General features: G+C 47.7%; 2 protein-coding genes across 2 annotated transcripts; one reads left to right on the top strand and one right to left on the bottom strand.

The window, feature by feature from the left end:
- Positions 1 to 29,671: 29,671 nt before the first annotated feature.
- PRDM1 (PR/SET domain 1) lies at positions 29,672 to 52,107 on the top strand. Its single transcript, XM_038761194.1, has 7 exons — positions 29,672 to 29,722; positions 31,414 to 31,665; positions 38,901 to 39,020; positions 43,578 to 43,830; positions 49,232 to 50,343; positions 50,855 to 50,983; positions 51,325 to 52,107. The coding sequence occupies exons 1-7, from the start codon at positions 29,681 to 29,683 to the stop codon at positions 51,898 to 51,900; spliced, it is 2,484 nt and encodes an 827-aa protein (XP_038617122.1). The 5' UTR covers positions 29,672 to 29,680; the 3' UTR covers positions 51,901 to 52,107.
- A 46,055-nt stretch (positions 52,108 to 98,162) lies between these two features.
- Positions 98,163 to 194,759, bottom strand: ATG5 (autophagy related 5). Its single transcript, XM_038760768.1, has 8 exons — positions 194,682 to 194,759; positions 189,173 to 189,337; positions 185,810 to 185,937; positions 175,621 to 175,699; positions 169,991 to 170,153; positions 150,865 to 150,959; positions 116,120 to 116,237; positions 98,163 to 100,832 (listed from the first exon to the last, which is right to left on the bottom strand). The coding sequence occupies exons 2-8, from the start codon at positions 189,278 to 189,280 to the stop codon at positions 100,696 to 100,698; spliced, it is 828 nt and encodes a 275-aa protein (XP_038616696.1). The 5' UTR covers positions 189,281 to 189,337; positions 194,682 to 194,759; the 3' UTR covers positions 98,163 to 100,695.
- Between the last annotated feature and the right edge of the window lie 65,265 nt (positions 194,760 to 260,024).

The following is a 260,024-nucleotide window of genomic DNA, read 5'->3' on the forward strand; positions in this document are numbered from 1 at the left end:
CTTCCCAGTCTGAGGAATTTGTGCAGCCACAGCTGCCCTGCTTAGCGCTTGATGAAGAGGAAGTATTTTCACCCAGACAGGGAGCATGGGGGTTGTGCTCTTGCAGAACTGTGAGCCCTGAAGAAATGGCATCACAGCACCCTTGTCTGAGCCAACATCCACACCCTGCAACATGGCTCCCCCCAGCCCTTCCCTGTGTTCTATCCAGACAGACGTATATGGCCGGAGAAATGATCCGCATAATTCTCCAGCCACACCTTGTTCAAATGGCATCACAAAGGCACACGTGGTATTCATTCATTCATTCAATCATATTTATTGAGTGCTTACTGTGTGCAGAGCACTGTACTAAGCGCTTGGGAAATACAAGTTGGCAACATAATGCGGTAGCTGAACTGATTTTGATTTCTGTTGATTTGGTCAATTTTCACATATAGAATTGTGGTACTTGTTAAGCACTTACTAAGTGCCAAGCCCTGAACTGAGAGCTGGGGTAGATAGAAGATAAGCAGATCAGACATGGCCCCTGGTCCCATGTGGGGTTCATAGTCTTAGGGAAAGGTGAACAGGTATTTGACCCCCATATAACAGACGAGGAAAATAAGAATAGAGAAATTAAGTTACTTGCCCAAGTTCACACAGCAGGCAAGCACCAGACATGGGATTAGAACCCAGGTCCTCTGATGCCCAGCCCTGTGCTCTCCCTGATAGGTCACGCTTCTTCTCTTAAGTACCATCATTATGTTGATTTCATGAACACTCTGTGCTCTTGGAAGATTGTGTCCATGGAAAATATTTTTGACCTAGATTACTTAGATTATTAACTCTCTGGATTTGATTTTTCTAGTTTATGCAGATTAATAGTATGGATTTCTAAGGAAAAATTATTTGGGTGCAAGTCCTTTGCGTTCACCAATCTTTTTGGAAAACAAGCACTTAGTACAGTGCTTTGCACACACCAAGTGTTTAATAAATACCACTAATTGATTGAAAATGTGTAGCAATTTGAGCTTCTGTAACTTTACCAGTGAATACCAACAGGTTTAAACGTCAGGGCTGAGTTTCCCCCAGCAGAAAACTAGCAGACTGATCTATCAGCACAGCTAATACTTGGGACCTTGTGTCCCCCCAGCCTTGCCAATATCTGTTTGTGGACTGATGCAACAGTTTGCTAATTAAACAGTTCACAAGGGTGTTTGGAGCAGACCCTGTGGACATTTCTCCAATTGAACAATTTATTGCTGCGATAGAAGGGGTTAGTTGGTGTTTATTAACTAACCTTCCTGACCTGTTTACTGACAAGCATTGGTCCCTGACTTGACTTTCCGAAGCGCCCATCTGGGACTCACCCCAGTTTGGTTCCTGCTCTGTGGCTTGTTATTTTAAGGCCACACTTTAACTTTGCGGCAATTGCAGAAGGGGATGAAGTCATTTGATTCCTTGGCAAGGAGGCCAGGGCAGGGCAGGGTAGTAGTAATAATAATGATAATAATTGTGGCAAATGTGAAGTGCTTAGTAGGTGCCAGGCACTGTACTAAGCGCTGAGGTAGATACAAGATAATCAGGTTGGATACAGTCCCTGTTCCATCTGGGACTCACAGTCTTTATCCCCATTTTACAGATGAGCTAACTGAAGCACAGAGAAATTAAATGATTTGCCCAAGGTCATGCAGCAGATAAGAGAAGCAGCTTGGCTTAGTGAATAGAGTATGGACTTGGAAGTCAGAAGGACTGGGTTCTAATCCCAGCTCTATCACTTGTCTGCTGTGTGACCTTGGGCAAGTCACTTCACTTCTCTGTGCTTCGGTTACCTCATCTGTAAAATGGGGATTAAGACTGTGAACCCCATGTGGGGCAGGGACTGTGTCCAATCTGACAACATTGTGTCTACCCCAGCGCTTAGTACAAAGAGTGGCACATAGTAAGTGCTTAGCAAATATCATTTAAAAAAAGTGGTGGGGGTAAAATTAGAACCCAGATCCTCTGACTCCCTGGCCTGTGCTCTTTTCATTAGGCCAAGCTGCTTCAAGATGGATCCGCAGGCTTTGCTGCTGTGGCTTTTCCCCACAAGAATATGGTGCTTTAAGACAAGGTTTAGAATTTGGGAAGAAAGAGGACAGAGCATGGAAACCCCTAGGACGTGTTTTCTCAATCCAGAATGAATTTACTGTCTTCCCAGGCTGGGCCGTGTGGGAAGGCAAGCCAGATGCATTTCCTGAGATCAGCTCCCCTGTGCGCCACTTCTGTCCTCTGCAGAATTCACCCACCCCACCCCCGAGCCCTGGGCGTGCCCCCAGTTGTGTACAGAGGGCCCTGGTCCTCAGGTCTTCAAATCCTAGGATCTTCTAGTGCTGATGAATAGTCGGGACACGGTGGTGGAGAAAGGGTTTGAAGATCTGTCAGGGAATCATAATACTAATAATTGTGATATTTGTTAAGATCTTACTATGTGCCAAGCATTGAGCTAAACACTGGGGTAGATTCCAGATAATCAGGTTGCAGACACTCCGTCATCCACATGGGGCTCATAGTTTAAAGAGAGGGACAAGTATGAAATCCCCATTTTATAAATGAAGAACTGAGGCCCAGAGAAGTTAAATGACGTGGCTAAGGTCACACAGCAGGTAAGTGGCAGAGCCAGAAGTAGAACCCAAGTCCCCTGATTCCCAGCCCCAGGCTCTCTCAGTGAGGCCCCACTACTTCACCAAGCACTATTCCAGGGCACAGTGATCTCTATCCCACCCACCACCCATCCCACCTTGCCCATTGCCTGGGAGAGCTGTTCAACTAGAACTAATTGGCTGCTCCTTAAGTGCAATTTGCAGGGATATTAATCTCACTCTGACAGGTGTGGAAAATCTAACCCACTCCATAGACACCGAATCTAATCCATAGAGGGACACACGGGGCATAAATTGGGTTTTAGCGGGCAGCACCCGTGGCCAAAGGCAGCAATCCCCAACACTCTCCCTGGAGGTGCCATGGAGAAAGCTACATCCCAGCTACAGTCTCCAAATTAGAAGGCTAGCCCCAGGTCGTTTTGCACTGACATTTAGGATCTAATGCAAAGCAGTTGAAAGGATGACTTTCATTACCAGGGGTTGGTGAGTTTTTTGTCCTGCATCTTCTCACCCATCAGCATTTTATCTGATGAGTTTTAGCATGGCACTTGTTTCCTATGCTCCCGTCCTGTGGAGGAAGTATGGGAGTGGGGGAATTTCTCCTCAATCCAGGATAATTTTGAAGTTGAGACTCTTCTGTTTGTGTACTGTTTTGTTATTGCGTGGGAGGAGAATGGGGAGGAGAGACAGAGGCAGAGAGAGAGAGAGAAAGAGAGAGAGAATGTGTGCATACAAGTAGCCAAGCGTCTTTAGCCTTCTGCTGTCTGAACCCAAACAGTACTGTCACAAATTTGAGTTCAGCAGGACATTTTCAACAGCCTGAAAGATTCTGTCAAAAACTGACGACAACTCGAAGAGGAAATTTGTATTTCCTGTTTTAATTAGAAGGGACTTTCACAATACAAGAATAAAAGACAGGGCTTACCCCCAAAGACATGCATCTGTTTTATATAAAAATAAATGCATTATAAGTGTGAGAAATTGCTTGAAGATGGCCATGAGATTGAGAATATGCTGTGTATTTACTTTATAGTCATCTGAGGTTTCCTTTTCCAGTAAGGTTAAGAACCTCAAGAATTTTTATGGGTTGCTCTCACAGAAGGATGTTAAGTGCCATTGTGAATGTGAGATTTGGATAGGGGAGTGGGCAGGGGGCTTTTCTTCCACTTCCCAAATATGGATATATCAAGAGGCGTTCCAGTTCTGGTCCTTTTTTAGCAATAGAAAATCGAATTAAACAGAAGTTCTTAGAAATGACCCTATTTTCTTTGAAATGCTGGACTTCTCCAAACCATTGACTGGTTCATGGTGAGCTCTCCATGTTCTTTTCAAAGATCTTGTTTCCATTGCTTCCTGGAAGCCACCCGGCACGGCCAGAGCATGGATTTCCCCAGGGCCCTGGGACTAGACCTTGCCAGGGGCTGAAACTCAGGCGACAACATGAGCCATTCCGGAGCAGTGGCCAAGAGGTCAGGAGGGTCGGTCCGTGCCCGGAGGTGGGTGGTCTGCACACATGAACATGGTGGCTGACACAGACTGAGTTCTCCTTAGCATGGATGGGTTTACTGAGGATGCAGTCTCTGCCGCAGTCACAAAGAGCATGGTGTCTTGGTGTCACGAGTGTACCCAGACCTTGAAGCATCCCAGCCATGGGAGTCAAGAGACCTGGTTTCTAGTCCCAGCCCTGCCACTGGCCTACTGTGTGATCTTGGGCAAGTTACCTTCCCTGGGCCTCAGTTTCCTTGTCTGTAACATGGTGATTCAATGCCTGTTCTCCTTCCCTCGTAGACTGAAAGCCCCATGTGGGACAAGGGTTGTGGCCAACTTGATTATCTTGCCTCTTCCCTGGTGCTTAGTACAGTTTTTGGCATAATGCAGCCACAACGAGGATTATTATGGGTGCTCGATCTCAATAGCTGGATTTTCAGATAAAGAGCCTGGCGGCAAGTTAAAATGTTGCCAATCCTCAGTAACTGTTTTGAGGATCAGGGCCCATGCCTCCACAGCCACTTGCCCCACAAGCAACCATTTCGTCTCTGCAGATTCTGCTTTTCCCTGTGGTCCCAGCTATTACATCACCCTGTCTCACTTGGGGCAAAGAATTTTGAAGGGAAGGAGAGCAGGTATCTCATCCCCATTCTACAGATGAGGAAACTGAGGCACAGAGAGGAAGTGTCCCGCAGCAGTCCAGGGACAGAGCTAGGACTAGAATCCAGGTGTCCTGACTCCCAGCCTCGGGCTCTTTCTAGTAGGCCTTGCTACCCACTGACCACGAACTGCTCTTTGTGTCTGGCTGCACGTTGGGCTGGGAGCAGATGGAAATGGTGCACAGGATGAGGAAACTGACACCACCCCCTTCCCAAATGCCCCAAATCCATTTTGAAAAGTTGTCACACAAAAGATGTCTGTCTTTGGTTTTCTCCCTGTGAAGGCTTTACTTCCTCTCAAATAAAAGGTTTTATCATGCGGCAGTGGTCAAATAATCAGAAAAACTTCACGGCTGGAGGAAGCCCCGGTGGTCTGACAGAATCGGGGGCCATTAGCCAGGAGAACTGGGTTCAAGCTCCACCACTGGCCTGTTGGTTGATTTCGGACAAGTCACTGAACCTCTCCTGAGCTTCAGTTTCCTCATCTGTAAAGTGGGGATAAGATCCAGCTCTCCTTTCCTATTGGTCTGTGGGACAGGGTCTGGGACCAATCTGTCTTGACCCCAGCACTTGGGACACAGTGAGCACTTAATAAATACCACAATTATGTTATCAGGCCCAGGAAATTCTTTGGAAAGCCTTTTCCTACTGAAATGGCATCTCTCTCTTTTCCTCCTTCCCTGCATCCTCTGCTTTAAGCTCTGGGGCCAGGAATAATTGATGATGATAATGGCCCAGGTTTGGGACTGGGACGCTGATACTCAGTTTCTCATTGCTGGCCAAGGGGGGTGGGGGGTGGGGGGGGGTGGAGTCCAAGTGAGTAATTACCCTAACCCTAACCCATCTCCTTCAACTCCAAGAGTCAAAGGGACTGACAGCCAGGGGAACATCCCCTCCCCCCCACCAGCCAGACCAATGAAGATGGATGGCCCCATCCCCCCAGAGGGCAAACGGGTGCCCTCTGCTGAGGACTCAAATGGGCTCCTGACTCCAGGGTCCCTGCCACTGTTGTCTTTTCCTTGGGGGGAGGAGAGGAGTGTTCAAAGGGCAGTGTTTCTGTGGGGACTTCCTGGCTGACCACTGACCACTGCTCAGCCCCCAGTAAGAGCCCTGTCTGTGGGTCAGGCAGAGGTCACTGTAAACTAACCCAACACCTCTTCCTACAGAGAGCCCCATGAGAGGGGCGGATGGCGGTGGGGAGGAGGAGGTGATGGCGGTGGGGAGGAGGAGGTGAAGTAACACTCTTGGTCCAGTCCCAGAGGCCTCCAGAAGGCAAACAGAGATTCTCTCCATCTCCAGCCCCGGAGATTCTCTCCAGTCCCATGGCCCTCCCCATTTCCATCGGAAATACCTTCAGGCAGGGCCTCCAGCAGCCAAAGAGCCCCTTCCAAATGCACGTTGCCCACAGGTTTCCTTTCCGCAACTCTTCGCCTCACTCGTTCCTGCTAAATCTTTATGGTCTCCAGAGAAAAGCTTGTTTTTAACAAGGGAATGCAAATTTTTTAAAGGTTATGAACAAATGTGTTTCTGCATCTCTCTTGTTCTCATATATGTATTTTAATCAATTCATGATCTGAAACTGCAAGCTGTCTTGTTGCTGGGTACCCACACGCAGGCCAAACTCACAACCAAAGTGGAATAATAATAAATAATAATAATGATGATAATAATAAAAATAATTATGATATTTGTTAAGTGCCAATGCACTGTACTAAGCAAATGGGGTAGATATAAGCTAATTGAGTTGGACACGGTACCTGTCCCACACAGTGCTCACAGTCTTAATCCTCATTTTACAGATGAGGTAAATGAGGCACAGAGAAGTTAAGTGGCTTGCCAAAGTTCACACAGCAGACAAGTGGTGGAGCTGGAATTAGAACCCAGTTCTTCCTGACTCCAGGCCCAAGCTCTATCCAGTAGGCCATGCTGCTTCTACATGATTGATTATTGTCAAAATTTTCCAAAATCCACTGAGCATCTCTTTCAGGTAACAGTAATAATAATAATAATAATAATGGTATTTGTTAAGCACTCACTAGACACTAAGCCCAGTAATAATAGTGATGGCATTTATTAAGCGCTTACTACATGCAAAGCACTGTTCTAAGTGCTGGGCTTATCTGTACTATATTTAAGTATATTAATGTACATCTCCTGCTTCTAGACTGTAAGCTTTTCATGGGCAGGGAACATGTTTACCTTCTCTTTTGTATTGAAATCTCCCATATGCTTAGTACAGTGCTCTGCATGCAGTAAGCAGTCAATAAATACCATTGATGATGATGATAATCAGATTGGATGAATTGGCCGATAAGTAGAGAGTGTTTGCCCCTCATCTCAGTAGCAGCAACAGTACTTACTTAGTGCCTCCTGGGTGCAGATCACTATGCTAAGCACTTGGGAGAATGCAACAGAAGCATTAAACTCATTTCCTGACCACTCAAACTGGGGAGACAGAGAAATTTTGACCAACTTAGAATGACCATTTCAGAGTTCCATTTGCTGAAGCAAGTTCTTGGCTGGCTCCTTTGCCGGGGCAAGGTGAAGATGGAAGAGGAGAAGGCAAAGAGAAACATAGTTGGGTGAATCTTGTTTTTGCCTATCCTATTTCTGTTTGGAGCCTCTGTTGAAAGAAAATTGCAGCATGCCATTAAAGCAGAGGGTGGCTTCTAGCGTTTCTGTCCATCGATGGATTGGTTCAACACTGCAGCAGAAAAAAGAGGAAAACATAGAGAGTGGAGGGAATCTTTAATTTTAAAAGTACATCCACTGGAGTTCAAAGCCTTCTGCAAAAGGGTATGATGCCCACGTTTCTAATTTTACCAAATATCAAGCATCTGGTGTGGACTTATTTGTGGTACTGGGAGCAAGAGGAAGTACATTACTCAGAGATGAAAAGACCAAAAAGCTCACTGTCCTGTCTAAAAATAGCTTCGTGTTTTTCACCAGTTAATATCAGCTGGAGGTATGATTAAACGGTAGTTGTGGAGGAAGAGACAATAATTAAGTGTGACTGTTTCCTCTCAGAGCCCAGTCCCAGGTGGTGAAAGTTAAGTATTGTCATTCAGATAAGGCCCCCCGAAAGCAATTTTCCTGCCTATCCACTCAGCCCTTCTGCAAAATGTCTTCTCGGGGTGCTGAGCTGCGGACAGACGCAGTCCAGACCCAGCTGCAGTCAGGGGTGCAGGAAGGGGCTCGAGGCTGCTAAGGAGCTGGCTGGCCTGCTGCCCAGTGGTTGGAAGTCAGAGGCCCCAGCCCGTTCGAGCAATGACCACCCAACTTGGCCTCTCCTAAGTGTAGGCACTTGTGTGTGCGGCAAAATGCAGACTTGGAACTGCACAGCAGGTATGTGGGTGTGCAGAATGGCTGTGGGATAGTTAATCAATCAGCGGTATTTATTGAGCTTCTCCTGTTTGCAGAGCACTGGACTAAATGCTTGGGAAAGTACAGTACAACAGAGGTGATAGACATGTTTCCTGTCCACAGGAAGTTTACAGTCTAGAGGGGGAGCCAGACAAAATAAATTACAGATACGTACATAAATGCTGTAGGGCTGAGGGTGGGGTGAATAACTTGAAGGGTACAGATCCAAATAAGCGCAATGATGGCTTAGTTCAGGGCTCAGTCGGGGAAGGCCCCTTGGAAGAGATGTGATTTTAATGAGGTTTTGAAAGTGGGGAGAGTGGTACATGGAGAGGAAGGGAGTTCCAGGACAGAGAGAGGACATAGGTGAGGGGTTGGCAGTGAGATAGGTCAGGCAGCAGTACAGGTACAGGTAAAATAGGAAGCTGATTGAGTGTTTTGAAGCCCATGGTAAAGAGTTTCTGTTTCTGTTGGGCAACCACTGGAAGTTCTTTAGAAGTGGGGAAACATGGCGAGAGGGGTTTTTTGAAAATTGATCCAGGCAACGGAGTGAAGCATTGCCTGGAGTGGGAAGAGGCAGAAGTCAGGGAGATCAGTAAGGAGGCTGATGCAGTAGTCAAAGGTAAAATAGGATTAGTGCTTGAATCAACGTGGTAGCTGTTTAGACGTAGAGGAAAGGGCAGATTTTAGTCCCCTGACAGTTGACTCAGAGCTTGCCTTCCTCTCGTAGCTTGATGCAGGCAGGGAATGTGGCTGTTACATTGCCGTGTTATATTCTTCCAAGTACTTAGTACAGTGCCCTACACACAGTAAGCATTCAATAAATATGATTGGTTGAAACAGACTGCAGAAGCCAGGCACCCATTCAAGTGGAGGCTACTCTCCCAGTCTTTGTTAGGTCTTTGTTAAGCGCTTACTATGTGCCAAGCACTGGGTTAAGCACCAGAGCAGTTACAAGATAATCCAGTCAGTCCTAGGCCCTGTCTGATCTAGGCTTCTGGTTTAAATAGGAGGGAGAAGAGATACTGAATCCCCATTTTACAGATGAGGAGACTCTTCACCTGCTCCCCTGCAGCTCACACTCTTTGCTCCTCCCAATCTGTCTTTCTCTCCACATCTTGTTGTCGGTGCTCCTGGCTCCAATCCTTCATTTGTGTTGTTCCCCTGGTCTGGAACAGTGCTTTGATAGATTTATTTTTGGTGCCCTCAGTAATTTATTCCATCCTAATCCCAGCTGCTTCAGTTGCAAATATTTTGACTTTGGGCCAGTTGCTTCACTCTTGTGCCTTAGTTTCCTTATCTGTAAAATGGGGGCTAAATAGCTTTTCGCCCTCCCCCTTAGACTGTGAGCCCCATGTGGGACAAGGACTGTGTCCAACCTAAATACCTTATATCTACCCAGTTCTTAGTACAGTATTTAGCACTTAGTCAGCACTTAACAAATACCACAGTTATGGATTATGATGATGTTGAAGATGAGTATCAGTATCATGATAGAGTTCTGTTTTTGTTTTTTATGGTATTTGTTAAGTGCTTACTATGTGCCAGGCACTGTACTAAGTGCTGGGGCAGATACAAATAAATGTGGCTCTATTCACTAGGACATGCTGCTTCTTATGTTTTGCTTCTTGTTGTATACTTGTTCTTCCTCCTGCTTCCAATATTTGTAAATCATTTTTTGTCCATCCACTGGCCCAGTAATCTCATACAAATATTGGTGAAAATGACTATGGTTTCATCTCCAGTTTGCAGTTTATTGAAAGAGAACCTGGGTCAATAGGCCTCTTGACAAGAAGTGGCTCTGCCAGTTGTCAGCTGTGTGACTTTGGGCAAGTCACTTAACTTCTCTGTGCCTCAGTTACCTCATCTGTAAAATGGGGGATTAAGACTGTGAACCCCCCGTGGGACAACTTGATCACCTTGTAACCTCCCCAGCGCTTAGAACAGTGAAAGCACATAGTAAGCGCTTAATAAATGCCATTATCATTATTATTATTATTATTAAGTGGGGATGAAGGAAGACTAGAAAGACTGGGAAGACTTTCTTACCGATGGGGCTGCCCCTTTAATGCTAATAGTTGGGCTTCCCAAATTCCTTGAATCTGTACTACTGGACTTGTGTCTCTCCAGAGCTTAGCAGAATCCCTTTGGGTAGATTTTTCAGGTTTACCAGCCGGAATTCCTTTGGGCCAAGCCGGAAACACAGGGTTGCTGAATTCCGACAACATTAAAGGTAGGCCCCACCCCTACCTGTGGAAGTCTGAACATCCCAGATAAAAGCAGGAAAATACGGGCCTTTGAATGAGCCCCAGTGGGAAAACAGCCCCTAGGCTAACAAAGCATTGTCTGTAGTATCTGTTTTTGCTGCCCAACCCGGGGACAAATAAAGAGGGATTCTCTGCCGGTCATTAACGGGGCCAGGCATGGGCTGGGGTTGTTCCTAAATGGGGGCTTTGTTTGATCCCTGGTGGGTAAGCCTCCTCACCTGTCATATCTATCATACATTTAATTCATCACGCTCCATGCTCCAAAGCGATGTTGATGGTATCAGGGGAAGGGGGAGGGGTTATCTTCCAACTTTGAGCGATCAGAGAAGATTATGGCAAATAAGATTTGAGTGAAGGAAAATGTACTGATTTGTGACTCCCTGCTGGAGCTGTTTCCCTGCAAGCCAGGTCCCGAGCTGTGCACTTACCAACTGTGCAGTTTATTTCTAGCCTGTGGATCGGAAATTAGGGCAGGGTGTTTGGGGTGGGGGGTGGGTGAGAAGAGGTGGGGGTTAGGGTCACTGCCTACATATAGTTACATATAGTTCCAGAAATGTCTCCCTTCTACCCACTTCTGCTCCCCGCTCCCCCCACCGCACACTCAAACAACAACACAACACTAAATGGAATACACATTTTTGTCCCTTTTTGCCTCTAGACGGTAAGATCACTGTTGGCAGGGAATGTGTCTACCTACCCTGTTATATTGTATTCTCTCAAGCTTTTAGCACAGTGTTGTGCACACAGTAAGCGCTTAATAAATATGATTGGTTGATTCTCTTAGCCCCAGTAGTTTTTGTGTAATTTCATATATGTGAATATTCTTACTCACAGATAGTACATGGCATAATGGAATAGAGCACAGGCCTGAGAATCAGAAGGTCATGGGTTTTAATTCTGGCTCCCCCATTTGTCTGCTGTGTGACCTTGGGCAAGTCACTTCACTTCTCTTTGCCTCAGTTACCTCATCTGTAAAATGGGGATTAAGACTGAGAGCCCCACATGGGGCAGGGATTCTGTACAACCCTAATATCTTGTATCTATCCCAGCACTTAGTACAGTGCCTGGCACATAGTAAAAGCTTAACAAATACCGAAATTATTATTATTAGCTAATGCTCTGGTTTTATACCAGAAAGTCCAGTTTTCAGATGATCTGGCCCCAGTCCAGTATGAATCCAGCACCAGAAGCCTTCATGTCTGATATTCTGTGTCCCACTGCCCTCTGCCTCAGTTCCTGCCACTGAAGTTCCCAGCTCAGTACTGCCCATGTGCACAGGGAACTGTAGTGGTTGGGAGGGAGGAAGATTAATCCAGTGTCTCCAGAGCAATTGCAGGATTGGTGGGAGGGGCAGGGAAGAAAGGGGAATCATGCATCAGTCTGGAGAAATGCTGTAGGTCTGGGTAAACTTTGCAAAATGTACTGTCAGATATCCTTACATTACACTGTGCATCAGGTGAGGCGTAGGTGACCTCAGGGGTGTGTCTGCATTCCCAGTGCCCACAACGACCGTCAGTGACCACAGTCCTCTCAGAGGAGCAGGGACATCATGGTGAGGGATCTTGGGCACCAAGGAGATGTTCTTCCAACAGATGGCTGTCAGGGTGGAATTCACCGCTCCTGGCACTGGCAGTCTGGCTCACCTGTGGTGCTCATTCTGCCACACTCCCATAAGCAAATCGACCAAAAGGGGCCTGCTGCTCCATTCCCAATGCAGCTTTGGTTTTGATTGTAGGCAGAAGTTTGGCCAGGGATGTGAGGTGGAAGTGTCAGGGCAGGTCACATAACCCAAATAAATCAACAGGCATTGGGCCACATCAGTATCACAAAGGTGGTGTTGTAGTAGTAGTAGTGGAAGCAGCAGCAACATTAACATTTACTGAGCACCCATTTGATGCAATGCACCATACTAGGCACTTGAGAAGTACAGAACAACAAATTGATACAAGGAACTTCCATTCTAATGGGAGAGACAGATCTTACCATATGTACAACTGGAGTAATCAAAATGGAGAGAGCTGACATACGTGAGAGGTAAGGAGAGTATAAATAAGTGGATAAGTGCTAGAGTTGGCTGAAGGGTTGGTAATGTTCAGAGTGTAGGTGCAGCTGCACGTATACATCTCTGCTGAATCTGACATTATTGGCTGGAGCCAGCCAACCCACTGGTGCTGGCAACTCCATGATGATGGAAGCCAACAGCTCCTGGTGTGTGGATTGCCAGTCAGTCAATCAATCAATCAGTCAATCAATGGAATGGATGCCGCTGCTGCTGAAGGGTCAGAAGGTTGGTTCGTCCAGTCATTACCACTGCATCACACCGAAAACAAATATGGGGACTATTTAATCCTGCCTTATTGCAAAGCAGAGATAAGATGGGTCTGTAGTTAAGGAAGCCAACATTGCAACACAAAACTGAGAGGCTTGTGGCCAGCTGGTCTCCGTCACTGTGACCATGAGCCACTAGGACCTGCAGTGGGACACTTGATTCCATTAATAAATTAACCAGACTAGAGGAAAACACCAGACTTTAGTAGAGCCTTAGAGTCTTCTACTGACGCATGAACCAGGGAGAGAGCTGTCCAGCTATTACATTCATAATATTCTGTTTGAATGGCTGGAAGCGATTGATTAAACCAAGGAAGACTACATTATCATTCTGCAAGTTTCCATCACATTTATCTTGGTAAGGTCGTGTGCATATCTTCATAGCTCAGATAAAACTCTCGTGGCTGGCTGTGATGAGGAAAGTGAGACAAGCTACTAATGGCACGTGCCAAGCACGTGGATAGATGGTAAGTCCCCTAATTCAGTCTATTCTCTGGCTGCCAGCCAAGCTAAATATTTCTGTGGGATAAAAATGCACTCTTCCATGCTGCACTCTTAACTGGAAGTCTAACTCTGACAGGCACACGGTTGGGGGTGGGGAGGTTCACCCCAGGAAGATAGTGGGACACTGAAGTTTGCCCATGATAGTGTGTGTGTTTGGGTGCGGGCATATGGGTTGTTGCTACTTAGTTCTTATCTATTTGTTTCTAATAAATAGGGGTTTTGTGGTCCATGATTGGATTAACTTAATGATCATTGAAGGAAAAGATAAAGCAAGTTGGGAAATGTGTTTAGTGTCCTGCTCCTCTCTCCACTCCTTCCTCTTCCTCCTCTTCCTTTATGGGGACATCATGTCCAGGGCGGGGGAAATCTGGAGGGTTCCCGGTTGACCGCCTTCTCAAGTCTGCTGCGTGCTCTGTCAATAAACTCATTTGCAAAGGTTTTACCCTTTGGTTGATCTGGCCGCAGCATCAGGACTTGAACCGCAAGCTGCTTACGGTTAATTAAAATGACTAATGGAGGTGTTAGTTTCTTCAAGGCTAACTGAGGGAAGCCATTAATAGAAGATTGGAATTGAATAAACCAGTCAGTCACTCCCCTCTATTTATGACTGATTTCTTCTCAAAGTGGGCTCTTCTAAAGTTTGGAAGGTCATTACTCCAGCATAATTTTGCTTCAGATGAAGACAAAGGAATTATTTTTGTGATCTGACATGTATATGGCTTCTCCTTCGCATAGCCTGGGAAGCAGTGTGGCCTAGTGGAAGGAGTAAGGGTCTGGGGGTCCAAAAACCTGGGTTCTAGTCTCAGCTCTGCCACATGCCTGCTGTGTGACCTTGGGCAAGTCACTTAACTTCTCTGTGCCACAGTTACTTCATCTGTAAAATGGAGATTAAGACTGTGAGCCCCTTTTGGGACAGGGAATGTGTCCAACCCTATTAACTTGTATCTATCTACCTCAGTGCTTAGAACAGTGCTTGGCACATAGTAAGCACTTAACAAGTACCATTATTACTATTATTATTATCATTATTATCGTATTTGGAGCCTTGCTGCTCCAGGACTTGGTCCCACTGGATTATAATGCAGAGCTCAAAACCCAGACTTGGAGGGAACACTGACAAGCAGCGTGCCTAGTGGAAAAAGCACAGGTCTGGAAGTCAGAGTATCTGGGTTCTAATCCCAGCTCCACCATTTGTCTGATATGTCTTGAGCAAGTCACTTAACTTTTCTGGGCCTCAGCTCCCTCACCTGCGAAATAAAGAGTAGGACTGAGAGCTCCACGTAGGTCATGGACTGCATCCAACCTGATTAGCTTGTATCTACCTCAGCTCTTAGATCAGTGCCTGGCACACAGTAAGTACTTACAAATAAAAACTATCTCAAGCTTCAGTGCCAGTTCTCAAAAGGCTAGAGTCTCCATGGCTGAGCCTGGGAGGAACTGGGACTCTTGAAATGTCATTGATGGGTACAAGTGTCAGTCTGGTTATCCGCGTTGGGAATTCTCATCTTCCGTGACCATGCAGAGGAGTCTGGCCACCCTGGAATGCTGCTTGATGGAACTTGAAATCATAACAAAAACCCAGCAGATTGAATCAGGAATTAACACTGCCACCGCCCCAGGACAGTCACCTCCTGGTGCAGCAGACATACTTTCTCAATCGATAGTGAATATGGGGGACTTCATCCCAATTCGAGTGTCGGTCTATGTCGGAAGCACAGAATGAAAGAGTCCACGGAAATCCAAAGGTCTGCGGTTATTTACAGAACAAAAACTAGAAGCGGCCACAAGGTTTGGATGTTGTATGATTCCCTTGCTCAGGGCTTCTGGCCTGGGCCCACCACTAGTAACCTGATACTCATTCTCAACTTCTCAATGGAGGAAGGCACTGTGGCCTGTTAAAAAGAGCACAGGCATGGGAATCAGAGGACCTGGGTTCCAATTCTGGCTCTGCCACTGATTTGCTTTGTGACTTTGGGCAAGTCAATTAACTTCTCTGGGCCTCAGTTACCTCACCTGTAAAATGGGGATTAAGTCATCCTCCCTCTGACTATAAGCCCTATGTGGGACAGTGACTGTATCTTGTATTGTCTTGTATTTACCCCAGCCCTCAGAATAGTGTTTGACACATACTTGTTATGGGCAGGGAAGTCATTCAATCGGATTTACTGAGTGCTTACTGTGTGCAGAGCACTGTACTAAGTGCTTGTGTTTGCTAATTCTGTTGTATTCTCCCAACACTTTAGTACAGTGCTCTGTACATAGCCAGTGCTCAGTAAATACTATTGATTGATACCAAGTGCTTAAAAATACTACAAAAAACAAACAAAAAAAAGTCTGACCTGCTAGTGATGAGAATGAGATGCTGCCTTTTCTGGACTGACTGACTTCCTCCCTCTCTGAGGAAAAGGGGTTAGAGGGGAGGGCATAGAGTTGGAGCCTGGGCAGTGTCTTCCACCAGGAAGTTTGGAGTTTGGTGGGTTCTGAATCCTCCTTCCTGTCACTGAGTGGGGAGGACAAGAATGACTTCCCTGCCCAAGGGGCTGTCTCATGAAGGACAGACACTCTTCTGAAGCTGATTTTTTTAATGGTATTTGTTAAGTGCTTACTATGTTCCAGACACTGTACTAAGCACTGGGGTAGATACAAGCTAATCAGGTTGGACACAGTACCTCATTGGACCCATGGTTTTAATCCCCATTTTATGTATGAGGTAACTGAGTCACAGAGAAGTGAGTAGACTTGCCCAAGGTCACACAACAGATATGTGGCAGATCTGGGATTGGAACCCAGGTCCTTCTTACTCCCAGACCCCTGCTATATCCACTAGGCCACTCTGCTTCTTCATTGCTTTGATCTGCCTCACTCACCATCTTGTTTCAGGAGCCTTAGCTCTGGAAAACAACTGGGGAAACTCCAGGCTTACAGAAGATCCATAATAATAATTGTGATATCTGTGAAGCATTTACTAAATTTAAAGCACTGTATCAAGCACTGGGGTAGGTATAATATAAGACGCCATACACAGTCCCAGTTCCACAGTCTAAAAAGACAGGAGATCTGGTATCTTATTCCTCTTTTACACATGAAGAAACTGAGGCACAGAGAAAGTAAGTGCTTTGCCCAAGATTACACAGTAGGCGAGTAGCAGAGCCAGGATTAGAACCCAGATCTCTTGAGTCCCAGACCTGTGCTCTTTCCACTAGGCATCCCTGATTCTCCAAGGAAGACAAACACCACCTCTCTTCCTCCACTAGCACTTAGGTGAACAAAAACAAAAAGACTGGTGAAAAAAGACTGATAGCTGGGACTTTAAGGCCAGAAAAGATGTTTTTGTTCCTCTGCATCCCAAACTCGCTAATAAACACCAAACTGGATTTAAGGTTTGCCATTTTGGAGGTCTTCACATAGCTGTTACGCCTCCTGTTGCCTCCGCAGTGCTCCTTGGGTGAGCTTCTAAGAGTTTATATTGTCAGCGCAGAAGAAATGAGAAAGAATAAGGGGTGGGATGAATGGAGAGTTTCACTGAAGAGAAGGGATGGTTTTAATACTCCTCTTCCCACGCAGACTTCCAAGGAGCTTTGAAAGAGCTTTGTAGCAGGCAGGCAGGGCTCTGAGCCACACACCCTCCGGAAGATGTGGCCTGCTTTGTGTGCAGATCCATCTGCTGGGCATTGTGCAGGGGAAGTGGCTATCTTAAAGGATCAGAGCTGGGAACCTTAGGTCCTTCCGACACCTGGCCAGCAGGAGAATATCGGCAATTGACTTTTTGGGGGGTTGGGGGTGGGATGTGTATGTGTGAGAGAGTGTAGGGGGGGAGCTGTGGGAGTGCAGTGGGCTTCAAAAGTACCTCTTGACTCTTCCAGGGTTTTGCAAATTAAGAGAATGTGTGGCCAGCCTGCCCACACAATTTTCACACCTGAGTTTTTACTTTCCTAAAATTGTTTGTGAAGAGATGATCCCCAGACGTCCCCATCAACCCCAACCACCTCTAGCGTCCCCCTTCCCCAAATACAGACACCTCAATTATTAAGCTATTCACTGAACCCATTCCTCTCCTGTTTCAATTTATTGTCCTACCTGGAGACATGTGATTAAGTGCTGTCAGGCTTGGGCTCCATGTACATAAATAATCTTTTCTATTGGTCATGGTTTGGTGTGCAGGGTGGGGGAAGAGCAGAAGTCGCAAAACTCAGTGAATGATGACATGAAAACTCCTTGTTAAGGGTAGTTCCAGTAGTGTTTAGGTCTGACTGGAATTATAGAAGGCACCTGGAAGAAGTGAAGAGTTGGATGTTTCTGCATTTGACTAATGTGTTTTTCCTAACAGAATTCAGTCAAATGTACAAAGAAAATAACAAATGCACAGAACCTAAAATTATATCCAGTGCAGTCAATTCCACTATTACCCTAGATTTTTTGTCTGGAGCACTACCCCTGAATATGTGCTAGGTACCTCAAACTTGTTAGAAACTAAATATGTGGGGGCAGCGGGGGATAGGAAGAAATATTTATTGAAGAAATGAACTGTTCATATTGTAATCCGGCAATGTGGTTTCAAGAGTTTAGTGCAGTGCTTTGCACACAGTAAATGCTCAATTAATACGACTGAATGAGTGAATTAATTTTATTGGCTCAAATATGAAACTATTTAGTCACCTGATGGGTGTCTCTCAGTAATGTGGTTTTGTGTGTGTGTGTGTGTGTGTGTGTGTGTGTGTGTGTGTGTGTGTCCCCTTTTATCAATAAGACTTCTTTTGGAGTTGGTCCTTTCTCAGTTGACTGATTGCCAACTGAAATGAAATACAAAAAAATGTTAGAAAATGTTTCCTGGGCACCAGAATTTTGGTTTATGATCCAGAATTCTATTATTCAAAGAGATGATCAGCTCTGCAATTTAAAATAATCTGTCTTAAGCTTTTGTTTTCCATGTCTGTCATTTAGCTCAGGGAAAGGACTGCTTACAGGCGTCAAGAGGGCATCACTGACAAAGCAGACTACCCAAAACCTTTCTACATCCTTATATACATGTATTATATCTATCTACCTGGATCTAGATAGGAAGGTAGATTTCAATCGATTGTATTTATTGAGTGCCTATTGTGTGCAGGGTATCCCTGCACACAATATTATTACTCTATTTATTTATTTTACTTGTACATATTTATTCTATTTATTTTATTTTGTTAATATGTTTTGTTTTATTGTCTGTCTCCCCCTTCTAGACTGTGAGCCCGCTGTTGGGTAGGGACCATCTCTATATGTTGCCAACTTGTACCTCCCAAGCGCTTGGTACAGTGCTCTGCACACAGTGAGCTCTCTATAAATATGATTGAATGAATGAATGAATATCCCATGAAGTTTAGAGAGAGTACCACAAAAGCAAAGCACCAATCCCTGACAGTCTGGTGGAGCTTGAGTCCTGTATCATGGGCTTGGAAGAGCATGTGGGAAGCCAAATATCTGGTGCTGCCCCTCTAGAGGTTTAAGATCTGATCCAGGAGGCAGGCAGGCATAAATGATATGCAAACAATAGGAGTGGGAGGGAGGACAAGGAGAGAGCAGGGAGGAGCTCAAAAGTGTCGGGATGGATTGGCTGAAACGATAGCCAAATGGACAATTTTCTCTGCATTTGGATAGGGGTAAGCGCTGTGGCTCTCCCCATCACACCCTATGCTAGTGAGTGTGGTCAGGGGTCTTGGTTCAGATCGTTCAGACGATACCCAGAAGTGTGAAGACAGTCTGGAAGCAGGTCACTATTAGAATGACTTCCTGCTTCAGGTACAGAAAGCCACAAAATCAATTGACCCAACAACTGAAGGAGATTCAGCAAACCAAAGGCATGTCCATTTTGAACTTTCAAATCCCAGACATAAATCTACCTGACCAGTCCACAATATGTACCCAGGAGATGAGACACATTTGGTGCTTAGCATAGCTGTTCCTGAGAAGATCATGAACTTAATATTTCTTATGAGCCTAATGGGGTGTGATCTGTCTATCTAACAAATTTGATTTAGAAAGGTGTTGAAATTCATTCATTCATTCAACATATTTATTGAGCGCTTACTGATTAGAGCAACTGAATGAATTAGGGATATAATGATCATTGTGTCTTTATTTGTCTTTTCACTGTCTTGCACATCTTAAAACAATTTTGCAATCAGAATTATCAGCCCACCAAGCAGAAAGGAGTTTGCTTTGTTAATTGCTCTTGTTAATCCTAATTGGAGAATGGGGTGAAGTGAATGAGAAGGGAAAAGGGAGTGACTGGCCAGGGGAAATTTTTAAGTCCTAAAAACAAGCCCAGGAAGGGTTTGCTGCAGGAGAGAGTGACTGAGGCAATATGTGGGCATATATGTGCATCTGTAATTTTTTAGGGTATTTGTTAAGCACTTATTATGTGCCAGGCACTGTACTAAGCACTGGAGTCGACACAAGTTAATCAGGTTGGACACAGTCTCTGTCCCACACAGGGCTCACCGTCTTAATCCCCATTTTACAGATGAGGTAACTGAGGCACAAAAAAGTTAAGTGACATGCCCAAGGTCACATAGCAGACAAGAGACAGAGCTGGGATAAGAACCCAGGTCCTTTGGAACCCCTGGCCCGTGCTCTATCCACTAGGCCATGTTGCTTCTCTTCTTGCCTGGAACTTCCTTTCAGGCTCAAATAGGGAAGCACATGACCTGGACATGGGGTCCCTCAGTGGAGATTCAGGTAGTGCTATGTGCTGGCCAAATCTCTGGGTATGCTTATCAAGAGTTTCTTTGCCAGGATCATTGGCTGAGATTCAGTTTGTGGCTGACCAATCGAGGGGTAGTTTGACTCTCCGATCGAGGGATATGGTGTGATCCAGAATTGCTTCTTTTCCTGACCGATCTGCAGCCCGCGCTAACATTCCTCTGAAATCTTAGTCTAGTTTGGGTTGAGTAATCAGCCACACATATTAAGCTGACTTCCTCCCTCGTGGATCAGGCAATCCTTCAATATCAAAGTGAAGTAGTGAAGCATAGTGTCTGCCGGCAAAGTATTGTGCAGTTGTCCTTTCCACTCCTGGATATGCCATGGAAAAGAACAGTTCTCAAGATGGGCTAAAATCTCGTGTGACTATATTTAAGGGGATCTGAAGTAAGGATGTGTCCCCTGCTTTCCTGCACTATCTCCTGCTTGGACATACTGCTTTCAAAAGCAGGTTCTCCTTGCATCTGAAAATACTTTGGACTTTATCACTGTCTCTAGTGAATCCTAGGGTGTCAAACTTTCCAAGCATTTGATTTTGGGAAAACTAGTGAAAACCTCTTTAGTGCCAAAGGCTTCTGGTCAGGGTGAAAGCACTGACAACCAGTTGTGGCTGAGGAAATCAGGAAGGTGTGTGTGTGTGAGACCACCCCCCTCTTTTCTTGCTGGAGATACTGCTGAGTAAATGTGTTTACCTTTTGCCCTGGTATTTATACTAGTTAATGTGTTGCACCAGATAAATCTACTTCCTGAGTCCATCTTTCAGCTTGCTCCCTTCCCTCCCAGTTGACAAATGGTTTTAGTTTGACACAGTTTAATCAGTTGAGCCCCTGCTGGGGGCTGTAGTCTGCTTACTCCTGCTTTTTATCGCAAAAGTGAATTATCTGCCGCACTGTCTTGTGCCCCGTAAACTAGCAGTATTCAAGGCTCTTCCTTTAGGAAGTGCAACTGGGAGACACGGAGAGAGCAGTTTCTGGACTCCTAACTTTTCCCCCCTTCTCTCCTGGGGTCTGCTATCCTTCACCCCCAACTTCCAGCTTGATGCCCTCTATGTTAAACTTGTCTGGGCCATCAGCTGGTCAAAACTGTGACCTGTATCATACTTTTAAAAATGGTTTCCGAAGCAAGGGGAAACTTGTGGGCTTTGCAAATCTCTCTGGAAGTTAGCACAGGCTAGCAGCCAAAAGGGAAAGTGACTCTGACTTGAGGGGAAGTGACTCGGTCTTCAAGTCCCCAAGAGAGCTGCAGCCAGGAGCAGGGTCCCTCCTGCTGCTGATGCTCAGAGCTGCCCCGCGAGTGAGGCCAGATAGGGGGTATGTGTGTGTGTGTGCATGCGTGTTTCTTGGGGGGGAGGGGAGGGCGGGGCAGGAAGGCCAAGGTCAGAACAGCAGATGCCGTCTGCCCCCTGTCCTCCCTGGCCTCACTCCTTTGTTTCCAAGTGGGGTGTCCTCCTGACTCCAACATTTGTCCGCCCCATTAAGGCAAGGAGGGTGAGAACCTCAAGCTACACAGAGCCATGGTGGGGTGGGCAGGAAACATTCTTTCATTCATTCAGTCAATCATTTCTGAGCGCTTCCTGTATGCAGAGCACTGTACTAAGCACTTGGGAGAGTACAATACAGCAATAAACAAATTCCCTGCCCACAACAAGCTTACAGCCTAGAGGGGGAGACAGACATTAATACAAACACATAAGTGGTATCCACCGATCCATCCATCTGGGAGCTGCTGCCAAGATGGGCTGACCACCAGCTCTGGAGAGGGGCCAAGTGCCGGGGAGAAAAGTGGTCTTCCAGGGCCAGAACTGAACAAAGGGTGAAGGTGGATTTTGAAAGATGAGTTTGCTGGGAAGGCATTGGGTTGCCTCTATCTCTCTCACATGCATATCTATCAATCAGTCAATCATATTTATTGAGCACTTACTCTTTGCATATTAAATGCTTTGGGGACTACAATATAATGGATACGTTCCCCTCCCACAACGAACTTATGGTCTAGAGGGGTGGACAGACATGAATAGAAATAAATAAATTACAGATATGGATCTGTGTATGTATGTCTATCTTTGCATAAAAGGTTACTAAACTGGCATGTAAGGAGCCATTGTTTAGATGAGAATTATTATCTTTTCTGTGCAGGGAAAGTGAATATGTTCCTCTGACTAGGAGGTAACATCGACTTCAGCTGCAGCAAATAGCACTGAGGAGGCCCAGACTCCTGTTTCTCAGAAGTATGTGCAGATCTGGAAAGCCTATGGCCAGCGGATGTCTGCTGCTCCACGCAATGCAGCCTAACACAGTGCCATTAGCTGGGCCCAGCCCGGACCCTGGAGCCAAGGCTGTGGCGGAGCTGGGGTGATAATCGATGTGATATTTGGGATGAGCTTCTTATGTGCCAATCATTCTGAGGTGCCCAATACTGTGCTAATCGCTGAAATAGAGTCAATTCAATCAGAGCAGATGGGAGTCCCGTCTCCACTCTATCCGAGCCGGGGGTGGGGCAGGGCAAGTACAGGAGGAGAAGGAGGAGGAGGAGGAGGAGGGAAGGGGTCCAGATGGGAAGAAAGCAGGTCCTGACAGCCCACAGGGAAACTGGGTCAGGTATGCTGGAGATTAAAGGAACAGACCTCATCCTGGGTCCAAAGGCAGGGAACAAGTAGCAGACAATTAGGAGGAATTAGAACGGCAACAAGTAGACCAGATTTATCAGCTTTAATTGTCTTTTGTCAGGAAGGCTCTCTCCTTGCAGATCGAGGCTTCTGCCGATGCCCTAATACCTCTAATGGCCTCTCCTGTGCGGAATTGTCTCTGCTCTGGGGAAAGCCATTGTGGGAGGGAGGTAGGAGCAGAAGGAGAGGGGGCCAGCGACCAGTTTCCAGGAGCAGCTTTTTCCTTCTGAATTTGTTGCATTGAGCAGAAAGGAGTGGAGGCCCCACAGGGCCCCTGGGCCACTGGCCGTTGACTACCTGGGGATATTCACCCTGGGCCTGGGCTTCCTCCGAGAGACCCCACCGAGAAACAATAGCCTGCTGATAAAGAGCCAGATAAGGCCGGACACGTGGCCCGAGAGGAGCTGTTCTCTTGCTCTTAAAAGCTCTTGCGTTATGCCAAGTAAACGCTGGCTCAGTTTAAAGGGGGGTAAGGTGTCAGCTTTTTAAGGCGATATTTTCATTTACTAGCCAGTTTGGAGCAGGGGTGGTCTTCCCTGCCCCAACACCTGGTCCAGGTGGTAAGGCTGCAAGATTATTTTTCACGTTGCCATTACACACTCATTTCATGGGTGCCTTCCCTTTCCCTTTGTTTCCCAATTGGCATCCAGTAGGTCTTGCCCACTGTGGCCTACTCAATAACCTTATGGTTGAAGTTCATTATTCATGCTATTTATTGAGCACCTACTGTTGGTCAAGCACTGGGGTAGATGCAAGAAAAGCAAACTCATCCCAAGAGGGGCTTACCAACTCTTTTATATTGTACTCTCCCAAGTGCTTAGTAGGGTGCTCTGTGTACAGTAAGTGCTTAAAAAATACGGTTGGCTGATTGAAGGAGGGAGACGAGGGATCTGATCCCACCTTGCAGATGAGGAAACTGAAGCCCGGAGAAGGCAACGTCATGCAGCAGGTCAGGGGCAGAGCTGAGCCTAAAACCTGGGTCTCCTGATTTCTATCCCGTGCTCTTTCCCCCTGAACCACACTGCCTCCCAAAGCTCGCCTTCTCTGTGGGTCTTTTGGCAGGTCCAGAATGTAGGTTTAACTCTCTAAGAGGAGGTCAGACCCTACTCCTTTCCCCAACTTCCTTAAGCAATTGTGGCTACCACAGAGCCTCAGATCTCTATAGTGTCTAGAGATTGGGGAGTGGGGGGTGATTTTCCCATTTCTTGGAGACTCCAGGTAACAACAATTCAGCTCTCAGATGCAGCTTTGCTGCTGGTGCTGGAGAGACCCTCAGAGCTACTTGGTCAAGTGTCCATAATGCAATCACCTCCAATCACCTCCTCTCCTCCTGCCTCCAATATTAGCACACACCAGGCCCCACACACCCCAGACCCTCCTGAGCCTCCTCTGAACATCCTCTTTTCTCTTTCCTCTTTCAAGCAGCAGCAGCAGGTTCCTTTGTGCAGGCCCTCCCTCCCTCTGTCCCCTAGCACATAGATCACTGGAAGGAGCAGAAAGACGCTGCTGAGGTTGTAAACTCTCATTGAAAAGCATCAGGGGGGAAGCGTACTCTGATGTTGCAATTTCCACTGAAAGGCAGTGAAAGCACACAGGGTCTTGCCCCACACTCCTCCAACCATGTTTCCATCACTTCCTTTTCCCAGGGAGAAAGCTGCTGCAGCCTCTCCCCCAGTGAGGGAGAGCAGAGAGAAAGATAGGCTCATTTGCAGTTCACTGTTAGCTCCTTTCCTGCAGATGAACCATCCACCCCTCTGCCTTTCCACCCTGCTGTCCAAATGGGCATGTATCCCCATTCCCTTTATCCCATCTCCCATGAAAATACAGGCTTATTATTATTAATAATAATAGTAATAATAATAGCAATGACATTTGAATGTGCAAAGAACTGTGCTAAGTGCTGGAGTAGACACAATCAGATAGGACACAGTCTCCATCCCACACAGAGCTCATAGTATAAGGGGGAGGAGAACAGAGCAGCAAGCATGGCCTGGTGGTTAGAGCACAGGCCTGATAGGCTTAAGAACCTGGGTGCTAATCCCAGCTCCATTACTTGTCTGCTGTTTGACTCTGGTCAAGTCACTTTATTTCTCTGTGCCTCAGTTTCCTCATCTGCAAATTGGGGATTCAAAACCTGTTCTTCTTCCTAGTTAGACTCTGAACCCCGTATGGGAAAGGGACTGTGTCCAAACTGATTAGAATAGTGCTTGACACACTTTAAGCACCTAACAAATACTATTATTATTATTATATAGTTAATCTGAATCTTACAGATAACAGTAAAAATAACTGTGGCATTTCTTAGGCACTTACTACGTGCCAAACACTGTATTAAGCACTGGGGTAGATACACGATAATCAGATGAGGAAACTGAGGCACCAAAAGGTTAAGGGACTTGTCCAAGGTCACACAGCAGGCATGTCCAGCTTCCCGGTTTCAGCCCGGAAGGAAACCAATCCCTTCCCTAGTTGGTGAGTCTCAACCTACAGGTAGCACTCCAACCCTCCGCCTTTGCTTTGAACAAAAGCAATTCAGGATGAAAAGAGAAGATAAAATTCTCCTGGATTCCGCTGGACAGGATAGCCCAGGGGACTCCTTTAGAAAAGATGCCAAGGAGCATATCAAAGTAGAACATGTGACTAAAATACTTAACAGAAATGACACTGTCCAGGGCAATACATCTGTGTCTCCATCACAGACTAAAGTTAAAAATACACCACGCTGACAGCAGCAGCACCTGATGTAATACACTGGGTGTTCTCGTAAATAAAGGCAGTCCTTAGCCTATCCATGAGCAGACTGACACATATGTCCTTAGCCTGTCGGTGAGTAGTCCAGCATGTCTTTTCTTAGCCTGATGGAGTGGACTCCCAAGGGGAGGACAGCTTTTAATGTCCCACATGGCCTTCAGTAGGGAAACAAATCTCTCCTCTTCCCCCTGCCTACTCCTCCAGCCTCCCCTTTTCCTCCCCTTCCCACCCAAGCACTGCTTTTCTGCTCTCCCTGTCCATTGTCCCTCTCAGTTGCTTGTGCTCACTCCCAACATCCTCAGGCTCCAAAATCAGTCCCTTGCCACCTAGGCTCATTTGAACAGAGATACCTAGGATTCATGCTGTGTCACCAAAGCCAGCCTTGCTGAATAATTTTCTTTTGAAACTGGGTTGAAGTCACACATCCCTGCTCCTTTTTATCAAACTCACATCGTGGCAGTGACACACGCATTCATTGTAACACACCATGTGTCACGCATTCCCCTTTAGTCTGTACACAAATAGTTGCTCTGCTGGTCAAAGTTTCAGAAACTCAGGCCAGAGGCCTCTCCTAGTGAGGCTAAGAGGAACGGCTTGTTTGAGTTTAAAACTGAGACCCTCCAGGAGCCAGACTGAGGCTCTGGGACTGATGAGTTTCAAGACACGTGGGAGGGCTTCAAAGGCCGCGGTGCCCTGCTTTCTCAGAGCCAAGGCTGCAGTTGGTCCCCAAATGTTTACCAGCAGAAAGATGTGCCTAACATACAGGAAGTGGGAAATGGGTGTGTGTGGAGGAGGAGCGGATAGAGGAGTTTACTCTGATGTGGTTAGTCTGTCATTGACCTTGTTTGGTTAAAGGAGGGTTGAATGAGAAAATGAGACCCCGTTTCATCTTGGGTGCACATATCCCCCTTGGATACTTCTTTAGAAAGTTCTTCCAATTGAAGCCAGCACTCGCACCCTCCCTGCTACACTGCCTTCCTGGGCTGGGGGAGTGAGCAAGTGAGTGAAGCCCTGCAGCCCCAGCTGAGCTGAGAAGCCCAGCCTTGTTGTTGAGCTGATGCAGCGATAGTATCAGAGGAAATAGATGGGGGTTTCTGAGATCAGAGCTGTTAGAGCCATTCATGATTTGCTGCCAACCTGCTTGAGAAATGCTGATTAATAAGGTAATTGAGGTTTTCTGTGAGCTAGGGGGAAAGAAGTCGTGACTAAAAACGGACCAAGTTATGACTTTGAAATGAACACTTTGAGACTCCAAATTCCAGACAATAGCGGTTTCTGAAAGCACAGTGCCAGCACCTACTGTTCTCGCGGATTAAGGGTGCACAGTTTTTTGCCTTTAAAGGGTAGGAGGTCAGAAGGTCAGCACGTTATTATTTTTATTTGGGGGGGGGGGGCAGATAAAAATTTTCATACGGAGCTTCTGCAAGGTCCTGCTAGGGACATGTGTTCTAAAGGGGTGTGTGACTGATTGTGCCTCTTCCCGCTGAGCTCTGCCGTTACTTCCTCCTACCTGCAATTTATCTACTGTCTGCGTCCCCCTTGAGATTGTAAACTCCTTGAAGGCAGGGATCAGTAGACTAAGTTTATTGGACTCTCCCAAGCACTCTGGACAGGGCTCTGCGCACTGTAGGCACTAAGTCAATGCTATGGACTGGCAAAATTGCAAAACTCATTTGATGAGGGGTTTGGGCTGGGCTGCCTGTTTGGTTGGTTTGTTTCCGTTTGGGGGCTGCGGGTGGGGAGGAGGGGGCCTAACTCCACCCGGTCTAGGTCCAAAAACGTCTATCCCTGTAAGGCTGCAGCTTTGAATGCAGTTCAGTCCAGCTCATCTTCAGCTTTTTTTGGTCAAAGCCAGGCAGAGCTGTTTGAAGTGTTCATCCTCCCCACGCCTGGAGGTGGAGCTGCCGACCGTTTCCCCGGTATTCCAGGCAATACTTGGGTTAAGACAACCCTCCCACTCAACCCACTTCCCCAAGTCCCTCGCAGCTGTCCTGCGACTCTTGAGCTACCGGGGTGCCGGGAGCAGATAGATTCTTCAACAGGGAAGTGAAAAGTTTCCTAGTATTCCGCATCTCAAAGCGAGACTACGTTTTAATAGAAGGACTACCTTCAATATGACTACATTGTTTTTCTCTCCAATCTGGTCTGACTCAGCATTAGCTAATTAACCCTCACAAGGAGGCTGGATTTCTCTTGTTTAATTAATGGCTCTTCAGAGCTCTCCTGGTGGAAGGACTCTTGTTTTACACCCCTGGCACTCCTCTCATCCAAGGCCCTTGCACCGCCTCGGCGACAGTGACAGCTCCCCGTGTGGCCCTCTGAACCACAGCCGACGACCTGGCGCAGCCTCTGCCTGCATCGTCTTCCTCCTTGGCCCCTGCTGACACTGAGCTGACGGTGGTTGACGCGAAAAATAGAGAGAGCCGCTTGGCCCGGGCATACTCCCGAGGTGGGAAAACCCAAATATTCCCACTCCCCCCTCCTTCGTGCTGGCAAACCCTGGGTGAGCAATTTGTCCAGGAGGAATGAAAATCTACGATGCAAATGAGGAGGAATGTTTTGTGAGAGTGGGGTGTTTTTTTGTTTGTGAGTTTCTTCCTGTGAACAAATACTCAAATGTCCACTTCGTCGAATGAGTAAGTCAGTATCAGTAGGGCTGGGGCTGGGCGTGTGTGCGTGAGTGGGTGGGGGTGTGTGCCTGTTCTAAAATGTTAGAAAAAGCACGCTGCAGTGGAGGAGGAGGAAGAGAGGGATGGTAAATAAGTCTCTATAGCCGAAGCCAGCAGGAAAAGTGGGAGACTTGCTTTCTGTGCTCGAAATAGAGTTTGGGAGCTGATGGCTATAAATGGACCTTTCTGCATCACTGTTTCCCTGAATTTGAGGATTCCTCATAGAACAGGACCATTGGAGGAAGTGGGGGATCTGGTTTGTTTTGCAGTGGTGGCAGGAATGCAGGGTGCAAGCTCGCAGCAGTAAACAAACAGGACGTTGTATGCCATCATCACAGGATGTCCTTCCTTGGGACAGAGCACTGGCTTGGACAGGAGGGAGGGAGAGGTGGACCAGCCCAGCTCCCCATTCTCCTCTGTGAGTAGTGATGGTCCTCGATGGTTTAGGTACTAGTACAGCCCCTTCTCCTAGAATGGGAGCTCTATGCCCCTTGGAGAGAGGGCAGCTGACCCCAAGGGGAAAAGTCTTCTCTCTGTCTCTCCCTCCCGCCCCCCTCCTACCCACAGACATAAACACACGCACATAACCCTGTGGGGAATATTTCCTATTTCCATCAGTAGGAAGTCACATTAGTTAGGCCAAAGTCGAAAGCAATTAATTAACAACTTAAAAAAAAAATCCAAAAAACAAATGGAGGCTTTTAGCGGGAGTTAAATACCAGCCTTTTCATGCTTTGCAGGAAATACATGTTTCACAGGAAAACACCGAAAGTAACAGGAGTCTGGATTTTGTTGAATCAGACACTAAAACAAAGTGGATCTCTCCCCCCGCACACACACACACTTTTCCTGGATGCGATTTAGAACCAGGGAAAAAGTTTTTCAACTCCAAGGCAAGTTGCCCCCGGGAGACTTCAGAGAGGGAGGAACACGGACTTTCGCCTGGGCGCAGAGCAGACAAAGAAGGCTCCTTCTGCCCTGAGGTTGAGGGTGATGGGAGGGAAGGAAAGTGCCAGGTGAAGTTGGAATCCCCGTGGCGGCGGAGGAGGAGGAGGAAGGGGAAGAAGAATAGAGTATCTATCGGGCTGGGGCGGCCGGAAACAAACAAGCCACTTGGGCTGGGACGGTGCCATTGGCTGGGGACCGAGCCCCAGGTGGAGAGCCCCGCCTCTCTTGCTCCGGGCGCTCGGGTAGGCGCCGACAGTCGCTGAGCGCTAATGGGAATTTGAAGCGGGGAGGGGAAAGCAAGGCAGCAGCAGCAGAAGCAGCCAGAGCAGCAGCAGCAGCCTTAGCAGCCTGTTCGGTTAGCACAGACTGAAAGTACCGCCGGAGCGCGCAGCCCTCCAGGGTTTCGGAGAGCAGTAAGAGCAGCAGCACCTGTCTGACAGAGACGGAGAGAGGTGGGGACAGAGAAGAGAAAGAGAGAGAGAGACACACACCCACCCACCCACACGCAAACACACACACACACACACACACACACACAGAGGCGCGCAGAGACGGAGTGGAGCGCACGCATTAAAAAAGGAGTTAACTCTTAGGCGTGAGTCAGTCTTGCTCTATCCAGGCAAGTAGAAGGAAGAAGCAATGTGTACTGTGTAGAGATGCGCGAGACTTACCTCAGATGTTGGATTTTTATTTGGAAAAACTTGTGGATACGACTTCGGTAAGGAACTTGATTCTATCGCTTTTCATGGGAGGTCTCTGGAAACTTTTGTCAACGGGGGTACTAGCAGAGACACGAGATGTTTTGGGCTACTTCAAACGTGCTTTTAAGACCGTGTTTCTGTGAATCATTAACCTTCTCGGTGCTGGGTTTAATGGTCAGTTCATTGAAGGTTCAGTAGTAAACTTATATCAAAGAAAGTAAATTTTCCCTTGGTGACGTTTGAAAAACTTTGTTATTTAGTTCCTATTCATTTGGCATCATGACTGATCGTGCATGCTGAAGCCAAGCGCAGCCAGCCGATTCGTTGGAGCCCTGTCGAGTAAGGCAGCCGTATATCTGTCCAAAAAAAAAAAAAAAAAGATTCCCAAATGTGTCCCCGAGAGGATGAACTCTATCCGTGATTCGGAGCGAGTTTTTTTTTGGAAAAGGGGCACCGCTCCTGCCTCGAATCGAGAGACCCTGGAGACACCTGAACTGGCCAAAGTACCAACGAAGGACCCTCTTTCCTCCCCCTCGCTGCAGCCCTTGTATCCCAGAGCTTTCGGACAATGTGCCAGACTCCGGCTCGGCCCTTCTTATTTGGAAGAAGAAAGGGGATATTGGAGGCGGATTTAGAGCGCAGCGCAGCCTGAGTCCCGGCTGGAGGGAAACCCTGCAATGTTGAAGAGGGCTTCACTTACAGTAACCCGGGACGCGTGAGCCGCTTCTGGGAATGAGTCTCACAGTTTCACATTTAAATGGCAAAAAGTGCTGTGTGACGGCTGGAGACTCCAGAAGGAATCTTCGCCGGGGACTTCAGTCGAACGGCTTCTGCGTCGGTTTCTTTTCTTTTCACTATCACTGTTACGGTGGAAGGGGGCAAGACTCAATGTCCCCTGCCCCCCACCCGCCCCAGCCAGAGCTCAGAGCTCTGGTCCAGGAGAACGCGCTCTTGGATGCTGCCCCGATTTTCTGGGCGGTTGCTGGGGGGGAGGGCGTGGGGGAGGGTTGGGGGGGAGAGGACTAAGGGGAGGGGAGGATACAGCCGCCGCCGTCCTGCGGAGAGTGTAAAGAAGCACGTCTGGGGAAGGGGAGGGGGCTCAGGTTGTTTGTTTTCCAAGTTGTTTGTGCCACTGGGAGCCGGTGGGAAAGTTCAGTCTTCTCCATTTGGGAAAGGCAGCCAGGAGTTCCGCTCCCCCTGCCCCACGCGCTTTCCATTTTTAGCTTCATTCAGACGCAGACAGCCAAACTCCTTCCTCTTCCTCTCCTTGTTTGTGACACTTCTGAGGCAGCTTTTCCACAGTCACGGAGCTGTCTAGCGGCCGTGACCCCAGGCGCTCTGGGACCCGGTGGGAAGCTTCCTAGCAAGTCGGTCTTTTGCTGGGCAGATGGAGAGGGGACCCTGAAAGGTGGGACACCCCCAGCCCCAAAAGCCTTCCCCGTCTCCCCACCTTCCTCCCCCCGCCCCCCCCGCCCGGGGAATGCCTCTGAAAGATCAACTCCCATCAAAATAGCATCCTAAAATATCGCCCTCTCCAATCAAAGCAGGGTATAGGGCTTTTTTGGCTATTACTCAACTGGACCGGCTACCCTCCGTATGCTCTTAAAGTGCCACAGACTGCCGTTCCTGTATTAGTCACACCGTCTCAGAGGAAACCACAGAAACTGAAGGACAATGGGGATTAAAAGTGTTTTCCTCTTTTTTCCAGGCGGCCGCACAGTGTAACTCGAACGTGGTGAGTTTGCCAACCTCGGTGGAGGGGCCGGAGGGGTCCACGAAAATGGGCATGGAGGATGTGGACATGACTCTCTGGACTGAGGCAGACTTTGAGGAGAAGTGCACCTACATCGTGAACGATCACCCTTGGGACTCTGGAGCGGATGGGACCGGTTCGGCACCACAGGCCGAACTGTCCCTTCCTAGGAATCTGGTCTTCAAATACTCCCCGAACTGCAAAGAGGTAAGCGGCCCGGGCCTCCCCAGGAGAGTTCTCTCACCCACAAACCTGGCCTCGTTCGTTAGGCTGCGGGTGGTTGAGGCCCCCTTCAATCCGGGAAACCCTCGGACGCGTCCATCTGTCCAGGCATCCATCTGTCTTCTCTCTGGTATCCTCACCGGCTCCCTCTCACCTTCCCCCTCATCTCCCTCCCCAGACCCCGGAGTCCCAAACTGATCCGCAAACAGTTAAATCTCCAGACAAGTCGAACTGTGCCTGAATAAGCACATTTAAAGTGCAGGGGTGGTAGATCTGCGAGCCAATTTTTCGACTGCTGTTGGCCAACACATTCATTGCCTCTGGCCCAGAGATTAAAGTGCCTCAGTTGTACAATAGCTTTGGGGGGGGAAAAAAGCTTCCCTGGAAAATGTTTTTAATCTTTTTCTTTTCTTCTGTCTTCCTCCAGTTATTAAAGCGCTTTATTCTTTTAATGAGCAAGCTTTATTAGCTGTGTTTCTAAAATTATTCTCAAAACATTGATGTGTTTATGAACTGAAGGGATGGCATAAACTGGGGAGAGATTGGTGTAAAAGTCTCCTTTGTCGGAGTGACTGAGGAGTTAAACCACTCACTGTTCCCTTGGAGCTCTTCCCTCACAGCTAGACAGGCAAACAGATTCCCCCCAGCCTCTGAAGTGGGGACACTCTTTGTTCTTGTTTCAAAAGGGCTGAAAAATGAGGCTGGATGAGCAACCGATTGTGCGTTTCCCCTTTTATAGAACTATTAGAGTCAGGCGTGATGTTCAGCTGTGTAATAACCAGGAAGGGCAGCCTTTAATTTCCCTGGGCTTCGGCGGGAACTGAACTCTTCTTACCTGCCTGCTGCTATCCCTCCGCCCGGATGAACTGACCCCTAGGCTGACCCTGCCCCCGCCTCCAAACTCACCGCGTCCTTTCTTTTCCTCCTCCTGTCCTGAGTGAGGGTTGTTTGCTTTTATGAATGTGGAGTATGCGAAAGGGGCTATTTTCTAGTAGCCATGTCGAATCGCTCTTTCTCAAACTTTATTTGATGGAGTCGGGGAGCCTGTTTAGGAACGTTCAGTCTCTTTCCTGTTTGTGTGTCTGAGTTAAATATTTCTGTAAGCTGGAAGACACAGCTGTTTGAATTTAAAAATAGCAAAGATACTTTTCTTTCTAAGCTTTTCCAAAGGTGGTAGGGGGAAGCCTGGATAGCCCAAAGAGATGATAAGTAAAGGGATTTTAATTGTTGTTTTTTATTGTGCCATTCCTTCACCGGTATCCAATAAGCTGAATTGAAATCACAAGGCGTGGGGTTTTTCCAATTCACATTCTCCAGCCGTCTTAAGCAGCACCAGTATTTTTCTAAGCAGGATTCTCAAGTAGTTAATTTTGATTGTATGGTCTAGGCCAACCACTGATGCTGGTTATGGACTTTAACGTTTGGCCGGTGGGGAGGAGGGACAGGGAGTACTGGGGGGTACTAATCCTATTTGATATGAAGACAGTGGGTGACACGGCATTTTCGCTGGGTTTGAGAAAAGGATACAGAACATCCTCCTTTCGTTCTCACGAGTTCCCCATTTAATTCCCTGGGCGCATTGCTCCTAGAAGAGGGAAAAGAAATTTTGATCTTCCCCAGATTCTGACACTGGTGAGGAGGGTAAGAAAGCCAAGGGGAAGCCCTCCTTCTTTGAAAGTGGCATTGAGCGGTGTGCCATCGTTTGTTATCCGTAAACTGCGGCTTTCAGCTTGGGGTCTCCGTGTTTGGGTCTCTTGCCTGAAACGCGCAGAATCTCCATTGGGAGTGTTTGGCGTCTCTCCCATTGCTTTCTGACCCCTGCAGAAGGAGGGATGTGGCAACAGCCCCCTTAGGCTTGTTCTGTTGATCAGAAACAGAGAGTCTGAAAAAAATGTGTCTGCTCGTGAGTCGAGGGGCCAGATACAGAAGACTCAGGCTGCATGAACAAAATCTGGGAAGAGAAGGCAACTAGTCCACGCAATCGTTTTTCTCTGGACTGCCCACCTAAAATTGAGCACTGCTCATTTGGGTCAGTGACTGGGCACGGATCGCGGGCACTGGTGGCAAAGGAATGATTTGTATCACCGTGGTTCAAACTGCCCCTCAAATAGGGCAACCTGGGGGAGTGGGAAAGGAGCTTTGTGTGTAGACTTTGTCTTTGAAGAAGGGGTCGATAAAGTCGGTGTATCTGTCTGCCTTTTGGCAGTAGCTGCCTTGGCTTTTCACCGAGTCCTCTGTTTCTGGTTGGTGGTCTGGGGAATTTTGGGTCCAAAACATTTTTCAGTTTGCATTCACACTTCGTCAGCACTCAGATCGCTTCTAAACTTAGCTCATTGCATTGAGGTCGGTCGGGCACCCATAATGAAGTTGGGATTCTTTTGCCCACTTGGCCCATTTAGGATAAAATGTGGATTCTTTAGTGCAGTATTTAAACATGAAAGGAAATTCACCTCCTGGGAACAGGCTGGTGAAATGATGCTCCCTCTCCTCTGCCCACAGAGAAGACTTCCATTCGCCCCCACCCACCCCCAACCCCAGAACATTTGAACTTTTGGAATCACTAAGCCAAATCTCACTTTCCTGTACTCTGATGATGGGCCCACTGGCCTGGAAGTTCCAGGCTCCTTGAGCCGTGACTCTGGGTTACAATCACCCCAGCATGGGGCTGGTGCAAGGCCCACTGGGACTCAAGTTAATAATGGCTTAGGCTGCCTTTAAAAATCCCTCCCCACCACACTCCTTGGCTTCCTAGGACTGCCTTTTAGAGGGAGATGATGCAGTGAGGCTACCGTGTGTTTCCTTTTAATACTAAGATAATTAAGGAGGAAACCATCTGAAGACATTTCCGTTTACTCCACCCCTTTTAAAAAAAACTGGGCTACATTATAGGCTACAGGTCTTAGTGCCTTTGTCGGGTCCAGTCATCTCAATGCAATGATCCTTGTGTGCCAAACAGTGCTGTTGGAGTGAGTCAGTTTTATGTGGAGGGGAGAGGGGTTGAAAGATTCTTAACTAGTAATTAATATGATTTGGGGTGAGTGTGCACACATCTAATGTGTATTTGGGTTCTGCTGTCCTGTGTGAAATAGGCTATTGGGGCTTTTTATTTACAATCCCCAAATAAAGAAGTCTTTCATTTTTTTAGGAACGCTTCTCCCTCTGCTAATGAACTTTCCATTTAAATTTTTCCCCCTCCCCTCTCCCCGCAACAACCCAAAGTAGTAAACTCCCCTCTGTTTTTATAGCAAGGCAGAGTAAAAGGTCAAGGAGTCCTGTTTTCTGTCTAGAAGCCATGGGGTGTCAGGATGTGCTCTGTGACTCGGGCCACTGACAGAGACAGATTTGCCCAAACAGCAGAGAGACGGTGCTGGCCACTATAGCGGCTGGGGACGGGCTTCTGTGGGGGCAGTTGAAGCTTGAGAGTGTCGAAGCTTTTCATCTTCCTCCTGACCTGTTTGAAGAAGGCAGGCACAGTCTCCTTCCCGCAGTCCATTAGGACCCTGGTCAGTTCCGTGGGGTGGCCGGCCTGAGTGAGGTGAGGCAAGCTCCGTCTCTCCCAGCCTGTTCTCCCAGGGCCCGGGGAAGGTGCCCGGCTGTGACTCCCCATAAGACCTCCGTCACACCTCCCCGACTCCGGCCACAGATGGACCGCCGGCCACAGCAGCACTGGCCACTGGCCTTGCTGCCCCCATGGGCTTTGGGAGAGCTTCGGTCCCAGTCCCCCTTCGCCTCTGTGTTGCCTCGAGTCAATGGTGCATCCTGGTCTGGACAAACCTTTCACTCAAAGGAGATGCAGATTTGCGGGAAGGAATTTTTCCAATATGAACCGCTTGACCTGCCTGAAAACCCCGCTCTTTCTACTAGCCTGTTGGCAAGAGCAAACATTTATACATGTGAATATGGGTCTACGTATCCCCACCTAAAGTTAGTCATTTTCCATGAGGGTTCTCTTCTTAGCATTCCTCAGCATTAAAACAGTGCCCTCAGCCACCAGCACAACTGACTTGGACGGGGGAGGAGAGTGGACCAGATCAGTTCATCCAAGTGTCTGTTGGATGGTGAGCTGCCAGGGAAATCTATAAGCAGGGAAGTCGGAATGATCAGTCTAAATACTGTTGGCAGACACGTACAGTGGACAGACCTGGGGAGCAGCATTCCGAATTGTCACTGTTCTCAAGCAAAGGTGGCACAAAGATCAGGACTCAAGAGGCAGGCTAGAAAACAGAGATAGGCCCTGTGAGGAATGAGCCTACCAACGTGTGTGTGTGTGTGTGTGTGTGTGTGTGTGCGTGCGCGTACGCGCACGTGCGTGCGAATAATGAAGGGAAGTGTCAGCCCCACTGTCACACATAGACAGGGTTTCATCATCAGTGATGTCAGTAGGACAGCACTATGTGTGTGGGTGTATGCATCCTCATGCATCTATACTGATGTACACATAAAGTCATTGAAACTATGTGTAATGTATTGGGTCTAGTAAGACTCGAGTTGCCATCATATGAAGTAGGTACATCTTAGTTGAATGTAGTTAACCCGGCTCCGGAGGCTGAGCCAGGTTCCTGTGGCACAGCCAGGGGGCACTCTGAGTCTGGGCACGTGCATTGCTGCTCTTTTCACAAAATCGATCTGACACGGAGCTGCCCCATCCACAAAAATGTGACATCCAGCGCACAGTGGGTGCCTCATGTTGCCTGTTTTGGCTCTCTATAAATATTATTTGATGGCAAAGAGTTTTCATTTTTAAATTCTCAAAGTACCCCAAGTCCATTGATTACCATACCTGAGACTTCATCTTGGCTCCTGGGAAGATCGCTGATCCTGGCCGTGATCTAGAAGAAACTGGAACACCGCCCAGCAGGGGGTTGAGAACCCAATCCCGGCAGCCGCTTGTTCATTCATTCATTCAATTGTATTTATTGAGTGCTTGCTGTGTGCAGAGCACTGTAGTCAGTAACTCACAGTCTAGAAGAGGGAGACAGACAACAAAACAGAACAGCTTGTTGGGAGGTAGAGCCCTGGCCCCGCATCATCCCCAGCCACCCCAGAGATTGCCCCGAGTTACTGTCCCTGACAGGCAGGGAAGTTGATGGGCCAGTCAGGTGCCTCTCTCCCAATTATTGCCTTAGAATGGAGATGTGGAAAGAAGCAGCTGCTAATTGTCGGCTAGTGAAAGGCTGGGCATTGTGTCTTTCCATTTTGGTTTTCTGGTTATTGTACACTAAACGTTCAGATGTAAAGATCTCTAAAGACGTTATGTTCTTACTCGGGCTTGGAAACAGTGGCATGGGGGTTTCAAGCTGACTGTTCGGTGAGGGTAATTTTGAGCCCCAGGCAGGCCCAGTTTACAACTGGGGGCAGTTCCTTATGTGTGGTTTGCACTGAGGTAAGCCTGAGGGGCAAAGGGGGCTGCCCAAGCTCACAGTGCAGCGAGCATCCTATGGCCACGAGCTTTTCATGCAGGTGGATGTCAGTAAAGGTAGAGGTGGGAGATGGGGCAAACATCTGTCTCTCTCAGCTCTGCCCGAAAAAAACTAAGGGGGTCCAAAAATAACCAACCAGCAATATGGCTTCAACTTGGAAACTTTCAAACTGCTTTTTTCTGTCTAGTCCAGATGCATCTACATGGGTGTCGATCTTTGTCCTGGCAGCTGAGCCATCAGACATCGTGTGATAAAGCACGGCGGCAGGGGGCCCAGGGAGAACCCCACAATCGGCTGCTCGCTTGGCCGGCAGGGTGGGTGGCCGGGTGAGGTGTCGGGCTCCAGTGGCAGTCCGATGTTTCATTTCTGTTTCCAGAAGTTTAGAAACCTGGCAGCCCCTGACTGCCCTCCACTGTTTATCAGGAGCTTATCTTCCTACCCCACAACTCCACCTCCACCCTGAGCAGCCTTGTGAGTGCTTGAGAAGAGTCCAGGTTTCCTTCTCTCCCTTAATGGTGCTTGATTGTAGGTCAGACAAGTTCAGAAAAAAATAATGACTTTGCCAAAAAGTAATATGAAAGCTGAAAACAAAGGTCACTCCCTCTTTCGATTTTTTTCTTTCTGGCACAATCGTTTCTCGTTAGATGCTTAGAAAATTATTCTGTGAGGTGCTTTGGGAGAGCAGAAAACCCAAAGCCTGGGGGAGGGGGTGGAGGAAGGGGTGCGTGCTGGAGTAAAATGACCTCAGAAGGCAGTTGAAAGGGAGTCTCTCAGACTAGTTCTTTGAATAATGATGAATTGCTTCCTGATTTGTGGTTGTGATCTTACCCTACCCCAAAGAATCTTTCTGTCAAGAAGGAACTGGCACAGCTAGACTAGTCTTGCCAAAGCCTTAGTAAATCTTGACTGCACCACAAAGCCGATGACCTCTGACCCCTTTCCCTCCCCCAGGAAGTGGCGTTTGGGGGCTGGTCATATAGGTGAATGTAGTCTATCTGTAAGAGCTTCTAGCCCCTCTGTGTGGAAGAGATTGATTTAGTTAAACATTTGCCCATTTTACAAGAAGTTGGAGGTTTTGAGGGTGTCCCAGGATTCCTTGTGGATGCTGATCCGTCTCTGTAAGAGGCCCGATGTCTGGTGCACTTCCCTGAAAAATGTTCCCAGCTACCCTTCCTCCGCTTCTTGCCTCTCTTGGCTCCCTACTCTTAACGGTTCACTCCTGCCATCAGCCTGGCAAGGCTAGAGAGGCAGTGGGGCCTAATGGAAAGAGCCCAGGCCCAGGAGTCAGGAGACCTGGTTCTAATTCCAACTCCACCACTTGCCTGCTCTGTGATCTTGGGCAAGTCACTTACTTTCTCTGTGGCTCTACTTCATCTGTAAAATACCTGCTTTCCCTCCCCCGTAAGCTGGGAGCCCTATGTAGGAAAGGAACTGTGTCTGATCTGATTGCACTGTATCTACCCCAGCACTTAGCACATTGTTTGGCACATAGCAAGGCACTATAACCTCATTGTGGGCAGGTAATATGTGTGCTTATTGTTTTATTGTACTTGCCCAAGCGCTTAGTACAATGCTCTGCACACAGTAAGAGCTCAATAAATGTGATTGAATAAATATATGAAATAGTTACTGAATACCCCCGTTGTTGTTATAACAATAACAACAATAATAATAATAGTAATAATAATAATGATAATGGTATTTGTTAAGCAACTTACTATGTGCAAAGCACTGTTCTGATTATTGACCCACCTATTCCCGGCCAACTAAATATCCTTTGTGTTGTTTTTCCCCTTGTAGGTTACTGGAGTTGTGAGCAAAGAATACATCCCAAAAGGAACACGCTTCGGGCCCCTGATAGGCGAAATATATACCAACGACACAGTCCCCAAGAATGTCAACAGACAGTACTTCTGGCGGGTAAGTCGGGGGCAAGGTTCCAAGTAAATGCAACAACCAGAAGAGCAGAGCCTTGAGAGCTGGGTCATTTCCTGCTTTAGTGTGTGCGCGTACGTACTCTCGCTAATAAGTGCACTCTGAGCTTCCGTGAGTGCACAGCCTTGGAGTGAATGGGCCGCGCCTGGCCAAGCGATGCTGAGGCCTGACGACTGACAGAGCGGGTATGGAAGTGGGAGGGGCGCGCAGGGGAGCGGAGTGGAGCAGCAGAGGCGCGGACTCTGCGCGACTCGACTTTCTGCAACCCGCCGGCGCTTGGCTTAAAAGGAAACAGTTCTGCTGTCTGCTTCAAGGGAAGTTTGATTTACATTTCTCTGCAAGGAAGTAGTAATGAGTCACCAAGTCTTAGAATTTGAAGTATTCTTGATTTCTGGCTGACATAATTCTAAATGGAGGCATATTGCAGCCCGTGAATTTTTATCATTCCGTCTACAATTTGGAAAAAAGGTCTTGGAGGGGCAGTGGGGATTTTTTTTGGGGGGTGCGGGGAAATGCCACTGGAAGGAGCCAAGAAGGAGGGTAGAACAGATTCTGTTCACTCCAGGTACTTAGGGAGTCAGTTTCTGCTGCTCCTTTCACTGGAGTGGAAGGTGTACGTGTAGGGTTACATAGCATGAAAATGTCACCATCCGCCCCAAAACCATTTTCAGCGCAATATAATTTGTTGAACAGCAGTCAGATTTAGTGGGCAGGTTACATCAGATTGGCAATGAACAGACTTATTTCTGTGCTCCATTTTGTCATTGTGGTGGTGGAGAAGCTGTGGCCTTCAACTTCCCACCCACGAGGCTCCCAAGGATGCCCGAACTGGACATTTGAGAGAGAGTACAGTACAGGCACAGGTAGAAACTAAAATTCCTGCCTTCAAGGAGCTTGCAGTCTTGTGGGGAAACAGACACTGAAATCATATCCAGCTAGAAGAGGGAAGAGAATGGAAAAGTCAGAGGAGGTTCCTGCCCCTAGAAAATGCAAGAGGTTCACCCCAGAGTATTGACAAGGACTAGCATTTCAAACTGCCTTAATTCAGTAGCCTAAGCCTGGGGATCATCATCGTCAACATCAATGGTATTTATTGAGCACTTGCTATGTGCCGAGCCCATACTAACAGCTTGGAAGAGTACAGTATATCACAGTTCATAGACACATCCCCTGCCCAAAAGGAGTTTATAGTCTAGAGGGTATCTCTCTGTTCTATATTTACTATCCTCACTTTTCTGGAGTTGCTCAGGATGAAGAAATTTTTCATCCTCTTTTAAAACAATTTTCTCTTAACATCTCCCTCCTACCCTCATTCAACTCACGATAGCCACTAAGCATTCCTTTTAGTATTTATCATTATTATTATGGTATTTGGTACTGTTATGGTACTTATAAAGTGTTTACCATGTATCAAGCACTGCTCAAGCACTGGGGTAGACACACGTTAGACACAGTCCTTGTCTCCCAGGAGAGATTAAACTTTCACCCCTGCAAAGGCAAAATTATTTTCTCAGTTAAAACCTCATTTGCCTCCTGATTTTCCCAAGCAAGAGTGAGTTTTGTCTCATGACCAGCAAATCTCTCTGCTTCCTGGCCCTTTTCTGACTTTTCTGGACTCAAACTAGTCCCTGTTAATAAAGGTGAGATTATGCAAGCCATTGACTGGAAGACTGTCTTTGAAAAGTGAGTGAATGAATAGCTAAGGCCTCACACCCCCATCAGAGAAAGTGACTGGGCATGTTCCCCACTTCTTCTCCATGTCTGGGGTCTTCTGCTTTGCACCTACTGAGGGCGAAGTGCCATAATTAATCTGAGGTAGTTGCTGAGTACTCTCTGTGGGCCAAGCACTGTACCGAACACTAGGGAGAGCCCAACATAATAGCACTGGGAGACAAGAACCCTGCTCTCAAGGAATTTACAGCCTAGGAGGGGAGACGGAAGTTAAAATAAATTATAGATAGGGACTGTATTGTGTGTTTTGCCTTCTGTACAGCATCCGACACAATGTGTGGACATTTGGTGATGATGGGGAATGATTAGAGTTCAAACGGGTGCTGCCTCCTATTTAGGCTATGAGCCCCATGCCAGACAGGGACTGTGTCCAACCTAATTAACTTGTGTCTATCCCAGCGCTTACAACAGTGTGTGACACAGGTAAGCACTCAAAAAAATCATTTTTTTAAAAAAAGCAAAAAAACCCCAGGTAACAGAAACCCCATACCAAGTGCCTGGGCAAGCACCACAGAGCAAGGTGTGCATTACCTGCCTTCATGGAGCCTCTGTGCTAATGGGGTGGAAGGATGGATGAGCCGACATCCATTTACAACAGGGGGAGCAGGAGGAGAGGAAGCGTCCCCTAGGATCCTCCGAGGCTGCCAAGAGGATTTTCCTCCCGGGAAAGTTGTGCAGGGAGAGATGAAATCATAGATCATTTCCCACATATGCCGGTAGGGGCACATCCTGCTTTTGCTGGCCGGAACAAGCCCAGCTGCTCCGTGGAAAAACATTTCAAAAAAGTTCCAGGCACACTGCATCCTCCGCAAGGAGAAGGGATGTAAGTGCCGAGCAAACCACACTGTGACTTTATTTCTTGTAACTGTACAATGAGTCAGCACATTTTAAATCTTCCTGATGATAATGTATGGAAAGAGAGCGAGCTGATTGTCAGGTGTCTGCTGAAGGCTGGCTTTTATTTTTATTTGTTTGTGGGCGGTGTGTGACTTCACGGCATCTGTTCTTGACGGAGGGTCCAGTAAACCGCGCTCTCCGCGCAGAGCTGCCTGGAAGCTGCTGCCTCACCTTCGCTTTAGAAAGCAGTTTCCGCCTGCCGTCGAGAGCAGAGTACTGTGGCCCACCATGTTCCTGGAAGTTTGCACATCAGAGTAAACAAACTCGAAAACTCCTCTTGATGGCAGAATTCAGCCAACCCTGTTCCATTTTCTCATAACAAAACACACCGCAAAATCTCTCACAAGCTTCTTTGATGGAGCCACATGTATTTCCCCTTCTCAATTTACAGGAAGTTCCTCTTAAAAGAAAGTGATTCTGGTGTTTACTGCCTGCGTCTAAGGGACATGGTGGTTTGCTTGCTTGCTTCCTTGTGTGGCACTGAGGGGAGAAATTCAGAGAGGGGAGACAGTTTAACCTCCCAGACAGTGAGTGCCTGGAAGAGACAGTGCCATAATATAATAATCCCTGAAACTAAATTAATGCTGTGGCCACGACAGCTGTGTGGAGTAAGTGGGAATCCAGTGAGAGTTGTAGGTGATGCCGTAGGGGTGGAGAGAGAGGAGAAGTGATTCTCAAAAGGAACTTTTTTTTTCCCGGGCAGTTGCCACATTCTACGATTCGGGCTGGTTTTCTTCAAATGATGTGTGTGCGAACTAACTTTCACATTACTCAGTCTCGTCACCCCTCGATCTCGCTGTATTGCCTGAATTTACTTTCATATTCTCTCAGTCAATCTCCTTAGCTTGCCCTCCGCCCATTGAGTCTGAGCCAGGCACAGCATTTCTATAAAGAGAAAAATGATACTCTTACCCCCTCCCCCATGCCCAAACTGCCTGCTTTCTTCACACTTTCTCTTCTGTGTATGCATGTCTATCTGTCTGTCTCCTGGTTGGTCAGCATGCTGTATTTCATCCCACTTCTTGTGAAGATAAGAGAGTTTTTTATCCTTTCATTTCAAAGAAAAGAACAAGTCTGAACAAGTCCCATTGAGAGGGAAAAGTGACTTCTCAATGGGCTGTCAAACTTTGGCCCCAGTCCAAGAGTTCACTAGATTATGGCAGGTGAAGTTCACTTTTGCCCCACCCAGAGTTTCCACAAAAAGGCAAGCTTCCAAGTATTCATATGAGCAAGTGTTACTTTAGGACCCATAGGGGGGTGGAGGATGTTTGCATAGTTTAAGCCTTCGGGCGGGGGTGGTAGGAAACTGCAAGTAGAGAGAGAGGCTGTAGAAAGATGGTTTGACGTAGCCTTAGCCGTGTGTCCAGGTGACTCAAAGCATTAAAAGTCAGCACACAATCAGAACTGGAGTAAGTAGTAGTGCCTGTCAGCCTTTGCAGCGCGAGCCCAAGAACTCGGAGGCTGGCGGTTCAGCGCCAGGGCCGGCTCTTTTCCCAGGTGTTTGGTTGGGGTACACTTTCTCCCTAGCATGCCAACCTGATTAAACTGAGATGGAAAAGGTAACTGGCAGAGTCTTCCCATAAAATCAATCAATCTCTCTCTCTCTGTCTCTCTCTCTCTGTCTGTCTCTGTCTGTCTCTCTCTCTCTCTCTCTCTGTCTCTCTCTCTCTCTCTCTCTCTCTCCCTCCCTCCCTCCCTCCCTCCCACCCGCTGATGCCACCAGAAGCGTCAGCCTGGCTTCCTTTTCTAACTAGGAGGTACTTGGTGGTGGGGATAAGGGAAAGCCCCGATTTGGGGTCTGCTGCTCTGGGGGAAGTGGGAGGGCATGGGATGGGAGAAGAGGGGGAAGAATCCCAGTCTCTGGCCCCCTCGTCTGGGACACTTTGAGATGACAGCATCTTTCCTCTGCTTTAGATCTATTCCGGTGGGGAACTGCATCACTTCATCGATGGCTTTAATGAGGACAAAAGCAATTGGATGCGCTATGTGAACCCCGCCCATTCTGGGCAGGAGCAAAACCTGTCTGCCTGCCAGAATGGAATGAACATCTACTTCTACACCATCAAGCCCATCCCCGCCAGCCAAGAACTTCTTGTGTGGTACAGCCAGGACTTTGCAGAGCGACTCCACTATCCTTCCTCCGGAGAGCTGCTGAGGATGAATCTCAGTAAGTGGATTACAGTCTGAGGCATAAAGAATTCCAGGAATGTCTCCTGCCTGTATGATCTAATAATATGGTGTTTAATTATAGGGCAGCATCATTTGTTGTCACAGCAAATGGCTTGGGCTAGGGGTAGAGAATGGAGGAAATTGTTTTTGTCCCTGTAAGTGACAAAGTGCAATCTGTCGAGCCATTTCTTTTCACCCAAGATTTAGGGGTTTTTTAAAAATAGTATTTACTAAGTGCTTACTATGTGCCAGACACTGTACTAAGCGTTGGGGTAGATACAGCTAATCAGCTGGACACAGTCCATGTCCCACATGGAGCTCACAGTCTTAATCCCTATTCTGCAGGTGAGGTAACTGAGGCACGGAGACATTTACTGATTTACCCAAGGTTACACAGTGGACAGTGGAGGAGCCGGGATTAGAACCCAGGTCATTCAGACTCCCAAGCCCATGAGCTATCCACTAGACCATGCCGCTGTTTCAAGTCCAAGCCCAAAAGTGCCCAGGCTCCAGCCCCAGAGAACTGACAGCCAGCCCTTCAGATGGCTATTGAGCTCTTTTAATGTTTCATTTCCATATGCAAATAGATAGTCGGCCTCAAACCCACTTTGGCCAAGAAGGCGAATGACTGTTAGCCAGTTTAAAACGTTGAGGTTTTCTTATAGAATCAGCAACCCATTAGCCTTGCCGTTTTTTCAGAGAGTAGTTGAAATGGATAGCCTTGAGATTTCATATCTAGCTTCCTTCCTTAGGGTAAAACTAAATTATCTGCCTTCTAATCTGTTTGACTGGAGCTGCCTATCATCTCATCGAGCAAATTCTCAGTTCCGTACTCTGTTTTTATCTGCTTTCACTTTTTCATTCAATTGCAATTACTGCCAACATTTCCTACAAGGAAAAACAGCCCGATTACTCAAATATTCTTAATACTTTTCACCATCTCAAGGGGTCTTTATAGCAAAACTCTTTCTCATTCTCTTTTTTACCTTTAACCTTAAACCACATTTGTAGTTCTTAAAAGTAACTCCTTTTTCATTTATTTTTTATTTTTGGAAGAAACCCAAAGGGCCCAGAGGGAAGCCCAATTACACATGGCCAATAATGATGTTGAACTCCCCGCTAGTATGGGTGAGTTTATACACTTTGACCCTTGGAGAGGCCTCAACTGTAACAAACTGGAATCTACCGGTGGTAGTAAATCCCTTAGGCGCCCAGAGAGCTGGCTTGATGAAGACAACCAAGTTCACTAATTTGACTTGTTTTTTTGGGGGGCCATCCCCTAGTCTACCTCTCGTTAGTCATCCCATTCACCACTCCTGTGGCTGCAGTAAGTGGGATCTTGCCATTCTCTGTAAGCTGTCTCTTCTCTTCCTTCTGCTCACTTTCCTCGCTCCTCCTTTGCACCTAATAAGTTTCTGATGCAATGAATAGTTGCTCACTCTGCCACTGTATTTTGAAGAGAGCTTGTTGGCCCCTCCAGGTGTTGCCAAAGCATCCCTGCTCCCATCTAGACTCGGTTTCGGCCTCTGCCTTGAAGACAAATAGCAGTTGGCAACAGGAGGTGGATTGGCTGGGAGCAAAATGTCAGTCTCTAGGATAGACAACCCCGGCAAGCACATCCAAGGTCTGAGTGTGGTTCTTGGGCTTTGGGCTCTCCGCCCCTTGGCAGCAGGCTGAGCTCTCACCAACAATTGGCCCAGTTTCTTCTCTTCTACTTTTTCCAGACAAAACAACTGTGGGGCGAATTTCCCTCGCTGTATGCCCGGTGAAGGAAGCCTCTTCCTGAGAAACTGAGCACAGTGGTGTGTGGAGGGGTGGGGGTGCGCTTTGCATGCCTGAGGGCAAGAATGGGCCGGACAACCCATTGATGATAAAGGCACTGTTTCATCTTATAGGTCAGGGCATCCCTCTTGCTTCTTTCAAATCAGAAGCCAACCAGACCATCCTATTTTTGAGGTGCCTTCTGAGAGCGAAGCACTGTGTCAAGCATTGGGAGAGTATGGTGGAAACAAAACACACATTCCCTGCCTACTAAGAACTTCCACTCTAATGAGCCGGTTCACCAGCCTTCTTTCCTCACTCAGCTCCACCAGTGGATTCACCTCCCCACAGGACCCAATCTGCTAGAAATTTACTCCCTCTGGGCTCATCCCCTAGCCCCCCAAACCTGCTCCATAGTTTGACCATGTATCACTCTATGCTCCATCTGTGGAGCATCCATCCCTTCTTCACATGAGAACCAAAAGGATTTCCTCTTGCTTTACCTTCTATAACTAGCAGGTTGACATTACCTGGTCACCTCCTCAGATTCTAACAACTCTCATTCCCAACTGGAAACACCATTTTATCCCCCTCAAAAATGACCTGCCGTTTTGGCAGGTCCTGTTTCTCTGCCCGCGGAGAACCTCTCAGATCTCCAGGTTCTCGTCCTGAAACTTCTTATTTTTGAGATGTAACAAAAAAAAAAAAATCATCGTCAGACAGAGTCTTGTGTTGCTTGTTGTGCAATCTGTTGCCTTAGGTGTGGTTCCTGCTGATTGACACTCTCTGTTGATCAGGAAATTTCCACTATTTCATCAGGCCTAATAAGCAGCTTGTTCCTCCACCTGTATTATCCTGCACATTAGGTGGTTGTTGGGTTTCCATGCTAAAAGCACAATAGAATTTATGATCAAGCCCCCACAGTGGGTGCTCAAGGAATATTAATTGGGGCGTTAGATAAGGAGGACAGTTTAAGTATAGAACCAGAAGTTAAGCAGAAATTAAGGGGGCTTGATTTTTAGGAGAGAGTGAGCAGATAGCCTGTATATTGTTTACTTCTCAGAAGGCCTTTGGGCTCTCTTTCAGAAGTTTAATTTTTTTTTTTTTGGAGGGGGAGAGGATTCTGTAGCATTAGACCCATCTAGAAAACAGATGACCAAATTCTAGACTTCTAAATGTTAGTCAGCTTTCTCAGTTTCAGTTGAAAGCACGCGTTGTTTTGCCTACTTCAGAACTTCTAGGTTCTTTTCCTTCTCATCTTGGAGGCTCTTAATATAGACCGAAAATGTGAATCGGCACAATTAACCCACTCTGGGTCTTGAGGAGCTTTTCACTCTTGAAATGACTCTCTCCGCCTACACCCATTTTTTAAGTTGAAGAAAAAACATTTCTTGGGCTTTTTCTTTCCTTTTTTTTTTAACGCTTATCCAAGCTGATGCTGGAATGGAGAGTTAGTTAGAAATGAGATTCATTTCTCAGCTGGTGGTGGGGAAGGACCACTCAAAAGCACACTTCTGAATTCTCTCCTTTCAGTAAAATATCAGAATTCAAAACCTTTCCCCTCTATCCCTATTTCAGAATCAAACATCCTCTCCCAGCCCTACAATTTTGCTATCTCTGGTAGCCTAAAGAAATTATTTCTGGTTTGATCATTTTACTATAAAATGTATTTTTGCTTCTGCATAAAGTACTTTAGGTAGATAGTCCTGCAGTGAGCAGCATCCCTGTCACCCTCATTTTGTGCTCTTCCAAGGGTTCAATACAGTGCTCTGCACATAATGAATACCACTGATTATCAGTTTTTGAGCAGGAAAATCATATTTCATGTCAACACATACCTTGTCCATTCCTCTCATGGCTCCTTAAACCCCTGGAATGAACTGACAAAGATTTCCAACAGGTTTTTCTTTCTCAGGGTGTGGAAACTAGTTTGAGAGGAGTCCACGTGATACTAGATGGCAAGAAATGAATCTGCCCAGATTGTATGAATGGGGTCATAAACCTGGTCCAAATAAGCCTAAGGTGGGGAAAGGTGCCCTGTGTCCCCTTTCAGAGCTGAGCCCTGTCAGCTGATTGGACTTTGGAAGCGTAACTGCAAAGAGGCCAGTTCTGAAAGCCAGGATGATGGACTTGGTCTAAATGAGGCTAGAGAGCAATTGGGAGAGAAGAAAGCAGGACCTGTTTAAGGAGCCGTCTCTTGCCTCAGGCCTTGGTGCACACAAGCCCGCTGGACTTCTCCTCTGGCAAATCTCTCCCTGGAGCAGGGAGAGGGCTCCCCTTTCTAGTTCGGTTCACTCTGGTCTCCCCTTCTCCTGCTACCTTTTTAGCTTTGAAAAACAAAAGTGACAATTTGAACTTCCTGCCTGCTGGGCCATACTGAAAGACTGATAGTGGCCTGATAAGGTGATATTTATTTCTGTCTAGTGGCTTCAGAAACCCCTCTCCTTCCCCAAGCTTTCTATCAATACTCCCTGTTCCGTCTCCTTCCTCATTGTGTCACACTCCGGTGTTTATTCTTGGGATGCTAGCTAGTGGGGAGTAGCTGATAAAAGCTGGACTAAGATAACATTCTCTCAGAGACCTCCTGACTGAGCAGAGGTGAAATTCTTGGGCCTGGTGAGATGAGCTACTCATTCTGAGATCTAGCATTCTGGTCTTTTCGGGGCACAAGGACAACTAAAGAGTTTAGTGTTCTGGTTTGTTTTTCTTAAAGCTATTTAGTCCCAAGGTCCCATAAACTACACCCAATCCAGTCGAATTTCCAAACCCCAATGAACTGGTTTGAGAAAACTCTCCCTTCAACTCCTAAAGGAGCCCTGTGAGCTTAAGCCTTTGTTTGTTTGGTTTGGGGATGTGGGGAGGGGAGTCTCAATCTTAACTCCTCAGAACAATGCAGAGTTCCTGGGCAGAGGGACCCCAGAGCCCCAGCCAGAACAAACCAGATTCTGAGCCTTTCTAGAGTCTATGTCACTGACCTCGGTGAACGTGCCATGCTTAGGCAGGCGGTGGGGACGGACACTCTTTCCGGGAGCCTGGTGTCAAAAGGCGAAAGTTTTGGATTTAATTTTTAAATTGTCAACAAATGGGGGGAAAAAACACACTTTTCTTCAGATTACTAATCCATCTGTTCTGTGTAGGCTGTTTACATGGGGCTTAATCAAATTCATATTAAAAAAGAATCGAGATGAAAATCGATGACTGATACTATTTGAAATGAGTCTTACTCTGACACATCTCGCTCATTGTGTGCACACTAATTTCCTCTCACTGAACTGTGCACCTCAAAGTGATTTTTTTTCAATTAGCTTATCGTCCCTGTGGTATTTTTCCACCCCGTTTTAATAGAGGCTAATCATTCAAGTGCAAGACGGAATGTAATTAGGTCAGAATTTCTTCATCGCTGCAGTGGTGGTCGGCCCCAGTAATTTCCCAGTTTTGGTGAGGAGGAAATGGGGCAGAGAGTCTGAGTGAGTCTTGTCCAGCCTGCAGATCGTGTCAGGAGCTGGACTGTGGCCCAACCTCCATCCATCGTCTTTGACCTCCCGTCGAGCCCTGGTCTCCTCTCTAGTAAGAGTCAGGGGAAGACGTCCTCTATGCTACCATGTCACATAACTGTTCTTTCCCTTCTCTCCCAGCAGCTCAAACCGACGTTCACCCAAAGCAGCAAGGCAGCGAGAAAAATGAGCTGTTTCCCAAGAGTGCCCCCAAGAGAGAACACAGTGTGAGAGAAATCCTGAAAACCGACTCTAGCCACTCCAAAGGGAAGGACTTATTCCGCTTCAACATTTCACCCGCTACCCCAGACAGAGACTCGGACGACCTAAGAAAGAAGTGCAGCCCAGAGAGGCCCTTCTATCCCCGGGTGGTCTACCCGCTTCGAGCCCCCGGGCCGGAAGACTATCTGAAGGCTTCTCTGGCCTACGGGATGGACAGGCCCACCTACCTGACCCACTCGCCCATCCCCTCCTCCGCCACCCCGAGCCCCTCTGCCAGAAGCAGCCCGGACCAAAGCATAAAGAACTCCAGCCCACACGGCAGCCCGGGCCACAGCCTCTCCCCTCTGGCTGTCGTCGCTCAAGAGCACCGAGAACCCTACCCTTTTGTCGGCGCACCTTACGGCACGGAAGGGTTAGGGTCTTATCCCGGCTACGGACCCCCAGGACATCTCCCTCCCGCTTTCATCCCCTCCTACAACGCTCACTACCCCAAGTTCCTGTTACCCCCATACGGGGTGAGTTCGAACTCCCTGAGCGCTGTGAACAATATCAATGGCATCAACAATTTCAATCTCTTCCCGCGGCTCTATCCTGTGTACGGTGGCCTGCTGGGGGGTGGTGGCAGTCTGCCCGGGCACATGCTGGGCTCGGGGGGCCTCCCGAGCTCGCTGCCCTCAGATGGGGCTCACAGACTGCGGCAGCCCGACCACCCCAGGGACTTCCTGATCCCGGCTCCCCGCAGTGCCTTCTCCATTACAGGGGTCGCCCCAAGCATGAAGGACGCACCCTGCAGCCCCACCGGCGGCTCCCCCACCGCCGCCACCACCGCCACGGCCGAGCACCTGGCGCAACCCAAAGCTACCTCAGCCGTGCTGGCCGCCTCCAGCAGCGAAGAAGCCATGAATCTCATAAAGAGCAAGAGGAACATGAGTGGCTATAAAACGCTCCCCTACCCGCTAAAGAAGCAGAATGGAAAGATCAAGTACGAGTGCAATGTTTGCTCCAAGACCTTTGGCCAACTCTCCAACCTGAAGGTAGGCCCAGGACCCAGTGGGCTGCTGTCTCAGGGGAGGAAGGAAGGGGACAACCATGATAGTGGGCCTTGGAAGTGGGAGAGAGGGGTTTGAAGCGGGGAGAGAGGGCCTTGGTTTGAGGGGAGTGCTGGGGGAGGGACCGGCAAGGGAGCACTCACAACAGTCTCCTAGAGTTTCGCAATTAGACTTCTCCCAGCTTTCACTGTGGCCACAAACTGAGGAAAATGCCACCTTGGCTAGATTTCCAGGGCAAATTATTTTTGGTCGGTTCCAGCTCTTTAAAAAGCTGAAGGAATCTGCCCAGAGAGTTGATCCCAGATGCATCGTAAATGGCCTCATCGGCGGTGGAATTTATTGGGCACCGTGCTGACTGCCTTCTGTGGGCAGGGCCGCATTGAGTAAGAGCCAGGGAGCTCCTGGCAGCTGCCGTGGATGTAGGTCACGCTCCCAGGCAGGGTCGTGGTGGTGAATCGTGCTCGCCCAGGCAGCTCACCGTCCTGTTGCTTCCTAGGTCCACCTCAGAGTGCACAGCGGAGAGCGACCCTTCAAGTGTCAAACGTGCAACAAAGGTTTCACGCAGCTGGCCCATCTGCAGAAGCACTATCTGGTGCACACGGGAGAAAAGCCCCACGAGTGTCAGGTGGGTAGGCCCAGGGGCACTGGGTCTCGACCTCTCCCAGCCCTGCAACTGGCTCGCTGAGCTCAGCTACCGGCGGAATGTGTGCTGCCGTCCCACGTTCCTTTTTGCCGGGGGCCCGAGGGCTAAACCCGGGACCCGTGGGCGGGGGGGCGGGGAGGTGCCGACAGGGAGAGGGAGCATGCCCCTGCAGGGTTAGAGGCCCACGTGAGCCTGTTGACTCCAGCCAGCGAGAGCCTGCTTACCTCCCAAATTGCCCTGTGGGGTCCCGCCCTTGCCCTGCCCCGTGACCATTCTTAACCTCCTCCTTCACTTCCTGTTTCCACCTCCCTCCCGCCCCGCAGGTGTGTCACAAGCGCTTCAGCAGCACCAGCAACCTGAAGACCCACCTCCGGCTCCACTCGGGGGAGAAGCCCTACCAGTGCAAGCTCTGCCCGGCCAAGTTCACGCAGTTCGTGCACCTGAAACTCCACAAGCGCCTGCACACCCGAGAGCGGCCGCACAAGTGTGCCCAGTGCCACAAGAGCTACATCCACCTGTGCAGCCTCAAGGTCCACCTCAAGGGGAACTGCCCGGCCGCCCCGACCGGTGGCATGTCTGTGGATGACCTGACCCGTGTCAACGAGGAGATTGAGAAGTTCGACATCAGCGACAGCGCCGACCGGCTGGAGGATGTCGAGGATGACATTGACACGACCGCCATGGTGGAGAAAGAAATCCTGGCCTCCTTACGGAGAGAGGGGGATGGGGCTGGCCTCAAGGCCTCCTTGCCAAGGAACCTGGGAAACGGCCTGCTCTCCTCGGCCTGCCGCATCTATGAGTCACCTGACCCGGCCCTTCTGAAGCTGCCTCACGTCCACCCACTACCTCTCTTACCTGTAAAGGTCAAACAAGAAACGGTTGAACCGATGGACCCTTAGGACTTTCAGGAAATGAAAGGGATCTCTCGCTCTTTTGTTTTGTTTTGTCTTTAATTTATGACTTGGAAAGTCAGGGTGCCTGTAGCAATTCGCTTGTCCATAACTCCAGGGCTGCACAGCCATCTTGACTCACACTTGAGTCCTCCTCAACTCCCTCCACTTTAAGCAAGAAACTCCAAAGTTACTGTATTCTCAGGGCATAAAACGAGAGGCAAAGACTATAAATTTAAATATATATATATACATATATATATATATTTGAGAGTGCGTGTGTTTGAATACGTTTGTAGGAATGTCTGACTCGCCTCCCCACTTACGAAGACAATCATCTAGCCGGAATTATTTTTGCAATGATAGTCCTTCATAATTTATTATGCAATTTATCATTCTAAAAGCAATAATTAGAAAATGTTTACAATGACTGGAAGATTCATTGTAATTTGAGTATAAATGTTGATATATTTTTCGTGTCTTGTGACTGTTCCTTATAGATAACTTCTGCTCAACTGTTTAAGGAGGCCCTACGGTTGGAAAGCATAAAGTAAATGGATCTACATACACGTGGTTTGGAAAATGAGGTGTTTGTGTTGCCAGTAGTTGATGATTGGGGAGTCTAGGGTCTTTAGGCTTGAACCATGTTTTGTGCCCGGGGTGGGAGGGAGGAGGGGGCGGCAGTTGTTTAGAGTTACTCGTCCTCCTTTAAGGAAGCATCACCTCCTGTTTCCACCCACCAAGGGGTTGGTGTTTTTGTACACCACCAAACTGACTTGGTCCAACGCGTGGGCTCCCAGAGAGCTTGGAAGATTCAGGGATGTGGGTACATGACCAGCAAGGGGAAGTGGGGGGAGAGGAGGGGCATACCAGGCCACCCGGGGGCCTCACATCAGAATGTGAAGACAACAAAAGGGCCAGGTCCAAAGCCACAATTCCAGTCTTCCAAAGCACAAGTAGTTTTAGTGCTGGCTCGCCTGTCCGGGCAAAGGACAGAGTCAGATATACCTGGTGCCCTTGCGGGAAGGCGGTGGGTGGGAGGAGAGAAAGGCTCAGACCTCATGGAAAATAAGACGGGTATCGATTGCTTCATTGTCTCTGCGAGGGAGCGGGCAGTAAGCGCTCCTGCCCCAGCACCCTTTTCTCTGTGCAAGGCCACCTTTCCTCAGTATTTGTGTTTGTACATTTTATGGTTAATTTAATTGAAGATGAAAAGGGCATTGCAAAGTTGTTCAACAACAATTACCTCATCGAGTGTGTCCAGTGCTGCAGGAAATGCTGTTTTCTCCAATGCTTTGCTACTTTACAGAAAGCAGGTGGCCCCGGAAGGATAGACTGTTGCTCAGCTCTTTATCTTTTGTTCTGCTTTGCCCAAAGATAGCGTGTTGGCATCCAAGGTGTAGCAAAGAGTGATGTATATTTATAAATCTATTTATACCACGATTCCATATATGTCTTTGTAATATATATTTATACCACTGAAATTGTGAGCCAAATCACGTAACCACCTACTTCTCATAAGGGTGAAAATCCAATCTTCTCAGACTTTGCGTCACACCTACTGACCTCAAGCTCAAAAGGCCGGGCCTCCACCTCCTCCCCAGATTCTCACTGTGGCTCGGTGACATCCAGCTCCTGACTCGGTTCCCTCCCAACAGGCTGACTCGTTCTCTGCAGCCCCAACTCTCACTATCCCAAAACCTGCAGAGGAGGGAGAAGGACACCTGCCTAGGTGAGGTGGTAAAACCAGCACCAGCAGGGAAGGATGGGCTAAATACAGTCTTGGCTCCATCTGAGTTCTGTGAGCACCCTCCCCCTACCCCAACACATCCTTCTCTCACCAGCAAATCCTTTACCCTGGAATAGTCCTGCTCTTTTTGTCTGTGTTCCTATAAAATAGAAGTCTTTAGCCAGATAATTTCTCAAATCCAGGGTTTTGCAGAGGCAATGAACACCTTTAATGAATGCCTTTTGCCCCCCAAACTTGAAATTGCCCCAGGAAGTATCTAAATTCAGCTTGCTGATTTTTGAAGGATCTTACAGTTGTCTGTACAGTCCATTTCTGTTCCTATATGTAGCAAGGCTGACCTTTGTTAATGTAGCAAGATTCAAAAAAACATAGTGCTGACCTAAAGGGCAAACCAAAGTATCACTACTCTATCACTGGACACACACATAAACACACACACACACACACACACACACACACACACACACACTCACTCACTCACTCACTCTTTCCCTTTTCTCCGGCCTGGAGTGTTTTCTTTCATTTGATACACATTTTACAGTCATTTCTGTGCATCAGCTTTAACAGAATTGTCACTTCCTGTGTTTTTCCTCCCTAATGCCCCTCCTTTTAGGATTTTACATGTGAATGTAGCAAACAGTCAACAGTGGTTTTACTTTTCTCTACTCAAAGAAAGAACTGACCAAAGTTAACCGGCTTTGTACTTTGCTAGAACAACAAACTGTATCTTATGTTTACGTACAGGTTTACATCATTATTTATGTGCAAATTGTCAAAATGTAAATTAAATATAATGTTCATTGCTTAGCCATTGTCTGCTCTGTTGTCAGTGGCCTGTGGTCCCCCGCTGTGCACATGCTTGTGTGCGCAGGTGCATATACACACACACACAAACACACACATACACCACACCACACCACACCACCACCACCCCCATCCAGCTTAACATTTCACAGGGGACTTTTCTTTTCATTGGTGACAACTCCTTTGCTTTAGGAATTCAACTGCTGAACATGTCCCAAGGGCAATCTTTTAAACTGGTGCCAAATCACCTCTGTCTTTTTCTCCCCTTCCCACACAACTGACTGATAGTTCTCTATACCATTGGAAAAGGAGGGGAGGAAAGATTCCCCTGCATTTTCCCTCTTTTCCAAAGGGTCACAGGTTGGGCCCAGTCACATGGCCTCCAGACCATACGCCAATTGACCTCACCAGTTCACCCTCTGAAAACAGAATGGCCTCCAACTCTAGGGAGTGTCAGTCATTTTCAGTGCAATGTCAGCTAGCACTGGGAGAGTTAGAGGCACCTCAGCCATGGACAGCCAGAGGTTTAAACACCCACAGGGCTGATCTCAACTTGGCCCCATCCATTGGCCACAACTGTTGGGCCTGTAGAAGTAGCATGGCATAGTGGAAAGAGTATGAGTCTGGAAATCAGAAGGTCATGGGGTCTAATTCTGACTCCACCACTTGTCTACTGTGTGAACTTCGACAAGTCACTTCACTTTTCTGTGCCTCAGTTACCACACTAAAATGGGGATTGAGACTTTGAGTCCCGTGTGGAACAGGGACTGCCAGTCCGACGTGCTTGTATCCAAAGCAAGCTGGAGAAGCAGTATGGCTTAGTGGAAAGAACACAGAAGTCGTGGGTTCTAATCCCAGCTCCGTCACTTATCAGCTGTGTGACTTTGGGCAAGTTACTTAACTTCTCTGTGCCTCAGTTACCTCACATCTGTAAAATGGGAATTAAGGATGTAAGCCCCATGTGGGACAACTTAATTACCTTGTATCTACCGCAGCTCTTAGAACAGCCCTTAGCATATAGTAAGCACTTAACAAATACCATCATCATCATTATCATTATCCACCCAAGCGCTTAGTACCGTGCCTGCCACAGTAATCACTTAACAAATACCACAATTATTATTAGATCCCAGCTCTGCCATAGGCCTTGGAAAAGTCACTGAACCTTCCTGGGCCTCAGGGAACTAAGGGCTCTTCCTCATCAGTTTGAGGTACCCCAAGTTTTGTGAACTGAAACTGGAGGTGAATTCAGAAATGATGGGACATTTGTTTCCCAAAACAAGAAACGCAATGGTGGTGGTTAGGTAAACTAACATTAACGGGTGAGCCCAGTGCTTCTCAGACTGCTGTTTCAGCACTGGGCTGGAGGAAGAGGAAGAGAGGAGGCGACAGGGGTAGCTAGGCTGGAATGGGGAAGGGGGCTGGGGGGCAGCTTCTAGGCTGGGAACAGCCCAGGGGCAGCAGATGGAAGTGATTAGAGGCAGGTGGTCGTGGGCCTCCATCCATAGGAGTCTCAGATCTCATGGGCGCTCAGGAGGCCTGGAGCAAGATAAGAGGGGAGAGGAAGTCAGATGCTTCTACTGCACCAGTCTGGAAGAGAGCTTCACCTCCCCTTTTGAAATGGAATTATGCTCCTGGAGAGGAGGTAAGCCTAGGCGCTGGGTCTAGTGGTAAGAGCATGGGACTGGGAATCAGGAGACCTGGGTTCTAGGCCCACCTCTGCCCCCGGTCTCCTGGGTGCCCTCCTAGAGACCCCAGCACCAAGGCAGGGCTGCTGAGAAGTTAATGGGCCCTGTCTGGTCAGTGGAACTGGCCCAAAATCACTCAGCAGGCCAAGGGCAAAGCCAGCATGAGGCCCGAAGCCTCCAGACTCCCACCCCCACACTATGCCCCGCAGGCCATGCTTCCACACTTCTCTTTGGGTTGGGGGGACTTGGAAGAGATACCCAAGTGCCTTGGGGTAATAAAACAGCTGAAGAAAATGTCTGGGGAATTTTAGCTGGAAGCCACTGCCCCCTGAAAATGAATTGCCCAGTCATGTTGCCCCTGGCCAAGGGTTCCGGGAGTCTGTCTAGGGACTGGTGTGCCTGGGGTAGAGGAAACACCGTGGGGGGAGGCTAAAATGGGCTTTGGGCAGGTAAGGAGGGGTGTAGCATGGCCAAGTGAGGAAAGGTGAGGGAAGATGCATGGCCTAGTAAGTAAAGCACAGGCCTGGGAGTCAGAGAACCTGGGTTCTAATCCTGCTCTGCCACCTGTCTGCTGTGTGACCTTGGGCAAGTCACTTAACTTCTCTGTTCCTCAGTTACCTCATCTGTGAAATGAGGATTAAAACTCTGAGCCCCATATGGGATGTGGACTGTATCCTAACTGATTAGCTTGGATCTAACCCAGGGCTTAGAACAGTCCTTGACACGTGGTAAGCACTTAACAAATACCATTTTTAAAAAGTGAGAAGAGCAGGGGACTGGGAGTCAGGAGACCTGGGTTCTAGTCCCAACTTGATGACCTTGAACAAGTCACTTACCCTCAGTTTGCTCACCTGTAAAATACAGCTAAAATAGACTGCAAGCTCCACACAGGACAGGGATTGTGTCCAGTCTGATTACTCCAGCACTTAGTTCACAGTTAGCACTTAATAAATGTCATAAAGATGATGATGATAATTAGAGAGTAGCAGGCATGGTAACGCTGTAAAATTGCAGCTGCAATGAGAGATAGAATTTGTAAGTTGATGCAACTAAGAGTCCAGAAGATGGCAAAGGCAGTTTGGGGGTGAGCAAAACTGTAACTGTTCAACCACTCAGATTCAAAAAGAAGCTTAGAAAAATGAACCAAGTAGGATGGTGGTGTGTTGGGGGGCGGGGGGCGTGTTGGCAGCTGCTCTGAGAAGATGTGATAAGGAGATGAAAATAAGTGAAAAGTGAAAAATTGCCTTATGAATAAACCGATAAAAATAGTGAAAAGGCAATCCTGCTTCCAGTCATTCCTGAATCAGCGGCCAGGGAGGCCGAAGGCACCCGGCATATCTCCCCCCGCCCCCCGCCCCCAGCCGAGCTGCTCTGCTCTGTCCCTCCCCTCCACCCCCCTCCTCCAGCTTGTCCCCCCCACCCCCCCACCCACTTTGGGTCACGGCAGTTCCTGTGGGCGGCAGCGGTGGCGGCAGCAGAGCCACTGTTTTCGACTTTCATGTTCAGTTTCACTGTGGGCTCAGAGACCCATGTGGGACACTTCACTGCTTAGAACACACAGAAAACACAACTCCGTCATCTTGGCTTCCTGCTGACACTGCGATTTGACAAAATTCTGCGGAGAAACAAAGCCCAAAGGGAGGGAAAAGGGCCTCTCTGAGGAGGCTTCTTGGGAAGTCAGGGGCAGCGCCAAGCCTGTCCAGGTCCCAGGAACCCCTCAGCTCCAGCTGTCCTCAAATTTTGTGAGCCTGTACTACAGGCGCCCATTCTCCTAGTCTGGAAACTGTGGTGTCCCAAGCAAATGTGTGGTCATCTGGAGCTCTGATGTTGACCCTCTGGGCCTTGAGAAGCTCAGTCTGCCTGAGGGATGCAAGGGACACAGTTGGAAGGAGGACACTGGTCCAAGCAGGACCCTCCTGCTCCCAGTCCTCGATAGGAAGGGCACAGATCATTTTTCTGAAAAATTTGTTCAATCCATGTCTCCCCATTCCTCAAAAACCTCCAATGGTTACCCACTCACCTCCACATCAAACAGAAACCCCTTACCATAGACTTTAAGGCACCCAATCAGCTCTCCCCCTCAATCAGTCTATTGATTGTTTTATTGAGCACTTACTGTGTGCAGAGCAATGTACTAATCACCTGGGAGAGTATAAGAGCTGGCAGACCGTCCCCTGCTTAGAAGGAGGTTACAGTCTGCATTACCTCCAGAATCTCCTATTACAACCCAGCCCATACACGGTGCTCTTTTTTACAGTATTTGTTAAGCACATAATAATAATAATAATGGCATTTATTAAGTGCTTACTATGTGCAAAGCACTGTTCTAAGCGCTGGGAAGGTTACAAGGTGATCAGGTTGTCCCACAGGGGGCTCACAGTCTTAATCCCCATTTTACAGATGAGGTAACTAAGGCCCAGAGAAGTTAAGTGACTTGCCCAAAGTCACACAGCTGACAATTGGCAGAGCCGGGATTTAAACCCATGACCTCTGACTCCAAAGCCCCTGCTCTTTCCACTGAGCCATGCTGCTTCTCCATTCTTTATGTGCCAGGCACCGTACTCAGCACCAGGGCAGTTACAATCAATCAATCAATCAATCAATCATATTTATTGAGCGCTTGCTGTGTGCAGAGCACTGTACTAAGTGCTTGGGAAGTACAAGTTGGCAACATATAGAGACAGTCCCTACCCAACAGTGGGCTCACAGTCTAGAAGGGGGAGACAGAGAACAAAACCAAACAAAATAACAAAATAAAATAAATAGAATAGATATGTACAAGTAAAATAAATAAATAAATATAATCAAGTTGGACACAATCCATGTCCCACTTGGGGCTCACAGTCTTAACCTCTATTTTACAGAAGAGGTAACTGAGGTACAGAGAAGTGAAGTGATTTGCCTGAGATCATACAGCAGATAAGCAGCAGAGCCCAGGTCCTCTAATGCCCAGGCCCATGCTTTATCCACAAGGTCATGCTGCTTCAACCTCTGGCACCAACCTACACATTCAATCTCATCTATCTCATCTCTCTCTCTACTGACCTTTTACCCACACCTCCCTCTGGCCTGGAACTTCCTCCCACTTCATATCCAACAGACCATCATTCTCTACACCTTTAACACCCTTCTAAAAACTCACGTCTTCAAGAGGCCTTCCCTGACTAACCCTTCATTTCACAGACTTCCCCTCTGCAGATGTACCCCTTACTTTAGCTGTATACCCCTTAATCACTTCGATACTCACCCCAGCATTTCTGTCCATATCCTTCTACTCTGCTATTTCCCCTATCTGTAATTGATTTTACTGTCTGCCTCCCCTTATAGACTGGAAGCTCTTTGTGGGCAAGGATAAGATCTACCAACTCTAGTATACTGTACTTTCCCAAGCACACAGTAAGCATTTAATAAATACCACCGATTGACTGATTGATTGATTGAGTGGGCAGGGCTGCCCTCCCTGTAGAACCCACCCACGTCGTCAGACCGATCACGCATCCGCTGCTGCAACTTCAGAACAACCGTCTCCCCTGACAGCACTCAGGCGGCATCCAGACAGATGCGTGCTATCAGACAGATGTTCCCAACAGCACAGAGGAGCAAGGTGGCTGGGAGTCAGGAGTCCTGGGTTCTAACAAATACCACAATCATTTTTAATTATAATAATAATAATAATCCCAGCTCGGACACATGTTGCTGTGTGACCCTGGTTAAGTCACTTCACTTCTCTGGGTCTAGGGTTCCTCATCTGTAAAATGATACCTGATCTCTCTTCCCCAGAGACTGTGAGGCCCTTGTGGGATAAGGACTGCTCCAATTTACCCCAGCACTCAGTACAATACTTGGCACATAGTAAGCGCTTAACAAATACCATGATTATTATGCAACTGAGGGGGCAAGGTAGTGCTGGAACAGATTTTGGGGTGAGGGCTGGGGGTCCGATTTAGTCTCATTTCCATGACCCAGGGTTGGTGCCCGCTTGACTGAGGCAGGGCTGACTGCTCCCATGGCCACCTGACCACAACAGCCTTGTCCCCTCCCCAACTTTATGGCTGCTATCCAGGCTAGAGCACACCACCATGCTGGAGAGGGGAGGCAGGCACTAGCTTGGAAGGGAGGAGATATCCATGCTCCAGGCAGGATGGGACAGGGTGGGCTTCTCCTGTCCCTGCCCTCAGCCCTGTGTGGCCCATGCTTTATTAACTTCTCAGTGCCTCAATTACTTCATCTGTAAAAAATGGACATGGACTGTGTCCAACCTGGTTAGCTTCTATCTACCTCAGTGCTGAGTACAGTGCTTCACATGTAGTAAGCGCTTAACAAATGCTATAAAAAAGGGCTTCCCAGACCCTCTCTGACCTGTGGCTTCTGGCCAGGGAACAGCAGGTCACCTATGGGAGGATCACAGTTCTGATGGGAAAAATACCTCAATTTTGCTGGCAAAACTTTCTCTTTCTGTTCTGCTTCTCACAGGGCAAGTTTGATAGCGAGTTACTGCCCCCACAGTCGGTCTGGAATCAATCAGTCATATTTACTGAGTGGCTTACTGTGTGCAGAGCACTATACTAAGCGCCTGGAAGAGTGCAATAAAACAGAGTTGGTAGACACGTACTCTGCCCACAACAAACTTACCGTCTAGTTGGGGAGACAGACACTTATATAATTAAATCAATTACGGAGATGTACATATTCATTCAATCATATTTATTGAGTGCTTACTGTGTGCAGAGTGCTGTATTAAGTGCTTGGGAAGTGCTGTGGTGCTGAGGGAGGGGTGAAGAAAGATGTAAAATCCAAGTACAAGAGTGACGCAGAAGGGAGTGGAAAAAGAGGAACTGAGGAGGAGATATGCCTTCTATAAGGCTTTGAAGGTGGAGAGGGATACTTTGTCAAATATGAAGAGAGAGGGCACTCTAGGTCAGAGCCATGGAGTTTCTGCGGACAGATCCACCTGCCTGGGGTCCCCGGAGGACACCACCAGAAGAAGCACTTTGGTCCCTTCCCCCGTGCCACTGCCGGAGCAGCGAACGGGACCCAAAAGAAACTCATTCAACAGGGCCCCTTGACAGGACCTGGTCGGGGCTCGAAGGAGGAGCCTGGCTAGTCCCCACTCTGGATGGGCCCACCAAAATGGCAGTGCCCAAGGAAGGCATCCGCTAGTTACCTACTGAGTGGCTTCCCCGAGTGGCAGGTCTTGTGGGATAAGTAAACATCCCCAGCCAGAGCCCCGTGGTAATGGCATCCAAGAGCTGCAGCCTTTCCAGTCTGGCCTGAACTACGAATTGGACAAGGACCCCATTACCCCAGTCTTCCAGGCTCTCACCCATCCGTATTAAGGAAGTTATTCTGACCACATGCCAAGTCAGTCAGTCAGTCAATCAATCGTATTTATTGAGAGCTTATGGTGTGCAGAACACTGTGCTAAGTCCTTGGGAGAATATAATACAACAATAAACAAATATGGTGCTGAGCTAAGCACCGGAATCGCTGCAAGATCAACTGATCAGACATGGTCTCTGTCTCACACAGGGAAGGAGTGTGGCACAGGGATCTGGTCTCTATTTGACAGATGAGGAAACCAGGGCCCAGAGAGGTTAGGTGTCTTGTCTAAAGTCACACTGAGGGCCAGAGCGTTGTTTCGCTGAAAGGTCTGTTATATCCCAGGTGGCAGCTGCTCTGCTCTAAGACCAAGGCAGTGACACTTGCCTGTGGTTGGAGCAAAAAGCAGGGTGTTATGCTTCCTGGCTTCTGCCCCATTTCTGCCCCACGTCATTGTGTGGCTTTAAAAAAGATGCTACCCATTTCACAGAAAAAGAAATTAAGGCCTGGGGTTAATCCTTGCCACCCATCAGATTTTTGAGGTGCAATTTCAATGTCTGAAGTCCACTGTGATCCTCAAATGCCCTTCTTTGGCTCTATGCAGAATGCACTGCTGACTCCAGGGCAGGGTTTGGACACCTTGGCCTCGGAGTTCATGCATCTTTACTGCTCAGAGGCCTGTAGCTGGCCTGTAAGTAACTTCTAAGGTGGGGAGAAAGTGCTGTGAGCTAGCAGAGGCAAACCTGTCCCCAGTGCCCCCAGTTCTCTTGTTCTTCCTAGGGCCAGCCTACCCAAGAGGTTCTTCTCAGAGAACAGAAACCCCTTGCCCTTCTCCTCCTCACCGCTGTTCAGCATGCAGAAAGGAGAAGACTGTCACCCAGTCCTCCTGTATGATGGAAGGGCTGGCCCCCACAGGACTTGCAAAAAGTAAGCTCACCTGTTGACGCCAGCCTCTCAGAACCTCTGTCTCTTTCAGTGCTGCAGCACACCAGGCCCACACAGGCAGACATGTCAAAAGAATACTCCCTGACTCTGCTACTGTGACCCAGTCAACACATGTGAAGGCACACTTTCTGCCAGAACTAAGGGCATTGGGGTTGTCTCTGTCTGTTGCTGAATTGCACTTTCCAAGCACTTAGTACAGTGCTCTGCACACAGTAAGTGCTCAATAAATGAATGAAAAATGAATGAATGAAAAACAGGGGGGAGGGGGTGCTAGGAGGCAGGAAAGTGAATTCAACCTGCCATTTGCCCCTCAATTTCTAATAATAATAATTATTACTATGGCATTTGTGAAACTATGTGCCAAGCACTTTACTACATTCTGGGATAGATAGAAGTTCATCAGGTTATTCATTCATTCATTCAATCATATTTACTGAGCACTTACTGTGTGCAGAGCACTGTACTAAGTCTTGGAAAGTACAATTCAGCAACAGATAGAGATAGTCCCTACCCAACAACAGGCTCCTCCCTGGCCCTTCCAGAAGAGCTCTACTCCTGGTTTGGTGGCAACTCCATCCCTGTGGATTCAAACCTAAACAACCAGTGAGGCAGAGTGACCTAGAGCACTCTAGAGCACAGGCCTGGGACTCATGAGACCAGGGTTCTCGTCCCAGCTCTACGACTGGCCTAGGGCAAGTCACTGAACCTTTCTGAGCCTCAGGTCCCTGGTCCGAACAATGGGAACAAAGATGTGATACCTGTTTTCCCTCCTTCTTAGCCTGTGAGCCCCTGCTGGGGCAGAGACTGTGTCAGACCTGATTATCTTGGGACTACCTCAGCCCTCAGCTCAGGGCTTGGCACCTTGCAAGAATGTAGCGAATAACCTAACTAACCAATGAACATTGACCAGAAGGGAGGAGCTAGAGACTTCCCAGAACAGGAGAATCTGGATGCCACCAGGACCTCTGGATGATAGATGGAGAGAAAGGGATGAGTTGCTATTTATCAGGGCTGAGCAGCTTCCTCATGGGTCAGCCTTTGGACTGACCTCTGGGGCCGTGTCACAGGCTGGCAATGAGGTTATTTTTATTCAGGCTGTAAAGTTGTCTTTCAGGATGCCCTCCGTCCTGGCTCCTGCTGTTGTCACTGCTGTTGCTGCTGCTCCTGGCTGCACCTATCCAAAGTCCAGGCTCCAGTCCACATCGTCAGCTGTGCAGGGGAACGTCCCTTTGGCCTGGCTCAGTCAGGTCTCCTCACACCCGCTCCGGGGGCCGGGTTCTCAGACAGGGGTCACCAGCCTCCCAACTGGGCGCCGTCACTGCCCGAGTGAGCTGTCATCTGCCCCACCAAACCGGTCAGGAATGAAAACAACATTCAACTCTTAAAATGTTTACAAGCACGCGCGGCTATTGCACGTATAATTTACAGTGCCAGCTTGCCGGCTCCTCCTCCCTCTGCATGGAATGTCCTCTCGCTTCCCTGGGGGCTGCCAGAAGGTGGGCGGTTGGGCGACAGGTGGGCAGATGGAGTGGCTCACCTCAGTTCCTGGGCCTCGGACAAGCCGTTCTTGCCAGGCAGTGAGGTGGGCTGATTGTCTAGATCCCTGCCATTCCCCTCAAGCCAACCGTTGGTCTGGAAGCCCCCCAGAGAGCGCAAGGTGTGCCCTGGAGGTCCAGGGCCATACGAGGGCGAGCACTCTCACCCAACCGGCCGACCCAATGCATCCGTCATCCCCCAAAAATAGAGCCGTCCCTCCGGTCCTGCCTGTTCCCTGCCCCGGGGCGGATGGGCACAGAGGGGCAGAGGTGGGGGCAGGATGGGGATTTGAGCAATAGGGCACTGGCAGGGGAGTGGTGACCAGGTATTAACCACACACTCAGGGTGTGCTCTGCCTCAAGCCTTCTGCCACTGCTGTGGCAGTGACAATGTTGTCATTACACAACAGCCGTGAACTCTGGAATGTCTCCAGCCAATTATCCAGCTTGGCCAGCCAAATCCACCATCACCGGCAACCTTCTTCCCGCTCCGAGACAAGCCTGGCTGGTTTTCAAGCACTTAATTTTAGACTGTGAGCCCACTAGTGGGTAGGGACGGTCTCTATATGTTGCCAACTTGTACTTCCCAAGCGCTTAGTACAATGTTCTGCACACAGTAAGCGCTCAATAAATACGATTGATTGATTGATTAATACGGTGCTCTGTACAAAATTAGCTCTCAATAAATATGAATGATTGATTTTCAGAGGGGCATGTTACCCCACAAGATAAGTTGTCTCTCGATGGGGATTATCCCTGGGTGCTCACAGTCCTGGAACAGTATAAGGGGAGCCCAGTGGCTGAATGAGCGCCTAGTACAGTGGTCTGCACACAGTAGGCTCTCAATAAATATGATTGACTAACGGAACCAGGGCCATACCAGACCTCGGGTTCCTGTCTTTGGCTTCTCTGAAAGGGTCTGCTGGCTGTGTCCATATTGTTTCAGGCCCATGGAGAAAGACACCTCCTGTGGAGGAATGAGATAATTATCCCCAGTGGATCTCCAGGAGTCAGTTCCATTTCCTCCTTTTCCTTTTCTCCATCCTTGTTCAGTTTCCCCCATAGGAAGCCAAGTACAAAGGGATTCACAAATCTCCCCACTGTCCACCACTGGGTGCTTTTCCCACTGTAAAATCAGTAATGAAATATATATCAGGAAATAATTCAGAACGAAAAAATTCACTTTAAAGAGAGAAATCATCTATGGAGATAGTTTCAGGTTTTTTTTAAACCTCGGATTTGTTGCAGATTTTTATCCTTCCAGAGGCATTTCACACCAATGATCTCATTTTAACCTCTCAATACCCTTCTGAGGTAAGGAGAGACAGGTATTGTTATCCCCATTTTACAGATGAGGAAACTGAGGCCCAGAGCTGCTGTCCTCTCATGCCCTGGTCCCTCCATTCCCCCAACTCCCATCGCAGCCACAGTGTCCCCGAGTAGTAAGGGCCTGGAGCCAGACATGGCAGCTACAGCTGGGCATGGTCCAGTTCACTGCAGGCCCCCCATGGGCAGCCATATGGATTCATGAACCCACAGGCAGACACATGGACAGGCCCAGGAACCACGGCCAAATCCATGGAGCCAATAGATAGACCCATGGCCAGCACCTGGAGGGCTCCCAGAAGTGTCAAAAGGGGAAACACAGAAGAGACTCCTTTCAGGGCCTAGTTCTAAGCCTAGTTCTGAAAGGCCACAGAGGGGTTGGCTTAATGGCTTTAATTTGGGCCCAGGCAAGCTGGCTGTCATCACTGATACACGAAGAGAATGTCCTTTGTTAACCAACCAGGAGGGTGTTGTTATCATGGGGCCTAATGAACTGTCATTATAACAGAGTAGGATGAAAAGTGCTTGCTGATTGGTGAATCTCCTAACCAGAATGTCAACAACTCATTGCTTAAAGATCACAGTATTTCTTAACTCCCAAATACTTACCCTCAAATCAAGAACAATTTTTCACACAAAATGTTTTCCATTCCTCTTCAGGATGCTTTCTGCTTCAGGATTCTATTGCCTCTTTTTTCTTTTTTCTTTTTTTAATGGTGTTTTCTAAGCTCCAGGCACTGGGTTAAATAGAGGATGATTAGGTTGGACACAGTCCTTGTCACACAGTCTAAATCCCAATTTTACAGATGAAGTACCTGAGGCAAAAAGATGTTAAGTGACTGCTTGCCCAAGGTGACACAACAGACAAGTGGAAGAGCCGGGATTAGAACCCAGGTCTTCTGACTCCCAGGCCTGGGATCGGGGGAGGCAGATGGCTAGAGGGCCTGTGGGGGGAGTTAAATCTCTGGAACAACTGGCGAGGGTGATGGGCATAAGTGTCAATAAAGGTGGAGAAGGCAGAGGAGAGGGCAGAGTTAAAGCACGCAAGGATGAACTTGAAGTGGACAAAGTCAGTCTGATATTTAGATTTCCTCCAGGAGTGCTGTGCAGCTTGTGCATAAGAACGAAAGAGGCACACCGTGCAGGTGATCCAGGGCTGTGGGTTAGTGGTATGAGATCGACGAAGTGATGGGGGAGCAGATGCATTGAATTCAGTAGAGAATTGGTGTTGACAGTGTCAGTTTGGTCATCAAGGGAAGGTAGTTTGGGTACGGAGGCTAAGTGGGGCAAGATGAATTGAGAAAATTGGATGGGGTTTAAAAATCGGAGGTCTCTGTGGGGAAACAGGAGAATTATGGGGAGGAGATGTGTGGGGGAAAAGACAGTGTGTGTAGGCTTGTTGTGGGCTGGGAATGTGTCTGTTTATTGTTGCATTGTACTCTCCCAAGAGCTTAGAATACTGCTCTGCACACAGTAAGCACTCAAAAAATATGATTGAATGAATGAATGAATGAATGAACAGGTCAAGGATGAAGGAAAGCTTGCCTATGATGAAGTGGGGGTTCCATAGGCCATACTTGGCTAAGACTGTGTGTAGGGGGGGCAGGGTTCCGGGCAAGGGAATGGTGCGAGGGGTGGAGAGAAGTTGGATGGGAGCGAGTTGATGGGGACCCGTGCTGGGGAAGAGGAACAAGGAGTGGCACTGGGACAGAATTACAGGGATGGGGCTGGGGGATGGCGCAAGCGGTAGGGAGAGGTTTGGTGGCAGGGGGGAGGACTGGGATGGGCTGATTGGGGGGCAGGGGGATTGAAAGGTCATGGTGGAGCAGGTGAAGTTTAAGAGTTGTAACTGAGACTGAAAAACAGCAATGACTACTTAATCCCGTGATACCCTTGAAGAGATGGTTGAATTGTCCTTGGGTCCTTGAGAGTGAAGAGGTCAGTGATTAGGCGAAGCCTGAGGAGACGGTTAAATTGTGATTCATTCATTCAGTCCTATACTGTACTAAGCGCTTGGGAAAGTACAACACAACAGTAAACAGACACATTCCCTGCCCACAGAGAGTTTATGATCTAGATGGAGGGGGGAGACAGACATTAATATAAAAAAATTACAGCTATGTATGTAAGTGCTGTGAGGCACTTATGTCCTTGGGTCCTTGAGAGTAAAGAGGTTAGTGTTTAGGAGAACCCTGAGGAGGTGGTTGAATTTGTTCTTGGGACCTTGAGAATGTAGAGGCCAGAGATTAGGAGTAAACAGACTGGGTTGGTGTGAATATAGGAGAAAGCAGGGGCTGAGTAGTGTGAAGGTCCACAGCCCTTGAAATGTAAAAATGTATGAACCTGGGCCTTTGTCACCTGGGGGCTAGGCAGACACATCCTGATCTAACTGAAGGGAAAGAAGGATGATGAAGAAAATGGCTGCTTCTTGGCAACAGAAAATCCAGAATAAAATGTCCTATAATCCTGTCAAGCAGGCAGATGGTAGGCAGTGGCTCTGATGGCTGATGACCTGGTCAGGTTGAGGTAGCTCGATGAAGAGATCTCAGTGTCCTCGGGTAGGTCTCTGTCGGAAAGAGCACAGGCCTAATCTTGACTTTACCACTTACCCTTTAGACTGTAAATTTGTTGTGGGCAGAAAATGTGTCTGTTTATTGTTATATTGTACTCTCCCAAGCACTTAGCACTGTACTAAGTGCTCTGCACACAGTAAGCTCTGAATAAATATGATTGAGTTGAATGAATCTTGGGCAAGTCACTTCTCGGTGTCTCAGTTCATGCAGAGGTGAATAGGGAATGGGTAGTACTATCTGTGTGTGTGTTGAATTTTAAAATGCATCAGTGAAAGGAAACTCAAGGAAGAAACACAACCCTCTTTTGATTTCCAAGCTTCCCTGGTCTTAATCAAATTGAATAATAACAATTTTGAACTCCACATTTCACTGGCTTTCTGATTTTGGTGTACAGTTAATTAATGATGGTATTGATTAAGAGCTGACTGTGCTGAGACTGGGCTGACCGCAGTTCAGACACAGTCCCTGTCCCACACAGGGTTCAGAATTTCAGACAGGGAGAAGGGGGATCTTCTCTCCCTTTTACAGATGGGGGATGTGAGGCCCAGAGAAGCTAAGTGACTTGCCCAAGGTCACACAGCAGGCCAAGGGCAGAGCTGACATTAGAATTCGGTCTCCCAATTCCCAGTCCCCACGCCCTTTCCACTAGGCCACAGCATCTCTGTCAATTACCGTCAGAGGAAATTCCCTCTGGATTCATCTATTTGGTTCAGAGAGAGGTTTTACTTTCTATCGATTTAAAGTGAGCTTCCTTCTTTGGAACGAGTAAAAACAATGGACTTTGGACTCTAGGAGTTTATAGTTACGAGAACCAGCTGCCTTAGTCACTGTGATGAATCACTGTCATTTTCTCTTCCCACCCTTTTCCACAGACACACAAACACCTGAGCTAATTTAGTCTCATCTAATTCTCTCTCCTGTTTTCGGTTGGGTTTCCTCCACCTATGCCGCGTGAGTCAAAAATAGCTCATCATCAACATCCTAATTCCTAATGAATCTTCAGGTGAGAATTCCTATCTTCCTGGTGACTCTGCCACCCTTTTCTCCCCAGTGTCTGGTGAGGGGTTGGGCCCCCAAAGATGATTTCTGGCAGAGCTGGTGTTCCGTCATTCTGGTTTCTCAACTAGAGTTCAGGATAGCCTCTTTTCCCCACCGGGGTTTCCCTTTTTTAGAAAATGGCATTTATTAAGCACTTCTTATGATCAGGGCACTGTATTAAGCCCTGGGTACTTCCCAAGCGCTTAGTACAGTACTCTGCACACAGTAAGCGCTCAATAAATATAATTGAATGAATGAATGAACGAATGAATACAAGTTAATACAATTGGACACAGTCCATGTCCCATATGGGGCTCACAATCTTACTCCCAGTTTTACAGATGAGGGAACTGAGGCCTAGAGAAGTGAAGTAACTTGCCCAAGGTCACACAGCAGACAAGTGGCAGAGCCGGGATTAGAATCCAGATCTTCTGACTCCCAGTCCTGTGCTCTATCCACTAAGCTCTTTCCTCTTTCTTAAACCATCCCAGGGACAGGGACACCTCAGACCTTGGAACCAAGTGGTGAGATGCCTGAAACGGAGATGTGTTTTTCAAAATATTTCCAGCTATACATCAAGGATCCCACAGCCCTGAGTCCCACAGACACGTCATGGCAGTGGGTAAAAGCTGCCATAGAATGGGCCAGCTTTGTGATTTCTCAGCAGTTTGCACAGGCCTCCAGACACCCTTAAAGAAGCAGAAGGCACTGAGTCTCTTGGCCCACATCCTGGCTGAGTTGAATGCCCATCTCCATTTCCACTAGAATTTCTGTGAGAAATGGAGCTTGACTCTCCCTTCCCCATCACCAGAATGCCCTGACACCAGACTCAAAGGAGAGCCAGCCCTCTCATTAGCCAGAGTGTCTTGATTACATTGATTTTTTTTCTTGAGTTTCATTTCATTATTATCCCATTAGTCTACTGCCTCATGATTTACTTCCTTCTTCCTCCTGGAAGCCTTCCCCAATTAATTCACAACCTGCCTCGTCACGTCAACCTGACCTACAACCTCCAGCTACCCTTAGCACTTGAGTTATTTCTGGCCTCAGCACTTACGTGCATTTGTATATCTTATATGTCTAGTCAAATAGGTCCTCAACTATTTCAACCTGATATAGGTGTGCTACTTCCTGTTATGTCCTCATAGTAAATACCACCACCACTACTACTATCACCAGCAACACCACATTCTTCTTCCTGCTCCCAATATTTGGAAATGTTGTTTTGCCCATCTGCCTTCCCCATTAGATGGTAAACTCCTAGAAGGCAGGGAACCCATGTCTGGCTTCTGATGTTCTCTCTCCAGTGCTCAGCACAGTGCAGAGCACTCAGGAAGTAAACAGTCAGCCTTAGTGATGGGTTGATTCATTTTCTGCATTTAATTATTTAGATTTTACAGGGGTCTGTGTGATTCAACATTCTCTTCCACCCCTCTCTCTCCCATCTTCCCCAACCTATTCTTCTCTGGGTGAAGTCAAAGCAGGTTAGGTATATACATGCCCAGGGCTTTAGACTGATCCTCCAACCTTGTCTCTGTTTATTCTGATGCCAATGTCCTGCAGGGTTTGGGTTCTGGTTCCTGGGCGAACTTGAACTGTGTATTGGTCTTGTGTCGCCTCATTCATTTTCCCCAGGGGTTTCTTGTTCTTTCAACAAAAATTGGTGGAAATCTGGGTAACACACCAGGGTCTTTCTGGGTATTGGAATTCACATAGGATGGGGAGTGGGGGAAAGCAGAGGGCAGGGGGAGGCATAGGGGGAGGTATTCTGCCCGTTGTACTGAGAACCCCTTTGGCTCAGGGTGAAGCCCAGTTTTTTTGTTAGTTTTTTTTTTTACTTTTTTTTAATGGTACTTGTTAAGCACTCACTATGTACCAGGAACTGGACCAAGTGCTGGGGTAGATACAAGATCATCAGGATGGACACAGTCCATATCCCATATGGGGCTCATAGTCTAAGTTGGAGGGAAGAGGATTTAATCCCCATTTTACAAATGAAGGAATGGAGGCACTGAGAAGTTAAGTGACTTGCCCGAGTGGCAGAGCCAGAATTAGAACCCATGTTCTCTTTCCCCCAGGCCTGTGCTCTTTCCACTACGCCAAGCTACTTCCCAGTACATCTCACTGCTTACCTCCTTCACATCTAGCACATTTAGGAGCCTATTTTGTGTATTTGTTTGTATTATGTCTTTATGTTTCTTAATTCCTCTTGCATCTGTTTCCCCACTTAAACTCTAAGATTAATTTATTAAGTCGTATTTATTGTTTACTGTGTGCAGAGTACTTAGATTCTGACTCGGCCTCTTGCCTCTTGTGTGACCTTGGACAAGTCATTTCTCTGTACCTCAGTTTTCTCATCTATAAAATGGGGATTAAATGCCCATTTTTTTCCTCCTTAGACTGGGAGCCCCACATGGGACAATCAACCCCCATGGTTAGCATACTTCTTGGCACATAGTAAACCGGTTCTAATCCCAGCACTATCATTTGCCTGCTGTGTGACCTTGGGCAAGTCACTTAATTCTCTATGTGTCAGTTTCCTCAGTTGCAAAATGGGGATTCAATACCTATTCTCCTTCCTACTTAGATTGTGAGCCCCATGTGGGACAGGGACTGTGACGACCTGATTAACCTGTATCTACCCCAGCACTTAGAATAGTGCCTGACACATAGTAAGCACTTAACAAACACCATAAAAAAAAATGGTTTCACTTGCTGCTTTTGCAAGACTTGTTACAGATTATAATAGCTAAGGGATAGTGATGCCAAATGTCAGCCTTAGATGGTGGCTTTTTTGCATACACGGAAAGACTGGAATGGATACAGGCTCCCTGGCTTCTTGCATAATGGCAGTTTGCTTCCTGGATGAAACCGATTTGATTTTACTGGACTGAAAAAGGAATTGGATTGGTGGCACAGTTTTCCTGGCCCTCTTCAAGCCCTTCCCAGCACTCTCAGAGGTCACGTCAGCATGGCCCCCCGGGCTGGAAGATGAAGCAATGTCTGGTCTCCAAATCTCTGGAGTGCTCAGTCCTGCAGGAGAGTGGGTTTGTTAACCTCATCCCAGGCTCTAGAATTCCCTCAGGGAAGCCCTCCTCCCTCAGGATGGAACATCTCTCTCAACAGAGACCGGGAGCTGCTCTTCCTCAGCGACAGTGTCAGCTGAGCCAAGGGAAATTGGGGGGTGTCCTGGCCTCCCAACCCAGTGTTTGTTTCTAGGGGTGGCGTTAACATCAGATCAAATGCCCCGAGAGTTGGGGATGCTATTCAAATACCCATTCTGGGGACATGACTCAGCCCTCCTGGACACCACTGGGGCCATTGGGAGGGCAGGGGGGGGTCTCCTTTTCCCTCATCCCAGCCTCCTGACTTTTGACTCAAGGGCCCACCCCACCCCACCTCATCCCACACCAGTATTAATGGCACGGCTGGGCTGGGGATGGGCTATGAGACACCACGGGTGCTCAATTCACAAAAATCGGTGATGGTTTCAGTTTAGTGGGGACAGCTCTGCAACCAGCCAGAATTCAGGTCAGCCAGTTCTACAGAAACGCTGTCACAAGTCCTCCATGATGCAATACTCTCATCTTAACGTCATCACTGTGCTTCTTGCCCCAGCCCTTTCTGGGGAGAGTGACCTCAGGACAGGATGCTACACTTTCCTGGTGCCACCCGGGCTCACCTCCCACACTGTGCTCCGACCCTGGGTCACTTACCTCACACTAGGGCTCACTGGTTTGAGTTTGGGGAGGAGAGAGGAGAAGGAGAAAGTGGCTGATGGCTGTTGGTGCCATCCCTTTCTGGTGCCAGAAGTGTCTAAGCAGAATTCTCGCTGGGACCAAAGAGGACAAGATCTTGAGAGAGGAAAAGGAGTGCACAGGGGCCTGGGGATTGGAGCCTACTGAACTTGGGACCAGTCACAATTTGGAAATATGAAAACCAAAGGGAAGAGTTTCTCCTTTCTTTTCCTTGGTAATTAGACTGAAGTGAATAACACTGGAGCTTCTTTGATTCATGATTTCCTCTCTCACGAACATCATTTTCCTAACTTTTCTGCACTCCAATTACAGTAATTATGGTATTTATTAAGCATTTAGTTGAAGCCAAGCACTAGGCTAAGCAAGCAAGAAAGAAAGTTTGATAAATTGCCATCCCTGTACCTCACAATGAGAAGCAGCGTAGACTGGTGGAGAGAGCACGGTCCTGGGAGTCAGAAAGACCTGGGTTCTATTCTTGGCTCTGCCACTTGTCTTCTGTGTGACTTTGGGCAAGTCACTTAACTTCTCTGTGCCCTAGTTACCTCATCTGCAAAATGGGGATTAAGACAATGCATCCCATGTGGGACATGGACTGTGTCCAATCTGATTAGCTTGTATCTACCCCAGTAGTTACTGCAGTTCTTGCCACATAGTAAGCGCCTAACAAATGCCATAAAAAAATCTAAAGGAGAGGGGGAGCAGGGATCTTATCCCCACTTTACAGATGGGGAAACTGGGGCACAGAGAGGTTTAAGTGATTTTCCCATGGCCATCCAGCAGGCCAGGGACAGATTTGGGCTTAGAACCCAGGTCTCCTGACTCCCAGCTCCATGCTCTGTCCACTAGGCCTAGAGAGAGTCACCCCTGGGATGGGGACCCTGGAGCAGACCAAGAACACAGGCCTTGGTGTCTATTGTCCCTCTGCCATTACAGTTTAACTCTAGGATGTCCTGGAAGGTCAAAGGGCAGTGAAACATTAAGAGCCTCGCAGTCATTTGCTCATCTATGCCATCACGTATAAATAACACTACCAGCAAACTACCTTGGAACATGAAGAAAAATAAGTTCTCTGGGTTCACAGATAAATGCGTCAACAGGTAAGTATTTACTTCCCAGAGATGCGTAGGATACACAGGTGCTCCCTGCATGGCAGAGGGCGGGTCAGTGACCCCCAGCCATTTGAGCTGGTACCGCCTTGCTCACTCCTGATCTCTGAGAAGTCCTGAGAGTTTCCAGTCAGAGCAAGAAGGACCCACAATGGTGGCTTCCTGGCCTGTTTGCTCTTGAAAGCCTGTCCCCTCTCAGGCCCCAACCCATGACAACCCTCGCCCCTTCTTCACCCCAGCCCTAACCCCAGCTTCATGAGAAGCAGTGTGGCTTAGTGGATAGAGCACAGGCCTGGGAGTCAGAAGGACCTGGGTTCTAATCCCAGCTCCACCACGTGTCTGCTGTGTGACTTTGGGCAAGTCACTTAACTTCTCTGGGCCTCCGTTACTTCATCTGTAAAATGGGGTTAAGAGTGTAAGCCCCATGTGGGACAGGGACTGTGTCCAATATGATTAACTTGTATCTACCCCTGCACTTAGAACAGTGCTTGGCACATAGTAAGCACTTAACAAGTACCATCATTATTATTAATAATTATTATTCACAATGAAAATTGGCCCCTCTGGTCACTTAAACATAAAAATACACCTGGGTTTGCTCCAGGGACGAGCCAGGATCAGTAAAAGATGCCCTGGATGCTGTGTTTCCTCGCTCTCTTGGGGTGAAAAGGCATCCCTCAATCAATCGATACTATGTTTTGAGTGCCTATTATGTGTAACCCTGCTGTTGCTAGGCACATGGAGGCTGTGCTAGGCACATGGGGACTGTGTTACATGCATGGGGGCTAGGCCAGTGGAGTTAGAAGATGTGGCTACTGGTCTCCAGTCAGTCCTGACAGTCAGTTAGCTGGAGAGAAAGCTGGCTGACAAAGATGCCTTGGTGGTTCACAGAGGCGGGATCTGTCCTCGCAGAACATACTCTCCTACGGCCTCTCCACAGGGAGGGGTGGGATGACAGCCAAGATGAGCATGTTGGTGGTGGTGATGATTGCAGGAATAGTAAACAAAATAGCAATAATAATAATACTAACAACAATTCTGCCATCCTTGAGTATGAAGGACAATTATTATGGTAATATTATATAATGGAATAATGATAATAACAGTGAATAGTAATAATAATAAGCTCACACTGGCCCCGGGAGTCACAATACAAGTTAGACACTGGGCGAGAATTGAGCTCCTGGAGGTTCCAGTTGTGATGTCTTTGTGGCTCCTTCTTCCCCCACCTTTTCCTCAATCCACTCTGCATTCCTTCAGAAGGGATCATCATCACCACCACGACTACCCCATCACCACCACCACCACCTGGGGAATTTTGGGAGAGATTTGAAGGAGCAGCCACAGAAAAAGGGCACCTGAGGGAGGTGTTGGGGGTCTCTTTTCCCAGAGATCTGTGATAGCAGTCCAGAACAGCCCTGCAGGAACCCCCCAGGGAGGCAGAGGGTGCGGCTATGGAAAAAGCAAAAGAATGGAGAGAGACATGACGAATCCAGGGCCTCCCCAGACCATGCGCTCATCCTTGGGCTGAAAGGAGGCTGGCTTGGAATGGACACCCCAGAAGAGCCAGATAATTTCAGGGCTGGAAATCAATTGCCTGCAGGAGTCCCAGTGGCCTTAGCCCAGGGATGCCCAAGGCAGGGGGAGGCAGAGATGGGACTAGGCAGGCAGATTTCCCAAACCAGAAGCCCAGGCAGCAATGAGTGCAGTCCCAGAGCCACCAGGCTTGGACCCTCAGTCAGAATGAGCTGCCCCCACCTGTCAGTTCTGCAGGGAAGACAAGAGGAGGCTCCTTACTGGAGACCAGAGGAAAGCAAGTGGAGCAAGCTCTTTCCCAGACAGAGCACAGAGGGAATGTAGTGATCAGGGCTTGGGAAGAAACAACACAGAGTAACTCCTCACAGTCATGGGGCCAAGGGCTCCAGTCCATTTAGGCAAACACAGTTTAGGGCATGTGATGTTTAAAATAATAATAATGATAATAATAATACCTGTGGTATTTGTTAAGCACTTACTATGTGCCAAGCACCAGACTAAGCACAAGATCATCAGGTTGGGCTCACAGTCCCTCATGAGGCTTACAGTCTAAGCAGGAGGGAGAATAGGAATATAGTTTCCATTTGGCAAGTGAGGAAACGGAGGGGTAGAGCAGTGAACTGCCTTGTGCAAGATCCTACAGTAGGCAAGTGGCACAGCCAGGATTAGAATCCAGGTTCTCTGACTCCTGCTGACTTTCCAGGGATTTCTAGTGAAGCTGGACTGTGAGGAGAGGGGGTGGGGGCTGGGTTCCTGTTTCTCAGCATCACCCACCAATGAATCACCCGCGAGTGACACGGACCTGCCCACCACCACCCAGCATTATTTTCAGAGACAAGAAACTGAGTCCTCAACCACTCACACTCCATGGAGCTAAATGTCACTGGCCTCATTGAAGTAAGAAGGGTGTCGATTGCTCGTCATAGCACTTCCTGGTCAGTCCACACGCCAATAGCTGCTGCTGAGGAGAGACCCGATCAGGGGTAGCTGGGGACAGCAACAGAGGGAAACAGGGAGAGACACCGAGAGGCCCCAGCCTCTCCTCCCTTAGCTCCCACAGACCAGCTTCTCTGACCTCTTCAATTCTCCACCCCAGATATCAGCTGGCCTCAGCTCCCACAACACAACTCCTCTCCACCCCCACCACCCACCCCTTACAGGACCCAGGGCCAGGAGGCGTCATCTACCAGCAGAAGCTGCCTTCTGAGAGAGAACAAGGGCCTTCTGACAAAAAGCAAGGAATCTGAGAAGATTCACTGCAAGTATTTCTGGGACAGAACTGAGATCTGAAGGAATTGAAAAGCCCTTTGTCCACCCAAGTCCCTCTGACCTTTACCCAGGTGATTGTCACACTGCCTCATGTTCCTGGAGACATCTTGTAAGGCCTCCGCTTCAGTTCATCAGGCCCCAAACCACTTCTGTTCATCAGGACAAATTCCAAACCCACTGTCTGATCAGGGTCACGTTGCTGTTGGAGGTTTGCATGGTCCAGAATAATCTGTGGCCCTTTAGAATGGGAAATCTGGAAGGTCAGGGCTGGGGTTGGGAAACTGGAAGTGGGCTGGGCTGGGCTGGGAGTTGGGATTTGGCTGGACTGTTGCCAATTTGTACTTCCCAAGTGCTTAGTACAGTGCTCTGCACATAGTAAGCGCTCAATAAATACGATTGATGATGATGACTGGGCCAGGGACTGGGTCAGGGACTGGGCCAAGGCCTCATCCCACTCAGATCAAGGGAGGCCACAGGTGGTCCTATCAGTGACCTGCACCCCAAAGGCAAGCACCACACTCCCAGTGTGTCAATCCCATCCATCAAGAGGCTGGCTGGAAAACTTGCCAGAAAACCTACTGCACAACAGATCATCCTGTGGCCCCACACTGCATCACATGGAATTCCATTATTGAGTGAAAGTCGCAGAGTGCCATCCAGAGGGAGTGACCAACGGCTGCCTATGGCACCTATCTTCACCCCGAGGCCAGGCCAGTATCCCAGGGATACTCCCAGTATTCTGGGAGGGCTCCCAGGGTTCTGGGGCTAGGGGAGGGGGTGGTGGTGACTTCCAGGGTCCCAGGAGAAAGAGTCCATCACCCAGTAGAGGGATCCCAGCCTGCCACAGAGGGCCCCAAGGGACTGAACTTGCAGCTTGAGCTGGGGGCTCCACCACCCCTTAATAGTTAGTGAGGACTGAGCCTCCCCCAGAGACAGCTGATTTCTTGTCATCTCCCATAAGCCAGCGAGTCCATCCTGCAAGGGGATGGGGAGCAGTGAACTCTCAGAGGACCTGAACAACAGCAACAACATCATTTCTGCAGTGGTAGTGAAAGCAGTTTGGGGCCTTTCGGCTGCAGGGAACCGCCTCCAGAGGTGATGATCTCACTTATGGGGCTTGACATTTTCTTCCCTGGCTGGTCGCCGCTACGGTTCTACTTACAGGAAACCAGAGAGAAACCATAATCTACCCAAGGCTATGGCTCTCAGTGGCCTCGGTGCCTTTGCACACGTCTCTTATCACTCTAAAGGCTCTCATGGGGTGTTGGGGGCGGAGGGCAGAGGGGATCTCTGCTGCCACCCGGGGAGTTGGGAGCCATCACCGAGACCTCTGCTGATGGGAGAAAACAGACCCTTTTGAGTGAACATGCACCTTCAGAGTCCTCCTAAACTCATTCCTCAACTACCCCACCTGATTCCACCGCTTGTGAATATTTCTCTGCCTGTCTCCTCACTGTTAGAATGGAAGCTCCTTGAGGGCAGAGATGTGCCTCAAGCATTTAGTACAGTCGTTACATGCAAGTGCAAGTTAACCTAACACCATTGCTACTAAAACTATTACTACCACTCACCCTGGAAGTTGCTGCCAGAGGACTGGGACTGGACCGGACACTGACAATCTCAAAATTCCACCTCAGCTCAGGTAGGGATCACTACCAGCCTGGGGCATTCCATTCCATCTCGGTGCCCCAGTTCCCGGGATGGGGATGATAATACATACCCACCAAGGAGAGATGCTGTCCAGATAAGTGGATGTCTGAAATGTGTTCTGAGATCCGCAGATGAAAGGCTTTCCCTGGAGGAAGTGCAGATGGCTGTTGTCACCAGCACCAATGTGATTATTCACTTCAGCTCCAATCTCTCCTCTGGAGCACCAATCATGCTGAAGGGCAGGACTGGGCAGACCCAGGGGACTGGGAGAGAAGGTACCTCCAAAGATGAAATGCACCCATGTGTACCTGTGCGCCTGAAAAGACCAATGCTGAGCCTGCAATCTTGCCCATGCTGGGCACTCACACAGATGCAACCTTGTTGTGTGGTCATGTGTGATAAGGCAGCACGTGCCACTTTTTCACTTTTGCCTCCTTGTCTCGGCATCCTAAGGAAGGTTGTGCTCAAGAAGAGTCACTCCTTTCTGGATTGCAGTGTGTCAGGTTGGTCTCTCCATGGCAATAGATGCCCAGTTTTCAGCTAGCATGCCACATTGTCCGAGGCTTTTCTTCACTGTGTCATTAAAATGCTTCTCCTGCCCTCCTTGCTTTCGGCCTCCCAATTTCAGCTCTCCATCTGGCAGCTGCCATCCCTCCTAGGTACCTAGCTGGCTTCTATTTGGACCCTGGTGCTCCTCCTTTTACAAGGGCAGGTTATTAATTTAACCCGGGTGCCCAAGCATTTTGTTCAAATGATAGTGGCGCATGTGCCCTCCCGGGTTCAAAGTCAATCTGTCAGTTAGTCAATCGTATTTACTGAGCATTTACTGAATGCAGAGCATTGAACATAGCACTGGGAGGGTACAATACAATACAATAGACACATTCCCTGCCCATGAAGTTCAAAAGTGAGCAGCCTCCCTTCCTGACCGGAAGGCATTGCCACCAATAGCGGTCTTGTGCTGAGGGGAATGATACTGCTGGCTAGTTCAGAAGATGGAAATCTGTCTTGGCTACCATCACCTGTGGAGGGGAAAGGAGGAGGGAGAGACAGTGTGGATAAACACGTGAGTGTCTGGGGCCTTGTTCAGGACCCGTCTTTGCTGCATTTCAAGAAGTGAGTATAGTAATATTCAGTTCTTGGGAGAGTACACCGTAAGCAAGACACACACACCCCCTGTCCTCGGTGAGCTTAGAGTCTAAAGGCGGGGGGAGTTTTCTGCCCCTTCCAGCCCAAGGTGCCTCAGAGACAAAACGCCCAAGAGTAAGGCTTGAAAGGTGGATGGATGAATCAACAGTCCACTTCGCGGAGGGAGCGGGATGGCAGACATAGTTTTCAGTAGGCACAGGACCACTGCCCTACAGACGGGGCCTTGCGGGGAGAGGGTGTTGGGGGGGGTACTCAGTCCAGACCTCCCTGGAGACTCCTCTCTACTTACTTTCTGACTCAGTGTGAAACAGCGCCTGCACAGATGAGTTAGGTTTTCATAATAATTCAGAAATACGCCTGCAGCCACAGTGGCAAAAGGGAGTTAAGTTCAGGGCGAAGAATGACTAAGCATCATCTTCATCATCATCATCATCAATAATACCACGACTTGACATTTATATAATGTGTTCTATTTCCAAGTGCTTTACAATAAGTAATTAACGAACTGTCTGCCTGTCTGCAGTGCCGAGCCTACAAAAAAGCCTTGTTGTGGTGCCCTGTGAGCAGACCTTCTAGAAGGAGATGGGGGTATGGCTGGGAGTGGGGGTAGGTGGAATTCATCTAAAGAGCTCAATGGTGAAGAGGCAGCTAGAAGCGCTTTGGCCCCACCCTCCATCTGCCCCAGATTGAGACTGGACACGGATGCTCTCACGAGTCATGAACAGTCCTGAAGAGGAGCTCAAAATAGGACAGCAGCAAAGGCAGGAAAACACCAAGAGCCAGTCAGCTCCCAATTTGGGCCACCTGAAACTTTCCCAGGCCCAGGTAGACAGCATAACCAGAAGGGTTGAAGAAGACCATGGACAACAGGGCCGGAAAGGGTGACTGGAGGGAAAGCTAGTGTTGTTAGATTGTCCATCTCTGACCGTTAGCATGGGCATCATGGAGGGCAGCCAGCACGCTCCTCGGGCACTGTTGGAACTGTAATACTGGATTGGACAGACCATTGGTTTGACCCAGGATTAGGGTTCCTTGCTTTTGCAGGGACATGGATTAACCAGGTCCTTTACATATTAGCTGAGTCTTCTGCTTTTCCTCCTCCATTTTTTTTTTTTTTTTGGCTGTGTCCTACTTTCCTCCCCCAGGAAACAAAGAGCAATGAACAGTGTCCCTTTCCCCACAAAACCTCTCCCTTTCCTTTCTAGTACAAGAGCCTATAAACAAGAAAGGGACAAACTGAAAATGTTCATTCTTACCCTGCCTAAACTCCTGGTACTAAATATGTCCTGTATATGACTCAAATCTCTGACAGTGTAAACTCTTTGAGGACAAGAGAATGTGTGTGCTGCCCTTGGTAGGCTCTGGATATACACTGTAGCTACTGCTGCTGCTACTACTACTAATAGTACTACTGAACTGCCTATTTGAGATGCATAGCTCTAAATGCATCTTAAGTGCCCCTTCCCTTCTTCACATATTCAAAAGGCACCGACGTAGGTGGGAGAGGGGGAGGAAGAGGCGGGGAAGGAAAATGATGCAGCCACTGGCTTTCACCTGCCTCTCTGACTATAAACACTGAAGAGGAAGACATAATCTTCAACAACACTGCCTGCAGGATGCAGTTAACTCCTCCCGGGGCTCAGAGAGGACCCTCTAGTGCACAGACCAATCTCCAGCTGTCAAGTTATGTGGAAATCTGATAACTGCTTTACTTCGAAGGAACAAAAGCTGAAAGACAAGCAAGTGGCCAGTAGAAAGCTATTAGTCATCTTTCTTCATGACTGATCACAATATATTTCAGTCTTCTCCAGCTGTAACTTGCAATTTGGGGCCTGACTAATAATAGGGTAAATTTACTTTATCAATCTCCAGGTTTTCAGTAAATTAAGTGGAAGGTGTGCAAGGAAAAATGAAAAGGTGGGAATTCTTGAGATTTCTTCACAGAGGGCAGAGTGTTGAATTGGCCTGGAGCAAACCCCTCCCTGCCAACCCTCCTCACCCCCCACAAACACACATGCACACACAATCTCTCCGCACTTCTGAGCGTCAAAGCCACCCGCATGCTGACGCTGGGGGAAGAAAATAGTAGACTTGGGTTAGATACCTTGTCACCCTGAGACACACATATCTGCTGATTAGCCTTTGATTTATGGCCAGCCTTTTGCTTGGGGCCATGATCTTGTCAGATCTCCTAAACTCAGAAAAGGGAGGCTTGGCCCACACTTGGCTGGAAGAACCAAGAACAATAATAATAATTGATATGGCTTAGCTTCAACATGAGCCACAAACAATAATTAGGGCAGCAAACAGCCAGGCCTATACCCAACCTGGACCAGCATTGCTATCTCCATTTGGCAGATGGGGAAACTGAGGCCAGGAGGCAAGTGACTCATTTAGGACCTTGCCCAAGCTTAAAGGTAAGTGTTCCTGGCTTTAAATTTGAGATGCCTGGATCATACCTTGGTCTCAGGCTATTTTGAAACCCCACCCCCTCCCCACCCAATCAATCAACAGCATTTACTGAGCCCCTTACTGTGAGTAGAGTACTGGTGTCCACAATGTGCGAGAAAGTCTGCCTTGTCTTGGTAGGCTGTGCAGCATGTGCTTTGTATTTGATACACATTTTACTAGAAGGCATAGCGTATACAGAAAACCCTTGAGCACTACAATCCTCCTTGTCTCTCAAGCTCATAACCTTGACCTTGTCTTCAACTCTCACACGCAACCTACATAATCAATCTGTCACCAAATCCTGTCAGTTCAATCTTCACAGCAATGCTAAAATCTGTCCTTTCCTCTCTAACCAAACTACTACTTTGCTGATCCAAGCACTTTTTCTATCCCACCTTGACTACTGCATCTCCTTCCTCAATGATTTCCCTTGCCTCCTGTATCTCCCCACTTCAGTCCATATTTCACTCTGTTGTCCAGATCATTTTTCTCAAAAAATACTCAGTCCATGTTTCCCCACTCCTCAAGAACTTCTAATGGTTGCCCATCCACCTCCGAATCAAAGAGAAATCATTACCATTGGCTTTTAGGCACTCAATCACCTTGGCCCCTCTTATCTTACCTTGCTGATTCCCTACTGCAATCCAGCACACTCGCTTCTCTCCTCTAATGCCAACCTACTCATTGAACCTCAATCTCGTTTATCTCGCCACTCACCCCTCACCCACTTCTTGCAACTCCCCCTCCATATACCTCAGATCATCACTCTCCTCATTGTCAAAATATTATTAAAATCACATCTCCTAGAGGCCTTTCCCTACTAAGCCCTCATTTCTCCTACTCCTGCTCTCTTTTGTGTCACCTTTGAACTTGGATCTGTACCCTTTATTCATCCCACCCTCAGCATCACAGCACTTACACATCCATAATTTATTTTAATGTGTGTCTCTCTCTCTAAACTGTGAGCTTCTTGAAGGCAGGGAACATGTCTACCAACCCTGTTATATTGCACTCTTCCAAATACTTAGTAGAGTTCTCTGAACATTGTAAGCACTCATAAATATGACTGATTGAGATATCTGTCAGAGGAGTGGCTACTTCAACATGATAAACAAGGAAACATTAGCAAAATAGAGGAGAGCTCTAAAATCTTGCCTGTAATCTTTGGACAATGAGGACTTTCCACAATGATTTTATCAGTTCTCCTTATTGATGCATTTCAGACATCCGAATGGATCAGTAGATGGTGATTGACTCTTTCCTTCATTATCATCATTAATTTATCGACCACCACTGTGTGCAGAACACTGTCCAGAGCACTCAGGAGAGTACACCAGAATAGGTACGGTCCCTCCTGCCCTCAAGGAGCTTATAGTCTAACCATTATAATCAACAGTGCTTTGCACATAGTAAGCACTTAACAAATACCATTATTATTATTACCCCTGTGAGTCTACAGGGCCCATGTGGAATTTTCCTTTGGTTCAAGGATGGCCCTGCTGATGACGAAAGCATATTCTCGGGAGAGGGACGGAAACTGCTTGAGGGAGCTTTCAACTGAAAAAACTCTCCAGGCCTCGTCAGTGAAGAAACCCAACCGCCAGCACCTTTGAGTGTCTCAGTGAACTCACTTGCATAAACAGTCACTTAGGCAGCTCAAGCACTTCCTCAAAACAGGGAATTTCTTCATCTCAAGGGAGCCACCCCAGAGGAGATTGTCACCCCTTTCACTGACAGGGGCCCACCCGAAATTCCTTCCCCCATTTATTAATTCAATTGTATTGATTGAGCGCTTACTGTGTGCAGTGCACTGTACCAAGTGCTTGGGAGAGTACAATATAACAATAGACAGATTCCCTGCCCACAACAAGCTTACAGTCTAGAAGGAACATAGAGGGTTCCTAGCAGCCTGGCCAGGAACAATTCCCCTTCTGACTGCCATGGCATCCTACTATCCTGTCACCATGGCACATCAAGACACAGAATAGAGGCCGATGTCAAATTCCCAAAACAGGCAGAAAGAAAACAATAAAAATTTTTCAGAAAAACCACTATCCTGTCAAGTGATAAGAGCTGTCCTGCTGTTACTCTGTCTCAGTGTCAGCTGCTGCTCCCACACTGCTACTGGCCTGCTCCCAAGCCTCCTGAAACTCCTGCTCAGGGACTGGATCAAGACCTGGCATCTCAGGTGCTGTACTTGTGAGGGGATATGTGAAAATGAAATAGTAGATTTGGGTTTCACTCACAGCAGTCACCAAAGGCAAACCATAACTGGCTTGTAGAATATTTCATCCAGTTGCTGTATTTAATTCAGGACGCCACTGTTTTCCCATTAGAGTGAAAGCTCCTTGAGGGCAGGGAAACATGTCTCTTCATCCTGTTGTGCATTCTGAGTGCTTAGTACAGTGCACCCAATGGGTGTTCAATAAATACCTTGACTATTACCATGACTACTCATTTTTTTAATGGTATTTGTTAAGCACTTACTATGTGTCATGCACTGTGTGCTAAGCACTTGGGTAGATACAAGTTAGTCAGATTGGAAACAGCCTATGCTCCACATGGGGCTCACAGTCTTAATTTTACAGGTGAGGTAGCTGAGGCACAGAGAAGAGTCCTCTGCTTATACCGATCATATTTGGTCACAGATTACACTGCTCCAATCTACAAATCACATAATTAAAAAAAATACTCAACAAGCTGGCCTCACACCACAGAGAACCATGACAGCATTAGGGCCTCAGTTACATTCCAAAAAGCACTTACTTGCTCTGCCGTTTCTCAATACTTAGAGCAGTGAATTGCTCCCAGTGCCAGTTCAGTAGATACTATTAAAACTGTTGGTGTTGCAATGACTGCCACTATGCACGGTAACTACCGCTACTACAACTACAGCCATGATTCTTTCCATTTCATGAAGCTTAACTGCCCTTGTCGGTGGAGGTTGTTCCAAATTTCAGATTCGCTGCCGACGATCAAAGTAACAAAAGTTGAGGTGGCCACGTTGCTCCCTTGATGATCAGAAACTGTAGCCAGATTTGGGCGAACAGGTTCTTGGCACTAGTGCTCTTTACTCATCAAGTGATAAATAAATATGATTGAATGATTGATTGATTGGTGGGTAGCTATGGCTGGGGACATGTGACCTCCAGAGTGGTCGACCTATCTGGAGTCCCTGATGTTATACCTTAGAGAAGAGCCCAACCGATCACTCGGAAAGAGACTTGAACCTGCTGGGGGTCATAACCTGAGCTCCGGAGGAATCTAATCTGGTCATCTGCACAAGCCGAGTTTGGAGTTTCAGATATACCTTTTTCTGAAATAGATGCCAAATTGTTGTAGAAACCCCAGGCCAAGCATCAGCACCAAACTGGGAAGTGCTTCTCCATGAGAGGGGTGTATTATTTATACGAACGCCTTCTTGGTGTGCTTCACATTTGGCTTTTTTGATGTGCAGGAATCGTGCTCTGAACTCTTTCTCTATAGTTGAATCCTGATGCTCATCTGGGTTTCAAAGGCCTCTGAGAAACAAGAGAGCAGAAGCCTTGTAAAGCGGGGCCACCTGAAAATCAATTTGCATTTAAGTTTACTAGTTAAACAGGATTAAGCCAACTTGTGTGTGTTTTGTTTTGAAATAAAACAAAAAAGCCACTTGCTTCCTGGTGCTCACTTGAAGCCGCGCACACTTCTGAAGGCCAGATGCGGCTGCCACTGGAGAGAACGTCTCTGGAGAGAGCGTGGGAAGTTAAAAGACGATGTTTCTGATTAATTAATAATGATTCTCAGCTGTTTTGGCAAATGATTAAAACGGATCATCTGCTTTCAAGTGAAGAGGGGAGATATTGGCTCTCGGAGCCCCCAGAATCAAGCGGGAGAGCCCCTGGGACTCTAATGTGACTCATTCCACTGTTCTGCAGAGTCATTGTTCCTGCAATGGCATGCATGCAGCCCAGGCCCAGAGACCTGAGACAGCATGCCTACCTTTAGGGGCCCATGCCTTGTGACCCTGTAGAGGGGTTGGCCAGGGGGAAGCAGTGGAACCAGGTACCCCTTCATGGGTCTCCCAGGGTGGGGGGTCTCTGGGAACTGGGCAGCCTCAGGAGAGGTGGCCCTCCCTGAATTGGGTCAGGAGGCGATCCGCCTGGGCCTCGCCATCACGTGCTGCAGTGGGAGAAAAGGGGAAGTGTGGTTTGCAATGCGACGTAATCAAAGCAATACTCAGCAATAGACCAGAAACTTAGTGGCTCCCCGTGGCAGCCAGTCCACTCCCTAGCTGGAGAAAGTCACGCAAATTTGGACACCTCATCCCCCCATATGCTGGTCAAGTTGGGGCTGGACAACTCTTCTACTTGTCAGTGAGGTGGTGGGGGCTAGATGTCCATTTCCCTGGCTGTGAATTGGAGGAGGGGGCTGGATGTCCATACCCCCAGCTGTGAAGTGGGAGATCAATCAATCAATCAATCGTATTTATTGAGCATTTACTGTGTGCAGAGCACTGTACTAAACGCTTGGGAAGTACAAGCTGGCAACATATAGAGACAGTCCCTACCCAACAGTGGGCTCACAGTCTAGAAGGGGGAGACAGAGAACAAAACCAAACATACTAACAAAATAAAATAAATAGAATAGATAAGTACAAGTAAAATAAATAAATAAATAGAGTAATAAATATGTACAAACATATATACATATATATAGGTAATGTTGACCCTACCAAGTGCCAGGGGCTTGACTTGATGAATGCTGCAAAAACACTCCAGTTCTTTTCATCTCGGGCTGTCATTCACCATCCTCTTCCTCCCCTCGGCCTGGGACAAACCCCACTCCCTGCTCCAGGCGTGGGCACTGGTGGGTGCTGGCACTGATAGACACTGGCATTGGTGAAAATTGGCACTGGAAGGCTCAGGCACTGGCACCACTGGGCAATGACAGTGGTGGGCCCTGGTGGATACAGGCACTGGTGGGAGCAGCCTCAGAGAGAAGCCCAGCGAGGAATACAGTCTGCTTCATTATAGGTCATCCCAGAGGCTCTCCTTACAAATCAATTAATCAATGGTATTCATTGAGCACTTACTGTGTGCAGAGCACAGTATTAGGCGCCAGGGCACTTGCATTTCAAATAATCAATAACATTAACTGGATGAATCCTGAGCACCGAGCACTATCCTGAGCAGCTGAAGACTGGGACAAAGTTAGCAGATGCTCTCCTGTGCTCTAAGAACTGGCAATCTAAAACGGCTCTACCCAAGGCATCAGCCTCAGTCACCCTGCTGGTCTGGGGTGGCGATCCACTGTGCAGGGCAGATGGCATCCCAGGGACATCATCTCGCCTTGGGCTGCTCCTGGAGCCTAGCTTGGGCTGCCCCCCGCTTGCTACTGCTCTCAGGGCCCCCGGCAGCTCAGCGAAAGAGCCGAGCAGCGTGAGCCTAGGACTCCATTGCCCCTAAAGGGAAGTGTTCGAGCGAGGGGAGGCAGCAACCACCACATCTTAAATTACCACTGGGCCCTAATAGCCGCAAAGCTCACAGAATCGGCTTTGCAGCTCTGTGATGTGGGTGGAACCCGACAGCAGCCGTGATGCTCTCTGGCTTTGGAACCCGCTCCACCCAACAGCACACCCTGGGGAACCAGCAAGGAGCCGTGATTGTCCCAACAGCCTCCTGTTCCCTCCCCCGGCACCCCCAGGTCCCTCTAGCTGGGCTTTTGCTCTGTCAACTCAGCCCTCCTTGGCCAGAGAGGACCCTTGGCCCCTTGGATCCTGGGTTGGCTTCTCTTTCACTGGGCTACGCACAGACACACACGAGACAACCACCAGGAAACATCCCCTGCAGCAGAAAGGGGGAAGCAACCCAGGCTTGAGCCTTTCTTCCTGCCTGGCCCTCAGCTTCCAGGGGGAACCTGGTGGGTAGTGGATAGTAGAAGAGCAAGCAGGCACAGCCAGGGGCCCAACCGTGCCCGCCAGAGGCCTGTGGGCCAGGCTGTGGGTGAGGGACTGACACAGGGCTCCTTCCTCAAGCTTGTTCCCAGGATCCAGACAAGGACTGCTGCTTGTAGCACAGCCCCCTGCTTCTGTCACCCCTCACTCAGCTGGGGAAGGCCTGGCTGGAGATGTGACGGTGGACTCACTGGTCACGACAGCGGTGTTGCAAGCCTCGCAGTGGGGAAGGGGTTTCATCAGGCTTATCCAAGAGCCCTCCCAAGGACGCCTGCCAGTGCTTTGCGTTCAAGGGGGATCGCGGCAAGAAGGTGGAGGCTCGGAACCAGGAAGAAGCTGGGCGAGGTTGCTCAGGCAACTGAGAAGCACTGTAGTCTTAGTAGGCCTGGTTACCACCTGCCTAGACAGGGGGCTAACATCCACACTGTGCTCCCCCAACCAAGCTGCTCCGGAGCCGCCCACTGTCCAGCGGGGTTGGAGGGGCTGGGGGCCGGGAGGCAGCAGAGCCTTGAGTGCCCAGTCAGAGGGTCCTGGTTGGGGAGGTCGGGGGAGGGCTACTCCTGGGGCACAGCTGCTGGCCCGCCATTTCACCGAGGCACTCCGCCTGTCGCCGGCCTGCGTGCCAGGGAAGAGGAATGCAGCTCACATGGACCAGGCTGGCCACTAGGGTGGGAGCTGAGCAAGAGCAGGGTTCCCACACTGTCAGGATGACCTTGTCAAAAATAGGTGGTGGGTGGGAGAAAGTGAAAGAAAAAGAACGAGAGGGAACAGAAACCAAAGAAAGGCACCCAGAGAGGCCAGGGGGAGGAGTGGGACCACGGCAGGGGAGTAGTGGGGCCACAGTTGGGGGAGGAGCAGGGCCACAGCGGCGGGGAGGCACAGAGCCAATGGGGTGGTGGGGACCGGGGCCAAGGTGAAGGGAAGATCCCATCAATGGCAATGGGAGGAGCAGGGCCACAGCGGGAGGAGGAGCAGGGCCATGGCAGAGGGAGGTGCAGAACCATGGCAGTGGGAATGGGGCGTGGTGGAGGGAGGAGCCAATCAGTGACAAGGGGAAGAGCAGGGCCACATCAGGAGGAGGAGCAGAGTCACAGCAGGAGGAGGAGCCAGTCCGTGGTGGGGGAAGGAACGTGGCCAAGCACTGTGCTAAGCGTTGGGATTGATACATCAAGCTCCATCCTTGTTCCACAAGGGGCTCACCGTCTAAGGTTAAGGGAGAACAGATTTTTGATCCCATTTTACAGTTGACATAATCAAGGCCCAGGGAACTTACCGACTATCCCAAATTCGCATAGCAGACAAGTGACAGAGACGAGATTAGAACGCAGATCCTCTGACTTTCAGGCTCAGGCTCTTTCCACTAGGCCATGCTGCTTCTCTGAGAAGGTGCTCAAGGGAATGTCAAGGCAGCTGGGCTGACAAGCCACGTGTGTGTGTGTGTGTGTGTGTGTGTGTGTGTGTGAGAGAGAGAGAGAGAGAGAGAGAGAGAGAGAGAGAGAGAGAGAGAGAGAGAGAGAGAGCTAGTTCTGCTCACCGGGACCGTCCACCCTTTCATGGGGTAAGGGGTGGGGGTGGGGGCGAAGCCTGCCCAAGGGGAGCCATGTAAGAGCAGGGTCCACGGGAACATCAGAGCCGATACAGATAATCAAATGTCCATGGGTAGCCGCTGCTTCCTCTTCCTGAAGGCTCCTGCCCAGCAAGGACACACAAGCCCCTGGGCAAGCACCCAGGGCAGCTATGACCCTCCTCCACAGCGGTCTGGAAACCCCTTCCCGATCCCAGATGCCAGGGCCCCAAGCTTCAGGCGCCCGTTGCAATTTGTCCAAAAAGCCACAGACTACAAAGGCATTCATTCCTTGGAGATAAAGAGCCAAGTTACCAATTAAACCAAGAAGAAATTAAATTGGTGAACCAAACCACCTCTAGTTATTTCTGTGAAGCACAGTGTTAGTCAAGTGGGGCTTCTCTGTGGGTGGAGCAGTGATCCAAGAACAGGGGGCTGAAAAGGAGGAGAGAGAGGGGAGGTGGGGTGGGGTGGGAAAGGGAGGAGGAGGAGATTGACAGAGACAAGAGACAGAGAGAGGAGGTGGCAGACTCTAGACCATCAACTCATTAGGTGCAGGGAATGTGTCTTCCAACTCTGTTATACTGTATTCACCCAAGTGCTTAGTTCAGTGCTCTGCACACAGTAAGCACTCAATAAATTCCATTGATTGACTGATTGGGAGGGACCAAAAGAGAGAGGGAGAGGAAGGAGGGAGAGGCAGAAAGAGAGGAAAGCAAAGGAAATGGAGAGAATAGCAGAGGGGAATAAGGCAGTTACAGACACCCATACTCACACAGGCATGTGCGCGCACACACACACACACACACAAGATGTTGGCCCCTGGAATGGCTGCCTTCTCAGCAGGCAGCAAGGTCTTGGGAGCTTATTCCTGGGGCCTGCCGGGCCTGCATTTCTCCGAGGAAGCCGGCGGCCCCGTGGATGCTCCCAAGAGCAGGAGTCAGGCCACTGGCAGGGCGGGGCGAGCTGTAGCTAGCCAAACCCAGATGGGTCTCGGGACCCACACAGGCAGGCCACATGGCCATTCCACTTTTTGTAAATACTTTTACATTCATCTCCTCCAATAGGGTGGAAGCTCTATGTGAGCAGGGAAGGTGTCATGTGCTACTACCGTACTTCCCCAAGCATTCAGTGCAGTGCATGGCACTCCATAGGTAGGCAGTCAGTAAGTTCCATCGCTTAATAAATACTAGTACTATGAAAATGACCGAAACAATGACAGAGACACTCAATCTCTCCCACAGGGAGAATGGGAAGGCACTTGCTTGACCTGGACAGCAGGAGACAAGGAGACCAGAACCAACCACTAATCCTAAATCCTCATCTAGTTCGTCCTCTGAGTTTGCACTGAATAAATTCCATTGATTGATTGTGGGACTCAAAAGAGAGGAGGCTTGTAGAAAGGTGGGCAGGTTCTGAATAGCATATCTGTTTGCTTGTTTATGATATTTGTTAAGCACTTATTAAGTGCCAGTTAGTGTACTAAGTGCTGGGGTAGATGTAAGCTAGTCAGGTTGGACACAGTCCATATCCTACATGGAGCTCACAGTCTTAATCCCCATTTTATAGATGAGATAACTGAAGCCCAGAGATGTTGAGTGACTTGCCCAAGGTCACACAGCAGACATGTGGAGGAGCTGGAATTAGAAGTCATGCCCTCTGACTCTCAGTCTTGCTGTTTTCACTAAGTCCTGCTGCTCCTGGAGCTTGCAGAAGGGAAACAAGCAGTGTGGCCAAGTGGCAGGAGCTTGGGCCTGGAAATCAGAGAACCTTGGTTCTAATCCCAGCTCCACCACTTACCTGCTGTGTGACTTTGGGCAAGTCACTTCTCTTCTCTGTGCCCCAGTTCCCTCATCTGCAAAATTCAATGCCTTTTCTCCTTCCTACTTACAGGCCCTGTGTTGGACTGGATTATTCTGTATCTACCCCAGCACTTAGTACAGTGCTTGGCATATAGTAAGAACTGAACAAATACCACTTATTATTATTATTACAGAAAAGGAATGACTTAACAGAGCGGAGAAGGAAGACCACAACTCCTTTACTTTTTTTTAATGGTACTTCTTAAGCTCTTACTATGTTCCAGATCTGAACTAGGCCCTGGGATAGATACAAGGTAATCAGGTTGGACATGGTCCATGTCCAACATGGGGGACTCATGGCTCACAGTCTTAATCCCAATTTTTCAGATGAGGTAACTGAGGCACAGAGACGTGACTTACCCTAGGTCCCACCACAGACTAGTAGAGAAGCAGCGTGGCTCAGTGGAAAGAGCACGGGCTTTGGAGTCAGAGGTTATGGGTTCAAATCCCAACTCCGCCACTTGTCAGCTGTGTGACTTTGGGCAAGTCACTTAACTTCTCTGTGCCTCAGTTCCCTCATCTGTCAAATAGGGATGAAGACTATGAGCCCCACATGGGACAACCTGATCACCTTGTAACCTCCCCAGCGCTTAGAACAGTGCTTTGCACATAGTAAGCGCTTAATAAATGCCATCAAAAAAAAAAGCTGGGGTTACAACTCAGGTCCTTCTGATTCCCAGACTTGTGCTCTATCCACAAGCCACACTGCTTCTATAGATTTGAATCAATGCCTCCAGAGAAGACTGTGATCTGAACACAGTGCCTTAGACTGCTCAGCCATCCTGACAACTTATATCCTGATGACACTTTTTCATCCTGGACCTCGACTGGGGTCCCGTCAACATCACATAGCTTGGAGGAGCCATCCCCGGCAGGGCTCTCTGTCCTATTCTGGGAGAGTAGGGCCAAATCTCCACCCTCCAGAGAGATGGTGCCCATGTTCTTTTGCCCATCTCAGGCCTCGGGTTCTGAGCAGGCGCAGCAGCTGGAAGAAAATAGACAGATGATACTTCTGTTTTCAAAAGCGGTTCTTTCTCTCTCTACTCCTGGCTGTTAAAAACGGCCTGAAACCAGCCACACATCAGTTTTGGTTCTCATGACTAAATCAAGGAACCGAACTCTACTGCTGTGTCATATGGAATGAAACCCCACGTCTTAAAAGCAAATAAGGCAGAAATTCAAATTCTACCTTAAGTATTTCATATTGCAATCTAAGTCTGAACTCCTTCTCCCCATCTCCTCCCCTGAACCCACCCTGGGGCCCTGACCCTGGCCACTTCAGGTGCAGTGAGACCGGTAATGCACTTAGTTTTGGAGAACTCTTTTAGACAGGGGCTGGATGCTTAACATTCAACTTTCCCCTCTCAGACTGGGGACAACACCAGCACAGCCTTGGCTTAGTGGATAGAGCACAGGCCTGAGAGTCTAAAAGACCTGGGTTCTAATCCCAGCTCCACCACATGTCTGCTGTGTGACCTTGGGTGAGTCACTTAACTTCTCTTGGCCTCAGTTATCTCATCTGTAAAATGTGGGACAGGGACTTTGTCCAACCTGATTAACTTGTACCTACCCCAGTGCTTAGAACAGTGGTTGGCACGTAATAAGCATTTAACAAATACCATTATTATTATTATTCTGAAACACTCCTGCTCTGAGCAGGCCTACCCACCAAGTCACTCCCTCCAAATGCCTGGAATCCTAATAGAAGCTCCAGTTCTTCACTGCCATGCGCTCCATGAAAAGAGAAACAATGCCTAGTCCCCTCTCCAGTGCCCTGGCCAGCACACCCTAGCTCCGGTAACCACCCAAGGTCTCTGTTGGGACAATGGAACCACTGACTGCCAATGGGCAGGAAACAACTTTGGGAAATTGGGCCAGGGGATTAGGAGGTGGGGAGTGGAAGGAGGAGAGGGTTGTTCCTGGCCCAGATCTTGGCAATCAGCAATAGCTCGTTGTGGGCAGGGAGTGTGCCTACCAAATCTGTTATAATGTCCTCTCCCAAGCTCTCAGTACACTGCTCTACACACAGTAAGCACTCAATAAATATAATTGATTGAGCCAAGAAGGGTTTGGCTAAATTGTTGCTCTCAGGTTTGTGGTAGTGGAACAGTGGATTTCAGTGGAACTTACAGGAAAGTCACAGAAAGGGTTGTCTTATCAACTCCCACCAACAACCCGGACTTTCATGGCTCATTTGTTTGTACACAGGTTACTCCGTAAATCAGGAGGGTAATTTTTGTAGGAGGTCAGAGATGTGGCATCTAAGATTATTTGAAAAATTGGCAGGGACTTATTGGTATGGAAAGCGGATAAGATCTGATTACCTCTAATTCTCTCCAATGTTAGTTTCTTATTAAAAGAATCCTGTTATCTCTACTCGGGGTAGCATGACTAAGCAGACACATTGAAAGCAATTGATTACGTCTTTCCCCAAATGTTTCAGTGTTGGTAAAAGCGAATTTGGAATAAATGTACATAGGGGCTCAAGGTAATAATACCTGCTTGAACCAGCACCAACTCTTTCCCATTCATGCCAATAGCAAGGCTTCCCAACATCTAAGGGGAAGCCTTGATATTGGCAAGAAGTGTGGCCTAGTGTAAAGAGCATGGGTGTAAGAGTCAGAGGGCCTGGGTTCTAATCCCAGCTCTGCAAGTTGCCTGCTGAATGCTCTTTGGCAAGTTACTTAACCTCTCTGGGCCTCAGTTTCCTCATCTCTACAATGGGGATTCAACACCTGCTCTCCCTCCTACTTAGACTGTGAGTCCCATGTGAGACAGGGACTGTGTCCAACCCAATTATCTTGTATGTATCCCAATACTTAGTACAGTACTTGGTGCGTAATAACTTGTTGATAATCATTATTGTTAATAAAAAAACCATCATTATTAAATTCCCATCCTATTTCCCCATCTACTGCCATTTCAGCCACTTCTGTGTTGTCAAAGCGTTAGGGTTTTCACCCACCCCTTTAGCACTTACATATATAACTTCCTTATATGCAATAACCTTCCACTGAGAGTGATTTATTTTAGCATCTGTTTCTCCTGCTAGATTGCAAGCTCCTTAAGGACAGGTATCTTGTCTGTTACTCATTTGCACTCTCCCAAGCACTTGATAGAGTGCTCTGCTCACAGGAGGTGCTTGGAGAACACTATTGACACCAACAAAGGCTTGTAGATAAAAGTCAGAATGAAAAACTAAATTACTTCTGTAGTCAGCCCTCCTACCCCCAAACACTCACATACACATACACACAGCTGTCAACTGCTCCTCTGTTTAGATTTGATGGTGGCTTAATGACGCTGATTAAAGGAAATGAAGACAGTGCTGTCTGGGGAACTGGGAAAAATCGACTTTCACTCAGTCAAGCTGAAAGTACTCTGCTCACTTTTGATGTCAACATCTTCCAAGACAAATGTGAACCACGCAAATATTTCTTTCCAGAGAATCAATTCCACCTTAGATGTAAACATAAAAATCGGATTTGATTCAAAGACTTGGTGTTGGACTGGGGTGGAAAGAGGTAGTGAGTTGATAACTAAAGCTGTTAGGCTATTTCCAAGCAGTGGTTCGGTAGAAATTTTCCTACCAGAATTTTTGATATGAAATCGGGACATCCAGAATGCGCCTCATTGCCACCCCCAGCTCTTCAATTCGGTGTGTGTGGGGGGGAATTAAAATATTCAGACGTGGAGAATTAGCGGTAAATGTCAGCTCCAAACCACTCTCGCAAAGAGGAAGGAGCCAGTGCCCCAAACCCAGTTCGTCCAGGGACCGGCTTTCCTGGGTTCCTGATGTCAAGATGGATGCTGATACAGAATGGGGCCTCATGGCAAGCTTTGGGTGATCAGCCCTCAGTCTGGTGCTGGTGCTGCCAGGGCCAGAAAGCACTGATCTAGTTGACGTAGGAGGAGCTTTTCCAAACAAAACAAGCAGTAAGACCGCTGCTCTGCTTCCCCTTCTAGAAGGGGTAAGATTTCTTAAGAATTTAAAAATCATCACCTTCCAGGTGTCTTGGTGGCACTGCCCGCCTTTCTCATGGTCCATCCCTGCCTTCGGCCCACTCCTGTCCTGACGCCAGCATCCAGCTCATTGTGGGGCTCCTCCCCAGCGCCGTGAACCAGACAATGAAACAGCATCCGCTTCCCACAGCTGAGAGGTAAGGACTGCTTCTGGTTGTTGCTGCCAGACATACTCCACCTTCATCGCAGTCCACCTTTATCAGACTCGGAATTATTCCTTGGAGATTCTGACAATTCTCCCAGAAAAACAGGTCGGAAGCTCCCTGCCAGGCCTGGCATTGGCCCCAGAAAACACTAAGTGTTACTGTCCTCCCCTATCATTTCTTGGAGATTCTGAGGGGACATCATTCTCCCAGATACAGGTCAGAAGGCCCTTGCTGGGCCTGGAATGGGCCCTAGAGAACATTAAAAGTTACTGTGGATCAGGCTAAAACTTTGAGGTCTACAGCAGGAACAAGAGAGGTCCCTGAGTGATTGTCACACACAGGAAAATAGATTGTTAGCTTCTTGAGGGCAGGGATAGTGCCTACCAACTCCATATTTTCCTCTTTCAAGTGCTTAGTACAGTGCTCTGCATTCAGTAAGTACTCAATTAATGCCAAGAATTGCAGGGATGGATTGTGAGCTTCTTGAGGGCAGGGATCTTGCCTACCAATTTTTATATTTTCCTCTCCCAAGCGCTTAGTGGAATGCTCAGTGGAGCAGCATGGCTTAGTGGCAAGAACACAGGCTTGGGAGTGAGAGGTTGTGGGTTTTAGTCCCAGTTCCATCACTTATCAGCTGTGTGACTTTGGCCAAGTCACTTAGCTTCTCTGTGCCTGTTACCTCTTCTGTAAAATGGGGATTAGGACTGTGAGCCCCATGAGGGACAACTTGATTACCCTGCATCTACCCCAGTGCTTAGAACAGTGCTTGGCACATAGTAAGCGCTTAACAGATACCATCTTTATTATTATGAGAAGCAGAGTGGCTTAGTGGAAAGAGCATGGGCTTGGGAGTCAGAGGATGTGAGTTCTAATCCCGACTCCGCCACTTGTCAGCTGTGTGACTTTGGGCAAGTCACTTAACTTCTCTGTGCCTCAGTTACTTCAATGGTAAAATTGGGACTAAGACTGTGAGACCCACGTGGGATAAACTGATTATCTACCCCAGTACTTAGGAGAGTGCTTGGCACATAGTAAACGCTTAACAAATACCATCACTATTATTAATCAATACTATTGATTGATGGATTGTCACACACAGGAAAATACATTGCAAGATCCTTGTGGGCAGGGATTTTGTCTACCAAGATTATTACTGAAGCAGTGTGGTCTAATGGAAGAAGCATGAGCTTGGGAATCAGAGGACACGGGTTATAAACATGGCTCTGCCATTTACCTGCAGTGTCATCTTGGGCAAGTCACTTTACTCTTCTGTGCCTCAACTCCCTCACCTCCAAAATGGGGATCCAATACTTGTTCTCCTTCGTCTTTACTCTGTGAGCCCCATGTTGGACCTGATTATTCTGTATCTACCCCAGTGCTTAGTACTTGTCTTTTTCTCTCTCAAACGCTTAGTACAGTGCTCTGCACTTGGTAAGTGTTCAATCGGTCCCACTGATTGATGGTTTGCCACCCCCAGGAAAATGGGTACAATTTCTACAAGAAGAAAGATTTATGTTGAACAGTCAGTGCAAGAAGCCCTCCCTGCCATCTGGCCTACTTACGGGTCCCAGAGATCCTGGCTGGTAAGCCAACCTTCGAGGGCTGCCCCAAAAGAAGCAGGCATTTGTATCACACACAACTCCTTGAGGCAACCACAGTGAACTCCCACCCCGGACCCCAGAGGGAAGGTCATCTCTCGAGATGGGCACAATTCCAAACCCAGAGGGAGGGAGGTCCAGCCAGCTGTCTGTGGGGTGGCCTTCCTGGAACACAAATCACAAAATCCCTCTCCTACTCCTCCCAAACGAATGTCATTATGGTTGTTCCCTCCACCAGATCGAGGTAAGTCAGTGGACCAGACAAGACTTGGGAACTCTCACCTCCACGGTTGGGAGAGGAGCAGGCGGAACTTGGCCAGGAAGGGAGAAGAGTCTCTTGGCTGGCTACTCCGATCCATACATCTCCAGGCTCCTCCAATCCGCGCTGAGCACCTCTGCCCAAGACACTCTGCGGGACAGAAAGTGAGAAACCCTGCTTTCCTCAATGATAATAATAATAATGATAATTGTGGTACTTTTTAATCTTCATCAGTGGTATTTACTGAGCTCTTACAGTGTGGAAAATACTCCACTAACAGCTTGCGAAAATACACGAGTTAGCGCACACATTCCCTGACCACAACAAGCTTACAGTTGAGAAGGGAAGACAGACATGAATATATATAAATAATTTATAATATATAATTTATTTATATTAACAAATTATATGAATTTGTTATGGGCTTACTAAGTGTCAAGTACTGTTCTAAGCACTAAGAAAGCATATAAAATGATCAGGTCCCACAAGGACTCACAATCTAAGTAGGAAAGAGAACAGGGATTGAGTCCACATTTTGCAGAGGAGATTAACAGGCACCAACGAGTTAAGTGACTTGACCGAGGTCACACAGCAGGCACGTGGTGGAGCCGGGATTAGAGTCCAGTTCCCTGTGAATCCCAGGAACTTGCTTTTTCCACTATACCACACAGCTCCTCACTGAGGGTGAACACGCCATCCTGCTTGCTGCACCCACCACATGGATCCAACCACGGCATGGTGGATATTGTGCAGAAAAGGGTGAATCGGTGGGCTGGAATTTGGGTTCCTCTCCAGTTTTCCTTCATGTAATTAACGTTTGATGCTTCCCTCTCTCCTTGGAGTCTTGTTTTTCTCATTCCCCACAGAGTCTGTTACTTCTCAGCCCAGGGCCATCTAGAAAAGTCACTTTGTGTTGGGTTTTGCGCAGCCCACTTTGGCTTGAGGCCGCATTTGTTTGTGTTCTGGACGATAAAGACGGACTCGAGCTTCATTTCATTTTTTAATAAACCGTAAAATTTAAATAGTCAAATAAAAAGAAACAAAAATAGATATCAAAGCCAAGCACTGCATTTTGTCTTTGTTCCATGACTGCGTCCTGGGGCTTGACTCACAAGCGGCGAAAGAGCTGGAGGCCAGCGTGGTACGTCCCAACTGCTGGGACCCAGAAGCCAAACCTGCTTTCGCAGGCCAAGGCCAAAAGGGCCGCTGAACTTCAAGCCTGGTCTACGTCTGTTCCTCATTCGACTTCAGGGAGGCAAGTTCTTTTGCCTTGCCAAGTAAAATGTTACCATCCCTACAGCACTTATGTACATATCCATAATTTATTTATATTAATGTCAGTCTCCCCCTCTATAAGTTCACTGTGGGCAAGGGACATGTCTATCAACTCTGTTATATTGTACTCTCCCAGGTGCTTAGTGCAGTGGTTTGCACATAGTAAGCACTCAATATATTAATTGCTGCTGTTTCTGCTCTCTGAACCCACTCACTGGGACACCACCTCTCTCTCTCTTTCTCTCTACAATGGTTTTCAGCCTTTCCAGCACTTAGCGCAGTGCTCTGCACACAATAAGCGCTTAATAAATGCTACTACTACTACTACTACTACTACTATCCACAGAAGCGTTTTGACCCTTTGGCTCATGAAGGTGCAAGACAGTCAGTCAAAATCACCTGGGGAAAACCCCCAAACTGAAGATGAGGAAAAATACTTAACTTGAACAATCCTCTGTGGTCTGACCTCTTTTTGCATAAACCCAAGTCAATGTGTTTTTGAGGTTTGTTTTTTAATATCCCTTAATCCTGAAAGAATTGAGGCATTCTGCTGCTCTCTCTTGGCTCTCCCACCATGCCGCTTGCTCATTTCCTGGCCCTGGCTAATGAGCCTTCCTTGCCCGTCTGTGCGGGCCCCGTCTCCTCAGCAAAAAGCCCCTCTGACCAGATCCAGCTTGCCTCACAGAAACGGCCTTTCACTACGCCCAGAGTGATTACAGCGAGTGCACGCAGGAGACACAAGCAGCTCACGGGGAAATTCCACGCTTTCCTAACTTTCAGAGGGACAGGCCACCTCTGCTTCAGAGTTGCCTATCGACCCTGGTCAAAAGGCCGGCACTCGGGGGGAGGGAGAGTGCCGGGGGCAGGTACGGTGGTCGGGTCGCCAGCGCCGCCCAGCATTGGTCAGCGGCTGGGTGATAAAAAGCACAGCACAAAAAGTGTCCCGAACAGGATAGGAAGCCAGGTGGCACAAGGACATTCATTGTTTGGTACAGTTCTAGAAAGCTCTCGTAATTCTCCCCGACGGGGAGAGGCCTGGAGTGGTCTCAAAGCTTCCCCAGGTGAGCCACCAAGAGAACCCACCTGGGAGTGGGGTCAGAGGTAAGGAAAACGCGAGCTCGGAAAAGACACGGCTTTCTGGTAGGCAGAAGGGTCCAGGACGTCTGTCTATCACACTGAGACTTGACAGCTCTCAGCCCAGGGCCATGAAGAGAACTGCAACAAGAATGCCCTGTGACTCCTTCTGACATTCCTACTGGGGAAAGAAAAGATATTAACAGAAAGGCCTCGGACGCGACAGCAAGATTAGCTACGGCAGTTCCCAGGACAGGTCTGTCTACTCCTGAGGCCTGAACCCTGAACACCACCACCAGCTCAAATGCGAGCCCAAGCAGTGGAAACAGTGACGGGCTCCGAACAAGTCAGAAAAGATTGGCGAGTGACAAAACTGTGCGTGTTCTACAGTGACAAGACATGGTTCACTGTTTTATTGAAAAATCTCTCTCACTGCTCAGTATCAAAGTTAAAAGATGTTTGCATACCAATAGACACACTGTAAACATAGGAAACTTTCACCGAGGAGAGACGGGCTTACTGTAATTGGATCTTTTACAAAAAATTACTGCAACTTTTTGACAACAGAATCTCTCTTTTACTTTCTTGCGCCTGATTCTCTTGAAAATTTAACCGATGTTTCCACTGCCTCGACCTCAAGTTCAACCCCGGTCCCATTAGGGGATACCCCAGTTTATTTGCTAATCAGAGACCCACAGTGAGGGGCCCTTGTTCCATATCCACTCCCTCCGCCGGTTTCAGCTGCTATTTTACAGAAAAACAGAAGACTCGCCGTGGCCCCATGAAGGTTTTCACGTTGCAGCTGAGGTTTAATGACGGCAGAAGGGGTGGAAAGGAGGGAGGGGAGGAGGAATGGGAGGAGGAGGAGTAGGAGATGGAGGAGGAGGAGGCAAAGTTGGAAGGAGGAGGGAGGAGGACAGAGGTGCTGCGAAGAAAGACCAGCCCAACTGCCCTTATCTGGAGAAGGCTCCTCCTTCCTGTATGGTGGCTGCAGCCTGGAAACTTGACAGGTCAGGCTGCCCCTGCCTGCCGTTGTCCCTGGAGCCCCCCTGAAGTCAGAGGCTGACACATTCTGTGTCGATTCCAGGGTTGGGGGCTTCAAGGAGTCAGAAGGGTCAGGGCAGGCGGGGGTGGGGGGATAAGTGGGTGGGTGGGGCATCAGGGGAATCCTTCAATCCGTGGACTGGGGAACGATACTGATGTGGAGAAAATTATCAGGGTAGCTCAGGTGCTCGCTCAGCCACTGCAGAGGGGTCTCCAGCATCGGTTCAATTCCATGGATCATCACTTGCTGCTTCTGTTCAGAGTCTAAATGAAAGAAAGAAAGCCCTCCGTCAGCAAACAGGGGGAGAGGGAAATCGCACCAAAGCTGTCAGTGACCGGGGGTGGGGTGCAGGTGGGGAGACCGGGCTCAGGACCCCATTGGTGGAGAGCCCCCTCAGGAAGCTCGGGCTAAGGGTGGTCGTGGGACGGCCTAAGCTTCACACACATGTGCTCGACCTTCGGCGGGCTCTAGAGGGAAATGTGTGCAAGGAGAAAGTTGAAACATTGCATGGTGCATCACCTCAAACAGAAACCTGAGGGTTAAGATTAATTCTGACAAAAATCCCGTTAGAGTGAAACTTATTGAAAGTATCAGTCCTTTCTTAATTACTCGGCTCACCTAAGGCTGACGTTAATGAAACTGTAGAGGAGAAAACAGATCAGGGGACTTGGCGACCTAAATTTTTACCAGTTACACCCAGGAATACCAGTTATTCCAACTGGCTGAATAAGCTTTAATGTTAATCCAGAGGCCCTGAGAGACTAATCGTTCTGAGAGCTTTTCCAATGTCCCTTTCCCAGTTCATGTAGCAGAAGGTCTGGTCCCCAGGTTAGAACCCCAGCCCTTTCTAAGAGGAAGATCATGGAGGGAACAGGGAATCAGTGTGGATACATGGCACAGTCGGCAGCCACACTCCTTCCATCCTGCCTTTGGAAAACCCATCACTGGACTTAGTATGGCGTTCTGCCTACAGTTGGTACTCAATAAATGCTGTGGGATGAACAAACAAGGCCCTCAGATACTTGAGTCAAATGAGCTGGAGTCCACTGTCCTAAAGGCTGGCAGTTAAGCCAAAGATTCCTGTTGTGTCAAAGCACTGGACAATCAGAGAACAAACAAAAGAAAAGCCTGAGCCCATAAGACTTAGCCTTCTGAGCCTCTGGAGTCAGAACTCAGGTAGCTCCAACTGTTTCCGGAGACAGAAAAATGCACGCCCAGAAGATTTTTCAAAGGCCGGTGTCCCACTGCCTCAGTGCCCCACAGTGCTTGGGTGGAGGCCCCAGGCCAGGCCCACAGCCAGGCGCGCTGTCCCTGCCAAGGGGCAAATTCAGCCCCCAAACTGGGACCAGCTCTGAATGCCGCCAAGCTTCAAACCACACAGGCTCTGGGTCATCTCTCTCTAGAGGGAGACAGTGACGAAGCGCCGCTCCACGGTCTGGGAACCGAATCTGCAAGGCTCCACTCATATCCGGGCCCTGCCTCCGTGATGCCGAGGAAGGGGGAGGGCCACCTCCTCTGTGCTTTACCATTGACTAGCTGTTCCTTCCAACCCATTCTTCAAACAATTAGTGTATTGTGCTTCTTAGAAATCTTTAATATTCTCAGAATCCCTACACCCACTCAGCCCTCAGTCGAAAGAGGAAGGAGGGGCGCTGTCAGAGTAAGAGGGACAGCTGGGGAAGGTTGGTCCTTGAACCAGAGTCACCTTTGGATGCACTGCCCCAAAAAGGTGGGGCTCAAAGGAAGGGACCCATCGCCTGGTCGGCTCAGGCACCTCAGCCTGGAGCAATCGGAGACGCAGGAAGCGAAACCCGCACTGCCCTGGAGCGGCCTATGTTTGAGAAGTCTGGTCACCTTCCTCCTATTGCCTGAAGCAACAGCAACCCAGGGAGGGAGGGGCATAACCAGACCCCTCTTGGGGTCCCACCACTGGGGAGAACTGGATGGCGCATGGGCTCCTAGGCCCAGCCTTCTGCGTGGCACCTGGGAAAAGAAAGGGCCTGGGGTTACCCGCTGGGCTGATCTCACTGCTCAGTGACTGGGACAGACAGCCCCGACCGGGATCCCCAGGCCCCACTCTTGAAGTCCAAGGTCAGGCCCTGATCTGTACTGACCACCGGCCTTCTGGAGGCCTCCTCAGTAGGCAACTGGTGATCTTGACACAGTCTTCTCTTCGGGGCGTTGGACTTGGTCACCCTGGAAATCCAAACACAGACCCCCAGGGTCGACAAAGGATCTGTCATGGGAACGAGCTGGGAGGCAGTTTCTGCTGGGGCCGCAGGCCACAAAGGGCCCTACATTTCTTGCATAAAAACACATTTGAGAACACAAAGGCCTGGCTGAGGCACTGAAAGTCAAAGGAAAAGGCATAGATATTATTATCTCCTAGGCAACCCTGCTGGGGAACAATGAGCAACTAGATTATTTTCAGAACAGGCAGTATCCACAGCAGGCAACAGTGGGGTGGCGTTTCAGTAGTAGTAGTAGTAGCAGTAGTAGGACCAGGGTGCAAATCCCAGCTCTGCTATCTGCCTGTTGGGTAACCTTGGGCAAATCACTTTAACTTCACTGTGCCTCAACTTCCTCATCTGTAAAATGGGGATTCAATACCTGTCCTCCCTCCTCCTCAGGCTGTGAGCCCAGTGAGGTACAGAGACTATGTCTGACCTGATGATCTTGCTCTTAAAATACAGCCAATATTTTTATTGTTGCTATCACTATCAGTGGTGGTGCTTATTGAATGTCTACTGAGTGCAATACATTGTGTTAAACCCTAAAGTACACCAGGAGGGAGATTTACTTAATTTGTTGTTGTCTTTTTCTTCTAATGCATGAAAGGAAACACTAGGATACAGACCAAGAAAACTGGATTTAAAAAAAACCAAACTGTTTCTTCACGTTTCAAAGTGAAAATCTAGAATTTAATACTTAAGAGCGAGAAAAATGTCACTACAAAGCAAATGACTCAAGAGAAAAATGTTCCTCCTCCCCCCACCCACTCAAATTGATTATATTTTGTAAGTCAACTTGATATTTTAAGTAGACCAATACTTGAAGCAGAAATCGAGTGAAGCAGCCCTAGGTGAGCTCCCCCCACGGTGTTCTTTATTTCACTTTGAATCTCAAACAATTATAATCCTAATGCAGCTCTGATTACCCAGGGTGCACAGTCATTCACAAACACGGCTTTAGTTTGAGAATAAAAGTCAACCGAAACAAAAAAAAAAAAAGCAAAAGAATTTTAAGTAGAATCTCACCTACACTGGGAGCCCTGTGTGGGATGGGGACGGTATCTGATCTGTTCTATTTGTGTCTATCCCGGCATTTGGCACAGCGCTTGGCCCCGAGAACGCACTTCCTAAACACCTCAACTAATTTAGCTCTCATTATGGTGAAAATTCCATTCACACGAACACTCGACTTGATTTTCTTGTATCTACCCCAGTGAATAGTACAGTGTCTACCACATAGTAAGCACTCAACTACCACAATGATGATGATGATGATGGTGATGACTACTACTATTATTCAGGTGTTTAATCTACCTGGACTATGGGATCCTCCCAGGAGTCTCCCATAACATTCCAGCATTCAGAAATTTCCTCCATTTAGTCTACTGCAATACAATGATGAAGGTTCAGTAGTCCACAGATAGTTTTTTTTTTCTACTAATAGTAACGGCTCAGAGCAACCACTCACACTTCTCAACTTACCTATGGCCACCCTCAGCACTTAAGGACACATGCCTGCTCAACTGTACATTCAACACTCTGACAACTCTATTAGTAAATATTTTTATGTCCGTTTACCCTGTTAAAGCACAAGCTCCGTGTTCTTCCCACGCTCTCATCCTCTCCTACCTCACCTCACTGATCTCCTACTATAGCCCAGCGTGCACACTACACTCCTCTACCACCAGCTTGCACACAGTGCCCCAATCTTGTCTATCTCTCTACCAACCTCTTTCCCACGACCTCCCTCTGGCCGGAAACACCCCCCACACATATATACACCAGATCACACTCTCCCCAACTTCAAAACATTATTAAGGTCACATCTCCTCTAAGAGGCCTTCCCTGATTAGGCGCTCTCTTCCTAGTCATCTGTGCTCTTGGGTCTGTACCCTTTGGATACTTGCTATTTACCTCACCCTGAGCCCCACAGCACTTATGTATGAATTTGTAAATTATTTACATTAATGTCTGCCTCCCCCTCTATACTGTAAAAGCTTGTTGTGGGCAGGGAATGTGTCTACCAACTCAGTTGTATTGCACTCCACCAAACACTTAGTACAGTGCTTTCTGCACACAGTGAGAGCTCAATAAATACCAAAGATTGATTGATTGCACTGCAGCAGGTGGGTGCTCCATAAATACCACTATGACTGCTGCTGCTGCTACTATTCTCCCATTGTTAAAGAGCCAGGTGTGGTTTGCCTCAGGAATGGGAGTTTTCAGAATAGTCTTTTGGGAATGATCACTGGCACCCACAAGCTCAATGAACAAAGGAATTGCTGCCCATGGACTCTTAGGGCTCTCACTGAATCTGATTTCAACAGGAGATCGTAAGGAAGGAAGGAAGAAGCTGCTGGAGCCATCCCTGACACAACCAGCATTGTTGGCCCGGACAGTGCAGTTGTTTCATCTAAGCTGAATCACTTCTCCCAGCCAGGTGGAGTATTCAGCATCCAGATAGCGCTGCGCTCTCCAAAACGCTAAGCCAACATTCCTCATGCACAGTTAACTGCTGGGCTTGGAAGAGCATGCCTTGGAGAGACTCTCGGCACTCTGCACGAGTGGTTCAGATTCCCGAACTGGTAATCTGCGGACACACACCGCCAGTCTTGGTCACAGAAAGACAGGAGAGAGTTTCCATTCAGCACTATCTCTACCAGGCTGTCTGGCCACCTACAAAGGATGGATCCAATTATTCTAGATCCACCAGCCCCAGAGAGGAGGATCTGAGAGAAAAATGGGCCCCTCAGAAATACAGGCTTGAAATGCCTTGTGGCCAGACGTAATAATAATAATAATAATGGCATTTATTAAGTGCTTACTATGTGCAAAGCACTGTTCGAAGCGCTGGGGTAGATACAAGGTAATCAAGTTGTCCCACGTGGGGCTCACAGACTTAATCCCCATTTTCCAGATGAGGTAACTGAGGCACAGAGAAATTAAGTGACTTGCCCAAAGTCACACAGCTGACAAGTGGCGGAGCCGGGATTTGAACCCATGACCTCTGACTCCAAAGCCCGGGCTCTTTCCACTGAGCCACACTGCTTCAATGATTTCTTTCACTGTGATGAAAGAGAGTATCAAAAATGAATGGACAGAGCGTAGTAGGGAACGCAAAGCACAATTGGAGCTTGTGGCCATTTTGGAGTTAGTTGCAACAGTACAGGACTCTTTACAGTTTTACCTGGTAAGGTTGTGAGTCATTTATGATCTGAACCGCCCTGTGTTTATACAGCACGGTCTGAAAGACATTTTGGGGAAGGGTGCTTGACTGACAATGAGCAAACATAACCTATGTGAACAACAAAGTTCATTTCTACTCACTCTTACCAGGAGAAAACCAGGCATCTCAGGAGTTGACTCATCGAGGCACAGATGGCTTTGTCTCTCTGGCCACATCTGCCTTCCTGTGCTTGGCCAAGGAAGCGCAGTTTTGAGCCAGCAGCACTGGCCACAAGCTGGCAAAAGGGGTGGGCTTCCAGGACCTCAGCAGCCCGCTCTTAATCAATGAAAGAAGAGTCAATAGATAGACCCTGTCTTGCTAATTTAAGGAAGGCAAACACACTGTTGGTTTCAAGAGAAGTGCAATTTATACATCCTTCGGAACTGGAAGCTCACACGCAATTCATAGTGCAGGTTTTCACTACTTGCTTGCCAGGAAGAGGGAAAGGAAGTTCAAAACCCACCACCACTTAGTCTCCTAATGTGTCACCTTTCTCTCTCCCATTCTCCGACTATTCCGCTGGTCGCTGTGGGAGGCTCTGGGCAGCAAGCAAAATTCCCTGGCAATTCCCCAAGTGAGTTCTTCCGGTTCACTGGAGGCTGAATGGGCTGCGCCACCCGCAACAACGTCAAATAGCCTGGGCGCTTCTGCTGGGGCCTAACCAGTCCTGTCCCAGAGCCCGATCAGCATCCCCGGCAGCCGTTGAGCCCCGGGTAATTGAATCCATAGAGGCGGAACAGCCCGGGGGGGTAGGGGGGTGGTGGCCGGCAGCGCATACATCATGCTGAAGGATTTCACCCCAGCTGAGGCAGTAGCAGTCACTGAGGTCAGGTCAAAGGGGGTTAAACCAAGTCAGGATATAGCCGGAGGAATACATCAAAAGCAGATTTTTAAAAGGGCGATTAATCTTAGCCAGAAATGCTTCCTGGAGAATGAGATCTCAATCTTAGAGTGCTCTACATGATGTAGTAGTAAAAATGTACACATACAAGCTCACAGAGCTTCCATCCTGTGATCACAAGCAGAAGGAGAGGGCTGTTTATCGGAAAAAGACAAACCCACTCTAAAAGACTTACATCAATTTCTCCCGGATGCAGTCTCACTAGGCAGGCAATATGGGGCTTTACAGCCATCCGGGACCACCGCTGGCTGAGGCAGACCAAGGATCGCTTTCCATCTGGAGCAACTCCCCCCCACTCCCAAAACTCAGGGTGCTCTCAAAGGAAAAGCATCTTGAACAGTTTTTATTCTCAGTCACATCTTCTTGAGCCCTGGTTTTGTTTCTTCTTCATACATTCGTTTTTCACTCGGAGTTTACCAAACAGCAAAAGGAATAAGAACTGTCGCACAGTTCTGAGACTCAAAAGGAGAAACTCACTAAACCCACTGAGCTTGATTCTCTCATGACCTGAAGGGCCCAGAAGTCCAGGTCAACAGGGCGAGGAGAGAGCGTGTGTCAGAGCTGACCGAAAGTAGAAGGCGGTGGAGATTTCAGTGTTGCCCCAGGAGTGTTCCACCTCCACCCAGACCCTCCCCCAGCCCCTTCTTTTCTGCTTGATATGTTCTACAAACCAGTTTAGTCGGGAGAAAGTTAGACTATGTGTGAATATTTCAATGAGAAATTAAGTGAATTTTTCAAAATTCCCAATGCCCTCTTCAAAAATATCACGATGAAAACTTTCTCAAAACAAAGACAAAAAGAAAACTTTTACAACGAACTAAACAAGTCATCAATTATCTTTCATTAACAGACAACCAATTCAGCCTCTCAGGACTTGAAATGAAGAGTACTCCATGCACCAAAATCTTGCTTTCCTGCTCCTGGAATCAATCGATCCATCCATCCATCGCATTTACGGAGCGCCTGCTGTGTGCCGAGCCCTGCCATGCCCTGAGAGGAGACAACTTGACGGACGGCTCACGTTACTTCCTTAATATGACAGGAAAGGACAAAAGGACAAACATGGGGGATGGGTCAGAGAACCTCAAGCCACTTTCTATTTATAAAGCCATTGGAGGAGTCAGGGCCCGGCCTTCCTGTTCAGGTAAACTGTGAGAGAAGACAACAGGTCTTGGAAAGGGCACTCAAAATCCAACACTACCACGGCTGAAGGAATGGCGCTGGCCCAATTTGAGGATGGGTTTGGTTTGGGCAAGACAGGATGTGAAGGAGCAGTTGGACCGAAGCTGTGCTCCTTCTGTTTGTAAGTACAATTATCTCTGTCCACCCCCCCTTTTTTTTTAATGGCATTTATTAAGCGCTTACTATGTACAAAGCACTGTTCTAAGCACTGGGAAGGTTACAAGGTGATCAGGTCGTCTCTCGTGGGGCTCACAGTCTTAATCCCCATTTTACAGTTGAGGTCACTGAGGCACAGAGAAGTTAAGTGACTTGCCCAAGGTCCCACAGCTGACAATTGGCAGAGCCGGGATTTGAACCCCTGACCTCTAACTCCAAAGCCCGTGCTCCTTCCTACTGAGCCACGCTGCTTCTCTCCTTCTCTCCCCTTGTTACAGTGGAACTGCCCTGTGGGCAGGGACGGTGTCACTTCTCTGTTTTATAGTTCCCAAGTCACTTTACTTCTCTGTGCCTCAGTTATCTCATCTGTAAATGGGTAAATCGGTAAATTTGATCTGTAAATTAAATACCATTATTATTATTATTACTATTATTATTATTAAAGAGCCCCCAACTCAGAGACAATTGCTAATTCTGAATCCTGGAGAGAAGGCACACAGACCACCCTCTGCTCCCCTGCAAGCCCAAGGCCCCTGCCTTAGGAGAACTGGGCAGACCAACCAGGGCCATTCTCAAACAGCCTAGTCTCATTGCACTAAGTAATGCTGATGCACCTTACTCTTTCCGGTCTGGTGACACAGGACCAAAGTCCACAGCGAGAACAAGCCACTAGGCCTTGGTATCCCCCTAATTTCCACGCAACAGCTTGGCAGCAGGTGGCCCACTGGGAACTCACTTAGGGGGCACTGAAGGAAAACTCAGTGGCCAACAGACCTCGGCCTTCCTGGATCTGGGGAAAGGAATGGGGGGAGGAAAGGAAGGAGCAGAAAGGAGAGGAGGCAGAGGGACAGATATTTCTTTGACCTCCTCATGAAACCTACTAGCAAGGAAGGAACATTAAAAAAGGATTGCATCTGGATTTCTGATTTCTCTAGCAGCCCAAAATGCCACTCTGGCTTTTAGCAGCCAAGTGAGAGCAAAGAGGTCACGGGTTTCCGCTCTCACTTCACACCTGTGGCAGAGGCGTGCAGGGGCTCTGGCGGAACCAGAAGCAGCCAGGTCTTGCTTTGGAAAATCAGCAGAGAGAAGAAGACATATTTCCCTCAGGTCTGCCCAGAAGCTCGGTTTGCTGAGAGGTTCCAGCTTCTGGAGGAGACATGGGGCAGATCTACCTGAGCTCCCCTCAAGTGACTTCTTCCTTGCTGCTTCCTCTCCTCCTCAGCCACCTCCCCAGGACAACAGAATGACCCCTACCCCAGCAGAACAGCTGGCCAGGCACGGCACAACTCCTGAGCCCGGGACGTCCTGCCTTCAAACAGTGAAGCAAGACTGAATCCCTCCAGTGCCTGAATCACTTGTTGTTGGCTTGGAAGACAATAGCACCACTTGACTTTTATGTGTACTTTCTCTTTTTATCATGTGATGACAGCCAATCCACCCAGCCTGCAAGGCTTTCGCTTTCAACCCGATAGCCAGGGAGGTCGGTGTGCCAAATGTGTGCACAGGTGGACAGAACCGGGCAACCTAAAGGCCTGCCCAGTCAGTGCCCTGGCACCCTGCCCATTCCCTTTAGGTCCTAAACAAAAGCAAAACTCCAACTTCCCCGGTGAGGGGGCAAAGGGCGGCAGCCTCTTCCACAAAGAGGGGGAAAAACCTTAAGGAAGTCTTACTCTGTGGTTTCCTAGCAACCTGTGTCTCCAGACTGTAATCAAGCATTACAGTCTCTGTGAAACCTAGCCTTTTGACAGAGCCTGGCAGGATTTGCCACTCTCGCAGAAGTAAATGTGCTAACTCACTTAGGGAATAATAATGACAATAATTCTGGTATTTGTTGAACACTTACTCTATACCAGGCACTGTACTAAGCATTGGGGTAGATACAAGATCATCAGGTTGGACACAGTCCCTGTCCCACATGGGGCTCACAGTCTTTATCGCCATTTTACAGATGAGGTAACAGGCACAGAGAAGTTAATCAATCAATCATATTTATTGAGTGCTTCCTGTGTGCAGGGCACTGTACTAAATAATAATAATTGTTAAACGCTTACTATGCACCAAGCACTGTTCTAAGCACTGGGGGGATAGAAGGTAATCAGGTCCCACATGGGGCTCACAGTCTTAATCCCCATTTTACAGATGAGGTAACTGAGGCACAGAGAAGTGAAGTGACTTGCCCAAAGTCACACAGCTGACAAGTGGCAGATCCGGGATTAGAACCCATGACCTCTGACTCCCAAGCCTGTGGTCTTTCCACTGAGCCAAGCTGCTTCTAAATGCTTGGGAGAGTACAACACAACAATATAACAGACATATTCCCTGCCCACAGTGAATTTACAGTCTAGACAGGGAGACAGACAATATAAATAGATAAATTATGGATCTGTACATAAGCGCTGAGGGGGTGGATGGTGAATAAAGACAGCCAGCCATGGCAACACAGAAATTAAATTGACTTGCACACAGCAGACAAGTGGCGGAGCTGGGATTAGAACCCAGGTCCTGCAGACTCTCCGGCCTGTGTTCGATCTAGTGGGAAGTGTCCGGGTCTAGGAATCAGGAGATCTGGTTCAATTCCTTGCTCCACCACTGTTCGCTGTTGACCTGGACCGGTCACTTAACTTCTCTATACCTCAATTTTCCCTTCTGTAAAATGGGGATCGGATACTAGTTCGCCTTTCCCCTTAGACTATGAGCCCCATCTAGGACAGGGACTGTGTCCAATCAGCTTGCATTATAACTACCTCAGAATTTAGCATGGCGTTTGCCACATGGTTAATGGTATCTACCCCAGTGCTTAGAATAGTGCTTGGCACATAGTAAGTGCTTAACAAATACCACAGTTATTAAATATTACCATTATAATTATTATTACTACTACTGCTTTGGAACACTTCTGGACAGCTGGAAAAGGCAGAGAAAGGTGGGAATTGAGGGGTGGTGAGTCTCCTCAACAGGAGAGGCACAGGTTGGGGAGGTCAGGGCAAGGGTAGGGGGATGTGGGAGTGGGGAGGGGCAATGATGGGGTCTATTGCCTATGACAGACTGTGAGCCCACTGTTGGGTAGGGACTGTCTCTATATGTTGCCAGCTTGTACTTCCCAAGCGCTTAGTTCAGTGCTCTGCACACAGTAAGCGTTCAATAAATACGATTGGTTGATTGATTGATTGACAGTCCTGGGTGAGGGCACGCCTTCTAATTATCCAGTGGCTTTCCAAGCTGCCACCCCGGCTAGCCGGAGGGTCAATCCCGGGGAAGTACTCGTGATACTTTTTACTTTTTATGAAATCTCAGCTGCTTTCTCCACGGCTGAGGACCACATAATCAACTTGGAGAGAGCACAACAGGTCTTTCTGCAGGGCTTCTGGCCCATCGAAGGGTTTTTGAGGACCGAACAGCAACCAGGACTGCAAGGACTGGGGCAAAAGCAGGCCGGGATAGAGGCAACTAAAGAGAAGGGCTACAAAGGTTCAGCAGCTCTGGTCCGGCTTCAGCCTGCTCGACCCGCCACCCCATCCCTGGAGCCTCCTGGGGGGAGGGGGGAAGCCAGGGGGAAAGGGAGCCCCTTGCCCTCTGCAGCCGGGAGCAGGCAGCAGCACCCAACAGTTGGGGCCCGACCACCGGCAGTCCAGCGGGGCCGCTGGCCAAGTGAGCAGGTCTGGGTACTGTTTCGACAAACCAACAGTCAAATCAGAAAAAGTTCTCATAAGCTATAATCTTTCCTGGACCAAGTTCAAACCAGAAAAGAGCAACTATTCGAGTAACTGTTTACAAATAGAAGGCAACTGTGTGAAAGACGAGGCAATCTTGCCCCCAAACGATTGGCGCCGTGTCATGCAGGTGTGTTTGCTGGCAACCGTACAGTCGTCGGGCAGGAATAAAAGGGCTCGGTGCTGGGTAGGAGATGACTCATGTGAGGAGCGCATGAACGCTTGGAGGAACAGAGCATTTTTTCTTTTAAGAATTTGCACCTTACTGCCTTGGGTTCGTTCTGTCATAAAGATGGACCATGGACAACAGTAACAGTAATAATGACAGTAATTATGGTATTGGTTAAACACTTTCTGTGCTAAACATTGTACCTACTAAATGCTGGTGTACATAAGGTACATGCAGATAAGGCACACAAGGCCTACAGCTTTAAGTAGGAGGCAGAACAAATACAGATGAGGAAACTGAGGCTCATATCAGCGAAGTGACTTGCCCTAGGTCAAACAGCAGGCCCCTTGCAGAGCCGGGATTAGAACCCAGGCCCGGTCTCTTTCCTCTCGGTCACTCTGTTTTCCATGATCCCTGACTGAGGCTCTGACTTTCTGGCTGGGGAACAGACACTAAAATAAACTACAGGGGGAAGGACAAGAAATACACAGGGAATTCATTCCAATGTCCGGGTTGCTCAAGCCAGGGGGTCATCAGGGATTTCCCAGCCAAAACCTCCAAAGACTGTGGATTTGGTTTTACATTTTTCTCAACTATGTCGTATGTCACCTTGGAAAGGTATTCTCAAGATGAACATGCTAAGTCACTCCCAAGTCAATTATAGACTTCACCAATGCGTAGGGCCCATTTTAGGGAAACAGTGACAGAAAAGATAAAACCTGCCCCTAACTGCAGCCCCAACGGGTATGGGAGTGTGGTCAGGTGCTCCATCAGCAAGGGGCCAACTTCTGGAACTCCAACAGAGACCTAGATGGAGAATCTCCAATCCCCTGGCTCCTGGCTGGGGTGGGCTTGGCTTATTCATGGGTAGAGGCTCTCTGAGGGGAAAGGGAGAGCCAGGTGCATCCCCCCACCTTCTCCTTCCTGGAGCCCAAGTGAATCCACAAATGTCAGATGTGGGGGATCATGGTCCTGAAAGGTTAAGAGGGAAGCCTGACCCCAGTGACTAGAGGGCTGAGGCTTTCAGCCTTCCTAGCTCGGGTTTCTTCAAGTTCCTTGCCCACCAAGAGTGTCCCTTGGGCTACACAGGACACCAGTGCTTCACCCTGAGCCCCATCGCATAATTACCCTTTGCCCTTCATCATCTCAAGGATCAGATCTCTCCCTTAATGCCACTTTTCTTGTACAGCTCGTCCACACCTCATTTTTTTCCTACTCTGGCTTCCACAATTTTCCTATTCGCCAGGAAACAGACCATTCCTCCTGGTGGGAGGAAGAGCACCACTAGCCCTAAGGAAGGCTGCCTTTCCATGTAGGTTGAGAGGGAGGCTAAGGAATCATGGAAGAGCCAGGGAGGAAAGTCAAGCCATTTCTACATGCTGCCGTCGCTCTTCAAATACCACACAAGGCTAAGCTTCGCTTTGACCTCTCAAAGAAAAGTCCACAGTTGAACCTATGATAGCTCTTAATCAAACAGGGATGGATTAGGGATTCAACCCTTAGGAATTAAATTCCTGCCTCCCTGAAACTGGGCTTTCAACCTTGGCAAGAAGAGCTCAATTTCCACCCTTCTGAGGGATCCACACAGATGAGTAGCCTGCTTTCTGGGGAGACTTCCTTTGGCTGAGATTTCTATGTGAGCCTACTGGCCCCCTTCCTGACAGGGAAGAGGGAAAGAGTGGAATACACAGAAAGGCTATGGGGAACAAGGATTTGCCAATATAAATGCAGAAGTGGGAAGTTCCCTTTGCACCTATCCCTGATTACACAGATGAGCTTGGATTTCTGGGATTTCACATTGTGATATCACTACACGCTGAAACAGGAAGACATTCTTGGGGGCAGAGGTAGCTTACAACAGGCATTAAGGCATTACCCACCTTTCTAGTGATGACACACCATTGCATAAACGCTTGGAATTGCCATTTTAAGTGTCATGCCTCTGAGGTTATACTCCTAAAATTTTTTAACATTTTCTTTTAACAGTATTGAAGCTGAAAAACTGCAAAAATTAAGATAACTCAGAGATATAAATAATGATGGCATTTGTTAAATGCTTACTTTGTGCGAAGCACTGTTCTAAGCGCTGGGGGGAAATACAAGGTGATCCCCATTTTACAGATGAGGTAACTGAGGCCCAGATAAGTTAGGTGACTTGCTCAAGGTCACACAGCAGACATGTGGTGGAGCTGGGATTAGAACCCATGACCTCTGACTCCCAAGCCGAGCTCTTGTCGCTGAGCCACGCAGATATGTGAAACTAACGAAAAAATTTGAACCGAGTAAATAGATGGAGAGTCTCTCATATCCTCTTCTAGCTTATTATTATTATTATCATTTAATTAAGCAAGGCAATTTTCAGTTGTAAGTAATGCTTTTATCCTTACACAAAAGGTCCAACCACAATCAACTTCCAGATAGATCTCAGCTTTAAAATCTAGTTTGGGGCGGAGGGAGAGAGGGAGGGGAGGGTGGAGAGAGGAAGTAAAGGAGAGAGAGGGAGGGAGGGAGGGAGAGATGGGGAAGGGCAAAGGATATAGAATTTCTCAGTAATTATGGCCTGTCGCCAGAGCTGGGAGCTTTGAACAGCTCTCTGGTAGGAGCAGAGGCAGAAGGCCCTCAAATACCTCCTCTCTCCACCTTCCTCCCCTCCCCCTCTTTTTCTTCCCTCCCTCCTTTCCTCCCTTGATCCTTTCTCCGTCTAGAAATTTGCTCTCCTGCTGCTGAGGCTCTCCCAGACTACTTTTTCCAGAACGAGACCACCCCCCTGGCCACCTCCTCCCCCCACCAACTGAACCCCTCCCTCACCCATTAGCAAGTGAGGAGTTAGGAATCCATCCGTTCTTCATAAACAGAAAAGTCCTGATTTGAAGACCCCAGGGTCAAGTCATTGCACCTCACTTAGTTTTTTAAATGGGGTCTGTGTGAACGCTACAGACAAGTCAGAGCCAAGGGAAAGTCGCCTTCCCCACTCAGTGCCTGGTCAACACCGTCACGCATCCCAGAAAAAGATACCACGCCTGGCATTTGGTTGGGAGTTGAGCCAAAACAACATCGAGCTCTCGTGAGGTCCTGCATCTCATAGGCCTCCTAATCCAGGGTCTGCCATTCCAATCCCCACCAGCCACACCCACAGTGGTCCTCACTGGTCCCACCCAATGAAATGCCGATTCCCATGGGAGCCCTGAGGAGCCTGTCATCTCTCTCTCTTTTTGTCTCTCTCTCTCTCTGTCTCACGAGCCAGTGGATCCCGGCTGGAGGGAAGTGGGGTGGGGAGGGCATGATGGAGGACCAAGACAACTCACTGGGAGTTGGAGGGGGCCCACACCAAGGATGGGGAGTCACAACAAGCCTGGAGGTCTCCCTCCCAAATTCCTGATCCTCCCCCAGGCACTCGATTCCCCCATGAATCACGTGCCACCCCACCCCAAGCACCACCTCACTCCAACGTCCATTCTCTGTTTCCACCAATCAGAAATATGGTCATCCCTCCTTTGTTCCATTGCTCTAGACCTGAACAGCCCCACCCCAACCTGCCACTGCCCATACAGCCCCATTCTTCTGCCTCTCTCTTCCTCTCCTCCCCTCCACATGTCCCTGCCACCAGCAAGGAGGTCACCGCCGCTGTGGCCAGGGTCCCCAGAGCAGCGCAGACCCAACGGCTCCTCTCAGGACTAGTCTCTGTCCTGGACCATGGCAAACTCACCTTCCAAGAGGAGCTGTTTGTTCCATAGGCAACTGACTGGGGAACTGCTGAAGAGACCAAACTGCCCTTCTACATTTGCACAGAAACCCCCCGCAAATCCTTGAACACTTTAACACAGAAAGGTTTTCCCCTTCAGAATGGAACTCGGGGACCCCCCTAACCCACCAACAGCCCCTTCCCTTTGTTCACGGGCACTCCTCCAATGTCCACGAGACTCTGCAGGTGGGCCGGGTGGCAAAGGCAGTGGGACTCTGGGGCTGATACGGTACCTTCAGGAACGATTGCAGAAGGACAAACTTCCTTGAGGAGATCTCCGAGAGTGTGCACCTGCCCGTCCGCAGCAACTGGACGAAATAATTTCTGAATGAAAGGCCGCTCAGTTGTTGCCTGATGTAACAGAACACACACATACACACACAAGAGAATTTTAAAATAACATCATTTCAGATCGCGCTCTTGCTGTGGCTCGCACCCTGCCCAAAAGAGAACTGCAAAGAGGTGGTTTCCTTGGCCAGCGGACAAAGAACAGGAAAGGATCCAAACACCCCTCTCGTCTCCACCTGCCCTTCCCCCTGAAACTCCAGCCAGAGGCTGGCTGAGTGCTGGGTTTATTCCCTTCTTTGAGGCTCCCCAGATGATCCAGTGATGGAGCAATGACCCTGGGCCACCAATGCCCTTCAACTAGAGAGACCTGTTTCCCCCTGCACATCCATCTCAGCTGCGGAGTTTCGGCCTCAATCTTACAACACCCAGAAGGGGCCCCTTGGGACTGCTTTCCTTGGACAAGGAATGACAGCAGGAACACTTGGGGTTCACAGGGCCAAACCCCCAACTGGATGGCAGCTGTTCTATTTTTAAGGCACAGTGGATGAGTTTTGGGGCCCTGCAGCGGTCCCTTGGCTGAAGGGATGGGCCCGGGAAGGTGGGCTGGGAAGGTGGGCTGGGAAGGTGGGCCGAACCGCACACCCCACATCCATATGTGGATTGCACCAGTGGGATCTCAGGGCTGCTCTGGCCACCGTCTCCCTGGCCACACAGACCATTGAGAGCTGAGTGGAACCATGATCTTACTGAATGCCCGCAGAATGTACGGGATGGACTGGGGCATCCCACTCTTCACCCTTTCTGGATATTGGTCCAGTGCACCCTTCATTGCAGGTTATGGCGCCCACTTTGAGAGGAGCATTAACTAGCCCCTCATCCTCCTCACCCCAAGTCTGGCCTGGTGCACAATATATTGCACACACAAACAGCCTCCACTGGTCTAGAAGTGGTTTTAGTGCCTAGCATTCCGGTGGGAAGTACATTAAGGTACTGGCAAGACTGAAGTCACATGTTCTCTCCATCATCCTCGATGGCAGACAGAATCTCAGATAAGCACAACACCTATCCACGTGGCTCTGGGAGCCGGAGGGCCGAAAAAACAACGAGACCAAGAACCTGACACTCCTGGAGGAGAAAAGCCTTGCTGGGAACATTGACCAACTCAGAACCCCAACACAGCAATGTCAATTACAAGTTGTATTTATATATTTTATGAAAATAAAGGCATTGGTGTGCAAAGCACTATTGGGACTTCCAAGAACAGCCCTAATCTCTGATGAGAAATTGCACTACCCAAAAGTTAGCTACCAAACTGTAAAAATCACTTCTACAAACATTCTGGTGTCAAGCACTTCCCAGCAAAGTAAGATTGCTCTGATGAGTATTTTCTCAGAGTTCCAATAAAAAATACTTCCTTTACCGTACAACAGCTTCTTTCTTCTCTAATGAACAGTCGGTTACTGATTCTTCTAAACAGTGAGATGCATTTTTTTTTTCATGCCATGGACCCTCTCTGAAGGCTCTGGTGACAATCCATGACGAAAAAAAAACCCCAAAAAACTCTGTGGTTCCTCTGCAGGTGCTGCAGTCCACAAACAGCTGCTGAGAGCTCTGCAGCTACAGGGTGCTCAGCAATTCAGCATGTATTAAAGGCTGGAAGGAAGGGAGGGAAGGAGAAAGGGAGAGAGGCAGGAAAGGAGGGAGACGAGCCTCAAAAACCTTCGATGGTTGCTCACCCACCACCGCATCAAACAGAAACTCCTTATCAATGGCTTTAAGGCACTCCTACTTCACCTCACTGAGCTACTAAAACCCAGCCTGCACACTTCACTCCTCAAACACCAGCCTACACACTGTACCTTGATCTTGTCTATCTCACTGCTAATCCCTGCACATGCCCTCTCTATGTCCTGGAACACCTTCCCCCCTTCAGAGCCAAAAGACCACCACTCTCTCCACCTATAAGACCGTTCTGAAATCACATCTCCAAGAGGCCTTCCCCTCTTGGAGCCCTCATTTTCCCTACTTGCTATTCATTCTAATAATAATAATTGTGGTACTTGTTAAGCCCTTACTAGGTGCCAGGCACTGTATTAAGCACTGGGGTGGATACAAACAGATCAGGTTGGACACAGTCCCTGTCCCATGAGGGGCTCACAGTTTCAATCCCCATTTTACAGATGCGGTAACTGAGGCATAGAGAAGTGAAGTGACTTGCCCAAGATCATAAAGCAGACAGGTGGTGGAGCTGAGATTAGAACCCAAGACCCTCTAACTCCCAGATCCATGCTCTAGCCACTACACCATGCTCCTTCTGCATCACCTAAATATTTGATATTCCTTCCACACTCTGCCCCACAGCACATATGTGCATATCCTTGCAGTCTGCCACTTCTCCTTTCTGTGATTTATTTTAATGTCTCTCCACCTAAACTGGAAGCCCCTGGTGGGTAGGGATCATGACTACCCACTAGGGATTGTAGTCTCCCAAGTTCTTAGTAGAGTGCTCTGCATACAATCATTGATTGATTGATCAATTGATTTAAAGCAGGAAGGGAAGCTGAGAGGAGCAAGAGACAGGGAAGGAGGGAGAAAGAAGCAGAGGGAAGGTGAGGGGGCAAGAGAGAGAGAGAGAAGAGGACAGGGGGAGAGCAGAAAGGGAAAGAGTTCAGGGGGCAGATCCCCAAGTGGAGGTCGGCATTTACACAGCCCATAGCTCTCCTTTGCCACCACCATGCAGTTTGTGCCTTCTATCTCTGTGGACTCTTCAGAATTCCCTACCAACCTCTCCCCTTCCTGGAACCAGGAGTGCAGCATGGCCTAGTGGAAAGAGCATGGGGCTGGGAATCAAGGGGATCCAAGTCCTGTTGTCAGTGCTCCATATCTAGCCTGTTGTATGTGACCCTGGACAAGTCACTTAACCTCTCTGGGCCTTCTCACCTGGGGCAGGGACAATGTCCCAGTTGATTACCTTGTATTTATTCCAACACTCAGCACATGGTACTTGGTAAACCACCACAAGGTAATTATTATTCAGAGAAAACTTTAAGAAGACAGTTGGGAGGTAGAATCTTGAATTGTGACTTCTGAGTGCTTAGTAAAATGCTTTATGTGCTTGTGATTTCTTTTAAAAGATTATTTAATGTAACAGTGAAGCATTCTCTCATAAACTAGTTCATCCATGGGGAATATTAACATGACAACCTCCCAAATGAGAGGAAGACAACCGAGAAAGACATCATGAGAAGCAGCTTGGCCTAGAAGCAGCATCACGAGAAGAATGAGAAGCAGCGTGGCCTAGTGGCAAGAGACTGGGCTTGGGAGTCAGAGAATGTGGGTTCTAATCCCGGCTCTGCCACTTACCTGCTGTGTGACCTTGGGCAAGTCACTTAGCCTCTCTGGGCCTAAGTTACCTCATCTGTAAATCAGGGATTAAGACTGTGAGCCCCACATGGGACAACCTGATTACCTTGTATCTACCCCTGGACACAGAACAGTGCTTGGCACATAGTAAGTGCTTCAAAAATACCATCAGCAGCAGCAGCATCTACAGGGGACCATCAGTAACTAAGGCGTTAGCCAACAGAAAGCAGGAACAATTGAACTGGCCCAGTGTGCCGGACTCATCACCTCTGATTCTTTCCAAATTCTGGATGGTAAACAAAGCCAAAACCAGTATATCGCTATGACAGCTTGAACACCAGCCTCCAGACAATGCAACATCACGATACTAGCCAACAGCACTACCAGGGAAAAACACATATCTGCCAATCTGACCGGCAACAGGGAGCCCTGTGTGAGAGTCTGTTCACCCGGGGAACCAATAAGACTCCAGGATAACAACTCCAAACTCCCCCTGTGCAAGCTCCTTGTGGGCAGGGAACGCACCTACCAATTGTTTTATTATACTCTCCCAAGTGCTTAGTACAATGTTCTGGACATAGAAAGAGCTCAACAAATAAGACTGATTGATTGACTAATTGAAGAACAACTTTTGGAACAAGGAGCTCTTCAGAGCCAAGCAAGCAGCGACCCATCATCGGCACTTTGCAAAATGAGCAGGTACTATAGGCTGCATCATGGGTGGGCAAGGAAAGTGGTGGAAGACTCGAGACCACTGTGGGATGGCCAGCCCAAGGAGAGCTGACGGATCTCTAGCTTCACCTGCCACAGCTGGCTTCTTCACCAGTACCACCGGCCACCTTCACGTCACACTAGCCATGCAAAGCAACGGGGTCCAGGGCCACGATCAGCTCTGAAGCAGTGCTTGGCATGTGCCAGCTATGCTGACTCCCATTCAGCTGATGAATCGTGAGCTGAAGCTGGGGGAGGGGAGGGAGCGAGGGTCTGTACACAAGGAGAACAGAGAACCTTTTGAAGATGCAGTAAAGCAAAACTTCTAGCTACGTGGCACAGATGAGGACGGCAGGGAGGAAGTTGCACTGCACCAATGGCCAGCACAGCCTTTGGGAAGATAGCCCAGAGGCTGAAATGAAAATGCTGTCAGCCGTCAGGAACCATCTGCAGGTGCCAATGAAGAGGTCATCAGCCTTGAGCTGGTCTCCTAGGCCACTCGCACACGTGGCAGAGATACCACTGTCGGAGTGCCACCTCTGAACCCTTTGTGACACACACGCAGTTGCTAGGATGTGCCCGTCACCTGCTCAGACAGTGGAAAGGGGACAACAATAGAGGCTTAGCCTTCCAAGGGCTGAGTTGACCAGAGTTGACCATGCTATTTCTCAGCAGCATGGGTAGTACTAAGCAGTGCTTAGTACAGTGCAAGCGCTTAGTACAGTGCTCTGCACACAGTAAGCGCTCAATAAATACGATTGATTGATTGATTAGTGGATAGTGGGATTAGTGGGCCTGGGAGTCGGAAGGTCATGGGTTCTAATCCTGCCTCCGCCATTTGACTGCTGTGTGACCTTGGGCAAGCCACTTAACTCCTGTGCCCCTCAGTTACCTCACCTGGAAAACAGAGAGACTGTGAGCCCCAAGAGGGACAGGGACCGTGTCCAACCTGATTTGCTTGTACCCACCCTAGTGCTTAGTACAGTGCCTGGCACGTAGTAAGCACTTAACAATTATTACTATTATTATTGTTATAAGAAGCAATGGTAAAGGAACACATGCACCAGCCAACAGGAAGCCAGGAGACCTGGGCGGTGCCGAGACAAGCCAGGGCACTGAAGGGAAGAGCTGAGATAGATCTCATCATTCCAGTGCCAGGCCCCAGGGACCCAGGTGAGAGGAGCCTGGCTGGCCAGCTCGCCCATCTGGGGTGTCCCTATGCCAGAGGAGCCCCGAGAGGTCAGGTGAGCAGCTGTACAGCAGCACAGCAGGCAAAAATCAAGGTCTACATTTCTGCTGGGGAAGATGTTGGCATCTCCCGTTGTCAGGCAGGCTACCCTGCACCTGACCAGGACGGCCCCAGAGCCTCGTGACGGTGACCCCGATGATGGTCTACCAGGCCGACCATCCCGACTGGTCTGGCAGTGGCCCCTGCCCACAGCACCCGCCAATGAAACTGCTGGCAGATCGGACAAGCCAAGCAGCGGGGATTCACCGGCCTCCAAAAGCCACGGATTTCCGGCATATACCCAGGTCACAGGCAAGCTCTTACCAGACTGGCACCGCCAGCTGCCAGTTCTGCGGCTCGAATTTCAATTTTACAAGTTCATACTTGCCCACAACTTGAGTTCTTTGAATGTCAGCCTAATTTCTCTTCAGGTTCTGGGCCAGTGCTAATTTGCATGGATTTCTGAGAAACTGAACATTTTGAGATTTCAAATTTTATGTTTATTAATAAAGCTGAAAAGATAAGAAAGGTTCCAAGAAGGTTAGATCTACACTAGTTGAGGGTAATTTTGATTACATTCTACAGTGTCGGTCTGAACCATTATGGCTAACAAAGCACAAAGACCAGATGTGCCTACTTCCTGGCAAAGGTGAATGGTCTCTCAACATTTTTACAGTTCAAAATGTTACTGAGTATACATTTTCTTTCTGTGTTAAAATTAATTTTGTCCTTGTGCAGCATTTATTCCCAGGACATCAAATACTACATCCACGCCACAGGGTAATTACCGAGACATTTCCTAAGGCCAACCCTAATTTATGGGCTATATGTTTTTTCCTCCTCATTTTTATTTAATTTTGGTTTTTAATCTCAAGAATCATCAGGCTCTCAGTTTTCACATCTAAGGATGGATGCTACAGCTCCCTAAATACTCTTCTGCTTCCCTCATCCTACCTCAATGACTTCCAATTATCCTACACAGTCAACCCACACTGAAACCACCTTCTAATTTCCATGTGTGGAGGGTTTGGTTTGGTTAGGGGAAAAATGTAAGACTTCAGTCTCTCAGACTACAGCCTTGTTTTCTGCTAACACCAAATCATAAGCTACAGCGCTTAGCAATAATTAAAATGTCTTCACATCCCACATAATCATTTAACATTTGTTTAAAACAAATGCAAACTTAACGACATGTGTTCGATTCATCACAGCCATCTGCTGCTGGAGGAAGCACTGCCCTTCTGGCCTTCTCCAGCAGGAATTTAAAAGTCAAGGACATTGGAAACTAATGAAATAGCCAAAACACCTAAAACATTGATTCAAGGATTGATCAAATGGCAAAAAACCCATTCATCCTCTAGGACAGTTGGAGATTATTATTATTGTTATTATTGTTAAGAGTAATAATAATCACTGTGGCATTTGTTAAGTACTTACTATGTGCCAGGCACTGTACTGAGAGCTGGGAGGGATACAAGCAAATCGGGTTCGACACAGTCCCTCTCCCACATGGGGCTCACAGTCCTAATCCCCGTTATACAGATGAGGGAACTGAGGCACAGAAAAATGAAGTGATTTGTCCAAGGTCACACAGAGCAACCAAGTGGCAGAGCCGGAATTAGAACCCAGGTCCTTCTGACTCCCAGGCATGAGTTATTTCCACTATGCCATGCTGAGATAAAGAAGCAGCAAATCCCATTTACCTCCTGTGAGACCTTGGGCAAATGACTTAACTTCTCTGGGCCTCAGTGTTTCATCTGTCACATCAAGATTAAATGCCTGGTCTCCCTCCTATTTAGATTGTGAACCCTGTGTGGGACAGGGACTGTGTCCAACCTGATTATCATTATTGTTATTTATTGTATTTATGTATGTATATATGTTTGTACATATTTATTACTCTATTTATTTTACTTGTACATATCTATTCCATTTATTTTATTTTGTTAATATGTTTTGTTTTGTTCTCTGACTCCCCCTTCTAGACTGCGAGCCCACTGTTGGGTAGGGACCGTCTCTATATGTTGCCAACTTGTACTTCCCAAGCGCTTAGTACAGTGCTCTGCACACAGTAAGTGCTCAATAAATACAATTGATTGATTGATTTACTGAGCACTTACTGTGTACAAAGCACTGTACTAAGCATTTGGGAGAACATAATATATCAGACACATTCCCTACTCACAATGAGCTCATAGTCTACAGGGGATTATGTCTGTATCTACTCCAGGACATGATGGGACCATAATAAGCCACAAATTCCACAATTATTATTATTATTATAAATAATAATAAGGATCAGAACCAAAGGGGCATGGTGCTGTACTGGCTGTCGGCAGATTTTTTTTGTTCCACTCCCCAAAACACACTAAGGATGAGCCTATAATGGAGAAAAGGAGAGAGGAAAAACAAAATTCTTCCTTCTCACCACCCCTTCCATTCCCTGTCCCCAGGACCTCCACCACTACCCCCTGCTTTCTTTTTAAGATGAGAATATGTGAGGCAGCTCTGTGTTGGAGAGAAAAATGCCAAATCCATTGAGGGTTTCTTCCTCCTGGATCAGTGCTCAAAGACGCACGCGCGCACGCCTTCTGGCTTGCTAGAAATTATAACAAGAGAAAACCAGACCACACTATCACTTCAAAAGAGGAGACAACATCTTCTTTTAGGATTAAAGCTGACTCTCTGAACACTGGGCAGCGCGTCTTTCAAAGACACATTATTTCTCAAATGCTGAATGTGCACTCAGTCCCAGTCAGTCCAACTTTCAAAGTTTTAGTGCCCTTGCTCATGCCTACAGCACTTAGGTACATAACTGAAATTTACGTATTTACATTGAAGTCTGTCTCCCCATCTAGACTGTAAGTTCTCTGTGGGCAGGGAATGTGTCTACCAACTCTGTTGAATTATAATCTCCCAATTATTTAGTATAGAGCTCTGACTACACAGTCACTGACTGATTTAGTCCCTAAGGTGATGCTTCCCGTCGAGAGAAAATCCCACCCCAGTGTCAGCTAGAAATTTCCAGGGTTCTACCGAGAAGTTCTTCTTCCTGTACAACTGCTGGTGATACTACTTGAGTTTCAGCATGCTTGTGCTAAAACTGCCAAGTCCAAATTACTCAGAATTTAAGGGTCTGGCATCGATGTCCAGTCACAAGACCCTTGGAGAAATCGACAAGAGTAAAAACCAGGAAAACTCTGTCCTCACTCCCTGCAGGCGGAGTGGCTCCATATGGCTTGGCTCCGGGTGTGGTTCTGCTGTTGCCCAATCCAGCGCCCTGTCTGAGTCCTCTGCCCTGGAGAGACACCTTCCCTGGATGGTCGCCCGCCCGCCCTCCCTTAGGCAAGAGGCCAAGCGAGCGGGTTGTTCCGGCTGGCTTCCAGAACGTGCAGCTGCCGTGCTCCGCATTCCCAGCCTGGAATTCTGCTCTGGGCCAGCCGGATGTCATCGTGCTAGGCCAGTGCTCTCAGCCCAGACCTCCTCTGCTGCAGCTCCCACTTAGAATAATGTGACCAAGATTGAGGAGGTGCTCCCTCGGCTTCTGGCGGAGGGGATACAGGGGTCTAGAGCATTCAGCCAACCAGCCTAGAGCATTCCATGGACCCCTGGGAGCCCTCAGTTTGCAGCTCCAACCACTGCCACCAATGCATATAACCAACGATTCGGGGCCGGATTCTCACCTTGGGAAAATCTGCATTCCTACTGAATCCTCAGTGCTACTGGTAAGAACGACTAGAGGAAATGCATCAGTGGCTTGGAAGCCTAACATTGCCCCTAAAAGAAAGGCCACATAGCCAGTGCCCCTGATAAGGCAAGGACAACAAAACCACCAAAAGAGAAGAGATGGATAAAAATACCCCTGCCACTCATTTTTTAGTCTGGCGGAGCTCCTGCTCTCCAAAACCAGCCAGTCCAATAACACTGGAATCTGTCTGTCTGCATATTCTCTGATAGCCATAAATTTATTATCTTTATTACAGGGCATAAATAGGATACTCTGCTCAAAATCACGGCTCTGTCAAAGCCTCGCTCCCAGTTGTGGCAATAAAACTAATTTATGAAGAGCGTGATAAGCACAGGCCGACTGCCAAGAAGATGCCATGAAACCAGCACGTGGACAGGCCAGGAGGCACAGGAACAACGTTGCTCATTTGAATCTTCCAAGGGCACCAGCCCCTTCTGCAGTCCGCCAAGCGCCCAGTCGATGAAAGACCGGCCGCTGCCACCACCTTCACTTCACACACGGGGCGCAGCATGGAGGGGCCACTGACTCTCCCACCCCTACCCCCTGAGAACCTCCAGAAGGAAGCCCAGCCCTTCTGACCTCCCGCCCTCCCGGGTCGCTCATTCCCCAGCTGGTGGGAGACAGAGATGCCTCCTCAATACTTCGGCCCTTCTATTTGCCCCCACATCCACTGCCAGGAGACGGAGGGTTTGGAAACTTAGCCCAGGAGTCTGGGGGCAACACACACAAGCTCCTTCTGTACCAGCCCTGAAACCACTCACGATCCAAGGGCTGGGGTTAGGATTGGAGCTGCTTGCAGCAGCTTGGCGGCAAGGTACCGGGGAAACCTCTGCACTATATTTGCTACCAAATGACTGGATAGATCAGTCTGCATATGGGTTAATTTGACTGGACCAAATACATTCACAGTTCAAACATCAATAACATTTAGGAGCAGTACCTGAGACGATATTTACTGAGATCCAACTGAGTGCCCTACACTGTACCAAATGCGGGAACACATGGTACGTTCCCTACCCAACAGGCACTGGATTGCAAAAATAATTTTGCAATAGATATAATATCTATCAATAATAATAATGATGGCATTTGTTAAGCGCTTACTATGTGACAAGCACTGTTCTAAGTGCTGGAGGGGATACAAGGTAATCCGGTTGTCCCACATGGGGCTCACATTCTCAATCCCCATTTTACAGATGAGGTAACTGAGGCACAGAGAAGTTAAGTGATTTGCCCAAAGTCACACAGCTGACAAGTGGCAGAGCCGGAATTAGAACCCATGACCTCTGACTCCCAAGCCCAGGCTCTTTCTATTGAGCCATGCTGCAAATCTGCATCCTAAGCATGGGGAAAACACTATATTAAAGGACACTCATTCAGACAATGGGTCTTCAAAGTCCAAAAAGATTCCCAGTGGGATTCAACCTATGGGGAGGAGAAGGCCTGAAGAAAGAACGGAGGTTCCAGAAGCTTAGGGTGAACTAGTGCTCTGATGTAAAGGAGCAGTGATTCAGAACTGGGGAGCAGGCGAGCAGCAGGCAGAGGAAGCCCCCTTTCTCCTGCGGTTGGCTTTTATCTTCAACCTTCAAATCCTTCCACTGGCTAAATCTGGGAATGGGAGCTTCTGCGTAAACCTCCTGCCAACCCGATGCCTCCTGGAAAACATGGAGTAGTGCTGTTCTTTTTTTCCATTCCCTCTCTTTCAGGCTTCCAACCTAAACCTCTTCGAATTGTCAGCATTTTCCCCTTTGGTAGCGAGTGTCTCACTCAACAAGAGCATACAAACCAGATTCAGACATATTGGGGGGAGGGAGGGGAGAGGGGGCAGTAAGCAGGGAAAGCCATTCACCTTCTTTAGAGTTCTCCCACTGGCCTGGCCCAGAACAGGAGGCTTCTGGGGAAATGGCTCACTGACTGGTGGGGTGCAGTGAGGGCTTTTATCTGATTCATTATCCCACTGTGATAATATCAACAGTATTCAACAAGCATATAGTACAGAGCGCTGTACTAAGTGCTTGGGAAAGAACTATAGAAACACAGACACACAATCCCTGTCTGATCACATTTCTCTTAAAAAAAAAAAAAGGTATTTGTTAAATATTTACTGTGTGCCAAACACTGTTTTAAGTTCTGGGGTAGATGAGGTAACTGAGGCACAAAGAAGTAAAGTGACTTGCCCAAGTTCACAGAGCAGACAAGTGGCAGAACCAGGATTAGAACCCAGGTCCTTCTAATTCCTAGGCCTGTGCTCTATCCACTAGGCAACACTGCACCATGTGACAATGGGACCAGCAAAACGGGACCACTGTGGTGCCCAGGCTGGCTGGGTGTGGTGTGGGCTCTCCCAGCACCAAGAGAGGATGGACCACCTGATTATGAGGGATGGCTCACTACGGTGGGTGCTGGATGTGCCTGTTTTGGAGAGGCCACTAGAGCTGGCTGTTGGGAGAGTAGATATATTTTCTGCCCACATGCCTGGCCCCATTTTCATTTCTCCCTCTTAATGATGCAATTTCCTTTCAGCTTCTCCTCAAGTAGAGTCCCTCCCCTCCCAGCTGCTGACCCATCAAGTCGTGCCCTCTGTCTATCCTGTTGGCAGGCTCCCCACTCTGCCTCATCGCACGGCACAGCGGCCTGGGGAGACTGCGGTCAGCCATTCTCCTGGCGGGGCCCTCCCAGCACAGGTGTGATGGGACTGACTTTGCTTCAGTAGTGGAGGATTGATGACACTGTTGGTATCCCTGGCACAGAGGTGGCCCATGGGAACACTGCTCTAGAAAGTCCAGGTGCCACAGGAGGTGGACAGAGTATTTGTTCTATAAACCATGAGTCTGGCTGGACTCCTGTGCCATGCTGACTCCATATTGTCAGACTCCCAAGAACACATTAGTCTTTCTTATTCATGTGCCCTCACCTCACTGTTTATGCCTCCCAGATGTACAATTCAGAGACAGCCCTCAAATCTGGGTCCTGGGGGCTGCCCAGGGCAGCCAGTCAGCACCTGACCTCAGTGCTCGGACCAAAGCCCTCAGCTGATTCAGATGAGAAATCCCAGTCCATCTTGGGCGTGTGTCTCTAAAGCCCGGTCACCAGCACTGAGGGCTCTTCTACTACTGAGTCAAGGACAGACAGGCAAGGGTGCACTTCACTGACTGGATTGGGCATTCCTGGGACAAGGACTGTGCTTGATGTGATTATCTCGGATTGACCCCAGCATTTAGCATACGATGGCTATTCCAATTCTAATTTCCCAAAGGAATTTTTTTTAAGTGTACAAAAGCCAATTCTTGTGGTTTCAGAATGTGTTTAGCTAACCGGACCCAGAGTTCTCGGCCAGTGTTTGCCCTGTTGCCTTCCCACAGTCATCACCGTTGTCTGTCTTACATTGTTAGCATGAAGAAGGTGGGCACAGAGAATTTTATCTTGCTCTGAATAGTGCCTGGCACAAAACTCTTTCTGGTAACAAAGATGACCACTCTACAGCCAATAACGATTTCAACAAGCAGGAAACATACCATCCAAGTGTCCGTTGAAAAAGATGATTAGCGCTTTCGTTTCTTAGTCATTTTAAACTTCCTCCTTTTACACAAATGCCTTTGTGTGGCCCCAAATGGGAGCGTTTGGGGAGACAAAAGGTACAAAAGGTGTGTCAGATGGTGAAAAACCCAAATTCTACATACTTCTGGTTTTCAAGGCTTAAGGTCCAACCCTTTTGGATATGCATGCTTTCAAAGAAGGTGCTCTTTTAAACCAGTACATGTTAACTCCATCAAGATGTCAACAGAGCTCTAGAATAAATAATCCACAAGTCTTTTGCCAAGCCCAGTCCCAAAGCTGGGGCATCCCAGATGCAATTCACTGAGGATTTGGTTGCCCTTTTCCAGAATCTTCAGTTATTTTGCACACAGTTAAAACTGTAAGGGATGTCAATAACTGTAAGGGTCTCACTACCCATAGGCTCAGGTTCTTTAGGCTTACAGGCATGCACCAGCTCTACAAGAAACTTTTGAATAAAGCATTTACTGGCACTTGAAAAAGAAAGTGTATTTAAAAAACACATTTTTACTTCTTTTCTTCTGAGAAATAAACAATACTAGTGGCCTGGGAATTCTCACTTCAAAAGCCACTGAGAAGTTATCATTATAGGTTAATAATTTTTAAAGTTTTTAAGGTGACTATAGTTAAATAATTCTAATGAAATTTCCACCAAGCATCTGACCTTTTTCTAATGAGGCTATGGCCAATGTATTTTATATCATATCTCCAAATGTACAAATTGTGATTTCTCACTCACATGCCACGAGGAAAGAAGATGAAGGAGGAGACAGGGAAACACAAAGACAAAGACACAAACATACTGACACAAAATAATTAGCCAGTTTGAACTGTACTGAACTGGTCTTCAGGAATTTTTAATTTTTTTTTTAATCTTCAAACCTAGAGAAATCTTTCTAGATGACAAGGCAGTCAGTGGTTTAAAACTGCACAATCCCAGCTAGACACAACTTTGCCAGTGTACTTGTTCTAAGCATGACGGGCATATCATCTCAAATCAAGCCTAGCCTGTGGGTGACCAGCGCATTATAAAAGCTACAGCAATAGATCTGGGTTTGATGAGCCCCTGGTCTTCTATAACGAATTGACTTTATTATATTTGACAGTTTTCAGCCCCCAAACCATCGCTTACCCACCACACAGATTGTCAACCATAGCTCCAATCTGGATGAGGCACCTTTTTGGGTGAAAGGACAGCTATATGGATTGGGCTGTGTGCATGTGTGTTTCTTTTGTGTATGTGCATGTGTGTGTGTGAGTGTCAGCTGTGTGTGTATGTTGACAGCGGCAGTAGAGAGTGGGTGTTTGTGGTGGGGGCGGGACAGGCAGAGAAAGGGAGTTAGTGGGTGTGAGGGTCAGTAGTGGGGGAGTGTATGAGTAGTGGATATGTGTGTGTCGCTTGTGGGTGAGTGTGAGTGTCAGTCATGGGTGTGTGTGTGAGGGTTGCCAGCAATGGCCATTCAAAGAAAACCTGAAGTGATACCAAGCCATTTCACGTGTCTATCGCCCAAGTAGAACCATTTTCAACCTCCACATAACAGAGTACAAAAGGACCTGGAGACTCGGCCGAGAAAGAACGGGCATCCAATACCCAGTTCCCTTCAGCGTGAGCATTTGCGACAGAAACGGAAGAGGCTCATTTTCCACAGGATACGCTACCACACTTTAGCTGCAGCAACAAGCTGCATGCCCCGAACTGCGCTACCTTTGTGCAGATCAGACCCCTGGTATCATACTCATGCATGTCAAATGTCGTATCACATGCTTTTCAAAAGAAGCCTCATATTAAAATTAGCTTCAGAATACATACACACTATTTCCAAATGAGTACTTCTTTACTGTAACTGACAGAAACGTTTGCTTCTTCATTAATTACTAAGTACTTTCTTCAGAACTAAAAATACATCCCATCGGCAAGTCGGGGTGAACTCAAAAAATGATTGTGAATCACACTATTCCCTCTCCTAATATTCTGGAGATCTCCAAGCACTCTGAACACCTTGGAAGTCAGAAAAATGCAGAAAGGTGGAGCTTGAAGCAGAAGCCTCTAGCTGCTGAGGTCTATCATTTAGCACAATGTTGTCATTGTGACTACAATTGCAGACAGGGATACTTAGCCGTCCAACCACTAGTGTCTTAATTGAAACCATGGTTAATGAAGGCAGCCTTTAAAATTCTATCCCCACATATGGTTTGAAGTCTGGGTTTTGTTTTACTTAAATGGTAATGCTTATTACAACTGTGTCTAGACAATAATGTAGAATAGATTTAAGCTGCATAAATGGTTAAGGATAATTTTCCTAATCACATGTAGGCAATCATTCACTTCTTCCTCACATCCTTTCACGGAGGAGGATGTGTTAAAGGGAGTAGCTTCAAATTCGTCCCCGATCTCCTCTACGGCTGGCAGTAATTCAGCAGCATTTACAAATTTACAAGAAATTAAACAGTTTAGATTCATTATTATATAGACAAAGCGACCCAAGAAGGGCCAAGCCAGAAGGGCCTTAACTCCAAGTAAAAACTCTTGCTCTCTGAAGTGCATTTAACAATTGATTTCTTGTGTGACGTCTTGAAAAATGGTCAAGGTTGCAAAGGTGAGTCCATTTCCATCCTCCTCTCTGGCCTTCTAGACTGACTGCAAGCTCATTAGGGGCAAGGAACGTGTCTACTAATTCTGTTGTATTGTACTCTCCCAAGTGCACTGTACAGTGCTCTGCATCTAGTAAGACCTCAGTAAATACCACGGATTGATTGATTGGCCAGAAGAGTTTCAGTGGGTCAATGGCATGGCTCAGTGGAAAGAGCATGGGTTTGGGAGTCAGAGGTCGAGGGTTCAAATCTCGGCTCCGCCAACTGACAGCTGTGTGACTTTGGGCAAGTCACTTAACTTCTCTGGGCCTCAGTTACCTCATCTGTAAAATGGGGATTAAGACTGTGAGCCCCATGTGGGACAACCTGATCACCTTGTATCCTCCCCAGCACTCAGAACAGTGCTTTGCACATAGTAAGCGCTTAACAAATGTCATCATTTATGTTGCCAACTTGTACTTCCCAAGCGCTTAGTACAGTGCTCTGCACACAGTAAGCACTCAATAAATACGATTGATGATGATGATGATCATCATTATTATTATTATTATTACTGTCTCCCTCATCTTTGCGCATGCACAAATGACTCTGTGAGGCCATTGTTTCTTCAGGTGGGCTGAACAGTGTGAATCATCCTGACCTGTCTGGTCAGGCATGCCCACCTATCCCATCCCCACCAGGCCCAGAGGGGCTCATCTTCCAGTTGGCCATCCTGTGCTTTTATCAACTTTCCCCTCTTGGCTCCCAATCCCTCCAGCTCGGTTTTGGGCTGCCACCCACCCACCAAATCCTCTCGCTCCCGATGCCACCCTGCAGACACCATCGGGAGGACAGGCATTCAGACTTCCCGAGACCCCACCAGGACCTGATGCAGCCCTGGCTCATGATCAAAGCTACATGCGCCTGGGGAATTTAGGGGAAAAGAATGTTTGCGCTTCACCAGTGAGACTCTTTTCTTCTTTAACTGTCCAACATAATCACATATAGTCACCGATTTCAATAGTGAGTACTCTACTCTCATTGCGGGGCTGGTTTTGAGTAAAAGTCCTTTTATAAAGCAGTCTTTACAAGAGGAGGTTAGACAGCACAAGGAAGGTAGGGCTGTCTACATAAACATTGGGACAGTGTTGTACACAGTGATAAACAGGGTAGTCTCGTATTCCAGAAGAGGGAGCTGGAGACTGGGTTCTAATTTTGGCTCTGCCACTTGCCTACTGTGTGACCTTGGGCAAGTCACTCAAGTGCTCGGAGCCTCAGTTTCCTCACCGGTAAAATGGGGATTAAATATCTGTTCCCCCTTCCCCTTAGACTGTGAGCCCCAAGAGGGTCAGGGACTGTGTCTGATTTGATTGTATTTTATCTATTACATACAGTGCTTGGCAAATAGTGAGTGCTTAACAAATACCACAATTATTGTTATCATTATTATGAGCTCAAAATTGACTTCCCAATCAATAGGATGTGCTGCTAACAAATAAGAGCAACTTCACCTGGAGGGCAGAAATTGTGGCTACTAACCTATTGTCCTCTCCCAAGAGCTTAGTCAAGTGCTCTGCACTAGGCAGGCGCTCAGCAAATACTGCTCATCTACTTCCTGACTAACTCTAGGTTAAAGAGACCATTTGGTTGGCGGGGGTGGTGACAGGGAGCGGTGCTTGGCAAATAGTGAGTGCTTAACAAATACCACAATTATTGTTATCATTATTATGAGCTCAAAATTGACTTCCCAATCAATAGGATGTTCTGCTAACAAATAAGAGCAACTTCACCTGGAGGGCAGAAATTGTGGCTACTTAACCTATTGTCCTCTCCCAAGAGCTTAGTCAAGTGCTCTGCACTAGGCAGGCGCTCAGCAAATACTACTCATCTACTTCCTGACTAACTCTAGGTTAAAGAGACCATTTGGTTGGCGGGGGTGGTGACAGGGAGAGAAAGGACAACCCAGGATGGGGCAGAGGGTGAGGGAGAGAAACACAGAAAGAAAAGGGTGTCGTATTATAACCAACTGTCATCACCTCTTTCTGCCTCCGATCAATCAAACCTATTTATTGAGCATCTAATGGGCGCAGAGACAGGCTGCAAAGGCCCATGGCAGTAACAAATGTCGTTGCCACCACTCAGGCTGGGGCAGGAAGCCTTCCCCTCCCGGGCCCGGAGTCCTAGCACTGCCAGTCCCCCACCCCTACCCTGGGCCGGGGGAGAGGCCACCCGCATTGAAGAGCTGGGAGGGGGGAGGAGGGCTTCCGGCCCCGCCAAGAACCTGAGTTCTACGAGGGTTCTGGACCTCAAAGATCACCGTGGGGCTTGTGACTTTGGTGACTTCAGTGACAAGGCACTTTAGCCATTAAAGAAACGGAAAGAGACTGTGGTGAGGGGGAGGTACAAGAAGCATTTTGCTTCAAAGAATGCACTTCATCCCACACTGTCAAAAGAGGAGACGTTGTGGCTTCCAGCTATAATCACTGCGTTCATTTGAAAGCCTTTCTAGAACCCAAATTTTAGCAGTTCTCAAAGGATGATAAGCCTGTCTCATTAACAATGGGCTGCCAGGCAATAGTAATTAACAGCAGAATGAAGCAGTCTCTGTAGAAGAGGGTACTTCAAGGGGATGCTTTTGGTTTGTCAACTCTCTCATCCGGAGGCCCCTCCCAGGAAAATGTCTGCTGGGATGACAGCGAGCATGTTAGCAACTTCAATAACCAGGCGTCAGGGAGGGTCGGTGAGCAGTGCACTAAAGTGCACAATTCCTAATACGAACAATATTGAGTCTAGTCCTACTTCCAAGGCTTCCAAAGACAACCACAAACATACCTTCAAGAGGCCAGAGCCAACTTCCTCCCTTCTCCTGCCCCACCCTCCTCTTTCCCTCCTCCTTTCCTGCCTCTTTCGCTCTCTCTGGCCTCATTCCCTCCCTCTGCTCATCCCTCAGGCTTCCCTCCCTTTTTTTTTTAGATGGTGTTTCTTAAGCACTTAACTTGGTGACAGGCACTGTACTAAAGCACTCAGGTAGATACAAAATAACCCCAGTCCATGTTCCACGTGGGGCTCACAGTCTTAATCCCCATTTTACAGATGAGGTAACTGAGTCACAGAAGAGTTACGGTACATGCCCAAGGTTCCACAGCAGACCTGTGGTGAAGGCTTTGGGACCCAGTGAACCACAACCCCAGTGAACTCACAAAGTACAACCAAGCCCATCCCTTCGTGCAGGCCTTCGACCGGTGGCCTTGTGAACTGGCGGTGACCTCGGCTTGGAATGGTCAGCCCTTTCTGAAGCTGACTTCAGGGAAAACAACGTACATCCTGTTTAAGGTACTCTTGTCTGGAGATTGATTCTCAAGGAAATATTTTCAGCAACCGCTCCCTAGTAATTTTTAAAAAGATTAAAAAAAGGAGACACCTCTTCTTTTGCGACTTTTAGGATGGTCCAGGTATATTAAACCTGTTTGAGTTCTGTCTGTGCCTTACTTTCTTGGACCACCCTTGTCTCTCTCTCAGCCTGTCTCATCTTCCAGAGGGTACCACGGGATGCCCTGGAACACGGCTCCTCATTGAGAAACAAGGACTGTGGGCGGGATGTCTGATCCAGGCACGAGAGGAATGGTTATTAATATGGCATTTCCTCATTGGGTAACCGTGTGTCAACGGGATGACACCTCAAAGCTGTCTAGGCAAAATCCTCCTCATTTTCTTTCCCTGCTTTGTCATTGAGAGACTTCAACTCAGTGGGGGGAAAATGTCCTACGGAGAATTTGCATGCGGTTTAATATTATTAGCAAATAAGGACACTTGGGATTTGGCCCTCAGTTCAGCACTGAAAATGTCCTGTTTGAGTAAGACAGGATGTTAACTAGGCTTCGGCACCGAGGTCCTGAGTGTCACAGTAAAAGAACATGTAGTGGGGAAAAGAAAGGAGGCGGGGAGCACATAAACTTAAGGTTGTGACCCTTAGGGAAATTCTGGAGAGGTCACTAATTCAGGAAAGCCACTGCACTTCTGGGAGGTCTCTGTCTTTCCCATCACTATAGACCACACCGACATCCTCCCTGTCTCACAAGCCTATAACCTTGGCATTATCCTGGACTCAACTCTCTCATTAAAACTAAATATTAAAATCTGCCACCAAATCCTGTACGTTCTACCTTCACAGGATTCCTAAAATCTACACTTTTCTCCCCATCTAAACTGCTATTCTGTCGATCCAAGCACTTCCCAAACCTGCCCCTGGCTCCTGCATTCAGCCTCCTCACTGTCCTCTCTGCCTCCTGTCCCTCCTTACTCCAGTTCAAGCTTCAACTCTACTGTCCGGATCATTACTCTAAAATGAAATAGAACAAAAAAGCCCCCTCAAAAAAACAAAACATTCAGTCCACATCATCATCAATCGTATTTATTTAGCGCTTACTATGTGCAGAGCACATCTCTCCACTTCTCAAAAATCTCCAGTGGTTACCCATCCACCTCTGCATCAGGCAGAAATTACTTACCATCTCCTTTTCGGCAGTCAATCAGCTCTCCTTAGCCCATCTTACCTTGCTGATCTACTAGAACACAGCTCACACGCTTTGTTCCACCAACACCAACCTACTTACTGTACCTCAATCTCACCTACCTCCCTGCGGACCCCTTGCCCATGTCCTCCCTCTGACCTGGAACTCCCTCCGATTCCAGAAACAACAGATTACCACTCTCCCCATCTTCAAAGCCTTATTAATGAATCAATCAATCAATCATACTTATTAAGCACTTACTGCGTACAGGACACTGTACTAAGCACTGGGGAGAGTACAACACAACAGTGTAACAAACACATCCCTGCCCACAATGAGCTGACAGTCTAGAGGGAGAGACAAGACATTAATATAATTAAATTATGGCTATGTACACAAGTGCTGTGGGGCTGGGGTCAGGAGTGGTGAATAAAGGGTGCTAGTCAAGGCGACGTAGAAGGGAGTGGGAAAACAGCTAATGAGGGTTTAGTCAGGGAAGACCTCTTGGAGGAGATATACCTTCAAGACGGCTTTGAAGGTGAGGAGACTAATTGTCTGTCGGATATGAAAAGGGAAGGCGTTCCAGGCCAGAGGCAGGACGTGGCTTAGAGGTCAGTGGTGAGATACACACTTTCAGACTGTGAGCCCACTGTTGGGTAGGGACTGTCTCTATATGTTGCCAATTTGTACTTCCCAAGCGCTTAGTACAGTGCTCTGCACATAGTAAGCACTCAATAAATACGATTGATGATGATACACAAGACCTTGGGCAAGTCACAACTTCTCTGTGCCTCAGTTACCTCATCTGTAATGTGGGGATTAAGACTGTGAGCCCCACGTGGGACAACCTGATTACTTTGTATTCTCCCCAGCACTTATAACACTGCTTTGCACATAGTAAGCGCTTAACAAATGCCATCATTATTATTATTATTAGAGGGAGAATATTAGCATTAGAGGAGCAAAGTGGGTGGGCTGCATTGTAGTAGGAGAGTAGCAAGGTGAGGTAGAAGGGGGCAAGTTGATTGAGTACTTTAAAGCCAATGGTAAGGAGTTTCTGTTTGATGCGGCGGTGGATGGGCAGCCACTGGAGGTTCTTGAGGAGTGGAGAAACATAACCTGAATGTTTTTGTAGAAAAATGATCCAGGCAAAAGAGTGAAGCATGGACTGGAGAGAAGAGGGACAGGAGTCAAGGAAGTCAGCAAGGCGGGATCAAGGCGGGATAGGATAAATGCTTGGATTAACGTGGTAGTAGCTTGGATGGAGAGGAAAGGATTGATTTTAGTGAGATTGTGAGGTTGAACTGATAGTGATAGACTGAATATGTGGGTTAAATGAGAGGATAACGCCAAGGTTAAAGGCTTGTGAGACAGGAAGAATGGTCGTGTAGTCTACAGTGATGGGAAAGTCAGAGGGAGGACACGTTTTGGGTGGGAAGATAAGGAGTTCTGTTTTGGACATGTTAAGTTTGAGGTGATGACAGGACATTCAAGTAAGAGATGTCTTAAGGCAGAAGGAAATGGGAGACTGCAAAGAGGAGGATGGATCAGGGATGGAGGTGCAGATTTGGGAATCATGCGCACAGAGTTGGTAGTTAAAGCCTTAGGACTGAGTACTCCAGGGGAGAGAGCGTAGATGAAGAATAGATGGGAACCCAGAACGGAACCTTCTGGTTCACACCCACAGTTAGGGGGTGGGAGGCAGAGAAGGGGCTTGTGAAAGAGACTGAGAATGAATGCCAAAGAGATAGGAGGAGAACCAGGAGAGGACAGTGTCAATGAAGCTGAGGTTGGATAATGTTTCAGGAAAAGGCAGTGGTTGACAGTGTCGAAGGCAGCTGGAAGGATAAGGATGGAGTAGAGGTCGTTGGATTTAATAATAATAATAATAATAATTTGGCAAGAATGAGATCACTGGTGACCTTTTAATGGAAAGAAGGGTTCAGAAGCCAGATTGGAGGGAGTCAAGGTCAAGGAGAGAACTGGAAGAGAGGAACTTGAGACAATGGGTGTAGACAACTCGCTCAGGAGTTTAGAGTGGAATGGCAGAAGGGAGATGGGGCAATAACTTGAGGGAGCCATGGGTTCAAGGGAGGGTTGTTTTAGTATGGGGAGACAAATAAAATCACATCTCCTCCAAGAGGCCTTCCCTGACTAGGCTCTCGTTTCCCCTACTCCCTTTCCCTTCTCTGTCACCTTTGCACTTGGATCTGTACCCTTAAAGCGCTCGATATTCAAATCTACCCTTGGCTCCACAGCGCTTATGTACACAGTCATAATTTATTTTAATGTCCATTTTCTCACCATAGATTGTAAGCTCCTGGTGGGCAGGAACATGTCTACCAGCTCTGTTGTACTGTATTCTCCCAAGTGCTTAATACAGTGCTCTGCACACGGTAAGCACTCAATAAATACCATTGATTGATGACTGATAGCTCTTAAGGAGTGACCTTGGTCCTGCTCAAGAAACAAGAGCAGGGTACAAGCTTTAGCATATCCTGGCTTTCTTTAGCCTGCATCCACCCTAATGTTCAAGTGAGTACTTTTTGTCAGTTTTCTTTCTACCCTATGTTCCATGAAAAACCTTCCTCCTTTGTGAGACGGCATTCTTGGCCTAGAAGTAGTGATTTAAAAGCTATTCTAAAAGTAATCAAACCAAAAGCAAAAGAGGAAACCACCACAAACTTCTACTTAATGCTAACAGATGTTTTGTGTTTTGGAATTTTACATGAAAATAATGCATAAAAAAGAGGAAAATAATAAAATAGAGTGTTTTGGAACTGGTAAGCACATGATTAAGCATATTTGTGTTCACTGGAAAACATGCCACAGACTGAACTGCAAAAATCAAATTCAAGGCCATCATTCCAGAATTGGGACAAAGATGCTTTGGCATTGCTCTCTTACAAAGGAAAACACTTGTTGTGACATAAAAGAACTAGAGGAATTACAAGTGGGTGCTAAGTTTGGAAGTTCTTGGACCAAACTAACAAATCACCCAGTCAATTCCATTAAAAACGATTTCTGCAGATGCTTTAAATGTGATATATCCATGAAGAGCTCGCTACATGCTTTTGTTTTGGTTTTTTTTTTCCCCAGAAATGTCTCATAGTCACTTGTCAATTGATACCAGTAGTGAAATTGGCATGGATGCAGGATATCCACAACTAATGCCTTATTACTCTAAGCAATAATTGTAACTTCCTCCACCACCTATCCTCTCCTTAACAGAGCTGCATTTGACCGACCTGGGCTCCAATTATTTTCCCTCCCCCTGTCCGGCCTCTGGGGGAGGTGCCCACGAGAAGTGACAAGCCAACAAGGTGGGTAGGCGGAGGAAGGAGCTGAACTAGCAGAGGGCCCAGACAGCCTCCCAAGCCCGCAGCCAGAGAACGATGGACAGTAGGACACACAGAGCCAACTATGGTAGACTACCAAAAGCCAATTAACCTGTTCCATCCGGTGTCAAAATAACCCATGCATGTGAAAGCTGTTATCACCAAACTAATACCCTTCAACTTCTAGATGACATCATTCCCGACTGTTGGGCTTTTAATGTCTCGATATATATTGTAAATAAAGAGTAGCATATTTTGTGTTTCCATTCAAAATAGCTAAAACTCAAATCAACCGGCAACAAATATTATTCCTTAAGTCAAGCAGCAATTTCCTCTCATTTAACATTTGCCTTTATTTAATCATTTCATCCACCTCGAGATTATCCAGGCAGCAGGGCCGGGGGGGTCAGTAGAACTACCGATCGCCGTGGATAATCCAGACCCCATTTTAGCCATTCGATTCCATCTCCTTCCCCACCGGTTGGAAAAATGTTGGGTATGAGCTGTGCCTTCCTTTGCAGAGTACTAACAAAGGAGAAGATGACCCAGACGCTTATAAGCAGGAGACTTAACAAGCCGGCCAATCGGAACAACAATAGGGAGGCAAACTAAACAAAAACATTTTTAGCGAGGGTACTGTTCTATTTCGAAGAGGGCTCCCTGGGTTTACGGATCATTCCATTACCCTAGGGAGCTCCAATTTCGGGAGTTAAAAAAAAAAAGGATTGCTCAGCCAACACCTCTGAGATTCCAGAAGGAAAGGAACCAAAGGGATGGCTGCAGTCAACTCTGCCACGTTGCTCACTTGGTCAGCAATCTCTGGGCAATTTGCTAACCTCATCTTTTCGTCGATCTTCTCTTTCCATGGGGGTGAAGTACGACCAATAGTTTCTAACGATCCCTTTAGGATGCAACTTCGGGCTGGGCTCCGGAGACAACACAGCTGGGACTCGCTGTATCGGACTGCCCTCTACAGGATACCATTTGCATAATTCTCCTTTCGCCCAAAAAAGATGCTCAGACAAGTGCAGCCTCCAAAAAACAAACACCCACCCTTTCCCCCCACCTCCCCCCCCACCACCACCGGCACGACCAAACTCTCCCTCTCACAGGGCTTGGCGGGGAAACTGCCACACTTGTGGGGGAAACCCCCCACCCAGCCGCGAGCACAAGCAATGCCAAACAGTAAGAGCGAGTTGGGGTGAAAACCACGTGAAAAACTCCCAGCCCGGTGGTCACCCACCGGACCTAGCTCCTGCCCAGCCCTCCACTCACTACTGCTGACACTACTCCCCTCTCATCATCATCATCAATCGTATTTATTGAGCACTTACTGTGTGCAGAGCACTGTACTAAGCGCTTGGGAAGAACAAATTGGCAACATATAGAGACAGTCCCTACCCAACAGTGGGCTCACAGTCTAAAAGGGGGAGACAGGGAACAAAACCAAACATACTAACAAAATAAAATAAATAGAATAGATATGTACGAGTAAAATAAATAAATAAATAAATAGAGTAATAAATATGTACAAACATATACACGTATATACAGGAGCTGTGGGGAAGGGAAGGAGGTAAGACGGGGGGATGGAGAGGGGGACGAGGGGGAGAGGAAGGAAGGGGCTCAGTCTGGGAAGGCCTCCTGGAGGAGGTGAGCTCTCAGTAGGGCCTTGAAGGAAGGAAGAGAGCTAGCTTGGCGGATGGGCAGAGGGAGGGCATTCCAGGCCCGGGGGATGACGTGGGCCGGGGGTCGGTGGCGGGACAGGCGAGAACGAGGTACTCGTCCTCCATCGGGATGCCATGGTCAGGTGATGACGCCCCCCATTCCTGCTTGGGGACCAGCAGGTCACAGTCCTCAAAGGTCACCGCGGAGAGAAGCTGTAGGGCAGGTGAGGAGTGCAGAGTGGAGACCTTCCCAGAAGACAAAGGCCCCGGTACCAACGTTTTGGAAGCCTGGCAAATGGCTCTGGGTAAAAGGCTAAACTCTGGGCTCTACCTATTTCCTGTTTCCGTTCATTGAAGACATACGCGGGTTTCCTGTTCTTTAGGAAAAGAGTCTTACTGCTTCTGAAAAATGAATGACTGAACTGGCTGGGTACGCATTAAGACTACGCAAAATTCACCCAAAACACTGATGATACCATCTGCAGCATCGGGCTGGAATTCCAAGTCATGCCCCAACAGATACTTCCATTGCTTTGCGGGGTGCTAGAGAATAAAGCTGAATTGGAAAAAAGTGTACAGTAAAACTTCTCAGGACTTGTTCCCCACCAACAGCTTCCAAGTTCGGTTCCCCGGATTCCTGGGGACTGAAGGAAGGAATCTTTTCAGCGCTTCTCTCCATCTTTTGATTCACCCCCAGGGCCTGCCATCTTACCACCCTACTGTCCAACTCTCCAAAATTAGGATTGGCCCCTTTGGGCCCCCAGGCTGGACCCAGACTCTGGAAAACTGCTCAAGGACCTTGAGCAGCTCTGAATGACCAGGGTTCCGCCTGGGAACCGCCCCTGCAAGTCTGCTCTGGGCCCCGTCCTCCTCCTACTAGACCCGCTCTGAGATCCATTCAGGTCAAACGCTCTTGGCAGGGGCGGGGATGGAGGAGAGGGCCAGTTTGAAGCTGGGGCCCTGCTTTCCCAAGCACCACACGAGCACTGAGAAGGGGGCCTCCAGCATCATATCCAGAACAGAGCTGCTGCCCCTCGTCTCTTTCCTAAAAACGGTGCCCGTTTCAGGGAGGGACTTGGAACTGAGGCTGGCTAGGAAGTATGGGAGGGAGGCAGCACAATCCACCTCCTCACCTCTCCCACCCAACAAGCGGTGAGGAAATGGCAGGGAGGGAAGGGGGCCCCTCCAAGCAGGTGTCGGGGGTGAAGAAAGCCACCAGAATCGGGAGGGGAGCCACTCCCCTTGGTCCCAATCCTGGAATGGCTGCTCAAATTGGCAAGGGTGACCTACCCCCACCCCCATCCCCACTTATTCTTCTAGAGCAGTAGAGATTTTTGTTCTTGACATATTTTACCAAGTTATCATTCCAGGGATAATGTGGGATTTGTGACCTTGTATAACTTTGCCCTAGCTCCCAGTCACCAGTTTATTTCGATAAATGCACAGCTCATAATTCACCTGCTGACTCTTGTCTAAGGTAAGGTTCTGGCCCTGCCCTGCATGAACTATTTTCTCGGTTACAGAAAAGGAGCAGAAATTAGTCCCGGTTAGTTTAGTTCTGAGTTATTAGAGAGAAAGGGTGTGTGTGTTTTTCCAACCCTCCCCACTTTGAAATGACTCTGAGATGGGCCATCAGTCTCACTAGTACTGGGTTTCTTCTTTCCTCCTTTTGAAGGTGCTGCCTACATTGACTGTACTTGCAACAGCCTTCTGAAAACCAAGAAAGTCTTTGTGACTTTTCCTGAGGCCCTGCACCTGAGCATTTGATTTTCACTCCCTTCAACTAAGCCACGGAGAAACTGGAACAGAGTACGATTCTTTCACTAGACATGCTAGCCACATGACTAATATTAGCTAATCTACTGTTACAGTGCCTGGATTACGGGCACACGTGTTGCCGGCAGTTTCCCTGCCCCCATCACAAGATCCACGACGGGATCTGGAGACTGGGAGAGGGGTGGCTTACGGGTGCCTATTTTATATCAGTAAAACAAATCTTCTAGTGAAAAGGCTCACTGATCAATAAGACAGATTTGTATTTAGTGCAGCTTGGTCAAAGTATCATTTTGGTTGAAGCTGAAGACTTGTGTCGGCTATAGGTTAGCACCCTCCACTTCTCTCCTCCTCCACACACAGGACACACTCCACTTAACTCCCTCCACACCCACCCACACAAAGAGGACACTCCACTTGTCTCCTTCTTGCACCCCACAGAACACTCCCCTTGTCTCTTCCCTCAACACACTGGACACTCCACTTGTCTCCTCCACCCCTATACAAAGAACATTCCATTTGTCTACTCCCACCGTTCCTGCACACGTATAACAGTCTATTTGCCTTCTTCCCCATGTACACAGGACACTCAATCATGCTTTCAGATTAGGAAAAATCCGGCCCAGTGTCCAGTACCACAATGACTGCATTGCAGTAAATATTTAAATAAAAGAAATGAATCAAAGACTGAACAAGAATGCTTCCAAAAGTCCAATGCACTTCAGGCTTCCGTTAAAAATGCCATTTGGTCACTCTGTATTCCTGAAAAGACTACAACACCACAAAAACACCACCCGCAAACTTTTAATGCTTGGCACGCCATCGAGAAAAGAAACCCAAATAAACAAAAGGCAAAAAAGTAATAATAATAATAATAATTGTATATGTTTAGCACTCTGTGCCAGACACTGTACTAAGCGCTGGAGTAGATACAAGATAATCAGGTTGGACACAGTCCCTGTCCCACATGAGGTTCACAGTCTTAATCCCCATTTTACAAATGAGGTAACTGAGGCACCAAGAAGTTGAGTGACTTGCCCAAAGTCACAGAGCAGGCAAGTGGCAGGGCCGAGATCAGAAACCAGGTCCTCTGGCTCCCAGGCCAGTGCTTAATTTACTAGGCCACACTTCTGAATTAGTTTTAGAGCTATTCCCTCAAACTTGGGATTGTTGGGAGTTCTACTTTGGGTGTTTAAAGCCTAACTCATCTTTATATTTTTACCTCATGAATTCCTCAAACTTGACTCTAAAAGGAAATAATAAATTTTCCTAACTGATGCTCAGGATCTGTTCCCCGGCACTCCAAAACCCGGAGAGGCCCGGATGAGACTCTAACCAAGAAGCTGACCTTTGTGAAAACAGCCAATGAGGCAGGTGACTGTCCTCTACTCTGAAAACTGATCTTTCTTGGCTGTCCAACACACACACTTGACACTTACTTTGCTGGACAGGGAGCAGCTGCTGGGGCCTTCTAGAACAGTACAATAAGGGGCAACCCTCAAACAAGCCCCAACTCACAAAAGGAGTGTTTGACTGGAAACAGCACTCCTCTTGCTAGCATCTGCCCCATTTGCTATATTAATTTGCTACTTTGGCAGCATCTTAACACTCACTTTGAAAAGTAAACAAATTAGTCACTAACCAGAGAGAATGCAGGCAGTGAGTGGCCTTTGGTATGCATTTATATCTAGTGTGGAAGCTGCTAAAATTTCTGACGGTACTCATGAAATAACTGTGAGATTTCCATTCTTGATTAGTTTCATTATGACAGAAAGTGTGTCAATTAAAACGAGACACTGAAAATTATTTGCTCAAGACAAACTTCAATATTGCAGATTTGTAACTTGCTTTCTAATAGCTTGAAAGAGCAGTTGGGCGTTCATTGACAGAGCAGTCGATGGCAAACGGTGCAACTCTGTCCCCTCTCCCTGGACTTCGAGGGTGGTGGCAGGGCAGGGGATCTAGGAATCTAGGTTTGCTTAGGCTTGGAAAAGGAAGAAGACTATGAGACAATCTTCTCTGTCCCCTTCCGGGTAAAAGCTTTGTTATTCCCTTCTGCAAAGATTCTCTGAAACATGGGGTTCTCTCCTCCAGGACGGTACACTCCTGGCACCATCCTCCAAATTTACTTTATGTTTCCTAGCCACAGACACTAAGACCAAAGTTGGCCAACTGGAGAACACTTTCTGCTTTTTCCTTACACTCTAGCCCTAACCAGCAATTTCTTTCACTTTCCTTCCATTCTTACTTTCTGCAATCCTGGCAGTTTGCAGAGACCCGTACGGCCAGTGGGCAGTAAGTTTGTAGTGCACCCCTGGCCTACCATGTCCTCAAATTGGCAAGGGGTGGATTCTGTTTGCAGAACGGGCATGGCCACGTGGCACCTGGTTGAAGGGTGCCTGAACCCAATGACGGCACAGCGAGAGTAGGGACTGCACTCTTGGCATTGTCGCCCAAAGGGTCAACTTTCCCTCTGTCTGCCCTTCTCCCAAAGCGAGACCTATGGCTTGGGACCGACCAAGTGCCAGAAAAACTCCTGGAGCGGGTGCAGAGAGGTTGAGCTTATTCAAATGCTCGGACTGACCAGCGTCCAAGCGACCAAGAAGAAAATATCCTGCAGACTCAGCATTTCAAATATGTTAAGTGTGATCTGGGAGCTATCGTGGCACACGTTTCTAATAATGAAAGGTATGATAATCTGAACAATCCACAGGTGTTTTGTAAACTTCAAATTTGATCCTGCTGCCAAGAGGAGATTCGCAACTAAAAAGGTTTTCTCTACCTTTCCTTTCAAGGACTTTTGCTTCATGGGTCTTATATTTCAATTTATAAAATGAGTAGTTTCCTTTATGAAGGTTCATTTTCAAGTCGATGAAAGATAACAATTCGGCAACATTTGTGTGAGTAGTCTTCCTCTGAGTCTGCTAAATGTATCATCTCTAATTTGTGATTTGCCAAAATGACCCTTCTTTGGGCTCTTTCTGGCTGTAAGTAAGAAGTCTTCCAAGAATCGGCTTTGGTATAAATGCCACCCCTCTTTTACTGCATATACTCCTCCACCTTCTTCACACTTATTACACAATATTATAGCCTTTGTCCATTAGGCTGGTTTGTTCCTTCAATTGCTCATCAACGTTTCCAGTGACGCTTTCCACCCTTGATACTTTCCACTTCACTGGGCTTCCTCTAATAATAGTAATAATTATTATTATTAGCAATAATAATAATAGCCGCCTTTGTGCACCTACTGTGAGCCAGGCTCTGTGCTAAGCACTGGGGAAGCTTCACGACAATTCCCTGTGCAAACAGTTCTGTAATGCCTGCCTTATCCTGCTTCCCTCTAGACTGTAAGCACCTTGTTGGCAGGGAACGTGTGTACCAACTCTGGGATACTGTCTTCTCCCAAGCATTTAGTACAGTGCTCTGCTCACAGTAAGCGCTCAATAAATGCCAATGACTGACTGATTGCTTTATTTCCCATTTCCTCTTTGCTATCCTCTCCTTCTCCCGACTTTAAACACCCTAACCAACAACCTCTGGCTGGTACCAGCCCTAGCTGCCCTGGGCAACCCCTATTCTAGGCCTTACTACGCTTCCCCTGAGTAACCTGGGACACCAAGGCACTGTTCCTTAAACCTCTCGTGGTACACAAAGCGACAAGGAAGAACCATTTTGAAAGGTCCACTGTTAGCCTGGGAACGCAGCAGAGATTCATTTTAGTGGTAAATCATTTTCTCAGTACTGGAATTCTCATTTGAAGAAAGCTACTCCTTCACCACATTGTCTGGTTTTGAAGACCAGTGGCCAATGTAAACCTAAACACGTAAATCTTAAACCAAACGCAAAAATACCAAGTGAAACGTTTCCCATTCACCTACACGGACAGGGGACAGGCGTTGAGGGAATTCTTAAACCTGATTAAAGTCAACCCCTTGCAAAGCCAGTCTGTAACCAAGACCCTGAGTGCAACAATCTCACAAGCCTCCCGCCTTGGGAATATAAGGTCCCATCTAATGAAGAGCATTCAATTACAGTACGGTATACAGAGAACACGGAAGGTTTGCCACTTAAAAAAATTGAAAGCTTCCAACCAGAAGTTGATTTCCTTTGCCAGTTCACCAGGTTCTGCATGATTCTGTAAACCCTGCCTTCCAAAAACACCCCAAACCGATCCAAAAATCAATCGGCAATAATAATAATAATAATAATAATAATAATAATAATAATGGTATTTGTTAAGTGCTTAACTATGTGCCAGGCACTGTACTAAGCACTGGGGTGGATACAAGCAAATCGGGTTGGACACAGTCCCTGTCCTATGTGGGGCTCACAGTCTCTATCCCCATTTTACAGATAAGGTAACAGGCCCAGAGGAAGTGAAATGACTTGCCCAAGATCACAAAGCAGACAAATGGCCAAGCCAGGATTAGAACCCATAACCTTCTGATTCCCGGGCCCATGCTCTTTCCTCTAGGCCATGTTGCTTCTCACTGCAATAGCAGTTTCATTAGGGGGGGGACTGATCGATAGGGCCTCTTGGCTGTGCGCTTTGCTGCCAGATGTGATTGTCAGGAAGATGGGATGAGATGAGAGGCTTGGTTCCCTCCCAGAGCTGCCACCAATCTGGAGCGGGGCACATCCGAACAAAAGCTGCTGTAATGTTCTACACATGTCTTTTGTCTCTACTATTCAGAGGCCATGAATCAATATTTCTGGAAACAAAACAGAGTCTGAAACACGGGCTCACTCCTCAATTTAGGACACTCCAGCATTCATCTCTGACATCCCGTTTACCATTTTTAAAGATGTAATATTCCTCCAAAATAGCAAGAGAAAGGCCAATTGTATGGTCTTGCAAATTGGTCAGGATCTTCAGCGCACTGTAAGAAAATGAGAGGTGGCAGTGCCCAGTAACTCGAGACAGGCTACAAGTCTCACTGGGGGATTTAAGCAGTTGCTGCATAGTGGACTGGTGAGACTTCAGGCGCTCCAAACCCAGCAGCCCTCTTTGGTAGGCTTCATCCAATCTAGCATCCCTTATTAGAGGGCTTCATCCAATCCAGCAGCCCTTACTGGAGGCTACATCAAATAAATTGACTCAAAAGGCAACATCTGCTGTGGACTTGGAACCAGACTGGGACTCCAAGAACCTGGGTTCAAGACCCAGCTCAGCCAGTTGGCACTGGATGAAGTTGCCCAGGCCGGAATTTTGCCATCTTGCTTCATTTTCTACAAAAGAAGGCATGCAAAATGGTTCCCACAGAGATCCTTCCAACTGGCCCTCTTGTGATTATCAAATGCACCAACCCACCACACAGCAGGGTCTAAGTAAGCAGGCAATCTGGTAAACCACTATTTTTTTTTAATTTTCAAGTGGGTGATAAAGATGGTCTAATGAAAAAACCTCAGCCAGGGAGGAGGTGGCACTTCTCTTCCAATGGCCACATTTTTGCACATTCTAAATGACGTTTCTAAATGTTTTTGACAGACTTCCTGTTATTGAACTGTCTTGGGAGGGTTGGCCTAGATGCATTTAAGTACCCCAATTCCTAAAACGGGATCCTGGAACTCCCTTGGAAGTAGGACGTTACTTAGTGGGAGCCAGACCCTCGGGTCGCCCCTGCTGGGCTTAGCCTTTGACTCATGCCACTCACCAGAGTTCCTGTTGTTCAGAACAGGGCTGAGCCCACTCAGGTGGCAGCCTAAAAAATGAGAGGCTCTCAGGGAACACACTCATTTGAAGCACACATTAAGGTGTGGGTGGGGGGGTTGATGCTGTGTCAGAGCTGGCTACCAGTGGCCAGCCTGACCCCAAACTGGGCCAGGAATGCATCACACTTCCAAGTCCTGGCCACTAGAAAGATCTCAGTGGGATGGGGAGAGAGATATCCAAGTAGCCAACGAAAAGGGCAGAGCTCTCCTTGGCATACATATATATATGAATATGTGTACACACACACACACACACACATACATACAAATATATATATATATATATATATATATACATACACACACACACACACGTACACACATCCCCTAACCTGCACTGGCTGTCACTGCTCAAAACATCACTCTTTTTTGTTTGTTCGGTGCCTCTCTCCTGAGGAACTCAAGAGTGTTTCACCGATATCTGATGTTCCTTGCAACACCCACGACCCAAGCACCATCCCCTATTTACAGACAGGAAACCAAAGTACAAGGAGATTAAGGGGCTTCCCAGCTCGGTGAACCAGACAAATCCAAAATCTCAGTTTCGTGACTTTCAGTCACTTTTGTAGCCCCATCCGCCATCACCAGCAGTGCCCAAGAGAGACGGCCCTCTTGGCCCTAGCTCTGCGCTGCTGCGGATGCCCTGACACCACCACCATGTTGGTGCCTCTCAGCCTGCTATCACAGGTCCCCTGGGAACCTGGGGCAGCACCAGTACCTGGAAGGAGGCTGTCGTTGTGATGCTATGGCTTGCCAAGTAGCGTTATCTGTTTTGACTCCTTAGGGGTCAAGAAGACAGACCGAGGCACCACTTGGATGCATTTCCCCCTCTTCCCCTCCCCTCAGTCCTCTCTTAGGCCGGAGAAGCAATCGCTATTAAAGTTGGGCTAGCCAAACTGTCCAGGGGCCCAGTCGCTGTTCACTGTCCTCATTCCTACAGGGCGATGAGATTGGAGGGACCCAGGATAAAGGGTTGGAGAAAAACAGCCACTTTACCTGCCCCATAGCCCTTCCTTCCCTCGGCAGATAAAAGGGCAGCCTATCTGCTCTCACAACCAGCAGAGGCAAGTACAGCACCACGACATCCTCTGCCCCACCGAACTGATGAACCCATTCTCAGGTGGAGTATCTCAACAACTAAGCCTCAGATGTTGCCCTCAATCCATTTCTCCTTCAAGCTGATGCTCCAAGTCCCCTTTATGCTCTCTGCAATTATTTAAACCACCAGTCCGCTTCGATGGTCCAGGCAGAAGCCCAGAGAGATGCCAACTGTATGAACAAGTTCTTCTCCACTGTTGAGTATGGTTGACTGGGAAGGAAGAGGAAGAGGGAAGGAGGAAGTGGGGGAGGAAAACATCCCCTGGTGTGGATAACCAAGACTGCGGGATTTTAAAATCAACCTGCCAGCTGTACAAAAAGCCTTTCAAATAAGTCAATTAATACTGTTTTTCTTCCAAGAGGGAAAGACTCACCATTACCTAGTAGCACCACCCACAACTTCACAATGTGTTGGAAAAAAGTCCTTCTTTTTGTTGTTTCACTGATTTAGACCTCATGTAAAGTGGGAAATAATATTTCTACACATGAAACAAGCTAAATTAGACCTCTAAAGGCAACACAAGTAGTTTTAGTACTTCTGTGGAACCTTTAAGCCTCCTGAAGCAGTTTACGAGAACTCCACTGACTGGGTAGCTTCACTCAAACTCACTTTAATTGTAACTGGCAAAATGGCACCGTGTCATATATGCGCTCTAGGGCTCTTCGGAGACAAACCAAGTCACTGACATCAAAAGATGACTTTCTGGTTAATGTGTCATTTTGCTCATTATGACTAAAAGATTAAAGCCTGGCTAATCACATTTTCCACCAGATGTTCTTTTGTTTTTATTTCTATTGCACAAATTCTGAATAGATCATCTATAACCAATTCCATTTGCCATTACATCAGTGAAACCAACTCAAGGTAACCCACAACAACAACGCTTTTCAGAGTTCTGTGTTTCACTTTTCAGTGCGCCAGCTTTAATCAGAAACATTTGGACGTGTTCTTTGAACACGTTACGGACCCGCAGTCGCCTGCCAGCTTTCTCTGAGTATGAAAGTGCTCTTCAATGGGCAGGAGAGCAGGATGGGGCCCTGGAACGGGCTGGCAGCCGAGGAGGCTAGGGCAGAGATGTTCCCTGGAGGGCTTGAGGAAGGATCCCAGGCTGGCCTGTTAGAGGCCTGGGGTCGCCACACTGCAGGGGCTCAGAGAGATTCCCTGTGGGACCTCATGACCCCACACTACGTCGTGGGCTCAGAGGCACTTTGGGGAAACCAACTTTCAGGAGGATTCACTCAATTGGGTGAGGAAAAAAAATGGATGTGCCAATTCCTTCGGGACTTCTCCCCCACAACAACCAAGCGCAGAATGGGTTGGGGATGCTACTTTCACAGGACTGTCGCAGCACTCCCCCTCCCCACCCCTAAATTGGGTTTTCAGAAACCCAATAGTTTGGAGTGCTATTTCCTACCTGATAAATTCTAAATGGGATGTACCGGAATCCATTATCTTCTGCAGGATACTCCATGAGCTTCCGGTTAATGGCCCAAAACTGGTCAAATTTGTCTGGAACGAGAAATTGTTTGTTATTAGAAAGGGGACAAGAACTGGCACAATCTGCTACTGATAGGGAGAGGAAATGGCAAAAAATTACTCCCCAAGAAATCTTCTGAAAAATGGAATTTCTACAATGCACTGTTCGGTCTGCCTTACTTCTCTATACCAAGCTACTGCCCACTGAATGAGTTCTGGGCCACAAGCTATTGATTGAGAAGATCAATAAGTATCTCCCTCTCCCTTGACCTTCGCCCATAAAATCTTTTCTTGAGCAGCAGAGAAGCTCTTCTACTGGCAAAACACTACTGAAGCAGGTGTATAAGCCAGGGAAGAAAACAGCACCTGCAAGGAGATAGAGTTCAGTTCTCCTTTTGTTTTCATAGAACAGCAGAATCTTCAGGTGCCCCAAGAAGACGACAGCAGGCTGACTCAGACTTCAGGCGTGGGAAGGAGAAAAATACAGAAACTAAGGAAATGAAAACAAGTGTCGTGTCAAAGTTGAGGCACTGTGGAAAGGGAGAAAGATGTTCAGAAAAAAGGCAACTGAGGGTTAAAGATGAAAATGTAGCAGGAAAAAAAAATCAAGGCAGGCAAAAGAAAGAAAGGAAGCTTCTGAATCAAAAAAACCTTTGAGTTAACAGCTGATTACAGAGGATGCTATGTTTCTAAACATCATGAGACACATAATATGCTCATCAGTACCAAAATAATTTATAATTTATGAAGCATCTATAGCAGTCAGACTACTGCCAAAGTGCTTGGGCCATGCCCTTAAAGAAATGAATGGAAGAAAATCCCTGCTCTCATGGGGCTCCCAATCTGAGAGGCAGGAGGGATGCAGAAACATAGAAGCTCAAGCAGGAGCTCAAGCAGGGCCCCTGAAATTCAACAATGAAGCATAAGAGCCCTCTGCTGCACATGGCAAGCCCCGGGCAGAACCATTAACCTCCCCACCTCTTTCTTTCCATTCTCCCTCTAATAATAATAATAATGATGGCATTTATTAAGCACTTACTATTCTCTACTCACCCCTCCACCACAGACCATCCACCATAGACCCCTTATGCCAGACCCAGGGAGTATGGGCATTCTTTCTCCCCGCTGGTGGGTATCCCTGAGTCAAAGACACCCGATTTTAATGTTGTTCACGCATGTAAGTGTGGGAAAGGTTTTACCATGCATGGACTTCATCCAGCATGGCTGCAAGAAAATGACATGCTGTCCCACCTATCACCTCAGCATCGTGTATTGGACGGTTCATTTCTTGGCTTATGGAAATTTCTTAGAGCTAATCTCTCATTCTTGACTATGGTTTACCTGTCATTTTATGCTACTGCCTCTCTCATCACAGACTAAGCTCTTCAGGAAAAAGGACTGTGTCTTTCACTTTATGTTTCTCACAGTCTTAGAATAGTGCTCAGCACACAGTAGATGCTCCACAGATACTTATTCATAGATTGTGAACAATTTGTCTAATCCTTATCCCTGTATTTGTTTCCCCAGGGCTTAGAACAGTGCTATGCATACAGTAGGCAGTAGTAGTGAAAGCATTTAATGGGTGCCCAGTGGTGAAATGCACTATACTAAGCGCTTCAGAAGTACAAAGCAAAGGAGTGATGCGTTCCCTGCCCACAAAGAGTTGGCACTCTAACACAGGTGCTCAATACATGCTATCATTACTTCTATTATTCTCATTATTGGTACTGATAGTGACAATAGTTGCTGAAGCCAAGACTTGGGTTACTCTGGGCAGTTCACTTGCATAGGCTAAGTCAAAAGTTGTACACAATTAGAAACAATTTTATATTACTTTCATTATTTTCTAAGGAAATACTACTGAGGCTATGTTGAGCAAATGTTTCTTTTCAATGAGCTCTTTGCATATACCATTATAACAGCCAAAGGTAAAATAGCCTTAATTTTATGACACCTGGCAGAAACTGCTGCCACATCTGAATTGAAGCTTCTACCAAATGTCATTATTCCCATATGGATGAACTACTGCCTACTGTACACAGTAAGCACTCAATAAATACCACTGACATTGATTGCTGTTGGCTCCCACGGACAAGGCCTTACATATCTGCCTCACTCCAGGGTCTCATTTAAGATAATAGTTTCAGTGGGTTTTTTTTAAGTAACGTTGCCTTATTTGAGCTTCACTTATTTCTTTTCCTCCACCACCACCACCATCATTCCTGCTCTGGGGAAGGGGTAAAAATTACCCAAAGGTCCGCAGCGAAAAGGAAGAAGAAAATCTGGATAATGCATAAGCAGGCTACTAGAGTCCTGAGAAACTGAGGGTTGGTTTTGGAGCTCATGAATCTATTGCTGTCTGAACCCACAGATGCAATAATTTCATCTGGGACAGCTGGCGTGGAAAGAGGCTTATCCCATGCATTGGGACAACTGGTTCCTTTGGTCAAATACTTCCCCTTCCAAGCTGGGGAGCAAAGACAGAGCGCCACAGGGCTTCTTCCATGAGATGGAATCAACCTCCTGCTCCTCCTATTCCAGCTCTCTACTTGGTCACGTAGAGTGGGAAAAGTGAAATCATTGCATACTCGCCCGGAAACACTTGTTCCAGAAGAAGCAAACACCGCTGTACTGACAAAATCACAATTTTCCTAAGTGCTGAAAAATGTAAATCTTAATTTTCCGTTTCCACATCGGCGGGCAGTCAAAACAAAAAACCAGACTTCAAGTTTAGACATCTTTAATGTATTGCAAGAGGCAATCTCAAAAATTGTTCTTTTTTTCAACTCAGAGAAAATTCAATTACTGTACCCTCCCAATTAAGAAGTGTTCTCAAGTTAATTTTGAAATCAGGTCAGTAAGAATACAAAACAGATTCTGAGCTTTCGCAATACCGTTGCTTAAAAGCCTCTGCCATATGCTGTTACATAGTCTTATATCAGATTTGTAGTTTTTCTTACATGTAAAAGACACTCTTGAAAGAATTGCTTTTTTTGCCAAATGATTTATTGGTAGCTGCTTTACAGAGGTGAGATCAGCAAAGTTATCTAAACATCTCTTTGCAGTCTGATAGCGCAAACTTTGATTAGTTATCCCAAAGGGAAACAATGGTGCACGGTAAAGTACAAAAAAAAAAAAAACCACCAAAAAAACCCCAACACTAATTGAAAACAGCAACCTCCTGAATATACGCAATTATATTATACAACATCCATCCCCTCTTCCCCTAATCTCCCCCACACAATCTCCTTTAATTCTGAGTCAAATGGCTACCATTCTCCTGGAATACTACTGGCACCATGGGAAGCCTGGACCGATTCCACTGCCATCTTCGGGGAGGCCAACCTCTAAATCTGTCCAGGGATTGACCACCTCCCTTACTCCTGGAGGCGGCCAGGCCAGGCCAAGCCACGGCAATCTGATAGCCCTCACAAAGAGGAATGTTTTCCTGTAGCCTCACCAAGCCCTCCATGCTGCAATTTATAAGCCCTCCATTTTTTTTGCTTATTTATTTTTATGGTATTAGTTAAGCGCTGTCAACGTGCCAGGCACTGTACTAAGTGTTGAGGTAGATACATACTAATCACGTTGGACACGGTGCACGTTCCACATGAGGCTCACAAGTTTTATCCAGTGCTTGGCACATAGAAAGCACTTAACAAATAACATTATTATTATTCCCATTTTATAGATGAGGTAGCTCAGGCACAGCAAAGTGCAGTGACATATGCAAGGTCACACAGCAGACAAATGGCAGGGTTGGATTTAGAACCCAGGTCCTTCTGTCTACCAGGGCCATGGTCTAGCCACTTCAACTCCCTCTGGTTTGGGGGTTCAGCACAGAAGGGAACCCAAGCCTAAACCACAAGACCTGCATGAGAGCCCATCATGGAAAAAATCCTCAGTAGATCTCAGTCTTCTCCAGTCTAAATCATCCCTCCCCAATCCGTTATCCATTTTGACAGATTAAATGAATGAAATCTAGTTTATAAAAAACCAAAAATCACACAAATCTTCCCAACCTACATCTTTCCCCACCACAAAATTTAAGCTTTTGCCTGGACAGACCAAAGAGAATTCCTTTCCTCAAAAATCGCCTGCCAGCTGCCCATCCACTCAAACATTCAATCACTGCCACTGGGACCAGTCCACAGGAGAGGTCCCAGACCCCATCCCCGCTTCAACACCAGACAGGTCCAACCCCCAAACAAGCCCTTTCAGGTTTGATCTCTCTACCCTGGCTCCCCACCCACCTGACCTCCATTTTCCTGAAGACAAATCAAGGAACGCACACAGCAGCGTGCCTGGAGCTCGCTTGTGGGGGAAAATCTCAGTCAAAGCACTGCCAAACTAACCGGGGTTGCACAGGCTGCAGGATCTTGTGGATGAATGAAAACCAGTGATGACCAAAAAAATCTCATTTTTTGAAAATAATTTCCACCTCTTTCCCAGTTGCTCCTCGATGCTGCTGCTCAAGGACTCAGTAAGGCACCGGGCCCTCTTTAAGTTTCTTGGAGTTCTGAAAAGACCCAAAATGGTGGCTTTCTGGCCTTGGAGCATTTTGAAGCCTGCCTTTTCCCCGTCCCTAAAATCCCTCCCCCTTTCTTCCCCTGTGCTCAAAATGAAAAGTTGAGACTTCTTCCAGTCAGGGCAGAAAAGCCTGATCTGCCCTCTAGGCTAAGACAACTCACCCCACCGGGCAGACAGGCCCCTAGAAAGTACAGAGTTCTCACCACAATTTTATAATATAAGAGGATGGAGAGAGAGACAGGCAGGCAACAAAACACACACCTAGGAGTCAGCATAGCTCCCAACATAAGAACACACACCCTGCCAAGAATACAAAAACTGCTACTCCAAAAAAAAAAAGGTGGGGAAGTTCAAGTTTTGAAGCCTCTGACAGAGACAACAACAAAAAAGGAAACAGAGATGGGGAGAAGGTGTGAATCGAGAGGCTTGGAGATTAGCAAACTTCGGTGGGTAAGATGTGACCAGTCCACAAACCTTCCTTAATCATTCCCACACCTACCAATAATAGAGTGATGATGCAGCATGTGGTCGTGAAAACAAACAAAACAAACATCCCTCCTGTGCTGGGGGGAGCCTTCCCTGTTTTCGTTAAAATTGTCCCTGGCTCAGCAGCGCCTGATGCTTTCGGTCCTCAAGTCACTTTGGTCGGAGTCAGGACCTGGTGGCCTTACTGAGCTACATGATGCATTTGATGGTATGCATGGGCAAACCCCAGGCCTTCTGAGATGTGCAGAAGACGAGCTGAAGAGAGTGAACAGTGCAAAGGAGAGATAAGGTATGTCTCGACATGTCCATGAAGTCATAATTCATCAGCGACTACATGGAGAAACAACGTACAATAATTACCAATTAGAAACGCTGCTCAAATAATTAGGAAGAGCTCCTGTAAGACGGAGGGGAAGGAAAGGGAAGCCGAGAAACCTGGTTGCCATTCATCTCGGCTGTTCTGATTGTCAAAGAGACCTGCTGCAAAACAAAATTGATAAGCTATGACAATTCACTACCCCATATCCTAAGAAATGAGAAGAGTTTAGCTTAAGACAAAGCTCGTTGAAAACCATTGAGACAAACAACAATCTGCTATATCTAGTAATTCTCTTTTATCTTTTGGAGCAATTACTTTTTCCTTTAGTCTGTGTTGAAATTATGTCAAATTTCTCAAGAACATAGAGCATAAACTGTTGTTCCGGACATATTAAAAAGGGTAGCCAAATAAAGCATAGTCTCTTATCTTAAATCAATCAATCGTATTTATTGAGCGCTTACTATGTGCAGAGCACTGTACTAAGCGCTTAAAAAAAAAAATAAGCGCTTACTATGTGCAAAGCACTGTTCTAAGCGCTTGGGGGGATACAAAGTGATCAGGTTGTCCCACGTGGGGCTCACAGTCTTAATCCCCATTTTACAGATGAGGCTCAGAGAAGTTAAGTGACTTGCCCAAGGTCACACAGCAGACATGGGGTGGAGTCGGGATTCGAACCCATGACCTCTGACTCCAAAGCCCGTGCTCTTTCCACTGTGCCACGCTGCTTCTCTTAAAAGCACTAGGATTTTAAAAAAATACACAAGCCAGTAAAAATTACACAAACTTGAGTCTGCTTGTCTGCTGCTTCTCCAAAGGCTTTGTCTGTGGTCAAATTGAGGATTTTTTTAATTGAGGTTTGAGCTAATGTAAAAATTATTCTCATCATTACTACTGAGAAAGAAATCAATTTCTTACTTTTCAACACTGCACCTATTTCCCAGTATTTTCAAATAAAGGTTCCATGTACTCGGGAGAAATTTGAGGGCAGGAGTGGGATCTGAGACGGGAAGACACTTGTCCAAGGGCTCAGTCTTCCCACCGGGAGCCAGGGGTGGAGCTGGGCCTCCACTGAGGGTAGTCCACTCAACTCCAATTGGACTCTGTGCTCCCTGGATCATTTAGCAATCTCCGGTTTCATAAAAATGCGCCCCTAATAAACAGTGTAGGAACCCAGCTTCATTACTTAGGCTGTGCTCTCCAGGAGAGATATCTTCCAAGGAGACTGCAAATCAATCCTGAACAGCCAATGATTGGAAGTGTGGGACAGTTTTAGCATCAGACAGCGGATCGGAAAAACATTCACACTGGGGACTCCCCACTGCACACACCTTTCACCAGTTCTACAAGGAGCAAAACTCAATGCACCAGGCCTCAAGTTGCTCTCTTTGCAGTAGGGAGACTACAGGACGCCACATGTATTAAACATGAAAAATCTAGAGCTTGCGCTCTCAGTCAGATGTTTCGCCCCGACATGAACAACAGGTCTTGGGCTCGAGTAATATGAAGGGGAAAGAAACAGGGGATCTTGATATACAAGCATAAGATGATCCTGGATAACCCAATTAGACAATTCAGCCCATATAGTTTAGGAAACTGGACAATACCGATGAGATGGAAAGCAGCACAAGGGGAGGGAGATGGATCTCCCACAGGTCTAAAGAAACAATTTCGGGGGAGGGATGTGGGCAGTTCTGATGTCAGCCAGGGTCAGAGTCATGACCTCCAACCTTGGGAAGGGTCACAGTTTCACACTGTGCGACTCCAATTTGTGCTTCTAATTTTTTTAAAATATTTTCTGAAAAATTCTAAACCAAATCACTCAACAGTGGTTTTCTTTCACCATATCATTTTAAACAAGTGACTTTTCAAGCTAAACTGATTAAGCAAAAGTTTGCCTTTGCTGTGGTGTCCCTTTAAAATAATGTGGCCCAGGCATCCTTGTCACTGATTAGCCAAAGTCAAGGAGGGTCAAGGCCCCTGGTGAACCCACTGAATCACAGAAACAGCCAGTGCTCCCTCCCCAGCAATGAGTCCCCGGGAGCAGCCAGCACTCGCTGATGCACTGACCTGGCCTCACCAGTCTGTGTTGGGGCGGTAATTTGCCATGCATTGTGAAATAACTGTCAATATTTTCACTGGGTTTTACTGTCAACAATATTCACTGCCAAATCTACCTGAAGCGGTATAGAGGGTTGAATAGGAGCCAGACGTTGTGAAATTCATTTATTCTTTTCTTCCTCTGCAATTTCAAGTTCCAGCTTTCCCTAGAAGCCTGGCCAATTACCTGTACAGCTTGATCCAACAACCAAGTGCACCAACTTTCCAGAGTGGCTTCTACCACCATTTTTCACGATGACATCAAGAAGACCATTGAGTGATTGATTTCAAACATGTAACGTCAACTTTCCCTCTTTGTATAATAAAAGCTCACTTGTTCTAAAGGGGAATGCTTCAGGCTGCTTATAAACCTGCGCTGAGCCACTTTCTCACCGAGTCATGTAAACTGAACGCCTCCCTGTTCTACTGTGAACTCATTCACCTCCTGGCAAAAAAAAGGGTTGCGCACACAACACTGGAAGAAAGAAAGGCCTAATCAGCTCATCAGACAATTCGAGAAAAGCTCAGCACCCCGAGGCCATCACGAAGCTTTCTGAGCTGCTCTAGTGGTTTGTGTTCCTTTGTGCTCCCTCAGGTTCAAGTGCTCCAGTGTGCAAAACTTATACATTACAAACTACTTATTTTATACTAAAGTCCATCTCCCCATCTAGACTGTAAGCTCACTGTGGGCTGGGAGCATGTTCCAACTCTGTTGTATTGTACTCTCCCAAGCAACTTCACAACACTGCTAAAAATCCACCCTTTCCTCTTCCTTCCAAACTGCTACCATGCTGATCAAAGCACTTATCCTATCCCGTCTTGACTACTGAATCTGCCTCCTTGCTGACCACTGCTTCCTGTCTGTCCCCACTCCAGTCCATATTTCACTCTGGTGCATGGATCATTTATCAACAAAAACATTGAGTTCACGTCTCCCCATTCCACAAGAACCACTTCTCAAGAACCTCCAACGGCTGCCCATCCACCTCCACATCACACAGAAACTCCTTAGCACTAGCTTTCAAGCATTCAATCAGCTCACCCCATCCTACATCACCTCACTGATCTCTGACTTCAGCCCAGCCCACACACTCCACTCCTCTAGCACCAGCTTACTCACGGTGCCCTGATATCATCTATTTCGTCGCCGACCCCTTTCCTACATCCTCCCGCTACCCTGGAACTCCCTCCCCCTCCATATATGCCAGACCACCATTCTCCTCAGCTTCAGAGCATTATTAAGGTTACATCTCCTCCAAGAAGCCTTCCTCTACTAAACCCTCTTTTCCCTAGCTTGATTTCTCTAGGGATCTAGACTCTAAGCTCCTTGTGGGCAGGGGTCATGTCTACCAACTCTATGTAATGTACTCTAAATCAGTCAATTGCATTTATTGAGCACTTACTCTTTGCAGAACACTGTATTACAGGCTTGAGAGAGCACAACATAACACTATAACAGAGTTGGTAGGCACACTCCCTGCCACAATGAGCTTACAGTCTTGAGGGGGAGACAGACATTAATATGAATTAATTACCGCTATGTACAAAAGTGGTGTGGGGCAGAGGAAGGGGTGAATTCAGGGAGCAAATTGGGGCTACGCAAAAGGGAAAGGAGAAGAGGAAATTAAGGCTTAGGGAAGGCCTCATGTAGGAGATGTACCTTCAATAAGGCTTTGATGATGGGGAGAGTAACTGTCTCTCCCAAGTGGTTAGTACAGTGCTCTGCACACAGTAGCGTTCAAAAAATACCACTGATTAACAGTCCTGCAAACTAGATCTGCGTGATCAATGTCATCCATGAGGGACTGGGCGTGAAGGAGCTATTATTTTTCCTCCTCACGCTCAAACTGCTCCAGCAACAATTCCAAACGATCCAGTTAAATCCTGCATGAAGGTGCAGGTGATCTTTATGGCATGCTTGGCTCGTTTAGGATTTTTTGTTCTTGTTATTTATTGAGCACTTACTATGTGCCAGGCGCTGTATTAAGTGCTGGGGTAGATAAACGCTAATCAGGTTGAACAAAGTCCAGGTCTCACATGAGGCACAGTTTTAATCCCCATTTTACAGCTGAGGTAACAGACCCAGAGAAGTCAAGTGACTTGCCTAAAGTCACAAAGCAGACAAGTGGCAGAGACAGAATTAGAATCCAGGTCCTTCTGACTTTTAGGCCCATGTCCTATCCACTACGCCATGCTGCTTCCCCCTCCAGTGGGATGCCGGTCCCACCGTAAGCTCTGTGAGCAGGAAATATCTCTGCCTATTGTCATACAGTGCTTAGTACAGGGCTCGGCACACAGTGAACACTCAATAAATATGACTGAGTGAATGAATGAACTCCATAATGAACCAACAGATGCTTAGTGATGAACGCGTGCTTCTCCCCATGAACCCCTTCAAGGAAGAGGCATGCTCCCAGGAGATTTCTGAACAAAGCCCAGCCTCCTCTTCCATCAGGTCCCACAGTCCAAAGACGCAGCTCACAGCTACACAGCCCAATCCCCTTTGACCCTGGCTTGGCCCTGGGTCAAGGTGGATGAAAGCCAAGATTTTCTACAGGAAAAGCACACTGGCTGCCTGGGATAGGCAACAGACGACAGCCTAGCAGCAAAAGAAAATACTCACCAAGGTGACACGTGTGGCTACTAACTCAGCCCCACTTTACTCTGTCCTTAGAGAGAAGTTAAGCAGCACCTTCAAGGACAGCACCTCACTCCACGATGGTCTTCAGTCAGAGTTTTTGTATTTTCCATCACAAAGCGTAATCCGCACCAAAATGTCAAACTATTTTTAAAACTTGAGTCAACCTCAGACAAATTCAAGAGGCAGCACCTCCCCCAGATCACTAATCAAACAGTACGAAAGTTATTGGAATGTGGCAAAGGGCAAGTGTTTATAGCTGAGATGGTGACAGAGCACTCTGAAGGGGAAACAATTTGGGGTAAAGGCCTACCTAGGTTAAAAGGTTGACCTAAATCAGAAATTTAGGCGTTGTGGCCATTCCGGTGACTAACCTTCTCCTTCCCGTCCTCCTCCTCCTCCTCCCCCATACATATTAGGGGTATTCCGAACTGACCTATCTGGTGGTAACCCAGTTCCCACCCAACACTCGATCTGTGATCGAAAAATAAAAATCACGGGACCCCATTTGTGTGGCTGGATTTCCCGAACACGATGCAAGTAACTTTTGACCCCTAACTTTCTGTTAATTTTGCATGACCTAACTTTAAAAGAAAGGCTTAACCTAATGACAAAGACAAAAGCAAAATTGGAAACGCCTAAGAAAACCTCTACTGACTCGCCTGGCAAATCTAACTCTGAGGTTCTCTGGGTGGCCCAGCTGACTGGCCTGTTACTGGCCAGAACGTCAGAGTGGGAGGAGTCCCCCTGGGGCGGGGTAATGAGATTCAGCTCCAAGTTCCAAAAGCAAAAACTCAAGTTTCAGTTGAGATAAGGAAAGGACCAGAGATAAGAAGGAAGTGGGTGCCACAGCCCACACTGAGAAGCGTCCCCCACGACAATCTTGGAACTTGCTTTCAATCAAAAGAAATGTGCGATCCATCTTCAGGATTAAAGTGAATCCATATTATGGAATCTCAGGAGTTGACGTCTCCAGTTTTACTTTCACTACTGCAAATTAGTTTGATTGGTTCTGCTGGGATGTGAGGGACAAGTTGGCCCTTTGTATAGGCTACCGCTGAGAAACTGGGCAGACTGTGAGCCCACTGTTGGGTAGGGACTGTCTCTATATGTTGCCAATTTGTACTTCCCAAGCGCTTAGTACAGTGCTCTGCACATAGTAAGCGCTCAATAAATACGATTGATGATGATGATGATGCAGTCAGAATGCCTTCTACATGGCAGTGCCCAGGCCCCTCTTGTGTCAATCAGGGCATGAGTGCTACAACGTGACTTACCCTGAACATCACCACCCTCCGTATTACAGGAGAGCTGAATCCATTTGAAACAATATTTCAAACTTCATCGTCACCCGATTTAGAGACAAAATAATCTTTCATAATTATTTACCCAAAATAATGGATCAAAGAAAATGGGAAGGGCAATCACCCCCACCACCTCCTTTCTTTATTCTCTTTGAGACCTGGTGGAAATCCAGCTGAATGTGAGTGTTTCACCTGTGAATCCATCTTGGATGAATGCATGGCACTGATCTTTCCAGAAAGTCAGTTCCATGTGAAGAGCAGACTGCCAGAACCCATGTTGCGACAATCACCTTACCAGGGAAAAAATGGAAACCAGCTACCATTTTGTAACTGATCAGTAAGTACAGACACTAGTTAAAAGCTTCCGAAAACAAGGCATGACCACTCATGGAACATGCTGGGAAAAACCTAGGTTTGGACAACAGCATTGGAATGGCCTGTGATGATGCAAAATGCACATGGACTATTCCTCTTTCTTCCTAATAAGCAACTTTTCAATCTTTAGGAGAAAGTTGTTAGACTGCCTGGAAAGAGATGAGAACTCCACTTTTTTGAAGAGAAGGACAAATCTGGGCAAAAGTTAAAGACAACTCAAAGACTGTGAGCCCCAAGTGGGCCAGGGACTGTGTACTACCTGATCATCTTGTATCCACCCCAGCATTTAGTACAGTGCTTGGAATGTATGAAGCACTTAACAAATGCCACAATTATTTTATTATTATAATGATCCACTGACCTACAAAAGCTTCAGCATGCAAACACTAAGCACTATATTCTTTACATTGTGTAAATATTTATTTGTTCATGGGCTTGGCTACTATTGTTGCATCAGATTCTAGTTTGTGACATAATTCTATTTGCTTGTCCTTCACATTTGTTTGCTTCAGCATGACCTTTATTGGTTTCTAAGCACTTAAAGGCTAGGGACTATGTCTGTTCAACTTGCTTTGTATGGCCAATCAATACAATGTCCTGTGTTTGGGGCTATTTAAACATTGGTGGAGGAAGAGGGGACGGAATAGTGAGAGGAGGAGGAAAGAAGAAGGCAGATGTCATTGAAGACCCTTATTTGGCTACGGTAACTTTGAAAAGATAAGAAGTTGTGTGTTAAGATACTCAGCCCCTCCTTTTTATACTGGAAAAGAGTTGCTCGGAAAGATCAGATTACACAAATTTATTTTGAGACATATTTGCCTCAAAGTTGCATGACTGTACTACTTAGCAGATATGGACATGAGCATCATAGAGAACTCTAGGATCAAAAACTTTTCAAATATTCATCCCCTGTGGGCTATGAGAGCCCTTTATAATAGACTGTAAGCTCATTCTGGGCCAGGAAAGTGGAAACTACCTCTGTTATATTGCATTCTCCCAAGCACTTAGTACAGTGTTCTGCACACAATAAGCACTCAATAAATACAACTGATTGACTGTTGGGTGACTCTGCTTTGTCCAACTGAGTCAGGGTCCACTGCTCTCACACCCCCAAAGACCGGCTTAGTCCTGACTTCTGTTTCTCCAAGTGCTCCCTACTTCACCACTGCATTTGATCCAGTTTCTCCCAATCACTTAGGGACAAGGCTGAAGATAGCGGGGTCTTCACGCAGGGTCAGGTAGGCTAAGCCGAAAGGAGTTCAGGGCCAGCAAGGAGGTGGAGGGAAGAGTGTGAATGCTTGACTGTATCTTCTGGACTGGGAGCCCACTGTTGGGTAGGGACTGTCTCTATATGTTGCCAACTTGTACTTCCCAAGCGCTTAGTACAGTGCTCTGCACACAGTAAGGGCTCAATAAATACGATTGAATGAATGAATGAATGCATGCACACGTGCCACCTACTCTTCCAATAATCTTTATTAATACTTTAATACTCCATTGCATTTATATTCATTATTAAGAGGGTATAAAAGCCAAGAATTGAAACCACAGCAATATTATAATATTATATAACAAACATCCTGTGACGTTGTTGCAATTTCTAAATGGTGCACATTCTAGAAATTGGTGCAATTTAGAATAACTTCCCCTCGCATTAACCCAAAACAACCCCAAAATTCTTAATGCTGTCAGAACCGAAATAACTTTTTTAAAAAATGGCATTTGTTAAGAGCTTACCATGCGCCAGGCACTGCATTAAGCAACTGAGTAGATACAAGCTAATTTTACAGATGAGGTAACCTTGACAGCGGCCATGTTCTGCCCAAACTATCTCAAGTAAATCCACAGTAAAAATTGACAGGGATTTTCTGAACTAGGCGATGAGACGCCTGGATCGGAGGCAGAAGCTAGGTGTCCTAAACCCAGCTCCTCCCTGACCGATTGGGACCAGAGGAATTCTGGTCCTCCTCTGGACTTGACTATTCTCTTTGCCAAATGGGAACTGTTCTCAGAGTCTCTGCCAAGACCGCTCTTGGTGTCCAGTGTGTACAGAGAGAGCTCAGAGGCATGCACAAATGAAATTCGTGGACAGGAGAATGGGAGGGAGGAACCAAGGACCTCTCCGTGAGATCCACAGATTCTGCCCTGGGTCCTGCCGGGGCACAAGATCCGAGGGGGCAACAGAGGCAGTGGGTGGTGGGGGCCAAATGCCACCTAGGGAGCAGACATAATAGAGGGATGGAGCTCACTCCAGCTCCCTGGGCTAGGGCCAGAAGGAGTGCGGGGTGCCAGGCACCAGGCTGGCCCAACCCTCACTGTGCCTCACTACTGAACTCTAGGAAGCAGCAAGAAGTCCAAAGCAACAGTCTCTAGCCAGGGTCATCGGGGTCAGCAGTGCCCGAGAACACTGGAATTTTAATTGCTTTAGCCTTTTTACCATTTCTTCGCTGAAGAACTCCTACAGAACTCCAGATAAGCTTTTACATTTGGGAACTGGATGTCAAGGCCCTCGATTGACCGCCATCCACACTTGTCTTCCCTCCTCTTTCCGGTTTCCGCTGCCTCCCCTCAGGTTTCATTCTCACATTTTCTTGGGTCTTTGCTTGCTCTGCCCTCCGCCTTATCCCATCCAGCGCTCCTGCAAAAACACCCCACACCTTTCAATAGCCAAGCCACCTCCTATCCCTGGTCCAAGCTCCTCCCAAAGCTCATTTCTTCCCGGCAGATGACTCTGGGCTGCCTTGGATGGCTAACAGATAAGGATGGCCAACAGATAAAACAAGAGATGGGGAGGGGGGCAGGGGAAGGAAGATGAAGGGGGATGGGAATGAGGAGAGGACGGGAGGGTCATCAACAAACTGACACATCCCAAAGCATAAGCTCGGAGGACAAACTGGCCCAGAAAGCTAGTTCTATGGTGTTTGCCTGCCTGGCCACCTCAGCTTGCACGAGTCTGTACACTCTTCATGGGCAGGGAACATATCCACCAAGTCTGTTGTACTGTACTCTCCCAAATGCTAAATACAGTGCTCTGCACCCACCCAGTAAATGCTCAATAAATACCTCTGATTGAAAACGTTGCAGGGACAGAGTCTGGGATTTGATCACGGCCTACTTGATATCAATAATCGATGCTCAGTAACAGCACTAGGCAACTTCTGCCTGGCGGTATTTTCCTGGTTAATCTCACTCTCTAGAAATCAACTCACTACCTTGAACTGGCATATTATTGCCCCATTCGAACCAGGTGTCTAAATGACCTTACTGGAGACAAAAATCAATGATGGCTCAAAGGGAACTGGGGGGAGAATACAGTAATCGCATGAAGATGATTTTTCTTTTGGTTTCTGAATTGGCATGACTTGTTCAACGTTAACCCCGCCTTTGGAATTCACTGGCACTTGTAAAAACCATTTTGAATACCACAAGTTTCACATTCTACTACCTGTGCATGGTTTGGGTTTGCTTCCCGTGTTTAAAGAAATGGATTATGCTTTAATAAAAAGGATCTGAAGAAAATTGCTCGAAATGTCATAGAAAAGCCAACCTGCAGATGTAGCGATAACTGCCTTGTTGCTAATACAAATGGTACTTTCTTTTCTTTTTTGTGGTCATCAACACTGTTTCATGGGGAGGCTAAAAAGCATTAGATCTAAAACGAAAACCTATAAAAAACATACTGAAAGGCACAACATGTCTTAAAAGAGTTCTCTTGGTTTCATAAGCTTTTCTTATTTCTCTTTCACAGAGGGCTAGGAAATTAAAATTAGCATTTGAAAGTATTCAAAAATTGTTTAAACTTTTCATCTAGTTGTTATGTTCCCCAGGTGCATTCTTAATGAAATAGTCGCACCATCTGCTGGGACCAATTCAGATCCATTTGTCATCTCTCTTAACCAAAGCTTTGGAGATTGCTCTGGCCTGCTTACTGCCAACAAAAACCTTCTAATCACCAGAACCACCAAAAATTAGGCTTCCCTGAAATAAAATCAGTGGTATGATCCTTTGCATTTATGCCCACTGACATCATTTATAGAATTATCATGGAACAATCCTTTTTCAGGATTAAAAAAAGAGACAGTGCGAGTTAGCTGAACTTCCAACAGTTAACTTCAGTGAAATATTTTCCGCAAGGGCCTCCCCCTCCCTAAAAGGGTCATGGTTTGGAAGATACTGTAATTGAATGGGAAGCAGCATGGCCTACTGGATAGAGAATGGGCCTCGGAGTCAGAGGACCTAGGTTCTAATCCCTGCTCTGCCACTTGCCTGCTGTGTGACCTTGGGCAAGTCACTTGACTTCCCTGTGCCTCACTTGTAAAATGGGGATTAAGTCCGTGAGCCCCAAGTGAGACATGGACTGTGTCCCACCTTATACGTACCCCAGAGCTTAGTACAGTGCCTGGCCCTTAGTAAGTACTTAGTAAATACCATTACAATTTAGACAAAAATCCAGAGGTGAAGCAGCCCACGGAAGTGCAGCATCCAGCGGCCCCTTAAGAGCTCCAGGCAGGAGAAGGTGGGGATTTCTAACCTTACTCTGAGCATAGGAAGTTCAGTTCTATCAATGTACCATTTAGAAAATGACCTTTTTTTTCCTGCTTGCTCATTTGGAGGGTTTTAAAAGGTGAATCTGAAGAAAAGAATGTTCGCTCCAGGTCCCATTAAATGAACTTGCCTGCTGAATACCCAAATCTCCGGCACTCAACTTTCCAAAGCCCGCTTTGGAAACAAACCTTCACCCAGCCCTGTCTGTGTGACACAATCCCCACTAGCGCTAAGTTTGGGGAAGCAGAATAAATGGAATTATCCACAGGCCTAATCTTTCCAAATAGTACCCTGGCCGATCCAGGTATGACCCACATGGTGAGATTCCCCTGAGTCATCCCATCTGGTCTGGGAATTCGATTCCCCAGCTAGATTGGGGACAAGGATCCTGACGTTGAGTCCAAGCACTAACCCTGCCTAAGGCTAGACAGGGAGAGGGCAAGGGGATTAGGCCCTCCCGATTCACATCACCACCGAGATCTCCTTGTCACCTCAAAACACTCTCTCTCAGCCAACTTCCTGAGCAGGTACTGAGGACAGTGCTTTTAGCTTTCCGGCCCCTCAACTGGTGACACCACAATTTCACTTTGACTGTCTGATCTTGACTTCCGTCTTTCGAGAGGCTGCCAAATCCTGCCATTTCGTCAACATATAGGCACATTTTCCCTCCAGACTAAAACCAGACCCCTGCCCTTCACACCTTCTGTGTGCTAATATCACCTTACCTGCCAACTCCCACCTTCCACTGTTCATCGCTCAATTCAATCTAACATACACCTGCTAAACTGGTTTTATTCCCCTACCCCTCTACCCAAAACCTCTTTCTACCCTTCAGATCAGCTCCAACCTCCATGGGTGGTTTATCCAGGCCCTTCTCCAACCCCGCCAACCCCTCTATTTGGGTCACCCCATTACTATTCTTGTTCTTCTTTAAAAAGCACCCCTGGCTACAGTTTTGGGGTTTTTCTGTTTGTTTTTTTTTAAGATGACATTTTGCCCCAACCCCTCACGAGTCATTTAACCTTTCTCTGTCTTAGTCTCTCTCTCTCTCTCACACTAAATGAGGATTCTACTGCCTGCTTCCGCGGGGTTTTTCAGTGCCTATTTACTACTGTGCTACAGGCTGATTCTTGAGCAAAGAATAACCGAGTCCAGGGTTAGCGTCAGCCCCCGCAAGCCACCCAAAAGCGGCCTGGTAGTCCTGCGGCAGGCGGAAGGTTATGGGAACCGTGTTAATGGGGTTTCCTTTGGAAACAGTCAAACCATTTGGTTGGTGACAATCTGGCCAAACAGGAAGCAACAAAGCAGAGGTCCCTGGCCCACAGCCTTGAATTCCAGTAGCTCCTCGATTAGAGGGGTACCCTTCCTGAGCTCCAGTGGGGATCAGAACTCCGGTGAGGTGCTTCAGGGGCTCCCTTGCCGAGGAGGAGACACTAAATACTAATCAGTCAGTTGGATCCCCTGCACACCTACTGGGTGCACAATACTGTCATACAACAGAGTTAGTGGACATTATCCCTACCCTCAAGAAGCAGCAGCCTAGCGGGGCTAGAGGGGAGGGCAGCAGAAAAGGAAAAGCAAGTCAAATGGCTACTACTTGGGTTTTGAGCACGGGCCTGGGAGACAAGAGAATCTGGGTTCAAATCTGAGTTATTCCATTAACCTGCAGTGCAACTTCAAGCAAGTCACTTCCCTTCTCTGTGCCTCAGTTTCCTCATCTGCAAAATAGGGATTCAATACCTATGCTCCCTCCTCCTTAGAATGTGAGCCACATGCAGGACCTGATTATCTTGTGCCTACCCAAGTGCTTAGTACAGAGCTTCGCACACAGCAAGCACTTAACAATTTCCACAATTATTCCTCTAGACTGTACACTCCTTGTGGGCAAGGAACATATCTACCAACTCTGTTATACTGCACTCTCCCAAACATTTAGAACGGTGCTCTGCACACAGTAAGCACTCAATAAATATGATTGATTAATTGTTTGAGGCAGCCATTTAGTAAAGGTTCATCCTCATTTATCTTGCTCTTGCCGAAGGGAAGTTTGATAACCAGTCCACCAACAAACTCGTGGCAAATTGCTTTCAACATATTTGGGCCCTTGCTTTCTCCATTATGCTTTTTCTGGTACTAGATTTCTTCAGACTTTTAGCCACTGGACTAATTAATTAGGCAATCTTGTTTTTCAGCCCCCCAAAAAAGCCTGCTGATGGTGTTTGTACAACTTTCACTCTCCAGGAACACCTAAACTAAACTTCTGTGGATCCTAATTAATATCTCCAAAGAACATTCTTTCCACCTCCCCAACCCCACTCTATCAATTTAGGGGCTCAATGATGCTTTCTTGGAGTACTGCTCCAGACTGAAGACAATAAGCCATTAGTCTTCACACCCTCCTGGCCAGGCCCCCAGCCAAAACCAAAAAGAAGACTGGTCCACTGGGACCAAGGGCCTTTCCGTGGCCAGGCCTCTAGTCCCTCATGCTTGTTCAATGGACCTGACCCAAGGGCACCATTCAAGGGTCATGCCTCGAGCCGCCAATCCAAACCTCACTTCATCTGAATTCACAATGCATCAAACTGCAGCCTCTTGAGCACCCACTTCCAACAAAGGAAAACCAAGACATCCAGAGCCAGCCGATGCAACCCCACATGAGTGCTGGAAAATGGGTTATTTCCATAGGCAGCATCCCTGGGTGGTTAGAAAACCTCTGACAGACGACCATTTGTTGAAGGTTCACGGCTGCGGTGTAGAGGGACTTATTTACCATTCTGTAATCCCATCCAGAGCTGCTTGTGGTCTTTCTTCTGCATTTCATTGATGACTTGACTCTTGTGCTTTAAAGCATCGGCCTCCTTCATACAAGACATAAAATGGGCTTCAATAGCATCCTTGGATGGACAGTGCAGAAGGTCCTTCTCAGGAAAGCTCTACCGGTCAGAAAAAGAAATGGAAGCACAAGCCAAGCAGAGAAGTTAGTAGGTATTCCATCAAAATATATTATTTTTCCCCTCCTCTCATCTCACTTTCACTATGCGATAAGACAATATCACTTTTGAAAAGAAAAGTTACCATTCCCAAAACTGAAAACCTACAGGGCAGAGATTGGTCATTTTCCTACAAAATTTCCAAGCATCAAGTCACCAGGTAGAGGAGCACAATCATAGCTAAAGGATTTTCCCCTGTTCCTTATGTAGCTAGCCAGGTTCTCACTGGCCTGACGGAAACCTAGAATCGAGGCAGATGTGATCTGGGGAACTTCTCCTTGAGGGGCTGCAAGGCACATGTTGTGGCTGGCCAAAGTGATGGCCAAGGAGTGTGGCCTAGTGGAAAGAGCACAGGCCTGGGAATCAGAGGACTTGGGTTCTAATCCCAGCTCTGCCACTTGCCTCCCATGTGACCTTGGGCAAGTCACTTTAACTTCTCTGGACCTCAATGCCTACTCAGACTGTGAGCCCCATGTGGAATAGAGTCTGTGTCTGACCTAATTACCTTGCAACTACCCCCAGTGTTTGACACTCAGTGCTTAACAAATACCACAATAATAACAATAATAATAATAATAATGCTTTTTTTATTATCCTATTATTACAAACCTACCCATTAGGTCCTCGTCAAGCTGGATTGGTCTCCCAATGGCAAAGTCCAGGACTACTGGGCCCAGGCAATCCAAGCGTCCTGGCACGGGGCTGGGTGAGCACCCAGCAGTGAAGGGGAGGGCCACTCACGTGTGCAGGCTCTTCGGGAGCAATTTCTGGGACCTGTCTCTTAGCCCATGTGCCCCCCAGCTGCCCCTTGCCTTTCCTGCCTCCCAGGTGCCAGGTGTGCTTCTGGGAAACCCCAAGCCAATTTGTGGATGGAGGTATTGGGGAGGTAGCACTGTCAATCACTCAATGGTATTTATTAAGTGCTTACTGTGTGAAGAGCACTGTATTAAGTGCTTGGGAGAGTACAATTCAACACAGTTGGTAGACACATCCCCTGCCCATATGGAGCCTGCAGTCTAGAGGAAGGACAGAGCATGGCCCCAGGAAATCTTCAAGTGTCTGGAGGACACATCTCCTACCCACCCAGGCCTCTATCTGCCCATGTGAGCCTCCTGGACTGTGACAGCAGGTTGACCCCACTCTCTGTTTGAGGACATGACCTGGATAGTTTCACTTTATGCCGTTTTTGGGAGGATCCCATCCATTCTTTTCCCCCCTGAATTGTCCTAGAAACTCTCTGCCATAGTAACCGTGGTAATCAATCAATCAATCCATTTACTGAGCACTTACTACGTGCAGAGCACTCTACTAAGCGCTTGGGAGAGTACAATGACAGAATTACCAGATACATCTCCTGTCCATAACGAGCTTACAGTCTAGAGGGCAATCTGAAAAAATCCGCCTCCTAATGGTTACCAAAATGATTCTCCAAAAGTGAACAGTCAGAATGGCAATGAATAACATTCCTTATAAGGAAATGAAAAAGCCTATCTGAACTTTCAACAGGAAACCTTTTCTTTAACAATAACCAAGCTCAGAACCTCACTTTTAAAGTGCAAGCTCCAAGATGGCCAGGTCATTGTCTCCTGTTCACACAGAACAGAGCCTGGCCCACTGAAGATGTTTCAAGCCATCAATAAGAATCAATGGCCTACTGAAGGACTGCAGAAACCCGTGGGCTTGCAGAAAAGGGGTACTGCCCCGGGGAAAATGTCCTCAATATTTATTTTTAGCCCAGCTTGCAGTTCCCCTCCTTAAGGAAGACAACGCTGCCCTCAAACTTAGGAAGGACAATAGTCATTTTGATCGGGGCCCAGGAACCAAGTGTCCAGGGAACTGCCTCATCCGGGAAAGTCAAATGAATCAAACTTCAAATGAACAGAGAGATCAAGACAGACTTTGGTTTCATAAAGTCTTACTCCAGGATGTTCTTAATATGCTACACCTATTTTTAACACCGCGCAATATTTAGAGCTTTCACACTACCTAGTACAGTAAAAAATGGTGTGCTTTTTATCGAGGAAAAATGCTTTTGATCAAACATCCTTAGTCAATTACCAGAAAGACATGAAATTTCGATCAGGTAGCTTTCCTTTCCCTATTCATTCATACCCAGCCCTTCATGGTTAAGCCCATAGCTGCCTTTGTCATTTTGTGAAAGCAGCAAAACGGCCTGAGAGCAAGTGTGCCTCCCTCCCTCCCTCTCTCTCCCCTCAGTGCCTAATCCTTGAGTAGTTATTATTATTAATAGTAGTAGTAGTAATAATAATTATTATGACATTTAAGCACTTATGTGCCAAGCACTGTGCTAAGTGCTAGGGTAGATACAATACAGACAAGACACTGTCCCAAAAAGGGCTCACAGTCTGAGGGAGCGGGAGAGGGAGAGAATAAATGTTTAATACCCATTTTACAGAAGAGGAAACTGAGGCACAGAGAAGTAATTGGCCCAAAGTCACCCAGAAGGTAAGTGGCAGAGTCAGGATTAGAACCCAGGGCACCGGAGTCCCAGGCCCAGGCTCTTTCTACTGTGCTTTTTTCACCGCTCCCCAGTCCTACCCTTTAGGGAGAGAAACTATAGCAGTAAATAACCAAGGCAAGCAGGTGAACAAAAATGTTTCTTAATCTTTGTGTGTGTGCATTAACTTTGTGGCAAAGACTGCAATTCAGACCACAAAAAGGGTGGGTACAAGGGGAAAGTCCTCCATCACTGTACCTGCAAAATGACTTCCCAAGCCTGTGAAGATCTACTTCACTCTGTTACGTAAGCTACCGACCTGTTTTACTCAGACAGCAGGGCTTCCCGGCCTAGGAATGGGTCTATCACCAAGGGCCACAGAAAGTTGGGTAACAGCCCCGCAGCCCATCCGGACTCTGCCACTTGTTTGCTGTGTGACCTTGGGTGAGTCACTTCATTTCTCCGTGCTTCAATTACCTCTTCTGTAAAATGGTGATTAAAGTCTGTGAGCCCCTCTGAGACATGGACTGTGTCCAACCTGATCACTTTGTACCAACCCCAGGGCTTGAACTGTGCTTGACACACAGAGAGCGCTTAACAAATACCACAATGAATATTATTATTATTAGAGAAGTCTCTGGGAAATGCTTCTCAAGACTCACATTTTGGAGAGTGACATAGGAACTAGTTGGAAAACTCCAGCTAACGTCAAATCCTCAACTTTTAAAACACACAGCACTTATGTACATATCTGTAATTTATTTCTATAAATATCTGTCTCCCCCTCTACATTGTAGGTTCACTTTGGACATGGAATGTGTCTGTTTTATCGTTATATTGTACTCACCCAAGCACTTAGTACAGTACTCTACATAATAAGCATTCGATTAAATGACTGACTGGCTCAAGGAACTCCATCTGCTTCCTCATCATTAACTCACTCATTTACAGTGCATTCTGGTGCTGTAGGTGTGTTACCTTACAAAATGTACATGTCATGCAACACCCAATGCCCCACCAAGATACTCATGATACACCTCTGAGTAATGACTCTGTTTATTCACTTTCTGTCAGCAGTGTAGATTCTGACAATTCTGAACTTCGGAATTTTAGCTTTATTGTCTGCAAAGTTTTGCAAGACCTATATTCAGCCACATTCACGTGTTTAGAATGGAATTTTCTCCTGTCGGAGACCCGATTTCTACAAACTAAACCCTAGGGTGACTGGATTACCTGGATCCCCAAGAGAGGAGGAGATGAGACAGAGAAAGGCAGAAGAGGAAAGAGAGGGAAATGGAGAGGGAGTGGAGAAACGGAGGTGGAGGTTGGGGTAGGAGAGAAGGCAACTCACTCATCTACCAAAGTTCTCTGCCACCACTGTCTTCCCTGTCTACCATGGCCAGAACCACCACTTGGGCTAGACAGTTGTGTGGGGAAATGTGGTGGGAGAGATAGGGATGACCTCCCAGAACACCCTACTCCATGATGTCCTAGCATTACGTGTATGATTGGAAGGTGATGACCCTAAATGGGCAGACACCCCTCGTGTTTCTTCGTAGTTCACAAATGAAATTTTTTTCAGCGTTGCTTTTTGGCAGCTACACGGCAAAACACAGACGTGACACAAGAGGTACCTGAACTCTTTTGGCCATTTCTCATCTTACCCACTCTAAACAAAGAAAAAAAAACCCTAAATCTGTATGTTTTTCAATATGGGATCACGTGATGGGTTTCCAAAGGACTAGGATATTTTTTTCCCTACAAAATCCTGGGGAGACTGTGTGCATAAACAGTTAGGAAACTGAATAGCTTCCAATTTTGCTTAGAGACCATTTTCAAATTCCCTACCATTAGTAGGCCAACTTTAACCTGGCCCAAAATGTGTCGTTTACATGAATATATATATTCTTGAGTCCTCGGCTTAATAAGAACAAAATCCACTGAAATGCTATGAAAGTCACTAAGAGAACGCGACCCCTTCCTCCATGTCGGTGGCCCAACTGCAGACCTGAAAGTTCTTATATGACTTTCTTCAGGGTGTAACTGAGGGTTCAGTTTCAATACTAATTCAGGGCCAGCCCTCTCCTAATCAGTGACCACCTTGCTTCCAGAATGTTTGCTTTTTCCTAGAACACAGTAGCTGAGCCCAGTCGTCCAGTCCCTGAGGCGATTCAGGGCATTCGAATTGGCTGTCGAAAGCATCGGCTCCCCAGAATGACGGACCTCCCAAATGGACCGCCCAGATCGGTGTTCAACTCCTTCCCGAAAATGATTGACACACCCTGGTAAGTGAAACCACGGCCAGCAGCAGCCTTCCCCTGCTGCCCCGCCCAGCCTGGGCCAGCCAGCTGCTGGTTGGCTTGGGCACCAGTCCCTCCAGGGGCCAGCTCAGGGGACTAGGGGACTCTGGAGGGGGCGGGCCGTGTATCACTCCAAGAATGGACTTGGTTGAGAGGAAGTGGTGTAACACGAAGGGTGGGGAAGGAATGGGGAAGGAAAAGGTGGGGGGAGGCTGTGGGGGGGGGCCTTTCCTCTAGGCACAGCATGCTGGGAGGTCCTGGGGGTGCACAGAAAGCCCCTTCCATCACCAGCTGACCTAGGAGCCATAGGGACAGGAGTTAGATTAGTTGGAAGTCGGTACACATGCTTCCGAACCCTGGCCTGCTACCAAAACACCCTAGGATTTTGTAGCCAAAGTGGGAGTAGCAATTTTTTTTCCTTTAAATCTGTCCCCTAGAAATCAAATAAAATCATTTTTAAGGCCCACGGAGGAACTGATATCAAAAAGTGGTCTTAAATGGCTTTGCTCGAGGTTCAGAGGAAGGTGAGGAATAACCCTTGCTAAAAACCAATTGATACCTCTTGACCAAAAATTACTGCAAAAAAATTAAGTTCCTCTTGGGATTCCACTCTGTTCCAGAGATGAGACATGCTATGAAACCCACACTCTACCTTAAAGTGCACGGTGATGTTCCAAGGAAGGGCTGTATTTGATGCAAGTAGGTCAAAGAGCAAACCGATGGGATAATGCCTAAAAATGAAAGAGGGAAGCATTTAAAGCAAGCTCGGACACTTACGGTGACAGCAACAACACAAAATTCATTTCCAGAACATGATCTGGCATCATAATGGAGGGAAGTCTAGTCACTTATCACATGAAGGCAAAATTGAATATCGGTTGCCCGCCTGAGCTCCCGTGGTACAATTTTCAGTCATGCGATGGCTTTATTTTTTCCTACCAACCGACTCCATTTCAATTTAAGAGTGCCTGGGACGTGGATTAGGCTGAAAAGGTTTGTGCATCGAGTTGCTGCTGTTTTCCCTGCAACACTCGTGACTCACAAACTCAGATGACAATAATTTGCCAGTGTTTCCGGTCACCTCCCGTTTTTCATTCTCCTTCTGGTGGGCACCCTGTACTCCCGCCCTGAGCCCGCTGCAGGTCACCACAGGCCCGGCCCATGGCACGGCTGACTGAGCTCTCTCACCTCTAGAGAATGCTTTGTAGTCTCCCTTGGCTCAACCATTTCCCTCCCCCTCACTTGAAAGACTGACTCAAAAAGACTGATTAAAACACATCTCACTTTTCCATTAGATAATGGTAGGTCTATTTAGCATAGATAATGGCATCTCCAGTCTCTCAGTATAAGGTGTTTTTCAACTGAATGATTCAAAAGATAACAGTGAAAAAACTAAGCATTCTATTTACATGCATACTGGAAAAAAGTCAAATTCAAACTCTTTTCTACTTGGTAGACATTTACATTGCTATTTGACCATGAAACTATGTGGATTGTGTTTTTTATCACTATTTCATCTGTATGGTTCTGATCAATTTGTTAGCTCTTGGGAGTACATTCATGCATTTTAAATCTAGGGAGTACCTACACCTGACCTGTCATGGACCCAGTTAAGTTCATTCCCGGAGTCCAGTGGCTCTAAAAGTTCATCTTTGTGGCCTGGGCCCTTTAGGAAATGTGGCTCCTGAAATGAGATTAGCTGATAAATCAACTGCATTTATTGAGTTTTTACTGTGTACAGAGCACTGTACTAGGTGCTTCGGAGAGTACATTCTAACAGAGTTGACGGACACATTCCCTAACCACGACGAGCTTAGAGTCTAGAGGGAAAACATTTGTACCAGGAGTGGAGAGTGAGTGCAAGGGGACTACTGGTGACTCATGAGCAAACCACAATCTTATTGGTCCTTGACCTCCAAGGCATTTTGAAATGAACAGGCAACGGTGAATTTACAACCTGCAAGGCAGAATCAGGAAAATCTGCATCTCAAAGTCCTGTTTAAATCTCCAAATGTACACAGTCAAAACAATCAGAGGCATTTATTGAGGTCTTACTGTGTGCAGAGAACTGTACAAAGGAGAGTACAGTACAACAGAGTTGGTAGACACGTTCCCTGCCCGCAACAAGCTCACAGTCACACAATCGCCACACCACTCTGGAAAAGAAGACGCAGTGGGGGAAGAAAGACTGAGGAAGGAGTCACTGCTTGACAAACAATTCTGCTTTCATTCATCCCATATATTATCAGGAAAGATTGTTTCACTTGGCAGCTTGCAAAGAACTAAAACAGGCTTTTTGTCATCCTTAAAATGCCTAATCCAATTTTTTCTACAGGATCAGCATTTCAACTCCAGCCCACCCAGCGTAGTGAATTGCCTTTCCAGACAAATGTGGAATGGCACTCTTTTAAGAGAGGAAGTGCTTACTCCAGGGCCTGAGATGGACGGAAGATACTCCCAACCCTGGATTTAGGGGCCCAGAAGGTGGGCCCACTGGCCCAGAGGGAGCCTCAGAAAGCTGGGAACGGGAAGCCAAAAAGAAAAGAATCGAGTGCCTCGGGTGGTGCCCCGTCAGGTTCACCAATGCTCTCTGCAGTCACTCTGCCCTCCAGCTGCTCCCGCCTGCCAGGCACCTTCTGGGTCTTAGAAAGCCAACGGGCTCAGAGGGGTCTTTCCTTATCGATGATTTTTTTTGTTTCTGGAATGCCAAGGCCAGTTCAATGTACAGTCTGCTGATTTCCCAAAAAGCAGACAATAAGCAATGCATTGTTGTCTTGACCGAGAAACTCCCAACTCCAATCCCACACTTGCCCAAACTGCAGTTTTTGAAAATCAGGAGAATGTTCAAGAAAAATGGGACCGTCTTAGAGAGGGCTCCTTTGAATTTCCACCATGGGGATCCACTACTCACAGCACAGCTTCAGCAGTTGGCAAATGCTTTCCTGCAGCAATCTGCAAGCCACAGCAGCCTCCCTGCCCTCCTCCTCGTCTTCCTCCCTCAGAGACCTGAGAACAATCCCCTTTACCCACAGGCCAACCCCGAATGCCAGCATGGCAAGCCTCTTGCCTCCATAACCAGGAAAAACCCTGAACTCAGCAAAAAACAAAAACAAAAAATGAACATGGACAAGATCAAACCAGCATTCTGTCACTGCCAGGTTGCTTCAGCAAACTTTCCCCCATTAAAATATCAACGAGTCACAGGAGAAGGCACACTTTTGGCCCAAAACTCAGCTCACTGAAGAATCACAAAGGGCTTTTACAAATGTTCATTAGGCCCCACATTTCTGAAGAGTCTCTGCTTTCCAAAGAGGTAAAGTCCTAATTTGGAGACGTCATGAACTACTGAAAAGTAACCTGGCAAGTCGATTTCAGCTAGAAACAAGACTCTAGAACTGTGCAGTTCACCTCTCCATTTCAAATATAAAATCACCTTCCTTTCCCTCCTCCAGATCAAGGAGGCATTAAGACTGTGAGCTCCATGTGGGACGGGGACTGTGACCAACCTGATTAGCTTTTATCTATCCCAGTGCTTAGAACAGTGCTTGACAGAGTAAACACTTAAAAAATACCACTGTCATTATTATTATTATCAAAAGCAACCATTACTTTTTCTAGACTGTAAACTCCTTGTGGGCAGGGAACATGTCTACCATTGCTGCTGTACTGCACTCCCCCAAGCATTTAGTACAAAATGCTCTGCACAAAGTAAGAGCTCAATAAATACGACTGATTGACTGATTTATCTGGAAAAAAAACCCCAGGGCAGATCTCCCAGGGCACATGTTTGTTCATCCCCTTATCTCAAGCAGGCATCTGGACTAAGCTTAGAGAGGTGAACTCTAAGTCACCAGTAGAAGGGATTAAGTATTGCTATTACCTGATAGCAATGAAGCAATTTACTTTGCATTCACACTAAGGAAAACAGCTTCAAATTTGGTGGAATAGTGTCTTCAAACCCAGTTACAGTTAACGTGTGATACTAGACCATCACTCTAGTGTAAGTATGAATTAGAACCCCGTGGGGCAGATAACCAGTAATTCAATGAAATGATTAGTAATTGTACGAATTCGCTATCACACATATTCCCTGTCAAATAGTAGTAAAAGTGCGAACACTTCTAAAATGAGAGCAAATCAACACAGAGTACTGACAACAGCTGTTTATTAGTAAAGAGTAAAGGAGCTGTTTGAGTTTATTCAGAGAATCCAAATCAATCGAACTGTTGCTTCTCACTGAGCACAGAGAGAATGTGCAGCTCGTACCACACCATACATGAAATCTAAAGGCTAATATATCTCATTCTTTATTACAAAATGCCATCATTATTAAATGAATGCGCTTCAGAGGATCACTTAATCTTCCAACACATTGTACAAATGAACCAAGAGACAAAGTTAAAATATCTGGGGAACAGCATGCATGGAAAATTTGATCTCTGGCTTAAAAAATGCACAGATACATGTAAACCAGGAAAGTCATTCAACTTAGAAGAAATGAAAACAATTCAGATTCACGACTGGGCTGATCCCCAAAGGCTGGCGTGATGTGGAAATCCAAGGTCCCTGATATACACAGGAATGGCTGATAATCACCCAGGCTGTGTTGGGTGAGAGTCCCGGAAAGGAGAAATTTCCGGCGAGCAGTCTGACCCCGGTGATTTTTCTGCAGCAGTCGAGGCTGAAAGGACACTGCAGGGGGGACAGGTTACGCTGCAATCACCCACTGGGTCCAGAAGTCCTTCCTCTACAGAGACCCAAGGCTGCAGCTCTTCGCGGTGCTCTTCTCCACTTTCTGGCCCCAAGTTTGGCTGATGGTGTTTATAGGTGGGGGAAGACAGGAGGTCGAGGCTGGGCCCAAAGAAGGGATCGCTTAAGAACCCAAAGACCCCCATCCAGATCCGGAAGTATCCTGACTCCTTAAATTATAGTCTCCTTTTTCCCCTGCCCATTCCCACCGCACCGGCCTTTCCTGGGTTGGATTTCTCCGCTGAACCCAGGTTACCCAGAATCTCTTGGCTCAGTGGGCACTTTAATGGGGGAGACCAGCAGAGATAAATTATTTCCAAATTTCTTAAAAGACACCTCATTCGACACAGTCTCGGGGGTCATGGTTCTCCACAGGTAAACCAACATAACTAGGTTCTCCTAGTCAATTAGCATTTGCACTGAGGCCTGAACAAAGTCTTACTGGGGCAGTCCCGACTTGCCTTCAAGCCAACCAGGGCTGGCTGACTCCAGGGTCGATCAATCAGCGGCATATTTATTGAGTCTGCTCTCTGAGCCAATAGGGAGACACAGCTAGGACACCACTGAGGGTGTTGGGTAGAACTGAGGCCAGGCATCAAAAAAGGAATAAGACATTCTAAAAGGAAGCCAAAGGGGGGGAAAAAAAACCAGGAAATAAGGACCCCAAGATCTACAGACTCTTCTGTAGGGTCTTGTTAAAACTATTTAGTGGTCCAGCTACAATTCAGGAGGCTCAAGCCCCTAAGGCCCTTCTCTTTTTGGCTACTCCAACGGAGGGTGGGATAGCAGCACAGATGATCTAAGTACTAAAGACCTGGTCAAATGATGATGGTACAGGGACCTACGTTGGCCGCTTTGGGTACTCTTCCAGCAGCAGCAGCAACAATACCTGCAAGCTCTACCTAGGCAGCAGCTTCCAGCCTATAGGATTCTAAGAATTCCCCAGCAGCCCAGGAAAGTGAAAATCCCCTAAAAGAACCACCAGAAAGGAAAGTGATGGGCCAGGGTCTAGGTTTTAATACAACAGGGAACTGGAGAAATTCCACCCTCAGCCAAAATATAGGCGACTCCCACCACAAATGATGCAGATTGCCACAAGTGCACACGATGATAGTGTTACACAATGACACCCTTGCCAGGAATTTAGCGGCAGATCATGGTCTACTCACTCCCCACGAGCAAAAAGGAAATAACAAGTTCCCTCTTGCAGGAGCCTAGCATGACCATTCAAGTGTTTCAGGGACACCTTATTACACTTTCTCCCAGGAGAAATGACTGTACCTGGGGAGGTGTTAAGAGATAGTCCTGAAAAAAGAGTTTTAGCACCAAGGCAAACTGGCTGCTTGGTCACAGAAAAATAAAATGGCAAGCACTCTTCACTGAAGGAGGTTTCAAAGTTACCAGCATTGGCAAGAGCTTCAACATTTCAGCTTTCATTTTGAGTTCCACCATAGAAATCAAGGGAGTATTACCACCACTTTTAAGAAGTTCCACTGACTTGAGAGTCTAAATCCATCAATCCATGGTATTTACTGAATGTCTACTGTCTGCAGAACTTTGCATTAGGTACTTGGGAGAATACACAAGAGTTGGTGGGTATCTTCCCTGCCGACAGGGAGCTTACGGCCTAGATGGGGAGACAGATGTTAAAATAAATTACAGATAGGTACATAAGTGCTGGGGAGCTGAGGATGGAGAACATCAAAAACATCGAGTGCTTAAATGGCACAGATCCAAGTGCCATAAGGGAGAGGGAGTAAGGTATAAGGAGTGGGGGAAATACCATGAAGTGTCATGAACCCTGGCAACACTCAGCTTCGGAAAGCAAAGTTAACCTCCAGCGAATCAATATCACTGTCTGACTGGCTGCACTTAGGAGGACTGGCACTCTGCCTCGGTGCTTCTCGGTAACAAATATAAGGCCGGAGCCCCCTCTGCTGGCTAGCTGACTCCAAACCTTGTTTAAAAACAAGAAAACTGGCCGCGTGAACGCAGCATTTTCCCTGGAATTTTAGGGGCTAAGGGTCAAGAACACACAAGCAGTCGGCATAATATCGAGCAGGTGATTGATCATCACAGAGCCATCCTGCCCACCGTCTATGCTGGAATCCTCCGGCAGGCCCGAGTTGCGCTTCCCGATGGCAGAGCCACAAACAGATTTCCACGTGTCAAGGAACCAGGTAGAGACCCTTGTTTCTGGGGCAGCCGGAGAGAAGGAAGACCAGCCCTACCCAGCCAGCCACACTTGGCCACTGTCGGCCGGCAAACCGGAACAGAGGACCAGACTCTTGAAGTGGCCTAACATGACCTTGAACATCACGACTCCTGGAGCCCCTTACGTAAGAGTAACAATTGTGGCATTTGTTATGTGCTTATTATGTGCCACGTACTGTACTAAGCACTGGAGTAGACACAAGATAATCAGGTCAGTCCCACATAGGGCTCAAAAATCTACACAGGAGGGAGAACGGGAATTGAATCCCCATTTTACAGACGAAGGAACCGAGGCACTGGGCAGTGACTTGCCCAAGGTTCTCCATCAGAAAGGCCCCGCCCTGCACCTGCGCCCTGCAGGCAAAGCCAGGATTAGAACACAGGTTCTCTACCAGACCTGGACTCTTTCCACTAAGCCACGCTGAGGGCAGGCATCATGTCTACCAAGCACTTTATTACAGGACTCTGCACACGGTAAACACTCAATAAATACCATTACTACCTAAGGGTCTTTACTGGCACAAAATGACTTGTTCCTCCTATAACTCCCAAAGGCCGCCAGACTACGACACATCGGAATTGGCAGCAACGGGCAGAGCACAGGTCTGATATCTCCCATGATCCAAGATTTCCCAAGCACACCGCTGCCAAAATATGCTCACGGAGAAAGGCAGATGAAGTCTGTAGAGTTTAAATATCTTCCAGTCTTTTCCCCTGAGTCATTCAAAACCACTGCAGTCACAGATCAGGCCACAGACTCCCTCAGGACAATGTTTCAAGAGCAGACCACTTCCGGATCAGGGGAAGAAAGACCAATGCCACCACCCAGTGGAAATGGGAAGGCGTTTTGACCTTAATTATGATGATACTCATGGTATTTGTTCAGCGCTTACTACGTGTCAAGCACTTTTCTAAACACTGGGGTAGATACAAGCTAACCGGGTCGGACACTGCCCCTGTCCCACATGGGGCTCACAGTCTTAATCCCATTTTCCAGAAGATGTAACTGAGGCACAGAGTAGTGAAGCAACTTGCCCAAGATCACACAGCAGACAAGTGGTGGAGCCAGGACACCAGCAACTGTTTTACTGTGGGGACAGTAATCTGCCAATCTGAAATCCTCAGAGCTTTGGTAGGGAAGGGATGGCCCCCAAAAACCCTGCTAGGTAGTTTTTGCTTACATGAAGGTTTACTCCGTGTAACTTCTGATCCAACTAGGGTTTTGGGCTCTAAATGGGTCCACTGTTCATTGGCTTTCTTGTGCCGAGTACAAACGGCAGGACCACCCTTGGCCTTCTCTAGCACCAGGAATGGTTCTAAAGCATTTACGTATTTGTGGCTATTTGCTTATTTAGTTCACCACTCAGGCTCACCTTTCCATGCTTCCACTACTAACCACTTCAGTGTTGCTACTGACTGAGTGGGAGGAGCAGTAGTAGTAGTAGTAATTACAGCAATGGTATTTATCAGAATGGCTCACTCCCTGATGTTCTTTATGTATTTATTTTACTTGTACATATCTATTCTATTTATTTTATTTTGTTAGTATGTTTGGTTTTGTTCTCTGTCTCCCCCTTTTAGACTGTGAGCCCACTGTTGGGTAGGGACTGTCTCTATATGTTGCCAACTTGTCCTTCCCAAGAGCTTAGTACAGTGCTCTGCACACAGTAAGCGCTCAATAAATACGATTGATGATGATGATGGTTCTTTGCTACTCTCCCGCTCCTTGCTTTCGCTCCTTCCCCACCATACATTCCAAGAGAGAAGCATTTCTAGACTTCACTACCATACTGATCCAAGCACTTATCCTACCCCACCTTGACTCCTGCATCAGCCTCCTCACTGACCTCCCTGCCTCCTGTCTCTCCCTTCTTCCAGTCAGTCACTTCACTCCATTGCCTGGATCATTTTTCTAAAAAAATGCTCAGTCCACTTCCACCACCCCCTGCACCGATTCCTCAAGAACCTCCAGTGGTTGCCCATCCAATCTGCATCAAACAGAAACTCATTGCCATCAGCTTTAAAGCACTCAATCAGCTCTCCCCATCCTACCTTACACCTCACTGACCTCCAACTACAACCCAGCCCACAAAATCTGCTCCTCCAAAACCTACCTACTCTCTGTATCTTGAGCTCACTGCCTACTCCTCTGCCCCCACTGGAAGGCTCTCTCCCTTCATCTCAAGAGACAACCACCCTCCCCAACTTCAAAGCTTTTTTAAAACCACACCTCCTCTAAGAGGCCTTCCCTGCCTCAATCGACCCTACTATGTCACCTATGCACTTGGGACTGCTCCCGCTAAGCACTTTGATATTTACCCTTCCTCCAGCCCCACAGCACTTACCTACTTCTCAATCTGTAATTTATTTCAATGTCTCTGCCCCTCTAGTCTGTACGCTCCTTGTGGGCAGGGATCAGGTCTACCTGCTCGACTGTACTCTCCCAAGCACTTAGTGCCGTGCTCTACACACAGCAAGCACTCAACAAGTACCACTGATTGACTGTCTACCCCAGTGCAGAGCAGAGTGCCTCTCACCTAGTTAAATGCTTAATAAATACAACTAATTTTTAAAGGAAGCAAAATAGCACTTGTCCTGTCTCACTTCGATCCTTTGTATTTGAAAAATGGTGTTACCAAAAATGGGCATGGGTTATCTAATTCTTTCCAAAGAATGCAAAGCCCCTAGAGGGTTTTCAAGGAGCACGTGTGACTGGTAAGTTATTTTTTTAATTGATAATTGTTTATTAGCCCGTGGAGGAAAATATGGGTTTAATTCAAACATTGATAGAATGTGTGCAGGACACTGCCCACTTAGTAGTTCTTCCAGAGGGTGAGGGTGGGTTCTCACAAGACTTCAGAAATCCACAACTGGCACCGCAGCACTACCCAGTTATGCGGCCACATAAGCGCGCGCACCTTTTCTCCAACACGCCAGCGCATTATACCCAGACACTCCCCAGTCCATACAAAGATCCAGCCCAAACATGCAGGGAAGTCATCTTGGACCCTTGGAGACAGCCAAGGGTTGAAGATGCCGGGGAGCTAAGACTCAATCAGTCAGTAGTATTCATTCATTCATTCAATCGTATTTATTGAGCGCTTACTGTGTGCAGAGCACTGTACTAAGCACTTGGGAAGTACAAGTCGGCAACATATAGAGACGGCCCCTACCCATCAACGGGCTCATAGTCTAGAAGACGGGCTCACAGTCTACAAGAAGAAGTCTAGAAGAATCACAGTAGTATTTACTGTTTACGCAGCACTGTACTAAGCACTTGGGAGAGTACAATAAAACAGAGTTGGTAAACACGTTCCCTGTCCACAAGGAGCTTTCAGCCTAGAACCAACATGACAGAGGTGGTTCCTTTTCAGCGGCTCCCCATCTAATGGGGAGACAGACACCCCTGAACTGTCGGTACGCAAGGGGAGGAGGGGGAGGATGGGAGAGGAACACAGAGGACTACAGCAAAGGAGCTCTCCCACCCCCCAAAAAAATAAAAAATACTGTAAACAACATTGGCAATTCACCAAAAGCCTTTCTAAACCTGACTTTTGTTCAGTTGGAGGATGTTATTCTGAGCCACCGGACATCCTAGCTAGGGCAGAAAAGAGCCACAGCCCTACTGGGCATACTAACAGGTTGTCCGAGAGCCTGTGAGGGTCTGGATCCCCTGCCTCCACTCCCACTTCACTCCAAGGTGCTATGGCAGCAGTGAGGAGGAGGGAACAAGTGGGAGTAAGATCCCAGACGGGTCTTTCCCACCATCCAGGGTTGTTCACGCTACAGGTCCGAACACACACACTCTGCATTCTTAGGTCATCACCAGTTTCTCTTCCAGAGCCCCAAAGCTCAATGATTCAGAGACGTTCACTCACCATTTCAGTGGGGTGCCTTCATACTCAAACCATATTTCATTAATATCCTCTTGTCTCATAACCTTCTGAAAGTGCTTTTTCACTTTGTCAGTTACGAGCGTAAGGTAGCTCACTCTTGGTAAAAGCAACTGGAAGGGAAATATGCAAAGGTAAATTTGATTTGTTAAGACCTACGAATATGATAAATGAGACTATGTTTCTGAATTACAGGGAAAAATTAATCTCTGAATTGATAATCATAAATCCCACAACCATAACTGCCTTTATAGAAAAGTTATTGTTTCAAGCATCTTAGAATTGTTAGTGTATGCAACTGATTTAGCCCAATTAAAAAAATTAAAAATTAGAGGTGATTAACTCTTCTTCATAATTCACAGTGGCTGAAGACATGTACACGCGATTACAGAAATAAAAACCAGAATTTATTCAGCAACTTTGGCAAAACCACCCTTCTCATAACTGTATTTTGGTCTCTTTGAAAAATCAACTCTACTGTAGCTGCTAACAAATCATGACAAACAGGATAAGTACCAGCAACGGCTTCTGGAAAATTAAAAGCAAAATGGCTCACATGGGCTCGGGGGTCACTGAGAAGATGAACGCTTGGGACATTTTCCTTAGGAACTGTATCAGCTGAGAAGGACAATAAATGTTTCTGATGGATTGATGTAGACATCCGGGAAATCCACCCTCATTTGAAGAACGCAACCCTCAAAGGTCATTTACAAACAGGTTCTCGGCACATTGATTTGGTCACAGGGAAAGTTTACAAACTGGACTCATGTTAACGAAATATATTCATTGTGAAGACATTTTCAGGGCTCAAACAGACTCGCCTCTTGGAGAGCAGTGATGGAACCATCTAGGGTGGCACATGAAAAGGGGTTAATCATACCAGCTTTGGTTTCCCAACGTGGGACATTATCTTCCTTCTGACCATTCAGGCTATGGGGAACTCAATTCATTATCATTAATGATAATTAATTAATTATCATTATCATTAATTAACAGGAGGCATTATCACCTCCTGTTCGGTAGGACTCCCACTGGCAATTGCCCCATCCTGCTACATCGGGCATTTTACCACAATTGGCTGTGCACTCTTGCCAATAGAGGAGAGGTTTCTCTGTCAAATTCCTTTCAGGTTGTCAGGCAGAAGCCATCAGGGACTTGCACAGGTACCATTTTGAGCCCCCACCCTCTGTCCCGCAGACCACCCATGCAAACTAAGGAATTCCCCAGGTCTTTTGCCTCTTTCCTTTTCTTCTGAGAGCTCTTTGCACAGCCCGACCCTGCAGGCCCCACACTGAGTCCCTAGCCGGCTTCAAAGTCTGCACAGATTTGAAGACTCTTTCCAGACAAGTAAACTTCAGAGAGTACAGATGGTGGAGAAAGCACAGCAACGTCCAGAGAGGCTGATTCACGGCAAAGACAAAAATCTTCCAGTCTCTCAGGTTTCCCTTCCCTCCCTACAGGGCTCCATTCCACAAACAATACAAATAACAATAATAATAATAGTATTTGCTAAGCGCTTATTATGTGCCAGGAGCTGTACTTAAGCACTGGAGTGGATACAAGCAAATCGTTGGACACAGTCCCAGTCCCACATGGGGCTCACAGTCTTGATTCCCATTTTACAGATGATGTAACTGAGGCCCAGAGAAGTGACTTGCCCAAGGTCACATAGCAGATAACTGGCAGAGCTGGTCTCCCTGACTCTCAGGCCTGTGCTCTATCCATTAGGCCATGCTGCTGCTCTAGGTTCAATCCCCAAACTCAGGTGGGTTTGTCACATGGGCCAGCTTGTCCTACCGGCACATGAACTTCTTCCTTCCTAGAAAATTAAGTGCATTTCTTCTTTAGGAAACACCTCCACAGAACAAGCTTCCTTGACTGGCAGGCCACTGCTGGACCAGACGGAGTACGCTTTAGTTTCACCATCAGGCAGGATGTACCTCACATCCCCACCCCTGGGACTGTGTGAAAGGAGAACAGTGAACAGAAACAGGGAAGAGTGATGGTCTCACCTCCACGAATTTCCAAACTATTTTTTTATGGTATCTGTTAAGTGCTTACTATTTGTCAAACACAGTTCTAAGCACTGGGGTAGATACAAGTTAACTAGGTGAGTCCCACATGGGGCTCACAGTCTAGGTAGGAGAGAAAACAAGAGAACTGAGGCACAGAGAAGTTAAGTGGCTTGTCCAAGGTTACACAGCAAGCAACTGGCAAAGCTGGGATTAGAACTCTGGTCCTCTGACTCCGGGGTCCGTGCTCTTTCAATTATGCAAAGCTGCTTCTCGTGCTTCCTAAACCTGTCTCTGATGAAACCCGACTGCTTTGCAAGCAGACATCCTGTTAAATTAGATGTTGTCTGCCTACATATGACCAGATCTGACCAAACCTCAGAAATTCCATCTGGTGCTGAAACGACCCGAGATGGCGGTTCTCTGGCTGGTTTGCCCCGTGAAGCCTGCCTGCCACTCCCATTCCTCACCCCTCTATAATCCCTGTCTGCTTTGCACCTTGCGCTCACAAGGAAATGCTGGACCCAAGGTGTACGGTATCCCCCTCTGTAAATTCATTGGGAACAGGCAGAGTTTACCAACTCCGTTATATTGGACTCTCCCAAGCACTTAGTACGGTGCCATGCCCACAGTAAGCGCTCAGTAACTGACATAACATCCTTTTCAAAGTCCATTCAGGTTCCTCCAAATCTATTCATCCCATCATCTCTCATACATCGCACCACCCTCTGGAGCTGTACGGAGGGGTGGCTAGTTTATGGTCCTGGAAGGGCGGGGTTGGAAAGAGGTTAAAGAAGGCCTGACCCTCAGAGTTGTAAGGTGAGGAGGGATGGCGGTGGGGGAGAGTCCGGGGCAATAGAGCAATCCCCCCCACCCAGGACGATCCCCACAATCCCTCCCGACTTCAACAGGAGACCCAGCTTCAAAACCATTCATATTATTATTATTAATTGTATTTATTGAGAGCTTACTGTGTGCAAAGCAATGTGCTAAGTGCTTGGGAGAGTACAATATAACATCAAACACATTCCCTGCCCTCAGTGAGCTCACAGTCATATCAATGGCTAGTCTTCTTCAAATAACAATCGAGTAGTTTCCGACCCATAGCGACTCTACGGACACACCCTCTTCAGAAGGACCCATCTTCGGTCATTAAGTTCTTCTGGTACCAGTGGCTGTAAAACTACATAAAATCTTGATGATATTACTGCAGGTTGCTTTTTTGTAATGAAACTGGATCAACCCAGATGAAGGTAAAGCATCTACAGAATCTCGGAAACTTAGAAAGGAAAAGGTCTCCAATAGGTAAGGTCCCAACACCAATCGTCAGACTTACATAATACGGTTCTGCTTCTCTTTCAGTTATCTCATCCTGATAGAGCGTGAAGCATGTCGGTATTCGCCCAAACCACACATCTCGAAGCACATCTTTGTCATCTGTCATTCTTCCCGAGAGTAGGGCGGCACATATAGACTGGATTCTTCTTCCACCAAAGCCACGCTGAAAATAGACATCAAAGGTATCAGCTGCTTTCAGGGAAGCACTGTTTCAAGATTGATGGGACCATTATGTAGCACGGCAGAAAAACCATTCCGGGGGGAAACTAAAATGCCTGGCTTGGGATGGTATTTTGATGGGAGAGAGCATATGCTCTTTTGCTCACTACTGACGTGCAAATCCAAAGCACGGCGTTTGCCTGTATAACCCAACCAGTGTCATCCATCAGTGGCCCACTGTAGCCCTACAGAAGAGTTGTCTTTTGGTTCCAAGATGAGCCTGCTGATGCTGGGATTGCATTCCCGGGCACGAATGCCACACTGAGCCTCTCTTTCATTCATTCGTTCAGTTGTATTTATTGAGCGCTTGTGTGCAGAGCACTGTACTAAGCGCTTGGGAAGTACAAGTCGGCAACATATAGAGACGGTCCCTACCTAACAGCAGGCTCACAGTCTAGAAGGGGGAGACAGACAACAGAACAAAACATATTAACAAAATAAAAAAAATAGAATAGGTAAATATGTACAAGTAAAATAAATAGAGTAATAAATCTACATCGTGCCCATAAAGATACTCTATGAAGACACCTTGCACACAGTAAGTGCTCAATCAATAGGACTGTGTGATTAAGGAGCAGCATGGCTTGGTGGATAGATCGTGAGCCCGTTGTTGGGTAGGGACCGTCTCTATATGTTGCCGACTTGTACATCCCAGGCGCTTAGTACAGTGCTCTGCACACAGTAAGTGCTCAATAAGTACGATTGAATGAATGAATGATAGAGCACGGAACCGGGAGTCAGAAGGTCATAATAATAATGCTGGTATTTGTTAAGCGCTTACTATGTGCCCAATCAATCAATCAATCAATCGTATTTATTGAGCGCTTACTATGTGCAGAGCACTGTACTAAGCGCTTGGGAAGTACAAATTGGCATCACATAGAGACAGTCCCTACCCGATAGTGGGCTCACAGTCTAAAAGGGGGAGACAGAGAACAGAACCAAACATACCAACAAAATAAAATAAGTAGGATAGAAATGTACAAGTAAAATAAATAAATAAATAAACAGAGTAATAAATATGTACAACCATATATACATATATACAGGTGCTGTGGGGAAGGGAAGGAGGTAGCACTGGGGGGATACAAAGTAATCAAGGTTGTCCCACATGGGGCTCACAATCTTAATCCTCATTTTACAGGTGAGGGAACTGAGACACAGAGAAGTTAACTGACTTGCCCAAAGTCACACAGCTGAAAAACTGTTCTAGACTGTGAGCCCGTGTTGGGTAGGGACCATCTCTACATGTTGCCAACTTGTACTTCCCAAGCGCTTAGTACACTGCTCTGCACACAGTAAGTGCTCAATGACTGTGAGCCCGCTGTTGGGTAGGGACCGTCTCTATGTGTTGCCAACTCGTACTTCCCAAGCGCTTAGTACAGTGCTCTGCACATGGTAAGCGCTCAACAAATAAGATTGAATGAATGAAATACAACTGAATGAATGAATGAAAAGTGGCGGAGCCAGGATTAGAACCCATGACCTCTGATTCCCAAGCTGGTGCTCTTTCCACTGAGCCACGCTGCTTCTCAGGTCATGGGTTCCAATCCTGAAAGGCGCGCATTTTCTGGGGTCTTGCCGTTCAGGTGATCGGCACTGCTCTGTCCCCAGAACTTGCGGTGGGGGGGGGGAGTGCACCTCCTCAAAAAAAAAAGTAGGTTTAGAGGTGTGTATCTTCTATTGAATAAGGCCTCTGCTTTGCCAATTTAATTTCTACATGTCTAAATGTTTTGTTTTGTTGTCTGTCTCCCCTTTCTATCATCATCATCATCATCAATCGTATTTATTGAGCGCTTACTGTGTGCAGAGCACTGTACTAAGTGCTTGGGAACTACAAATTGGCAACATATAGAGACAGTCCCTGCTCAACGGTGGGCTCACAGTCTAAAAGGGGGAGACAGAGAACAAAACCAAACATACTAACAAAATAAAATCAATAGAATAGATATGTACAAGTAAAATAGAGTAATAAATATGTACAAACATATATACATATATACAGGTGCTGTGGGGAAGGGAAGGAGGTAAGATGGGGGGATGGAGAGGGGGACGAAGGGGAGAGGAGGGAAGGGGGTCAGTCTGGGAAGGCCTCCTGGAGGAGGTGAGCTTTCTAGACCATGAGCCCGCTGTTGGGTAGGGGCCGTCTCTAGATGTTGCTGACGTGGACTTCCCAAGCGCTTAGTACAGTGCCCTGCACACAGTAAGTGCTCAGTAAATACGATTGAATGAATGAATGAATGAATGAAAAGTGGTGGGGCCGGGATTAGAACCCATGACCTCTGACTCCCAAGCCGGTGCTCTTTCCACTGAGCATGTTACTGACGTGGACTTCCCAAGCGCTTAGTACAGTGCTCTGCACACAGTAAGTGCTCAGTAAATACGATTGAATGAATGAATGAAAAGTGGCTGGGCCAAAATTAGAACCCATGACCTCTGACTCCCAAGCCGGTGCTCTTTCCACTGAGCCACGCTGCCTCTCAGGTCACGGGTTCCAATCCCGAAAGGCGCGCGTTTTCTGGGGTCTTGCCGTTCAGGTGCTCGACACTGCTCTGTCACCAGAACTTGGAGGGAGGGAGGGGAGGGAGGGCACATCCCCAAAACAAAAGTAGGTTTAGAGGTGTATATCTTCCACTGAATAAGGCCTCTGCTTTGCCAAGTTAATTTCTACACGTCTATGCGTTTTGTTTTGTTGTCTGTCTCCCCCTTCTAGACTGCGAGCCCGCTGTTGGGTAGGGACTGTCTCTAGATGTTGCCGACGTGGACTTCCCAAGTGCTTAGTAATAATAATAATAATAATAATGGCATTTATTAAGTGCTTGCTATATGCAAAGCACTGCTCTAAGCGCTGGGGAGGTTACAAAGTGATCCGGTTGTCCCACGGGGGGCTCACAGTCTTAATCCCCATGTTACAGATGAGGGAACCGAGGCCCAGAGAAGTCAAGTGACTTGCCCAAAATCACAGAGCTGACAGTTGGCGGAGACGGGGTTTGAACCCATGACCTATCTATTTTATTCTGTTGATATGTTTGGTTTTGTTCTCTGTCTCCCCCTTCTAGACTGTGAGGCCACTGTCGGGTAGGGACCGTCTCTAGATGCTGCCAACTTGTACTTCCCATTCATTCATTCAATCGTATTTATTGAGCGCTTACTATGTGCAAAGCACTGTTCTAAGCGCTGGGGGGATACAAGGGGATCAGGTTGTCCCACGTGGGGCTGACAGTCTTAATCCCCATTTTACAGATGAGGTAACTGAGGCCCAGAGAAGTGAAGTGACTTGCCCGAAGTCACACGGCTGACAATTGGCAGAGCCGGGATTCGAACCCACGACCTCTGACTCCAAAGCCCGGGCTCTTCCCACTGAGCCACGCTGCTTCTCTAAGCGCTTCCCAAGTGCTTAGTCCAGTGCTCTGCACACAGTAAGCGCTCAATAAATATGATTGATTGATTGATTGAGTCAGAGGTCACGGGTTCAAACTCCGGCTCTGCCGCTTGTCAGCTGTGTGACTTTGGGCAAGTCACTTCACTTCTCTGTCCAGTCCAGTGCTCTGCACACAGTAAGCGCTCAGTAAATACGATCGACTGATTCTCTGGGCCTCAGTTCTCTCATCTGTCAAATGGGGATGAGGACTGGGAGCCCCCCCGTGGGCCGACCTGATCACCTCGTAACCTCCCCAGCGCCTAGAACGGTGCTTTGCACACAGTAAGCGCTTAATCAATGCCGTCATTATTATTATTATTTGCCGTATCCCCAGAGAGCGGAGCCCATCCAAGTACAATCAATCAATCAGTCGTATTTATTGAGTGCTTACTGTGTGCAGAGCACTGGACTAAGCGCTTGGGAAGTACAAGTTGGCAACCTATAGAGACAGTCCCTACCCAACAGTGGGCTCCCAGTCTAAAAGATGATTGACTGATTCTCTGTGCCTCAGTTCTCTCATCTGTGAAATGGGGATGAAGACTGGGAGCCCCCCCCGCCCCCCGCATGGGACAACCTGATCACCTCGTAACCTCCCCAGCGCTTAGAACGGTGGTTTGCACATAGTAAGCCCTTAATAAATGCCGTCGTTATTATTATTATTATTATTAGCCGTATCCCCAGAGAGCGGAGCCCTTCCAAGTACAATCAATCAATCGTATTTATTGAACGCTTACTGTGTGCAGAGCACTGTACTAAGCGCTTGGGAAGTCCAAGTTGGCAACATATAGAGACAGTCCCTACCCAACAGTGGGCTCACAGTCTAAAAGATAATAAGGGCATTTATTAAGCGCTTACTGTGTGCAGAGCACTGTACTAAGTGCTTGGGAAGTCCAAGTTGGCAACATATAGAGACAGTCCCTACCCAACAGTGGGCTCACAGTCTAAAAGATAATAATGGCATTTACTAAGCGCTTACCATGTGCAGAGCACTGTACTAAGCGCTTGGGAAGTCCAAGTTGGCAACATATAGAGACAGTCCCTACCCAACAGCGGGCTCACAGTCTAAAAGATAATAAGGGCATTTATTAAGCGCTTACTGTGTGCAGAGCACTGTACTAAGCGCTTGGGAAGTCCAAGTTGGCAACATCTAGAGACAGTCCCTACCCAACAGCGGGCTCACAGTCTAAAAGATAATAATGGCATTTATTCAGCGCTTACTGTGTGCAGAGCACTGTACTAAGCGCTTGGGAAGTACAAGCTGGCAACATATAGAGACAGTCCCTACCCAACAGCGGGCTCACAGTCTGAAAGATAATAAGGGCATTTATTTAGCGCTTACTATGTGCAGAGCACTGTACTAAGCGCTTGGGAAGTCCAAGTTGGCAACATATAGAGACAGTCCCTACGCAACAGTGGGCTCACAGTCTAAAAGATACGAATGGCATTTATTCTGCGCTTACCGTGTGCAGAGCACTGTACTAAGCGCTTAGGAAGTCCAAGTTGGCAACATCTAGAGACAGTCCCTACCCAACAGTGGGCTCACAGTCTAAAAGACTATAATATATATATGCATATATATTATAATATATAAGCGCTTAATAAATGCCATTATTATTATTATTAAGCGCTTACTATGTGCCAAGCACTGTTCTAAGCGCTGGGGAGGTTACAAGGTGATCAGGTTGTCCCACGGGGGGGCTCCCAGTCTTCATCCCCGTTTGACAGATGAGGGAACTGAGGCCCAGAGAAGTGACTTGCCCAAAGTCACCCAGCTGACGGTCGGCGGAGGCGGGATTTGAACCCACGACCTCTGACTCCAAAGCCCGGGCTCTTTAACCAAATAAAGTAAATATTACAGAATACGTACGACTGCATGAGGGAGGGGCGGGTCCGGCGGTACCTCACGGCCGGGCGGCGGCGCGAGGGTCCCGGCCGGGAAGGCTCGCGCAGGCGCAGACAGGCCCGCAGCGACGCCGGGGTCCGGACCGCTTCCGCACTTACGCTCTTCCGCGGGCGCCCGCTGATGACGTCGAGCGGTGACGTCAGCGCCCTCGGGAGGATTCCCCCCTCCCTCCCCAGCCGCGGAGCGGGCGCATGCGCACAGCCCTTCGCTCCTTCATTCATTCACTCGTAGTTAGCGAGCGCTTACTGTGTGCAGAGCGCTTGGGAATCAATCAATCAATCAATCGTATTGATTGAGCGCTGACTGTGTGCAGAGCGCTGTACTAGACGCTTGGGAAGGACAAGTCGGCAACATATAGAGACGGTCAACAGCGGACTCACGGTTATTGAGCGCCTATCAATCGATCAATAATCAATCAATCGTATTGATTGAGCGCTGACTGTGTGCAGAGCGCTGGGCTAGGCGCTTGGGAAGGACAAGTGGGCAACATATAGAGACGGTCCCTACCCAACAGCGGGCTCCAAGTTATTGAGCGCCTATCAATCAATCAATAATCAATCAATCGTATTGATTGAGCGCTGACTGTGTGCAGAGCGCTGGACTAGGCGCTTGGGAAGGACAAGTCGGCAACATATAGAGACGGTCCCTACCCAACAGCGGGCTCACGGTTATTGAGCACCTATCAATCAATCAATAATCAATCAATCGTATTGATTGAGCGCTGACTGTGTGCAGAGCACTGGGCTAGGCGCTTGGGAAGGACAAGTGGGCAACATATAGAGACGGTCCCTACCCAACAGCGGGCTCACGGTTATTGAGCGCCTATCAACCAATCAATAATCAATCAATCATATTGATTGAGCGCTGACTGTGTGCAGAGCACTGGACTAGGCTCTTGGGAAGGACAAGTGGGCAACATATTGAGACGGTCCCTACCCAACAGCGGGCTCACAGTCATTGAGCGCCTATCAATCAATCAATAATCAGTCAATCGGTCGTATTTATTGAGCGCCGTGTGCAGAGCACTGGACTAGGCGCTTGGGAAGGACAAGTGGGCAACATATAGAGACGGTCCCTACCCAACAGCTGGCTCACAGTCATTGAGCGCCTATCAATCAATCAATAATCAATCAATCGTATTGATTGAGCGCTGACTGTGTGCAGAGCACTGGACTAGGCGCTTGGGAAGGACAAGTGGGCAACATATAGAGACGGTCCCTACCCAACAGCGGGCTCACAGTCATTGAGCGCCTATCAATCAATCAATAATCAATCAGTTGTATTTATTGAGCGCTCACTGTGTGCAGAGCACTGGACTAGGCACTTGGGAAGGACAAGTGGGCAACATATAGAGACAGTCCCTACCCAACAGCGGGCTCACAGTCATTGAGCGCCTATCAATCAATCAATCAATAATCAGTCAATCGTATTTATTGAGCGCTTACTGTGTGCAGAGCACTGGACTAAGCGCTTGGAAAGTACAAGTTGGCAACATATAGAGACGGTCCCTACCCAACAGTGGGCTCACAGTCTACAAGGGGGAGACAGAGAACAAAAGCAGAGATATTAACAAAATAAAATAAATAGAATAGATATCATCAATCATCATCATCAATCGCACTTATTGAGCGCTTACTGTGTGCAGAGCACTGGACTAAGCGCTTGGAAAGTACAAGTTGGCAACATATAGAGACGGTCCCTACCCAACAGTGGGCTTACAGTCTAGAAGGGGGAGACAGAGAACAAAACCATACATATGAACAAAATAAAATAAATAGAATAGATATGTACAAGTAAAATAAATAGATAAATAAATAGAGTAATAAATATGTACAGACATATATACATATATACAGGAAGTACAAGTCGGCAACATCTAGAGACGGTCCCTACCCAGCAGCGGGCTCACAGTCTAGAAGGGGGGAGACAGAAAACAGAACAAAACATAGTAACAAAATAAAATAAATGGAATGAACATGTACAAATAAAATAGAGTCATTTATTCATTCAATCGTATTTATTGAGCGCTTACTGTGTGCAGAGCGCTTGGGAAGTACAAGTCGGCAACATTTAGAGACGGTCCCTACTCAACAGCGGGCTCACAGTCTAGAAGGGGGAGACAGACGACAAAACAAAACATATTAACAAAATAAAATAAATAGAATAAACATGTACAAATAAAATAGAGGAATTCATTCATGCAATCATATTTACTGAGTGCTTACTGTGTGCAGAGCACTGTACTGAGCACTTGGGAAGTACAAGTCGGCAACATATAGAGACGGTCCCTACCCAACAACGGGCTCACAGTCTAGAAGGGGGAGACAGACAACAAAACAAAACATATTAACCAAATAAAATAAATAGAATAAATATGTACAAATAAAATAGAGTAATAAATACGTACAAACATATATACATATATACAGGTGTTGTGGGGAGGGGAAGGAGGTAGGGTCGGGGGATGGGGAGGGGGAGGAAGATGAGAGGAAGGAGGGGCTCAGTCTTTAGAGCTTACTGCGCGCAACTAATAAGAAGAACGATGAATAATGATTGTGGTACTTGCTGAGCACCTACTATGTGCCAAGCACTGTTCATTCATACATCCCATCGTATTTAGGAGAAGCAGCGTGGCTCAGTGGAAACAGCCTGGGCTTTGGAGTCAGAGATCATGGGTTCAAATTCTGGCTCTGCCAATTAATTAATGAATTAATAATGGCATTTATTAAGCGCTTACTATGTGCAAAGCACTGTTCTAAGCGCTGGGGAGGTTACAAGGTGATTAGGTTGTCCCACCGGGGGGGCTCACAGTCTTAATCCCCATTTTACAGATGAGGTAACTGAGGCACAGAGAAGTTAAGTGACTTGCCCAAAGTCACACAGCTGACAAGTGGCAGAGCCGGGATTTGAACCCATGACCTCTGACTCCAAAGCCCGGGCTGTTTCCAATGAGCCCATGCTGCATCTTGTCAGCTGTGTGACTTTGGGCAAGTTACTTCACTTCTCTGGTCCTCAGTTACCTCATCTGTAAAATGAGCGCTGGGGTGGTTATAAGGTAATCAGGTCATCCCACAGGGGGCTCACATTAATCCCCATTTTACAGACGAGGGAACTGAAGCCCTGAGAAGTAACTTGCCCAAAGTCACAAAGCTGACAACTGGCAGGGCCAGAATTTGAACACATGACCTCTGACTCCAAAGCCTGTGCTCTTTCCACTGAGCCACGCTGCTTCTGGTCAGGGAGCATCTTCAATTTATGTTTCTTTGTTTAGTCCCAGGGCCATGGAGCGTTTCTATGCATTGCCATCAGCAGGCATTTCGGGGCCCGTTTCCCATTTATGCTTTTTCATTTATCATTCACTAACTGTTCAATGAAATCATCATCATCATCATCATCAATGGTATTTATTGAATGCTTACCGTGTGCAAAGCACTGTATACTAAGCACTTGGGAGAGGACAATACAATCATCAGCATCAACGGCATTGAGTACTGCCTGCCGACCACTGAACTGGGAGCCTCCTGCTTACAGAGCACTGTACCAGCCGTCTACCATGTGCAAAGCTCTGTACTAGATGCATACCCTGAGCAGCACACTGTATTAGGCTCCTGCTGTAGAAAGAGCACTATGCTGGGCTCCTACTGTGTGCAGAGCACTGTAGTGGGTGCCTAGTGTTGACTGATGAGTCATTTGCATGAATGTGTGAGTGTGTGTGTCCCTGTCTGAGTGTGTATATTTGAGTGTACGGCATGTGTGGTTGTGTCTGAGTATAAGGATGCAGACAAGGATGGGAATTATGTTTTTTCAGGGAGGAAAACAGCTCCTCGTGAATTTACCTTTGTTTTTTGTAACTTTTTATCACCTTTGTGTTTTGTTTCATCCCTCCTTACCTTTGTGTGTTACCAGTCCCCCTACCCGTTTGCATCTTTAGTTTAGAGCCTCTTGTGGGGCAGGGAACCCGCCCAATTCCCATCTGTGTATTATTTTCCAGCACCTAACACAGTGTTCTGCACACAGTAAGCACTTAATAAATACTACACAACTACTACTACCGTTACTACTGTTCCAAGAGATCAGGCTACGGAGTGTGAGACAGTCACGTCATTGCAGAGCGGCTTGTGACCACTGGGGATCAGACTGAAACCACAGAAATCCTCTGGTCTTTGCAAGGGGAGACCAATAACCCCAACTGAAATTTGTAACCAGGGACTCCGTTCAAGCCTTCAACCTTCGCTGCAGAGAGGCCCCACATAGCAGCATTTGTCAAATATGTGTGGCTCAGTCAAGCTATGGTATTTGGTGAGCGCTGCCAATCTTGGGAGCGCACAATAAACTAAATAGACATGATCTCTGCCCTCAAAGAGCTTAGTGGAAACAGACACTCAAATATTGTATAGGTAGCGGAAGTAACGGACTCTGAAGATGTGAACATAAATGATGTGGGGGTGGGATGAGTATCTAAGTGCTTAGGGGTTAAGGATTTAAGTTCATAAGTGATGCCATAGTGAGGGAAAATAGGCTGGGGATATGAGAGATTAATCAGGGAAAGCTTCCTGGAGGAGATATGAATTTAGTAAGCTTTGAAGATGGGGAGAGTGGTGGTCTGTCAGATGTGAAGGGGGAGGAGTTCCAGGCCAGAGGGAGGACATGGTGAGATAGATGAGATTGAGGCTCAGTGCTAAAATTACTAAGCGCTTAGTACAGTGCTCTGCACAATGTAAGTGCTCAATAAATATGATTGAATGAATGAATGAATGAATTGAATGAATATTGGCATTAGAGAAGTGAAGTGTGCAGGCTGGGTCATAGTGGGAGATTAGCAAGGTTCGGGGTGAGTTAATTGCCTTAAAGCCAATGGTGAGGAGTTTCTGCTTGATGTAAAGATGGGTGCTCAGCCATTAGAAGATTTTGAGTGGAGAGATGTGCGAAGGATGATTTTTTAGAAAAACAACTCAAGCACCAGCGGCTCATTTGGAAGACGGAAGTTGCGTGGCCCAGGAATCTAACTGGACTGTCCAACCCTTACCCTGCCAGAAGCATCCTCTGTCACATCTGAAAGCATCAAGGCTGAAGCCAGAGCAGCCAACCCCAGCTCAATCCTGAATTTACCCAATTTACCTCAAGCTCACTTTCTAGCTCTGCCTCAGGCCTGACTCCCCTGCCTCCGATCCTTCATTCATGCTGCTGTTTTCCCAGTCACCCTCCTCCCCACCCAGAATCCTCCAGGCCAAAGCACTTCCCGGCCTTAAAATCCTCCCTAACTCCTCCATTCATTAATTCATTCAATCATATTTATTGAGCGCTTACTAACTAAGCACTTGGAAAGTACCAATGACAACATAGAGAGACGGTCCCTACCCAACAATGGGATCACAGTCTAGAAAGCCTTCCCTCATTACTTCACAACACCCTTTAGATGTGTCAATCCAAATGCCACCCTTTTAGACCCTGTGTATTTTAGTTCTAGTTTCAGAACTGACGTATATTTTTATTGCTGTCATTATTATAGTCTTAGTTAAGTGCTTACTATGTGTCAAACACTGTTCTAAGCATTGGGGTAGATATAAGTGAATCAGGTTGGACATAGTCCTCGTCCCGCAAGGGGTTCATATATATATTTTATTTATCCTTATATTTACTTGAACATTCAGCTATTGATTTGGCTATTTCAACGTGATATGTGCATACTTATTTCCCACCAAATCCTTACTCTCCCTCCTGATTTTACTCTTTGTAAATTATTTTTGTCCGTCTCCCCTCCTCCCCTGTGAACAGAGAACATGTGCCTTGCTACCAGTGAACTCTCCCAGATACTTAGCATAGAGCTAACCACACAGCATACAGCAGGCCCTCGATAAATACCCTGGATTGGCTGACTAAAGTAGGATTTACTTGAAAACACCAGCCAGTGTTGACGTTTCTAGAAAAACTAGTTTTGTCTCTTACTAATCAGCATGCCTTGGTGATCATTCAGTGGTATTTATTGAACCAGGTTGGTGGACATAGACACACACACTTTCTCTCACACACACACACACACACATTACACACAAGTTCACACAGGGTCAGGGAGGTGGACACACACCCAAAAAGTCGGGGATGTGGATGTGTATACACACAAACGGGGTCGAGGATGTGGTTGTGGAGACTCACACACACACAGGGTCAGGAAGGGGGACACACAGGCACACTCACTAAGAATCAAGGATGTGCAGGCACACAGGATAAAGAAAGTAGTTGTGTAGACACACTCGGAGCCAAGGACATGGATGTGAAGACATAGGATGGGCCCAGACAGGGGTGGTCCAGCCCGGCCCCCAGGTCTGGGGTGAGCATAATTTGAAATGCAGTTGGGGTCTGGTGAAGACTCTTCCCTGTTGAGACTGAGGCCGAGGCCAGGAGGGATCCGAAGCCGCAAGCAGAGAAGCAGCATGGCTTAGTGGATAGAGCAAGGGCCTGGGCCTCAGAAGGTCCTGGGTTCTAATACTGGCTCCACCACATCTCTGCTGTGTGAACTTGGACATGTCACTTCACTCCTCTGTGCCTCAGTTATCTCATCTGATCCCCAGATGGGACATAGACTGTGTCCAACCTGATTAGCTTGTATCTTCCCCAGCGTTTGATACAGTGCCTGGCACTTAGTAAGCATTCAACAAATACCATTAAAAAAATTCCCACCGAGACTGGGGAGTTCAGGGGGTGGCATTCTTGCCCTGGCTGAGGATGGAGAGATCGAGGCAGCCCATCACCCCTAAAACTGACTCCATGGGGGCGGTGGCTCCTGCCCTCCCCCCACCCCAACTCCTTCCTCTACTCTAGGGATGAATGGGAGAGGGCAGACAGGAACCCCACACCCTAACAAAAACTCCAGCCAAGCCACTGAGAGGGATCGTGAGTAAAATTAGTCTAGAGCTAGGGTGTGTGACTCCACCTCCTCAGATAGGTCACCTAAATGCCACAAGGTCTGAAAGAAGCCAAGATTTGACTCACCAAATCCCAACACTGTTCAGCCTGGACTGGGTGCTCCGTGGCATAACTAAGATGTTAGTAACAAGAAACAGGGTTTAGATGAGCAATCAGGGCGAGCAGTGGTGTTGCACTATGACAGACTAGGAAGAATTATATTCTTAGAGACAGCAGTCTATCTCAAGCCAGTGCCATACACCTTGGAATATAAATCTCAGAATCCCAGGAAGTGAGTAACCCAGTGCTCAGCTTTCCTGTCTGGGAAGGAGTGTATCCAGCCCAAGCCTCCCCCTTCCAGGAGACCTGGTCTTCCTGGGTTCTGCTAATTTCTGGCATTTTCCATGTCCAGAAAAGGCTTCTCTCCTACAGAAGTGGTTACAGGTGATCTGCTCAGCGCCTTCCGCCTGCCAAAGAAACACACCAAAGATGAATGCTCACCCCTTGGAGCTAAAGCCCACCCCCGCACCCCCCGCCACCACCACCACTCCTACAATTTTAGCATCACCCACCCTATCCTTCAACCCCCTGACACGCACCATGAGGGGCACGACAGGGAAGCAGAAAGCCGTGCTCACTAGGAATGAACTCCAAGGACTTGTTTTGTCCAGTTGAAATTGAATCCGTGCTTTGAAACTTCTTGCTGCTTTAAGCCAGCTCTTGTGCACTCCCCAGATGGTTCTCAATGAACCAGATTTGTAAATCATCACTCGCAAAGAGTTCCCTGGGATAAGAATCTGCCCTCTTATTGATAGTGCTTGAGAGAGACCTCAGCAAGCAGAACCCTGCTGATGAATTCACGGTGTACACCTCTCCAGACTAATTAGCTTGTTAAGAAGAAAGATGGGCATTTGGAGGCTCCTCCTGTACAGTCTCCATCACCTTTCTGTGGAACATCAACAGGGCTGGACGGGAAGTCCTGTTTTGTAAGAGCCTATATTTAGGGCCTAAACTGTGTGGCATGAGGAAGGCCCACTGTAAACGTTCTCAACAACGTGTCATCAAAACACTTAATATTTCGGCAGTTTGAATGCAATAATAAGTCAGGAATGGGTGTTGCTTCAGCCAGTCATTGAGGCCAAGCTTAAGGTAATTCCAAGAGGAGGAGGAACACCGGTGGACTAGATTCTCGTGTAAGGAGCAGGACAGTGGCAAATAAGCTTAGGAGACCTGGAAGGCTGAGGTTTCAGCCCATTAATGTAACCATTAATCTTTGCTTTAATACTCATTTCAAAAACAACTAGTTGACCATAGTGATCAAACTTTGCAAAGAGGAAAAGTGGAAGATATAGAGATGTTGAGGGAACTTTATCTTTGTGCACTTTGCTCCTCTAACGCCAACCTACTCACTGTACCTCACTGTCATCTATCTCTCCACCAACCCCTTGCCCACAACCTGCCTCTGGTCTGAAACTCCCTCCCCCTTCATATTTGACAGACGATCACTTTCCCCACCTTCAAAGCCTTATTAAAAGGGCATATTCTTGAAGAGGCCCTCCTCTACTAAGCCCTTGTTTCCTCTTCTCCCATTTCCTTCTGTGTTGCCCTTGCACTTGGATTTGTACCCTCTACCCGTCTCACCCTCACTCCTTGCGCACATATCCATAATTTATTTTAGTGTCTGTCTGCCCTTCTAGACTGTAAGCGCCTTTTAAATAGGGAACGTGTCTACCAGTTCTGTTATTTTGTAATAATATTAAGAAGAATTGTGGTATTGTTAAGTGCTTACTATGTATCAAGCACTGTTCTAAGCGCTGAAGATACAAGATCATCAGGTCGGACACAGTCCCTGTCCCACACAGGGCTCACAATCTAAGTATGAAGGAAAACAGGTATTGAATCTCCATTTTACAGATGGGGTAACTGAAGCACAGAGAAGTAAAGTGACTTGCCCAGGGTCACACAGCAGGCACGTGGAGGAGCCAGGAGTGGAACCCTGATTCCCTGACTTTATCCAAGCGCTTGGTACAGTGCTCTGATCATAATAAATGCTCAACAAAGATGATTGTTTGAGTGAGTGAGTGGAGAGAGAGAGAGAGAAAGAGTGGAGAGCTCCAATTGCTTATTTTTTAAATATCCTCTCAATTCAAGAGCACTTCCAACTGCGGTCAAAACTTGTGTGGTCAGAAGAAATCATTCAGTTGGGTTTATTTACTGATCACCTGTGTGTGCTGATCTGATTACATTGTATCCCTCCCAGCGCTTAACACAGTGCTTGGTACAAAGTCAGCGCTCAACAAATACCACTACTATTATTATGATTGTCGTTATCATTGCAAAGCACTTCACTTATCATCACCTGCTGTGTGGAGAACACTTTATTGGGTGCCTACTATGTACAGAATGCTGTATTGGGTGCCTGCTCTATGCAGGACACTCTACTACTGGAACCCTATGGCATAAAGAGCTCTGTCTTAGTTACTTACTGTGGGCTACACACTGCACTAGATGACTGCAGTGTGAACACTGTTCTGGGAGCCTAAAAGTGTTGGAAAGAAGTAGCAGTAGGATAATGAAAGCAGTCTCAGAGGTGGTGCACAGTCTAAATGTGAGAGGAGTCAGTCAATCAATGGTATCTGATTGACTAGGGCAAAGGCAAACTCTGAGTCCCCAAAGCCAAAGTTTGTCATGCCTCTGGTCCCCCAACCCTCTCTCTCCCGCTGTCCTCCTCCAACTGCCCCTCCACTTATCCCTGTGCCTCTGCTTTGCTGAATAAGCTCCAGAGAGAGAAGAGGAGGGAGAGCTTTGGCTCTGGGGGCCACTGGGCTATTGTTGGGTGATAAGTGGCCACAACAGAAGGCAGTTGACACCCTCCCCCAGAAAAGAAGGAGTAAAATCTCTAGTCTGAACAACACTTCTAAGGCAGAATAATTCTCTCTGGTGCTCAGTCTGTTCATAATGTTCCAGGCTTAGGCTGGGATTGTGAGATAGCTTAGAAAACTGTGGTCAAACACTGGCTCCTTGGTACCTCGAAAAATATCTTTTTGGGGGGCTAATACTTGATTGATGAGAAGCAGCATGGCCTAGTGTATCCACTAGCATGGGCCTGGGAATCAGAAAGACCTGGGTCCTAGTCCTGGCTCCACCACTTGTCAGCTGTGTGACTTTGGGCAAGTCACTTCACTTCTCTGGGCCTCAGTTACCTCATCTGTACAATGTGGATTAAGACTGTGAGCCCCACGTGGGGTGACTTGATCACCTTGTAACCCCCCCAGCACTTTGAACAGTGCTTTGCACATAGTAAGCGCTTAACAAATGCCATTATTACAATTATTATTTAATTATTCTCTGTGCCTCAGTTGTCTCATCTGTAAAATGGGGATTAAGACTGTGAGGGGGAATCTTCTTTTTCATTTTCCGGTAAAAACCAGAGGAAATACCAGAACAAGATGGGAAAAGCAAATCCAAGAAGAATAAGGCACCCATGGTTATCCTTGGTACCCCAAGACCGACCAGAGCTGGGCCACCAGAGCTGAAGGCATCAGACCAGGCAGTCATGGGGCCCGAACTGGGGTGGCAGCGACTTCACAAGCTATCAGGGCACCAGTTGTGTTTATCAATGGCCGTTCCCTCCTGCGGTTGTCCAGGGTCCTGCTAACCCCACGGGGGGCTCTGCTCAGCCCTTGCATCCAGGGTGACCCTCTTGGAGACCTGACTCTGCTGCTGCCCCTGTGGCCTGCGGGTCCACCTTGTTACGGGAGCTCCACTGGAAGCCAAGTTCTGAATATCTGGGGATGGTGCAGAAGCCAGCAGGGCGGGAGCCACAGCCGAGACAAAGACATTGCTGCCCAAGGAATAGGCAGGAAGGGCTGAGCAAAATCCCTAGATATTGGCCTGTGGCGAGCACCTTGCTGCCCCCAACTTTTCATGTCGATTGCGTGAAGCAATTTACTCCGACAAACCTCTCTGGTCTGAGTTTCCTCATCTGTAAAATGAGCATTCGATACCACTTCTCCCTCCCTGCTGGATTGCGAATCCCATGTGAGACAGAAACTGTGACTGATCTGATTCATTTATATCTACCCCAAGGCTTAGGACAGTGCTCAACACAGAGTAAGCCCTTAATAAATACCATTATTATTAGTATTCTTATTCTGAAAGGATTAGAAGCTTTTAAGAGGGCTGGGTTCTAATACCAGCTCTACCTGTGGCCTGCTGTGTAAACAAGGGCAAGTCACTTTACCTCTCTGTGCCTCAATCTCCTCATACGTAAAATGGGGATAGGGTACGGGATCTCCCCTGCTCTTATACTGTGAGCCCCCTGTGGGGCAGCAACTGTGTTCGATCTGATTATCTGGTATCTAGTTAGCTCAATGTTGGGGGGCGGGGGAGAGACATGAAACACTATTCCCTCTTGCCCTCATCCATCCATCCATCAATCAATCAATCAATCGTATTTATTGAGCGCTTACTGTGTGCAGAGCACTGTATTAAGTGCTTGGGAGTGTGCAGTGCAGGCCTCTTCTTCTCCCACTCCCCCAGACTCACTGGAAAAGGAGGAGGTGTCGGTTTCCTTCTCGCCCCCCAATGTCGCTTTCGCACTATCCCTCCTCCCCCTTCCCTTTCCCTCCCCTCCTTTGAAGCCCACATTATTCGCCTCTACCACCCCCTCCAGATTCTTGTAGCCGTCATCTACCGCCCTCCGGGCCCCACTTCCAACTTCTTTAACGACTTTGACCCCTTCCTCACATTCCTTCTCTCCTTCTCCATGCCCACTCTGATCCTTGGAGACTTCAATATCCACATGGATATCCCTAACGACTCCTCTGCCGCCCGCCTTCTATCTCTCCTTGACGCTGCCAACCTCTTCCTCCACCCCACCTCACCCACTCACCAACTTGGTCATACCCTCGACCTCATCATCTCCTACCGCTGCACTGTGTCCACCCTCACCAACTCTGTGATCCCTCTCTCTGATCATAATCTTCTCACCTGCCTCCTCACTCACACTCCTTTCCCCTGTAAATCCGTATTACTCCCTCACAGAGATCTCCGCTCTCTGGACCCCACCCATCTTTCGGAACGCCTCACACCCCACCTCGCCGCCCTCTCCTCTCTACCCAGTCTTGATGATCAGATTACTGCTCTCAACTCTACCCTTTCTACTCAGCTAGACTCGCTCGCTCCCCTTTCCCTTCGCCGCTCTCGCACCACTAACCCACAGCCCTGGATCACTGCCACTGTCCGCCTCCTTCGCTCTTATGCTCGAGCTGCCGAACGCTGCTGGCGAAAGTCTAAACACCATGCCAACCTCGTTCACTTCAAGTTTATCCTTTCCTGCCTTAACTCAGCCCTCTCTTCTGCCAGACAAAACTATTTCTCCTCCCTTATTGACACCCATGCCCATCACCCCCGCCAGCTCTTCCGTACATTCAACTCCCTTCTCAGGCCCCCGGTTCCTCCCCCTCCTCCTTCCCTCACCCCCAACGATCTGGCCTCCTACTTCATTAACAAAATTAAATCCATCAGGTCCGACCTCCCCAAAGTCTCTTCCCCCCTTTCTCCAACCCCCCGGCTCTCAACATTCTCTGCTACTCTCCCATCCTTCCCAGCGGTATCCTCAGAGGAACTCTCCTCCCTCCTCTCAAGTGCTACTCCGGCCACCTGTGCTTCTGACCCCATTCCCTCTCATCTTATGAAATCTCTCGCTCCATCCCTTCTCCCCTCCTTAACTTCCATCTTCAACCGCTCACTCTCCACTGGTTCCTTCCCCTCTGCCTTCAAACATGCCCATGTCTCTCCCATCCTAAAAAAACCCTCTCTTGACCCCACCTCACCTTCTAGTTATCGTCCCATATCCCTCCTACCATTCCTTTCCAAACTCCTTGAACGAGTTGTCTACACGCGCTGCCTAGAATTCCTCAACAACAACTCTCTCCTCGACCCCCTCCAGTCTGGCTTCCGTCCCCTTCATTCCACGGAAACTGCGCTCTCAAAGGTCACCAATGACCTCCTGCTTGCCAAATCCAACGGCTCATACTCTGTCCTAATCCTCCTCGACCTCTCAGCTGCCTTTGACACTGTGGACCACCCCCTTCTCCTCAACACGTTATCTGACCTTGGCTTCACAGACTCCGTCCTCTCCTGGTTCTCCTCTTATCTCTCCGGTCGTTCTTTCTCAGTCTCTTTTGCAGGCTCCTCCTCCCCCTCCCATCCTCTTACTGTGGGAGTTCCCCAAGGTTCAGTGCTTGGTCCCCTTCTGTTCTCAATCTACACTCACTCCCTTGGTGACCTCATTCGCTCCCACGGCTTCAACTATCACCTCTACGCTGATGACACCCAGATCTACATCTCTGCCCCTGCTCTCTCCCCCTCCCTCCAGGCTCGCATCTCCTCCTGCCTTCAGGACATCTCCATCTGGATGTCCGCCCGCCACCTAAAGCTCAACATGTCGAAGACTGAGCTCCTTGTCTTCCCTCCCAAACCTTGTCCTCTCCCTGACTTTCCCATCTCTGTTGACGGCACTACCATCCTTCCCGTCTCACAAGCCCGCAACCTTGGTGTCATCCTCGACTCCGCTCTCTCATTCACCCCTCACATCCAAGCCGTCACCAAAACCTGCCGGTCTCAGCTCCGCAACATTGCCAAGATCCGCCCTTTCCTCTCCATCCAAACCGCTACCCTGCTAATTCAAGCTCTCATCCTATCCCGTCTGGACTACTGCACTAGCCTTCTCTCTGATCTCCCATCCTCGTGTCTCTCTCCACTTCAATCCATACTTCATGCTGCTGCCCGGATTATCTTTGTCCAGAAACGCTCTGGACATATCACTCCCCTCCTCAAAAACCTCCAATGGCTACCGATCAATCTGCGCATCAGGCAGAAACTCCTCACCCTGGGCTTCAAGGCTCTCCATCACCTCGCCCCCTCCTACCTCACCTCCCTTCTCTCCTTCTACTGCCCAGCCCGCACCCTCCGCTCCTCCACCACTAATCTCCTCACTGTACCTCGCTCTCGCCTGTCCCGCCATCGACCCCCGGCCCACGTCATCCCCCGGGCCTGGAATGCCCTCCCTCTGCCCATCCGCCAAGCTAGCTCTCTTCCTCCCTTCAAGGCCCTCCTGAGAGCTCACCTCCTCCAGGAGGCCTTCCCAGATTGAGCCCCTTCTTTCCTCTCCCCCTCGTCCCCCTCTCCATCCCCCCGCCTTACCGCCTTCCCCTCCCCACAGCACCTGTATATATGTATATATGGTTGTACATATTTATTACTCTGTTTATTTATTTATTTATTTATTTTACTTGTACATTTCTATCCTACTTATTTTATTTTGTTGGTATGTTTGGTTCTGTTCTCTGTCTCCCCCTTTTAGACTGTGAGCCCACTATCGGGTAGGGACTGTCTCTATGTGATGCCAATTTGTACTTCCCAAGCGCTTAGTACAGTGCTCTGCACATAGTAAGCGCTCAATAAATACGATTGATTGATTGATTGATTGATTGGGAAGTACAAGTTGGCAACATATAGAGACAGTCCCTACCCAACAGTGGGCTCACAGTCTAGAAGGGGGAGACAGAGAACAAAACCAAACATATTAACAAAATTAAATAAATAGAATAGATATGTACAAGTAAAATAAATAAATAAATAAATAGAGTAATAAATATGTACAAACATATATACATACATACAGGTGCTGTGAGGAAGGGAAGGAGGTAAGATGGTGGGGATGGAGGGGGGGCGAGGGGGAGAGGAAGGAGGGGGCTCAGTCTGGGAAAGCCTCCTGGAGGAGGTGAGCTCTCAGTAGGGCCTTGAAGGGAGGAAGAGAGCTAGCTTGGCAGATGTGGGGAGGGAGGACATTCCATTAGTCTCCTGGGCGGGCTAATAAATAACGATGTCATTTTTAAGCCCTTACCATGTGCTAAACACTGTTCTAAGCGCTGGGGTAGATACAATCAATCAATCTATCGTATTTATTGAGTGCTTACTGTGTGCAGAGCACTGGACTAAGCGCTTGGGAAGTACAAGCTGGCAACATATAGGGACAGTCCCTACCCAACAGTGGGCTCACAGTCTAGAAGGGGGAGACAGAGAACAAAACCAAACATACTAACAAAATAAAATAAATAGAATAGATAGGTACAAGTAAAATAAATAAATAAATAGATAAATAAATAAATAAATAAATAAATATGTACAAACATAGATACATATATACAGGTGCTGTGGGGAAGGGAAGGAGGCAAGATGGGGGGGATGGAGAGGGGGACGAGGGGGAGAGGAAGGAAGGGGCTCAGTGAGAAGCAGTGTGGCTCAGTGCAGTGGAAAGAGCACGGGCTTTGGAGTCAGAGGTCATGGGTTCGAATCCCGACTCGGCCACATGTCTGCTGTGTGTGACCATAGGCAAGTCACTTAACTTCTCTGAGCCTCAGTTACCTCATCTGTAAAATGGGGATTAAGACTGTGAGCCCCACGTGGGACAACTTGATCCCCTTGTATTCCCCCTCAGCGCTTAGAACAGTGCTCCGCACATAGTAAGCGCTGAACAAATGCCATTATTATTATTATTATTAAGGGGCTCAGTCTGGGAAGGCCTCCCGGAGGAGGTGAGCTCTCCCTTGAAGGGAGGAAGAGAGCTAGCTTGGCGGACGTGGGGAGGGAGGGCATTCCATTCGTCTCCCGGGCGGGCTTATAAATAACGACGGCATTTTTAAGGCCTTACTATGTGCTAAACACTGTTCTAAGCGCTGAGGTTGTGCAGGCGCTTAGTCCAGCGCTCTGCACACAGAAAGCGCTCAACACATGCGATCGAATGAATGAATGAGGTTGTCCCACGCGGGGCTCGCAGTCTCCACCCCCCCCATTTTACAGATGAGGTAGGGAGAGGTGAAGTGGCGGGCCCAGAGGGCGGGGTGGCAGGTGCGGAGGCGGCCCCGCCGCAGTCTTGCTCCTGGACCTCGGCTGGCGGGTGTCGCCGGCCTGCAGCCAGCCGGACCCCTTGCAGCCGCAGCCGCAGCCGCAGCCGGAGCCCATGCCGCCTCCTCCGGGGAGACGGCCGGACTGCGGCCCCCCGACGGCCGCCAAGAAGCCGTCCGCCTTCGCCCTCTGGCTCGCCAAGAAGAGGCCAACCTCGGGCGCCCGCTACGGAGTTTTCATCCCGCACCCGCTGCCCTCCAAGTAAGCCTCCCCTCCCTTCTCTCCTTCTCAATCAATCAATCAATCAGTCGTATTTATTGAGCGCTTACTGTGTGCAGAGCACTGGACTAAGCGCTTGGGAAGTCCAAGCTGGCACCATATAGAGACAGTCCCTACCCAACAGTGGGCTCGCAGTCTAGAAGGGGGAGGCAGAGAACAAAACCAAACATGCTAACAGAATAAAATAAATAGAATAGATAGGTACAAGTAAAATAAATAGAGTAATAAATATGTAGAAACATATATACAGGTGCTGTGGGGAAGGGAAGGAGGTAAGATGGGGGGGGTGGAGAGGGGGACGAGGGGGAGAGGAAGGAAGGGGCTCAGTCTGGGAAGGCCTCCTGGAGGAGGTGAGCTCTCTCTTGAAGGGAGGAAGAGAGCTAGCTTGGCGGATGTGGGGAGGGAGGGCATTCCATTCGTCTCCTGGGCGGGCTATAAATAACGATGGCCTTTTTAAACCCTTACTATGTGCTAAACACTGTTCTAAGCGCTGGGGTACATACAATCAATCAATCAATCAATCAATCGTATTTATTGAGCGCTTACTGGGCGCAGAGCACTGGACTAAGCGCTTGGGAAGTACAAGCTGGCACCATAGAGAGACAGTCCCTACCCAACAGTGGGCTCGCAGTCTAGAAGGGGGAGACAGAGAACAAAACCAAACATACTAACAAAATAAATAGAATAGATAGGTACAAGTAAAATAAATAAATAGAGTAATAAATATGTACAAACATATATACATATATACAGGTGCTGTGGGGAAGGGAAGGAGATAAGATGGGGGGGTGGAGAGGGGGAAGGGGGGAGAGGAAGGAAGGGGCTCAGTCTGGGAAGGCCTACCTGGAGGAGGTGAGCTCTCAGTAGGGCCTTGAAGGGAGGAAGAGAGCGAGCTTGGCGGATGGGCAGAGGGAGGGCATTCCAGGCTCCCTTCTCCAGCCCAGCCCGCACCCTCCGCTCCCCTGCCGCCGCTAACCTCCTCACCGTTAGGCCTCGTTCTCGCCTGTCCCGCCGTCGACCCCCGGCCCACGTCCTCCCCCTGGCCTGGAATGCCCTCCCTCCGCACATCCGCCAAGCTAGCTCTCTTCCTCCCTTCAAAGCCCTTCTGAGAGCTCACCTCCTCTAGAAGGCCTTCCCAGACTGAGCCCCCTTTTTCCTCTCCTCCTCCTCCCCACCCCCCTGCCCGCTCTACCTCCTTCCCCTCCCCACAGCACTTGTATATATATATATGTTTGTACAGATTTTTTACTCTATTTTACTTGCACATATTTATTATTCTATTTATTTTGTTAATGATGTGCATAGAGCTTTAATTCTATTTGTTCTGACGGCTCTGACAGCTGTCTACATGTTTTGTTTTGTTGTCTGTCTTCCCCTTCTAGACTGTGAGCCCGTTGTTGGGTAGGGACCGTCTCGATATGTTGCCGATTTGTACTTCCCAAGCGCTGAATACAGTGTTCCGCACACAGTAAGCGCGCAATAATCCGCCAAGCTAGCTCTCTTCCTCCCTTCAAAGCCCTTCTGAGAGCTCACCTCCTCCAGGACCTTCCCAGACTGAGCCCCCTCCTTCCTCCCCCTCTCCATCCCCCCCGCCTTACCTCCTTCCCCCCCCTCCACACCCCGCCTTACCTCCTTCCCCTCCCCACACCACCTGTATATATGTATATATTTTTGTACGTATTTATTACTCTATTTATTTTATTTGTATATATTTATTCCATTTATTTTATTTTGTTAAGATGTTTTGTTTTGTTGTCTGTCTCCCCCTTCTAGACTGTGAGCCCGCTGTTGGGTAGGGACCGTCTCTATATGTTGCCAACTTGTACTTCCCAAGTGCTTAATACAGTGCTCTGCACACAGTAAGCGCTCAATAAATACGATTGAATGAATGAATGAATAAGCCGCCCCTTCCCCACTCCCCTCACCCCGCGCCCGGGGACACGTGGGCCCTTTCGGGGCGAGGGCACAGGCCGATACAGATTTACTACTCTATTTTACTTGTACATTGCCGACTTGGACTTCCCAAGCGCTCAGTACAGTGCTCTGCACACTTCATTCAATGTTTGTATATATGTACAAACATATATACAGGTGCTGTGGGGAGGGGAAGGAGGTAGGGCGGGTGGGGGGGTGGGGAGGAGGAGGAGAGGAAAACGGGGGCTCAGTCTGGGAAGGCCTCCTGGAGGAGGTGAGTTCTCAGTAGGGCTTTGAAGGGAGGAAGGGAGCTAGCTTGACGGATGTGCGGAGGGACGGCAAAATAAATGGAATTGTAAATATTCATTCAATCTTATTTATTGAGCGCTTACCGCTTCTTCCTCCCTTCAAAGCCCTCTGAGAGCTCACCTCCTCCAGGAGGCCTTCCCTGGCTGGCTATCTGCCTTCTCCCTCCCTTCGCTGGCCCACTGCCTCAGCTGCCGGGCAGTTAAAGCTCCCATCTGCTTGCCACTGCTGCCACTGCAGAGTTTGAGCTCTGCCACTGCCACCAGTCTTTACCCCATCAGCATACTGGGGGTGTCTTCCCCCTCCCCGACTCTCTGGCCTCCACTGGGTGTGAGCTCAGAGCAGGGATGGGGGGGGTCAGTGCACACCTGTACCTCCTAGGTGTACCCAGTTTGACATGTACAGTTCAAACACAATTCCACTAAGAGAAGCAGCGGGCTTGGGAATCTGAGTTCATGGATTCTAATTCCTCCTCCGCCACTTGTCAGCCGTGTGACTTTGGGCAAGTTTCGTAACTTCTGTGTGCCTCAATTACCTCATCTGTAAAATGGGGATTAAGACTTTGAGCCCCATGAGGGACAACCCGATTTCCTTGTATCTACTTGTATCTTGTATCTGTTTCCTTCTATCTACCCCAGTGCTTGGCACATAGTAAACATGTAACAAATACGATCATTATTATTATTATTAGTAATAAACACATTGTTGTATGGGGTGAAGGGAATAGCAAATTTTGAGCTCCTATTCTGTGCAGAACACTGTACTAAATACCTGGGGGAGCACCATAGGGCTGAGAGACACAATCCCTGCCCTCTAGCTGGGAGAGAGACACTAAAATAAATCATGACAGGAGGAAGAAGGAAAAGGGGCTATGTATGTGAGTTGGTGCTTAAGTAACAGGGTGTGTGAAATCAATACAAGAGTGCAGGGAGGTTGTGGGTACTTGTTAGGTGGCACCGAATTTTTAATCAGCAGCGGGGAGTGAGAGACAGGGGAGATTACCTGGATTTGCTTTCCTCCTTCTTCTTCTCAAATGGGACTGATTTCACATGAGACCATGAATGACAGAGTCCGGGGAAATTGATTTTGAAGGAAGGTTTATGTTTAAAATAACTCCTGTGGCTCTGGGACTTTGCACTTCACGAAATCCTGTGAACAATTTTTGTAGCATTTTACCTCAATATTGTAACTTTAGTGGTTGTCTCTTGAGGAGTGTTTTTTTTTCTTTTATTCAGATGACTTCTGCACATAATTGTGGACGAAAATTTGTAATAAAAGGTGCATTACTTATTAATAAGCACATCCAGTTACGCAGGTGTAAGTCACATAAAAGCAGGTGTTACGATTTGAACATACAGTACTTTTTGACCTAACGTGCTACCTTATCCTTTCTTGTTTTAAAAATTGCCAGGGTAACACAATATACCATTTTCGTAATGCAAGTACTGTGAGCCCGTTGTTGGGTAGGGATTGTCTCTGTTGCCGAATTGTACTTTCCAAGCACTTAGTACAGTGCTCTGCACACAGTAAGTGCTCAGTAAATATGATTGATTGAATGACTGAATGAAAAATGGTATTAAGCACTATGGTGTGCAGACAGAGTATTAAGTGCTAGGAATAAATACATGGGTGAAAATTATATTTCCTGGCCCTCAAAGGAACCAGTGGTATTTATTGAGTTGGTAGACATGATCCCAGCCCTTAAGGAGATAACAATCTAGCGGGGGAGGGACAGACAGTAAAATAAATAACATCCAGGGAAAGCAGCAGAGTATAAGAATAAGTACATAAAGTGCTGAGGGAAGGGTGTGAGGAGAGTATCACAGTGCTTAAGATTCACAGTCCAACGGATATGGGATGTGCAGAAAGGAAGGCTAATGGAGTGGGGAAAAGAGAGATATGACTTTAGTCACGCTTTGAAGAGGGGGTGAGTGGTGGTCTGTCAGATATGAAGGGGGAGTTCCAGGATTGAGGACGTGAGCAAAGGGTCGGTGGCTAGAGATGTGAGATCGCGACCCAGTAGTTTGCTATTAGAGAAGCCGAGTGTGTGGGCTGGGTTCTAGTAGTAAATTAGCGGGGTTAGGTAGGAGGGGAAGAGTTGATTGAGTGTCTTAGAGCTGATGGTAAGGAAGTTTTAAGGCTTTTTAAGACTCACAATCCAAGAATAAGGGAAATGATAGGTAGATCAGTGTTATTCATTGAGCGCTTACTGTGTTCAGAGCGCTGTACTAAGCGCTTGGAAGAGTACAATAAAACAGTTAGTTGTCAGACATGATCCCTGCCCACCAGGAATTTACAATCTAGAGGGGGAAGACAGTCATTAAAATAAATTACGACTATGTATATAAGTGCTGCGGGGCTGAGGGTGGGGTGAATAGAATATCCAGTACTTAATAGGACAGATCCAAGTGCACAAGTGATGCAGAAGGGAAAGGGAATCAGGGAAGATCTCGGGAGGAGATGTGATTTTAATTAGTCTTTGAAGGTGAGGAGAGGGGTGGTCTGTTGTATATGAAGGTGGGAGGGAGTTACAGGCCTGAAAGAGGGTGTGGGCAAATGGTCAGCAGCGAGATAGATGAGATTGAGTTATAGCAAGTAGGTTGGCGTTGGAGGAGCGAAGTGAGCATACTGAGTTGTAGTTGGGAATTGGTGAGGTAAGAGGAGGGGGAAGGTTGATTGAGAACTTTAAAGCCAGTGGTAAGGAGTTCCTCTTTGATGGAGAGGTGGACGTTCTTGAGGAGTGGAGAAACATGGACTGAATGGTTGGGTAGAAAATGATCCAGGCAGTAGAGCCAAGAAAGAACTGGGGAGGGGAGAGACAGGAGGCTGCGAAGTCAGCAAGGAGGCTGATACAGTAGTCGAGATGGGATAGGATAAGTGCTTGGATCAGCACAGTAGCAGTTAGGATAGAGAGGAAAGTGAACTCTCTCAAGCACTTAATACAGTGTCCTACACACAGTAAGTGCTCAAAAATACCATTAATTGATTGATTGGACCATTTACAAGCTCATTTATTCAAACTCTTCAAGACTGTGAGGTTTCTGATGCTGCTTGGGCATCTTTTGAGGAGCAGCATGGCGTAGTGGATAGAGCACAGTCCTGGGAGTCAGAAGGCCATAGGTTCTAATCATGACTCGGCCACTTGTCTGCTATGTGGCCTTGGGCAAGTCACTTTACTTCTCTGTGCCTCAGTTACCTCATCTGTAAACTAGGGATTGAGACTGTGAGCCCCATGTGGGACAGTGACTGTGTCCAAACTGATTATCTTGTATCTACTCAATACTGACTACAGTGACTGGCATGTAGAAAGCACTTAGCAAATACTATAATTATTAGTATTATTATCTTTTGGACTTCTTGATTTTCAAGTGCCTCATTCATTATTTCTAAAAAATAATAGTAATTATACTTACAGTATTTAGAAAGTGCTAATGACTGTGCCAAGCACTGTCCAAAGCATTGAGGTAGTACACATTAATCTGGGCTGGCACAATCCCTGTCCCACGTGGGACTCACAGACTTGAGTATGAGGAAGAACAGGTATTGAATCCCCATTTTATAGATGGTGAAACTGAGGTCAAAGGCCACACAGCAAACAAGTGGTGGAGTTAGGATTAGAACCCAGGTCCTCTGATTCCCAAACCTGTGCTCTTTCCATTAAGCCACACTGCTTCTCAATTATGCTATTGAGCACTGTGCTAAGCACTGATATTGGACACAGTCCCTGTCCCACATGAAGTTTTCAGTCTAAAAGGGAAGGCAAACAGGTATTTTATCCCCATCTTACAGATGAGGATACTGGAGACCAGAGAGGTTAAGGACTTACCCAAGATCACACAAAAAGCAAGTGGCAGAGCCAGGACTAGAACTCATTCTTGTGCTCTTTCCATTAGACCTCACTGCTCTGCTACAGACTTATGCCCCCAGAGTAGTTTTGTATTTTATCTGTTGGTTCCTGTGGCTATGGTTCTGCCAGTGAGACCATATTCTTGGACTCCAACTAGGAGATGCCAGTAAAATGAATGTTTCTTTAAAGATACCGATTAAAGATGATGGGAGTCTTTCATAGCAGTGTTTGGGTCTATTCCTCAAGCATTCTGGCTTAGGCTCTTGCTCCCAGGTCTCTCTTTTGGAACTGAAGAACTGGTGGCCGAACATCCCCCTTTGGTGCTCTTTGCCTCTTCCCCTAGCTCGTTAAAGGTGGGAGGGCTCTTTTTTCTTCTTTCCCTGTGGGGTTCTCAGGTTTCAGTAACTTTTTTCCAATTCCTTTATAAAGAGTGGTAAAGTCTGTGACTCTGAGAAGCTTTTCTGGCCCCAGGGTGTTAATGTTAATCTCCATTGAGATGACCCTAAAGTCTGTTTTGGGTTCACGGGCCAGTTGATAGGAATGCAAAAAGTTAAAAATTACAATTGGCATGGAACGCCTGGTAATCTTTCCAGAGTTAGTGTCCGCTCCAGGGCTGGAATATCATGAAGACTGGCAAATGGATGGCAAAATACCTACACTAGGAATAGAACCATAGTCTCAAATATGGTCTGTCTCTAGAAAAATGAACGCTGTTCATCATCATCATCATCATCAATCGTATTTATTGAGCGCTTACTATGTGCAGAGCACTGTACTAAGCGCTTGGGAAGTACAAATTGGCAACATAGAGAGACGGTCCCTACCCAACAGCGGGCTCACAGTCTAAAAGGAGGGAGACAGAGAACAAAACCAAACATACTAACAAAATAAAATAAATAGAAGAGAATATTATATGCGACGTCCAGACCCATTCAACCCATCCTCCCCTTGGAGGCTCTCCCCCGTTGTCTTCCCCGGTCCTATTTGGTGAATAACAACTGTAATAATAATTGTGGTATTTGTTGAGCCCCTACTCTGTCCTGAGCACCGTACTGAGCGAATCAGGTTGGACCCGGTCTCCATCCAGCGTGGGATTCGCCTCCTCCATCCCCATTTCATAGCCGAGGCAACTGAGGCCCAAGGTCACACGGCAGACCAGCGGCGGTGCCGGGATTAGAACGTGTGACCTTCTGACCCCTAGGCCCCTGCTCTATCCGCTAAATCCGCTATATGCCTAGCTAATTCCTGGCAGCCGAGCGTGAAGCGCTGTACTGAGCGCTTAGCAGAGTTCAAAGGCAGCCATGGACGGGATCGCTGCCCGCTGCGGGCTTTTACTGCCTAACGGAGCGGGTGGACGGGCAAAAATGATTTACAAAGCGTGGAAGTGGGAGGAAGATCAAGGAGAGAGAAGGGGCGTGGCTGCAGACCGGTCATCCAATTGCTAGTTGGTTAGCCCCCAAATGGAGGATTTAATCCCATTTGCTTAAACTCCATTCTAGTTCTGCTCTCCTTTTGGTCTGAGTTCTGGAATCAAATTGAATTCTTGGAACAGGAAGGCCACAGGGAGATTTCTGTTTGGTTCGGTGGGAGTGTCAGGGTTTCTGATCCTTTGCCTTTGTCTATTGACAAACTGACAAATCGACAGAGAATTCACAGACTGGAGTTAAGGGAATTGGGGCAGATGGGTCATTTTGGTGCTGAAGCAGATTCTGCTTCTCCTCTGTGTGTTCCTTTGCACTCTGCTGTGCAGGCAGGAGTCCCACGGCTCAGCCCTGGGGTTGCCATTTGCCTGCCAGCCCGGGTGAGAGTCCACCAGGACCACGGGAGCAACTGAATATCAGTCAGGCACTTCTCCAAGAAATCGCTAGTTCTGAACATCTCTACTCGGCGTGGCTTTTGCTGGTTCAGAGACACTGCGATGGAGGGGTGCCCTGAAATGACACTTCACACCTGCGGCAGTGGAGGGGTGCCCTGAAAATGCAGGGCCCCAGAGGGGGATGGCTTTGAATTTCCGAGCAAGAAAGTGCCCTTTGCCCTGGCTCACCCTGAGCTACCCCTCTCCGGGATGTTTTGTTCCGGTCTTGGCTTGCTCAAGGTGAGAATGAGTCTGGGCTCCACTGCCGAACAAGTAAAACAAGTTTACAGAGGAGAAATGGAGGAAGTTGGTCTTTGTTTTTGAGGTCAATTTCTTCTGGGAAATGGAACTCACTTCCTCCCCATAGTGGTGGAATATTAAGGCCCCCAACAGAGAAGCTGAATCACTGCCCAAACAATGGGGGCTCTGGTGGATAACCCAGATTCAGGACCAGACAGAATCTAAGTGTTTTGTTGGGCACGTATGTAACATGATGAACAAGGAGGTGGGGGTTGGCTTGTACCTGGCCAGAGGTTGGGGGTGGCAGACAACAAAAGCAAAGTGAGTGGGGCCATTCAGTGCCCCAGGTAGTGGCACAGCCAACTTCATAGTCTGTCTTCAAAAGTGACCATAAGGTGCCAACACTGGGGGGAATCAAGTTGCTTTCCAACTCTACCCATACCCACGTGAAGATCGTGTTCTTCCAGGGCCTACTGGTGCTGCATGAAGAACATTCCTCAACTCTTCCATTGCTTCCTATCCAAGTTTTACCTCTTTCCTCTCTCCAGATTTGTGTGTGTGTGTGTAGCTTCTCATGGTTACAGATGGACCTTCTGACATCCCCAACTTTTCCTCTAACCATCATTCTCCATCACCTAGGAATACCTCTAGCTGGTACCAGACAAGGCATTGACCACAGCCAGAGCCCAGTCATTCATTCATTCATTCAATCGTATTTATTGAGTGCCTATTGTGTGCAGAGAACTGTACTAAGCACTTGGGAAGTACAAGTTGGCAACATATAGAGATGGTCCCTACCCAACAGCGGACTCACAGTCCACAGCAGGGCTACCGACCTGTAGTAGCCTGGCCGGGTGAAGGGTTGGGGCAGAGCCCCCTGCCCCTGGGGCGGCGGCCTCAGAATCCCTGGGAGATCTTGGGCAAGAACAGAGAGTGGTGGAGGTGGGTTGGGACCCTCTCCCCCCTCTTCCAGATGCAGATGGGGTCCTCAGTCTCTAAAATGTGCTCTCCGTGATCTGAAGCCCCTTTCTTTCCAGTTGTGTGGCCCTGGGATCCTTGAGTCTTCCCAACCATTACCGAATGTGTCTGTGGTTCCAGCTGGCACACTTTCCTGCTTTAAAGAGTCCCTTTGCTTAGCCAGCCTGATTCTCTTGGAAGAACATCAATGAGGTCTCTCTATCAAGGGAGGCTATATGGCCTAGGGAAGAGAGCACGGGGCTGGGACTCCGGAGACCTCGGCTCTGTCCTGGCTCCGGCCCCTGTCTGCTGTGTGACTGGGGCAAGACATTGGACATCTCTGGGACCCATTTTCTTGGTAAACTGGGCGTGAGATACTTCCACTTCTTAAATTGGGAGTCCAGGGTAGGCCAGGAACTGTGTGCCATCTGATTATCAATCAATCAATTGTATTTATTGAGCACTTACGGTGTGCGGAACACTGTACTTACTAAGTGCTTAATAGAGTGGACTATAAGAGAGTTGGTAGACATGTTCCCTGCCCACAATGAGCTTATAGTCTAGAGGGGGGAGACAGACATTAATATAAATACATAAATTAGGGACATGGACCTAAGTGCTGTGAGACTGAGGGAGAGGGTGAATAAAAGAAGGAAATCCAAGTGGAAGCATGATGCAGAAGGGAGTGGAGGCGATCCTATGTCTACCCCAGCACTTGACATGCAGCAAGCACTTTGAGGTATCACCTTGATCTTGATTAGTGTAAACAGTGGTGTGGTCCCTTCCTAGATTTGCCGTTGATGCCAATGCCAGTTATTGGGAAATAATGGCAGTTAATCACCAAACAGCCTCAATAGCAGGACAAAGTTGAAAACAAAGCCTGGGGTGTGGGTATTAGTCAAGAGCTGAGGTCTCGCTCCGAGTCAGTTTGCTTAAGGGGGAAGCAGCTGAGGTGCAACGTGGGAACCCAGAGCGGGGCTGCGAGTCAGATTCCCCAGGCCCACAGGTGGAATGATGAGTCAACCGCAGCAGGACAAAGCTGCTACCTGGGAGGTATAAAAGGCAAGAGGCAAAATTTGAAAATAGGAAATTTCTGGTCCTTCCAAAGCAATCAATCTTGTAGAGCATTATTGTACTGGGCACTTGGGAGAGTACAGTGTGAGAGTTGGTAGACATGTTCCCTGCCCATAGTGAGCTGACACTCTAGAAGATGAACTTATATAGGCAAACGTAAAGAGTAGGAAAATGGTAACTAATCGAAATTTGAAAGAGCATCATCACTGAAGATATTGGAGTCCTGAGTGGTGCGAAACACTGTATTAAGTGCTTGGGAGAGTGCATAAAATGAAAAACTCACATTCCCTGGCCTCAGGGACTTTGCAGTCTAATGAATTATAGTGCCCAAGACCTAAAACTAGGCAAAATCCCTCCCTATCAGTCAAGCAATGGTATTTATTGAGCATTTACTCTGTGAAGATTCCAAAGCAACAGAGCTAACTGGTGTCTATAGCATTTTAAAAACGATTTAATGGTTTATACTTATGTCTACCTTAGAAGTTGGTTTTAAATGTAAGTATTGGCTATGAAGCATAATTAAGGTCTAGTCACTTCTTCTGCAACCATTCCTTTCCAAGAGGCTGATTTCAGTGGTACCTCTCCCACTCATCATCATCATCATCAATGGTATTTACTAAACACTTACTCTGTGCAGAGCATTGTACTAAGGACTTGGGAGAGTACAGTTCAACAGAGTTGCTAGAAATGTTCCCCACCCACAGTGATCTTACAGTTTAGCTCGTTCTCTAAGTGCTATGAAATGGTCTTTCCCTTGCCTCTGGAGCTTTCTTGTTTCTTGTTCCTGTAAAGTCTATTACCCCTGGATACTTTCGGGGATGTGGGAAAGCAATTCTTAACAGTCTGTGTCTTCTCTCAGCTCCTCTTCAAAAATGTTCTCTTTTTGTAGATTTCTTAACAAGCAAATGTCAAGGTTGACTGATCATTTTCACCAATTGTCAAGCCTGTATACAGCTCCCTTCAGTTTTCATTCATTCCATAGTACTTAGTGAGCAGCTGCTATGTGCAGAGCCACTGTACCGAGCATGCTATCCAGATGTGAAGTTGTTTTTTGGCCTCGCTGTACATCATTAAACTTTTGGGCCTAATGTTTATGCCACACTAGTTCTCAAAGAAGTCAATTCCTGCCCTCTTCTCTTTGGAATGGTAGTCTCCAAGGTTCTTTTCAAGAAAAAATACCTGAGTTCCTCTGGGCCCGAATTTCTGAGCACCCCACGGCCCCTCTCAGAGAGGAGGTGTACCAGGGGTAAACAAGGCAGAGGTGAGGCTGCTGTGGGAAGGCCCCCTGCCAATTCAAGCCAGAATCTCTGCTGACTCACCGAGGGAGTGGGCTGTGGGGAGGAGCAATGGGATTAGATAACCCAGATGGTGAACAAGGCCCAAATTGTCTGGGGATCGGGGTGCTCCAGACCAACCGCAAAATAGACTTTTCAGATAGGGTTGGGACTTCCATGGGAGCCAGAGGGCTTCCTCAAAGCCAGGCTGTGCACCAGGGTGAGCAGTGATAGACTGTGGCCAGCGAGGGGGAAAGCATCCAATTAATTCATTCAATCGTATTTATTGAGCACTTACTGTGTGCAGAGCACTGTACTAAGCACTTGCACTCTTCCTCCCACTGGTGACTAGCTTGCTATCAGCAGGCCCTGTGGCAGTTGGCACCCTCCCGAGAGGTGACTCTCGGGGCTCCCTCTCCCTCCCTCCCTCCTTTTGCCTTGTCATGTAAACCAGCTGTCTACAGCACTATTTTTCCAGGGTCAGAATTTAACAACAGGAGTGACAGTTTCCTGGCGGTCAGCCAATTTGTCCCGGAGGGTGACTGCATTGGCGACAACCCTCTGTGAGGAGGATGCCCTCCTCCCCAGATCCCCGGGTTATCAGATGCATGAAGTGGCAATGGCAAGAAACGCATTTCACTGCAGTAAAACAAAAATACTGTTGCAAAGCTTTGGATATATGACCTTTGGGCATTTCATATTTGCCCCACAGCACTTATGTGTATATGTTTAAATTATATATTATAAATTACTTATTTAATCATATCAACATCTATGTCCCACTCTAGACTGTAAAGTCATTATGGGCAGGGAATGTATCTGCTAATTCTGTTGTATGGTACTCTCCCAAGCACTTAGTACAGTGCTCAGCAAACAGTAAGCACTCAATAAATGCCAGCGATTGATTGATTGATAGGGGTATGGTGCAGCAGTACAAATACATGTCTCATTGTTTAAAAGCACTTCAGAGTAGAAGAATTTCTTATGCTCAGAGTTAGGAGCGGTACCAGCCAGAGCACTGAACCAAAGAATAGGCTGTATGTGCTCAGAGGGCAGGCAGGTGGGAGGTGGCACCCACTGGTTTCTGCAAGCACCTGGCACACCAAGATAATAAAAATAATAATAACAATAATCATAATAATAATGGTACTTGTTAGCACTTACTATGTGCCAAGCACTGTTCTAAGCACTGGAGTAGATACAAGTTAATCAAGTTGGACATAGTCCCTGTCCCATAATGGGCTCACACTCTTAATCCCCATTTTTCACAGATGAGGTAACTGAGGCACAGAGAAGTTAAGTGACTTGCCCAAGGTCACACAGCAGACAAGTGGTGTAGCGGGATTAGAACTCATGACCTTCCAGGCCCATGCTGTATCCACTACACCTGCTGCTTCCCAAGATAACTAAGCACTATGAGTAGGTGCATTTTTGACTATGAACAATGAACACGCTACGCTGTCTACCAAAGTAGTAATGGTAAAGATATTTATTTTGGGACAGCACACTGTACAAATAAGTGCCGGGGAAAGTCCAACAGAAGCACAAGTCAGGTTTCCTGTCCTCAGGGAGTTTACCCTCTAATGGGGAGACGGATGTGAAAATGTGTACCAGTAGGGTATTCAGAGTAAATTGACTGTACAGTGTGGCATACCTAGTTGCAGAAGTGCTGAGGGATGGTATCAGTAAACAGTCATCAAATCGACATGCTCATGTTTGGTGCCCAGATCAGGTGAAAGTCCCATTCAGATTGAAAATCCATTCACATCTGAGGATTGCCTTTCATTTTTGTGGGAACTGGACACCAGTCACATCTAAAGTTGGACTTCCACAATAACAGTTGCTTTCCTAACACATCTTGCACCTGAGGATCAGAGTGTGGTTTAACCATCACTCCTACAGAATCCCTCGAGGAAGTCAGGAGAAGAGGAGTCCTGAGTTTCAGTCAATCATTAGTATTTGCTGAGTGCCTGCTTTGAGCAGGGCACTGTACTAAGTGCTTAGGAGAGTGCAATAGATGTAAAAACCTGATCCCTGCCCTCAAGGAACTTCCAGTCTAGTGTGGGGGAAGCAATTACAAATAAGCGCCACTACTTGTCTGCTGTGTAATCTTGAGCAAGTCACTTAACTTCTCTATATTTCAGTTACCTCATCTGTAAAATGGGGAATAAGACTGTGAGACCTATGTGGGACAGGAACCGTGTCCAACCTGATTATCTGGAATCTACCTCAGCATTCAGTACAATGCTCTGCACACAGACACTCAGTAAATCTTACTGATTGATCGATTGACATACAGCTGATGGCAGAGTTCATTTTCGGAATCCCGAGAACTGATTTGAATCTTGCTTAGGGGACAGCACCTAAAACTCCTGGGTTTGCTAGTAAGCTGGTACACAAGATCGAAAGACAATCTCGATCCTCAGATTTAAGGTGATAAAGAAATGCTTCCCTTGAAGGCCTCCCAGCTTTGTGAAGGAAATCAGAGTTCAGAGTGCCCTGTAGGCCAGAGCAGAAATTCTCAAATACTGTAGCCTGGAAAAAATAAGAGGGAAGCTAAAACATTGATTTTTTATCTCATTTCACCTCCACAGCCATTCCATGTGACCAATGCCCCTTGTTACTGTAGCTGAAGGAACCAGATTGCCCCTAGATTCTATAATTCCATCTACAGACTTTTCTGGAAAGCTTCACAGTCACAGTATAGCCTGTCATTAGCTTGGTTTCTTTTGATTCGGTTCTGGGCCGCAAATGGCATTCTCAAGGTTCAGTTAGAGTCCTAGGCTATTCTTTGCTGCCTCTTTTCTCTTTTTCTTTCTTGCAAATGTTGGGGGGGGGTGCGTGTGCGTGTGTGCGTGTGTGTGTGTGTGTGTGTGTGTGTTTGCATCTGCTTGTCTGGCTCTGGCTCTCATTTGGTTCAAAAAATTTGTAGTCATTCTGGTGGCAGGCTGGGTCCTGGGTGGGAGCCATCAGCAGAGTGGTTTGGGGAATGCATTCCCCCACCAAAGCTCTAGCTCATTTCTGGTCATGCTCCCACCAAATCTCAGGATGGACACTGAACATTCTGGGTCCCAACTTCTCCAGTTTCCTTGATACGCTCTTTGTCCCGGCCGTCCACCCACCTGCCCCATCACACAGGAATACTGGAATCATGAATTTTGTTTCAGAAGAGTTCTTTCCACTTTGCACTCCCTTCTGATAAGCCCTGTTTCAACAAACCTGTCCCATTTGGGAGGTGCTGAGCAGGGCCCCCGAGGGCTGCTGAAGGAGGAACTGGGAGGGGGACGGGCAAGCAGGATGGCAGCAGCAGCCGCAGGAGTGCTGTGTACTAAGCGTCGAATGAGTGGGATACGCTTGGGAAAGTAAAACATTAGCACAAGACATATGTTCCCTGTCCACCAGGAGCTTACACTCTAATGGGAGAGACAGGCCTCTCTACTGTTTACAAAGAGTGGAGCAGGAGGAAGAGCAAGCATCAAATAAAGAGTGGAATGACTCTGCTGAGATGAAAATATCCAAAGAAATGATTGACTGTAGGACAGGACCCACAGTCTCAACTATGACATTAGTGTAGTGGGCCCGGCAGCAGACCGACAACGTGGTGGGTACCAGTCCATGAGGGCTCTGCTCTCCACCACCAAAGTGGAAAACAAGGGACTGACCCCATATGGGCCAAACCCATTTACTCAGTCCTGAGTGAGTAAATAACGACGGGGAGTGTCGGTCACATATTGCTCTTTCAGTCGTGCACGTGGATGACAGGTGTGGTATCTTTGAAAAATTAAGGGCAGCTGAAAACACCCGTACAAAAACACCCACACTCACTCTAAAAGTAAAAGCCACAGTCCCTGGCCTGAAGGAAACTACGATACAATAGCAAAGGCAGGCACACACAAGTATATCAGCACAATGGAAGCAGGGAGGGGAACTCTGTTGTATTGTACTCTCCCAAGCACTTAGTCCAGTGCTTTGCACATAGTAAGCACTCAACAAATACCATTCATTGATTGATTGATTGAACACAAATACAACTGAAAAGAGCAAAATCAATGGAAAAGTTAATGGAATTAACCAGCGTAGAGATGAGTGCTAAGATTGGCTGATGACATGACTTGGGAATTTGGGGAAGGCTTCCTGGAGGAGGTAGGTTTTCAGGAGGTTTTGAAGGAGGGAAATGATGTGTTGTGGTGGGATTTGAAGGGGGAGGGGACTCCAAGCAAGGGGAAAGCAACAATGCTAAAGATGCAACAAGAAAATCAGAAACTGGGATCAAAATATGAGTCCAGTCATCTAGGAGATTCTTTCACCTCAATGGGCTTAAGCATTCCATCAAAAGACCTAAAATCACTCATGCGTCTGTTGAATTTTCCCAAGTGTTCAGTACAGTGTGTCGCACTCAGTAGGAGCTCAATAAAGCCTTGATCACCAACACTGCTATTTATGTATAATCCTCACCCCTGAACTCAGTCATACAACAGTCCTTTTGCCTGGATGACTGTTCCTGGAGGTTCCCACACAAGAAGACATTCGGGCAATTTGGAGCCACTTCAGCCAAAAGCAGGATTACCAAAGAGCTGCTGACCCAGTGTACTCCTCCCCAGGCCCACCGGAGAAGGGTGTGATATGATGAGCATTGCTTCAGCATTGGAAGACGGATTGCATTCCAGAACCTCAGAATCTGCGATCCTATCTTACCGTTTCATGTTTAGAATGGCATGTGGGCGGGGTTGACAGGATAAGTCCTTTGAAAAGTCTAAACCTGAATTGGTGCATTCACAACTGCCCATGGCTGCTACCAGAGCACTAACTCGTATCCATATCTGCTTCTTCTTCCTCCAATCTCTAAATTATTTCAGCATCTGTCACCCCTATTAAATTGTTAGCTTCTCAAGGGCAGGGTTCATGTCTACCAACTCTACTGGACTCTCCCAAGTGCTCAGGGAAATACCCTGCACACAACTGGGGCTTCATAAGTACTACTGATTGATTGAAAAGTTGAGTGATTTCAGCAGGTTGCAAGTGAAAATTCTGTGCAAAAGCCCCAGATCAGAAACTCTTATCTAGCACCTTAATGGGATGTCAGTCAGAAGTAGAAATCGATTGAAATAAAAGTAGGCAAATTTCAAAAGAACATCGTTCATAAACCCTGAGCCCAGGCTGTGGGAGTCCACCATGTTGAAGATGACCAAGTAAAATGACAGAGTTGGCTAAAGAGGGGTAAAGGGGCTTTACAACTGACAGTTTTGTTTTACTGCATTCTGTATTATCAAATTTCTCGGTTGGACAATGTGCAACTTCTTGTTTCTCTTGCACTTCTTGTTTCTCTTGGAAGAGAGCACTCCCCTCAGTGCTTTGAGCCACTGAAAAGTCCATTCTTCCCTGTGGGGTAGTGGGGATGCCACCCTGCTCATCAGCTTGCCAGGCCTCAGTCTCCACCAAGGTCTGCATTCGAGGAAGTGGACTTCCCTTATGGGAGCAGGGATTGAGGGAGGCCAGGGAATCCACATCTTCTAAGCTCCCCACCGCCACCATGCTTCCACCCAAAAGCACATTCAGTTATTCATTCAGCCATTCCTACCCAACCTACTTGTTCTACTACCTGCTAATTCCTTCAGCTCCCACTTTCTGCAAACAATTTTTGTCTCTCTGTTCCTCCCCTGTTAGTGTGAGCTCCTTGAGGGCAGGATGTCTGTGTGTCTTTCTGCCGCTGTACTCTCCCAAGCGCTCAGTCCAGTGCTCGATACCCAGTTGGCGCTCAGTAAATACCGTTGCTGGATCAATTGGAGAACTGTTGGAGGTAGAAAAATCCTGTTTCCTTTTGTGATTCTCTAAATTATTCAATCCCTCAAGGAAAGGAAATGGAATCATGTTTGCATAATTTCTTGTCCTTTCCCAAGCTCTAGGTACAGGGCTCTCCACAGAGTGAGCACTCAGTAGCTACTATTGATTGCTTGGGGAGATTTGTGGGAGAGAAGTTGGGTAGTACCAGCCTCCTGGTCCATCACAAAACCATGCTGTAAGGACCCGGTTGTGGCAGAACCACTTAGTTCCTGGGTTTGACTGGTTTGAATAACTGCTGGGTGGCAGGAGAATGGTAAGACTGGCACTGCTCATGCCTTGTAGAGTGGCAGCCGTGGGTTCAGTGGTGCCAGGACTGTGAGGGCCCACAACCCCTCTGTCTGATTATATCCATATTTTATTTATTATATTAATGTCTATCTCCCTCTCTGTACTGTAGACTCATTGTGGGCAATTATTTTATATTTATACTCTCCCAAGCACTTAGTCCAGTACTCGGCACACAGTAAGCACTCAGTACATATGGCTGATGGATTGATTGTGTCAGCTCTGTGACACTAACCTCGCTGCCAGATTAAGTGCTTACTACATGTACAGCATTGTACTGAGCACTAGAGCAATTCAAGGAATCAGAAATTAAGCTTTCACAGGGCTCAGCTCTCACAGTCACAGAGGAGGCAGGTGGATACCTAGACTAATAGAATGTCATTCTAACCACAAGCAAAAACCCAAGCACCTCCACCCCCAGTGAGCCCACGTGACATGAATTGGGGTGTTAGCTCTGGTCCTCACCGAGATGGTGGAGCCAATCCCAGCCACCGGGTGGGCTTCAGACCTTCTCGAAGGGCATATCTGGAGATCACTGGTGGATGACTGGCTGGCTGAGACACAGGCCCTGACCTCAGAGCCACGATAACACTCCCTGCCTTAAAATCCGGTCAAACAGAGAAAATATCTTCATGGGGCAGAGCAGCCTGGTGACTCACATTGGGGGCTGGAAAACTGGCTTCAAACCACCAAAGCCCAGCATCAGAATCCCTTGTTGGTGTCATCACCTGGATCTATCCATCCCATCAGGCTGGGCGCTCTCCAAGATGGGGGGTACTCCCCCAGGGAGGGACCGTGGCTGATCATTACAGGAATCCCCCCAAGTGGGCAGAATCTTCAACAGCAAATACCATTACTATTCCTGGTTGGCCATACTAAAAATTACCAAGTTCAGCACACTGAACTAAGTGCTCGGTAAGGTGCAACAGGAGCAGAGACCTGTTCCCCATCTTCAGGGAGCCACAGTCTAGTGGATTCAGTCCCTACCCAACAAGGCAAATTGGAAAACCAAAATCGTTGATAAAAGATTAAAAATCACGAGGAAAAAATATCTTTTCCATGGGTAAAGCCTAGGGTCAGACCCTCACTAGTCAGCGCTTAATACAGGGCTCTGAACCCAGTAAGCACTTAATAGATGCTATTACTACTACTACTACTACTACTGTTAGTCCATCATGGGATAAAAGAAAGGAGCACTTCTGTGCTAAATCAGAGAATTAGAGAAGCATCGTGGCTCAGTGGAAGGAGCACGGGCTTTGGAGTCAGAGGTCATGGGTTCAGATACCGGCTCCGCCAACTGTCAGCTGTGTGACTTTGGGCAAGTCACTTAACTTCTCTGTGCCTCAGTTACCTCATCTGTAAAATGGGGATTAAAACTGTGAGCCCCCAGTGGGACAACCAGATCACCTTGTAACCTCCCCAGCGCTTTGAACAGTGCTTTTCACATAGTAAGCGCTTAACAAATACCATCATTATTATTATTAAATCCAAACAGTGGAAATGTCATACAGCTGTGAAAATTTGGAGGGTCTCAGTGTGGGACCGACTCATAGTTAAGGGAACTCTGAGAGTCGCTCAGACGTTGCTACTGCTTAGAGTTCTATCTCTGTTCAAGTGTGTTTCTTCAGGAGTGTGCCATGTGACAGGCCACATTGGTGACACAGCTATTTTGCCATGTGGAGGCTGAGTGGGGCAAGTACGGGGTGTCTGAGGAAAAATAACTCAAAGGAGGGCTTTCCCACGTCTTCTCAGAGCAAGAAGAATTCTGGAATTTTGAGTGTTTCCATGGGTGGAAAGAAGATTCTTAAGTTTCTCTCTTGTGCTACTACTCCATTCAATAAAGAATAAGTAAATGTGGCTGGCTTAGAGGGCCGGATGGGTGGCGTAGCAGTCTCCATCCACTCCACTGAATTTTTAAAAGGTGCATGACCTGGGGCAAGTCACTTGTCTTCCCTCTGCTTCTGTTTCCTCATTTGTTAAAGGGGAAACATCTGCTTTTCCTTCCCCTTAGACTGTGAGACCGGTGTGGGACAGGGACTATTTGATCTGATTATATTACGTCTATCCCAGCCCTTAGTGCAGTGCTTGATGCATTATTAGTGCTCAAAGGCCATTATTATTATTATTATTACTACTACTACTACTACTGATTACCTTGGAAGGAAGTGCCAGATTGAATTTTCTAGCTAAAAAAAATCTTCAGTTGAACGTGGTAAGAAGGGATTCAAAGAAAGATTCAAACACCATGATCACTTAGGTGAATTTGGAGTTCCTGTGGGAGGCAAGGCGGGAATCTCAATCAATCAATCAATCGTATTTATTGAGCGCTTACTGTGTGCAAAGCACTGTACTAAGCGCTTGGGAAGTACAAGTTGGCAACATATCTCATCAAAAGTGTTTCCTATAGGCTTGGAGGCTGGAATGGTGCATTCATTCATTCATTCAATGGTATTTACTGAGCGCTTACTGTGTGCAGAGCACTGTACTAAGCGCTTGGGAAGTACAAGTCGGCAACACATACCAGGGTGAGCACTAGGAGGCACCACATCCATACCGACTGGCTGAGACGCAGGGCTAATGCGATTGTGATCCAGCTGCAGCCTCAAGCTGTACAGCACGAACCTGTTCTTAGACTGTGCCTACTGGGTTGTTTGGACACTTTAACCATCAGGGAGTAAGGAAGGAGCCAGTTGTTGACAAAAAACCAACTGCTGCTTTTAGTAACTTGACACTCAGGATGAAATGCATTGGTGCTTCTGTCCTTTAAAATGCCCTGTCTATCAATCAATCCAGCGATCAGTAGTGTTTACTGAGGGCTTACTGTGAGCAGAGCACTGTACCAAGCGCTTGGGAGAGTACACTATAACAGAGTTGGTAGACCTGCTCTCTGCTCCCAATGAGTTTATTCTGTCACAATGTTTCTCCAGAGAATCACATTTCCTCAGAGGCGAGTCTTCAATCTGTCCACACATCCAGGGTCCCGAGGCCCTCCAGGAGAAAAGGAGACCCGGAAACCAGCAACCTCAGTCAGTGCAACAGGATCAATGTTGATGAGTTTCGTGTTCACACTCTGCCGGGTGACAGGAAGCATTTCCCACTGTGTGTTTGGGCCCCGGGGGGCCCCCTTGTCTGTGTGGCATGGAGTGGGTGAAAAGCAATTCTCCGTTTGTCTCCCAAGGTCACAGAACCATGAATCGTGCCCACATGTTCTCGGCATTTCCAGGCTGAAAATTGCAGTCTCTTCTGGTCCTGCTACTGGGGTAGCTGGCCCCGGGCCCTCTCAGGCAATGGGGTGGGCAACACTAAGCCCCACGAGGCCGCATCGTGGAAGGTTTACGAGTGGTAAACCACCTTCTTCCTTTCGGTTCTTCCTGTGAATCTTTCTCCCCATCCGTGCTAAGGGATCACCGCTGTCGAAGGCTGGACGTGGCTTCTTGGCTCCCAGTTCGTGGGTGGGGCTGGTGGGCCGGGCCCCAATTGAAGTCATGGTGAAGCGGCATGTGAGCACGGTTCCCGTGGGTCCTAACACGTAGAGAGGAGAGGTATTGGGGTGTGTGTCTGTGCCTGTGTGCATATGTAGATGGTAAGTCTGTCCAGGGAAGCGTGGGTGTTTGTTTGTGATTTTTCATACCAGGCCAAGTGGAGAGAGCCTGGGGCTGGGAGTCAGGAGACCCAGAGTCAATTTACTGTTTTGCCACTGGCCTGCTATGGATCTTGAGCAATCAATCAATAGTATTTAATGAGCCCTCACTGTATACTGAGCTCTGTATCGAGAGCTTGGGAAAGTACCTTGGCAAATCCCTTAACCTCTTTTGGCCTCAGACCCTCATCTGCCATGTACCTATCTGTAATTTATATATTGATATTAATGTCTGTCTCCTCCTCTAGACTGTAAGCTCACTGTGGTCAAGAAATGTGTCTGTGGCTCAGTGGAAAGAGCACGTGCTTTGGAGTCAGAGGTCATGGGTTCAAATCCCAGTTCCGCCAACTGTCAGCTGTGTGACTTTGGGCAAATCACTTAACTTCTCTGTGCCTTAGTTACCTCATCTGTAAAATGAGGATTAAAACTGTGAGCCCCCCATGGGAAAACCTGATCACCTTGTAACCTCCCCAGTGCTTAGAACAGTGCTTTGCACATAGTAAGCGCTTAACAAATACCGTTATTATTATTATTAATTTTTGTATCGTACCCCCTCAAGGGCTTAGTACAGTGCTCTGCACACAGTAAGCGCTCCATAGATACAATTGAATGAAAAAGGGATAAACTATCTGCTGTCTTGTGTGAGGTAGAGCCTGTGTCCGATCTGACTACCTTCTACTCACCCAATGCTTGGCGCACAGTAAGCACTGAATAAATGCCATAATTGTAAGTGGTGAGAGCAGCTGAATATATACCATAATTATGCATATGATAGTAGCAGTGCTTAGTGGCTTTCAGCGCAGCCCTGCAGGAGCTGGGCTCGGGGAAGGGAACTCCAACTGCTATTTTTCTGCCCCTGTGAGGGGGTCCAGGGCCCCCCTGCACAGACTTGGGCCACGGTCTGAACACCCACCAAGTGGTTCTGATGGGGTGCAGCCGGGCCTGAGTTTCTCCACAGGGCAGGGTCTAGATCCCGGACATGAGCTGCCCGCGCCACACGGAGCTCCTGACCCCCGGCCGGGTGGTCCTGACCTGGGCGCCTCTGGGTCAACTCCGGGGAGCTGCCGCCAGAATGGGCATGGGCAGCAAGAGCCCCCCCCCAGGTGTCCTCTCCCTTCACCCTATATGGAGCTGTGTTGCCCATCAATCAATCAATCAATCAGTCGTATTTATTGGGCACTTACTGTGTGCACAGCACTGTACTAAGCTCTTGGGAAGTACAAGTTGGCAACATATAGAGACAGTCCCTACTCAACAGTGGGCTCACAGTCTAAAAGACGTGTTCCCCCCAGGCCAGGGGACGACCCTAGGAGCTACTTGACTGTTTCAGGTTGGATCAATAGGAAACATTTCAACTAGAGAAAAAACAAGTGTCCAAATTGATTGGAGGGCATATATGGAGGGCAGAAATTGCTCCAATAGAGTAATTTCTGGGTGAATAATAATAATAATGCTATTTAAGTGCTTTCTATGTGCTAGGCATTGTACTAAGCCTTGGGGTGGATATAAGCAAATCAGGTTGGACACAGTCTCTGTCCCCCATGAGGCTCAGAGTCTCAATCCCCATTTTACAGATGAGGTAATTGAGGCCCGAAGAAGTGAAATGGCTTGCCCAAGGTCACACAGCAGACAAGCAGCAGAGTAGAGTTAGAACCCACGACCTTCTTACTCCCAAGCAGGTGCTTTGTCCACTACGCCATGCTGCTTCTCTATAAATATGTTATAATACACATCCACCAGGGGGCAGCGGGGCACAGAGGAAAGAGCGAGGGGCTGGGAACCTGGTAATCAATCAATCAATCAATCAATCAATCGTATTTATTGAGCGCTTACTGTGTGCAGAGCACTGTACTAAGCGCTTGGGAAGTACAAGTTGGCAACATATAGAGACAGTCCCTACCCAACAGTGGGCTCACAGTCTAGAATCCAGGTTCTAGTCTCCGCTTTGCCAGTAGCCTGACGTGTGACCTTGGACAAGTTATGTAAACGCTCTGGGCCTTAGTTTCCTTATTCATCATCATCATCAATCGTATTTATTGAGCGCTTACTGTGTGCAGAGCACTGTACTAAGCGCTTGGGAAGTACAAGTTGGCGACATATAGAGACAGTCCCTACCCAACAGAGGGCTCACAGTCTAAAAAAATGCATTCAATCGTTATCTGTAAAATGGGGATAAGATGCCTGTTCTCCTTACCCTCTTAGACTGTGAGCCCCATAGGGTAACAGAGACAGTGTCCGATCTGATTATCATTCAATCAATCAATTGTATTTATTGAGTGCTTACTGTGTGCTGAGCACTGTACTAAGCACTTGGGAGAATACAACAGAATTAGCAGACACGTTTCCCGCCCATAACGAGCGTACATTCTAATTACACATAGTAATTCTTATTTTTATTATGAAATTGGGCACCTTCCCCAGTCTTGCGCAGGATCCCTCTGGATGGCCCTTGCCCGGAAGACCTGGCCTTTTTGCCCATTGATGAGAGGGCTATGCTTTGGATCATGCTGTGCATCAGAACTCTAGCAGCTCCCCCAGGAGGGCTCTCCCCTAGGACCTGCTCAGCTGGCAGTGAGGCCTAATGGAAAGTGCACCAGTCTGGGAGTCAGAGGACCTGAGTTCTAATCCCAAATCTTCCACTTGCCTGCATTGTGACCCTGGGCAAAACATTTAACTTATCTTTGCCTGTTTTCTCTCCTTCTCCTTCTCTCTTAGTCAGTGAGCCCCTTGTGAGAAAGGGACAGGCCCCAATCTGTTTCTATTGTATCACTGTCAGTGCTTAGCACATAGCAAGCATTTAGCAAGTATTATTATTATTATTTTGTTGTGAGCTCGTTGTGGGCAGAGAATGTGTCTGCCAACTCTGTTGCATTGTACTCTCCCAAACACTTAGACAGTGCTCTGCACACAGAAAGCACTCAATAAATACCTTGAGCAATCACTTCACTTCTGTGGGCCTCAGTGATCTCATCTGCCAAATGGGGATTAAGCCTGTGAGTCCCATAGAATAGGGACTATATCCAACCTGATTAGCTTGTATCTACCCCAGTGCTTAGAACAGTGCTTGACACATAGTAAATGCTTACAAATACCATCATAATAATAATAATGGTGGTATTTGTTAAGTGCTTACTATGTGCAAAGCACTGTTTTAAGCACTGGGGGGATAGAAGGTGATCAGGTTGTCCCACTTGGGGCTCACAGTCTTAATCCCCATTGTACAGATGAGGTAACTGAGGCACAGAGAAGTTAAGTGGCTTGCTTAAGGTCACACAGCTGACAAGTGGCAGAGCTGGGATTGGAACCCATGACCTCTGACTCCCAAGCCCGCGCTCTTTCCACTGAACCACGCTGCTTCATCATCATCATCAAATATGATTAATTGTTATCATCGTTAGCTAGCTCTAGGGGAAATGGGCCCATCTGCTGTGCTTGTACTGGGCAGACACTAGAGGGAAGTGTTGTGACAACTAATAAGGCCAAAGTGGTCCCAGTTTAATTCGTTTTATTTAGTGACATTAGATTACCTCGGAAATGGGACAGAGGGACAGCTCCTGCAAAGGGCAGATAGGCCAGCGGTGGACAAGGTGCCTTAGCATAGGTAGCAGAACACAGCTCTAGAAGTCTGGAGGTCTGGGCTCTACTGCCTGCTCTGCCACTGGCCTGCTATGTGACCTCAAACTATAATTATGATACCTGTTAAATACTTATTATGTGTCAACCATTGTTCTAAATAGTGGGTTGGAAACAAGACAATCAGGTTGTTCACAGTCACTGGCCTACATGGAGCTCACGGTCTAAGTAGGAGGGCGTAGGATTCAATCCCCAATTTACAGATAAGGAAACTGAAGCACAGAGAAGGTAAGTGACTTGCCCAAGGTCACACAGCAGACCAGTGGCAGACCCAGTCTTAGAACCCAGGTCCTCTAACTCTCAGGCCCACACTCTGTCCACCAGGCCATGCTGACCTTAACCTCTCTGGGCCCCAGTGTGTCACCCCCATGCCCTGCTCCCGAGAGACTAAGGTGATCAGGGACCATATCTCTTTCCCTTTTCTCTTTTCCTCCCTTCTCTCTTTTCCTCCCTTCTCTCACTGTCCTTTTCCTTGATGAGTTCCCATTTCTTCTGCTGGCCCAGGTCCTGCAGTCTCGAAAGCGCAGACTCCCCCATCAGTGAGCCAAGGTGGTGGAGTTTCAGGGCACTCATTCTCAGAACTCACCATAACGCACCTCCTTGACTGTGTGGTCTGGCCAGCGTAGGCCTTGCAGGCTGGTTTGTCTGTCTGGTTGGGTCACCAAGGTCTTAGGTTTGGTTCTTGGATGGGGAAGAGCAACCTTCCCCCCAAGGGATGGAGGGAGAGTGGGAAGGAAAAAGGAAAGGGAGGAAGAGTGCTGACTGCTGTACCTCCCAACATGGGTCCGGGGGCTGGTGGGTGCGGGGAGTCAGAGGAGATGCAGCCCACTCACCCCTCCTGTCCACTGTGTTTGATTTGGGCATCAGGGGAGCTCAGACACTTGCTAATGGGTGTATGTTGATTTGTGTGCTTTCAGCCTAAGACTGAAAATACCCACTTCCCTCTCTTCCTTAATTATGGTATTTGTTAAGCGCTCACTATGTGCCCATTTCCCTTCCAAACTTATCTTTCCTCCCTTGCTGGCCTCCATGGGGAAGATGGAGTTCCATGCTTCCCTTTCTCTGGCATGAGGCCATGGTTCTCAGTGAGCTTCAGGCTGCAGAGAAGCAGCGTGGCTCAGTGGAAAGAGCCCGGGCTTTGGAGTCAGAGGTCATGGGTTCAGATCCTGGCTGTGCCAATTGTCAGCTGTGTGACTTTGGGCAAGTCACTTAACTTCTCTGGGCCTCAGTTCCCTCATCTGTAAAATGGGGATTAAGACTGTGAGCCCCACGTGGGACAACCTGATCACCCTTGTAACCTCCCCAGTGCTTAGAACAGTGCTTTGCACATAGTAAGCGCTTAATAAATGCTATTATTATTATTATTATTATTATTATTATATTCTGTTCATTCCTCCCTCCATTCAACAGGATGCTTACTGGATGCCTCCTGAGTACAGAGCCCTATGCTAAACGCTTGGAGGACCACCACAGTAGCAAAGGTTGCTGAAGAGCAGAAAGGCTTTAGGTCTAAGCCCGTTACAGTGAGATCAAAGAATGGGATTCAAACAAAGAGCTCCCTGTTCTTGCGTGGGTTGATTCTGTTTGGGATATCACTTTCTGCCCCTGGCCAAACATCTGCCTCTTGCTGTTTGAGGGGATGTAAAATTCTGTATCTGTCACCCACCACTTTCAGGAGATCAAGCCACCAGAGGTACAGGAGGCAGAAAGAAGTGAACATTTCTTGCTACATACACCTCTACATACTATATACATGCTTGGCCTCAGGAATTGCCAAGTGCTTCCTATTTCTTTAATTAAGGTGAAGGGCACTGGGCTGGGAGCCTGCTGGATGCAAGGCCTGTGCCGGGCCTGTGAGAAAGTATTGCAGAAGCACCAGTCAGCCCCCCTGCCCACCAGGGGCTTCTACTCTAACAGGACCCAATGGAGGGCACTGCAAGGAGCAGCCGGGGAAGATTAGCAATTGTGTACATTCATACTAAATTTGACCCTCTCGGGCGTTCCCTGAAGCAGAAGTGTCGGGTCTGAGGCATTCCCGCTAATGAGTGCCCGTTCTCTGTCCCCCGCAGAGCCGTCCCAGAGGAGTGTGATGGCGACTGCAATGCTCGGGGCTCCAGGGAATCTTCGCTGGGTGCTGAGGAGTCCCGGCCTGGTAGCGTGTCCATGGCGGGGCCCACTTCCTCACCGACAAAGATTGCCACACCAATGAAGGTACTGCGTCCCCAGGGGCCTGAGGGCTGGGGAAGAGGAGGTGTCACAGGGGGAAGGCCCACGGGAGCCAGTGCTGCGGGGAGGACGTGCTGATGGGGGCCTGTGGGGATGTTGCCGGGGATGCAAAGGCTGGAGAAGAGGGAGTTTCAGGGAAGAGCAACTGGTGCTGGAGCTGGGGGGGAGGGACGAACCACCCAGGACCTATGGGGTGTCACTGGGGACCAGCAGGTCAAGGGAGGGTGGTATCACCAGGAGCTGTGGGGTGTCATGGGTGCCAGGGGAAGGGCTGTGCCACAAGGGACCCGCGATGCAGGGACAGATGGCGAGGGATTGGGACAGAGATGGGAACAATGCGTGCTTCTCAGAATGAAAGCTGCAGTGCCCTGGGCCTCACGGCCAGACCCTCGAGTTAAGGCACAGAGGGCTAGAAGGGGCTGGGCCACTTATGTACACTTGGACATGGGGGTGGTGACAGGTGATGTGTCCTTTTGGCCACTTCCAGATGCCCTGCTCACTCCTCATGGAATCGCCACCTCTGTTGCCCACCTTTCTCCTTTGTGTCAGAGTTTCCCCCAACTACTCATTGGCAAAGGAGCAGCACACCTCAGACAGGGCTCCTCACACACCATAGCCAGTGCCTGCTGTAGGCACACTGTGGGGACACTACAGGCAGGAGGAGGGCATATGGTTTCCTGACAGGGGAAGATTTTATGTGAAAAGAAGCTTGGCTTAGTGGAGTCAGCAGATCTGAGTTCTAATCCCGGCTCCACCACCTGCCTACTGTGTGACCTTGGGCATGTCACTTAATTTCCCGGTGCCTCCATTTCCTCTTCTGTAAAATATTCTTCTGCTTACTTAGACTGTTAGTCCCATATGGAACAGGGACTGTGTCCAACCTGATTATCTTGTATCTACCCCAGCACTTAGTACAGTGCTTGGCCTACACTAAGCACCTAACAAATACCGCAATTATCATTACTATTTTTATTATTGCTCCAATCATTGCTGTATTAAGGTCTTTGCACAAGTGAATTGCATTAGAAATGACATTGCAATCTATTGGATGTATTCACTGAGTCTTTGCTTTGCGCAGAGCCCTGTAGTAAGCAGTAAGGAAAGTACTGTAGAGTTAGTAGAATGTCCTCCTAAATGTAAGGCTTGGGGAGTGAGGAGAGGAATGGGAGGGAGCTGAGGAGCTGCCCGGGGGCTGGAGGAGGGAGTGGCTGTGAGTCCCTTTTCCTATTGACAGGAAATGTTACTCATGTTGTGAGATTGCTCACTGGGGCAGACAGCTGCCTTGCCTGTTACTTGCTGGACCCTCTCTGCCACGCTTTCTCTCTCTCTCTCTCTCTCTCTCTCTCTCTCTCTCTCTCTCTCTCTCTCTCTCTCTCTCTCTGCTAGGCCCTCTCTCTATCTTGCTCCCTTCTGGGCCCTCTCTCTCTGCTGGGGCTTCTCTCTCTGCTGGGCTCTTTCTCTCTCTCTCTCCTCCACCCCTTTCCTTAGGCCTCTCTCTCTCTCTCTCTCTCTTTCCCCCCCTCCCACCCCCCGGGCTTTCTCTTGCTGCCACTGCCAGCTTCTAGCAGGGTGAGTCACACCTTTCTTGTTACAACTCATTTTAAGATCTTCCAGTACAACAAAGAGAGACACTTTCCCCTGCTGTGGAGGAGAGAATTGAATGCTGAAAATGGTGTTTTTACTCCCACCTCTTGGGATATTCATTCAGTAGTAGTAAGCGAGCACTTACTGTGTGTGGAGCACTGCACTGAGCATTGGAGAAGAGTGCAGTGAAGGATGAACAAGATTTGGTCCCTGGCCCTCAGGGGGCCATAGTCTAGGAGCAGGGCTGGAAGGTTGGCCACAAGCACTTGAGGAAAGACTGAACCATAAAGACAGAAAACCACCAGACCTGGATGGCAAACACAGTGAGAGCTTCAGAATACTGTGTTTGCAGGAAGCATTTTTAGGCTCTGCAGCAAGCAGAGCCATCCAGACCCCAACGGTCATCCAGGCCCTGGCCTTCCTGGCAAAAACATGCCTGTTCAGTGAGCAAGTAGGCGGGTGGGAGTGCAGCACATGGTGCAGGGGTCTTGATAGCAGGACCTACTGACAGACAAAGTGACCCCAGGGCCAAGCCACCAGTGGGCTCTTCACATCTCCTCCAAGAGGCCTTCCCTGTTTAAGCCTTCTTTCCCCAGGCTCGCTCTCCCTCCTGCGTAGGCTGTCTACTTGTATCTGTGACCTTTGGACATTTGACAGCCACCCCACCCCCAACCACTCAAAACTTATGTACATATTTTAAATTATTACTTATTTATTCATATTAATGTTGGTCTCCCCCTCTAGACTGTAAGCTTGTTATGGGGAGGGAGTATGTCAGCTAATTCTGCTCCTTTATTGAGCTCTCCCAAGCACTTAATACAATGCTCTGTGCATAGTAATTGCTCAATAAATACCATACATTGATTGGACCGTGGCACCATGCCCGGGAGGCTGGCTGCCGAGGATCTGCTGGGGTTTCTGCCGTCCATATTGGCCAGCTGTTCCTCAGGATGCATGTTGAGCCCATCCATCTGACAGACTGTCTGTTTATTGTTATATTGTACTCTCCCAAGCATTTAGAACAATGTTCTGTGCACAGTAAGCACTTAATAAATACAATGGATTGACTGACTGACTTCACTCAGAAATATTCTCCTCTGATGACCCAGCCCCAGCAGTCAGAACTGGGCTTAGAATCCAGGTCTCCTGGTTCCCAGAGTGGTGCTCTTTCTGGGGCCCCACAGCAGAGTTTTGCTCATTTTAATTTGTTTATGAAAGGTACTGTGGGACATTCCTTAGCCTGTTACTATCTGTTGAGCCCTTCAATTAGCAGCACCTCCGGTGTCTATTTATACCAATCGAAATGTGAGTTTATTATTAGAAAGATTCTGTTGCCTATTTAAGCCACCAGCAAAAATACACCCATAACCACAAATCAGGACAGAAAATTACTGGACTCTTCAACTCTGGGAGCCACAAGCAAACCAGATCTGGCATTCTGTAGCGATCAATATGTGCTTCTCCAGTGAAACACCTGATTAGAATTAGGACTTCCTGCGGGTGGCCAAAGGAAATAGTGATTCGAGGCATTTGGAATTTCCAGTCCGGGGGAAAACCAAGGCAGGAGGTGGGGTGTACAGCACAGGAAACAAGCAGCATTTGGAGAACTGTGTTTACCTTTTCAAGAAGGAACTAGAATGAATGATTGCAGTGGAATTGATTTTATGGGGCTCCTCCATGGCCACCACACATCTCCTCCCCTCCTCAGTGAATAGGCCCGGGTCCCTTTGGATTGTCCACCTCCCTCCTCCCACCTCTACAACAATTTTTTAGAATGTGACCCCCAGCACATAGTACAGAGCACTGCACGTAGTAAGGGCTTAATAATAATTGTGATATTTGTTACGTGCTTACTATATGCCAAGCATTATACTAAGCACTGGGGTGGATACAACCAAATTGGGTTGGACATAGGCCCTGAACCACGTGGGGCTCACGATCTCAATCCCCATTTTACAGATGAGGTAAGTGAGTCCCACAGAAGTGATGTGACTTGCCTAAGGTCACACAGCAGACAAGTGGCAGAGCAGGATTAGAACCCATGGCACATAGTAAGCATGTAACAAATATTATTATCATTATTATTATTATTATTATTCTGACTCCCAGCTTGTACTCTATCCACTAAGCCATGCTACTTAGAAACTACTGCTACAATCCCCACAGTGGGCAGAGCTCAGACAGGCAGGTAAGGTGGGTCAGCAACCGTCCTCTGGCCACCACAACCCCCCACCTATCCAGCCCCCTCCCCCACCTATGGGATCTAGCGTGGAACAGTCACAATGTGGATATTGTTATATCCTACCACCCCAACAAATCTCACTTTTCGTTGAGGTGCCAGAAAATGGAGGCCAGGACAGTTGGGTGGTGAAGGCAGCGTCAAACTATCCGGTGTGCAAGGATGAAAATATTCCCTGTTCCTCCTTCTCCTCCATCCCTCTGTCTCCTCTTCTTCCTTCTTTTTTTTCCCCTCTTCTCTCCTCTTCCTTTCCTGCTCCTCTTCCTCCTGCCTCCCTTACTGTTTCCAGAGGCGCTTAGTACAGTGCTCTGCACATAGTAAGCGCTCAATAAATACGATTGATTGATTGATTGATTGATTGGCCAGTTCTGTGTCAGGGTGTGTCAAACCAGAAAACCACAGGTAAACAGCTTGTGCTGTTGGAAGAAGAATAGGAGGGGAGTCAGTGGTCATGGAGGAGAAGAGGTGGACTTGACAGAGGAAGCAACTGGTGTGTGTGTGTGTGTGTGTGTGTGTGTGTGTGTAGTGTCTGCATCTGTATGTGCAAGTGCACTTATGTACACATAATCGTGTATGAGAGTGTGTGTTTTACTCCTGCCTCTCCCCTCTATATTCCACTCCCTCTCTTTTTTTTTCTTCCTATTTCTCTCTGTGTGTCTGTCTCAGTAGTGTTTGCTAGGCACTTACTATGTGCCAAGTGCTGTGTTAAGTGCATGAGAGAACAGGTATTGAATCAATCGTATTTATTGAGTGCTTACTGTGTGCAGAGCAGTGTACTAAGTGCTTGGAAAGTACAATTTGGCAACAGATAGAGACAATCCCTACCCAACAAGGGGACATGAGGCTCGCTCTCTCTCAGGCTTTGTCTCCACATCTCTGTCTCTCTTTCTCTCTGTCTCTGTCTCTCTCTCCCATAAAGGCTTTGCCCTGTCTGACTTTGAACTCCCCAAACTATGGTCCCACCAGATTCGTGAATTTCCGATGGCATTTTTGCCAAAGAGCCAGGTCCCCGTGAGAAGACAGTGACTTTTTCCTTAAATAAGACCCTTCTGGTGGTTTTCGCACCCCTCCTTAAGAGTAAACACTCCTTTATAGCAGCCAAATGAAATCTTGCATGGGCTTTTTTGGGTACCCAAGCTCCTGAAGCTTCAAGGAAGGGTCAAAGAGTCAGAGGTAGAAGACAACCCAGTGTAATCAATTCTGGGAGGGACAGGAAAGAGAGAGAGAGGGAGAAGATCTCAGCACAGTACAGAGAGCTGGCATTTCAGGTTTCTTCTTTCTGCATACTGCAGCTCAACAGCATCAGATGGAATAATAGCCAGTGAGTGGCTGGCTCGCTCTTAAACCATCCGTAATGGATAGGTGTCTACCTTAGTCTTGATTATCTCCCAGGAAGGCTATTATGCAACCTCCCCTGTGGGCTTTTTATACTGCCTTTTCATTGCCTGATTTTCTGAGTCTTTATCAAGGGACTTTTGCTTAATTCCTAACCTATTTAGAGTAATTAGTCCCTGCTTCAGATTAGTACTTCCTGAGAAATAGGTCAGCACTGTTGATTCTGCTGCTCTCAGTCTTATGTATCAGAAGGATTAGTTCTCATTTCCTGTCATTTATCGTAAGGTCTGTCTCCCCACTGGATCGTAGGCCCCTTGAGGCCAGGAATGGTGTCTACTAATAATAATCATGTGCACTGTGTGCTTACTATGTGGTAAACACTGTTCTAAGCCCTAGGTTAGATTCAAAATAATCAGGTCAGACACAGTCCCTCACAGTCCTGCCCCTTCTGAGAGGTAGGGCAAGCTTCCATCCAATTCCCATAGAGAAGCAGCATGGCTCAGTAGAAAGAGCACGGGCTTTGGAGTCAGAGGTTGTAGGTTCAAATTCTGGCTCCGCCAATTGTCAGCTGTGTGACTTTGGGCAAGTCACTTAACTTCTCCATGCCTCAGTTACCTCATCTGTAAAATGGGGATGAAGACTGTGAGCCCCACGTGGCACAACCTGATCACCTTGTAACCTCCCCAGTGCTTAGAACAGTGCTTGGCACATAGAAAGCACTTAATAAATGCCATCATCATTATTATTATTTTACTGTTCAATCCCCTGTTCCCCCTTCTGGTCCTGAGTTGTGAGGGCTGATGTGACACCACCAGCCCTTCTGGACGTGCCAAGGGTTAAGGGTTATCATTTTTATTCTGAAGCTTTAATTCATGCCCACTTGGGGAAAGAGAGCTCCCTAGTGTTTGAGGGACACTTTTTGATGTGTCCTATTTTGGGTAATGGACTCTGCCCTGGATATTGTCCTGGGCAAACTTCTTGATGACTTCCTCCCCTTCCAAGTGGTCTGGAGGCCCCCAGTCTGCTGCTTCCTTACTCATTTGCCTGAGAAGATAGGATAGTACCCTCTCTTGCCTTTGGGGACACTTAATCGATGAATGGTATTTCCTGAGCACTTACTGTGTACAGAGCACTGTAGTAAGTGCTTGGGAGAGTACAATTCAACAGAGTAGGTAGACCCATTCCCCGCCTACAACGAGCTCACAGCTGAAAGCCCCTTGAGGGCAGGCACTAGATCTACTAACTCTATTACATTCTTCCAAGTACTCAGTACAGTGCTCTGCATACAGCAGTCACTCCATACAATCCCCTGATTGATTGATCTCTGCTGTTTGTGGTGTCCTGTTTTCTGGTGGGGCGGGGAGTAGGAGGCCCTCCAATGCTGAGAGCCCCCGCCCCCTCCTAGATGGGGCCCAACACCCCCACAGCCCTCCATCTCCTCTGGGCTCTGCCTGACTGGCTGACGGCAGGTTTCCAAGGCATAATGGATTCCTTCACTCCATGGGAGGAAGCCTGGCTGAGAGCCCAAGTCCGCCTAAACCTCGGTCACTCCCTCCTGGAGCAGCTGATGCCAGACCGTGCTGCGGCTGACCGGGGCTGCAGCCCAAGGAAGTACAAAGTCAGTGCCAGAGGGCGGACTTCTTCCTTCGGGAAATGCTCCGCAGGTTTCCTTATGCTCAGGCTTTGGCCCCAGCTCAGTCTGAGACTCCGGCTCTGGCTTCAGCCCCGCCTATGGTCCTGGCTCCGGCCCTGGCTGTGGCCTGGAGGATCTGAGGCACCGGACCCAGACCGTGGTAGTTTGCGAGTCATCAGAGGAGGAGGTTCAGAGCCAGCAGGGGAGAGGGTAGCCTGTGTCCAGAATTAGAGTTCCACTCCCACCCCATCTCCTGGTTGCCCAGGGGGACAGACAGGTCTGCCTCATAGCCCTGACCACCGTTTCCCAGCCCATAAACCTGGGAATTTCAGGGATGCAGTGCATTGCTGCAACCATGGTGCAGGGCCATGGTTCAGGGCCACAGTGCAGTGCTGCAGCTGCAGTGCAGGGTTGTTGTGCAGGGCCACAGTGTCGAATCCTCAGCAGGCAGTGGCAGGTCATTGGGGAGACGCGGGGCCCAGAACAGGTGCTGATTATCATTTCCAATATTATCCCTGGGTGCCAAGCAAAGCCCGGACGGCTGAGTCGGCCCTGGGGGAGGAGCCTGGGGTTCTGGTGACCTCACCTCCACAATAAAAAGAACCCGCTGGGCTGAGGGTGCGGTAACTATTTCTCCCCTGCAGCCGGCCAGGGAGCAGTCAGTGGGCTGGTTTGGTCAGGGTGGTTCACAGGCACACGGCCTCCTCTTTCTTCTGCCACTGGACATTGAGGAGGGCCCAGGGACGGGCTGGCCGGAGCCGCCGGACTGCCCGCCTCAGGGGTGGAGCCCGCAGCCAAAACCTGCAGCCCTGGGTCCAAGTGGAAGCTGAGCGCCTTTCTGTGCCAGACCCCACCCCACACCGCCTTGCCTCGTGGCCGCCCCAGAAACACCAGGCCGGGGCTCAATGGGGGGCCGCACCTGCTGCTGTGGCTGTGGCAGGAGCCACAACTGTGCCAACCACCGAAGCAGCAGAGGCACAGACATTCCAAGTGGGCGCGCCAACCCCAGGGACCGGCGCAGGGTCCCCAGCAGCTATGACCATGAGGTAAGGCCTTCCCACGGGGATCGCCCCACCCCGGTCTCATCACATTGCCCAGGGCCCTGAAGGCCCTGAAGCTGGGCCTGCCCCCATTACTGAGCCCTGGAGTCTTGCTGGCTTGTGCCCTGCAGCCTGGTAGGAGGGATGTCCGGCTATCAGTCTCAGGTCTTCCTTAGGCTTCCAGTATGGGCTAGGCTAGCCCCACGTCCTGCACTTGACCACTGGCCAGGAGCCAAAGCACTTCCACTGAGGGGAGTAGTTTTCCCTGGAAGTCGAGGTCCTAAACTTGGGGAATCCTTCCCCAAGTCTCGGAATTCTCTTGAGATAGTACCTCTCCGAGGTATCCAAGTTACCTCTCCTTGACTGCCTGGAAAGACATGAGGAAGAGAGAGAATTTTGTTCAGAAGGATTCTGAGGTCATTGGCCACACAGTCAGAGAATGAATCAGTCAGTGGTATTTGTTAAGTGCTTACCGTGTGCAGAGTACTGTACCAAGTGCTTGGGAGAGTACAATACAAGAGAGTTGGTAGATGCTATCCCTTCCACCGAGGAGCTTACAGTCTTAACTGGTACTGCCACTTAAGTGGTCACTTTGTTAAAATGTTGTTAAAGGTGTTGAGTTTGCAAACAGAGGGAGGAGAGGGAAGGTGTACCTACAGAACCCTAACTCTGAAAAATCAATCAATCAAGCAATCAGTCAGTGGTGTATATTGAGCATTTAATGTGTGCAGGGTACTTTACTAGGCAGTTGGGAGAGAACAATACTATAGAGTCTGTAGACACATTGTCTACCCACCAGTTGCTTACAGTCTAGAAGGGGAGATAGACATTTGAATACACTACAGAGTGGAAAGAGTAGAGCATAAGGACAGTTATGTAAGTGCTATGAGGCTGAGGTGTGTGGGAGTGGTGAATATCAAGTTGTTAAGAGGTCCAGATCTGAGTGCATAGGTATCGTAGAAGGGAGGGTGAATGGGAGAAATAGGGGCCTGGTCAGCCCCCAAAAGGGAACACACATTTGCCTCCCTCTATCCCAGGCACAACTGGGTAAGAATATCTGGACCCACCATGAACCATTTCTGATTCTCCACTTTGAAGGGCTTCCTGTGCTCTGGGGGTGAGGCCTGCAAAGGCTGTCCTCTTTTTGTGTGGGCAAAGTAGGGTGGAGACAGAGCCTGAACACAACAAGAATCAGTCAGTGGGCACCGAGGTGGCTACCAACGGCCCATCAGTGGGCACTGTAGAGAGCGCTTCCCTCGGGGATGCCTGGACCGGAGCTTGCCCTAAGCCGGTTGCCCCTAACTTTGCTTGCTGCACTCGTGCCCCAGCAGAAACATGAAGAGCAGGGACAGGAGAGTGCAAGTAGTGCCGCACAAGCCACAGGAACTAGAGTCAACTCTAGTGCTTTGCACATAATAAGTGCTTAATAAATGCCATCATTATTATTATTACTCCACACAGATTCTCAGGCCTGAAGTCTTTATGATGGGGCTAAGGGTCAGAGACTGTAATAGCCCAGGTGTTTTTGATGTTTGTTGACTGGTACCCAAACTGTCCAGGTGCCAGTCAGATGCCTCTTGTGTGCAGAGCACTGTACTTTGTGCTTGGGTGAGAACGACAGAAGTAAATGACACAGCCCTGCCCTGGAGACACTGGCAACCTAAACTGACTCTCAGGGGGCTCAGTAAAGACAATTTTCACCTGCCTTCCTGGGGCAAGTCAGAAGGAGTTGGGATCCACCCCTTAGTTTACTACTGGAAAATCTCAAGCATGGGGAAGAGGTTAAACGGTTAATTAATAGCAAGCATGGATGATGCTCCAGCCCCGGGCACCTGACTCTCAGCTCTCTGCCCTCTCATTGGGGCCTCACCTGCTCACCGCGGTGGGAAAAGAGGAATTCTGGAGGAGGCCACCCCTACCAGGAAGTCTTCCTTGATTAATCTACAACTCCCCAACAGCCACCTTTAATATTGATGTATTTAATCCTTCTTGTCAGTACGTATGTACAGGTGGATAGTCAATTGCGTAGAAGCAGCATGGCCAAGTGAGTAGAGCATGGGCCTGGGAATCAGAAGGACCTGTTCTGCCTCTTGTATGCTCTGCGGCTTTGGGCAAGTCACTTCACTTCTCTGTGCCTCAGTTATCTCATCTGTAAAATGGGGATTAAGAGTGGTCCCTGTGTGGGACAGGGACTGTGTCCAACCTGATTAACCTGTACCTACCCCAGAGCTTAGAACAGTGCTTGACACGTAGTAAGCACCTAACAACTACCATTATTATTATTATTATTATCATTATTATTATTCAATTATTTACTCAGCAATTTCCCCCTGGTACCTTTGTGCCACTGTCTGCTCCAGTCCCGTTCTAGCACCTGCTCTCCCTGGGAGTGAATCATATCCATCTGTCTGCTGTGGGTCTGTTTGTCTGTTTGCTGTGGGTCTGCCATCTCCCCCAGGAGATCAGGAGCTCCTTGAGAGCAGAGGATGTGTGCTTGCACCTGCTGGGTCTTCCCAACTGTGCTCGGCACTTGGCAGGCACTAATCAATTCCATTGATGGATTGATTAGAGAGTAGAGGGTTGAACTCCAGCTCCTACCTCCACCAGCCTAGATTCCCTGTTGGCCGCCTTCAGGCCCCACCTCCAACTTTCCCAGAGTGCACCGTAGGGGGCTTATATTTGGAACAGAATGCTGGTGGGAGCAAACATGCTAATAATTATTGGAATGGAATGTGACACAGCATGGAGTCTGACACCTGACATCATTATTATTATTACTAAATTTGTTAAATGCTTACTATGTGTCAGGCACTGTTCTAAACACTGGGGTAGGCTGTGGGACACACAGTCTAACTCAGAGGGTGAACAGGCATTGAATCCCCGGTAAACTTCCGGGTAGGCATGAGGTCATCATCACTGGCTTCCTCAGGGCCCTTAATTCCAAGTGGTGAGTAACACACAGAGCACTGGCCCTTTAACAACAAAATTCACAGCCCCCAGTTGTTGTGGGGAAGGCCATTGGTGGGGCAGGAGGGGAAGGGAACTCCCCTGAGTCGCAAGAGCTTCCTCTCTGAATGGGAGCAGGGTAAAGCCCTCTCCAGGGCACTGGTCTCCTTGGGGGATGGAGGGTCATGCCTTGCATGTGGAGGGACTCAAAACTGCAGGCTTGGACCCCAGGGCTCATTATGACCATCAGAACAGAGACTCAAGATGGCCTGGTATTTGATTTGCCTCATCTGCTGTGGTCTGGGGTGTTTGACTGTGTTCTTTCCTGAGGGTGATGGCGAGAGGAGTAGAGGAAGAATATAGAGAGAAGTTTGTATTCTATTTTAGTTATACATGCATAGTTGTCCCTTGTTCTTCACGAAGACACTACTGGGGATGAAATTCACCTAGGGTTGTGTGGGTGGACTGAAAAAGCCAAAGCCAATGCGGACCAACATTCCTGGCAGCGCTGGGCACATGCCTACCCGCACACATGAGTACGCACGCACACACTCTGTCTCTAGTTTTGCTGTCATATTTGCCGCATGCAGTGCCTGGACCTGCTTTTGCTTTTGCCTCTTTGTTTCACCATCCTTACAAAGCTTCTGCTCAAAAAGAGCCACCCCTTCTGTGATAAAAGTCCATCTTACTGGTCTATGCACAACAATTGAGTCCCAGTTTTCTTCTGAGGTGCAGCATTGATTGAGCCTTTGTTTTACTGTGTCCTTAAAACTTTTCCACTGCCCTGCTGGCTTTCAATTTCCCAGTTTCAGCTTTTCAAGCAGCAGCTTTTTGGGTGCCCTGCTATCACTCTTTCTTTTCACATGTCCCACCCAACGCAGCTGTGTTGGTGGAAGTATAGCCTCAGGACTTGGAGACTGACTCTGTTTTGGAACTTTGTTGTTCATGATCTTTTCTTGCCAGTTGATATTGAGTCCATCTCATAAATGTCTCTGGTGGACCCACTCGAGAAGCCGGATGTGGCTCCTCAGTGGGGTCCAAGTTTTACAGCTATAGAGAAGGTTGGACAACACCACCACAGCTCTGTAGACCTTAAATTTGGTTGTGCTGTTAGACAGTCTCCCAGGGGATGTTTGGGCTTTCTTGATTCGGTTTTCAATTTCATTCATTCAGTCATATTTATGAGTGCTTACTAAGTGCAGAGAACTGGACTGAGCTCTTGGAAGAGTACAAGACAAAAATAAACAGACATATTCCCTGCCCACAATGACCTTGTAATTTAGAGGTCGGGAGACAGAAATTAATATAAATTACAGATATGTACATAAGTACTGTAGAGCTGAGGTGGGGGGGGTTGAACAATGTCTATTGTTGCATCAATGGGCAGTGTGCTGCCTAGGTAACCGAATTACATGATGGCATTTAGCTCTGTACTGCCAAGATGAATGCTTGTTTGGGATAAATCACCCAAATTTTCTTCAGGATTATCCCGAGCCTGTCAAACCTGACTGATTGGGTGAAGCGATGTACAACATTTGCGTGTCTTTTTACGTTTGGGCCTCAAGAGCGTAGTACCCTGAAAATAGCAGTGCTTGAATGACTTTCTCTAGGACTTTGGATGATGTTCCAAGTCTGAGTTGGAAGAATCTCCCAGAGGCCCCAAGGCAGAGTCTAACACCTGCATCCAAGTCTCTTGTTGCATCCCCCAGCATTGTCTTCCTCCACTGGCGATGGGGAATGATCAGACAGGATGCCCCCAGCCCTGATCTGGACAACCGTGCTATCCTGAAAGAGATTGCAAATCTTAATGAACTCACTTTTCAGGGCAGCCAAATTTTCCAAGTCGTTTTCCCTGAGCACAATGTACTGATGGGATCAGATTATCTTGGTAGGGCCCTATGGCAGTCTCGATGCTGCTTCCTGCTCTTTTCCCGTATCTGATGGCCACCAAAGATCAGGTCTCCTGAACCATGCTGGGATCTGAAGCCACATTGCCATTCTGGGAGCACTGGGTTGTTTCATGGCTGCCTTCCTACCCAGGGATTTCTTGCACTTTGCCATAACACCGCCTGTTGTGAATAATAGTAATAACAATAATAATAATAAAAATAATAATAATTTTTTAAATTGTGGTATTTGTTAAGCACTGTGATAAGCACTTGGGTGGATATAAGGGAATAAAAATTGTGGAATAACAAATTTAACACAAATACTTATTTTGTGACAGGCACTATACTAAGCACTGAGGTGGACACAAGCAAATCAGGTTGGACACAGCTGGACACAGTTGCATGATAATCAGATGAGGCCTAGTCCCTGACTTACACTGGCTCACAGTCCAAGAAGTGGGGAGAGCAGTGTTCTTTTCCCCATTTTACAGAGGTCCAGAGAGATTAAGGGACTTGCCCAAGGTCACAGAGCCAGCCAGGGACAGAACTGGCAGCTAGACTCAGCCTTGGGGGAAACCCCGACCCCTCTGGCTCCCTGGCCAGACTCCCACATGCTGGGCATGCTGTGCTGTGTTGAGTGCCATATGAGGTGGCATGATGTTCGATGGCGGACACAGTGGCTGGAGGGGAGAGCGTGCCGGGTGCCGTGCAAGGCGTGGCACGGCGTGTGATGAAGGCAGAGTGGCCGGAGGGGAGAGTGTATGGGGTGCAATGAGAGCAGAGCAGAATTTGTGTAAATCAGGGGAGACCTCAGAGGCAGAAAGGAAGTCACTCTTCACTGTTACAGAAAGCAACAGAAAGAGCTGTGGGCATTTCCAAAGAGAAGGGTTCCCATCCCCAACCCCTTCCCCAAGCAATGGCCCAGGCCAACCCCAAGCCTCCTGAAGGAATGTAATTGCAGTGAATCAGGCCAGGCCAGAGTTTTATGGCGTGTGCCGCAGGGACGCTGGCGTCTGTGAGGAGCGGGTGTTTGGGGAACACCCGGAGGTCATAATTAGCTTTTGCATGTGGCAACTTGGCTGGGCGGTGGGGCCTACGGGGCCGGCAGGGCCAGGGGGCAGGCGTTGTCTCCTCGTGGGCCAGGGGAGGAGAAGGAGGAGGAGGAGGAGGAGGAGAAGAAAGAGGCAGGGAAGAGGAAGGAAGAGGAAACGGCCGGGATCTCGTGGCACTGCCCGGCGTGGCCTTCCTATATCCTCGTGCCCTAGGCCAAGGCAGAGACGCTCTTGAGATTGGGCAGGAGGATGGGGCCATAGGTTAGCCTGCTCCTGCCCTGGCCCACTGGGACAGGCTGGCTTGGGGGTGGAGGGACTGCCAGCTGGATGGGCCCGAGGCCCAGGTTTTTGGCTCCTTATGGCAACCCAGGCAGCTGGGCTTACACTGGCACTACCCCCGTGCCTGGCTGCATGTCCAGTCAGGACTTCTGTCATCAACACATGTGTGTACATGTGTGTGTACTAATTGCAGCAGGGGAGGGGTGGCTGTACGGGGAGATAGCGCACTGGGTATGTTGCGGGGAAATGATTACTGGAGTGCAGGGTGATTGAGCTAGAATGGCTGGTGATGAATGAGGGTGAGCTTGGGACTGACTACTCTTTGTGCGTGTGTGTGTGTGTGTGTGTGTGTGTGTGCGTGCGTTCATGCATGCAGGCAGGAGGGACTTCCCCTCCTTAATCCCAACTGAAGCCAAGCAGTTCCCATAGGTGACAGAGAAAACTGAGTCAATGAAATGGATGTGTTGTTTAAACTGCCAAAAATCAAATTTCTACCATCAACAGGATCAGCAGCTGAATGACTGCAGCCAGTATAGGGTTCGGTTAGGTTCAGTCAATCAATCTGTCTATAGTATTTATTGAGTGCTTACTATGTGCAGAGCACTGGATTTAGCACTTGGTAGAGAACAGTGAAACAGAGTTGGTAGATGTGATCCCTGCCCACGGAGACCACAGTCCACAGTCCTTGGTTGGATTAGGGCGCTACCTAGTTAATCCTTGGAGGCTGAATATGTATTGGCTTGTACTCTTTGTTGCCTGATTACTGATGGTTTGTACAAGCAATATCTCAGCGGGCCTTTCACATCTCGGGTTCTCTTGTTCTGCTGCCTGGAACCTGCAGCATCATGGAGTAAAGCGCTCTAAGACCCAACGGTGACCAGAAGCCCCTTTTGGAAAAACTCTAGATGGAGTGGAAAACTTTACATTGTTTTCCTGAGGGGTTAATGTATCTTTGGCCAGCACGGTGTGTCTCACTTAGCAAATCCAATTATTTTTGCCTGTCGATATTTTTTGAAGTTCCTTTTCAATAAGTCTCTAAAACAACGTAGTCCATGGGTGGAATTTTGATGTTAGACAATATCCTCAATCCTCTGGGCCTTTACCTTGAAATGGAGCTGAGTGAGGAGGAGGAATGGTGTGTTTACTGAGCACCCACTGGGTGCAGAGCACTGTACTGAACACTTGGGAAAGTGCAGCAGCAGTTTGAGATATAGTCCAGCATGCGATCAACGGGGACAAACTCTTTCTGAGGGAGTGCTTCCAGCAGGAAAGCGAGTATTCAGGCGCAACCACCAGCAGTGATGTCGGGCGACCACCAGCAGTGATGTCGGGCATTTGTTTCGGATGACTCGGGACTGTGGCATGCAGGGAAACATCTGCATAAATCTGTTGATTTAATGAATCCGTTTTCAGATTAGCGCAGCAATGCACTCCCTGAGGTAAGCCATAGCTCTGAACGTCAGTCTTATTGTAAAAACAGCGGTGTCCCTGCTTTATGCTGGGAGCGTGTCCTACCACAAAACGTGTGGTAAAACCAGAGACCGGGGTGCTAATTTGCTTTTGGGAGAAACTGCTAGAGCCATATCAACAGTTGGAGCAGAGGTGCTTTTCCCATGCCCTTGCTCTCTGGCCCACTCTGCTTTGCGAAGGTGAGAGAGGAGTGGAAGTGGTTATGGCTGAAGAGAAGTGCAGTGTGGCCTAGTGGATAGAGAATGGGCCTGTCAGTCAGAAGGATCTGTTTTCTAATTATGGCTCGGCCACTTGTTTGCTGTGTGACTTCGGGCAAGTCACTTCACTTCTCTGTAATTCAGTTACCTCAGCTGTAAAACGGAGATTAAGACTGTGAACCCTATGTGGGACATGGACTGTATCCAACCTGATTAACTTATATCTACCCCAGCACTGACTACAATGCCTGGTACATAGTACGTGCTTAACAAGTACCATTTAAAAAAAGATAAAAGGGAAAGGATGGAGTGGAGGACTCTTGCACTCAGTTTGCCCATTCTCACCATTTTACATATTTGCCCAGTAACAAATGGGAAGCAACATGGCCTAGGGGAAGGAGCACGGGCCTGGGAATCAAAGGACCTGGGTTCTAATATTGGCTCTGCCACTTACCTGCTGTGTGACCTTGGGTAAGTCACTTAACTTTTTTGGGCCTCAGATTCCTCAAGTGCAAAATGGGGATTCAGTACCTGTTCTCCTTCGTACCTGACTGGGAGCCCCATGTGGGTCAGGGACTGTATCCGGCCTGGTTAATTTATATCTACCCCGGATTCTTATCCTAGCTGTGACACTTAATTAGACAAGTCACTTAACTTCTCTGTGTCTCCAATTCCTCAACTATAAAACATGGATTAAATAATCTCCTTTCTTCCCTCCCTTCAGACTATGAGTCACATGTAGGACAGGGCCCGTTTCCAATTTTATAATATTACATCAATCAATCAATCAATGGCATTTATTGAGCGCTTACTGGTGTACAGAACTGTACTAAGAGCTTAGAAGAGTATAATACAGGAGATTCGGTAGCCATATTCCCTGACCACAAGGAGCTTACACTCTAGAGGAGCGTACAGTCTAGAGCATACTGTTATCTCTCTCCTGCGCTTAGCACAGTGCCTGGCACATATTAAGTGCTTAAGAAATACCACTATTATTAATTGTAGTGGGATTATTATTACTATTCATAATCTTGCAGTGTGGGATTTTATCAATTCTTCCTTAGTAAGGCTCCCAAACCCAGGGGTCAGGAGCAAGGAGCTTGGTCAAGAGGAGCCACTCCCAATACCTACACAGACAAGAGGCGTTTGTATGCAGAGGTGCACAAGTGAACCTTAATCTGGTAGCAAATCCATGTGCAGTCCTGCACTTGGGCTGGTATTTCTCCTCCACTCGGGAGAGTTGTAAAACTGGTTTTGGTTTTCCTCTCTCTTGGTGGACTGGAGAGGTTGCTCTGACAACAGGAATTCCATCAGGGATCATAGCCTGGGAGAAGAGGCCCAGTACCGCCCCCACCCCCAATATCCCACACCCTGACACACAAATAACCCTGAGAAACAAGGATTGAGCGGAGCTGCCGCTTCTCGAAAAAACGTCCCCCCCAAACACAGCAAGCTGTTTGGCCTAATGTCGCCTTCAGTTACGAATGTCTTTTTGTTGGGATCGTCACCCAGATAGACAGAGCTCTTGTTTCTGATTCATGACCAGCTTAGTTGAGAGGTGTGAGGAGCATTTACTTGGAGGAAGCCACTTGCGCAACTCTGGTGAAAAGTGGTGAAAAGACCCAAAGGAGGGTGGAGTTCATGGACTGAAGATTGGGAAATCTCTGACTATCCTTTGGAGTGACCTGGTCTGCCCTTCACTCTTTTCTAACGCTTGCGAGAGCAATGGGATTCCATGCCTGCAGAAGTGAGACTCTGTGGATTTCAGGGAGAAAAAATAATGCTAAACTCTACCCAGTTCTCCTCAGCTTACTTGGTGTTGCAACATTTCAGGGGTGCAAATTCTCCAGGTTGAGGTAGACGGTGAGAGAACACTTGGGTTGTTTTCTCTGGTGCCAACTCTCTCCAGATTCACTTGGTTTGGTCTGTGCGTTTTTTTCCACTTTTTCCCCTCCGCTGATTTTGAGGGAGCTTGGGCGTGGCTCTACCCACTCCCCCGCCCCATCTCCAATCTATCAGAGTTCTCCAGAGTTTTCCACCTGATGATTTAATACATTCATGGTGCCTCTTGCCAAACCCCCTCCTGTTTCCTTTGTTGTCTTTTCAGCAGTTTTCTCTTCTGGTGTCACACCTAAAAGAGGACGCACCTCTTTAACCCTTTCAACTCCTGAATCACACACCCACAGTAAATGAGGTTTACACATGAACACGATCGTGTCTGTTAGTTGCCCCTGGTCCTGGGAGCAGATGCCAGCAGGAAAGTGAACTAATGCCGCGTTTCACAGGATAGGCTGGAAGGACGAAGGCTCGTATGGGTCGGTTGAGAAAAGAGCCCGTTGGCTTTGGTAATGCCAAGGTGGCTGTCTTTCCCCTCTCCTAATCGGATGATTCTCCTACAGAAAACTGAAGATCAGCAGCGTCATGGTAAGGAAATAACTAATGTTTGGTTCTGCTTTCTTTGCTTCAGTTCACGTACCCACCTGGTGGGTAACTTTTGAATTCTGCTTCATAATTACATTAGTTAGCTTGGCCGAGCCTCTTCTCTCTGGGTTTGGTGATTGATTAATCGATTGACAGCTCTGGGCTCGAACACTGAGAGGCATTGGAGGTGAGGGACCCCAGGGTTACGTGACCCCCCCAGGGAGTTCTTGGGTTCGGGAGGCAGAAGTGACCATCTGCCCGATGCGGCTGCTCTGCTCCAACTGTGCCTTCCCCAAGCTCCGAAATCATCCAACTGACCTGCCAAGCGACTCCTTGCCCGTGGTCCTGCCTTGTTGCAGGGACTGTACTCTCTTTCTCCAGTGATGCCACTTTATGGGAGATGGGGAGGACGTAGGGGAGGCCCGGAGTAGTGGATCCTCTTCTGCCCCATCCGATCTCCCCCATCTGGAGGAGACCTTTTTTCTCTGCCCCCCATTTTCTGCATTTTAAACGGACGCTGCATCCTGGCACCGAGGACCTGGAGCCTATATAGCCCACTGAGGAGTGGAAAGGTGCTCTGGCTGAGTGGGGCTCGATTTTTGAGTGATTTTGTGGTGGGCAGTGGGAGCGACATGGGGGCTGCGATGAGGAAATCCACTGTGGCTTGGGCGGCGACTGCAGTTTCTCTGGCTTTCAAGGGTAGGTCTTTGGCAGGCGGCGATTGGGCGTCACCCACGCTTTGCCCCAAGGGGTGCCGTTCCCAGGAAACAAACCGGCCCAGAGGTCTCCCAGAAATTCCAGGAACCAAAATTGTCTGAAAGACCAGCAACTCAGAAAACCTGGTGCAAAGTTGGTTGGTTCCAGCTTCATGGGTACACACTGTTCTGCCAGTTAGAATTAGGAATAGAAAACCAATCGACCAATCAATAGCATTTATAGAGCACCTACTGTGTGTGCAGAGCACCAAACCAAGCCCTTGGGTGAGTACAATGAAGTAGATGTGATCCCTGCCCTCGAGGAGCTCAGTCTAGCGGACACCCGATGGCTGCCATCATCTTTTTAGTTCAGTCCTTTCACCTTATTTGCTGTTCTGAGCAGATCCGCTTAGTCATCATGAGAACAGGTGGTCTCTGGACAGCAGTGTGCCCTCCGAAATCTTCCCCGACGGGCTTCCACGTGCTCTCGCTCATTCTAGAAAGAGCTCCTGTAGCATTAGACTGTCACCATCACAGCTAAATGGTTCGGGTTGGGAAGGCTCACATCTCTGGGAGCCGTGGCTTCTCCGCGCATTTTCTACGTTAAAAAATGTAGGCTGTAAGCTTGTCCCTCCAGACTGTAAGGTCGTTATGGGCAGGAAATGAGACTGCTAATTCTCTTGTATTGTAATAATAGTAACTATTATTATGGTACTTGTAAAGCGCTTAGTATGAGTCGTACCAAGTCGTACATAAGTACCAAGTGGTACTTATGAGCTAAGTACCAAGTGCTTAGTACAGTGCTCTGCACATAGTAAGCGCTCAATAAATGTGAATGATGATGATGAGTCAAGGTCTGATCTATGTGCTGGAGAGGATACAAGCAAATCAGGTTGGACACAGTCTCTGTCCCACATGGGGCTCACAGTTCAATCCCCATTTTACAGATGAGGTAACTGAGGCCCAGAGAAGTTAAGTACTTGCCAAAGGTCGCACAGCAGACTTGGTGGAGTCGGGATTAGAACGCAGGTCCTTCTGATTCCCAGGCCCACACTCTATCCACTAGCTATGCTACTTCTCCCAAGCACTTGTACTCTCCCAAGCACTTGGTACAGTGTTCTGCACATAGTAAGCACACAATAAATACCACTGATTGATTGGTTAGGAAGATAGTCTCCACAGTGTTGTAGGGTGGGGGGAATCACGGAAGAGAGCAGACCAGATTCAAATGAGAGTTTAAGGGAAGGACGGGCAAGGACCATGAGGCTCTGGCAAGCTGGTCTTTCGGCTCCAATCCTGATGGGAAAAACGGACCAGAAGTGCAACCCCGGTTGGCAGGCAGTTCTGAGCATGAGTTCTGCAGGCTGGGCCAAGGGCGGAGGCCTGCTTCTGGCGAGCCTCTATGTGCCAGGCCGGGGGAGGCAGCATAAAGTGGAGCACAGTGGTGGAGGGGCAGGGGAGGAGAGGGGCAGGACCAAGTTTCGGGAGGCCGGCACCAACTCCTCCGCTAAGTGGTGGATGTGATGGGCCAGGGCAAAAACAAGCTCTGTGGAGTCGTTGAACATGCCACAGTTTCCCAACCTTCCCAGCCCTGTGGATTCTGAGGCAGGAGCAATGACATTCACTAGGAGATTGGCTCTGGACTGCTGCTTCCTTGGGTTTATCTCTATGAAAAACTGCTTACAAAGATGGGCTGTCCTCAAGCTTATGGCACGATCAGTTCCTGAAAGCTGCAGTCTAAGTGGAGATGGTATAAATTAGAACTAGTTTTGTCACAGGAACAATGTTATAAAGGGTGAATAGGTTCATAAACCATCATCAGTCGTATTTATTGAGTGCTTACTGTGTGCAGAGCACTGTACTAAGCGCTTGGGAAGTACAAGTTGGCAACATATAGAGACAGTCCCTACCCAACAGTGGGCTCACAGTCTAAAAGCTACCCTACTGTTCTGAAATCACTCAAAATTGTGGACCCTCAGTCAGTTCTAGAGGAGTAACAGAGCTACATAAATGTGTTTCGTATTGTAAATAGCACTCATATTGACATAAAAATCACATGGAAGATCAGAAACACAATTAATAATGAAATTGAGTATAGTACTACGCTATATCATAGGAGGAAGCTGAGGCCCAGAGAGGTTAAGTGACTTGCCCAAAGTCACACAGCAGACAAGTAGCAGTGTCAGAATTAGGACTCCTAGGTCCATGTGCTATCCATTAGGCTATAATAATAATGATGGCATTTGTTAAGCGCTTACTATGTGCCACGCACTGTTCTAAGGACCATGCTGGTTGAGCTTGAGTGCTCACTCACGCCGGCGTATTATCATGAGGCGATTCTGGATCTGCTTGTTTTCTGTACTGGTCTGTGGTGGGTTGGCCCCAGCCCCGGCCCCTGCAACTCCCGGCTCAGCCTGCCCCAGCTCCCTCCAGAGGGAGGGAGCCAGCTCGGTTTGGCAGGGGCGGGGTAGGGCGAGACTGGACAGGCCCAGAGCTCCTGAGCACAAAGGAAGGAGCAGAGCAGTGCTGGAAACATTTATATTTATGCCTGTCATCCCCTCTAGACTTAAGCTCACTGTGGGTAAGGAACGAGCCTCCCTACTCTGCTGTATTGAACTCTCCCAAGCATTTAGTGCAGTGCTCTTCCCAGAGTAAGCACTCAATAAATACCATTACTTTATTGATAGCTCCCGGCCTGGCTGTGGCACTGTGGGGAGGAGAGGGCAGATGTGATCCCTAGGGGAAGTCCCTGCCAGGCCCTCTGGAGGGGAGGGAGAGCAGGCATCAATCAATCAATGCCCCCAGGGGTATCTCCCACCAGACTCAAAGGGGAGAGCAGATGTGGTCCTTGGGGGGATGCCCTGCGGAGGGTACTCTCCCAAGCGCTTAGTTCAATGCTCTGCACATAGTAAGCTCTAATAAATACCATTGATGATGATGATGAGAGCAGACAAGGCCCCTGGGAGGATGCCCTGCCAGGCTTTGCAGAGTACATAGAACTTCTCAGTTTGCTGTAGGAAGACAGACATAAAATAATTTACAAGTAGGAAGAAGGAAGAGTAGTGCTCTTGATTTGTGCTTTCGGAAACTGGCTCATAATTACAGTATTTATTAAGCACTTTCTATGTAGTGAGCAGTGGGGTAGATACAAGATTATTAGATTGGACCCATGCCTATCCCCATTTTGCAGATGAGGAAACTGAGGCCGGGAGAAATGAAGTGGCTTGCCTGAGGTCACACAGCAGGCTACGGTTCGAGCTCAGATTAGAATGCAGGTCTCTTGACTCTCACTCCCGGTATGTCATGCTGCCTTCTCGCAATTCAGTAGCATTTACTGAGC

This window comes from Tachyglossus aculeatus, chromosome 19, assembly GCF_015852505.1.
Source record: "Tachyglossus aculeatus isolate mTacAcu1 chromosome 19, mTacAcu1.pri, whole genome shotgun sequence".
NCBI lineage: Eukaryota > Metazoa > Chordata > Mammalia > Monotremata > Tachyglossidae > Tachyglossus > Tachyglossus aculeatus.

What these genes read in the sequence shown, in the direction of transcription:
- PRDM1 (XM_038761194.1), top strand. Translation starts at nt 29,681, where the DNA reads ATGTTGGATTTTTATTTGGAAAAACTTGTGGATACGACTTCG. An exon ending in ACTCCCCGAACTGCAAAGAG is followed by an intron (nt 31,666 to 38,900) that starts GTAAGCGGCCCG and finishes TTCCCCTTGTAG; the next exon opens with GTTACTGGAGTTGTGAGCAA. An exon ending in GCCAACTCTCCAACCTGAAG is followed by an intron (nt 50,344 to 50,854) that starts GTAGGCCCAGGA and finishes GTTGCTTCCTAG; the next exon opens with GTCCACCTCAGAGTGCACAG.
- ATG5 (XM_038760768.1), bottom strand. Translation starts at nt 189,280, where the DNA reads ATGACAGATGACAAAGATGTGCTTCGAGATGTGTGGTTTGGGCGAATA. An exon ending in GAGAAGCAGAACCGTATTAT is followed by an intron (nt 185,938 to 189,172) that starts GTAAGTCTGACG and finishes TTTCCCTTCCAG; the next exon opens with TTGCTTTTACCAAGAGTGAG. An exon ending in GAAGGCACCCCACTGAAATG is followed by an intron (nt 175,700 to 185,809) that starts GTGAGTGAACGT and finishes TTTCATTTTTAG; the next exon opens with GCATTATCCCATCGGTTTGC.